This window comes from Lethenteron reissneri, chromosome 33, assembly GCF_015708825.2.
Source record: "Lethenteron reissneri isolate LAM-NWPU_2019-01 chromosome 33, ASM1570882v1, whole genome shotgun sequence".
Taxonomy (NCBI): Eukaryota; Metazoa; Chordata; class Hyperoartia; order Petromyzontiformes; family Petromyzontidae; genus Lethenteron; species Lethenteron reissneri.
The window spans coordinates 9,107,454-9,346,734 of NC_083811.1; the positions used below are offsets into that span (position 1 = coordinate 9,107,454).

The following is a 239,281-nucleotide window of genomic DNA, read 5'->3' on the forward strand; positions in this document are numbered from 1 at the left end:
TTATTTCCCTTCTACGTGACTTTACCGAAATAACCAAGAAGATGAATCCCTGCAGTCACGAAAGCTTTAAATCGAACCCTACGTGTTCAATTAAACATTCCCGACTCTGACGTTTACCCCTTGTCATCGCCGACGTTCATTTATTCAAGTTCATTTATTCAAGTGCATTGATTAGGTGTAGCCCTGTGAGCCATTCGGCTCTTGAATCGGGTGCAACCGCAACAAACAAAAAACATGAACAAAAAACATCTTAAAGTGAATATGTGACTAAGTGCAAACAGAAAATCCAAGAAAAGACAGCAAAATATTGCAACAAAAAAAAACACCGCACACCAACGCTGTGTGCAAAAATCCCAGTGGGATGCAAGTCAAACAACAACAACAACAACCATAAGACAACTTAGATTAAGGCCATCAGTCTAACTCTGTACTACAACAAAAAACATGGCTAAACCAATACACTTTTCGAAATCACCAAAAAAGCAATCATAGGAACGTGGGCGACGTCTGACTCCGCGGCGGTGCAGGCGGAGTGCTGCGGGGAGGTGCTCCTCTCGCTCAGCTACCTGCCCACGGCGGAGCGTCTCACGGTGGTCGTGGTCAAGGCGAAGGGCCTCGAGTGGCCCCAAGGCCGAGAGAGTGGCGGTGAGGCGTCGCGCTCTCCTACGTTCGCGATGCGTGCATCTCAACACGGGCGTGTGCGATGTCTTTTGATTGCAATGTGTAACAATAAAATACTTTTTTTGATTCCTGGGTAGTATTATTTTCTAATTGTTTATGCCTCAAAAGTACAGAAAATTTATATTATTCCCCCACAAACTTTTCTTTTGTGACCAGGACACAAAAGCAAAGTTAATAATCCACTCCATTAATAACGCTGTGTAACACATTTATTAATGTTTTGTTCCTGGGTAGTAAGTGTTATTTTCTAATTGCCTATGCCTCGAAAGTACAGAAAATGGCTATTATTCTCCCACAAACTTTGCTTTTGTGACCAGGACAGTGATTTTTTGAAATATACCTATTTTCAATGAGAAAACGTGGTGTGCATTCCTTCTCATAAAGTCCCGGTCACAAAAGAAAAGTTTGTGGGGAATAATCGCCATTTTCCATACTTTTGAGGTATAAGCAATTAGAAAATAACATTTGCTACCGAGGAACAAAAATCGTGTGACATAGTGTGTTATTATACGCTGATGGCGGGCGGCGGAGAGTGGTGCACGGCGCTTCTCTGCTCTCCTGCCTTCACGAACTCGCGCTGACCAGCGTGGCGCATGTACATTATGGGAAGGTGATGAGTGATCATGTTGTGCTGTTGGTAACCCCATCCATTCATTCACACGAACCCGTGTGCGTGTGTGCGTGCACGTGTGTGTGTCGGCCACCTGGGAAGCTGTAGTGTGGTGGTTAACGCGCTGCGCTTACTGCCAACACCAGTGACGATGATCTAAACCGGTCCTGGGCCTCCCCTAGGTCGAGTCAGCCTCAAAATGAGTACCTGGCGCTGTGTGTACTGGGGAGACAAAGGGGGTCGGGCGTGGTGCTGGCCACCCACCCCCTCGTCTGCCGTTCCGGCCTTCTTAGGTGCTCACTAACAGCGCTTGCCCCAAAAGTATGTCAAGGCTGTATGGGAGATCTTTTTAAATCCTTTATATTAAGTTCACTTGCTTGCTTGCTTGCGCGCTTACGACCGTGCAAATCTTTCGGTCGTTTTTTAACCCACTTCCCGTGATCCAATCGAGCTGACATTTTGCCCACAGACTCGTTGTGCGTGACGATTTATTTTCGTGAAAAAAAAATTCCAAAATTTTCCACTTTTTAGGAAAAAAAAATTTCATATTTAATTTAAAATACCAATATTATAAAAATGAAACTCTTACTCAAGAAAAACAGAAATGAATAATAAATTAAAACCGATGCCACGCATATAAAGGATTCATAGTGAAAAACCTTGTTTTTACGGGTTAATGTTTTTGTCTTGCGTCTGCCATCTGCCCGGCTGCACGCAGCCCCCTTCGTGAAGGTGTACCTGCTGCAGGGCGGCCGCAAGGTGAGCAAGAAGAAGACGGTGACCAAGAGAGACGAGAGGAATCCCGTCTACAACGATGCCATCATCTTCTCCGTGCCCGCCAGCACACTGCAGGCGAGCGAGCACTCTTCTGACGCTGACGGACGCGCATGCCCCGTCCTGCTTGACAGACTATTGCGTCGAGTGGTGTTTGCGAGCACCTGTAAGGGCCAACGCAGCACACAAAGGGAAGGCACCACACGTTTGGGTATGGCCCTGGAAGACGATACCACATGGCGATTTCTGGATTCACTTCTGCATTAGACCGGTCACTCAAAGCTATAAACTGCTCATTCAAGCAAATCTAATATCTTTTCACATTGTTTTGAACCAGTCCATAGCGCTCTCTCCCTCTCTTATGTACGGCTGTATGTGAACTTCTTTCGCACCGTACGTAGCCAACCGTGCGAATAGGAGGTGCGGTTGAATGAATAGCAACTGAAAGTCTGTGTCTGGATTAGTTAGCAGCCAGGAAACGACTTGGGTCGATGGCTGCAGGTGATGTGTGGTAGAGTGCTCCGTTTACTCTCGATGCTTCCACAGTGGTTCACTGCGTGGTCGATGGTCTGGTCAGTGTGAACGCAATCACACGCAGGGCTATCTTTTGTCGAGCAATGGGTGTGCAAATTGGACAGCAGCATCAATGGTGGTGCTCTACGTAAGTAAACCAAACCAAGGCGTAGGGCCCAATAAGCTCAGGGTTGAGGGTCGGAGCTGGGTTTAATGACAAAAATAATGGTGTATCAAATATCAGCTCCATTACATATCGTGATAAACATATCAAGCGAATGCATCTTCTCTCATTCGCTACAGCTCTTTTTACATTTATCTCACTGCATCTCTATCGCTTGTCGATATCTCTTCTTTTGATTTAAAGCTTTCGTGACTGCAGGGATTCGTAGTATTGGTTATTTTGGTAAAGTCACGTAGAAGGGAAACAATAAAATAATAAAAATATAAAACAATAAAATTATCCTTTCTGTCATCTCACTAGGATTTTCATTTCGTAGCATGAAGGTCATCGTCACGGCTTTTCGAACATTTTACCAACGTTGTTTTTTCCCCTCCATGCAGGACATCTCCCTGCGGGTGACGGTGGCTGACCACAGTGAAGGCACGAGAGCCGAGAACATCGGCCACGCGGTCATCGGCCCGCAGAGCTCAGGGGTGGCACTCGCGCATTGGCAGCAGATGCTGGCCACGCTGCGCAGACCCGTGTCCATGTGGCACCCGTTGCGTAAATCCCACGCATGAGCCACAGCGCTCAGCCAGGGGACAGGGCGGCTCCAGCCACCACACAACCACCCAACCACTCAGCGCCGACCGTCGTTCATTCGCACGTCGGGAAGACGCGCTCGCCAAGGGGAGATACCGCCTGCAGCCAGAACGCTGAAACGACAGCATCTCAGCATCCCCCGAGAGACTCGCTGATGATTCGGGCGGTGTGGGTCAGGATGGATTTGGACTGCACGCCATCGGGCGCGAAGAGACGAGCGCATCGCAAGTAAATCGTTGCGGTCCCCTGCCCAACACCCGCGCGTTGCTCGGTGGGCTTTGCTCACGCCCGAGTGCAACGAAGCAGAGACTCACGAAACTCGCCATCAGCACTTTGTCCCTGGTAATAACTTAAGTCCAATGTGTTATTGCAAGGGTGTCTAGCCAGGAGTGAGCAATGATATTAGTTCGAACTTTCACGTTCTCGCTAATACGAGAAAATGACATAAAATACGACGGAATCTCAGCGGTAACTTTTCAACCTTTGTTTTTAAATTAAATTTTACTCCGAGATTACTTTTTTTATTGATTTTAAATGCCGTCTCATCTCAGCTGATGTCTCAGTGATGTTATTCTACAAAGCCCATTGAAGATTTCAAGAATGTATTGTACCACAGACTTGGTTAAGTGTGACTGGAGATAAAGTGTTCTGTAACAACACTACCTATGAATATGTCCACTTTAAATGCGAGTTTAGGATTTATTCGTTAATTTGGTCACTACTCTATGGTTGATAATAGATGGCCCAGTTCGAATCCTAAATAATTCATATTTGCTCATTTCCCCAGTTACCGTTCGTGCATATTTCACTTTCTTCCATCAGTTACCCTGTGTGCATTACAATTTACCCCATTACAAATCGTCCATTTACATTGCAGTGTACGTTTTAATCAGTCAACTTTGCTCACACTTCTATCAGAGAAGGAACAACAAGATACATTTTGTCTTCTCATACACACGGAGCATTCAAGAACGACAACTCTCACCGCTACACCAAGGGGTTGTCCGGAGTCCACAAGGCAGAGGGCCTCACAGTTTGACGCCGCATACGAGCCACGTGAAATAAAGAAATGTCCACTCATTAGCAAGCAAGAGGGCAAAAAGCAAGGCAATTATTTTACAGTTGCAACGAAGGGAATGATAACCTGAATTCCACGTATTCCCCAGGTGCTGTGATAAGCACGGGCGTGTGCTGCTCCACAACTCCTTTGGTGACATTCAATTACAGCAGTCCTAGTTTTTTTTATCACTTGTATGCATTAATCACAAACAAAGGGACAAAAAATAGTACAGTGGTTGGGCAGTGTGCACTCAGCGCATCGGGCACAACACGATTGGAAAGAAAACAATTCAAGTGGCAATACCCAAAGCCAAATGAAGTGCACGAGTGATAATTTAATCAAACAACATTTCATTAATTCTCTAATTGCCAAACACAAGCCATAATAGCAATGTGCAGGGTCTGCCTGCATTAGAGTATGCATGAGAACGTCCTCATTGTGTGTGTGAATAAAGCCATTATTTTAAAGAGGGGGCCTTTGCTCAGTACCATGGTCACATCATTGTTTTGGTTTCCAGTGGTTAAGATACATTTATCATTCGCCTGCTAAACAGGGATTTTAAGCAGGGGCTGCAATGTGACACTGCTACACCTCTTGCACTGGCACATCTGAGCCCCAACGGCGTGGGGCTCTCGTTGTACGTATGTATATTGAACTTCTTTCGCACCGTGCATAGCAATTCATGCTAATCGGAGCTGTGCGGGGAAGGACAACAAACGAGACATGAAAAGCAGTTCTAAAGAAAGGGTGGTTTTCCACTGGCCAATAAACTCTGGCCTCACAGGACATCTGAATTAATCATTATGATCCAGACTCGCGACTCATTCATTGATGACTTGGATCCTGCAGTGGGAAAAAAAACAACCTATAGCGCCTCCTGTAGATGCGATGGACAAGCTCGGCATGGCCCCAGCGTGGCTTGAATGTGGGAAAAAGAGGTGTATACCTTTGTTTTTGTAAGCAGGCAGTCCTTGCAACAATGCACTATTGCGGTTAAACACAAGCTTTCAAATGGAATTTCTAATATGGACACAATTTTACTCTAACAGAACCCACATATGCTGAAACTGGTGTTTATGTCAAACTGTAAATGGTAAAATGTTGTGCTGTTTTAAAAAAAACAATACTGGTGCTTAATATGGTAGTTCCCTAATCGGTATTGTATTCAATACTAGACACTCAAAATATTCCAATGGAATACTACAGACAGTGATACGGTGCAGTCTATAACACCTGTTATGCATGGTGGTATCCCATCTTATCACGGTCCAGGTTCAACCCTGATTAGGTTCCAAGACTGGATGAAACCGGGCACATCCTATGTGGTTTGGTCAAGGTATAAAATTTAACCAAAATAACTTTTCTACAAATGATCAAACGAGCTTTGTGCAATGCTCACAGTTAATTCAGAGCTAGTGATGGAAATTAGACTTTCCTATGGTACTGCCAATTCCGATATCCGCTGGTGGAGTTTGTTTTACTGACCCTGGCGGAATCATGGGCTGGATTGGACCTGGCAAAGTTGGAAATAACTACAGTTTTTTTATGAATGACAGAAATTTCGCAGGCTCTAGTTACAACAGTAGTCGCGTTACATGTCAGCTCCCCAATTATCAAATCCATACGTGAATTTTAAGAGGCAGAAAATATCAGCTAGTTAAACAAACTATTATGAGATAATATCCAGTTTTGAACAATTCTGGGGAATAAAATCTGCACTACAAGGTTTTGAGTTTTGTAATGTAGATAACGCATTGAAAGTTGATACAGTAGTTATTTTGCTGTTATAGACACCTTTTACCTACTGAATGTCTTGTAATAATGTATGGTATAATGTTGTATGGTAGATTATATAACATTTCCCTGATTTTACTTTGGAGAAATATATTTAACGATCCATATTTTATAAATAATGTACATTTAAATATTGTGTACGTAAAAGCTGCTTTGGAAATATACCATATACACGATGCAGAGGTTTACAATGTTTTCATTTGTATGAATATATTCAACATCATTGATATCTACAACGCTCTCACAGTACTATAATTTACAGGTATCCTGCAAATTTGTTCTGCATGAATGTCTGATGGTGTAAGCGCTTAAAGGTCATCAGCAGTGGGATGGTGGCTTCTGTCACGAGCTTATCACACAGTGCAGTTCGCGAGCAAATGTTTAGTTTAGTCTGCATCAATTTTGTTCTAAAATTATATACATCTGCCACCTCAAGACAGCAGCTTGCGTTGAGACTGAAAATAATCCATTAGTCCTTGGGCCAGACCAGATATGGGCACCACCCAAGGTGTCAAAACTTCAATGATGCCATTTTATTTGTTACACCAACAGAAGTAAAATAGTACATGATAATCTTTCCAAATGAGAAGCTGTTTAATTTCTCTCGCAGGAAAACCTGTTTTTGCACCTCTCGCAATCACGCCGATTTGCCCGGACGTTACAAATAAAACATTCCAACACCTCTGCTTTTAATTAAGACAATAAATAATTTACAAAATGGATGTTTGTCCCCAAGGCATGTATTTCATACATATTCTTGCATTTATTCACGCTTGTTCTTCAATTTTAGTGACTTAGTTAAGTCTGGAATAGATTGGCGCTATCTGTTTTCATTCTGTTTCTAGCAGCTTGTTTGCTCATGATCATTTACTGGTAGGTGAGGCAAGTACTGGTGGTTCTGTATTATTTCTGTTCAGTAAAGATATCTAAAGTGCTAACTTTACCCGCACTGTATTGTTATTGTACCTGTTAAGATTATTAATTAAGGCCAGGGACTTAACTCATAATCTTAACAGGTGGCTCGCTATTGGAAAGGTCCGGCATGTTGCGAGTTCATATCCTGTTTGGGGGTTGACTCAGCCCATCATCTCTATGGGATAAATAAAATGAGTACCACTTTGTGGGGAAGTCAACAATGATTTTGTCCTTTGAATAGACTCGCCCCCCCCCCACATCCCGCCATAGGAATGTGGAATTTACATCGCTGGCTCAGGGCTGTAAACGGGGGATGAGCACCGCCTCAATTCTCAGCTGAGCAGGACATCGCTTTGATAATCGTTCAAACGTGGCGATGTATACATCTAGCAGTATCACCACATCTATGGCTTGTCGAATTCAATAGAAGTTAGACCAGGTCAGTGCCCATCAGCTGGCCTTCAGGATGCTGTTTGTTCCTCCACGGTATCGTTGCATGCAATGCGGAGCACACGCAGTGCCAGCCGCTGATCTCGGCCCCCGACAGCGGGACACAGAGGCACGTGCATGCCAGACCTGTAGGGTTGCCACCTCTGAGGTCCGTAGAAATAAATCTGAGACGTAAGCACCACGGGCAGAGGAATACCTCGCAATCCCCAGAGGAGGGGAGAGCCACACGTAAAGGCGCCGTTTTGACTGTGGCAATGTTACACAACTGGCAAAAAAAACTGGGACTTTTAGCGTCCCATGACGACTTAAACAGATTTCCCTGGGCAGCGGTTAGCCTGAACAAAATAATGTTCCTGGGAAAACCAGGGCAGGTGGTAACCCTTGGTGACCGTATAGACTCCTTGACTTCACTCTCAAAAAACGTCTGGGACCCCCGTCAGAAAGGGCTCCTCTCGTCCAAGGAGGCGGCAAGTGACCGTGAGTGATAAAAACAATACACCCATCAATTCAAAACCCGGCGTGGATCTGCTTGGGCTGTCCCGTGAATTTCCGGTCGGTGGAAGTCTGTTGGAGCCCAGGGCCACGTGGCCCCGGTGGTGGCCTGGAGACGGCGTGAATCCTCGATAGGTCCATGCAGAGCTTGGGGAAGACGGTGATGACAATGGTGGGGGAGCAGCGGGGGGGGGGGGGTGCGACCACTTCCCTCCCAGGCAAGAAACAAGCATATCCCGGGCGCTAGCCAGCTCCGTTTTGTTTCGAACAAAAAAATATCCAAGCTACGTGGAAACAATTGCACTCTCATAGGTGGGGATTTCGTTGATCGAGTCTTGCCTGAAGTTTCGTCGCCGCAGCACCGACAGTTGGGTTTACGACTAAAGTCGTGCACGCTATTTTGTTTTCTCGGCTGTACACCAAAGAGGAGGTTTCCAAAGAAGAGGTTGCCAGCAATGAAGATACTGATGCTGCAGCCCAGTACGAAGCTGCTGTGAATCAGTCATACAATCAGCTGATCCTCTTCATCAGGATGGAGCTTTTTGGCAATCCTCAAGTGATGACAATGACTGATCTCACTTCTAGACTGGTTGGTTCAATGAACTCCCTAGGCATTGTCCAAGTCAAGGAATCAACAAAGAAGCACATAAGGCGAAAGCTGCAGAGTGCATTTGCTGGAGCCTTGCGCATCTTCCCTGATGGGAAAGGAAAACTCCTCCTCTATCCAGATAACCTGTCCATGAGGGAACTTGCCAAAGAAAATCAGTCTTTCAAAAGGGAGCCGCGGACCCTGAAAAGTGTCGGTGCTCAGGATGTTATAGCCAAAGCAGCCATCAAATTGAGAGAGGACAGGCAGATAGAAACCTGTTCAGCCACATGATCCTGGTGGCTGATAGCAGGAAGGTGAATATGAAGGATGTCCTTGCCCATGGGCACTGGCAAATGCTGATGGGTCCCTACGGAAAACAAACAAGGCTGCACTTGCCAGAGAGCTTGAAAAGAATGTGTCTCCTGCAAAAGACATCCCAACCCCATCTACTTCCATCATTGATGGGATTAGCCTGGTCCAAAAAATGAATGGCAACAACAAAACCTTTGCACAGGTGGCAGTCAGCCTTGACTCAGGTCCTCCTCGAGGGGGCACAGTGAGAGGATTGATGTTGTTTTTGATGTCTACCGACAGACTTCTATCAAAGATGCTGAACGACTGAACCGGGGTGCAGACACAACTCTCCAGGACAAGAACCTTGCAGGGAGACACCACGTCCAGCAGTGGAGGAAATTCCTGCGCAGTCCCTCCAACAAGACCAGTCTCATCATGTTTCTGGTGGAAGAGTGGAAACTCCCACGATACAGAGAGATGCTGCATGGCAAGATGTTGTACATGACCTGTGAGGAAACCTGCTACAAGTTGACAGAAGATGAGTGTGAGGAAGTAGCAGAGCTGCATTCCGCGCATGAAGAAGCTGACACCCGTCTGCTCCAGCATGCATTGCATGCAGCAAATGTGAGCTCGTTATCATCACAAATGAGGACACCGTTGTCATGGTGCTTTGTCTTGGCTTCCCATCTACCAGAAGTGTGGGACACAGAACCGCACACGGTTTGTCGATATCAGCAAACTGGCAAGGTCACTTTGGGTCAGCATCTGTGACAGCCTGATTGGCTTACACGCATTCACAGGCTGCAACACTGTCGGTGCATTCGCCGGTCGAGGGGAGCTGAATGCCCTGAAGATGATGAGAATGGACACTTCCTGCCAAGAGACTTTTAGTCGACTGGGGCAGTCATGGAGTGTGAGTGATGAGTTGTTCCAGAAAATTGAGCAGCTCACCTGTCGCATGTATGTTGCTAACAGCAGCACTGGTGAGGTGAACGAACTGCGCTACCAGCTCTCCTGTACCAAATGGGTCGAGTCCGGCCAGCTGCCACCATGTAGAGACTGTCTCTTCACGCATGTTCAACGAGCCATCAGGCAGCAATCTGGAAGTGCTGTCTGCAGGCTAACCCTGTGGTGCCAAGCCCTACTGAGTATGGATGGACAGACGATGATGGAAAGCTGGCCATTTACCGGATGCGCTCCGCACCCGCACCAGATGTGGTCTTGGAACTGCTAGCAAGCAAGTGTGTGCGTTCATGCAAAATGCCAAGCTGTACGTGTCTGGCAAATGGACTGACATGCACAGACATGTACAGGTTAAAGACCTGCAGTATCTAAAAATTGCAGAATGATCCAAAACCTGACTTTGAACTCGGGGAGTCAGATGACGAGATAGACGAGCAGTTTGATGCGTGACACAGGGTGGTGATTCTGATGGTATTACTGTGGTAGTAGTAGTATACATTGATGCACAGTGTGGTGATTCTGGACTTGGTTACCCTTCTTAACACCATCTAAATACACACAGAGCTTGATAACAATAATGTAACCTTCTTCACATATACCCATCACTAACGATATGTATGGGATTACATGTATCATTGACTAAGTATATGCGGATGTCAATGTTGATCATATTCAAGTAGTTCCTTACCTCACTATGGTATTCCTTATTATCCTGTGTTTTCATTGTGTATTTAAACCAATAAAAACCAGTTGGTGACCTAACTGGCTTTGGTCTAGGTAGTTTTTCAGTAACAATGCCCATTTCTTCGTTCCAGACGCCTGTCACAGGGTATGGGTATAAAAGTCATGGTGACTACAACTAAGCTGCCACTCCGCAAAGGTTATCATGTCAGAGTGTCCCACACACGTGGAGGATTACAAAAATCATGACTAGACTTTGCCACCTCAGGTGGTACCAATAAGTGATTTTTTTTTGGTCTCACGGATTACATCGTGGCACGCATCCTGCAAACCAAACAGGAAATGTTTACTTAAAATGTGCCCCGCATCACATCAATGTGACACAACGCATTTGCAGTCTCTCGTCTCATCGTGCTCACCAAAGCCGACGATTCATCCGATGCCAGCAGCACGCATGTATGTCCTTGCGCGATGCAATGTTTTCTCTGCAGATCATTCCAAGGCAAAGAGAGGATTTTTTTTCCCCCTTAAACCAGTCAATATGTTTTTTTTTGTGCGAGAATGTGTCTTTGGTTTCCAAAATCACATTTAGAATTCTGGAGACGTCACCAACCCTGGGCTTGTGTAATCATTGTTAATGTATTAAAAACAGTGTCTGTGCATACCGATGTGGAGGTAATCTGCCCCAACCGATTTGCGTAGCAGGGAATTATGTTTGCAATATGTTAAATTATTCGTTGTAGTTGATTATGTTTTTGCTTCTGCCATTTTTGTGAACCAGGCCACTCTTGCAAACGAGACTATCCCTGTTTCTTGAGTTATCACCTGGTTAGACAGTGAACTGAACCTATTATATATATATCACGACAATGAGCCAGAATCCTGGTGTTTGCATACCTTGAATATGCTCTCTCTTAACAGCAATACCTAATAATAACACAACCCTATTTCAATTTAAAGCTTTCGTGACTGCAGGGATTCATCTTCTTGATTCTTTCGGTAAAGTCACGTAGAAGGGAAATGATAAAATAATAAAAAATAAAACATAATAAAATACAATTCTCAAGAACAGGTTCTTCACCTGAGGACGGCTGCTTGCGTTGTGGCCGAAACGTCGTGAAAATTGTATTTTATTATGTTTTATTTTTATTATTTTATTATTTCCCTTCTACGTGACTTTACCGAAAGAACCAAGAAGAACAACCCTATTTCTTTTCCATCAACTCATTAAACACAGAGAAGCGCTCGCCCACGTAAATACTCTATCCACTCTCACGTCTCATGTCTTGTCACTCCACGAGGCTGTGTTAATTCACTCGAGTGCGTATGGGGATTTCAACTGTTCCCTGCACCTACTCAACATGATGAACCTTGATTGATACGACATCGACGCTGGTGGTGAATTCTCTGTGCGAGTGTGCACGCACCCTTGTCGGAATCTTTGTTTTTTTATGGAGCTTATTTCAGAAAGACCCAAAAAGCTAATCAATCTTATACTCTTATATAAGCGCACAACTTTATCTATCTGTGATGAACACTGCACTTTTCGTCGTTTTCATGCAGGGGGCGCTGCAAACCTACGCGCCCCCTGCATGAACGACGGAGGAGCAGGTACAGACGTTCGATTACGTTGGAATCGATCTGCAGACGGCGGTCTTCTCGCACGGCCAGCAGCTCCGTGTCGCCTTATCTCGATCCCGCAATCTCAAACAGGCGAAAGTCCACATCGAACCGAACCCCCAGCAAGGCCATCTACTTAACGACGAGAGAAAATTCACACGAAATTTCGTTTTCAATTAAGTCCTCCAGATGTAAAATGAGATAAGCTTTTAATGAAGAAATACAATTATCTAATTCAAAACATAATACAATTAAAAAATGTTTCATTTTAAACTTCAAAACGGAGCATCGGGTGCTTGCGTGAATGCGTCGTTCGTGTGAATTTTTTTTGTGACATTCCTGGCCAAAGGCAGTAAATGGTTGTGAGGGGCGCCACAGGCGCCCGTAAACAACCCCTAGTTTTATAGATATTGACCAAAGCGATGTGTCCTGGGTTGTTCAAGGTAAGCATGACACTTGGTTAACAATGAGGGGCGAAAATCACTTAAAGTTATCGGTGAACAAGATGCCAAAGCATTGTGGATAATCACTAAACATCCACACCCAATTGTTTTGTCAATCCACTGCTGGATGAGGGCCTTTAACATTCCATGGGAGCCGTGGGAGGCTACTTGGCAATACTTCTCCACGCTGGCGAGTGCAGGATGGTCGTGAATGGACGATGGTGCATGGCAGTACACTACAATTTTGCTGCGCTACCCTCTGTTGTCCAGAAAGTAGCCCGAATTATTAATGATGCTGAGCACGTAAAGTACAAGAGTGACGCTACAGTGACATGACTCGGTTGGTCGTGACTGTGACTTTAAATATTTAATCTCATCCACAAACGTTCCTACTCCTGGCGACCAACCCAGAAGACGGAGTCTGGATGCTAATCTACAATTTTAGAGTTAGTTTGTATTCTCCTTTGTGCTTTTCTGCAATATTGAACAATCTGGTCACCTTAAGAGCTGGGTGAATAAAACAAACCTCCGAGACAAAACGGTGAGAGTGGGGTCATTGTAACAGCGTGTGCCACAGGGTTAATCTGTACGCTCCTGTTGCACAAAGACAAATCGGTGAATTCGCCAGTGGATGTAAACCATCTCCCAGAACAAATGGTACTGAAAGGGAATCATTGTGCCTCGACTTAGAACTTTGCTTTGCAGTTCAGGGCGACTTGATGGTGTGCGGCATGATTATTATTTTGGACCAAGCTGAACTACTGGACTTGATTTACAGTTTTCAGGTCACCGATTCCTGAAAGCCCGCAAGCAGCCACATCCGTAGATACAGGCTACAAATAGCATCCACATGTCACTGGGTATTTGAGTCAAAGACTGGACTTTAAATAGTTCTGCTGCAAGTTTGAAGGAGATGCCTGGTACTGTACAGTAAACAGAAAGCCAAATGGAGGACATGGCACAGAATCCATTGGCCAGAGTAAAGACTGATGATTCCAGCTAAGGGGACAATACTTAACTTGTACTGAATGTTTTGATTTAAAGCTTTCGTGACCGCAGCGATTCATATTCTTGGTTCTTTCGGTAAAGTCACGTAGAAGGGAAACAATAAAATCATACAAATATAAAACAATAAAATTCTCACGTTGCGACTGCAACATTTGTATTATTTTATTGTTTCCTTTCTACGTGACTTTACCGAAAGAACCACGAATATTGTACTGAATGCTTTACATGCAAGGTGGTTCGGGGATGGCAGGACAGCAACAGATTATCAGGTTTGTGCAGAGATTTGAGTGCTATCCTATCAGATCTGTAGGTGTCCTCCAGGTACTCGTCGAGTTTCCTCCCACACATCAGAGGCATCAATAAAACCGGCCAAATCTACTCATGCAGGACCCTCCTGGAAAAGAGTCACGGTCAAAAATGTGTTAAGAAGACAGTGACTTACGGGATAACCCACTCATTCCTAAAATTCACCTATATCTGTCGCATAAAGATCATTAACCATTCAACTTTTAGCCTCCTCGGGTGGTAGAAAGGGAGATAACGGGGTCTGTGCCCATTGTGTACGGTGCTTTTTTCTGGAAGACTTTGCAGTTTTTCCCTGGATTTTTCTGTTTGCGCATAGTCACTTTAAGATGTTTTCTTGTTCATGTTTTTGTTTTTCGTTTGTTGCGGTTGCACCCGATTCAAGAGCCGAATGGCTCACAGGGCTATACCAAATAAATGAAACTGAAAACTGGAACAGCACAGAAACATTCACCAACCGACACAAGGCAACGTTTTTTGTCTCTGATGAATACATAAGAGACAAAACTGCACCACCATGACCCGTTCCATCTCTGGTGGGTGGATGTGACGTGAGCAGCGGTGGTTAGCATGTTTTGCATTGGGAGATTAAATAACCTCAGTTATATGTTGAATTGCCATCTAAATACTCAGCGTGTTCCTGTCAGTGGGAGTGCGGTGGTTACGGTTACTGTTCCGAGCTGAAATGTACAAAGTGAAGTCTATTTAACAATTAAAGACCATCATCCAATGCCACGGACTGCAATAAGATTTTTTTCGTTATGTGTTTTTGTGTATTTTCATGAAAGTGTAATGAGCGACTTCCACGACACGTCGTATAGAGCGGACTTCTGTATTACTCACACTGGGACAACACAGGCCAACACGTGTTCTTCCTCACACTTGAGTATAACTCGAGGTAACGAGCCTTTTGCCCGTCCAAGGACGGCTGTATTGCAGTAAATCTGAAACTTGCAAGCGAAAAGCAGACCGCGACGTGATGTATTCATTGCATCCATTCGTGTGCAATTTGTAAGGGTGCGGTGACACAGACTTATTTCATGTAAAGGTTATAATCCCTTGTTCATCATGACGTCCTTTTTACTTTGATGTCTCAACAGCGTGACGGAGATCACGTGATGACGTGAGGGTTCTGCCTTTGAGGGTTGTAAGTTGACGCCGAGGAGGGGAGAGGAGGTGCCCCCCCCCCCATGTGGAGTGACGTCACCTGCTCATGAATATTAATTAGGGGGTTGTGATATGTGGAGTGACATCACCTTCTCCTGATTATTGAGGGGTGGGCCCATGATTATTAATGAGGGGGGTTGGTCGACGTGGACTGACGTCATGCACGTTCCACACTGACATTCTTGGGTAAATATAGTACTGTCGCATGCAAACATCTGTCAAAACTTGACCCCCCCCCCACCTGCGCACGTATGCTTGACGCACCCCCTCCCCCCCAATCCTATAGAACAGCCGATATTGAATCCACGCAGAAACGATCACAAATTTATATTAACTTGTTTAAGCAAACAGATAGTCCACCGCCGAACTCATTTGAAGGCCAATGTAGACGAATTATTATCGAGGCTTCACCACCCCCCCCCCCCGTTTCCTATGCGTACATTGTCAGCAGACCCCCCCCCCCATACGCAAGCGTTAAATGGATGGTCCCTAAATAATAATGGGGGGGGGGGGGGTGTCCATTTGGAGGACGTCACCTGCTCATGATTATTAATGAGGGGGGCTGGTCGATGTGGAGTGACGTCGCGAGCGTTAAGGGCATTCGATGGGTAACTATAGTAGGTATAACACCTCCACTGGCTACACGCACAGCCGATCACGTGGTCCCCTTGCCCTCGGCCACGCCGCTGGCTGGCGGCGTGACGATGACGGCGATGGAAACCACGCAGATCTTCCACGTGGCCGGACGACGGAGAGAGATGTTTGCGAACAGCGACGCAGCCAGCACCCAGGACCCCACTCACGAGCCCCGAGTTCTGCTCCCCCTTATATCCCCCCAGGCGTGGCTAGGCCCCGCCTCCGGCCACGCCCTCTCGTGGAACCTTCGAGCAGGTTCCCGGAGTATCTCGGCTAACCCCACCCTGTTACCTTTGCCCCAGATACACCTCCTTCCCTGATTAGTTGTTACTTCTGTGCCCGTAACCGTGAATCCCTTCCCAAGCCAGCAGGTGTCACCCTGTCATTACACAAGCACTTTCTAAAACTCTTTTTTAAAAGTACTTAAAATGGATCTGATGGGCCTGGAGGTAACCAGGAGTTGGTAGTACAGTAAATGGCTTCTTAAATCCTTCTGTGTGGAACTTGGGAGTCTTATCTCCCCATCTCATATTAATGGGTTTTCTCCAGATTTTCTGGCTACATTCCAAAATGGAATTTGCCAAACAACTCAATGCAGCACAACCCTCCTCTAAAAGAGTCTCGAGACTCAGTGAGGCTTTCCTAGAAAGGGGACATTATTTTTACAAAACAAAAACATTACATATATAAGCTCCTAGCTTGGCATTGTCTCATTCTTCACCTGAGGACGGCTGCTTGCGTTGTGGCCGAAACGTCGTGAGGATTGTTTTATTATGTTTTATTTTTATTATTTTATTACTTCCCTTCTACGTGACTTTACCGAAAGAACCAAGAAGAAAAAACATTACAGATGTAGGGGTGTCAGGGGAAGGATTCCCACCAATAGATGGGTTAGTGGGAGGGGTGATCGAGGAGATATAAGGAGAGAACGGGCGGGAAGAAGGGGCCTTTGGCGGGAACGATATTGGGACGGCTGGGGGACAGGTGTGGATGGAAGCAAAGGAATAAAGGACGAGACCCCTGCAATCTGGTGTCGGCTCCTACTTTACATCTGGTGGCAGTGGTGGGATCTCATGGCTACAAAGAAAAATCCCCGCGGGAAAGAGCCAAGGGAAGAGGAAGCAGGGGCCGGGGATCCTTCCCATCCCGGGCAACAAAGGGGCCTGCTATCAGAAGCAGCAGCAGGGGGCCCAGATCGCCTGGAGGACCCCATGGAGGACCGCATGGCCCGCATGGAGAGGGCACTCCAGGAGCTCCTACAGAGGCTCCCTATGGGGGGCCCGCCAGCACCGGGACCCCCACCCCCACGCGTACTACGGGAGGAGAGGCCACGGGACCCGGAGGCCGACCAGCCGGCCGGGCAAGAGCCGCAACCAACCTCGTCACGCCAGCCGCCGCCGGTCCCGCCAAAACCCCCAGGGCTAAACACCCAACACGGAGAGCAGATGGCCGGACGGCCGCGTCGGCTGGGGCCCGTCGACAAGTTCGTGGCTGAGGAAGAAGACTGGGAGGAGTTTGTCCGCCGATTCGAGGCTGCCTTCCACGCTCTCGAGTGGACAGACGAAGAGGCACTACGAGCGCTGCCATCCGTTCTGGGCAAGGAAGCACTCTCCTCTTACACCTCCCTTCCCTCGCACAGCAAGACCACGCTACAGGCGGCCTACGAGGCTTTGGGGGAGATCTATTGCCCAGCGGAAGGAGCCTTTAAACGGTTCCAGGATCGCCAGCGAGGGGCTAAAGAATCCCCTTTATCCTACAGGGGTGCACTGCTCGTGTTGGCGAGGAGAGCTTTCCCTCGCCTGGCTGAAGAAGCGCTCGAGGATCTCGTGGTCGAGCACCTCATCGCATACGCTTGCCGCGCCGGCGTTGTAATGCCCGTGGTGACGCCGGGGGAACGCACCTCGCTGTGGGCTGCCCGGACCATCCAAGCCCACGAGCAGGTCATGGGCCGGGCGCCACCCGTGGGCCCGGTGGCTGGCGCGGCGGGGGGGAACAGCCGAGCCGTTGCCGCGGCGCTACTGGGTCCAGCGACACCAACCGCCGAACCTGCACCGTCGCCACAGGCTGCCTGTGGGGCAGCTGGGGACGGACCCCCGACGTCTGAGACGGAGCCATCGCTGCGGGAGGTGTACGCGGCGATCCGGGGACTGGCGGAGCAGAGGGACCATGGGCGCGACCAGCCGCCGCGTCGCTGGCAGCCGCCTCTACAACATCGCGCCGAGCCCCCCCGACGGAACGCCCCGTGGGTCTGCCACCGTTGTGGTCGAGAGGGGCATGGGGCGAGGGGGTGCCGCACGGAGCCGGAGGCCGCCAACGTCACCTGGAACCCGCCGGGGCCGAACGCCGACAGGATCCAGGCGAGTGACGCCGTCCCGCCCGGCCTCTCGGTCAGGCCGAGCAATTACAATTCCGACGCCGCGAACTTACCGGGAGTCTCCTCGGGGTGGGCGCCGTCGGTGTCGTTCCCCGGTCCCCATTGTCCGGGTCGGGGGAAGGGGATCGCGCCGGGGATAGCGCCGGGGCCTGTGACTGCGTCGCGACCAGAAGTGGCGTCGCGACCCGGAGTGGCGTCGCGAACGGACGTGACGTTGCATCCGGAAGTGACGTCGCGGCCAAAAGTGGTGTCGCGGATCGCGCCGGGAATTGCGCCGGGGCCGTGGACCGCGTCGGGGATCGCGCCGAGGCTGTGGACCGCGTCGGGAGTCGCGCCGGGGCCGGAGACCGCGTCGGGAGTCGCGCCGAGGCCGGGAGGGACGTCGCGGGCGGACGTGACGTCGCGGGCGGAGGTGACGTCGCGGGCGGACGTGACGTTGCGGGCGGAGGTGACGTCGCGGGCGGACGTGACGTCGTGGGCGGAGGTGACGTCGCGGGCGGAGGTGACGTCGCGGGCGGGCGTGGTTTCGCGGGCGGGCGTGCGCGGGCGGGCGTGACGTCGCCGGCGGGCGTGACGTCACCAGTTTCCTGCGACGCCGGCGAGTTGCCAGGGGCAACGGCCCGGGGGCGGAGGCAGCCCACAAGATTGACATTGCGCCCTGGAGCAGTTCCACGGCCCGCCTCGCCACCGCTTTGCGGCAGAGCGAGACGGAACCAGGGGGACCACGCCCCCGTGACAAAGGGAAGGGAGGGGAGAAGGGAGGGGCTCACGGGAAGGCCCACCCCCCAGTCCCCACTGCCCCCTACAATGGGGGGGGCCCCCCACACCACAAGGGGGGCCCACCCTACATCACCAAGGGGGGGCAAATTGCACCACATAGAGAGCCCAGCCCTCAACCCAGGGGTAAGCCCACACTATGTAACAAGGGCGCGCTCACCCTGCTGCGACGCACTCCAAAGGGAGGAACCCCATCTTCAGTCCATTCACATCCATCCCCCATCATTTCACCATGCACCACAGGATAACGAGACGCCGCCTGGTCAGTGGCCGGACTCAGCCATACAATGGAGGAAGCTGGCAAGGCGGGTGGTAGCGGCCACGTCGGGAACCTCGGTCCTGGTCGGTGAAATCGCGGGAGTGTTGGCACGTATCTTGGTGGATACGGGGGCATCAGCCACGATCATCTCGAGCACCATGCACGAGATGCTGCCGGATAAAATCCGACCTTTAGTCCCTGTCAAGACAACGTTCATTGCAGCAAATGGAGGCAGCATGGGCTTCCTGGGCCAGGTTGAAGCCCCGATACAGATTGGGCAGCTCTCGGTAGCAGGACCCATCCTTGTCTCCGCAACGTTGCCCGTACCCTGCCTGTTGGGGACGGACTTTCTGAGGCGGATGCCAATGAAAATCGATCTGGCCAATGGGCGGGTGGAAGTCCAGGGAACGCATCTCCATTTCCTAAAGGCGGAGGGGGCCAGCCGGGGTGTACCCTACGTGCACGCTCTGGTCAGTAAGTCTGTCTCCATTCCCCCGGCAGCCCAGATGCTGATTCTGCTGCAATATCGGTCTCCCCTCGTGACAGCCCGACCAGACTCACCCATCCTGGTGTCTCCGGCGTCAGCTGCCATGGATCGCCATGCGCTGGTGGGAGCCGAAACTATTGTACAGAGGAACCAGCATCTGTTCATTCAGGTGCTGAACACCTCCGATAGAACAGCGACGGTGCAGGAGGGAACAGTTCTGGCCCACGTTAGTCCCTTGTCACTAGGAGCCCCAGGGACAAAGCCCGAGCTTGTAGGCAGCATCAACCAGTCCGAGGACAGAGGGGCCGAATCGTGGATGGACCAGCTGGCGGGGCCTGAGCCGGGATTGCCGCCCGACCAGAAACAGCAGCTGCACTCGTTATTGCATGAGTTCTCGGACGTGTTCAGCCGGGGACCGTTCGACCTAGGGCGCACAAATCTGTCGCAGCACCACATTAACACGGGAGATGCCGCACCCCTGCGCCAAAACACATATAGAATGAGCCCAATGGAAAAAGGGCACATTCAACAAGCGGTGCAGGAGATGCTGCGGGCCGACATAATTTCTCCATCCTCGAGTCCCTGGGGGGCACCGGTGGTCCTAGTCAAGAAGTCAGACGGGTCACTGAGATTCTGTGTGGACTTCCGACGCCTCAATGCCGTCACGCTGGCCGACGCATATCCCCTACCACGTATTGACGACTCATTGGATGCACTGGCGGGAGCAAAATTTTTCAGTACGCTGGATTTATTGTCCGGGTTCTGGCAGGTCCCACTAGACGCGGACTCCCGGCCTAAAACAGCGTTCCGGACACCACAGGGCCTGTTCGAGTTCAACTGCCTGCCTATGGGCCTCCAGACTGCGCCGGCGACGTTCCAACGCATAATGGAGTTGGCCTTAGCAGGCCTCCAATGGGAAACGTGCCTCATCTACCTGGATGACGTCATTGTCTTCAGCCGATCATTCGAGGAACACATTGACCGATTACGTCAGGTATTCCTGCGGTTCCGGAACGCGAACTTGAAGCTCAAGCCGTCGAAGTGCCACCTTATGCAGTCGTCGGTACGCTACTTGGGCCACGTCGTCAGTGAGTCTGGAGTGGCTACAGACCCGGAAAAGACGGCCTGCGTGAGGGCCTGGGCTGTTCCCACAACGGTTCCAGAGGTACGCCGGTTTGTGGGTTTCGTTTCTTATTACCGCCGGTTCGTACCCAACTTCGCAACCATTGCCAAGCCCTTGCACGTGTTGACGGCGAAGAACCAGAGGTTTTATTGGGGCCCTCTGGAGGAAGAGGCATTCCAGCAGCTGCGCTCACATCTGACAGATGCACCACCATTGGCCTTTCCGGATTTTGGCCTCCCCTTTATCCTGGACACGGACGCCAGCGATGTGGGCATCGGCAGTGTTTTGTCGCAAGTCCAGCAGGGTCGCGAGGTGGTTATCGCCTATGGTAGTCGCGTGCTTTCATCAGCGGAGCAGCGCTACTGCGTCACACGTAGGGAACTCCTGGCAGTCGTTCACTTCGTGCAGCAATTTCGACCCTACCTGTATGGTCGCAAATTTACGGTCCGCACTGACCACGCGGCCTTGCAGTATTCGCTCCGCATCGACCAGCCTTCGGGCCAGCTGGCCAGATGGATAGAGCGCCTGCAGGAGTACAGGTACCAAGTAGTGCATCGCAAAGGGACCAGACATGCCAACGCAGACGCATTGTCCCGACTGGCGCCCCAGGGCCCTTGTGCATACACCACAGGCGGGGCACGCTGCAAGGAGGCGAGGCCGGAGGGGACAGTCATCGCTCCCGTACGCACGGCGGAGGACGCACAGGGTGAGGTCCAGCTGACCGACCATGACCTGGGGCTGACCTTGGACGATTGGCGACGGCTACAGCTGGAGGAAGCCCCACTGCGAACGCTACGCGCCTCAGCAGAGGCAGGGGGGGAGGAGTACATCGTATGGGAGGACCTCCTCATGCGATGGGACCCGACAGGGCGCCGACGATGCCTGGTAGTTCCGGAGTCGCTGCGTCAACAATTGGTTATGGACGTACACGGCTGCCAGCTGCTGCACCTGGCGGGGCGGAAGACACTGTACACATTACAGAGTCGGTACTTTTGGCCAGGTATGACCGCTGACGTGCATCGATGGGTCGCTACCTGCGTCGAATGTGCGCGGCGAAAGCCGCCACCCCGGGTAAGCCGGGCGCCCCTACAGCCCATCACGGTGACCAGGGTCAACGAATTGGTTGCGTTGGACATCCTGGGACCACTGCCGGTCACGCCACGGGGAAATAAATACCTGTTGGTCGGAGTCGAGTACTGCACGAGGTGGCCGATGGCGTGGGCCCTCCCGGACCAAACGGCACAGACCATCGCCGATGCCTTCGTGGGAGGCTATGTCCTTGATAAGGGGGCACCGGAGCGGTTGCTCACGGATCAGGGCAGGAATTTCTCCTCACAGCTATTGAAGGACGTCTGCTCTATCCTGGGCACTAAAAAGGTCCGAACATCTCCGTATCATCCCCAGACCGATGGGATGGTAGAGCGGCTTAACCGCACCATAGCGGCCATGCTGTCCCAAGTGGTGGACGAAAACCATTCCGACTGGGACCTCCACATTCCATCTGTCTTAGCGGCGTACAGGGTGGCCCCACACGCGGCGACGGGGTTCTCGCCGTTTTTCCTGATGTACGGACGGGATCCCGTTCCGCCTTTTGAGGTGCAGCTGACGGACATTCCCGCAAGAGCCGACGCATGGCCGAAGGCACTAAAGACCTCCCTCATTTATTTGAGAGAGGCCCGCCAAGCAGCCGAGGCCGCATCGGCCACGAGCCAAGAGAGTAATGTACGGATACGGGAGAGGACAGTGACAGCCAAGCCCTTCAAAGTCGGGGACCAGGCATGGCTACACTGTCCTCAGGTGCCGGTTGGCCTCTCACCAAAGCTGCACCGACCCTGGAAAGGGCCGGTCGAGGTCATTAAAGCACTCCGACCGCAGTGCGTCCAGGTCCAACTGGGTAAGCGACGATGGTTTGTACACCCCACCCGCCTTAAGCCATACATCTCTCCACCGTCATCTTCACCAACATCACCACCAACATCACTGCCAACATCATCATCATCCCTACCCAGGCCAAGGTCGCCGACCACCACGCGCCGACCGGCAGGGGGTTCGGTGCCCTGTGTTCCCTTGTCACCTACAGCACCCCATGTGAGGCCTGACGGAGCGGCGGCACGAGCGGGGGCCGGAGAGACAGCGGCGCCAGGCAAGGCGACACCGGCACCACCGAACCAGGGACCGCGACGAGAGGGCCTTCGAAGGAGGGGGCCGCCACGGTCATCTGCTGCCTGTGGATGTCCGGGCTGTTACGGGATGCTGGCTGGAGACCTGGGCAGGCCGCGCAATTGATTTCGTTGTGTTATGTTGCATTGTATGGTTGTGGGGGGGGTAAGGGCTGTCGTCACTGTCAGTGGGGGGAGGCATGGGGAGATATAAATGGTCCATGGGGGAGGCAGAACCGAGGACGGTTATTTTTTCTCCGGGGGGGGGGGGGTGATGTAGGGGTGTCAGGGGAAGGATTCCCACCAATAGATGGGTTAGTGGGAGGGGTGATCGAAGAGATATAAGGAGAGAACGGGCGGGAAGGAGGGGCCTTTGGCGGGAACGAGATTGGGACGGCTGGGGACAGGTGTGGATGGAAGGAAAGGAATAAAGGACGAGACCCCTGCAATCTGGTGTCGGCTCCTACTTTACACAGACACCTTTCAAAAACACAATTCTCCTTTTAAAATCAAGCAGCAAATTCTACTCATATTCTACTCATATAACGCACAAATAATGTTAATCTGCATATAACTTTATTATACCGTGTACATAAATTATACATTCGGCTGGCAATTGTAATTGTTTATGAAAAAAAATTGCGAGTGAACATCTCAATGTGCATTGAAAGTGACACAGGTAAACAAGATCCGATTGCCGTTCCACGTCACGGTGGTCACCATCTAAAATGTCGATCTTACCTGCTCTCGATTTTCTTTGATAGGTTTCAGCTGCTCAATCTCAGCTCAGCGGAAAATTAACAGAGTGGGAATAAATGTACAGGTACTCGTGCAGCCCTCTTTGTCAATCCACTCGGGAACATAACCATGGAAGCATTTCGATATTTTGCTAGGTCATTTAATTTAATGTCTCTCTCCCGTTCTCCTAATTTTCAAGCTTGCGTACTTCACGACCCGTCGTCCTACCCATTGACATGCTATTTTTTTCTCTAACCCCTCCCTCTCTCTGCCCCCGCCCCCTCTCTCTATTTAAGGCCTCGTCACAGAGACGTTCTCTCTCTGTGTGCCTATGTGTTGCTCTCTCTCTATGTATCTTGGTGATATCTGTCTGCTTATATGTCTGTCTATAGTTTTCTGGTTAGATTTTTGTTGCTATTTCATTTATATCTGATGATTGCTTGTGTTGCAATCGAAACGTCGAATGCTATTATTAAATTTTTTATTTTATCTTTATACGTGACTTTACCGAAAGAACCAAAGAGTAATTCCTGCAGTCACGAAAGCTCCAAATTAAGATTTAACATGGAAGCATAGTACAGTACAATGGATTTTTCTGTACTGCCCTCTGCTGCCCACAATGTAGCCAAACTGTAGTTTATAACACCTGTTTTATGCACAGTAGTTGCTCATGCAAGCACTAACCAGGCTCTTTTCCTGCTTAATTTCCAAGAACTGATGAGATCGAGTATATTTCAGATGATTTAGCGAGAGGCATATATGGATTAAATATGCGGTTGTAATTCAAGCCAAACATCAACCAAGAAGCAGACACTGAGCTGTGAAGTGGAATGAGTTAAACTTTGCGACAATTGGCTGAGAAAAGAAACTCAATGCAGAGCTATATTTAGGAAGAGCCTGGGGTGATGCTGTCGTTAGATATACTGTGTGGCCCTGTGCGCATTTCATTAAACTACTGGGAGTGTTTCCTTGTCCGTCTTCATGACATCCATCCTTGCTGAGTTATGATCCTATTATGTAATGCCTTTAAAAACCCCAATTTTAAGAAGGCAGCATTTTCTATTGCAAATAAAAATTCACTTAATCAGATTTGAAGGCCTCCAAAGAGAAAATACAAACGGTACCATGCATTTCAAATGTACAATTTCTTCAACAAAGTGCAAACCGTCTTAAATTCCTTTTTTTTATCTAAAGCCTATTTTCAAACAACTGCTGGATGAAGGCCTACCCATGCTGTGTTTGTCATGGGGGTTACTCTGACCATACTTCACCATGATATAAAGCTAGTTTAACATCGTGGTGAGGGTAGTGCCCTCTAGCGGCTGTAGAGGACAATGTAAACCCATCCCAACATAAACTAAAATAATGTCGACGGTTTTATCACTCCGGGATGAAGGCCTCTCCATGCCACGCCAGTCATGACGGTTGTTCAACCATAATTCCCCACAATGCAGTGCAGGTTGGAAAAGAGATGGGGAGGGCCCAGGAGCAGCTCATTTGTCACTCTCCACCGATGTCAGGTCGTCGGGTTCAAAACGAAGCGTGCAAACCACTGCGCCTCTGCTCCCCACCCCTTAAATGAGTAACATTTAGCAGATTATACCTTCGCTGCTGTTCAAGAGCGGTGCGCCTCTGACTGATGCATCTTAAAAACAACAGAAACCAAATAACAAAAATTGAAAATCAAGAGACCTGCGCGGAAGCTGCCTAAGTGGGCACGAACTACGGAGTGCACTGCCGCTATTTGTCCTTGTCCTTTTGCTTGGGCTTGCGCTGGCTCGCCATCTCGTTCATCTTCTTCTCGAAGCGGCGTTGCAGCTGCTGGCGACGCGCCGGGTCGGAGGCGCGCTCCCGGGGACCGCTGCCGGGGTAGAGAACGCCATCGCGCAGCACCGCACGACGCGCATGCACCCGGGCCTGCTCGCCACAGCCGTGCACCTGTGCGTACGAGTCCCGCGGGGACACGCGGGCAAGCGCACGAGTCACTGGCTTGTCACGCTGGCGAGATGTTAACTACATCGCCTGGTATACAGGAGGCCGTGGGTTCGATCCTGACCCTGACGCCCGCTTGTCTACTCTTCCCGTGGTCGCGGGGATTTTTCTCTGGGTCCTCCGGTTTTTCCCTCCACATTTAGAAACATGTGTTTGGAGTATTTGGCTGCTATAAATTTCCACATCTTAAGCCACTACGTTGAGCTATCATTTGTGGCCCAGGTCGCTTCTGAAAAATAAATATGTAGCTCAGTGGGTCTGATCTGATAAAATAAAAAATTGTTTAGTTTCAGTAAAAAGGTGAAAGTGCAGCCATGCAATATCGAGCTCACGTCAAAGCCCTCCCTGCCACCCTCCTCCCCATGTGTGACCTTAATAGATGCTCGCTAACAGCACATGCCCCAGCAGTCTGTATGTCCATACAGGATCTTTGTCTATGCATGTCCTTCTGTGGAATTCATTTAAGCCGATAATTACCAACACAGTAGCATTATCAGCTGATATTACCATGACAATTGGACTGTGGTTGCAATTTATTGTGACAATTGCAATTGCAACGGACCCCAGATCTAGCAAACTGCACTACAAACATGTCGGGGAATGGTTTGAGAGCATGTCTTGGGCCTGCCCTCGGTTGGCTCATCCTTAAAAGAGTACCTACTGTCATGCGTACACATCAGCACTAGGGAGACAAAGGTGGCAGGGTGTGGTGCTGGCTACATCAACCTCTTATATGCTGTGCCAGCTTTAATAGGTGCTCACAAAAAGCACTTGTCTCAAAAGTATGCAATGTCCACATGGATATCTTTGTTTTTATAGTCTCAGTGTTCTTGTTCAGGACTCCCCAAAACCCAACGCCTTATGGACCCCACTGAGATTTTCAGATTATTCACGATTAACAACTAATTCATATGCATTGCACACACGAGATAACTGGTAAAAATGGAAAGTATGAAGTGTGATGGGTCATGAGGACTGCAGTTTGGAAAGTCCTGCTACGTGAGCATGCAATAAGTCATTATTACTGCTCGAGTGTTCAGCACCCTGGAGCAGCTTTACATGAAACGAGCTCTAGATGTAATACTGCATGTGCATGTTGTTTTCTGGAGGTGGAGGAGAGTTTTTATTTAAATGAACACCTCAACGCAAGGCAAAGGTCAGGAGAGGAAATCCTGCCATATGTTGTTTACATCGGCCAGATGCCAAGGTGCAAACTGTGCTCTCTGAATACATTATCACAAAAATGTGCCCTTTAGTTGTTACTTTATTCCCGTGAATTGCATCTAAAATAAAAAAGGCCAATAGTTAGTAGCAATATGATATCAAATTACAATAGAAGGCCACGCTTCGTTCATAATGAGGCACAAATATTGCAACATCGTTGCTTAGTTCCATAGAAATCTCAAAATGTTTCTGTTTCACAGATACAGGCACAGCCATGCACATGTATTACGAACCACAATTTGGAATTCATTTTTGTGAAATGATTAATGTAAATCGCATTTACAAGCACAAACGAATAAGCTACCAAAGCACAGGTAATTTCTTTCATAATCTCTGTAGCTGCTAATTTGGTTATAATCCACGAACCTGCAATCAGAAAGTGCTTTTCAAATCCTGCAAATAAGTCCATGCTACCCCTGGGGATAAGATCAAATGAGTAACGTGTTACGGCAAATTACCATTGAGTATCTTATAAAATTATTTATTCCTGTCATAGGAATGTAGAACTTCATTCATGGCCCAAGGTTTCAGACAGGAGATGAGCAATTCCCCATGCTTGTTTTAGTGTTTTTAACTTTGAAAGTCAAACACGAGTGAGATGGCTGGGTGACTCAGAGCACCGCGCCAGCACCATTAGCAACCTGGATTCAAATCTGGATACTAGCCACTGTTTACGAAATTAGCTTCTCATGTGTTGCCAGTTAATGGTCTCAGCTGGTCACTGGCCTGATGATTAAAAAAAATACATGACTACATTTTATTTGTAACTAAATGCACCTTAAATTTAGATTTAAAGCTTTCGTGACTGCAGGGATTCATATTCTTGGTTCTTTCGGTAAAGTCATGTAAAAGGGAAATAATAATATAATAAAAATATAAAATAATAACAATTCTCACGAAGTTTCGACTGCAACACAGGCAATCATCATCAGGTGTGAAATCCACAGCAAGAATTTTTTTTAAATCCACAGCAAGAAAATGTTCTTGCTGTGGTTTTCACACCTGATGATGATTGCTTGTGTTGCAGTAGAAACGTCGTGAGAATTGTTATTTTTTCTATTTTTATATATTATGATTTCCCTTCTACGTGACTTTACCGAAAGAACCAAGAATATAAATGCACCTTATTCCAGCTCAGAGAATTAGAAATGTTGGTTTAATCGACTTGCAATGCACCCTCTTGGCACGGTGCACAACGTTGTACCCCCTTGTGCAGATAAATAGGTGACTCCAAAACATACTACTCCAAACCTTTTCTCCGACACAAGTGGAGCACTGCTCGCTGTATGAGTTACAGATGTACATTTCTTCGTCTCATACCACGACTTCAAAAGAACAATTTTAATGTAATTGAGAGGGAAAAAATGTAAGGAACTCGGGTGCATTCACAAAAAAATGTCACCTGAACTTGAACTACTTTCGCCCCGTACGTAGCCAACCATGCTAATCGGAGGTGCTGGATGTCGACGCGTGAAATTACCTCCGGAATGTGGTGGCTCAGGCAGTAGAGGCTCTTGCAGAACTGACAGTGCTGGCCGAGGGTCTGCACCGACGTCTTGCACTTGGCAAACGCGCACCTGCTGTTCGCCTTCATCATGGCGGCAAACATGGCGTCAAAATCCTCTTCCGCCTTCTCGCCCGCAATGCCCGTCTTGCCGCTTTTGCCTCCCACTTCTCCTGGGTGGGGATGCAACACGTACAAAAGCAACGTGGTCAGCGTGTAAGTCCACACTACGAATATTAGGAGTAGACTGATGTGTGGAACTTTTCTTACATGCCGATACATATTGAGTGTGCCGAGCAACCCGAGTTTGGTCCTTGGCCATGACAAAAGTGAGTAGCGGGTGACACCTGAACCGGTAAAAGGTCCTTTCCCACATTAACCACCCTGCACTGACCAGAGTGGTGAAGTATATTTAAACAGCCCCCATGAGCGTCATGACATCTACAGGCCTTTGTCAATCTACTGCTGGATGGAGAGGCTGTGTATCATGTAATTTGCATCACCTAAAAGCTGTTTGCTGTGTGGAACTGTGAAGGGGACTATATAAATGAATGAAAAAACTATTTACCTCTGTGCAAAAGAAATTACACCTTGAGCTGTTTTTACTTTTTTGCTGGTCAAAGCCATTTTTGCAAATATAAAAAAAAATGCTGACCCAGAATTTAAAGTGGTAATGTAAACCACAAACACTGCAATACAATAACTTTCAATTGGGCACGTAAAAAAATGTTATGGCCAATTTCACTATATCAAACTGCAATGAATCAAAGACTTCCACTTACATTGGATAATATATTAAGAGAATGCATGGTGCACATAAAAAAAAAAGATAAAGCTCACCATGCTAATTATAAACTACCTTGTCTATGCAACAACCGTCTCTATCTCAATTAAAAACTGTTCATATCAACGCCTCCTTCAAAGTGTTGATGGCACACATCGATGTCACAACTAGCAATCCCCACTCGAGAAGAAGGAAACGAGGAGATAACGAACGAGACGGATTCATTAAATATATAATGACATTAAACAAACGGGTGCAAGAAAGACTGGAGCAACAAAGCTGGCAAAGGGTAAAGAGGATGTAGTTATTTGACCCCATCGCCACCGCTCTTGATCTGACGGGAGGGAAAGGAAGACAGAATAGAGAACTGCAAAGTCCCATCCCTTCATACAAGCCGGACAATCTTTGTCCTACTTCTACTCTCTCTACTCTGTTCATAATGGGCCATTTGAAGTAGAACGTATATAAAAATTATCCCCTATTACAGCAAAGTGTGTGTGTACGTGTTTGTGTGCGACCACCACCTTTGGTGTGAGCTGGCCGGGTCTTCCCATTCTTGCCAGGGTCCTCATTCTGCTGCTTCTGCTGCCGGAGCTTCTCCTCCTGCCTGGCATGCTCCCGCTCCACGCGCTCCAAATGCAATGATTTCAGGTCGACGCCGCCCGACGCGGCGGTCTGCTGCCGACTGCTTGCGGGGGAAGCTGGTTTGATGTTCGTGGAGGCATGCAGGGGCTTTTGTTCCAAAGGCCCCCCCACCAATGCATTATTTTGCGAAGGCTCTTTCTCCGAGATATCCCTGCGCAAGGACTTCTCTTTCTGCAAGCCCCCCGCGCGTAGGGACTCGCTCTCCAAGCATTGCCTCTCTGCGCTCTTTTTCTGAGATGCTTTTTTCTTTGGCTCCTTCCGCGAGGACTCCTCATCTAATTGTCCGGCCTCCGAGCGGCCCCCGCGTGTCTCACCGTTGGCGACACTGGGCTTCGCGACGGCGGGCGCCCCCTCGCCCTGTTTCCACGCGGCGACGTGCCGCTGGTTCCCCAGGCCAGTGCTCGCGTGGCCCAGCCCCAGCTCCTCCGCCAGCTGATGAACCAGCATTCGCTCGTGGGAGTTCAGCGTAGCTGGGAAGTCAAGTCGATTTCTCGCCGGGTCGGCGACAAACCCCTCGACACGCTTGCGCAGCTCTTCTAGGGTGCTGCTGGAGCTCACGGACGGCGCTATTTGCGTCGCAGTTTCTGCGCTTCCTCTCGGCATCTTATGCGTTGAGGCGTCCACTCGTTTGTCCCGAGTTGCGGACACAGCCGCCTGTACTTTGGAGTTTGGCACGCGCCCCCCGCTGGTCTTGTCACGGATTTGCTGAGGCTTTAACCTCGCACCGCCGCCGCCCTCTTTGTCGCCTTCGGTGCGAGGCTCGTCTGCGGACTTGACGTGACTGAAGTTTTCTGGAACGATGTCCTGCCCGCACAGACCCCCCCCACCCACCAAAAAAATACACCAGACAACGTTAACACCAGCAGCGCCGGAAACCTCACTGCAACGCGGGAAAAACAAGAGAGAGCCGAGACGTTGTACCCGGAGTGCCAGGCACTCGGGACAAACCTGCAGATACTCGTAGGCAGTTCTCGTCTCGCCGCGCCGCGCCATGTGGTCGAGCAGCGTGCCCAGAAAGCCGTGCCTCCGCACAGTGCAAGAGTCGCACACCACGGCGAGGTGCCTCCGCGCGCGAGTCACCGCCACGTTGATGCGCCGATCTTCCGCCAGGAAGCCCACCTCGCCTGCACGGCACGCACGGGTGGCACTATTCACTTCCTGCATGTGCCAGCAATCGCAGCAATGCACACCACTGGGTGCAAATGCATTGCCCTGAATGAGCACAACCGTTGGATTGGCTTCATGAGTTGGTGAACGTTTCTTAGAGTAAGATAAACACCTCTGATTAGCACAGTTGGCTACGTACAGTGCGAAAGAAGTTCAACATGCATACACCTCATAATTCAACCATTTGAAAATCAGCCACTCCTTAACCATGTGCAGGGTTCCAAGAAATATTTCATTTTAATGTATATTTTTTAAACGAAACCTCAAACTTAAAACCACAACTGGCTCTTCCTTCAGCAGCTGCGCCAATGGCGGATAACTCGGTTTATGAGCGAAAGTTAAACCTGTGCAAAACCTTTAAGAAAACATTGACAAAACAGGTTGCAAACCCTGAGATCATTTTGACTTTCACTTCCATCGTGCTGGAACAAAACCCCGGCCTCCAGATCAGCGGCATCAGCGGTACCTTTGCGATTCGAGCGGACGAGAGATAGGATGACCGCCTCCTTCTCCCGGCCCTGGAAGCCGTCTACCGAGCGAATCTCCAGCTCCGGGTGGCGATCGGACAGCTTCTGTCTCAGCATGTCCACCTGCATGCACACAGGACACAGGGCGCTCATTCATCATCAGGCAGTGTTATGGGGTCACGCACGTTCCCTCCACCTCGTCCAATTGCAATTCTGTTGCACGAGGTGCTGTTGTTTTTATTGTAGACATGCCGTGTGCCAAGTCTCTGTCTGCCATGTCTTCCCATCTGCTCCAAGTCCTTCCTCACTGTCTCCCGTATGTCGGTTGCTGTTGCATCAGTTTCCGTGGCAACCTCATTGCGGTACTTGTAGATCTCTGCGCCATTGTAATTTCGTCTTTTTGATAATCAGAGTGACTGCCTCCTGTCTTGTCCGCTTACTGACTTGTTCATTGCCTACTTTTGTTTGTCAGTTGACTCCTAGAAATGCATGCATGGAACTTCTTTGTTTACTGAAGCTTTTGTTAAGCATGACAAACAAATATCGACGTATACATATTAAAATATACATGAATGACAATGACATGCTGGCAGTACTGGAAATATACAGTAAAGAGATGGAAATTCATGAGAAAATCAGACAGTGTTCGAGTTACATTTTAATTTGAAAAATCCTAAATGACTCCAAATACCGGCAGTGCCAGGTGAGGCTGCTTGTGAGCGGTACAGCTGGCTGCTAACCTCAATGGTCATATGTTCCGGACAAGACGGATGAGGTGGCAGATCATAACGATGATTATGAAGCAGGAGTTCTGAACCACTGACGAACCTGAAGGTTGTAGGGGGCGATCACTGCAATGTCTTCCGCCTTCACTCCCGCATCAATCAGAGCTTGCACATGAGCCGAGACAATGTCAACTTCCCCTGCAAACGAGTCGCCAATTTACACGGTTTTTTTCTGTTATTTTCTACACAAATTATTTCCATTATCAATAACATCATCATTCACAATCATTAACGAGTGCACATGAATTACATTCAATCTGTATGCAAATAAACTACATTCTGTTGAATGAAACTTTTTCGTATTATGTATGTATCTATGTTGAACTTCTTTCACACCATACGTAGCCAACCATGCTAATCGAAGGTGTTACATATTCAGGTGAAACTTAAGCCTAAGCTGTATGGCATCATGGGTAATAGCCACGAGCCACAGCATATTTATGCCCAGCAGCTAAGGGCAGGACAGGGCCGCTTCCTCACCGGCATTGCCCTTTGACTGCTCGCCCGCCAGCTCCGTCTCGAGGAGGCCACACCCGGCAGTGTCCACCAGCAGCAGCGCCAGCGCCGTCTCGTCCGTCGCCTCCACGCCCGGCAAATCCCTGCCAGAGAAACACACAAGACGTTCACCGCCGTGCCCCTCCCCCTCCGTACTGCCACCTTTCCCTTCACACCGGCGCTTGGTTCTGCGACGGGTTTTGCTGGCAGTACATGCAACACAAAGACAAAGACCACCTATATAACCTAAACATAGTGTTGCGGCAAGTGCTGTTAGCGAGCGCCTATGAAGTCCAGAGCGGCACACGAGGGGGTGGGTGGCGAGCACCACTTCCGGCCGCCTGTGTCTCCCCAGCGGTAATGTTTAAACACCACACCAGGTACTAATTTGAGACCGAGTCAACCTAGGGGAGGCCCAGGGCTGGTTCAGATAATTGTCACTGGTGTTGGCCGTAGGCGGGAATCGAACTCGTCAAGTTCGGAGCGCAGAACGTGACGCACACACGGTGGGGCACTCACTTGAGCAGATGTGAGGCCACGGAGGGGTGGGCCTCCAGCTTGCCTTGGTAGACGTGCTGTGAGGCCCAGTCCATGATGGCCGCATTCATGCGGTACTGCACGGTGAGCATACGCACGGCACTTGGGCCCAGCCGCTCCACCAGACGCTCCATGAGGCTAACGGCCAGCCCGCCCTCAGCCGCCCTGCATGCACGCAAAGACAAAGATCCCCCGTATAGCATTACCGTACTGTGGGGGCAAGTGCTGTTAACGAGCACCTATGAAGGCCGGAACAGAACACGAGGGGGTGCATGGCAGCACCACGCCCGACCGCCTTTGTCTCCCTAGTAGTTTACACACCACACCAGGTACTCATTTAAGCCCGAGTCGACCTAAGGGAGGCTCAGAATCGGTTCAGATAATCATCGCTGGTGTTGGTCATGAGCAGGAATCAAACTCGGGTAGCCGGATTCATAGCGCAGCGCGCATACCGCGACACCATCACTCCACACACTTGCACACACATGCATGCAGGCACACACATGCATGCAGGCACACACACACACTGAGGTTGAAGTTTTTTTGTGAATGATAGCCAACCTAGGCTGCCAACACTTATCAACACCAAAAGTGAGGATACTTGCTATCAGCATGTGATAAAATGATACCACGAAGATTTGTATAAAAAAGTGTTTGTAGGCGCTCTGTTTTACTAATTCATCAACCTGAGTTCGATGGCTGCCTATGACCAACATAACTAGCAAATATCTGCATCCCCTAGGTTGACTCAGCCTGAGACCAGCCTTAAATGAGTACTTTAATCAGTGCTCAACACTCTGCCCCAAAAGTCTGGTAAAGGATGGTCTGTGTCTCACGCATACATCTGGGCATCTTTCAAATGTATGTTCAACCTCTTTTGCACCATACGTAGCCAAACGTTGGAGGTGCGGGGGAAGGACAACAAACTAAACACCAAAAGCAGTTCTAAAGAAATACGTTTTCAATCTAAATTTAAAAGTGCATCGATCCAGTGGCTTCCTAACATCGGAAAGAAGAGCGTTCCAGACGGCCGCCGAAGCGCATCTGAAAGCGCGCGATGCAGTGGCCGAATGAGTGTGAAAGGCGAGGGGGGGGCGAGCACCTCTGGGACACGATCGTGGGCGGGAGCTGCCGGTGGTCGCCAGCGAGCACGCAGCGTGGGGCCTGCAGCAACGGCAGCCACGACGCGGCCTCCACGGCCTGGCCGCACTCGTCCACGACCGCCACGGCAAAGTGCGCCGGGGGCAGCAGCTTCAGCGGCCCCCCAGCCCACGCGCCTGCACCGCACCGCACCCACCGTTACGACACGCGCGTACAGCCCTTTCCAACCCAGCTTATATATATGCTCCAAGCATGTGTGCTGTTTCATTCAGACGCTGTCGCCTCGACAGACCTGGTTTCACTTGAGGGGACGGCTGCTTGCGTTGTGGCCGAAACGTCGTGATAATTATTTTATTATGTTTTATTTTTATTATTTTATTACTTCCCTTCTACGTGACTTTACCGAAAGAACCAAGAAGAAGCATACAGGCCTTTTGCCCATCCTCTGCTGGGTGAGGGGCTCCCCACGCGGAGAGGGTCATGGGAGATGTTTGACTGTATATCACCAAGCAGGTCACTGCGGGTTCGTCAAGGCACAAAGCATAAACGTTGCAGTCAAACAATGGCTTTTACCGCATTGTCCTCTGCTGACAATGTACCCTGACCTCATCGCAATTATTCAAATTGTGGAATTTATTTATCCAGGAAAACTTCGCTGGCAGGAACCTAGACAAAACCAATGCAGGTGAGGGGATGTTCACGCACATTGGGATCATGAACCTTGTAGCCCAGCAGGTTTGGGAGGTTCACAAATTATGAGCCACCAAAGCACTGGATTACTTGAGTGCACCAACCCTGGCTTAACCATTGATGTCTTGACACAACATCATGTGGAGCTCTCATAAAAGAACAATGGATTTCCATCAATAAATGCCTTTAACTTCACCTGACAATCATCTATTTACACACATTATCTTTGTTCTTACAAGCAAGACCTGACAAATCATAGTAACATATTTATGTTTTAAAATGTTATCAATTTAGTTTTGTGTGGCAGGGACAATGTCTTTCATACCCTGAATTTCACGCCCTAAATTGTGCATGCAAGAAACCATTACTTAATATGATTTAGCACATTTTATACTCAGGCAAATTGAGCGAAAAAAAACTGATAAAACACGACGGAAAAATAAGAAACAATACAAATGACATTGTCAAAAATGTACAATAAAGATTTGTTTTTAATTGAATCACGATACCAATTCAATGCATCGCTGAGAGCACAGGCTGAATCATTACATACGTGCTGTATTCTTTAGAAAAAAACATGACAACTCAATAGATACTCCGGGCCTGACGCCATCACTAAAAGTCAATAAAATAAATCACCTGTCGGGCATACCAGTTTAAGCTTGTCAGTGACGACAACAGCTTACTTCACCCCGATCACCTGGTGGGCGTCCTGATTTGTGACGCCCGTGAAGTGTGAAGTTTAAATGTGACAGACGCTGATGAGGAGGAGGAGGCTGAGTCACCCGTGGTTGTAGCGAGGATGACGTCAGCACCCTGCAGGATGTTCCTCATGGCAGTGTCTTCGCGCTCCCGCAGCTCCTTGCGGAGGCTCCTCATTTCCGCCTGTAGCCGCGCGCGCTCCCCTCGCTCCGAGCCATTTCTCAACTTGGCCTGCGTGAGCAGCAACATACGCACACGCGTACGTACACACATGCACAAAGAAAAATATATCCCCTTATATCTTAATTATGGAGCTTTCGTGACTGCAGGAATTATTCTTTGGTTCTTTCGGTTAAGTCACGTCTAAAGATAAAATAATAAATTAAAATAAAAGCATATTACGACGTTTCGATTGCAACACAAGCAATCATCATCTTCTTTTTTTGCCTGATGATGATTGCTTGTGTTGCAATCGAAACGTCGTAATATGCTTTTAATTTAATTTATTATTTTATCTTTAGACGTGACTTAACCGAAAGAACCAAAGAATATATCCCCTTATATCTTGAATATACTTTCGGGACAAGTGCTTTTGGCGAGCACCTCTGAAGGCCGGCATGTTACACGAGGGGGTGGGTGGCCAGCACCACGCCCAACTGCTCCCCAATGGTGATGTTTACACGCTGAACCAGGTACTCATTTGGAGGCCCAGGATCGGTTCAGATAGTCGTCACTGATGGTGGCCGTGAGTGGGAATCGAACATGGGACACCGGGTTCGTAGCACAGCCCGCTAACCGCTACACTACCCACAAACATCACACATGCATACACACACATACGCATGAAGATCCCTCGTAAAGCCATATATACTTTTACATAGTAACACAAACCTGGATTTAACGTAGACAAACACGATTATCATTCGAACTAATCACACATTGGCAGAGGGCGATGTAAGCCTCATGTAGGGTTCCAGCTCATGGGAGAATGCGGACAAAGCTTCCCGCCACGCTTAACTGGCCACAAACCAACGGGTGAACCGCACCGCCGTATCCACGTGCACTTGGCGTGGTGAGGATTCGTGCCCTCGCATAGAAGTGATGGTGCCCAGCAGGAGGGCGCGGCGTGGCTCCTCACGTGAACCTTGTCCATGTCGCTGCGCACGTCGCGCACGATGCCCGCGTCGTCCCCGCGGGCAAGCATGGCGTCCAGGCAGCGGCTGCGCACCGAGTCGAGCAGGCGGGCCGGGTGGCCGAGCCGCAGCACTCGCACGCCCGCGCACGCCAAGCGCTCCACCAGGTTATCCACGGCGACGTTAGACGGCGCGCACGCAAGCACCTGCGGGCGCAACGGTGACGTGAACGCACGTCCGACACGGGTGTGGTGGTGCGAGCTGAACAGGTGCAGCTTGCACGGTGAGCATTGTGTCTTGGTATGAGCATGGAGAAGTCACCAACAAAGGATTGAAAATTGTTATTATTTAATCATTCCAGCACATACGCTACCCCAGAGGCTGCTGGCTACATGAAACAACACAATGTAACTCTGGAATACCTTCTCTCCACGCCGCACTGTCTGCTGGATGATTTCCACCACAGTGGTCGTTTTGCCCGTGCCCGGCGGCCCGTGGATGATAGCCACTTCCCGCTGGGCCAGGGCGAAGATCACGGCCTCGCGCTGAGAGTGGTCGAGAGCCGTGTTTAGAAACTCCACCTGTCCTGCATGATGCACAACAATCAAGCAAGGAAGTCAGAGATTGCTTAGATAATGTATGATACCATGTCTCTTAACACAAAGGGGTGTAAACCATGATTATTATTGTTAATATTTAAGTTACTCCATCCAAATAAAATTAGTAAAATGATATAATTAGCAAATTGTTAATAAAATAAGGAAATTTGTATAGAAAGGAAGTTAAGTTATAAAGCACAATGGATGGATCTTGAATCTTTCTAAGTTACAATGGATTAAATTTCAACATGAATTTAATCCAATAATTAAAGACATGACCTGATCAAATTAGTCTCATACTGGTATCCAACCGGTTACAATTGTTGGCCATGTGAATTTTGATCTTGACCTGGGCCTCCACTAACATTGGCACCTGCACTGAGAACACAACGGTGACCTCATACGGTGCTACATCCAGTAGCATAGAGTAGTTTTCATGGGCCTTGGAGCAGGAATTAAGTTAGGCCCTGTGTAAAATACATCCCTTTCTTCGTATTCCGCTGACTGGATCCCTCCTAAGCGCTGTAAGCCCTGGTGCAGTACGGAGCCTGCATATTCGATAGCTACACCGCTGTGGTGATGCTGATGTTCAGAAACAGCATGTTGTCTGCAACGTGTGAACGCCGCAGGACACCTTTTGTCCCTGTACCTGTGTGTGCCAGAGGAGCACTGGGCTCGGAGGTCCCAAACAATACGGAAATCATCTGTCCTGATGGTCCCCCATGGTGATTATTGAGGGCTGCGAGGGCACTGCAACACAAACAAGGAGGCACAATTTACGTTTCATTGTCACAAACACAAAGCAAGGAGCAACCAACAAAAGCTGATATTGCTCATCTCGCAAGATACGGATGTACCGACGCTGTGTCCCAGGCTGCCAGAAACAAGTTTTGAACGTTATAATTGACAAAGCTGCAGACACGTCATAACCCCCATAGTGCACAGCTAAGCTACATATCTACAGGATAGTTTTTTTTTATATTTGTTGCAATTGACTTATAGATCCGACGTTTTTTTCTAAAGAATACATTCTCAAGATAAAACAAAAAATGTATCAGAAAAAAACTGATGAAACTTATTACATACAAAGTACTTTTCATAATTAATCTACAATTTATGTTTAATTCCAAAGAATAATGTGAAATTATCGGATTATATAAAGTTAATCTGACATGAACGTGTCAAAGTTGCAATTAAAGATTCTCCATGAAATTCATGGCCATTAGGATTTTATTCAACCCACTTGAATTTGTTTAAGCATTTAACCCTCAGTAAAAGAAAGGTTATTTCAGTAACCACATAGTACTACAAGACATTGGCAAAGACACCTACATTTAATTATCGAATATCATGAGAATATCATTATGATGAGATTTATTTACGTCCACTAAAATATACTTATGTAAACAAATGCATTCACTCATGTTTCCACAGCATGCTATAAGGGCGCTAAGGATTGAATCCAATCTCTTAACCCATAATGACAGCAACAACAATAACGTTAAATTTCGATTTAAAGCTTTCGTGACTGCAGGGATTCATCTTCTTGGTTCTTTCGGTAAAGTCACATAGAAGGGAAGTAATAAAATAATAAAAATAAAACATAATTAAATAATTCTCACGACGTTTCAGCCACAACGCAAGCAGCCATCCTCAGGTGAAGAAACAAGTCTGTCGGGAAGACAAACTCTGTCGGGAAGACAGACTCTGTTTTTTCACCTGAGGACGGCTGCTTGTGTTGTGGCCGAAACGTCGTGAGAATTATTTTATTATGTTTTATTTTTATTATTTTATTACTTCCTTCTACGTGACTTTACCGAAAGAACCAAGAAGAAGAACAATAACGTTATTGATCAAATCACCCGGAGTGGGCACAACGTGTGTGTGTGTGATGCCCGTGCGAGCTGCAGGCGCGCACGTTTTGAGGCGCTTGTAGGTGACGTCGTTGGCCAGCTTGAGTAGGCTGTAGGGCCCGTCGTGCTTCAGGTCGAGAGCGTCGTGCGTCTCGTCAAACGCCACCGTGACGGCCGACGCCGAGACACGCGTGACCACGCCGGACGCCAGCTGCTCCTCCACCGCGTCGCACGCGCCCTCGTACAGGCCCACGATGTCGCCTGCAAACGGCGCCAGCGCCAGCACGAACAGCGTACAACAAGTGATTTGACACGTTGGCTTTCGCGACCAATATCATGATTCTTGGGTCAGATCACGTGGGGGGTAAATGGCCAATGTGTCGTACACATCCTCCTCTACCCGACACAGACAAATTCATAATTTCTTCAGCAAAACCAGTATGTTAGAGAACAATCCACAATATTTAACACAACAACATACCACCACTATATCCCCTTACCACATGCATGAATACCATGAGCAACACCGCGAGCCCCTTACCACCACCAGCACAACCACCGCTATAAACACAACAGCTGCCACGCAGCAGTATTGTACCCTACCTGGTCCGAAGTCATTGCTGGGGAGCTTGGAATCAGGCGCACCGCCCCGCGCACCGAATTTCAGCAGCTGGCGGCCGTAGAGGCCGGTCCGCCTGTTGCAGAGGTGTAAGCGCAGAAGGCAGATGCCACGGCGCTGCAGCTCCTTGAGAGGCACTCCCTGCTGCCATGACCTGAGAAAAGCAGTCAACATGAATGAGTTGTACAGCATTTTGTCTCAATAATGTCAGCGTATATAACGTATTGCACATACAGCCGTGCTTTTTTGAGGATAACTCAACTATTTTTTTGAAGAAAAACGATTGAAAGCAGCACTCCCAAAGATCAAAAACTGAGTCGTGTAGTGTGCAAAGCAAAGCTGACACGTTGTAAGCTGTCTCCACACTCTGCAGAAGTGGCACATGCCATATAGTCCTAGTTTATTATGACACAGTGACTTCGAATTTTAGCAATTGATAGTGCATTCCAAAAATCGTTATCTTCAGTGTAATGTTTATATTTTTTATATTGGTAAAAAATCATATAGATTTGGTTTTCATGGAAATAACACTCCACCTTTAAATTATCCCTGTATTTCCAGTGTAACTAAAGCATCATTTTATCTTATCATTGGAATTAATTTAACCCAGGACCCCATTGCCAATAAGACATTGTTTCACTCTGTCTTCACGGTTGTTTTTCATCTGCTGCAATACGAATCCAGACTTAACACCACACAAACACGTTCAATGCATGCACAAATAAAACTATCAGCCACATCCAGACCACCAGCTCAAGACAATTGAACGCGTGGCCTTGTGGTGTTTTCAAAGTTTTGACCACCAACTCAAAGAGTGGCCCACTGTGAACCCGCTACAAAGGTGAGATTCTCGGCCACGGATTTAATCAGTGGCGACTTGTATCTGAAACAATCCTGCCTCCACCCCCCCCATTCACTAACATTGACCATAGTGGTGAAGTATGGTCAAACAACCCCCACGGCTGAAACGACGTGAGGAAGAAAGCATCCAGCAGTGGATGGACAAAAGTGATCCCAAGTTATTGGGAACTCATCATGAAATGTGTACAATGGCAACATGAGATGATTAATATTGTATATTATAATTACATCATTGTGTGTGATTACATTGTACAGCCTTATTGTGTATAATGATGCATATTAACGCAAACATGTTGAGTTAAATTTTGATTTAAAGCTTTCGTGACTGCAGGGATTCATATTCTTGGTTCTTTCGGTAAAGTCACGTAGAAGGGAAATACTATCGTTTTATATTTTTATTATTTTATTATTTCCCTTCTACGTGACTTTACCGAAAGAACCAAGAATATGTTGAGTTAATCCATGAGATTATGGTAGTTGTTATGGTAAATTGACAGTCCACGAGTTTACAACTATTGTACGCAATGTAATGTGATTTGTAAGAAGTGTATACTATTATAAGTGTTGCTACATTATCGTGGCATTGCACATTATACTTAAACATATCACAACAATAGAATGAATGACTGCACAAGCAATTAAAGAGTAAATAGAAGGGCCTTACTTGGCTTGTTCTATCTCAGCTTCTCTCTCCTCCTTCAACAGCTCCTGCCACTTCAGAATGAAGCTCTCCATGGACACCATCGTTGATAATGTTATAACAGTTGTTGTATGTTTGTTACACGATATAAGAGATCAAGTTAAACGAGTTAAAAGGTTTGCCCTCCTGTCTACATCGTACAGTACACGCGCATCAGGGCACTCGCGATGTTTTAACACTCAAAACGAAACTTCAACTAAAAACGCGAACAATGTTATTATTATTATTAACAAAAAAAGATTAACTGTGGTTATAATTAACTGAAGTTTTTGTTCAATAACTTAAAGATGTTAAACCCGGTTAAAGACTTTCAAAGATATCGGCCAACAGCTGACCCGGAACCTTAACACCGGTGTCTGTAAAACAGCGCAGTGCAGCACACAAATACAAATAAATCGTTTACATTTACCGATTTAACTCTGATAAATATACATGTTACAGATACCCATTGCAGGTGCAAATTTACACCGTTACGATAATAACCAGAGTAATTTATTTAACGCTTTAAATAAATGAACGTGCATTCATAACCCTTTATAAACAGAGCACTGGGGGTCGAATGACCTTGCCAACGGAAACTGTTTCCGCCGGACAGTGCGAGGTGGTCATCCGCCATCTTTGTAAGGGAAGACGATCCCCCACCCGCTAGCGCGTGCTGAGGGGGATGGAAATGGGGGAGAGGGGGGGGCAGAGGGGGGGGGGCAGAGGGGGAGGGCAGAGGGGGGGGGGCAGAGGCGGGGGCAGAGAACGGGGAGAGGGGGTGGGGAGCAGAGGGGGAGGGGCAGAGGGGGGGTCAGAGGGGGTGTTTAGGAGGAGAGGTGGAGGGGGTGGGAGGATAGGGGCACGGGGGTTGATAGGAGAGTACTCTTAGGTTTTTTCGGTAAAGTCACGTAGGTAAAAATAAATAAGTTAAAAAATCACAAAAAATAACAATAGAAATGAATTAAATAAATACATTTCCTACGTGACTTTACCAAAAAAACCCGAAGAGTATGAATCATTGCAGTCACGAAAGCTTCAAATCTAGAATTGGTAGGAGAGGTGGCGCGCGACACTTCCGGTGACGTCACCCCCCTTCGTCTCCCTGAGTAAGATGGCGACGGCGCGCGTCTCCCCGTGGTGCCCGTGACACGTGCGGCCACTGTCACTATCGCCGCTGCTGCCGCTGCCGCTGCTGTCACCGCGGAGCTCTCACGCCCGGAGGAGATGTCTACGCCGGGCGTGAGGCTCGTGTCGTCGGTGCTGAGGCCGCTCTGCTCCCGGGGCCGTCAGCTTCTCGCTCCACTGCAGGCGCCTCAGCAGCAGCGAGGTGAGGCGGGGGGGGCGACGCAGACCTCAACCCGCCTGACCTCAACGCCGCTGACCTCAACCCGCCTGACCTCAACCCGCCTGACCTCAACCCGCCTGACCTCAACCCGCCTGACCTGGCCCCAAGGGCTTGAAGCTTAACCCAAGGTCTTCAGTCGTAGCCGAACACCATCACCCCATGACTTAACCCCGACCCATAAGCCCCCCCCAAGCCTTCGTGTTAAGCCCTAACTCTGAACCATTTTCCATAGCCCGAAGCCTTAAACCCAAACATCGGATTCTCAGCTTTAACCTTAAACCCCCACACCCGAAGAGTTAACCTCAATCCTAAACTCTAAATCATAACTCGTAGCCCTTAAACATGACTTTAGCCCCAAACCTTGACTTTAAACCATAACGCTGAACGCTGACCCATAGCCCGAAGCGTAAACGTATTCAATCTGTCACTAATTGCCATCAGCCCTGGCTCCTACTTCATAGCTCCATCCCCTAAGCCCCAAACGATGACCTTAAACCATAGATCTGAACCCTAACGCAGAATCACAGCTTCAGGGATAACTCGTAGCCCCAAGTAATCCTTAACCAGAGACCTGACGACCCATACGTGAATAGCAGTGGATTGACAAACTTCCTGTACATTGTTTTATTGCATTACCATTATTGTACATCTGAAGAGACTGATCCCCGTCATGATAATGTGGAATTCCCACTACTAGCCAAGGGCCAGCTACCCTTTGCCGGAATGAGAATGGAGAATTTTACCTATTGATCCACGTCAATTGCTGATATACGAATATAAGATAAGATTGCAAGACTATTGAGTGAATTCGACAGGTTTGAGGAGGCCTGCATCTAGCAGTGGATCGATCACGGCTGATGATGAAGCTTACAGTGGTTGTAGGTCCACAAATGCCATTGACCGGTGTGACTTGTTAATGTGTCGGTCGTGTTGAGCCGCGTGTGTGTCCTTGTCCTCCGCAGTGATTGCCAACGTGTCGGTGAGCAGGCATCAGTGCTCCAAGAGCTCACAGAAAACCATCACACTACCCATGTGAGATCATCCCCTTCCTACACCTATTGTAATTGTTTAAGGCGATCCGACAGAATGGAGTTGAGATTAATTTTGTCATTGTTGTTATTAAAATACTGGATAATTATTTTATACAAAAGTGCCATTTTTTTATATTGTCATTAAAAAAAAGATTTCGGTTTGGTCAATGTTGCTAATGTGCAAATCCGTTAAGTAGGCTCATAATGATTATTTTATTGGAATTGATGGATATGCTCACAATGCGTGGGAATAATTGTCCTTGTAACACTCGCTAATTAAAAATAATACAAACCACACGGATATCGGTTGAAATTATATGCTAATGTCACACGCTCAAGGAGAGAAGACAACTGTGCGATTAATACAAAAACCAGAGTAATCAGAGGACACAAAGAATCAATTCTTATATCAAATTACGACCCCCAAATAAAGAAAATTAATTAATTGACTCTGACCGCTAAGGTTTTCGCGTTTGTGCTGTATTTATCTTTGCGATGTCGTTCTCCGGTTGTACCGCGTGTCGTTCGACACGATGAGTGATCAACACGATGTCTGATCAACCCCGGTGTAACAGGCTAAAATAACCACCTGCCCCGATTAAAGCCGGGTATAGTTTGGCCCAGGCCAGAGTATACCCGGGGGGATAAAGTGTCCTCGGCTAAACTATACCCCCTGGGAGTTTAAACTAGACTGGGCCAGACCATACCCCTCCAGGCCAGAAGATGCCCCATGTGAAAGTTCAAAGGCAATTGTCCACACAGAGAACAGCCGACAACGAACTTCAAGAATCTCAATTTGATCAATTGAAGCATTTTTAGGGTTAGGGTTATTATTAAAGTTTTTTCGGGTTGAAGCAATCAATGTCTGTGTTTATAGTTTTAAATAAAATGTTGGAAAAAATTTGTAATTAATGTGTATATCGCTCAACACTTACTATCATGGGGGTGTGATTTGGCCTAGAGGGGTATAATTTGGCCTAGGCCATAATATACCCGGGTAAAATCTAGCCTTAGACCGTTTTAACCCCGGGTAGCCAACGGCCTGGGGGTATACTACGGCCTGTCACACCGGATTACGACCTAAAAAGATATCGTAGAGATAATCATCGGCTCGTTTGTGGGGTTGAGTCGTTTTTTTGGAGCATACACGTGTAGGAACGTGACGATAAATGGTGGTGTGCTTTGTACAGAAAAGAGGCTGTGACATCCCTCTCCAAACCTCCGTGGAAAAAGGTGACTTTACCAGACCCAGAGGAAGAGAAGAAATACCACCAAGGTAATGACTGTGCCTTCCTATTGCATACAACGACAAAATATTAAAACATACATTTCACTTGTCGAGTAAGGGAACAGTGGTAATAAACTAAACTATTTCAGTTAGCACGTACAGCCCACAGAGCTATTATTAGCTTTTTTTCAGAGGCAATCTGGCCACATGGGTTCAACTCATCAAAGTGACTTTATTATCATATGTTGGAATTTATTGTAGCAGCCAAATAATCTAAACGCATATATTTTTTTAATGTGGAGGGAAAAAACCAGAGGACCTGGATAAAATTCCATGCAATCAAATATACAGGCAGCAGGGTCGGGATCGAACCCACAACCTCCTGCGTACCAGGAGAGAGAGATAACATCTTGCCACCACGTGTTATGAATACATTAATCCGAGTTCGATTCCTGGCCAAAACAGATGGTCAAACAACCCCATGACTTACGCGGTGTGGGAAAGCCTTCGTCTAGAATTGGGTTTAAATAAGTAATATTTAAAAATCTTTTTTTCAAAACACGCTTTAATGAAATGTACCGTACGAGTAATGGCAGAACTTCACGACTCCAGGAAGTGGCCCCGAGGCTTGCCATAAGTAAGGGACTGTGGTGATTTACAGCCAACGTGAGTTGAGCGTGGACAATTTGACCCAAGCCGAAACATAACATATAAAAATAAATGTTTAAAAATACTTTTTTTTTATAGAATATAGTATTGTCATCAGTATGACTTAAGTACTCCAGGTTTGCAGTCGATACCACATTGGCAGGTGGGTTAAAATTGAGTTACAAGATTTGAGGATACGACAACAACAGACAGAGTGAGTTAATAGAAAGCGTGTAAAAAGATTGTTTAAAATATATGTATATATTTTTTTAATGATAGAATATAGTATTGTCATCAGTAAGTCATAAGTTTACCAAGTTTGCAGTCAATACCACATTGGGAAGTGGGTTAAAATTTAGTTACAAGATTTGAGGATACGACAACAACGACAAAAACAACAGAGAGAGAGTGAGTTAAATAAAAGCGTGTAAAAAATCTGTAATTATTCTTGTCTTAATAAAGTTCACATTTCCCAACATCTGTCTCAGTTATGCAACACTTCTTACAATGCTTTTGGGTACTCCATTACATCACAGCGATGAACACCAGTGTTTCTTTTCTTGCATACAAATAAAAATATACAACCGTTTGGTTCTGAAGAAAAATGGTTTATGGAGGAACATGTACTTAAAATATTTACAGTACAGTACAAGGCAGTTTTAACCTCTAATATCGAGGCTCAAAAGTGTGCCAATTATCGATGGTCGCGTAGGCAATGGAGGTCGTTACCGTGCCAACACACTAAACCGGTATTGCTGGTAGAGTGGGTTTGAATCTGGATAAACGCTCGCCATGAACAAGGATTTTTAGGTGTAGTTGTTAATGGATTACATTGTTGTATAGCGCTTTCGGCAATCCACTGCTGGATGAGTACCTCCCCACGCCGTGTGTTCCATCGCCGTCGAGGGAGTTAGTTGACCACACTTCACCACTCTGGTCATGACGACGCCGCGATGTTTGTGTCGCGCTGCCGTGCGGTTGCCCAGTGGTGGTCCAGACGGTGAACGACCAGATCGCGGGGGGCGATTACGGCCGCCTCTTTGCTGTGGTGCACTTCTCGGGGAAGCAGTTCAAGGTGACGGCGGAGGACCTCATTTTGATCGAGCACGAGTTTCAGGCCGAGTGCGGAGACCGCATCCGAATGGAGAAGGTGAGGGATCCCGGTTGGCGGTATTTGGTTAAATTTGAAATGCCCCTTGCAAGAAACACGTTCATTAAAGTTGAACGATGAGAACTTAAATATGAATTAAATATTAATTGGGAACGTATTGATTTATTCAGAAACAATGGGAACGTAATTATGAAAAGGGTGCAATGCGTTTAGGGGAACATGTGAATATGATGATTAAATGTGAGCATAATGATTCTTTAGAGCAATGGGAACATAATGATTCCCTGGGAACATTGTAAGCCATCATTTCAACTACATTGAAGTCATACCTGATCACATTAACAGGAAACAAGAAACAGCATATGCTGGAAAGGACAAACACTGAACATTTTAAAATCTGAAACTGTGAAAAATTTACATTTGACAGATAGCCTTGTTATTAATTTTGATTTTTTACCTACGTGACTTTACCGAAAAAACCTAAGAATATGAATACTTGCAGTCACGAAAGCTTCAAATCTAGAATAGATAGCCTTGGTACAAGCAGATGATGCATGAGTAACCCTTGAAATATATAATTGACATGAACAGCCCTTTTGTCAATGCATAGCTGAATAAGGGCCTCCGCATGCCAGGAGGATCATGGGGGTTATTTGACTGCACTTTACCGTGCTGATGAGCCTGGGTTTGTAGATCTGGGAGGATAGATAGTACAGTGCAAGTGTGTTTCACCACACTATGAAGCCTTACAATCTGCTGTGCATAGTGGTCATCCTTCTAACCAGTCCAAGCTCAAGCGTGCTTAGCTTCTGAAATCTTAACGAGCTTTGTCGCATTTTGGGTGATTTAGTCATAGGCTTGATGTCATTCACATTTACGACATCAATGGTCTGTGACGCATTGGAGGGTAAAATACAGGAACATGTGCACATTGTTATGGTTTATACAATAAAAGGATATTTTTTTATGAAGGGATCTCAGAGGTAGCTCTGTGATATCTGCTTCCCGGGGTCATTCTCTAACATGAATTATTGCACTTCTCTCTGTGAGAGATCGCAATGGATACTTTGTCCCATGACATGCTGTGGAAAACTGTATATTTGTGTTATTTACTGTCATGCTAGAACATCATTTTGTGAAATGATCATCGCGTGAAAACGGTGTCTTTTATTATCACATATAAAGCTTGACTGATTTTGTTATGTGTTGGTCTTGTCTTCTTTTGACATGAATGCACAGGTCATGCTTGTGGGAGCTGAGAACTTCACACTGCTGGGCCGACCGCTGCTCGAGTACGTGACTAGGCTACTGACTTGACCGATTAAATATTAAACAACGAAAACGTAACACATTCCTGCGGAGGGAGCTGGTAGGAACGTTGGGTTGCTCGGTCAATGGCCAGGGTCAACGGCGGTGTGGTGTATTCCGCAAATATGCCCGACTGTGAGGGCGGGCACAAGCTGGCGTGAATAGGTTAAACGTTGAGTTTTATAAGGGCACCACGGGGTGACCAGCCCCTCCCCACCCAGCCCCACCCCCCAGCCAGCCCCACCCCACCCAGCCCCACCCCACCAAGCCTCTCCCCACCCAGCCCCACCCTCCCCACCCAGCCCCACCCTCCCCTCCCTCCCCACCCAGCCCCTCCCTGCACGATAGACGGACGGACACAATAATCCCCTGTGGGCTGGTGTAACCAGGAGGTTCCTACCAGTATAATTGCTAAGTTTACACACTAAGAAAAGCTCGCCCAAGACTCAAATTTCACTTAATAAGTTTGCGATATACATCGATTATAAGTTGGTGGTGTGGATTGTCACATTTTTTTTTCCTGGAAAGGAAAAGTTGCAATGGTTAAGAACTATTTTACAAATTGATTTAAAGGCGACTTTATGTGCTTTATAATCATTGCTTCTGCCATGCAAATGGATAATGTTGCTTAATATTTTCTTTAATCAGTACTTTTTTTAATGCCATCATAATCATCATGACCATTTAAGGGCCCAGCTCGTGTATAGTAGCTGGATGCATTATTGCGTCGCGGGACCTGAACAGAAGCCGATGGCGATGGCTTGGGGAGGCCTTCATCCAGCAGTGGATTGGCCCTGGCCGAGGATGGTGATGTAAAGTCCACTGAGAGTTGGGTTTAACCAAAACAGTTCTGGGTGCAACCGTTTCCAATGTGCAGAGCATAAATAGGCTTTCAGATTGTGGCTGCACTGGCTTAACCCGAGCCTCGAAGAAGCATCTGTAACACGGACAGCTCTTAACACTGCGCCACGCAAACACAAACACGCGCAGCCGAGTGCGACGAGCCGTCAACGGCAAATCACGCACGTGCCTGCAGTCCTGCCGCTTTCCAGGATGCCCGGGGCAGTGAAAGATTTATCATTGTGCCTGCTGGGCTCGTGAGAATTGAGCTAGCAGTTGCCCCCGGTACCGCAGAGGCCAAAGACAAATAAGCTCGGCAGATACAGCTTCTTAAAGCTGCAGCCGTGCGCTCGCTTCCCACTGTACGTTGGGTCACGGACCTTTTTGGTTGTTTCTGAATGGACGCCAAGGCCGCGAGGTTTTCCCATGCCGTTTATAGAGAAACCATTTATAACGAGGCTCCCCGGTGTACAGCACACCAGGCAGTTGGCATTGGCCAACTCCTCGCAGGATAATTGTTTTTGTTTGTTACGTTTTTTTTGTTGTCAATGTGGGAATGGCTACAGATATGCTTTTGGGTGTGGTGATGTGGGCATGAGCAAGGAGGTGTAATTTACGGTTGCTAAATATTGTGCCCCTGCATTATGAATTGGCAGATAAACGACGGTTCGTTCAATACTGTGCTCATAACCATTGTCCGTTGCGTATTTATGTTAATTGATGGGCCCTTTTCTCGTACAGTACTGAATAACCAATTTAAACGACTATTTTCAAATAAAAACCTGGCAGAAAAGTCGGTGGATATGGGCCGGCAAAAACAGAATTAGTTCTGAAGTTTTAGATCCATTCCCTGACCTTCAAAGGAAGATACGTACCACTGCCTCGGTATGTGTTTTGTTGATATTTACCTTGCCAGTGCAACCAAGGCTGCTCAGAACAGATTATGTAACTTACAACCTTTGTCAATCCACTGCTGGATGAAGGGCCTCCCCACTCAGTCTCAGTCATGGAAGATGTTTGACCATACTTCACGTGAGTGTTGGTTGGTGAAGGTTGGTAGTATACACAAAGTAGAGTATAAAAATGGGTGTCACTGTACTGCCCTCTGCAGTACACCACGGAGCCCCGCAGTAGCCCCGCAACAACTGGACACGTTGGTAACCCATCCGATCACTGTCCAGACTGAACCCAGCTGAGCTTATGAGATGGGGCGCATTCCCGGTGATTTAGTCAAAAGCCGTTCGGGGGGTGCACATTTACCTCCTGTGTATTAATAAAGAATTCTTCACCAGTACTCTTAGGTTTTTTCGGTAAAGCCACGTAGGTAAAAAATAAAATTAATTTTAATTTAACTTTATTTTTTACCTACGTGACTTTACCGAAAAAACCTAAATTAAAATTAATTTTATTTTATACCTATGTGACTTTACCGAAAAAACCTAACAGTATGAATCCTTGCAGTCACGAAAGCTTCAAATCTAGAATTAATTCTTCACCAGCTTGACGCCACTGATGGCAAATGTCGCGTGTTACGTGTGCTGTGCTGTGCGGTCCGAGTAGTAGGGACCTGGTGCGCGTGGAGGCCACTGTGATCGAGAAGACGCACTCGGTAGAGAAAATCCGCATGTTCTTCCGCCGGAGGAAGCGATGGCAGCGCAAGTACGGTGAGTGCCGCGCACTGCAGGCCGCGGCGAGCAGTGCCGTACGCTGACAGTGCCCGACGACACGCTGCCGAATTACCGAGAGAGTTCCTGTAAAGATACCTATTTACTATTTTGCCAGGTAAGGCCTACTGAGCAATATAACGCTTTTGCAGAACGGATCTGGTCCCACATATGATAGCTCAACGAAGTGGCTTACCATGTGGAAATTTATAGCAGCCAAGTACTCGGTGCATGTTTCTAAATGTGGAGGGAAAATTCCATATGACAATGGGGAGAACATGGAAACTCCAAATATACAGGTGTCAGGGTCGGAATTGAACCCGTGATTTGTATACCAGGCGAGGTAGTTAACGTCTTGCGACCGTGTGGCACCTAAATTGGAGAACTCATTCAGAGTTCATCTCTTGTGTTGTTATGGAAGGGGGGGAAATACTTAACTTGTATGATTAACTCTACCTTAAAACAGAAAAAAAGCCTGATAATGTATTGGGCACTGGCCAAAACAGTGGGTAACAGTTGCATTAAGTAGGAAAACACCTGTGTATCAACACGAGTGCTGTATCCACTTCTAGCATTTTAAACACATTTGCCCGACTGTACAAGATTCCAGCAGTGGTGCTGGACCGCTGCTTTCACTGCGAATGTGGCTCTGTTTTGTCTCGGTGACAGTGAGGACCACGCCGCAGACCGTGCTACGGATTAACTCCATCGACATCACTCCCACACTCGCTTGAACCTCCAGCAGCACATGCATCGTGACAAAGCCTGGCTCGCTCTCTCTGTTCGTCCCCCGCTGCAACTGACCAACAGGGACCTCCCACGCACGCACGCACGCGCTGGCACGCCCGGCAGTTTCCATTCTCCACATCGCGTTCGCTAGGACATTTGTATCTTGAAGGTGCCTCATAAAGAGACTTGTGTGTTCTCTGTGTCAGTGGCAACATAGGACTGACTGTCTCATTACGGCCAGGCCACTTTGTGGCCATTGACATTATGGTAACTGTATCGTATAATGTTGTCTCGTAACTCCCGCTGTTTAATAAAAGATGATTTTCAATGCTTCGCCTGTTGAGGTATGTTCGGTGAATGCCGCCCATGACCATGTTACGTAATGCGACTAAAGTTTGCCGTGTGGTGGTGGCACACAGCTTTAGTTTTTGGATTGTGAGAGATGGTGGAGGATTGGGGAGGTCTTAATCCGGGCGTGCATTCACCATGGCTAATGGTGAAATTGCACCGAGATCGTGTGCACAACACCTGCAGATGCTCGTATGTTTGATGTGAGATGCTCGTATGTTTGTTTTTCTCCAGGAATTGCAGTTTTCTCCCACACATGTAGCCAATAAGGAATTGGCACAAAATCATCTCAAGCAGGACCTAAAATGGTTTTGGGATTCACTGAAGCTGTTCTGGATCAATAGAGTTAGCTTGTTTCAGCCAACATTGTAATAATGACAGAGGCAACCTCCGGTGTGAGTGGACTAGTGGCCATGGGAGGTAATGACAGGGGAGTCAGCCTGCAGTGTGAATGGACTAGTGGCCACGGGAGGTAATGACAGGGGAGTCAGCCTGCAGTGCGAATGGACTAGTGGCCACGGGAGGTAATGACAGGGGAGTCAGCCTGCAGTGCGAATGGACTAGTGGCCACGGGAGGTAATGACAGGGGAGTCAGCCTGCAGTACGAATGGACTGGTGGCTACGGGAATGAGAATAGCGTAGGCAGGTGACGGAAGAGGACAGTCGAGTCTGCTGCTAGAGCGAGTGGTCGAGAACCAGCGAGAAGGTTCGGGAATGGGGGCGTGGCCTCGGACCGTATATAAAGGAGATGCGTCGTAGACTCGGGGCTGTTGTAGTGGGGGTCTCCGCCTGTTCCAAGTGTGATCACGTGACTTCTTAAATACAGAAACCATCTCAAGACAAGTGTGTCGAAGTCGTCTTTACACAATCATTACTCCAAAATGCTGCTTCAGTGATTTCAAATCATATTTGCCCTCGTTAACATTAGTTCTCCCAAGCCACACACAATGCATCCATTCCAGTCTAACGGGCTCACATTTACCTAGTACAGTATTGTATTATGACTTAACATTGTGGATCAGTGGCACCGATAAGCGCACTGTGCTATGAATTTGGTGGTCTGAGTTTCATTCCGAGCCATGGCGAACAGTTGAGAGTGATAGCTGAATAGTTCCTGCTCCCCCTCCCCCCCTGTTTACCATCCCGCATTAACCTGCGTGGTGAAGTATGGTCAAACAACACCCACGATTAACGTACTGGGAGGCTTTCATCCACCAGTGCGTTGATAAAGGACTAAATTCCAATGTATATGCAGTGTCGTCGCCCCCCCCCCCACCCCCGAGGCAAATCAGTCCGATAAGAATTTGGCAACTTAAGCGAAGAGTGCAGCTGGGTTTTTTTTTTACTGAGATTGCTTTTTTTCCCCCAGCCAATATGGATTCAAGTCAGCCCGAAAGGACGTTAGTGTGTGTGTGTATACGAGCGAGTTTGTGCATATTTGGACTGCGTGATTACATTATCAAGTATAGGCATGCGGTCTCGCTGCCTTTTATCATCAATTGTGCATATTGGTTTGCGCATGTGGAATCCCACCAGTGATAAACATACTGTGCCGTGTTAGTACCCTGTTTTGAACATGCCTTGCACACAAATTGCAACATTCAAGGTGCGGTGAAAATGGCACGGCTCGAAGAGTATAATGAGCCATCGCAATTACACAAATCCCCGCGAATGCAATGCAGCAGTGGTTTAAGTTGAAAGCCAGAGTGGAGATTGATTATAGAGCTGGGCTGGTTATTTGAGTAATCAATGACAAGCGTTTATCAGTTTGATTACTCGACGAATCAGATAACATTAATTAGTTGGAAAAAAATAGTCTCACCGCGTTAAGTTTTTTTTGTCAGTACTTGTTGGAAGTGAAAGATTAAAGCTGATATTTTTCGTGTCCATCATCATACCAACGTTTTAAAGCCGAGCGAAATTGGGCAAAGCCAGCTGGCGGTTACGAGTATAACTTGCAAATATAATAAAATAAGTATGCGCGATTCAATGCATGTATTTCAGGCTCAATAACTGATATTGATGGACAAATCGGTGCATTTTTCAACCGCAGCTAAGTAGCTGTTAACATCTCCAACAGCAGAATTGATCTAACAGTGCTAATAAACTATGACATAAAGCCCATCGAATTTTTTTTTATTAAAACACAAGCCTGCATAAAAAAAATTCCACAGGCAAGACCGCAGACAAATAACATTGCATGCCAAGCTTTAGAAATAAATGTGAGCTTGCTGGCCAGCAATGAATAAAATTAGATTGATAATTATCAGTTGCTGAGCAGCATCAATTTAAAATAACCTGCTATTTGCTGTGAAATGAGTGGGGCGTTTATCGTCAATTTGCCGACAAATGTGGCACGGTCATTATTACTGAATAAGTGCACTCTGTCTCCAAAGTGCGTCGCTGTAAATGGTCCCCATGGCATTAATGAAAAGAGTAAAAGCCATTGTGTGCTGGTGTCCTGAGCAGATCTCGAGAATTGCCTGCAATTTGAACGCTGTAAATTGCTATAATGTTGCACACATCGTACACCAGCTGCTGTTTGTAAATCAGTTTACACAAGAAGCAAAACTAGCAACCCATGTCTACTGTTTCGGAAAACATTTCCAGTAGCAATTAGACACATTCTCTGAATGCAACCCCAAGACAATGTCAGACGCCAGAATATGATCGACATGGCACTTGCCAAGCAATGTGCTGGAACACAACATAGAATGTACAATAATCATGAATCTGATAGGGAGCCTCACCAGCAGAATTTTGTTTGACCTTGTTCAATGGATACACAACACATTTAATCGAAGGATTGTTTTGTGGAGGTTGACACTTTGTAATTCAGAAAAGAGGGAAAATTCAAGGAACTTTCAATCACGGTTCTTATAATAACGCTGTGACATCGTGGTGCTTATGTAAAGCGTTCGAGAGGACATCCAAGTCGAGAGGAGATGAAGCGATGAAATTGGTTCGTGTGCTGGTGCTACGTGGACTGTTACATTGCAGGGTCGTGAGGGATGGGGACAGTAGGGGTAGGCCTTCATCCAGCAGTGGATTGATCAGGGATGACGATGGTGATGATAGGAGCGCTGACGGAAATGACCCCATCAGTGCGGCCAAGTGCAGTGCAGATCTCCACCAGACAGCGTCACGCATCGCCTGTGAAGAATTCACTGCCACTGACCCAGCCAAGTGGGCGGACGGCGCAGCGTCACATTGTGGGTCCGTCACGTAATGTTCAGTCCTAAATCGAAAAAAAAGAGAAGACGCTGCAAAACGACGAGGACCAGGGGTTGTCGAACTGCAGCCCCAGAGTCGCGTGCGGCTCGTTCAGGACTGCTTCGTGATGTTTTTGTGAAGGACCACCACCGTCTCGTATTCAGCGCAGTGCATCGCGCCTCTTGAAATATTGAGAGGGGTTTTTTGTGTTTACCGAATTCGTAAAAAAAGTGAGGACAGTACAGCTTGGCCCAGATGTCTTGTGACCAACCCCCCCCCCCCCCCCCCAAATTAATTAAACCCTAACATTGTTTCCCCTTTGCATATTCATTTATATTATAAATAAACACTACTTGAAAATATAAAAAAAAAAAGTTTAAAAGAATTAAATGGTGGTCACAAGACATCTGGACTACCCTGGACAGTGAAATTGAGAAAGATGAAGATTGGACAGGATGGAGGCAGTTTGAGCCAAAGATTTGCCGTTTCGCCTTGGGGCTATTGGCCCAATATGATTATTGGTATCACCCAGGATACCAAATGCTCGCATCATTTTTTTTACGGCAAGTTATCTCGATATAACGTATATTTATGATAGCAAGGCACACCGAGGTAGTTTTTTATGACAAAATGTCATTGAATGGTAACCGTAGAATAATTGACAATACCTTTTCAGCAATTAAGGAACGTGATATGAAACATCTGCGGAATATGAAAATACGTGCGTCTCTCTCTCTCTGCAAACGTTGTACCCACCAATCCTGTCGGCCGGGACTAATTGGGCAGAGGACGAGAGCTGACGGCATATTTTTTTTAAAATCTTCCGTGGCCCTAAAAAGGCGACCAGCTGCCACCAGAGGGCTCTGTCACTTGGTGCCTTCTCGCCCGTGTCGGCAGAGAGTCCAGAGGTGGCGGTGGTGCCTCCCCATCCCCCCCCCCCCACCTTGGCTTCTCGCCCTCCCAGGCGCTCTCCGCTTCCCGTCAGCACACACACACAGACAGACCACACACACAAACCCACACTCCTCCGCCGTGCTCCCATTCACCCGATTCCAGCGGGATTTTAAGTGGCGCAGCTCGTCCTCGGCTGTCCCGCAGAGAGAAGAGCAACTCCTCGTCACCGTGACCTGCACCGAGGCCCCCCCTCCCCCTCCCTCACCCCCCGGGAAAACAACGAGTCCTTTTTCACCTCTGAACCTCCCCGTTCAACAGGTGTGGCATTGGATCCTCGCCTTTGTAGAATGGGGGTGGGGGGTGGAGTGCCTCGGGTTTTCATGCGAATCTCTCTCTCTCTCAGGGAGGCTCTCCCGTCAAACGAGGATGACTCTTGAGCAGAGCGGGTACATCGTCTTCGTCGCTGCTGCGACGGCCACAAATGTTCTGAGCCGAGCTGGCGAAGTCGGCATGCGACTACGGATCTTCGACTTCTCTGCACCTGTGGTATCATCATCATCATAACAACAACAACAACAACAACAGAGTAGCAGTCGGAACGTTGCAGAAGAAACCGGCTCCACTACCACGGGACGTTCCTTTGGACACCCTCTGCAGGTGTCAAAGCAGAATAGACAGAAGATCGTGAATTCGTTTCGCTCCTTCTCCGAGTGCCGTTTTTTCATTCACGATTCACTGCTCAGCCATAAAACCACCAACCTCCCACTCACTCGGAGGAGTGAAGTCTCCGCGCCTACTGGGTGGACTTTACACACCGGGGTGCTGGTGGTGGTGCTGGAGAAGAGAAAATAAACCCCGGCAGGAGAAGCAGCAGCAGCAATCTCAGCTCGCAAACACAACCTCGGGGGAAAGGCAGCACCGGCACCATGAACTCTCCATTCCCGCTGCCCAAGCCGCTCAAGCGAGGCTCTGGGGGGGCAGCTGGGAGGGCAGCTCGTCTCGTGGTGCTGGGGCAGAGCGGAGTGGGCAAGACAGGTGGGTGAAGGTCGTTCGTGGTGCCACGTGCTCCAGCGCTCGACATCTGCACGCCCGTCAGTCTTGCTTGCTTTTAGAGCTGTTACGCCTCTCCATCCGTTTGTATGAGAATGTGTACATGTAGATCTATCTGTCTGTCCATCTGTGTCTCAAGCTGTTATATCTGTCCGTCTGTCTCGTCTTAAAACTGGTATATCCGTCTTTCCAACAATTATTTTGTCTTGAAACTTCAACTGCTATATGCTTTCGTCCGTGAGACTTAAAACTATACTCTTAGGTTTTTTCGGTAAAGTATGAATCCTTGCAGTCATGAAAGCTTAAAATCTAGACTTAAAACTGTTCAAATCGGTGTATATATCTCCCTGTCTGTCTATCTTGGGACGAGCATGTATGTCCATACACCCATGAGTTTGTCTAAAACACTGCGATGTGTGTCCATCCTTTTGTCAGTCTGTCTTTCTCTACCTTCACACCGGTACAGCTTCTAGCCATCGTCTTTCTGTCTGTATTACAATTGTCTCACACCTGCCCATTCACGCGTCTGTCCCTGCAGCTGTTCATCTGCCTGCCTTCCTGTCTGTCTGACATGTGGTATATGTTCATTCACGGTGGAGTCGAAGATGTGTCAACCAACAATACAACATTTATGTCTTTTGTATTTCAACTACATCCTATTAAGAGCGTACCTCTACATGAGCAATATCCGTGCCTGTTTATGGCAGCAAAGACGTTTGGAAAACACAACAAATGTGTTGTGGTAAAGAAACGCCTGTTTGGTACACACATAGAATCATTATCTTTGACAAAGGCAATTGTGTTAACATTTTTTCTTAAATTAAATTTTGTTTAATAATCAGCGCACAGTTGCATACGATACCTTATGTTGAAATGCTCCGTTTGCAGCACTCATGTCGCAGACGTGATCGGGATGTGCATGTATACGGCACAAATTCCACTGCATCTCGAAACGAGCCATGTCTCAACGTAAAAACGATACACAGACTTCACTGGGGGGACATGCAAAGGGAAAAAAATTAACCCATATAAATCCTTTATATGCGTGGCGGCTAGAGTCCTCTCGTCCTCTGGCTTGGGATGGCTGCCACCTATGGGTCAGATGATTGCCTGGCAGGATTAAGCAATTGGTAATTAAATATAAAAAAAAAATCCTAAAAAGTGTAAAATTTTGCACAATTTTTTTCACGAAAATTAATTGTCACGCACAACGAGTCTGTGTGGAAAATGTCAGCTCGATTGGATCACGGGAAGTGGGTTAAAAAACGACCGAAAGATTTGCACGGTCGTATGCGCGCAAGCAAGCAAACGAACTTAATATAAAGGATTTAATAATGTTGCATTATGCCTCCAGCCTACTGGAATGTCACTCACATGTCGCTGTACGCACGGGTTTTCTCCCGGTGCGACGTTTGTATTACAGCAATTAAACTCGATCCTGAGTTTAAGTAAACAACAGCACAGGTGCAGTATACTTGAATGGTTCTGAATAAGTGGATAACCGTCGTCTGCAATGCTGGTGTTATCTAATTTGACTCGAGACCTTCAGACCGTGCTACACAGTTCATATCGACGAGTGATAAAATCAATCTCTGTGGGTTTGTGTCAAGATAAAATAACACATATTGCCCGATCGCAGTCGCGTGTAGACATATGGCTCCGTGCAGAGGTGTGCGAATTAATGTTTCATGCACATACACAAAATCTCATTGTGGCTTTTACTTTGAAACACAAATGGCGTCGTAACAATGTCACGGTTTTTTTGTTCCTATTACAAAATTTTGTTACCAACCCAGGTCATAAAATGTGGTAATTGAGTGCCAAACGGTGCCATAAAATGCAGGCCATTAATACAGGACTTTGGACTTTTGTCACTAACACTCATTCCGCATGCTATGCTCGCCATAAATGAACCACAATACTTTGCTGATCTCGCCAAGGAGCATAAACCATCACACAAACTCCGGTCATCCTCGCAGCGGATGTTGGCTGAGCCATCGGACAAAGACGGTCACCGCATCGCGCGCTTTCAGATGCGCTTCTGCGGCCGTCTGGAACGCTCTTCCTTCTGATAATAGGAAGCCGACTGGAGCTTAGCACTTTTAAATAATCCACATTGAAAACTAATTTCTTTATAACTGACTTGTGTGTTCAGTTTTTTGTCCTCCTCCCACACCTCGGATGATCATGGGTGGCTACGTACGGTGCAAAAGAAGTTCAACATACATAACATAGAAAGAGACTCGCCACATTCATCACTACCACTGATTTAAGACAGTCAGTAGCAAGCTGACATTGCAGGCAACGGCGCTGTCTTCAGAACAGAGATTGACTGGATTCATAATTCGTGATGACAATTAAGAGTTTCGATTTAAAGCTTTCGTGACTGCAGGGATTAATCTTCTTGGTTTTTTCGGTAAAGTCACGTAGAAGGGAAAAAATAAAATATAATAAAATAATTCTCACGACGTCTCGGCCACAACGCAAGCAGCCGTCCTCAGGTGAAGACCAGGTCTGTCGGGGAGACAGCATCTGAATGAAGACGTCTGAATGAAGACGCTGTCTCCCCGACAGACCTAGTCTTCACCTGAGGACGGCTGCTTGCGTTGTGGCCGAAACGTCGTGAGAATTATTTTATTGTTTTATTTTTATTATTTTATTATTTCCCTTCAACGTGACTTTACCGAAAGAACCAAGAAGACAATTAAGAGATTGGACATCGCACTTCCCGCTACGCTTCAAGTCGCGTGTTCGATACTTATTGTCTACGAATAGAAAACTGTTCACACGTCAATGCAAAAAAAGCCGTTTAAGTTGTCAACTCTGTTAATATTTCTCCACTTGTCAGAACCCCCCAGCGCTGGTGTTCGATCTCCGGCTAGAAAGTCAATCTCCCGCTGAGGCAGTGGCAATGGCTGTAACACAAATAGCCGACTGCATGTTGTTCTGTTATGAATCAGCGATGAATGATGATGCCTTGAATAAAGGTGTCAGTTTTGTACCAGTTAAAAGGGTAAAAACCTACTATTATATTTTGCCACTGGTAAAAGAGATCTCATAGTGTAAATGCTTACCCCGAGCTCTCAATACTCTGATGTTGCACTGTGTTTGAGTTGTACGCCTTCTGGTGTCATCTGGCCCTACACCAATGGGGACTAGGCTCTAAAGAAAGCCGTCTCGGGTGTGGGCCAATCAACTTCAAGGACAGTGCATATTATCATCCTTATCAGAGTTGCTTCTTTTTGTTTGCTTTTTTGACTACTTGTGTTGTGGTCATTGCAAACATGATGCCTTGAATAAAGGTGTCAGTTTTGTACCAGTTAAAAGGGTAAAAACCTACTATTATATTTTGCCACTGGTAAAAGAGATCTCATAGTGAATGACAGATGTGTGGAGTTGTTGTTCCGTGTGACAAAACAACAACAACAATACACATGCATCCCTGGTCGAAGTTTGGGCCACATGTCTCTTCTGCATATCTCTCTGCGATGAAGATGGGTCCTTTCCCGAAACGTCGCCACCCACGTCTCTTCTTCCGTGTGGCGCAGTGCTATTGAAGAATGCGTTGTTGTTGTTTTAGTTGATTGTGCTCGTGTGCGCCATCGCTAAAAACAAGTTGACAAGAAGAACAAAAAATGTGTTGATGCAAAGAACTGCCGATGTAGCCGCGTGTGTTATTTATCAGACAGTGGCAACGTGTGTTGACACCGCACAATCATTGTAAAGCAGGCACAGCCGTTGTCGTTACTTTATATCATTATCGTCTTTGAAAATAACAAGTGTTATTCATCACATGTATTTGCGTAATATAAAATTTGGAAATGTCGAACTTCATCAAAAGAGCAAAAAAACAATCTCATCATGGGACCTCCTTTGCCAGCACCAAAATCTGAGAATACAGTTTCCCCTTTTTGGCGTCGTCTGGTCTAACACCGTTTTGAGACGAGGCTCAAAAGAAAGCTGTCTCTGGTGTGGACCAATCAGTTTCAAAGACAATGGCAATGTATTAGAGTATGTTTTTTTGTTTGCATTCTGACCACAAGTATTGTGGTTAATGCAGACATGATTCCTTGTAAAAGGTTTCAGTTTGGTGTTTTAACATCTCAACACCTGTTTTGTTGCCAGAAAAAAGGGGAAAACCTATTCTCACAATCTGTCTCGGCAAAACCAAAAAAATGTGTACGTTTTTAATAATGTATTGTATTTCATATAACACATTGAGTGATCGTGAGTGATTGTAGTGCTAGGATATGTTTACCAGGAATGAGAGTGGGTTTTTGAATCTGTCTGTGCCGAGCTTTGTATTTTACCCCCTCGTGTGCGTGGGTTGTCCTCACACACGAGCCAAACACTCGTAAATAAACACACCAATGCAGGGCCATAATAAAAAGAAGTGTCTTGAGCCACAGTGTGGCTTTTCTAGCTAAATAAAGGCCATAATTACGTCTGTGTTTGCAGTCAGCTATACATACACAAGGCGATCCTTTTATAGATACCTCACTTATATAACGGAGAAAAAGAATTCAATTACAGATTGTGATCGACGAATCTTAAGCGCGACATCCGGTACCCGCAACGTTCTCAGATCTTGCAGTTGTTGCTCTGTTTAACATTTCTACGAAAGCTGCGTCACAGAATTTGCGATACAATTAGTAAATAATCTTACTTGCGGTGGGGCCCATATAGGTCCTGGAACAGACATTGTGTGTGTGTGTGATGCCACAGATCTGTGAATCTCCATCCATGCTGCAATCCTCTCTCTGTGCCTCTGTAAGACGTGGAACCACCGCTTTCAGAATATCCCGTCGTCCGTTGAGAAGTGGGTTATTATAATTTCGTCGGGTATTTATAAATGGATCACCCTGTGTATGCGAATGGCTTTTGAACTGTCTCGCTGGTAATTGTGTCTTGCAGCGATGACGGTCCGCTTCATAACCAGGCGCTTTATCGGGGAATATGACCCAACGCTAGGTAAGCACGGTGCTGCAAACGTGGCCGTCAAAACGGATCGCCGACTTCGGCGCAACGCACGTGCCATTTAGTCGCATGTATCAAGCGCCTACTCAGATTACAAATGTACGTTTAAAAAAAAAAGTTATCAAGGCCGACATTCGATTATTTCCTTTGGCTGCCACCCCATAATTTTTTTTTTACCACACATAACAAAATATGCTGTACAAAAGCCCAATGATTAGCAGATCTGTTAAGGATAAACTGTGTGGGGTGCTTGAGATGTAGGGTTACTCACCCTTACTTAATTGCAGGTTGCATTCACAGCGCAACACATCTGACCACGAGTTATCGATTCTATGTCAACTGGAGTAATCAAACCATGGCTGCAGTCAGCAATCTCAAACCACTGCCATCTTAAATCGTTCGCTGACAGAATCTCAGATATTTACCAGGCTACACATGAACTTTAGTGATCAACACCCCGCCATACGAAAGAAAAATAATCTTTGCCATCATCCAAAGTGCTGGCGTTGCTCTGAGTGGCAAAACCAAAGCCACCTCGTCTAGATTTTAAAAAATATGTACATTAAAATATATATATCATACCGTACTCAAAATCATTCTGCAATAATACCCACAGCACCAGTATAGAAAGTCACGGTTATTAGTTAGTGATCATCATGGTATTTATCTAACCATCTCCAACGTTTCAAATAATTGCCAATCATTATGATGAAGATTTTCTTTTAATGTCTTTAACTATGAAGGAATCCGTAGCGATAAAACTACAACAACACATTAAGAGACTGGCTTGCCAGTTGTGCACAGGCACATTCAATAAACATCACAACACAGTCACCATTACCACGCGCTGCAACAGATGTTCTGGGCTCATAGTCCTTCTTATCAGAAGTGAGAGAGAAACAGAGGGATGAGCTCATTCACCTTACCCCTGTTGAGACCCTGTAAACACAACATTTTGCATCGAGGTATAAACGGTTTATCATTTAAAACTATAAATTATAAAACGAAGCTAAACTAAAACTATTTATATTTTACCAGGTAAGGCCGACTGAGCTTTACAGCTCTTTTTCAGAAGCGACCTAGCCACAAATGGTACATCAACAAAGTGGCTTATCATGTGTAAATGTATAGCAGTCAAATACTCTAGACGCAAGTTGATTCTAAATGTGGATGGAAAAACCGGAGGACCCGGAGAAAAATCCACGCAACTTCAAATATACAGGCAGCGTCAGAGTCGGGATCGAACGCATGACCTCATGTATACCAGGCGAGGTAGTTAACATCTCGCCACACACAGACTTGGGGGCAATCCCTTAAAAAGTAAAACTAAATGTACGCATAAACTGGTTTGAATTAAAATTCTCAACCGGCGACGTCCAGTATCTGTTTGAGTCGCATCATCGTGACTCGCCGCGTGTTTCCGCATGTACTACAGAAACCATTTACCGCCACTCGACGGGCATAGATGGAGAGATGGTGCAGTTTGAGATCCTGGATACAGCGGGACAGGCAAGTGATGGTCACGGCACCAGCTCACGCCACTTTTCTCGCACGGTGCCATGTGTTACTGCTTGCAAACGGCCGGCTTGCATGACATTTGATGGACAAACACACACGATTACAGTACTGCAAACGTTTCGTTAAGCGTGGCATCTTAAAACGGTCAATGCAATGAGGGTACTCTTTCAGGTTGCATGCATCATATGAATACTGCATTCAGCACAGACATGCAGACAGACACAGACACCTGTAGGCAAAAAAGCAGGCCAACACAGCCAGCTGTCTGTATCTATAAAGACAAAGATCCCCCGTATAATCTTTAACAGACTGTCAGGGCAAGTGCTGTTAGCGAGTACCTATGAAGGCACGAACGGTACACGAGGGGCTCAGGGGACAGCACCACGCCCGGCCACCTTTGTCTCCCAAGTGGCGATATTTACACACTGCACCAGCTACTCATGTGAGGCTTAAACGACCGAGATAAGGCCCAGAACTGAGACTTTTATATTTGAATTGACAAAGGTGTATGTTAAAGATCCATACAATGTTGTAAAAACAACAATGCCCTTGGAGTACCGAGCAAGGCCTTATTGTGTCGAAATACTTTTTTTTTGTTATCAGGGTCCCACATTGGAATGTTTGGCCAATTTCATTCATAAGTGTTTCGCTTCTGGAAGGAAACCAGAGAATCCAGACAAAACGCATGCATGCGTTGTCCTTCGTTCGCACCTCCGATTAGCACGGTTGAAAGAAGTTCACCATACATACATACATGTGAGGGCATCCGTCTGCGGACCGAACCCATACACGGCTGTACTACCATCTCCTAGCCACCTCGCCGAATCCCTGCACGCTGGGCTCGTGTGTTACTATTTTTTAATTACTATTTTTATTTTACCAGGCAAGGCCCACTGAGCTATATGGCTTTTTGAGAAGCGACCTGGCCACAAATGATAGCTCAACGAAGTGCCTCATCATATGGACATTTAAAGCAGCAAAATACTCTAAACGAGTGGTTCTTAACCTGAGATGCACTCACCTCCTGAGGGTGCGAGATGCCCTTTCTGGGGGTGCAAGACATGGCCATATATTTTTATAAGGTAAATCATCAAAACAAATTAAGCACGGGCACATAAATACAACTACTTTGTTTAATTAAACCTACATAGCTATTAACATTATACATGTTGTAACGCTTCAGAACCAAAGGGGTGCAAGGCTGTAGTTAATGTTAAAAACCACTTCTCTAAACGCAAGGGGAAAGAGAGAGACACGCAAACTCCAAATATACAACGGGGATCAGGGTCGGGATCGAACCAACGAGCTCCCTGCATGCCAAGCGAGGTGGTTAACGTCTCGCATCTGACCCCAGGAGGAGGACAACATGCTGCTGGAGGAGAAGATCAAGTGGGGCGAGGGCTTCCTCATCGCCTACTCGGTGACCGACCGCTGCAGCTTCGACGAGGTCATGCGCCTCCGCTTCCTCGTCAACCACGCGCACGCGTGCGCCCGCCGGGGCCCCTCCGCGGCGGACCCGCCGCCCGCCCTCGTCGTAGCCAACAAGCGGGACCTGCAGTTCGACCGCATGGTCTCCGTGGCCGAGGGGGAGGCCCTCGCCGCCGCCCTGCGCTGCCCGTTCGCCGAGGTGTCTGCGCGGGACTCGTACGAGGAGGTGCTGGCCGCGTTCGAGGCGCTGCACCGCGAGATGCTGCGGCAGAACGGCGGATCGCCCGGCGCCCACAAGCGGAAGATGTCCTCCAAGATCATGGACCGCATGCCCCGCTTCCCGGCGTCGCCGTCCGTCAACGGCACCGGACGGACGTTCACGTTCAGCTCCAACTGAGCCCGAGGAGCAGTCGGAGGGGGGGCAGCAGCGGAAGAGATGGAGGGGGTGGTGGGGGCGGCGCGTACGTGCAGCCGCGTGGCTGTGATAACCACAGCTGCGGCAGCATCAGTGGCACACAGGGGATTATGATGCTGGATAAATGTGGCTTTGATGGAACACGTCCTTTGCATGCGTGCACTTATTGCAGCGATGGGAGAAGTGAATGACATTACAATGCAATGCGATTGCGTCTGTGGTCTATGTACGCACAACTGCGTAGACAATGCTTGCAGGTGGCAGGCTGTGTTTATTGCACTGGCCCAGGTCATTGGTACTGTCCTGTATATGTTAAGTACAAACTGATTGTATATACTGTAGTTGTCACATCACAGCCAAATGCCAGGGCTTCCCAAACACCATCCAGCACGTTTCACCTTCATTGGATCAGCAGAGGCGTTCACTGTGTAACAGAACTCTGCATTTGAATGTCGATTCGTGAAAATGGGTAAAAAAAAAATCAGTAACCCAAGTTATATTAGCAGGAGCACCCTAAATCTCTTGAGGGTTACGTGGTGCGAGCTGGGGGCATGCAAATAAATAACGAATGTTCAGTGTCTTGTGTGCCCGGCATGGGACGGAGTTCATGTGTTAGGGAGTAGGAGTTCATTTTGGGGAAACCGCTCTTTGATTTAGTGGAGGAAACAGGGTTGTTAAACACGTGAGGGCGAGCCAAAAGCAATAAGCACATATTAAAGCAAACTAAAAAGGCTATTCATCTAACTTAAGTGAAGCACCAAATTTAAGTATTGGAAGTTGTTTTGGGAAGTGCTCCTTTTGTGACTGGGCTGGAACCACAGTCCCACTAAATTTGGGAACCCGGTTTGATCGGAGGCCGCTGCCCAGATTCGAACTCCGCATCTTGACAGCAGTGCCCAGCTAAGCACTCTGACCTCTGAACCACCCGGTCATCTCTGCCATTCACTCGAGGTGCCACCCCCCCAAGCTTAGCTTTCCTGAGCCCCGAGCAGGCGTTCAACAAAAGATGCCTTGTTTAAGTTATTGTATTTTCAAATTTGGCAAATAGAGAGTCATGACACTGAAAAACAGTGGAACACTTTTGCCAATGATGTTATTAACAGCATCAAGCCAATTTCATCTGCTGAAAGGAAAAAAAACGGGGAACCTTAAAAACTGCAAAAATCTTCTTGGTTCTTTCGGTAAAGTCACGTAGAAGGGAAGTAATAAAATAATAAAAATAAAATATAATATTACTTCCCTTCTACGTGACTTTACCGAAAGAACCAAGAAGATGAATCCCTGCAGTCACGAAAGCTTTAAATCTAAATTTAACTGCAAAAATAATTCCCATCTCTATCTGTGACCTGATGTTATCATGCAACATTATCAACATTAAGTTTCATCCACTTACCCAAGAATGTACAGTATGCATGCTAATCTACATATGATAAAGCTTTCTATGATAAATTAACACCCGAACGTATTCTATTTTTGTGAGAGACGGGAATAGATATGCTAGGTAAATTTGCTAAAATGCTGATAATGTTGAACAATCCCAAACAGATTTTTAATCAGTTCCTCGGCAACTCAATTGCGTTCCACCTCTCACGCATTACAATGAATTCAGTGGAGGTCGTTGGATTAAAATATCCAGGCACAGCTGCTACGTGAACACCATGTTCTCCTGGAAAGCTGCTTTGCACGAGTAGTTTTTGTTTCTCGGGAGCTAAAATATACCTTGAGAACTCTTTCATTTTTGCCTTTTATTGTAATAAAGGGATTGGAAGAATGTGTTTTTTTCTCTTTCCAAAAATCCTGTTCGTTACTGCCCTGCAGACTGTCCACTGAGCTCAGTTAGGGCACCAAACACCTTGAATGTTTGCGATGCGAGACAGGGAGTGTGTAGCCCAGTCATAAGCGATACCATTGAGCCATGATGAGGGTGGGAAACCAATGGGTTTGGATTGGTCTCAAGTCGACACAGCAGTTCACTTTACTGATGATTCATCATCCATTTGACACTTTGTTGAGAGGCTTGCAGAGTTTACCTTACAAAAGCCCTGAGGAAATTCTGTTGGTCAGACTGATACTCACTTTCAGCATTAACCTACTGAAGTTTTAAAAGATGTTTTTTTTTTACTCAAGTCATAAAGAGTTCAAAGACGACCGCATTTATGAGACAAATGGGCGTCTGCCCTAAAATTATTGAAATGTTCAACCTGTCAATCAATGATGTTATACAATCTACAATGCATCTTCACCCCAAAATTAAGCTGGTCACTGGATATGAGGATTTACTTAAATACAGCTGTGTAAACGGGCAGCCACTTCATTTCTTACTTTGATGTGAGTTTTGTGTAAAAGATGACTTGAATATTTTAAAGTGGTGTAAATAATAAAAAGACAATCCAGTCCATCTCCGACAGTTTTATAGATTTCGCTAAGGTACATCAAAAAAAACCCGTCCGTTCGCAATCCGACGCAAGCCGTTGACGCAGAGTGGGCGAGAGCCCGTCAAAGAGTTTTCCGAGACCTGTGCGCGAGGTGACCGCATCCTCGCTTTTACGAAGAGAAAAAAAAAAACATAAGACGTGCGAGCCACTGGCCGAATTACAGACATGTTCCGAGGGCAAGAGGCAAGGTAATTGTGGGCTTCATCACGGCAGCACTTGAGACTTCTTGATCCAAAAGTTAAATCCAATGGGGCGGATTTAAGAAAAAATAACGACGCAAAAAAAGCAAGAGCTAACGCAAACCAGTTTCCCATAATTTAAATTGAATCACATTTTGTTTCCGTGTCTATGGTAATGTGTGCATACTATGTACACCACTCCAGTACTAAACGTACTAATCTTGCCAGGATTCTATACAAAGACCTTCGCTTGAGATTCTGAATTGATGATACACAGTACGTCTCACTCAATTTTTCATTCAAAGCCTGCCTTGATTTCGTCTTCTAATTCTTAAGGAAACCCGAATGACGATCAATACCGTCGTGACCACAGCACAGCAATCGTAAACGCCGCTTCGTGCTAAAAGACACAAAAAATTATAACTAACGCTGTCGAAGAACGTGAACGGGGAAAAAAAATAAACATTTGACAGTCTCAAAAAAAAGAATTAAGGAAGCTCAACGTTTCGCAAATCTGCGCGCGCACCGCTTCTCTTCATTTTCCACCTGCCGTCAAAAAAAACTCCCCACCGGCCGATTCAAGCAACAGGGGGGTTTACAACAGAGCGAAGGTGCTCACTTTCCCAACATTCCAGTTTAATGTACAAAATATTACTTTTGCACTTTCACATCTTGGAAAAATAACTTAAATGCCACACGCTTTTAAAGTTAGGACTGACACGAGCAAAGTTATGGGCAGCCACTGGACCAGTGCCAATGTTGCCCATGAAACTGTGCTCTCGAATGATATGCGAAACAATGTCAATCATTCTAATCCTGTAAACGGCTATCTCTCTTTTTCTGGCTTTGCATTTAAACGAAAAAAATAATTTCTGCAGAAATGTTTCAATTGCTTGTTCCTATATTTTGCACAACTCCTAGCTTAATTTTAACATGATTAATCAGCTTCATTTTATGTTTTAAATCCTAATTAAATAAAGATTCAAAATACTTCCAAATAAAGGGGTCCTCTTCAAAAATACACTTACAACCCAAAAAATATATATATATCTTTCAAATCTAAAAAAAAACACTGTTTAATGTTGGAATTCTGGTTTGGTTTTGCCCAGCTGCGCAAGGGACATCAAGCACGCGCTGTGGGCTAGGAGCTGGCAAACAATTTCCCGAGTCACGCTCAACGCTACTAATTTATGGCACTGCAAGGTTGGAGGTGTTAACGTACACACGCGTGCGCGCGCCGCCTATGCATTCTTTGTTCTAAAACGCTCCTCTAAAACGTATAAAACTGCTCTCCCCGCTCATCGCTCGTTCGTACGCGCGCGTTGCCCGAATCGCCGCCGTGTCCGTCACCGCTGTGTGACCCGTTCGCGTGCGCGTGGCGACGGCGTCGTCTCTCTCTCTCCCTGTGGTGCGCTCTCGTCCGGAATGCACGCGGCAAAGGCAATGGGGGGGAGGCGATAGCGGCGTTGCCTCGCCGTGGCAGTCAGAGCAGCAAGCGGTTATGGGAAATGCTGACAAACCGACGCGAACAATCGCCCCGCGTGCGCTGCTCGTCGGGCGGCAACAGCGCGTACTTTAAGACCATAAAAGCAAGGTGTGTTGTGTCTTCAGCTCGCTTTCAATCAGGCCCACTTCGCTCCCCAGTGTGCTCCTCCTCACTGCTTCCTACCACAATATTCACCCTCCCCCCTTTCTCTCCCCATTTCCAGCCTCCACCAGCACCTGCAATAACTGCCCTCTTGTATTGCTGCCCCGCCCTCCAAGCCGACGAGTTTTTCACGTGCATTCTATTTACACCCAATGTCCGTGTCGTAAAGGAAAAGGCTCATCCTAGATTGAGATGCGTTCAAGGTGGTCTAACAAACTGTCCAGCGGCGCGAATTGTCGTCTCGGTGAGGAGTCAAAATCCCTCGCCACACTTCATTGTGGCACCAAGCAAGGCTCGTTGCAGGGTCAGAGGCTGCGGAGAAGCAGCTCGAGGCCACCACCTGCCACGGCAAACCCTGCGCCAAACGAGAAGAGGGCGCCGTCAGCGAGGCGATTGCACGCGCAGCAAGAACGCCACCAAGAATGTACACACGGCATCAATCGTCATTCTTTACACAATGCCTACGTTGCTACGTCGGACGTATTCGGCACAAAACAGCAGTCGGTAGCACAGAATGTATGCAAAATTACAAACAAAAACACTACAGTACATGTGAAATCATTAAAAAAAACAATTAATTGGATTAGAAAAACACATTGCAAGAAGGCAGTGAGTCATTGTTATTAGACGTAACTTTCTGATGGTTAAAACCTCAAAAATTTGGACATGTAATGGTTATTTATTAAATAAGTGACTTGCCCTAGGGTTTTAGCAGAAGATTGAGCCACACACGCACACACAGGCAGATCATATCAGTTTCATATTAGTTTATCTTCCCTTGAGCCAAAGAAGGGGGCGGGGGGGGGAGTGGATGATACACGTTCAACACCAGGATGTACTCATCAAAAGGCAGGCACGTCCAATCATGACCAAACCGACACTCCCTTTTAATTAAACCAGTCACGCCTAGCCAGGGGGCATGACAGAGAACACACGGGGGAAACTCTCCGCTGCTCTCGCAGGTCTGCCCAAGCCCGCATGTTTCAGCCAAGTATCGTGCAGCCCTATGACCCCATCTAACGCTGGTGAGCAATCCCAGCCCGCTCGTTCATTTTGATCAAATGAATAACTTGTCACAGTTACGCTGGCAACTAATCCTCAAGGGCCTTTGTAGTCTGAAGGGGATGAAACAGTGGTGGTTGGAGTCACGCCAGGCAGGACGCTTGAATGTGGCCGACGCTCAAACCAGGAGCAGCAGCCGGCGCACGCATGGAGCACAAAGCAACCCGAGGGTCAGGCGTTAAAAATGGCAACAGGCTCGACTAATAATGATCATAAAAACTAGTCCAGATAATGTCAAAATGTCCGCGGTAATTGCACGACATCCTGCTACGGAAAACATATTTTGGTGTTTAAAACATCTGCTTGCCATTACAATCATCACCGGCTGGGGCGGGATGTTTATGCCACACGTCCAACCCCCTGCTGCGGCAAAGTAAGCAGTCACAGCGAATTGTCGGACCGTTCATAAAGACAAGTCCTAAAAAGATCACGCAATGCAGGGGAGACGGCAGGTGTGCTTGGGGAGGCACTCGGATTAAGAGGCCAAACCAGGTGCGCTGTTCTAGACAGGAGCGGAGCCGAAAATCTGTCGCCGACACGCAACCCTTTGTGTGAAACGCCACACATTCCTCTCCCTTAAGCTACAGATTACGGAACCTCTGGCAGGATTGGTCAATGTTGAGTTCATTCTATCATCAACACCAGGTACAGTTTTTATGCAAAAAAACATACAATACTTTGGCCTAGCGAAGAATATTTCTGAGTGAACGATTACCGTGCACATTCTATATGATTAACCCAAGGTCATGGGGGTATAAGTGCAATCAATAAGACTGTGTAATTATGCAGCAATACCACCCAAGGTTTGATATCTGTTACCTAACAATGCATACCAGTCGAGGTTAGAAATTAAACAACACCTCAATGCATAACATAAATAGCAACGTGCGAATGGGCTGGAAAGGGTTTTCAATAAAATCCACAACGTAAATTCATAATTACTGGAACCTGATTTTTTTTATAGTAGACATAAGACGAATGTTCATTAGATTAATAAATCAGCTACACCTCAGATTTAATTCCAACAACTTATTTCTAAACCAGATCATCTTTAAAGAATTATAAACATTCAACATTACATTCTTCCCAAACAAATGGTTAGGCAGTATTAAATAGAAACTTATAATGAAAAAGTAGTTGGCTTAGATTTCACCAGTGCCTAATTAATACCCCAATTTATTTTTGTTTCATAAATTAAGCTTTGAAGCCAAAACCTATTCACAAAAAAATAAAAGCTCGTACCTCCAGACATTCAAACAGCCCTGAAAGATCTGAAGCAATATTAAGGCTGAGCCCAACATCAAGGATGCCATTTACAACAAAAATAGTGGCACCAGACTGAAAAATGCAACGTGGAACATAGTTTCGTCTGGCAGAAAATAAATTCAGGGGATCTTGAATCATTTGAAAATGTCACTGCATGCTATCATGCAAGAATCTTCAGCAATTATTTTAGTCTGTACTTCTGAGCTTTTTCCAAGTCAAGCTCATCAAGGAACAATTATGGATGTGAATTAAACTTGCCTGCTGAAATCCTACAGCCAATGCTTTTCGACAAATTTAAAATGGCCCTTACATTTCAAACCAATTACTAAACGCAGACAATAAAACGAGAGGAGCAATGCACCATGACAACAAAATATCGTTGCACTGCTTAACTTTTGAAGAAAAAATGAACACGACAAATTTAATTGAATTGAAAACATCTACAACGGTAATGTTGTGTATTCCACCATTAACTCAATTTCAGGCAGCATGCACTGTGTGGTCAAATTAGTCCGAGGTAAAATAAACCAACATGAAAATAAACATTAAAAACTGGCTCAAACGTGGTAGGAATACGTTTTTCACTGTGCTATGTAAATAGGTGTGGTTAACGCACAAATAAGCCGAGTTTATTTACACTCTAGCCCGTGCAATGAAACTCCACCACATGGATATGAAAGCAACGTTCAGAGTGAGAATGCACGTTGCTCAGGCCAAGCCTGGCAATTTAATGCACAAACGTGCGTGCGAACACAGCGTCATGCACTTGCGCGTGCGTTCCCGTGCAGATGTATGTATATATTACTTCTTTCACACCGAACATAGCCAACTGTGCTCATTGGAGGTGCGGGGAAGGACAAACTAAACACAAAAAGCAAGTTCTAAAGAAATTAGTTTTAAATCTAGATTTAAAAGTGCATTGCTCCAGTGACTTCCAAATATCGGAAGAGCGCTCCAGACGGCTGGAGAAACCACGTGATGCAGTGAGTATCTTTGTTCGATGGCCAGCCTAAAGTATCTCCACGCTCAAATGTACATGGAGGATTCCTCATCTTGGGCGGGGGCCATGAGGAAGTGGTGGAAATTCCACATTCCGATGTAAGAGGCCCAGTCTATCCATAGAGCCACCACCATAGAGTTCCCTCTCACTCAGCGGTAATTTATTGCACGGCTCCAGTGGCTTCCCATAAATCTATACAACCAAACGTGCTAGGGGAGATGATGACAAGAGCCCCATCTGGAGACTGTGCGGAGGGGACAACCGACCCGTCTGGCTGTTGCAAGACAAGCAGTTTAAGTCGACTGGTCTCTCCGGGGGAGCAGCGAGTTTTCTCGTTTACCCCAGCACGAGCAGCACCACTCGCTCCGTTCCGAGCCACTCGCCTGCAGCGCTCCACGCGAGCTGCTGCTGCTGCTGCTTAAGACTTTGCGAGTGCCGCTCACAGGGGGGGCCCCATTCCTGTTGTGGCACATTCTTGCCTGCCCTGCGTGCTCGTATACCCGGTGGGCCCATTCCTTAAGCGCCAAGCAGGGGCCCAATAAGTTGATGTTCTTCAGATGAACTTTTCGTAAAGGTCAGTGTGTTTTTGAAAGCAAGCGTAGCAGATAATCAGCAAGAGCCTAATTGAATTGAATCTATAGCGAAATTGCATGGCCTGACAACTGGTTGTTACCTTAATCTACCCGACTACCACATCACAGGCAGTGATGCATTGCTTAATTCACGTTTCCAGAAGTATGGGTCAGGTAGCCATCATTAATCTGTGGATCGATGGTACTCAGCTGCAGGTTTAAAAAGGTAAAGACCAGCCCGGCCAATGAACAAGAAATGCATGTTGTAATAACCGGTGACTAACAATCGCATACAAAGAGGAATATGCAGGCACACATGAATATTTAGCATTCCTCAAATGTCGTTTTTCGGTTTTATCGACAGCCAACTAAGCTAATCTGCCCAAAAATCCCTGGCAACTCGGAAGAAATTATAACAAATTATAAACATTGAAAGTCAGACAATACATTTTATTTTTACCACGACTAGAATGCAAATCTCGTACAAAATAGTTCAAATGGTAAAATAAAATCACAATAAAAAAATAACTGTTTGCAATCAGATGCACATCTGTTAGCATGCCACGAACCCCAGGGGTTACAGTACAGTAAATAAACACAAAAGAAAAATGCAGCATTCGCTAAATCCCAGTTTACAAAGTTAATGCATATTTAATGAACAGAGTTAATTCAGGCATTAGGCACTTGGCAGGAAGATTGAGGACTCATTCAGAAAGGTGCTCCTGTATCTTGGCCTCCCAACCATAACGGCTCGCAATTTGTTATCCGTCGGACGACCCTGAATGCACGTGAAAGGGGCTTTTGAGTCAAACAAGCGGATACCAGTGGCAAGCCAAAGTGAGGCTAAATACAAGAAAGCACACGCGTGCTTTCTTGTACTGTAGCCACAAAGGGCGTGCAATCTAAGAAAATATTTTGTTTTGTTTATTCCAGACCTGCAATGTCATGTGGTATAAATTTTAGCTGCCCTATATTGTTGCCTGTGTTGTTTCCATCTGTACTGACTATTTTCTGGATGTTCAGTGCCGTAAAACTGTAATTTAAACAAATATCATGGAATATTTAGAAATTTAGGCAAATTTGTTTAATGGAGGAATTTAAATAAAGTTGTTTTATCTTCATATAGCTCGAAATTGTCTGCTTCAAATTTATTCTTTTTTTGTATGCTGCAAAAGCCCATTTCCAAGATGCAAATCAAGACTCAGTTTTAACAAGAGCCTTTGCAAGAATTTCTTGAGCATCTGCCGCTAGCTGAAGCAGAAAACTTGGCCAGGAAAAACAAGTATTTACTACAAAGCTCTGATAACGATCATCTGTAAAGCGTTATTCCACCCTTTTCAACGTGGACAATCAGCGTTAACATAAAACATGTACATTCAAGAAAAGGGCATATTTTTTGGAGAGTTAAAGATTGCGCTTGGCCCAGTTTGTGAATGTCGTTTTAGGCTACTGTTGGAAAGAAGTCAATAAATCATACAATGATTCAGTGACAATGGCCAACACAGCAGCAAGACAGTACTGGGAAATGAAACAGATGGAGAGAAGAGTAGAAAATAAAAGGAAATGTAATCGTTTCGTGCACATGCGTCATCTGCTCAAGCTACACCACAAAGTCATCAAACATCTGCATGGTTTTGCTTCCAATCGGGCAAATTCAAAAACCACAAGACAAGTAGGAAAAAGCAGAAAAAATCTACAGCATCTGTGTGAAATAATCACCAAGACAAATCACCGGTAAAAATGTGCGTAAACAGTCAGCGGCTGTAGCTATTAAAACACTACTTACATTAGGTAAAGTTGCGTAGGTAGAAAATAATAGATCACGACGTTTCGATCGCAACACAAGCAACCGCCGTCATCAGGTGAGATGTGTTGATCTCAACCAAAGAGGATGGATTCCTGCAGTCACGAAAGCTTCAAATCCAGACTACTTACATTGCATGGTCTGCACAAATTCAACAAAGTTGAACAAATATCTGCAGCTTGTACAGAAGCTGAATGCTGAACCAACCAGAAACTTATTCTAAGAAAAAATGGGTGCAGCTTACAGCGAACAAAAACTTATTACAATAGCTGTGCAGTGCATTACAATGTATTTAATTTCAAATGACTCCATGTAAACAGTCAGCTAGAATTCCTCATGTTATGACCAAGAACATAATGGTACACGTTTATTTTAAATTAACAAGAATGTGTGACATTTACAGAAATACAAAGATCCCCCATGTAGCCTTCATAGGCTTTCAGCCAAGTGTTAATAGAAATCGGCTGTGAAAGCTGCTGCTAACGTTTCTCACCCCAGTGCTCATTTTTACACACTGTACCATGTACTCGTTTAAGGCCAAGTTGACCCAGAGGAGGTCCAGGAGTGGTTTATATTCACCAATGATGTTTGCTGTAGTTGGGAATTGTATGCAGGTTGCTGCGCTCGTAGCGAATTGTCCTTACCCTACCAATATATGTGTACACACACAAAGATAAAGATCCTCCAAATAGCCTTTAAGCAGACTGTTGGGGAAAGTGCTGTTCATAAACACCTATGATGTCCAGTACAACAGATGAGGGAGTGGTATGGCCAGCACCACATCCAACCACCTTTGTTGTCTTGCCAAAGCTGATATTTACACACTGCACTAGGTACCGCATTCATTTAAGCCCGAGTCAATAAATGGAAGGCCCAAGACCGGTTCAAATATTCATCACCCATATTGGTCGCGAGCAGGCATCTAACTCGAGTGACCAGGTTCGTAGCGCAGCGCGCCAACTGCTACACTACCGCTCCCCACACAAACACATATCATGACAGTTTGAAAACTCAACGTAATGTGACAAGATGCCTCATTGGGCACCCATTACAGGTTCAGGCACGAAGTGGCTTCAGGGCGGGGAGGCAGAAAAAACAATGAGCTCAACAACGGCGCCTGTAACTTGGGGCACTCACCCATCAGTACGTCCACTGTGTGGCTATCTGTACAGCTTGGTGAACTCTCGCAGAGCCCAGGTCACTGTGTTACAATCCTCTGCACTGCAGGCCACACATGCACACACACACACACACAGGCATCATTATGAGCACACCGTTCTTCAGCTGCATTCGCTAACCACTCCGATGAGGAGTGCGGCAAAAAATAGTAACCAGTAATCGGACTTCAGTATGTTCCATTGAAAGGCCCAGCACACGAGGAAGCATTCACACGATAACGATTATGAACAGAAAGCACCTGGGTTTTCACAAATACACCCATTGAAAAAAGACAAGACTATATTATAGTGTCTTATTGGCTTTATCATATTTGGTCAGATACCCTCTGTGACGAGAATACCTTTGCCTAATTTAGTGGACAGTTGCAGACCACAATGACTAACGCCAGTAAAAAGTTGAACAGTTTCGAACCCATATAACATAGCAACACCATACACAAAAGGCTGGAGAGAAAAAGAGAATGGTAATAGGACAGAGCAATTGTTTTGGTTACACTCAGGGGTCATCCCAAAACTCACCTACCAAAAGCACTTTGTTTCCACTGAGCAAACCTCATTTTTCCAAGTGTGGTCTGGGTGTGTGAGAAAGGGTCTGGCCATCATCTCAGAGACAGCATGTTTAAATTACACCAGGTCCAAATGAATTAGCTATCTAACAGCCATTTACACAGCACAAAAATGATTTGCTGCATATAATACCATCAGCGAGCTCTGCGGTGCAGGTTACAACTCTTTACGTGTGTCCAGGGACATCCCGTCTCCGCTTGCGTGACACTGTAATAACCCCGAGCCTTTGACGCATAGATCATTAAGTAAAGGGAGATGCAGACGGTAGCTATGTAGAGCTCGACTCTGACACAGAGACCCAAGGTATAAAGGGCACTCACATCGGGGCCCAACCTCACGCTCTGGGCCAAAAGATCCAGAGGCACAATTTTCATTTTGCCTAGACCAGGGGTCGGCAACCTACGGCTCCGGAGCCGCATGCGGCTCTTTACGGGCTGCTTCTTGACGATGAGTACAGTATGTACTCAGATGCATTGCGGCTCTTGAAATACTGAATTTTGTACCGAATTGGAAAGAAATGGCTCTTCTTGTTATTTTGGTTGCCGACCCCTGGCCTAGACCATGCAGCTATTCACAAAAACACTGAAATCATATACAAGTCAAAAGTTGTCTCCATTATCCCTGGATTCAGCGCTGAATGCAACATAAAACGCACGCAGAAGTCTGCGCCGAGTACTGTACAATGGTTGGCAGCAGCACCTGCAATGGAATGCTTGCATAATTCTGGAATGTTTATTTCTAATGCAAACCGTGTATTAAACGAATTATCGTTCCAAAGAATATTTTGATAAGCCGTTATGTTTTAATCCTGCAATAAAAAAAAATCAACAGATTAAATCGGCCTAAGAGTGACAAATTACTACAGATTATATATTGTGGTATTAACGTGGGAAGAATTACAGTATTGCGTGCACGTGAGCAGTGCGCAAAGACTCCACCAATTGCAGGCATGTGGGCCATCCAATTTGTGGTCAAGTGTTAAACACCATAAGAACCAAAAACACACAAGCACACACAAACACACGCAGTCTACAGACAAGGCAGGCGAGCCATCACTCACGTTTGAGTGAGAGCTAAATGAGGCGCTAAATGAACAATCAGGCAGGATCAAAAAGACATGGAGCTAAGGTCGGCTCACCTTGTGACCTGTTTGTGGAAGTCTGTCAGCTGTTTGTGGGTGGCAGTGACGGCTCCTCCCGTCGACTCCTTGGGAAGACCCTTGAGGGAATGCTCCAGCCACCGGCAGAAGGTCTGGTCAACAACATTCCAAAGTGGCTTTGGTGATTGCTGTGTTGCAGAGACAGCGACAGTTTTTTTTTGTTGTCATCCCTCGTGTTCCTGCACTAGGTACGCCAGCAGTGTGTTGCCTGCCAACCGTGAGTGCGAGTGTTAACGCGCCTTGAGGAACATTTGGTGAAAGAACTGAATATCCACACAGTGGCTTCAAGTACAGAAAGTGAAAAACACACTGCCCCACTCTACCTGTTGTGACAACGGAGCATCGCTGATAATTCGCTACCATCACATTAGACGGTTTTAGGCCGAACTCATTTGTATGGAGGTCACCATTCGTTCTCATACAAAAAAAGACGAAAGCATCTATAGCCGAATTATCTTCGAGCAGTTAAGCGCAGAAGGTGACACCTTGGAGAAGAATGACAAATAAACACCTGCACATTAACAGGTGCTGTGTCCGGTGTACGGCGCTAAAAAAACACATGGCACATTCGACTCGCCAGGTACTGACTTATAGGCGAATATGTGAAAACATCAGATTAGTTAACATCCGTAGAAAATAACAGTTTGAGAGTTGTTGTATATGTGACGTTCTGTACACAATTTTTCAGCATCTACACGACAATGGCATAAAGCCATGCAGTCCACTTTCATCTATAAATACTTGGGAGCAACTATGTGCTAAACAAAGCTGGGGAAGACGCGCTTGACGTAAATCGTATGTTTATACAGTGACCCATTGGTTAATGTAGAGCACATCATGCAAAATAAGGGATTTATTTGGGAAATTCATAAATACTGAGATAAAAATGACGATTACAATTAACTTAAATGAAACAATGAAAATGTGTTATTCTATGCAGCCTCATGCATGTTCTTATGAGATGCAACAACATTCTTTAAAGCAATGTTTATGCCAACTGTTGTTATTGCCCATCACTTCTAATTTCCACAAACATGACATTCAGTTGTGTAACCAGACTTAACTACCGTAAATGCAACAGAGCAGAGGCAGACAGACTTAGAAGCAATGATGAATATATTTCGATTTAAAGCTTTCGTGACTGCAGGGATTCATCTTCTTGCTTCTTTCGGTAAAGTCACGTAGAAGGGAAGTAATAAAATAATAAATAAATATTTTTATTATTTTCGGTAAAGTCACGTAGAAGGGAAGTAATAAAATAATAAATACATATTTTTATTATTTTATTACTTCCCTTCTACGTGACTTTACCGAAAGAACCAAGAAGAAAAAAGCTGAATATATTATCGGAGCATTCAAGCTCAACAGCGTGGGCCCTTAAATTTGTGGCATTGTGCCAATGAAGCTCTTCTAAAGGCTCTTGTGGTAAAGAGCGGGTGGGTGGAAATGCAATTGTTGTGTATAGGCTAATAAATCAAACGTTTATTGTACAAACCAAAAAAATACATTCCTATATCGAATCGTGACAATCAATTGATTGAAGCACTGTGGGGAGCTGCATCGTTGAATGAATACTGCGCAGTTTCCGAGACAGGGGCATATAGGGCACAATCAGAATGACTCTAATAGACCAAAACGTGGAGCAGGCTCAGCATGGCTCAGCAGAGGTGCATATTGGTAAAGGCGATAAGCCAGGATAGGGTTCGTCAAAGCAAGGCAAAGAAAGGGATGACAGACCAGTGTTAATTCTGTGAACTTAAATTCGGAAATGCATATTTTTGTCAACAATGCATTTCTTTATTTTAAACAATGAATGGACAAAAACCTCATGTGACAATTCCTACGTCTATCCACCAAAGTCCGCAGCACGAGTGACTACGGAGAGACAAAATTAATTAGACTCAAAGAAGCCTCAAACCAAGATCATATTTTTGACCGCAGTTGTCTACGGAAGACCGAACATAGTAATTGACGATATATTTCTATAAAAATAATGACAAAGTTCACTGATTGACTCATAGCAATATTTATAAATGAAGAGTGGGCAACGTTCGACTGCTTTAGTAAATTACACTAAGAAAGTGACTACATGAAATTCACAATTTAAGATATGACTAAATTTCCACAGGCTTCCGTCGACTATACTAACACCGACGATAATAAAACTACGATGACTGTATCGTGACGGCAACGGACTAAGCCAGGGCAGGGTGCCACACTTACGTACCGCTCGGTCGAAGAGCTCCAGCTCCCAGAGCACCTCAGAGAGGTCGGATAGTGTGGACGGGGGCAGGTAGAAACAGGCGGCCTGCAGCAGGCGATCCACCAGCACCTGTCCATGCTGCTGCAGAATTCCGTGCACCAGCTCGCGGCGCGCCTCGAAGTCCTCCTTGTGCTGCACGCAACAACACGGCGGCCACGGCGCACCGATAAGTAAAACCCGCGCGATGGACGGGCCGCGGCCGCGCGCTGCTCGGCTATGCCGAACCGATTCTTCAAGGTGTCGCGTAACGAGGCGGAACGCAAAGCAACGGCGTTGTGCTCGCTTGGCCCGAGTGAGCACTGCGTGTCTTTCCAGTGGCGCGTATATTCACGCGCACGCCGTGCGATGTGCTCGAAAGGTAGGGTCCCACACACAAACACGAAGGCCACAGATGCGAGCAAACATGTATGTGGTCAACTATCGATGATCTGAAAGGGCAAGTGTTACGAGTGAGGTGAGTTTGTGGTTAGCACCATGCCCACCACCCACCATTGTCTCCCCTGTGCTGATGTTTACAGTGCACCAGGTTCTCATTTAAAGGCCGAGTTGATATAAGGTACAGCCAAGAAATCCACCACTAATGTTAATCGTTATAAGTGCAACACTTCTAATGACGAACAAACAATGCATTATATAAGGATTCACACACAAACACATAACAACAATGTCCATGCAATGAAAAACACTATTTTGGTCCTCGCACACACCCTGTACAATGACATTATCTGTGAGAATGCCTAGAAAAACGGCACCAGGATGGCTAAATATAATTTAGTCATTCCAACACAATGTGCACATATACAGTACCATTGCTGTGCACACTGAAAGCACATCAAAGATGTCTGTAACTTTCGATTTAAAGCTTTCGTGACTGCAGGGTTTCATCTTCTTGGTTATTTCGGTAAAGTCACGTAGAATGGAAACAATAAAAATAATAAAATAAAACATAATAAAATAATTATCACGACGTTTCGGCCACAACGCAAGCAGCCGTCATCAGGCGAAGACCAGGTCTGTCGGGGAGACAGCGTCGTGAGAATTATTTTATTTTATTATTTTTTATTGTTTCCATTCTACTTGACTTTACCGAAAGAACCAAGAAGATGTCTGTAACTTTGATAAGGAATGTTGTATATTAGTGTTGACCTAATAGTGGACTTGCCTGCCTGTGTTTTTCTGGTTGGCAGAAACAAGCCTCTGCCTATCTGGTCACTTCAGACATCCCATGTCAATGTCACAACAGAAGGTCACAGTGTACTGTAATGCGCACAACATCTGCAGAAAAGCTGACTTGCTGCTAATAATTCTCAGAATGTTCTTTCATCATGAATTATATTGGCCTTTTGTGGAGCTAGGATTTCCCAGTCAAAACAATAGGGAGATGATAGTGAACATCATGACCATTTCTGCCAGAATTGTTCACATCGTCAAAATAAACCAATTTACACAACGCACTGGTGCAAATGAGATTAATTTGTAGTGGCAATGGTATTATAAACAGATGCAGATGCCCGTTCACTTTATAGCCGACACACTGGCCCTCGCATGTAATCCAGTACTTTGGAGGCAAGGGTTGGTTGATGATATTAATGAATAAAACAAGTCTCAAGGCAAAAACACCCTTTCAGATGGAACTAGACCCTATTAACGAGTCTTGACAGTGAGGCTTTCTTAGATTAATAAAATACATTACTACATGAAGCATAAATAAATCACATCCTAAAATCATTGACTTATAATTATTTAATGAAGACAGAATGCCAGATAAGTTCATTATTCGGGTGGTGTAACCTTTTTAGACTACCCATTTCATTCGTAAAAAAAAACTTGCACTAAAACCCAAGCCACGTTTCAAGCAAAGCAATATCTGCACTTTCTAGCTGTAGTTAAAATTTAGCATGCGTGGCCTTCAAATGTGTTATCTCTAAGCTGCCTCCAGCCCCTTCTTCGCTGGGTGTGAATAAACACAAATTTGGCCACGTGTGCGTACATCAACACCTAAAAATACACCGGGTGCCAGCGACTGCGAAAGGGTATGGAGCCACTCCACGCTGAGCCACCTCCAGTCCCAATCTCACGTCGGGACCTTCATACATTATTAAGAGGATAGACGCAATCACACGCTTGGGCAAAAGAGGGCGAGGGAAAGGATAAGAAGTGGGTTTTTGCTGCTTACGGTGCTTCAGGTTACTGCCGTGTTCCACAAGCCGAGCATGCGCCAGGTGACAAGCAAGACAGTGGCCTAAGCCTTCTCTGCTCGCGATTAGCACGGTTGGCTGCGTACGGCGCAAAAGAAGTTCAACATACATTCGTGGCCAGACAGCAAAAGGGGGGGGGGGGGGAGGTGTCCATCAAACCATGTAATTACACTCTGAAAGGGGAGTTCCATAATTCACGTTCACCTCAAGGAAGGGTTGTAATTTAAAAAAAACACAACGAGACGACCGTTTGGCCGACCTGGCCTAGATCAGAAGGCACGGGGCCCAACACACTTGTTAATCTTGTCAATTACAGCGGCTGGGAGTTTCATTTTTCAGAGTTCTTTTGTCGTGATGTAACAAAAGGATGTATTGTTCATATCATTACATTTAATCAAAAATGACAAGGCTTGAACTTCAGTTTTTTTGAGGGTGTAAGGGCAAAGGTGGAAAGATCTTGTAAACCGTCTGATGATTCATTTCTTCCAAAAGCTATTCATTATGGCCAAGGGTCTGGACTTGGTAATAACTAGTAGTTAATGTCTATTAATTAATTTGTTTTCAAACGCTCTCACTTTCAGGTTATTTCCTACTCCGTCATTAAACACTGAGAAACACTGATTAAAATTCTGATGCACTGCTCTCCTGATTTAAATATCTTATTGATCCGTGTTAAAGTGGCCTATTGCCATACACGTATCAAACGGCACTTCTTGAATTCGTTAATAAACACAACAGAGGCGTGCATGATTGTTGCCATCGTGGTTCGACGTGTGTGGCGTGTATCACACTCATCTGCCCCCACATGCCATCTGCTGTCAAATGGAAACAATGTCACGTTTTTATATTCTCAGCTTGCAGGCGGTAATGATCAAAACCAGAGCAACTGGGCCTTCAGACTATTTCGACAACAACAATGTTCATGTGCCATTTTATTGGGGGACTGTGTAAAATTTTGGTGCGGTCTGGGACTGTTCAGTTCTTGTGTTGCCCATGCGTTTTAATTCGGGTTTTTATAACTTTTTAGTTACTTCCTCACCTTTGTATCTATTTTGCACTCCTATCGGTATTTTGTATTGTTTGGTGTTGGTGACTTGCTGACCCGCCCATACCTGACATCGGTGAAAAAAAGCTCTATAGCTCATTGGATTCCTCCTCTTGCAGTCTAAATAAAGGTTCTGATAAAGATTCTCAAGCCTGTCAAGCCACTGTTGGCTGGAGAAGAGGACACTCCGAGGGCACGCCTGCTCACTTTCAAGGCAACACAACTCAGAATAACAAAGTGATTGTTCTAACCAGATGACGCGTTAACTCCTGCCCTCTCCTCTGGGATATGGGAACTGCTAACAAAGGGGCTACACAAGCGGGTACAATTACGCTGCGATGTTGCAAATTGCTATCGCGATGGCAGGCGGGTGGCGGCAGCGGTGGCCAGATAAAACAAGCTTTGGGTCAAATTGGCGCGCAATGACAGTAATTCTGCCCTGCAACTGAAATCACTTTAACACAGACTGGGCAAGGAGCTGTAGACACACAGAAATTTCAAATAAAAGACATTTATCTAGCTGCACTAAATTGCATTTTACATCAGAATTAAGGGTTTGTGCAGTGATAAATGCGTGAACAGCAATGACACCATAACTACCCATGTAACAATATTTTCTATTTTTGTTTTTAATACATGATTACAAACACTTTTGCGAGAAGCATGCTTCCATTCTATCACCAGATGCACAATTTACCTAAATTTCTGATTGCTATACCGTGATGAATAAAAGTTTTATATATGTATATTTATAAAAAATACAAATTCAATAATGTGCACAGCAAAAATTAATGCACACTACAAGTGAGAGAGATGCAAGCTTTAATGAACATAATTATTGGCAGTGGTAGAACAGGGAATTTTTATTTAACCTCGCTGCCAACCGCTGTGGCATTCAATAGAAAAGCACATTCAATGCATTTTATGAATAACTAGCTTTACTACCCGGCTTCGCCCGGGACTTGGATTTACCACGCCCGGCTGCCTTTGTCCCCCCCAGTGGCGATGTTCACACACCACACGAGTTACTCGTTTGAGGCTGAGTCGACCTAGGGGAGGCCCAGGACCGGTTCAAATAATCGTCACCGGTGGTGGCCGTGAGCAGGAATCGAACTCGGGTCGCCGGGTTCGTAGCGCAGCGCGCTAACCACTACACTTCCACCCCCCCCCCCCACACACACGCGCGCGTCCATAGGTACACATACAAACGCTTGCAGCAGACACACACAACTTTCAGGGTGCGTACGGCAGTAAACGACTGAAATAATAAAGCAACGCTGCGCGAAGAACGCCTTAGACCTGCAAAACATTTGTATTTCACTTTACCCGCGATCAGCAGGCACACTCCGTTACGCTTCCGCACACGGGTCACATGACAGATGTGACGCCACAGCTCACTTGCCGTGCAAAATCTATGTATTATGTATTATAAAAAATACAAAAGTCTATTTTTATAATTTTTGCATGGTGTACACAGTCTGGAAAGTACCCACATGGCAAATTTCAAGTTTGTTGCATGTCGGGAAGTACGCTAAGCATTTTGAACAGACACACATTCACAAATTTCCCTTTTATATATGTAGATAAATAATCATATTAATGATACTGTAAGATGTGCCAGTACTGGGGAGCTTATCATTGCAGAGCATACCACCCATTAGTGCAAAATGTATCACTTCCAAGCAGAGTTCACAAAAAAACTATTTAGCATCTGAATACCAAGGAAGGAAAAAAAGTGTTGCAGTCAAAGTATTATTTTTTTGCGTCGCCAAAGTGTCAAAGGTGTGTTAACAGCATGGGTGTACAGATGCATCAATTGTTTAATATTGATTCTCATACAAATTTATGGTTTTATATTTGTAAACCCTGGATGTAGATAAGTTCACGTCACCCCCATCTAGCCACAAGAGACCATTAAAAGGTATAAAAAAAATCGAATCACAACAATTCAGTGAAAGGCAAGGGAGTGACTCAAAACACCACGAGCCAAGAGCACACATTTTTATTAGAAAGGCTATTTACAAGTACTCCTCTGAATTTTAATGATCCCTTAACTCTGCTCTGAACAGGTGACTGAACACTGAGAAAATTATGGCTCCATATATCATAAGCGTATAATGAGGTTGGTGGGAGATTTGTAGAGGCCTTGCAATAAAAAAACGTCTCTATTTTCTCCCTAATATTTTAGTGGGGTACAGTTAATAGTGCAAGTTTACTTTATTTTATTATATATGCGTTTTTCTGCTTCCCCCAATAAACTGCATGATTATTATTCTGGTGCATATTTATATGCAGTCTTCATATCATTCATAGAAATGTCTCTCCATACATATGTAATAAAGGACTCGACCACGAAGTCTGGCTTGGTGTCCTTTATTCGGTTCTTCCTCGTAACCCACACGGCTGTCCTTCTATAAGACTTCTATACCGACACTGATACTGCTGTTAACCCCGTCACGCCAACAGTTCCTCTGTTGGTCTCCTGTTGCTCTCGTAGCCTTGCTGGCTGTTACCCTCACGCAGCCCCCACTGGCTGCTCTCCTGCAGTTTCTCCTCTCGTCGTTCTCTCAGCCTCTCTCTCCTCTCGTCGCTCTCGTAGCCTCTCCCTCACACACAGCCTCGCCGGCTGTGTTCACCGCAGCTCCTCGTCCGCCTTCTCTCCAGCAGCCCCACCGCTGTCTTCTCTCGCAGCTCCGCTGGCTGCTCCCCTAGCTGGCCACCGCTGGCCGAACCTGCCACCCCTTCTGGCTTTGCCCACGTGGCCTTACTCTGGTCCAGTCCCACTCGTTCTCCCTTCCTCTTCCGGTCTCCTCCCTTAAGAACCTTAACCTTGCTCCCACGTCACCTAACTCCACCTCTCCGTGACGTCACATCCGGGAGGTCGCCCGCGCCCGCATTACACATAGAAGGATTCCCACCATTCTTACATGCAGGGAATTTACAATTCTTTTTCGAGCTCTGAGAAGTATTTCACGTGAGCACTCAAACACACAACACCTAAACAACCCGAGAAGATTCGTATCCCACAATTCCGAGCTGAGGAGTTCAACTTTCACCCGGCACTAATGCAGTTACAGCAATAACCCAGTCGAGGTCTGCGTATATGAACGAACCACAAAGCACCACAATGCGCTCAAGCAAAGTGCCATTTCAACGCGACCTGGGGGCAAGCCAAGCTGCGAAAAACCAAACATACTTATTTTCAGAAAAGCACATGGGGCTGCCCAATTAACAGGAAATCGAACGCATCGGGAATTTTTCCCCGGGTGACCAGACAAACTCCGATCGCTGGGTTTGTGCCCTCGTACTCCGGTGGGTGCGAAGTATCGGCGAGTGAGTGAAACGATAGTGCTCAACACAGACCGTTCTGTGGCAGCGGCAAGCAGCATGGCTTCATCTTGCCTATCCCCAATCTCGCTCCGTGTGAATAGCAATTGTTTAATGGGACAGTAAATACCGCTTCCCTTATCTGCGCTGATGCACTGTAATCAGGACGGGCTGCCTACAGCGTGTCTTTTGAATATTTTCCATGAGGTCTAATCTTAGTCTGTATTATCTTTACTCCCTGCAGCTGGCTGAAGGTGAATTATCAAAGACGTTTAATGGTGACCAACGGGGAGATTGTTTTTATCAATACTCTCATGTTGTGTTTCGCTACCCCCACTTGATAGAATACAGACGTGAGAACCAAAATAAATGAAAGCCCCGTGCATATAAGACAACACAGATTTGATGTTACAAACAAACATAGCACCGACAACTGTGGTCCTTTAGTCCCAGCCTTAAACGCTCCAATGGGTTTGAAAAGCCTTGTTCACACCAACTTATTCTGACGTGATGGTATTGCTGCCAGTGACCTGCAATGCCCTTTCTGTGTATTTAACAGGTTGGTTGCCATGTGGCATGCTGTATTGCGTATTATGAAGCAATTGCAGTGCATACACATTACACAGTTTAACTCATTACCTCATATTACACGAGCATGACCAGACTATAAATGAGAATGTGCTTCCTTACTTTATACTGTATATTTATTTTAAAAAAGGGGGGCTGAATTTATAGTGTATATGCAACCCGAAGCAAGCACATGTGCAAATACCGTCACACAAACTAGGCTACAGTAATATACATACTGATGCTCAGACCATCTTGGCAGAGACTACTAAAATGCCTAAGAGATTTTACAAAAGGGAAAAACATATTTACACAAATCTGACACTTTGCCTATTGTAGAGGCTCATCTATGTGCAAATCATAAGAGAATGTGTGAAGAATATAGTGATTTTGCTGAAAATGAGGACAATTTGTACTGTAAAGCCAATGTTTTGTCGGAGCAATCTTTTTAAAAAATAAATTGTAGAAAAACGTTCACATGGGCACAGGATAATAAACAAAAAAATCTTAATCAAACAATGATACAAGGCAACAAATAAAACTACACACACAGCAGCACTGATTACACCCAAACATTTATCAAAGTTACAGCACGAATGGCAACGGGAGGATGCATCCAGGATGCAGTTTCTTTGTTGTTCTGCAAAGAAACTGCATCCACATTTTCAGCTATTTCAGGATATGAGCAGAAGACCATAACTTTGACATGCAAGCAAGCTGGATATTCCTGTTGTGAACTTCCTGTCAAGAACACATTTACATATATTATTATAAAGGCTTTTTTTACTATACTTCACAACGTTGGTCAATGTGGGTTGGGCAATGGGGAGAAGCCAGGGATCATATCAGATATCTCTTGCCATTGATGTCAGCTGTTGTCAGGAATTGAACTCCAGGTTTATAGGGCAGCACATTAAATAATGCACGAATGCTTAAACACCCATGATTAACCTGGCAAGGGGAAGCCCGAAACAAGCAGTGAATTGACAAGGAGCTTCAACAAAAATTATTAAGGAAGATTTCATTCCTAATCAGACACAAGACTCGTTTGCTTCGGGAGAAAAAAACGACATGGGAAATAGCCGCCATGCAATCGACGCCTTCTTCCGTGGATGAGGTTTGCTCAAGGATGACGGCTACAGGACAACGTAGAAAATGGTTCTAGATTTGAAGCTTTCGTGACTGCAAGGATACATACTCTTAGTTCTTTCGGTAAAGTCACGTAGGAAAAAATGAAATTAAAATTAATAAAAAAAAAACGTCGTGATTTTATCGTTTTATTTTTATTCATTTTAATTTCATTTTTTACCTACGTGACTTTATCGAAAGAACTAAGAGCAGAAAACGGTGTGGTGGTGGTGGTGGTGGTCGCGACACTCACGTCATTGACGATGCCGGTGTGCACCATGTCGCGCACGAACTTCATCACGCTGCAGTTGGCGTCACGGTGGTCCAGGGTTGCGGCCACGAGAGCGCACTGCAAGATGGCCGGCATGGCGGCGCTCTGCAGAAGCGTCACGGGGCTCCGCTGGATGAACCTGCGCATGACACGGCAGGAGGAGACGGCCATCGTTGAAATCACTGCTGGTCGCTCCGTAGTGGGGTGGGGGGTTGGCCCTAACTGTGTGAGAGTGGAAGGCTCTCAAATAAGAAGTCGTGTGTTTGTGCAACATTGGGGATAAGTTCACCAAATACTCCTTCTGGGGGGGGTGCGGGATCTGTAAATATGCACCATCTGAATTGTAACTCAGTATTTGTTGAATGGCAAGTAAAACAGTGGTCCATCTTCCATAAGACTGTGGATTGTCAACTATTATATCAGAGCCAGCTAGATACAAGCTACACCAAACTTTAATCAAATCATGAGCAAAGATTTTTTATTATTAGGTGAAACATTTACAGTGAAGGGTGGAGTACAGGTGCGGTGGGTCTTAAACTATGCTGCGAATCTGGTGACATGAATTGGAATCCCAGCCACAGTTAACATCAGTGGCGAGTGGTATATGAACCGTCTCCTACCTGCCTTGACCAATCTGCACAAACCAGCATGGCAACGTATGGAAAATTACACACATGACTGATGGTGTAGAGAGGCCTTCATCCAGCAGAGGATCGATAAAGGGTTGGAAATTATTAATTAATTACGTTCAAACCTCAATCTACCATTCCTCAAGACGGTGAGAAAAAAATCTCGTTGGATCCAGGAAAATATTAAATCAGAGAATGCTACCTCCTATCATAAAAAGCATATATTAATTTCTGTATGCTTCTTCAATTCTGCTATTATTTCTCCCTCAATGCCTCTCTGATCTGTGCTACAAAAGCTTGTCACTACATGTCTATTAAACTGTCTGCTTCTCTCTCTGCTTCTCTCAATACATATATCTCTGCGTCATGTGTCTCTTGGCGTCGTAGATCATAATGGAGTCGCACTCCATTGTGATCTGCTCGTCTCTGCTTCTCTCACTTTATGCATTTCCCGTAACATGGTCAGACATACGCTAATGATGCATCATAGGGGCCCCTTATCATCAGCCGCATCATTGAGCACCAGGCTGCGTGGAAAGAGGTGGAGATAGACGAATCATAGGGATGTTTGAAGCGAGAGAGTGAGACAAAGCATGGGGAGACGGAGTATTGGAGCGAGAGAAGAAAGGACACGGCACAGATGCATGGAGCAGTGCGTCGCTATGCATCGCTATGACACATATACCTGACACGGGGTGCATGCCGTCGCGTCAGATTGTGCATGTTTTGAAAAACAGGTAGGAACAGATTTTTTTCCGGGATATATTAACCAAAATATTACAGAGATGCTTGTAGCAGAAACATATAATAGTGTATCCATGGGGATTGATTGGGATCTACAAGATGAGACCACATGGGAAAAGACAAGAAATGGGAATTAAATACAGAGGTCTCATTGCATCATTAAAACATGTGCAGGTTTTATCAGCACTGTTTTATAAATAACTCAACTCTTTAGCAAAGCCATGATGGGAGTATAACAAAACTTTCATTAAATAATGTCTTCGTATAAAATTTTAACAAAGAAGAATACAGCTAAACTGCTCTGGACAAGACCAGTACTTCCAACTATCTCGAAGAAGCAGTGAGGCATGCATTGTAGATTAGAGGGTCTGAAATGAGCAAGCAAGGGGGATCCGATGTCGGGAAGCAACGCCCCAGGTGTTCCTGCTAGAGCCCTACAATCCCAAGATAAATGTCAGTGCCGGGTGCAGCGGTGCGTGTCGTGAGCCTGCTCAGACATCCACGCCGCCGCTTCTGTTCAATCGTGGTGGGGGGGGGCAGGGCCCGAGGCAGCTTCACGTGCACCAACATGCCAACATCTCAGTCACTGGGAATAAGGTGGCATAACTCTGTGAAATTAACAGTTGTGAAACAAGCACTAATGGCAGACAAACGTCATGCCCGCATACACGAATAATGCAACTCTGATCAATGACTCACTCATGAAAAGCTAACAAAATGACTGAAAATCAGTGTTTGATGGAGCTTGTTTGTATTCTGAGCTACTGCCAGTTTTTTTAAGTCAAAGAGGATAGAAAAGTGAACTTGAATGTTTCTTTAAGATTAATTTTTTTTTACATTTACAGAAATGTGATGCTTGGCTTATTTTATAGCCTGATCTGAGTGCTAATCACATTACACAAAATTCTGTTGAAAAGCTAAGAAAAGCATAGAAAGTATGAACAGTTTAGAGGTCAGTTTGTGCTTCCTAAGTTAGCTCTGCAGACAAATTGTGAAAGATTAAGAGTCCTTTACGTTGTGTCACTAACACAGGCACCTTCTTCTTGGTTCTTTCGGTAAAGTCACGTAGAAGGGAAGTAATAAAATAATACAAATAAAACATAATAAAATAAAATAATTCTCACGACGTTTCGGCTACAACGCAAGCAGCCGTCTTCCGGTGAAGAATGAGACACTACCAAGCTAGGAGCTTAGGAGCTTAAATCGAAATTTAACACAGGCACTTCAAGTGTCCCTTACGTTTTGTGACCGAGACATCCGATCCTTTTGACAGGTCATGACCACAAGCAGGTGCCTATTACTGCCACAGCCGCTACTTTGCATGGCACGTCAAGGATTTAACCGTCTCTAGGATTAAGAGTGCACGTATATACGTACGTCAACATATGGCATGTGGCATAGGAAAGCTATAACTAAGGCAGAAAAGACGATGGGAAAGTTGCCTTATTGGGTGTGTATGTTGCAGTGATATGAAAGAGGCTCATCCTATTTCCTTTCAATCTGCCATTGAATAAAAAAAATCCGATGACAAAACATTGCTTTGATGATCCTTGTGATAGCTCTGGTTGCTGCGCTTATAAAAGCTGGGGGTATAGGGGAAGCCGCTCTACCACAGCGGGCCACACACATGTGCGCCGAGGCAAGTTAAATCTTATTTCAAGTACATTCGCTTATTTTTTTTATCAACAGCAAATAGCGTTTGCAAGATCGTAGATTAACACCATTCTGGATATTCAAACACCGCGGCCAAAATGTACAAAAAACAAAACGGATGCAAAAAGAAATGAAAAACAAATATACCGCCAATGAAACTGCACACTATGATTGCACAGTAAGTTTTGGAAACGTTATATTACTGTTTTAAGAGAGCGAGCATATTTCACTGGGAAAATTTAACTAATATTTTTTTATTGGCACTTTTAATAATAGCAAATCCTGTTTCACTGAATGTTTGTGAAATGCCACCAAGAGAGAAAGAAAAAACCAGTCCACGCATTCATGGTGACACTGGGAAGTACAAACTGTATTCATGACACCAGACACGTGAGTGGCGGGCAGTCAACACATCTTCAAGGTGTCATGTCCTCACCTTGTGGCCAGCCGGAAGAGATCATCCACCGTGTCCGGGTGATTGCGCAGTCCACTTGGCTGCTCCAAAAGCAGGAATGTGGGGCCACAGAAGGCCTAGGGGATCCCATGCGCGCAGACAATGTACGTACATTTCACTACCAATACACTGCCGTTTGGTGAACAAAGACCGACCACAGTAATTCATCGGAAACAATTTAAGACGCCGTCTTTAGTTGCATTTCAATTATTGCATGATGATCTCCGTTCCTGCTCTCAAGTGAAAATAGAAAAAAGTTTGTGCTTGGCTCCAGACTTGTAACTAAACATGTAACAGGCTCCTCTGTGTATGCCTCCTCTATGTATGAACATTTATATATATATATATATATCTGCACCTCCGATTTGCACGGCTGGCTATAGTACGGTGCGAAAGAATTTCAACATAAATACATGTAACATGACACTGTTTAAGCCACTTTTTTGCTGTAGGCATGTTTGGAGAAACACAATAGGCTTGATTCACATCCTGAGAAAAACAGCTAAAATACACAGCCCCGGTGATTTGCTCTGTTGTGGGTAACGGAGACATGAGGACGTTTTTGCCAAAGACGAGATGAAAATAAACAATGGCTGACACATGAATTTGACCCAACGTCTGGCATTACACCTAACATCAGGCCACACCTCAAGGAATAATGAATTAAAACTTCTATGGGAAGGGCCCTTGAGGTGTGGCCTTATGTTAGGTGTAATGCCAGACGTTAAGGACAAAAGGTGCAACCACAGAAAAGTCGAAGTCTGAGGCTCCCACATTCACCCATTGAAAACCACCCAACTATGTGATTTCAAGTCTTCCAATGTTCTTCTGTGCGTCCATGATTAACGAAATATATTTCATGCTCCACCAAGGGTAGGGTGCACAAGATCTGAGAACATTCTGATAATTGGGCTTAGGCAACAATGGAACTGCATGCATTTTTGCAGTGTACCATTTCTCCCATTAGAGATTACTTTGGCACTAATCGCCAAGAGCTTCTATTTCGGTAAACTTAATCCGAACAATAAACTGCATGAATGAGTGTGCTGTTTTACAAGGATTTTTTTTAAACTTCTAGATCATGACAGAGTTGCCGAGCGGTACTTCCAAACTGAATGCGTGAATCCCCTTTGATGTACAAGGCACAAGCCTCTTTCGTTCAGTCTTTTGTGAATACACTGTTGGTTATGGCCAGAAAGACCACTGCATTTCACACTGTTTACTGTTTTGACCTTCAGCAAGAGCCAAATGAAACACTGGGAGGAAAAGGAGAAGACACCACATGCTGCTCTCAGGCAATTGACTGCAGCTGGGAAAGGCATCCAACATTAAAATCTGCATCAAAATAAAATAGCGTACTACTCTGCAACAGCCCACACTGGTATGCTTAACATTTTTCTACATGGTGTGTGTCAGCTATGGGTTGCGGTCAGTTCTGTTTTGTGTTACAATTCTTTTTTTTAAAACGTCTTAACTTTCTATGGGCTGAAGTGTAAACTCCGCAAGTTTTGCTCTCCGATGTGTTTTGGGGTTGTACCACGGGTTGTTCGGCAGGACAGGCAGCGTTTTGCTCCTTGTCCTGGGAGCTTCTTCACGAGGAGCAAAACCGTAGGAGATGGTGTCGAGCGGCATGCAGTGCAACCAGAAAATGCATCACAGCGCTCTACAGCACCACCACGAAGACCTACGTAGCATGATCTCTGCAAGTGCTGTTTGGCTTGCAGATGAAGACAATGAGTTTAGTTTCAATCCAGGTGGGTTTAATTTAGGCAAGGTTGTTCGTGTTTTGTTTAACATTTTATATCGTCCATAATTAGGCCGCCACATATTAAAGTAACCAAACGGAGTTTGGGCCTCAACAGTTTTGTACACAACTTGCTCGCAGAAAGCTGACAACGCTGACTGAACGGATCATTAACTTATTCCAACACTCACGTTTTTGCGAGGAAATGTTTTCGCAGAAATCCATTTGGAAGAAATTAATGATGTGTGCCAAAATATGAAAATATTTGTAACCAAAACAAATGTTTCTGGGAAGCTACATTGATGACAAATGACCCATTTGCTTTGATAAAAGTAACACATGTAGAACACCGAGCCTAGGACTTTTACACATTTGTGTTTTTAGATTGTCCCAAGTTGACAAGACAACATTTTTTCCACCCTCCCGAGACAATGTGGTGCAGCAGCGAACACCCTACAGGAATCGTCAGCCACCTGTTCTCACCAGACGCAGGAGTGATGGAATTTTAATGAAATTAACGCAACTGGAAAGGAACACGGTTCCAGGGAGCAGCATAGAAGACGAAGAAAAAGCCATTATAAATTAAGTGGAGAAACAGCAACATTGCAGACGAGGTAGGATATCCATATGCAGTGAGAAAACGACTTGACGCAGGTTATTCAACACCACCACCATCATCATCAGCCGTGGTCATCCACTGATGGATGAAGACATCTCCAAGCTGCCACCATTTCCTTTAATCAATCATTTACAATGCAGACCGAAAAAAACCACCATTACATTCGTATTAGCACTTGAGAAAACATATATTAAAAGAGCCGACATTTCAAGCAGTGGCCCTCCTTCGAGGGCTAAGAGCAGAGATGTTGATTGAGTTTTACTTGGGAGAATGCACTTCACAACGTGGGGCTCTGAGAAAAATTGGGCAATTTCATAAAGTTCAAGAAGGTTTCCACAACGCGCAAAGTGCAATCTCCACATAAAAATCAATGTTCCCTCCCTCTTTAACTGCTCTGAAAGGCCACTGCCTCAAATGTCAGCCTCAAATACATTTCTTCTGTTGTAGGCAGTGCTATTCACACAAATGTGATGAATTTTTTTGGTTGATGCTTTTTAAACAACCGCCAACAAAAGTCGCTCATTTACAGTACCGGATAATGTAACGAGGATGGGCAATCATCTTCTTGTTTCTTTCGGTAAAGTCATGTAGAAGGGAAGTAATAAAATAATAAAAATAAAACATAATAAAATAATTCTCACGACGTTTTGGCCACAACGCAAGCAGACGTCCTCAGGTCACCTTATTATGTTTTATTTTTATTATATTATTACTTCCCTTCTACGTGACTTTACCGAAAGAACCAAGAAGATGAATCCCTGCAGTCACGAAAGCTTTAAATCGAGGATGGGCAAGTTTATGAAAGACGGATCTACGACTCATTACTGGTCACCAAACACTTATCCAAGTCCTTTTCGACTGGCACATCTGAGCCGAGTCAGAACGGGGCCCCCAATGCTACGGATGGCATTCCACTGGCTACTTGCGGTGCTGAGCAGGACCCAAACTGTGACATATGCTGGCCTCACAAGACACGTCACATCTGGCACAGGGTCAAGCAGGGCCACTGGTGGGGGCTAATGCCCATGCTCGCTGCATGTGAAGCCATTCAGTACCCTTGTGAGGACACGGCGTCATCGCGTCATCGACATGCACACCTCGACCCATTCATTGCGTGCGACGTCAGCGGCACAGCTCGGCTTGTGTCGTGGAAAAACAACCCGCACCAGGCTGGCTAAGCACTGCCCAGTTGTACAGTGGAACAAAGGTAAAAACTGCAACCAGAACCAGGTCAGCTGTGAAACAACAAGGGTGCAGCAGGCCGTTGTGCACACCTGCAGCATGTCGTGAAGACCCTGCCGGCAGCCCTCTTCCATGCCGTACTCATCCACCAGGATGGAGCCCAGGTAGAGGAAGCAGGAGTGCGGATGCACCTGGTACACGCTCACCATCTGGTTGCAGAGAAAATAACGTGTCAGCGTCAGGGGAGCCCCACCCCGCTGGCCTCGCTGTAAAGCCAAGTCACGGAGACTGTAATGGGTTAGGGACACGGGCCTCTATGCTTGCCAGGCGTGGCAGAAAGCGCATGGAGGACGGGATATTAGACCGAATGCTATGAAGATGAAACACTTTGGAGGCGGGTGGAGACGGCAAAGGAAGTCGTTGGATTAGTTTGTGGTTCCGAGTGACTGGGGCACAGCACAATTAATGGCCTCAGCAGAATACAGTAAAACCTTGGATTGCGAGTAACTTGGTCTGCGAGTGTTTTGCAAGAAGAGCAAATTTTTAAAGTAAATATTAATTTGATAAACGAGCGAGGTCTTGCAATACGAGTAGTACGTGTATACGCTTTGTCTGCCGAGCATCACGTGATCACAACTGATAAACGAGTGCTTTGATATACGAGTGCTTTGGATTACAAACACGTTTCCGGAACGAATTATGCTCGCAATCCAAGGTTTTACTGTACACATAAGGATGCGGCATTAAAGTGAGAGGCGTGCACGCGCACGTGTTCGTACCTGTGTCACGAGAGGGTGCAGCAGGCTCGCCGAGCCCTTGCCCACACAGCGGATGGCGAAGCGGAGGCAGCGGCAGCAACGCTCCACAATGCGGTTGTCGGCCTGGTTCTTGTTGAGCGTGTCTGAGAGCACGGGCCAGATCTGTACACACACACACACAGATACGACGTGCCCAGACGATCAATGCGAGGGTGCACCCGCCCAACGGAGCAACATGCAGCCATTGCGAATCAATGACCCTGATATTGATACCTACTGCCCTTTGTCAATCCACTGCTGGATGGAGGGCCTTCCAACGCCGTGTTGCTCATAGGGGTTGTTTGACCATACATCACCACGCTGGTCAGTGTGGGTTGGTGAGGTGGGGAACCCTGAAATCGGTTCATATATTCACGTTATTTTGTTTATTGCAGGTCAGAACTAAACAGACCATGCAAGAGTGACCTGGGGAATTGGTACGCCAGTAGAGGTGATGATTGCTTTATTTATCATGATTCATTAACATAACTCGTATCACTGATGTTAGATGTGGCTGGATATAAAACGCAGGTTGGCAGGTGCAGTGAAGTGAAAGCAATACCACTATGCCACAGCTCAACTCACTGTTCTAAACATTGCAAATGAAAATAATTGGGGCTTGGAAAAGGGAATAATAAACACAGGCACTAAAATTGTAGATAAATAGGCAATGGCTGTGGACCTTGCTATATTCAACATGTTTTAAATGTTTGCATCATATAATTTCCCAAACCAGTGGAATCGCGACTTAGTTACCAAACCAGAAATGAGACCACCCTTTTAGGGGAGGTTCAACAGAAACAGATGCTTGTCAGCTAGTGGGGTATGAAACTAAATCTCTGCAAGAAAACTGGTAAGCTAACTTTAAATGAGTTTTTAACTCTTAAAAGAGCCTGTACATAAACCACTAATGATTGAAGTACTGCACAAGTCTCCCTTGCAAGAGGCTTCTGGTGGTCTCTAGAGCCTCTAATGGGTTTATAACCAATTAAATTAACGACTATTACTGGCTACCAACAGTAACAATTTGTGGCTGATAGTCGGCAGGCTACATTTTAAGCAACAATAGTGGCATGTAGCCACGGTACAGCGCCAAGTGGCTCCCAGAGTTTTGAAATGCCTGTGTGTTTGTAATTATTTTATCCATGGAGAATTGGGTCTTGGTATTTTATGGGTCAAACACAGAGAGCATTCACAGAAAACAGTTTAACAGAGATGAGCAGGAAAATGCTGCCTTATGCTTTGACGTGTAAACCATCATCTACTGTAGTTGCTTGAGCCGATGAAATTCACAACAAATATTCCGATTCTGTTCGTAGTTACATATGGAAGGAAGAAAATACATTTACAATTATATACTGATCAAAATTTGAGGCAATTTAAAAGAGAAAAATTAGAAATCCATGTGTTGATACAAATCAGATTTTAATTCATCGTTATTTGACGTATGTGTTTTTTATTCTGCGGGTTGTACACATCACAGTTTAATCCCGCGCTTGCCCATTCCTAATTGTCCTTGGAAGTTGTTGTTTGTCCAATACAACCTGACCGTGAATTGTAAGCGTGGTAATAATTTATATTTGGCTAAAGTGGTAGCACAGTCGTTAGCTCACTGCCACAGGAACGCAGCCAATTTGATTAATCTTCATGGCTAACATCAGTAGCAAGTAATATCGGAGCCAGTCCTGAGACCCCTTCGCCAACCTGCGTGGTGAAATACATTAACGCAACCACTTTGACCAGCATGCTATGTGGAGGCCTTTATCCCCAGCTGTGAGAGAGAAAGGCCTGTATGCAATTTTATTACTAATTGATAAGCTACAGAGCTCAAGCATAGACACACAACAGCTGAGATTTTCTTATAAAATGCAGGTGTATGTAAAAAAGAAAACTCCTCCAGATGCATCTGATAAAACACCACAGGCTGTACCTAAAACACTGTATTCCAGACATCACTGTAATAGAAAATTGTAGTTGCCAACAGTGCCATATTTGGTCATGTTGGACATGAGAAAATCTTTTTTTCATCTGCCAGTTTTTAAAACATTGAAAGATGATGGAGCAACACACAGATCACTCAACATTCCCAATGAACAATAATGATGTATTTATCCTGCTGGAATCCAATGAGCTAGAAAGCTATTTTTCACAAGTGTACTGCCAGCAAAGCCAGCAATGTGGACTGCGGCAAGAACAGAATATTTGAGCAAATGTTTGGAATTCTCCAGCCAACAACACAATGCAGTAGCACTATTTCAGCTCAAGTCAAAGACTACAATTCTTTCCTCTCTTTTGACAGCCAATGTGTACATAGAATCCAAATACTGTCGAGTCAGCCATCCATCACCATTCAACTGTACACAATGACTGAGAAGTAACAATGTTTATTATGCTCAGTTTAGTTATCTCTGCTTTCTAATCAGAGATCATGGTGTTTTGTTTTGTTGAGCATTTCATTTAATGCTACAATTTTCTCCAGAAAGGTAACTTAAGCCATACCGGCCTCTGCTAAGCGAGAACATGCATCCAGGTGTTGGAGACAGCTTGTACAAACAATCCCACTTCCTGCTATTTGCTTGTCAAATATGTGAAACTAAACATGGCAGTCTCCTGATGGAAGGCTAAAAAAGACTGAGCTTGCATGAAAACAAGAAAAGAGGAATTTGGGGCTGCAGTGATAGATTTAATTCCCCATGAGTGACACCCAAAATCCACGGCTCTATTGAGACGGATATATTCCTTACACCACAGCTTCTTAGCAGAATACACCTCCACTGATGGATGCCAGGCACCTGCGAGGAGCAAGACCCTTGCCTCGAGCAACAGCGTAGGGCCAAGGAATCGGAAATACATTTTTTTTTTATAACGCTAATATGTACCATAAGCCAACTTCAAAGTCATGCATCTACATGTATTACATAACACATTTCAACACACGTTTGTCTTCGGAAGCATTTAATGAGTGTAAAAAAACGAGAAGTGTCATGCCGCACAATGAGCTGATGCTGCACCAAATGACTTCATGGTGTTGGCAGGCAAAGCTACTCCGCTCTTAGAGCTGCTTTTGCCATGTTTTGTTCAAACCATTTACCACTAATAGCAAAAAGGTATAATAAAACTTCATCAACGTTGCATCATCTTCATGAGTTATCATGACCTCCTATTAACAGATGGCCAGATGCAAAGAGCCAATGCATCAAGAGTTTTAACCTTCGGTTGTAAAGCGCTCAAAAATGAGAACGAAAATCAATTGACACTGTGCCCAGCTGTTTAAGTTTTTAGGGGGAAAAATACGTTTTTAACAATATGCAACAGAGATGATTTGAAAAAAATCTGACAAGAAAAATTTTAATCCTTAAAAGCTGTGGTTGAACATGCCTACAGATAGTTGTGTTCAACATGAAATTAAGCTAAGTGCACCAATTTAGGAATTAGGCCCCGGGCTCACTCTCATGCCGCCACTTCTCCAACACGAGCCACGTGTTATTTGTTACCAACAGACAAGTGATAATCCTCAGCATTCGGACGTGACAATCACCAAATGCAATAGCAACATAACTCGACTGCAGATTGCTGCAGGAGCTCCACTTACCTCCTGGATGACTGCTTGGCACGGGTGGAGCTGACCATTCTCAACGATGGGATTCGTATGCCTGCACACAGTCGAGCCCAGCGATTACTATTTTTTCGTCAACACAGCTAGACAAAGCTCAGCTGTAGCTTTAAGGTGATCCCTTTGAAGGTTTGTCCCAGCTGGGCAGCGTGAGTGTATGACATTTTGCACCCGAGTTTAAAATACACAAAGTGCTTTCCCAGCAGATTTATCTATTTGTTTGGTTAATCGCACACATTTTGGTTAATACCAGACAAAAAAAATCTCTCCGTTCAAATGTATTTGTTACACATGCCTGATGACCGGTACACATTCGATGTAATGTCATGAATCCTGATTCAAATTGATATGGAGTTCTTGTATCAACTAATCACCAGATGCATGCAGCAGGTCAGCAATTCATTTATATTTTCACGAATAAGAGTGTTGAACATGGAAAAGGCCGACCCGCGGTGGGTCACAAGGATTAGACTTTGGCAAATCCTATACTAACCACCGGACAAGTTGCTTCCACCACCATTTTCCTATCTCTAACCGGTGGAATAATTTGTCAACTGAAAGAAGCACAGCGGTCAAACACATTTAGTGATGCAACTGGCTGGTGTGGATGAGTGGACTATAATAAACGTGCTTAGAGAGAGGATCTGCATGGGGTGTTTGGCATCATGTGCAGGGAATTCCTCCCCCATATTTTAATTTTTAATTTATCAATGGCTTAGAATACTTGAGTAATGTGATGGATGCCAAGAAAATCGGCCAAAATGTTACATGATAGTCAGAAGGGACAAGGCGGCCATTGGCACGAATGTTGCAACTAAACAAACATGAAAGTTTTCCAGAGCAATAAACTCTGAGCTGCATCAGACTCAACTTAAACATGTCTAATGTACAGCGCAGTGCTTAAATCAGAGATGCATCAGGGATTCATCATGCTCGACAAGTTATTTTGGAATGTAAGCAGCTGTTGAGCTAATGATGAGTAAAGTACAAATTTCCTGTGAAATATTGATGGACCTTCCAAATATGGATAACAAAATTTTACACAGATGGCATTATCTACTAAAATCCAATATCCAAGATAATGTAGGGTGAGATGAGATTGATAATTTGGCACAATTGAAAATTCTTTCTTTGTTAACACAATGCATGCATTGTTGCAAGTCTAATCTGTGGTCTAGCAGTGACGTCACTGATAGCATTGTCAGATACAAGTCAGACATTTCACATTGTCAGATTGTGTACTTAAAAAACACTTGCCAACGGTTCACATTCAAGTGAGGCACGCGAGCATGCGCGATGGTGTTAGCGATTGGTTGAGGAGTGAGACATACATTGCTAAACTTCTTAAAATCATTGTGTAAAAAAACAGAAACCCAACTAAACCACACGCAAATGTAAACCAAGCAGTAGCTACACAGAGCTCACACTGATATGAAAAAAACCACCAGCGCTTCTTCTTTCAAAAACAAGCCTGTCAAGCCTTGCTCTGCTTCTGTGATAAAAACTAAAGAAAAGTGATCGTGTGTATCACTCGTAATTTGACCCTCGTGGCTAAACACGGAGTCTATCGTGCACCCGTGCGCCATGGTCATTTTTTATTTTCAGCTATTATGGCAGATCTGTTTAATATTCTTTGTGTTCGATAGCCAACTTTTATGAGAACAAGTTTACGAATCAAACTTTTTCCCAGAATGCTTAATAGCACTTTGGAAGTGGATATTGCCACTTTTTAAATCCTTTATATTAAGTTTGCTTGCTTGCTTAGGACCGTGCAAATCTTTCGGTCGTTTTTTAACCCACTTCCCGTGATCCAATCGAGCTGACATTTTGCACACAGACTCGTTGTGCGTGACAATGCATTTTCGTGAAAAAAAAATGTCCAAAATTTTACACTGTTTAGGGGAAAATAAATAAATATTTATTTACCACTTGTTTAATGCTGCCAGACAATCATCTGACCCATAGGTGGCAGCCATCTCAAGCCAGAGGACGAGAGGACTCTAGCCGCCCCGATGCCACGCATATAAAGGATTTATAGTGAAAAACTTTGTTTTTACGGGTTTACTTGTTAAGACCCTCTGCTCCAATTAGTAAGGAGGCAGCCACTGTGTCGATTGCTGTAAAAAACGTCGTGACCGCCGAGATCAATGAAGCTTTAGAGATTCGTAGTTGAAGGGAGGTTGCTGAGCTGCCTCCATCAATCCACTGTTAAGCAGACAGGCCGTTTAAGCTAATTGTGCTGTACATTAAACACTCAATAAAAAATATCTATAAATCAGTCGCACGGCTTCATTAGACATGCACTTCGTAAGAAGCCTATTTCATTGCCTTTGTGTGAATGCAACTGGCAAGTGGTGGACACCCCGACTAGCCCTGCATTTGGGGAGAGTGCCACAGTTCTTTTATTGAACACGGCAGGATAAAGCACACCAAGCAGCATAGCCTCGTGTCTAGGAAGGTAGCAAGCTCCGAGACAGGCTTGGAGTGTGGCTCCAGTGCTGCTCCTTACAGAGCCACATGTGGCTCCGGAACCACGTGCGGCTCTTTAAGGACCGAATCATGATGTTATTTATTATGGGCCATCGTCTCATATTCGCATGCATTGCGGCTCTTGAAGTAGTTTTTTCACCGACCTCTGGCCATCCCCATTCAAAATGTCAGCCTGAAGCATACAGCTGCTGCACAAATAAATATATCTTATACAAAAAGATGGTTAGAATGCAAGTAAAATGTGCATTTTAGGAGAATAACTTGATGATATTAAATTAATATTTTTTAACAATTTCGTTTTACTGTAAAGCAGTGCCCCAATTTCAATAATTGCTGCCAGTTTAGTTGACATGCTTAAAAAAAAAATCCATTTTGGAAAGGACTAGAACACGTAATCATTTGCGAGGTCATTATATTGCCCAGTACCAATCGTTCAGTAAAGTATATTAAAATGTTCAAATATATGAAGCGATAGCCGACCGCTTTACATACTTTTCTCTATCTCCATATCAACAAAATAAACCGTAGTCATATAATGCGGGTCCTCCTGGTACGATAAAGCACCACTGCAAGCACGATATAGAGATCACATCTGAATACCTGCATCCATTGACATGCCACCAAGACAAATCGATAACAGTGGCTCACGTTTCCTAGCGATTGGGAACATCAGAAGCACCCATGGCACAGGAGCAACCGACACGCAAATCCACTCACTCACCTGAAGATTGCTGCCAGACGATCCAGCCAAATTGTCGGATCAGTAGAGACACCGTTGCTTGCTTCCAGTGTTAACAGCTACGTGGAATCACGCGAGTTCCAAACATTAGTTAATGAGCAAATAAATTCGCCCATGCTTTTACTAGCGATTGCCACAACGTTCAATACGTACATTGGGTTTTGTCATTTGGGTATTTGGCTAAAAGGTGAAAATATGCAGCATATAATTGTGAAATAGAGACCATCACTAGATGAGTCACCTACTTTGTGTCACTTATAATTTAATATTTTGTCCAAACCAGCACACCTACGGAATTCTAAGTTCATGAGTGCTTAAAACCGTTTTACACAATCATACTAACGTTATTCTAAAGATCGTAAGTGCTTAAAACAATATTTCACGGCATTTTTTTAATAAGTCTTTAAAAAAAGAGGCACCGACATCCTACCGCAGTTTAATTACGCAGTTGCTGGAGAGAAATTAAGATTAATTTACAACAATTCAACTCTTACATAATTCAAGGCCAGACACAGACCAAACCGTGGATAAAATTGGCTTGCAGACAAGAGGCGGCCGCAGGAGTTTGAAAACAAGACAATACGTTTATCTAGGTCACCCAAACAATATGCAGCAGTATTACCAACGTATACTTTGTAAGAATCGGAGTCATGTCATGTGTTATAAACTGGGTTGGGGCAACTTTCATGAACTACTATCCACAACTGTTGTCGGCACTTCAAACAAAAGGTGTTCATGACCCCCAGTGACTCTGTGGATGTATAAATGGATGAAACTGCAGGTGATGTACTCGGGTACATGGTAACTCCTTGCTAGAAGAGCTGAACACTATCAGGTACATTGTTTAGGTCTGAGCTCACCTTTTTTAGTGCGTTCACTTGAACGGCGCAGAGATCTTTTAAACTCTCCGAGATCTTGTCCAGAGGCAACCTTGCCAGAACGAGCGCGGTGCCTGCAATAATATAGAATGTCCAAGGCAGGCCAAACACTTCCCAAAACACACATCCACATCTACAATGTTAAATCGACCGCAAAGTCATTTATTGCTATCTTAGCAGCTTAAGACATCGCGTAGCATAACATAGTGGTACCTTGAGTTAATAAATATACTCGCAGCAAATGTAGGGGCTTTTTTGTTTAAACAAAACCACTTGCACACACAGTCCAGACCGACATTTCCTTCAACACATGTTTTGTTGCATGGAAAGTTAATGTAAATTGAGATGGCTCCTGCAGACACGTCAAAAGCTGTTTATAGGCAAGATTAGTGTATCATTTGAAAGTGCTAAGAGAACAGAATCAAATCTCAGGATCATTTATTTTAGGATAGAATCAGCTGCTGTTTCCCAAATGAAAAATAATATTATCTGAAAACTTTTGCCATCTTCTCATTAACAGTGTAAAATATTGGCGGGTTACGTGTATTTTCATAACTTTCCCCCAATTTTATCCCGACTGTGCCATTGGCATCATTTCATGAGACCAAGAAACCATTCAGATCTCCACCAGTGCAGTGCAGCTTCATGCTATAGAATGGCCCACAGGAGCAGACACCCAACAGAGCTACCTCTGAGATCCTTCCGTGAACTCTGCTCCACATAGCAGAGCCACGTTCATCGCATGATAGCCAAAAACCGATATAAAAATTTTCAGTGCTGGAATTTAGCGAGAAAGAGTGAAGTGCCATAATTTGATGCAATGCAGTCATTGGTGATGGCAAGCGAAACTTTTTTTTGGGAGAAGGCAGGGGCAGGCAATATTGCGTCAAGTGCACGTACCCTTGAGCAGGCCGATGGCAGACTCGTGCGACAGGCCCAGGGTGTCGATGGAGCGCGCGATCTGCAGGAGCCCCTCAAAGTGCACGGCCATGTGGTCGCGGCACGCCGAGCAAATGCTCTGCACGGCCGACGCAGCCGCGGACGCCAGCTCCTTCTGCCGTAGACCCTTGGTCAAGAAGTTCAGCACCGGCTCTGCATGCACGCACAGTGTGCGGGTTATGCAAGCTGTTGAATGGCAAATAACTCCAACAACAAATAAAGAATCTTTCCAAACATTAAAAAAAAATCTACTGCAGCCTTGTCCATTATCTTTAACCCTATGAAGCAGCCATTAAATACTCAACACTGTTCCATTGGTTGGGTCTAATGCCCATACAAACAATAATGCTAATTTGCTCACAAAAGATGATGTATTGATCCTCTGGTGTTAAATGTTTTGTATAAGGTCATGCTTTCCGACTTCATTAAATGGGAAAGAAGATTATTGAGTGTACGGTCAGGCACAGCCACCACAGCAGTCAATGCATTGACGTATTACAACACACAGGAGTGACATTGCAATGACGTTACCAGTGCCATTAAGTGCTCTCATGAACTATGCAACAAATTCATGCCAGACAGCCCAGAACACACAGCCTGGGTATGTACAAGACCGATTATTCATTTCATATTGCATCTCTGTTCAATAGTGCGCCAGCAATAAAAAAAAAATCCTCCTGGTGGTCCGTGTCCCCATCGGCCATTGCAATCAATGCTCGGCAATCTGTTTAGGCACACTGACAGTAGCCGACTGCTCCGTGTGTGTCTCGCGCTGAGTAACTGGTTCCTGCTGTCACGAGGCCGTACATAACCACCTACTACAACCTCAAAGCAGAAGGCAGCTCACAATGGGGAAAAAAGTACATATTTGCCAAAGCATTTAAGCTTCTTTTAAAAAAAAATTACATCTCATTTCAGTTTAATGTCACGCGTATTTAGTGACAGCTTCCGTATTAATTGCAATTATTGTGCCCTTCATTGCATTTTCATATCGTTAACGTAATTTGTGGTAAGGACATTTAACCGCATCCGGTGATTGTGTCGCCTAAAACACTGTAGAATAAGGCAAGTGAGCATCGCCTCAACGCTCCTTCCCAAGTTACAATTCGAGAACCCAAGCGCTGAGTGCAGTGTTGCAAGGTTAAGAAGGTGCAGCAGGATCAGACAGAATGAAAGAAGCTTGGAGCCATGGACCCGTCATTGGGACAGAGAACCCGAGAGAACATCAAACCACGCGCAACCTCCTCTTGATACCAAGATCCAGGATGGTCACGTCTATGCGCCGCTTCTCGGTAGCAGCCCCAACAGTCTGGAACGCTATCCCTCTGCACATTCGCAGCATCACCTCAATCACCTCCTTCAAGAGAGACTTAAAAACTCACCTCTATAACCACGCTTTCGAGCAACTCTGAGCTTGGCTCCGCGCCTCTGAGTTGCGGCCGTAACATCCGCAAATTTGCGCGCGTTATAGATTGCATTATTATTATTAACCCCCAGTCTCATCGCTCATCTTACCCAGGAAGTGCGGATTGCGGTCAATAAAGTCTCCCAGCTCGCCGACCAGCTGTATGCTCGTGTACTGCACGGCGAGGTGTGCATCATCCGGCAGCGTCACCACGGCCTGCATCACCTCTGCCAGAGTCTGCGCGTTATCTCTGCACACGCAGTCACAAAACAACCGTTACACCCACGGACAGTCAGTCGCAATCCCACTGAAACCTCATGTAGGTCAAGGTCATTTATTTTCTATCCCTCAACAATCAACACAACGATCAACAACGATGGGAGTCTGTGCGAGGAGGAACCTACCACGCTGACACCAGGTGGCACCGATAATTGAAATAAAAACATTTTAAGAGGACACACCAATTCCACTGGATGTCCATTGTAAATTAGTATTTGTTGTGCTTCATATGCCAGGTGTCCCTTGTTAAAATTGACACGTAATCCTGATGGGTACTCTCATCATTCTAAACAAAGGCACTGATTGTACAGACGATGTGATTGCCATTAATGAAAACACAAGGGAATTATAGGGTCTGCCAAAAAGAAAGAGCACCTCGGGCACATTTTTGGCTAAAAGGCTTTCATCAGCATTGTCTGGGAGATTAAAGAGGCTGATGTTTAATTCTCATCTGGTGCTGTATTATTTCAAGTACAGAATATCACATGCTGCGACTTAGCATGTAGACTTAGCAATCCTGCTTTTTGCTTTAATGACTGATAAAAAAGCATCAGTGACCTAGACCACATTTGTCCGCTGGCATGTCACACTAAACAAAGAGTGACGTCAAAAGGAAAATAGGTCCCTTGTGGGTCACGAACAAGCTTTCTTGTACAATCAGAAAAGTCTTAAACACACAAGTGCACGCCCGCTAAAATGTTGTTTTTGACAGAACTTGAGAATTCCTATATATCTTCATTTGAGGCTTTCGTGACTGCAGGAATTCATACTCTTTGGTTCTTTCGGGAAAGTCACGTAGATAGAAAATAATACAAAATATTTTCCTATATATCTTAAGACAGCCACAGCACCCTCTTACTGAAACATTTAGAGGTTGAATCATTGACACCAGTTGAAAATAATGTTGTTGCTGTTTTTTAAGAGGAAAGTCAGGCATGTGCTAAAAATGGCTTATGGCTCTGAAAAATATAAGAGTCAAGACGGTTAAGGTCAGTTTTGATCAACGACAATGTGAAAAACACACTGCTTTACTTGGATGCCGTTACAATTTACCCAAACAATCGTGTGCCCGCAGTAAAAAAGCTTTGGCTTACTCTCGTTTACTACGCAGCATATGTATACACCAATGTTGCATTGTCGATGTTAAGCTCTCAGCTAAATACAATTTTATGGATAAGACTCCAAAAGGGAGACAAGGGTAATGAAATAACAAAAAAAACTCCATATGGGGGCTCACGACGTTATGGTAGCAGTGGCAGCCCTCCGAGCAGGATGTACACTGCGATAAATATTTAAACATTTGTTCGATTACATTTGACAGCGTGGTTTGTCTTGGGCGCAGAATCTAGGGCCGGGGTTTAGAGAAGCCGTGTGGAGGGCTCGAGAGCATTCCAATAGTCGTAGACGTGAGTCACGCGAGGCCAATGCACTGTCAAATGTAAATCTGCTCAGAAGATGAGATAAGGAAATCAATCAGTTGTTGACGAAAACTACAGATTCAAGTGGACTGACAGAGCCACTGAGACAGGCTGCCTGGGACCACACAGGCAAGATGGGCCTTTCCAAGGCACTTAATGGCATCTGCCTGTTTAAAACAGCGATATCTGCACAGTGCAAAATAAAATAAAAAATGGTGCCATTTCCGTATTTACACCACAAACGCTATGACAATAAAACGTATACATATTTTAAGCTTATGTGCAAGTAACTTGTAAAATATTTGCTCTTGGTGATGCTGGAACATAATAGTTCAATATGAGTTCAGTGTACTGGCTGAAGTGTAATTAAATTTACATGGTTGCTATTTTTTCCCCTCCAGTTGGACCTTTGGACACTATATGATATGCAAGCTTTTGCAACTAATTTTTTTATTGTTTTTTGACATTTTTGGGCACCAATGGTGCAGTGGCAGCATTTGAGAATCAGCGTTTTAGATGTATAATTATCATTATTAAATAATGCCACGGTTATTGAAAAAATGCAATATATTCAGTCTAAGATTCTAAATTCACACCAGTAAGTACATGTCCTTCGGCCGATATGATAGGTCTCTGTGGATGGAAATAAAAAAGAAAATTACTTTCAAATTTTGTATCTATTAACTTTTGGATAGAGAGCTACTGAAGTTTGTGTAAAATGCCAACAGCAGAATAAATGACACCAGTAAAAAAAGACCTGGACTCACAAGTCTCCACACTCATGTCTTTCGTTTCATAACTAAGAATGCTTCCACTAGACCACCCAGGCAGGAGGGGCGCCTGCTTGACCCAGCACGCATAACACAGAGGCTCGGGCGTTTGGAGAGAGGGCAGGACAGGACGGATCACTTACGAGTCAATGCTTTTTCCGATGGCAGACATGATGAAGAGCACGGCCTCCGTGACTTCCCAAGGAGGGTTTGAGTCCTTCAGGGTGGCAAAGAGCTGAACCGGATCAAGAAATCACAAGTATGCACGTTAATAAGTTCGATGTAAACACACACACACACTGCATTCAATGTACAATATAATTGTATAAACTACGGTTGAAACAAATTATCCGAGCGTGTGTTATCGTACAATTTTAGTTTAAAAAAACTGGCTTTGGCCAAGCATATAATTTGTGAAGGCATGACAATTTCAAGGCATTTAAGGAATGTTAAAAATTAATTTAAACACTACCCATACAAACAATACCCATGATTAAGTCACAACTTTACAGAATAATTTAATGGAGTTATTTTCAAAATATATATAATTGATGCAGTGTTGTGATCATGGTTGGCTGCAGCGGTCAAGTAAACGAATTAAATACAATATATATTAATCGAAGAAAAATATAATGTATTTATGGCAGGCTGACCAATCAATAGTTATGGATGGATAAATCAGTGCACGCATCTTTACAACTTAAATTTTCTGGATAAATTAAAGCACACTTAAGAAATTAATATACAGTACTGTATTTCCACATTTTCTGTGTTTCTTGCCCTATAATACATGTGGGGAAAATAAGATATTGCAGGCTAAAGGGTACTCATTGAACTTTAATGTTCTACTTGTATAAGAATGGCAGTTATAATCGCCAATTAAGTGATTTACGTGGAAGTACCAATTGTGTATGCATTCACTTTTGAGAGATCTATATGTAAAAGCTGGTCATTTAATGCATTCTCTGTGGGCTCAGTTCAAGTGTAGAACCTTCATGAAGAGACCATATTTAAATGAACTCTTTAAGTTATTTGAGTAACATCACTGCCCACAGAGTGAAGTGCAATCCTACAAATCACACAGCATCACATGCATAAAACACTCAGCTGGTAAAGGCATGAACTCAATATTTACCACGATTACATGCAATAATGTCCTGTTCCTGTGACTGCATCATTTCAAGGAAGCAATTGAATACATTTGAGCTTTCCAACACCACAACGTGCTTCTGCCTGTAAAACTGTCACCGTACATCATGTTTATGGTTCCAGCTTGCGCATAAATATTTCCAAACCATAAAAAAGCCATAACCGTATACACGCGCAACAAACCTGAGCGAAACACTCAGCCGGGCCAACTAAGAAGATGACATCCTTTACGAGGTCCGACACACGCAGGCGAAACTCCCAAAAGTCATCCGCTTCATCCGGAACCCCTTCCTGTTTGAAGATATCGTGCACCACCACCATCGCTCAAGATAAAAAGGTCAGCATGCTTAAAACCAATGTCATCACCCCACATCCCACCAAAGTTTTCTATCTTCTGCCAGATCCTGCAGCTGCTGCACAGTAGGAACACGACCTCTAAAGATCTAACCCAACAGTACCCTACCGTCTGGTCTGAGGTTTTCCCTTTGGTCGCAGGTACTCATGGAGACCATTCTAATGCCCATCTCGGTAATCAGCTATCCTGCTTCCTGGACACTTCATACACAGAAATCCCTTTTTAGCTTAATCATTTCTGCAACACTCGTTTCTCACACTCGAACTATTTGTGCTGCGGATAAATGCTGAGCTCAGCACCGTTCCAGCAATTACAACTTAAATTTATAAAGCATTTTATTTGACCACGTCTCAAAACAATATGCAAATAGGAGGTAGACGAGCTCAAGGCAAACAGGCAGCACAATTAACGTAGTTGGCTATATAAAGTGCAAAATAAGTTCAACATACATACATGGTAAGTTGCAGCTTCAACAGTTCAACATACATACATGGTAAGTTGCAGCTCAAGGCCACTCAGGTGAAGACCACTCCAAGTCAAATTGGTGTTCATGTGTCTAAAAATATTCGTCATCTAGAACCAGGTAACCATCTTGACAAATTTATCCAATTAAATCTGTTTTGCCATATTGGTATGTTTTCGCGAAAAAGTCGAATGAAAATTCACTTTTGTCATGGCGAAAATGTAGTCCCTACAGTTTGCCATTTTCAATTAACTATTAAATGACTCAGAGTACTGCCAATTGACATTCATTATTTTGCTAGTAAGGAAGATTCTGACAACTATAATTACATAATACTAATTTCAACTTGTAATGTGCACAGCATTCGGTCATTACTGAAGATAAAGAACATCTCAGGCATGAGTAACTACACTAAAGCAGGAAAGGCAGCTGGGCAGTGAGCTATTGCAATCCTCTATATATTAATGTATTATAGGCCATTTAATGAGTTTTCACATGGAGGAGGAAACTGGAGAGTAAAACATTTTCTGCAGTCATCCAAGTCATAATATCGTTGACCTTTTCATATTTTGATTTCCTAATTTCTTTCACATGGTCTGATGGGCATTATATCAAAACATGAAGTGTCCATTCAGATATCTCAGAGCACTGCACCCTGTGTTAAAGAATGGCCTGTGGAAGGTGATCCAACAGACCTACTTCTGATAGGCTTTAAAATGCACTCTAATTTCCAAAACACATGGACAATGAATGCAAAATATCTTTTTTATTGTAAGATCTGAAATTTTTGACAGACTACACGAAAAACATGTTTGTGCAAGCATTAATTAGTGGTCGAAGTCTACCCATTGCAAAAAAAGTCGAATTATTTATTGCTTGGATGATTGTTCTAAAAAAATCTAATAAGCAAATAAAACAACTCTAACCTTGTAAATTATTGTACAACAATGAGCAATAATCACATAGATCTATGATCTCGTATATTGTTGTACAACAGTTGTTGATGAGCACGTGGGTCTACGAAATAACTGACAAGTTCAGCCTGGTTCAGTTCAGGGTAAAAGCGCGAGGGCCAGAGAAGCGGGAGAGGTAGCGGTCGTGGCGGCGGCGGTGCCACTTACGTGGTCAGGGTCCATCTGGCAATGCCGGCAGAGCGCGTGTATCAGGCGCTGTGCGTATGGCCGGAACACAGCGTTCAGGTCGTTATCCTTGAGCTGGAAGAGCTGCTCGCAGAGCCGGTACCACAGGTTAAAAGTGATCTCCGCCACCTGGAACACATCCGCATGTCCAACCACATTTACACACAAACAAGGCCAAAGGAATGGACAAACACGGTCATATGCGCACAAACACATGCAAACAAGCATACAAGTCGATGACTTGCAATCTGCTGGTTAAATATTTGAATAAAATAACAACACATACAATAATGTACAACTTTGTGGAACAATAACAAATTCGCAATGTTGTATCAACTGATGTGCAATTACTTTTTTACATGGACAATTATTATTACTCTGATAATGTGAAATAATCACCACATTCACCAAAAACAGAAGGTAAATGCATATATAAAATAGGGTCACGTTTCCAAACTGGCGAGGTTTCATTATGTGCTCGTGCACCACTGCAAACTTAGCCCAAAATACATTCTTTTTTTTCTTATCTTTTCTTTTTTAACAATCTTTACACCCACACAATGATACGATGGCTTGATCTTGTGAACGGGTTGAACAGTACAATTAATGACATTGTAACATCAAGTTGGAGTGAGAAAAAAATATCCATAATTGGCAATCCTATTGTTAAATCACCATTGAAATCAAACGAAAGCCCATTGGTTAAGACCTGAGTCACAAAGCAATGCATTACAGATTTAATTCAACTGTTAATTTAGTCTAGTGGAGGAATCCGATGAGCTATGAAGCTTAACCTATAAAATTAATGTTTCGCCTCTTAAACTTAGTTGTAATTCCTTGATGTACACAGGGGTAAGCAAGCAAGCATGTGTTTGCATTTCGTTGGTAACAATAAAAGTCAAGAATGTGGAACCAGCCCATGGCTGGAGCTGTGGCCTCAAAATAAAGGTTATTTCAGGCGTGTGCATTTCTCAGCATCTGCATTTTTCAGACCTCGTATTGGCAGTGCCCAGCGCAGGTCAGCAGCATGTCTAGGGTCCACAGGTTGCCCAGGCCGTGCCCCGGTGAGAGCACGATCATCTCCAGGAATGTCTCCGCCAGCTCCGTGAACACCCGGCAGTAGTTTAAGGCCCTGCGCAAGACATGTCATGCGTCAGATGATGCAGAAAAGGTGTCCGTTTTTGTCTGCGGTAATGTTTACCACCAAATAGTGTAGCGGTTAGCGCACTGCACTACGAACCCGGCGACCCGAGTACGAATCCCGCTCACGGCCAACACCAGTAACGAATATCTGAACTAGTCCTTGGCCTCCCCTAGGTCTATTCGGCCTCAAATGACTACTCTGTGTGGAGTGTAAACATCGCCACTGTGGAGACAAAGGCGGTCAGGGAGTGATGCTGACCACTTACCTCTTCATGTACAGTGCCAGCCTTCATAGGTGCTCGCTAACAGCACTTGCCCCAACAGTCCATCCAGGCTATACAGGGGATTATTGTATTCGTTTTTGTTTACCAAATGCCCATCATTATTAATGCTCATTGCCGAATTCTTGTGCTGTACAATGTGCATTTGTGCATGCAAATCCAGTTTGTAAATCCACTGCTGTATGAGGGTCTCCCCATGTTGCGTGGGTCGTGGGGGTTCTTTAATCTGAATTTACAATGCTGATCAGCGCAAGTTGATAAAAGCATGGAGCACACATGGGAGCATAGAAGTGCAGTACACAACAGAGCCCACAGCAGCCTCTAACATCTGGTAATTAATTCAGGTTGTCCTTCCAAGCACTATGCAGGCTCAATACTGCTTAGATGGAAAGATCTGATGGGATTTGATTAATTCTGGCTGATTTGGCCAGAGGCAATTACCAACAGTGTTCATTATTATTCTGTATCATATTAGAAAAATGTTTTGCTGGCTGGCTGGCACACGGGTAAATGTGCATGTGCGGTGGCGATGTCACCGCGCACATCAGCGTGGTGACGTCACCCGCATCCCCAAGGCGTTGAGCCGGGCTTGTGCATTGCGCGGACATCTTCACGCCTCCTCCCCACCCACCCTCCGCCCCATACGTGTATTCCGTGCAAATGCGATAGAGGAGAGAAATGGAGGGGGATGAGGGAGGAAGATGGAGACAGAGAGGCACGGAGAGGTGAGGGGGCAGGGGGTGAGTGAAAGTGCGTGAAACGGAGAGGAAAGAGTAGAATGGAAAGAGAGCAAGGGAAAGCGATGAGTAGTGGGAAGATAATGGAAAGGCAAGAGAGACTGAGATGGGGAAAGTGGAAATAAGGAGAGTGAGGCTGAGATGTGAGAAAGATTAAAAAACAGTTCGAAATGTGGGGAGGGAAGTGGGTGACATATGGTGGAGAGGAATATAGAGGGACGAAGAGGTAGAAATGACAGAGGGATTGAGCAACGGGTGGAAACAGAGACAACGCAGGAACTCGAGATAACATTCGGATATATAGCACAGGGAAAACAAGAGGAAGGTGGAGAGGCAGAGGGCTCTATGAGACAAAAGTTTGACTGGCTGGGAGGAATGGATAGTCACACCCCAAGGACGTTTGGGTTGCTAGTTTTTAATAAAAAATAACTTTGGAAAGAATGCTCACTGTCACGTAGGAACTTGGGCCACGGTTATAGATAAGGACTAGCCATACTCTTAGGTTTTTTCGGTAAAGTCACGTAGGTTAATTCCAAAGAACACAGGATGAGATGTTACTATCCTTTGTGCAAGCACTTCCAAGAGTTCATGAACAGTGAGCCTGGTGAAATTTGGGGAGCGCATCGTCAGTAGTGACCCTTTGGTTCCTAGGGTGTTTCGGCCTTTCATACTATACACCCTCCCCAAAGGCGGCCAGCGACAGGGTGATCAATCCTACGCTTGCGTCCCATTCCCAATTAGTCATAGGAGTTGCCTTGTTGTTGATAGCCAACATCCCATGGGACTATGCATGGCAGGGGCGTCCTCCTCCCTGAGTCAAGCATTGTTGACTGCATACCTCCTGGCCCTCTCACTTTGGGGCCCAGCTGGGGTCTTTCCTCTTCATCCAGAGCCACTGACTGCTGCCTTCTGCCGCCTCCGATACAGCTCTGATTGCCGAACGCTGGCTCTGGCCCTTAATTCCCAGGTCTCTAAGCAGTCTGGTTGTAGATGTTGCCACAAAACCTCTGCAGCCCACCTCCACTTGATACTTACAGGCTTTTTTTACTTGATACTTACATGATACAGCAATCGTGCTGTGACGGTTCCACCTGAAGACGGAAGCTTGTGTTGCCTCCGAAACGTCGCGATTTATTATTTTATTTCTATTATTTTTTCTATATTTATTGTTCTTTATTTTTATTTTTTATTTTTTACCTACGTGACTTTACCGAAAAAACCTAAGAGTATGAATTGTTGCAGTCACGAAATCTTCAAATCTAGAAGGACTAGCCATTACTAGAATTAGGTAAATTGCTCGTGTCATACCACAACAGAGTATTTATCTATAGAAACTGATTACATCTGGACCATCCATTTGTACTCCAAGGGAATGCTACATTCCCATCTCAGTCATAGATCATAACCAGTTAACATCTCACCATTAGACCAATTAATCATAACCTAGAACCTGCATTCCTTTTAAGTGCATACAAGCACATCAAGCCTTAATTTTCAACGGACACTTATATTTCGGCAGAGCAAGAGATTACTCGGGAACACGCGTTTGATGAGAGCCAGGCATCGCGACCCAAACGGACGTTCGTCTACGGCGTTGTGTGTGTTTAAGTTTCGCCAAGTAGGCGCCCGTCTCCGCATCTCACTTGTCGAGGTCCTCACGCGCCACCGCCATGTGGTAGCCATTCTGCAGAGTCATGACCCCCTCGAAGAGCTGCGTGGCGAGCGGCAGCTCTGTGTGCACGTTCTCCAGTCCGTAGAGGGCTGAGCACAGGCAGTCGCAAGCCGCCTCGTGCAGCGCGCTTGGGGCCTGGTCGTGTTGCTGCAGCACACATTTAAGCGAACGTGTGTATTTAACAACAAAAAACACCACTTGCCGTCTAAGCGACAGTGATTTCCCCATGGCGCTTGTACCAGGCTCAATATATTGAGGGCATATGAAATTCTGAAGGCGCACTGGCAGGTCATTGTACAGACCCAGGTATTATTGGTTACATTTACTTAAGATGACTCCCATTGTGCCATCTTGCTGTATCATTGTTGAGCGTCACTCCAACACCCTTAATAATTGCTGGAGGGCGGCAGCTCCAATTGCTCAGTTGCATATTGTATTCGCCTACTTCTCTACAGGAGGCAGATCTTGATACTAATTATACCAGCTCTCAAAAAGTCTACTAATCTCCCCATCTTCCTTCCTGCACCATATCAGCCCATATGCTCTCTGGCCCATGCCATGCCTATTTAGACTGCTCTACCTGGCCAATTTGCTTGGGAATGCAGTTGCTGGGCATGCACACACATGCACACAAAGCTCTTCCATAAAGTAACACAGGCTGCTGGGACAAATGCTTTCAAGCAAGTACTTGAGCAAGCACACGAGGGGATGGTTTAACTAGCAACAAGCTCAACTGCCTTTGTATTCCCAGTGCTCATGTTTACACAGTGCAACAGATACGAATATAAGGCTGAGGTGACTGAAGGGGGTGCTAGTCCTAAGTTCGGATAACACTTGTAAGCCCATGTTACCTGTGGCCATAAGCCAAAAGCGGTTGCAATTAGTCAGAAATACGTGTAAATTGTGGCCTCTCAATGAAAATTTATTCTGGGTTGCTTCACAAGGAGAATCTGCCAGCCTCAATACTTTCTCTATAGAGGAGCAATTTCAGTCCCCTGACATTGCAGCCTCATTTACCCATTCATCGTGCCCCATCACGCCAACCAAGTCATATAAAGTATAACACCCAACGTATATGCAACATGTATCATAAATACATATGCTTCACTCCATTTTTAACATTTGAAATATATACACAAACACACAAAGAGTAAATGTAGTTATTCTGCCTTGGCACGCCTAAGTGACAAATTCCATGCTCCTTTTAATATAAATAAACACACACACTGATGCATGTGTGTAGGCACCAATATCCAACATTTTACCGAGCGAGTTCTAGAAATAGTATCTAATAAACGGGCACCAATAGGACGCATTCATTCAACCAATATAGCTCATAATGAAATAAAATGTAACCTCATTTTAATTCACTTATATGGCACATTCTAAGTTACATTCGATTCAACTGCAGTTCTCATGCAATGCTGAACGGTGGCCTGTGTCCTTGCAGTCGGGAGTCAACCAAGGCGCTGCCAGTGACTCTTAAGCAAGGCGACAACTGCCATTCACCTACGCGCTGTGCCTCAGGTGGATATGGGACAGGTCCCTTTGTTGTTTACCGCTGGGGAATTCAATTGAACCCTCGCGGGCATGAACCTGGCCTGTCACACGTGTCATACGGTGAACATACTTGCATGTGTGCCCTTTGCTCTACAAGAGATTAACTGCCCATGCAAAGACAATCCCACATCTGGGATAAACCAGGCTGCCACCTACTTTTTGTTTTGGTTGGTTTCTCCATATATATGTTTTATTATTCCACTTAAATATGAGCATCATTATTAGGGGTATTGTATTGCATTTGATTAAGGTCTGTGAACCCTCCCACGAAAGTCACTCCACCTGCTTTGTGCCCTAAACTGAACCGAGCAGCACAGCTACCTGATAATGATGCTCACATTTAAGTGATTGATCGGCCAAGCGGAACACAATGTTCTCACCGTGTCAATCAATCCAGAGGACACGAAATCAAACGCGTCAAACATTTCGTACCTTCTCACCCCAATGTGAGACTTTTTTAGTGATGTGGAAGGTGTTTTTCTATAGTTGTAGCATCACAGTTTTAGATAACACATGTATTTAGTTATATGAATATTGTTTATTTGCATCATGATCGTTTCAACTACCATTATTATTTTAATCTCTCATGAGAGATGGTAGCAGATAGGGAACATCTCATCCAGCAGCAGACTGATCACGACTGATGATGGTGAGATGATTATTATTACAATCCTGGATCCTGGGCTGCACAATGCCGTGCTGATTGCCCTCCGATCGGTCGGCTAATTGTTCATTTTAAAAGAATAATTTAACCATTTTGCTTTGAAAAAATTTGAAAATACTTTTATTTTTACATTTAGCTTTATGTTCATGCGCCTCCAAAATTATGTATTAACTACGAATTGAAAAATCGCATCCACGCGATGTTACGTGGTACTTTTCGATTGACTAAAGATTTCTATAACACTGCAGTGAGCGTAGTGAATGGTAGCTGTGGGGTCACGTGAACTCAACAAACCTACATTACAAAAAACATGCTTTTCTTACACCCACAATTTGATGTTTGTGTCGTGAAGCTTAGAAATAAATAGAATTCGATGAATGACTGCACAGATCCACCCCGATGAAGACTATATAATTCTGACCGGCACTGAATTGAACGGCCAGGCATGGGAAGAATACCAGCACTTGGAAGAGGATGAGCAGCAGTTTGTTGTTGGCCATGAAGTGACAGTCAAGCACGGCCAAGTTAAACCAGCTGGCCAGGCAGCGAAACACCTTCACGAGCGTCTTCTCGTCCGAGCCACAGTTTTCGGCACACGCCGCCTGTACACGCAGGGGGACACGGCGAGACAAGGGAGGGACGGAGGATGGTTGAGTGGGAAGGTGGATACGTAAGTAAGAATGTAGATGGGTATTCAGATGAAGTGAAAGGTAGGTAGATAGGTACAAGAGGATGAGTGCCAAGTGATATAGAGGTAGGTACGTAAGAAGATATATAGGTAGGTAGATAAAGTGGAAGGTAGGTAAATAGATAGATACATGGTTAGGTAGAAGGATGGGGAGGGGCATAAGATAGGTAAAATTGAGTTTGGTAGATGGATAGAACTTTAGCAGGAAGAGGACGAGGGAAGGAGGGAGTGTCATGTCCACACAGTCAAAACCCGCAGGACGCACGTGCGCCAGCTGAGGTTCCATTCACCGAGCCACGCTGATTTAGGACGGGTGACGCAAACATTACACAAAGCTGTTGAATTATGCAGCCAGAAAAAAAACACATTTGTATGAATAAACGAAGGTTTAGACACTAAACACCCACAAATTGCAGGTAATGATGGACAAGGCTAAAATACCTCCTGGAATGGTCGCTTTGTAGTTGGCCTAAAGTAAACCACTGGCACAATATTGCCCATTCTATCCCAAGCAGTGCATCTGGGTTGACCATGGATAACCTGGCATTTTGAATTGTTACACGTTTCCTTCAGTATTGAAGAGCAACGGGCTCTCAAATATTTTTTAACAGAATCTTCTTAATAAAAAAAACAGCTGTTATCCCTTTGGCTCATGGTTAAATCCATAGCAATGTTCTCATGAGAAAATCAAGCATTTGAACCTAATACATGGGACACCTGCCAGGGATGGAAGCCACAGTGCTAAAATTAGATGTCCTACTCTGCCTTTGCTGCGACTTGGATGTTAAGTGCCTTTGAAAGGGGCAGTCAATCTGCAACCCAACAAGCACTTTGCTACCCAAATGGACCCTTCTCCACCCGTGACTTGTCTTAATAAAAACAAAAACAACTCCGGCCCACATCTATGTAACATCGACATCATGTAACCAATACCCTGGCATGACTAGACAGTGGACATTATAGAGTCAGGTCACATGATGCAGGAAAAGTTTAACAAATGGGAACAAGATGAAGTACGATGCTGTTTTTGAAATGTTTGCTTGCATAGGTTAAGGAATAGTTTATGGCATGCACCAAATCTGAAGAAGGGGATATTTAAGGCAAATTTCGGGAAATTATCAAAGTTATTTAAATCTTTGTACGCTGGTATTTGGAAGAGTAAAGGTGACACTTCAACATATTGCACGTGATAAGTGATTTTCTAAGCTCCAGTTTGTTCCTGCAAGAATTAAATTAGGCAATTAGCCATCAACATGTGCAGGGCCCATGCTGCACTCGCAAGGTGTAGGGCTTGAGTATGGCTTCCAACTGTTCGGCGTCAAAGGATCAGACCGATGGGGCCAGGGAGGACAGAGCATGGGTCACGTTCGTAATGGGAATGAGAAACAGAACTCTTCGCTTCCCTGTTGTTCTCACCACCACCACCTCTCACCAACGTACTTCAAGTGAAATAATGAAGCATTACAATGCTGGGTGAAGAGGGGTGAAGAGGAGTTTGTGTGATAATTACCCTGCACTCTGAACCCAGTGATGAGTGATATCTGAACTGGTCCTTCACCGACCTACCAAAAAGTGTTGGAAGACCTACTAGAAGTGGATTGAGAAAAATCTGTAATTCATTATTATCAATTACGTAAATGCTCGACCTCAAAGACACTCATCAGAAACTGTGAAATTAGATAATCAACAAATACTGTAATGTTGTAATTTAACTTTAAATCAATATACACAAAACTCAATAATTATATTTCTTAAAAGGAAAAAAATATATATAATAGGTGACATTGCAGGCAATGTCCCATCTCCATATTGCATCAAAGTGTTATTGGTGAATGTGTTGGCTTTTTCATTTGTGCTTGTACACCACTGCCAACGCAGAAACACAAAAAAAAGTGTAAATAAATATGCACTATCTAATAATTATTTTAATTTTTCTAATTAAACACAGCATACTTTATTACTTCACAATAATCATTCCAAGGGTGCTTAATTAAATTTACTGGTGGCTTCCAAAGCTCATATGTAACGTCATTCTGATTACCAAGCCAATCAAAACAGCTTTCGCCATTCCCCTGGAACGAGCTTTTTTTGACAACTGAAGAATGAACGACTGATCAATGCTCTCCGATGCAACTTTTACGAAATGCACCAGCCAAAACTCACTGGCAAACTGGAAAGACCACGCACTGTTCATGTGAAGAAAAACCAACAGTGTTGAATTAGGTCTGTGCTTATCCAGCTCATATATACGCACACACACACCAATGCTTTTATGCTTTCAGCACAAACACCACATCTGTCCTCACTGCCCAAGTGATTTTAAGTTTCTAATGGAAACTTTCCTCCACTGCCCAAGCTTTTCCTTTACAAAATCTCACCTGTGCCATTATTCAATACAAAAATGAATTCTTAAAAGCATCCCATACACCATACACGTAAAATTCATGCTCACTGTTCATACAATATATTTTGAACAGAACAACGTCAATAACGTTTTGTAATCATTAAAGTGCATATGGCTACGATTTGTTTTCCAGCGCTAAATCAGGGGCATATAATTCCAACAATCACAGAGTGTACCACTACAGCATAAACTGTAATTACAAAGTCATTCGTTTCCAAGCTTAAATATGTTGTATATAATAATTTACTATAAATATTTAAGGTTCACCTTAGTATGAAATGTATGGCTTTTAATCAGCTCCTCCAAATGGCAATCCAAACAGAATACATCATGCAACTGATAAATTATTCAACCGGTCACATTCCTCTGGCTCTTACATGATGAGTCATGAGAACAGCGCACACCGGATTGAGAACACAACTTTACCACACGACACTACTGGCTTAAGACCACGGGGCCATGCCCACACGCGATTATGTAACCTGCTCTTCTTCAATTCAGTCCCACCCTATGAAGTGTGAACACGCAACATTCGTCCAATTCACGGAAAAAATAGGTGGCTCACTCAAGTGGAAACATTTAATTAAGAGGCGACTCAATACCCATTGATTTTCACGCGGTAACAATAACCACAAAATGTAACAAACCCCAATAATTACAATTTGGATAAGGTGCTCGGCACCCACACAATATAATTAAAAAAATCACTTACAACCACAGAACCAACACAATATAATTATTTACTTTTCAATCCACTGCTGGATGAAATACTTTCCACACCTCAAGGGGATTTAGAGGGACTCAGCACCAGTTCAGACATCATTCACCACTCATGTTAGCCATATCCCTGAATTAAACACAGATCATCAGGTTCACAACCACTGCTCCCAGGATATGTAAACAACGTGGACTACATTTACACGCCATTCAAAGTTATATAGGCTTTAGTATCACACTCCACATAATCCAGTCTCAAATTTGCTGTGGATTTCAGTCTGGAAGCAGTGTTCAATGTTTTGCTGGGTGCTTAAGGTCTTCCTCAGAGCCAACTCTCGTGTAACTAACATTTTCAGTCATTTAAAACAAAGCTCATCGCGTACTGGAGACATGCGTATGCTTTAGCCTGCAGAACATTGGCTTGTAGTACTGCATGCCCTGCTGAAAAATTGCACTGATCTGGCTTCTCATCCGTGGTTAAATATCACTACGTTTATAGTGTCTTAAAAATCAATGACATTGGAAAGGGCCAAAGTGCAGGTCAAAATGTTTAACAAAATGCTGATTATGACATTAGGTTGCTGGAAGCTGGATGACCTTGCCATGTTGCACAAAAAATAATCATTACAGCTTGCCTGGTCATGCCACCACCGATTATCCTTTGACCTTGAGGCCAAAGGCTAAGGTCACAATATAAAGAAAAACATTTTCTTTAACATTTGCCAAGCAGTTTGAGGAACCATGCAAAATGTCGCAGAGACTTGCCGTCTTGTGTTATTACCTGCAGTTTAATTATTCTAAAGTAAAACGTTGCGTAAACACAAACAATGCAGGCATATTGCACATTTATTTGCTTTCAAAAACGTGGCTGAATATGCTTTCCGTCAATCCCTGTTGCGCTTTAATGCCAGCCAGTATGTGTTCATTAATTCAACAAAAATTACAATTTCTCAATCAGATCAGCGAAAGAAAATTGCTTTTCTTCTAAATTTTTCTTATCCTCTGTATCATCACGAGCAAAACCCCAATGTAGCAATATAATACACGCGCTATATTTAGGTAAACTTCCAAAAAAGGCCTCTCGAGAAAACGCTCGAAAACTGCCCTTCTTCACTTATCGAGCACTCATGCAGGGCCTCCTCAATAAACACAAGCCCGCCACACGCACGTAAGCCGAAACACTGACGCACATGCATACGACAGCACCGACGCCCAGCTGCTGACATGCACTCAGTAAGTCGCAGTTGTTTCCACTGGGCCTGTCTGCAATATCATTTTTCACGAAACGATATCAAATTTCACAATATGATGGTTATCACAAAATCGGTTTTCCATAACTTCGTAACTGCATCTTACAATTTTATTGCACTGTGGTTGTGCTTTGCTGCATTTCCAATACAAAAGGTGGCTTGAAAATTATTCATCTGCAGTTCACTCAATGTAAGCCTGCCATAAGTAGCCCAATTACTTACAACCTTACGATCTAACACGCTTATAACCAAACATTTTGTTATTACGTCACAATCGCCATGCCATTAATTTCACAAGAAAACAGTCTACAATTTAATTACAGACTTAATTATGGAGTTAGTATTTTCCTAAAGATTTCGTCAGAAAATAATGTTTAAGAAATGTTTTATGAGCAATGTAAGCACAACGACGATATTTTGGAAAATGGATTTCGCGATCATTGTGTATCGTCCATCATACGAAATAGCAATATGGCCATATCATGGTAACCTGAGTTTCTATGCTACGGACAACGTTCACGTGCCCAGGTGGTCAAGAAGAGGTACTGGCCAGCCAGAGGCAGCTCCACATGCCAGCGCAGTTCACCGCAGTTCAAACCTCTGGAAGCCCGTCAAAACACTCAACCGGCTTACTGCGAAAGCCCGTCTGATGACAGCTTTGGCGTAGTCAGAATATCTCTCAGAGCCACTCTTTGAATGGGACCCTGTGTCAGAAGCAGAATTTTTTGTTCACGCTAGCATTCGTGGCATGGCGGGAAATACTTGTGCCCGGTGAATGCGCTCGACAGAAGGCGCCAAGCCGGCCTGATGCCCTGTGTCAACGCAGACGTGCGAAATATTCGGGACCGTAGCAGGTATCACAACGTTGGTTCCCATCCTGACCAACTACATTTAGAAAGGCACGAAATGAAAACAAGCTTAGGGGGAGATAAAGTGCATGTGTCTGCACGGCGAGGGCTACCGATAAAAATCGGGCGCATCAGTGTTGATCCAGGTTTCTTTCCCTCGACCCATTCTAAGCATGCAATCCTGACACAAAGACCTAAAGTCCGAGTTAATTCAGCTGTTTCATTGGGGATATATGAAAGCCCCACTGGGAGTGCCTCTACAAATGCTATGGCGGGTTTTTTTTCAGTCCTGGACATTACTTTGTAGATTCTCTCTTAACTACAGCTTGGTAACAGGAGAACAAGAGCAGTACACAGTACCTTTGGATCTAGCTGAGCGTGATACTGAAAAGCAACATAGCAATGCGTCTGAAGAAAAGCATTTTCACTCGGTTCATTTGCCAGCAAAGACATACGGATCAGAAACATGGACAAAAAAGAAAAGTAAGCAAAAAGCCGAAGAGTGCACAAAGAAGCTTACACAGGTGCACAGTTGGAATTACAGAGCTAGAAAGATTAACACACTGCTCAGGGAACAAACTAAATTCAGAGACGTAATAAATAACAATTAGCTGATTACTAATCTATTATATAATTACAATACCCCCCCCTCTCCACCTCTGATTTGGTTAAATGATGACGTCACCCTGCTGCTCTATTTAAGATCGGGAGCAGGTGGAGGGCTTCACTATTCTGGCAAATTGCCCGATGATGCTGGATGTAATTACCAGCGAAACGTCATACTCAAAAATTGTAAATGTTGTGGATTCACTCTTCAACACACCCGTCGGCTAAAGTAGTGAACTATTCGTCGTTTATCAACGTGACACTTTTTTACTGATTGGCCGTGTCGGGTGGTGGAGGGTTGCGACACATTTATAAATAACGCGATCCGACCCAAAAACCTTTATTATGAATAATATTGGTCGCGAAAGCCTACGTGTTAAACTGATCATAATGACAACTAAATAAATTGGCTCGAGCAGGACACAATGCTCGATGGGATGATGGCCGATGGACAAGACTGGTGATGGAACGGCAGCCTAAGGAGAGAACGCGCCGAAGAGGACAGCCATCGGCGAGATAGAGCAATGAGATCGGTTAAGGCACAGGAGTCAGATAAAAGGTGGCAGCATGGGCCGTAAGGATGGTGACATCTAGCAATGGATAGCCAACGATTGATTATGTGAAATATGGGCTCCTTGCAAAAGGCTTATGGTGTACTTTAGATTTCATGTAAAGATATTTAAGAAGAATAAAAAGTCACAAAACATTGGCCCAAAGTACCATAGTGCTTCAAGGGAGCAGCCCAACAAACAACTATTTTCAAGGGATTATTTCCACAAATCTGTGATGTTTTTGACAAAGCAGCCAATACTATGTTTTAAACAATGGATAAATCAAATCACCGAGGAAGACAACATCCCAAGCGGTCAGGGCAGTGACGTCCACAGCTTTAGCCATGAGCAAAATGTTCACTGCCAAGGCTCTGGGATAATTCCTACACCATCCTTCTGCTAATGCCGAGCGAACACGAGTGTGACAAAAACACACAGCACTCATCAAGTGCCGTGCGTTTAATTGGCAACAATTGGGGCAAGAACTGTTTATGTAATTATTTTGTTCATGTTCTCCCCCTTGGCAGAGGTCATCCACCAATGTCGCATGCCACTGCATACGCAACAATGTACTTTCCACTCCCCCCCTTCCTAAAAACCGGTGTGGCTGCTACAACATACATTATGAGTACTCTGACCAATGCCAAAAAGCCTGAAATCTACTTGACACAATGATTGAAAAATAACATTCCCTTCCACGACTAGATAGCCAAATAATAAAACATTGACATTTGTTTACACACACAGGAAAAAGCACCCTTAACAATAGGTGTTTGCTGTCAGTTTGTTTTCTTCCTGGATATGTCAACGTGTCCTTTGAAAGTACGAGCAGGGTTGGCAATGAAAGGGTAGACAGGGCAGGCTTTGCTGAACACCTTTAAAAGGTTGTGATGTTCCTGACTCCGGCAAAAATCTCAGCCCTGGTCCTTTCAGACGCACAGCATCGCAAATGGCACCTGCCCTTTATGCGTGACGAGTCTGGTGTCCCATTAGCCTTCAAACTGTTGTGCTCCCAAAGGACCTTTCTGTAGCAGTGTGGACCTCTTTATATTGCCAGGGCCATGACCCAATTAACCAGCACCCTTTGTCTGAACATTGGTATGGCTTGTAGATGAGCTGAACGCAGTGCAATGGAAATGTTACTCCTATCCCCCGCAGGGAATACACACGTAGCACACTTCCTTTTTTGTCAATGGGGTTGCTATAGGTTTCCACCGAAATAATTAGCAAACAAGGCTACAGAAAGCGATCTGGAAACCTTAATCAACTTAAACATGCTGGGGACAATTCAGCAGCACACTTGATACTATCAACAGCCACTGCTGGTATGAAACCATAAATAGACGACACGAGAGGCTGCCCAACTTAGCCCTACATAAGGTTAAATCCCATTGAGTTTTGAACAGACGGGAAGGTAACGAATAGAAGCATTTGTCGGCGCCTGCCACCGCACACAAGCGCAGCAGCACTATTCCTCCACGATCTCTCCATGTAAACGATGCATAAACGCTTCACGCTGCATGAGCCACTGCGCCCTACTCGCATTTCACGCCACGCTGCTCACTGTTTCAGATCGCACAGCTCCCACTGGTGGCCATGCTGAGAGCGCAGAAAGAACATTTCGTTCGAATGCCCGAATCCAATCCACACACACTTTTGTGGCCTCTGTGTCGTGTGTTCAAGCCTCTCTGTAGTGTCAGCATTGAAGCCATGCAACTGAATTGTTCATTAAGCCTCTTTCCCCTTTGCAATCAGAATTCTCACATTATGCTTTTTTCTAACAATCTCGCACCTTAAGTGGGAACATTTATTTTGTGAATTTCCCAGATAAATTAAGTGCTTTCATTTGCCAGCAGTGTTGGTTCATGCCAACTGCCACACTTGACGGGAATTCTATTTTGAAAATGTGACATGAAAGAGCAATTCTGAGCTATCCTGCTTCTAAGAAAAAAAACACCGAGGCATATTAACATCTGGAAGAAAGAGAGGACTTTAGTTTATGCTCTTCTTCAATAGCATAGCAATCTTCAGTGCCATACAGGATTGCCAACTTTGGCATGCTGCACAGTCATCATTCAGCAAGTTTTTTTTTTATAATATAATTCATATTCTTGGTTCTTTCAGTAAAGTCACGTAGAAGGGACAGACCTGGTCTTCACCTGAGGACGGCTGCTTGCGTTGTGGCCGAAACTTCGTGAGAATTATTTTATTATGTTTTATTTTTATTATTTTATTATTTCCCTTCTACGTGACTTACCCGGAAAACCAAGAAGATGAACCCCTGCAGTCACGAAAGATTTAAATCGAAATATATTTCATATTTCCCAACATAACTCTCAAACTTTGCCCTCACAAGAACATTATCAACAAACCAAAAACTACTTGTCTTAATGAAAAATAGACAAACCTTCCTGTATAATGGGAGAGTCAGGTCACTAGGTGGATGAACGCAATAAAGATAGCCGTAGTAAACGCCCAGGGTTAACGTACACAAGAGAGGTGGCAATGGGGCTAAAAGGTCAGAATGCCGAGCTGGCACCGCTAAAACTACTGGGTACGAACCTATACAGCCGCTTGTTATGACCCCGAGTTCTCAAGTATAGTAAATGTATGATTTCAACCTTGTTAGCAATGACTGCATACGTAAAAAAATATAAAATTTGGTTATGCACTTAATATTGCTTTAAGAATTACAAAAAATATTGGTTTGTTGTGCGATGAACATTGCTATCGGAGGCAATGCAGGTAGGAAAGTGCTGCCATCTACTGGACCAGACATCACTTGAAGGGATCTCAAGAGGTAGTTGTGTTATATCGACTTCCGTGAGCTGTTCTCTAACATGAAGGGCAGTATAATACTCTGCGAGAGATCCGAATTGAATCTTCGTCGTATAACATAAATCCAATAGCACAATCAGAACAAAATTGGGGAAAAGTTTAAAGGTCCAGCTCTGTTTTGCTCACACCACGACTGATGGAAGGGCCTCCCACTAGATAAATTTCAGAGTCATTCTGGAGAGTAATTGGCCAACTCTTCACACTAGTTAGTCAACCTGCCAATCAAACAACCGTGACGTCCCTATTTATACTGCTTGGTGGACAGAGTTGGGGCGATTTATTTTAACTGCCATGCCAGAATAACTTAGCCAGCTATCTCTAGATTGCAAGTCCAGTGTGGTAACCATTACGCCCTTTATAAATACATTAACAAGTATAACCCGTAAAAACAAAGTTTTTCACTATAAATCCTTTATATGCGTGGCGGCTAGAGTCCTCTCGTCCTCTGGCTTGAGATGGCTACCACCTATGGGTCAGATGATTGCATTGCACCATTAAGTAATTGGTAATTAAATATATTTTTGTCCTAAAAAGTGTAAAATTTTGGGGAAAAAAATTCACGAACATTAATTGTCACGCACAACGAGTCTGTGTGGAAAATGTCAGCTCGATTGGATCACGGGAAGTGGGTTAAAAAACGACCGAAAGATTTGCACCGTCGTAAGCAAGCAAGCAAGCGAACTTAATATAAAGGATTTAAAAATGAAGTAGGAGGGTCCCTCACCAGCAAGGTGACCACCACAGCCGAATGGTAGGCCAGCTCCTCGATGATCTCCGTGCGGCGATTGGCACCGATGCGCAGTGAACGGCTGTGCACCTCCTCGGGCAGCACCGTCAGGATCTCCAGCAGGAAGGGCAGCGACGACACATCGTTGCCATACCTGGCTCAGCCATAAACACAAGTGGGTGACAGCAACTACATGAGCTGCGCACACACACACACACGAACGGCCTTTGCGTCGATTCACCGCTGGATGAGGGTCTCTCCAAGCCGTGGTTGTCTTTGGTGTTGTCTGGTCATTCTTCACAACGCTGGTAAGTGTGGGGTGGTGAAGTTAGGCAGTGTTGTGCAATAGGTTTTGCTGCACTGCCCTCTACTGACAACATAGGGGACAAACAAACCTAATGTCCCTTTTTAGTTTTGGAGATTGTAAAGGCAATGCTGTTAACAAGGAAGGACCTACAAAAAACAACAAGGCATGTGACTAGATGGCAAGGCTAACACCATTCAGAGCCAATTTTGGCTCCCCCATGCTGATGTTAACACACTGACTAGAAACTATATTAAGGATCAGCCTATCTCGGTGAATCTCAGGATAGGTTGGAACACCATATGATACTGATGTATCAGTAGAGAACTGAATCAAGCCAGGCGAGATCGTCGCCAAGTGCACAACCTCTGCACCAATGCTTGCCAAACACCCACATGCCATAGACTGGTGTTTAATGTAGTGAAGACCAACGTCATAAAATGTACATGCTGAGAAAGTATCTTAATTACATTATAAAATTTCAATTAATATACGAGTGTTAAGAATCAGCATGATTTGATGACTTGAGCATGGGATTGCTGTATAAGCAATGTCTGGGTTAAATCACCACTATTTCACAATCATTATATTTTTACTTATGTAACTTCCCATGCTTTTGCATTTCGCAAAGCACACTTGTGTCATCTTGGCTCCAAACTTACTTTTCTATAAGGGTCTGCACGCAGCCCTTCCAAGTTGCCATCTGCAGGGCCAGGTCCGCTATCGCCAGTGCCAGCTGGGGATTAAAACAAACAAATGTTCCATGAGGACAACCACACAAAACATTACAACACAATCCGCAGACTCTGGCAAAAAGCATGCGTTACACTGGAACACAATCGTGGAAGTCCACGGAATTCTGAAATCATGTTCAAGGATTAGAGTAATTTTTGATGTTTTTGTTACGCCTCGTGTATTGAAGTTAAGCAGGTACTTCAAGCAGTAAAAAAATGCCCTCTTTTGGAATAAGTTCTGTGAATAGACAAACACAACTGGCACAATATGATGGGCAATGTAACTGGAAACAAAACGTTAAAAACTGAGGTTATGACATATTACTTAATGAATAATGAAAAATGTTGCTGACCTTTGGTTCACCGATGTTCATAACATAAAACTCTTTTCATCATGCAACCGTTAACAAAAATACACACTATGTCATCATGAACAGTACCCATGCAAAATGATATTTAGACTTCTTAAGCTAAATGCTGTTCCACATTTAAAACAGCAAAACTTTTTACAGGCAAACATGTAACCCATACCAGTTTAATAGCCGTAATCATTGAAATTCACAAACATTTTCATGGGCATTAATGCAATCCATAATTTATGCTGTTAAGTAAGGCCATTCTCTCCCCATTTCACTGTCTGCTGTAAGGAAGAGATTGTGCATTGAGTTTGAAATGACTCTTGATTTTTTCTTCAAATAACAATGCAAACCTCACCAACGATAAACATTACAAGATTTAAAAAACAGTCCATGATATTATCTTTTAAGTGCTGTGTTCTCAGGTTGTCTTGATGAAGGGAGCTATGTATATTCTAACACTACGGACATATTTAAGTGACAGCTGATGCCATTAGTTTTCATGCAAAAAAACTTTCATCATAATTACTGTATGCGTTACATGTGATTAACACAATCATCGGTTTACATTTTCTTTTTAAGCTACACTTTTTCCAGTACTTTGTCTGCTATGGCGTTTCTCTTTAAAAGGAAATGCAATGTTTAGAGCCCCTTCAGCTGGGTAACACTAAAACCTACCATTAATTTTCTGCACAGATTAAACATTAAATTCCGCTGAACAAAATTACGTAAAGAGCTCAATATGCACAAACTTAACGTTTAAGAGAATACATCATGTATATAGATTGTTTAGAATTAAGCCTTAATAACCTAAGACTTCTGTTAATCCGCTGCTCGATAAACATAACCTCTCCCAGTGTCAGTCATGGGAGTCGTTTTAGAATACTTCACCACGCTGGTCAACGAAGCATCAATAGTGCAGCCTAGGATGTTAGTCAAATCCAAGAATCAAACTAAGGTCGCATGAATCATGTTGCAGTGCGCCAACCACTGCACCACCACTCCCCCAAGCCCAAGTATAATAAGAGATATATGCAGAAGCTGGGTGATGGAATGTTTTTCCACATAGCTGTGGCAGTGGAAAGGATTACTAAAGTAAGCAGTGGAAGATTGAGGATGCAATGTTTGCTGAAGCAGAAACAGCAGGAAGAAAATCCAGCAAAATTAGCTCAGAACTCTTAATTGCAAGAAAATGAAGAATCTTTAAGATTATTAAAAAAATATTATAAGCAGTTATATCCCACGCGATGTTCATTTGATCATCTAACTAGCTAACGTCCAGGACCACTGTGGTATCATCTTCATAACACATCAAATTGCATGATCCGATATTAGGAAGCCACTGGAGCTATGCACTTTTAAATTTAGACTGAAATCTCCTTTCTTGAGTACTGCTTCTTGTGTTAAGTTTGTTGTCCTTCCCCCACACCTCCGATTAACACGGTTGGCTAAGTATGGTGCAAAAGACGTTCAATATACATACATAAGCCATATTTGCGGGGCAGTGATGGCAAGTGAGGGTGAATGGATCACATGTCACAAGACTGACTTCCCATGGGCATCAAGGTTGCCATTGCCTGGCTCGTGAGGAAATGACAGGGCAGAAAATGTGGACTAATCTCCATTTGTTCCATCTGTATGGGATAGCGTGTTGCCACTACATATGAACTTTATCTGGGTGCTCCGTTTGCTCCCACACCTAAACAATCATTAAATGGCTGATACAACCTCATCATACAGGAGATCAGAGTGGTATTTGGCACCGACAATCCCTGGCTGCCTTTCCCGCTAGTCTGTCATTCTCTCTCCAACAGCGAGCGAATGCTCTGCAGCACACGTTGCAAATTGAAATTATTAATTGCGACATCAGTTTTCCACAACTTTGTATTTTTTAAATGTTTATTTAAACGTCTTGTGGCTTTGCTGTACTTCTTGTATGAATAAAAAATATAACTTAAAAGTTCAAGTGTAGTTAACTCTGAGACTAGAATGTCTTTATAATGCTTACATTATATCGTGTTAATAATGCACATGATGCATTTTGAATGATAGTAGAATATAATTGTCAGTGACAATTATTCTGAAAAAATTTTGCTTTGCACTAATTTAATGTATAATATTCATAATCAACGTTTTTGGGTTTATAATAGCTATTATTTACAACTTTATTTCTAGAGCATTTTATTTCATGAATATCTTGCAAGTTTCCAAAAAATAAAATGAATAATTATCACTATATTTTGAAAAACGGACAATGGAAATACTGTGGAAATTATTTTATATATTAGTTTGACCATATTGCTGCAACCTTATTAATGAGAGATATATTCAGAAGCACGGGTGATGGGAAATTGTTTCACATAGTTGGGGCAGGAGTATGGAAAATCAAAAGTAAGCAACTGAAGATTGAAGTGGTAGTTTTCGTTGAAGATCAGGAAAAAAAAACAGAAGGTATTTAACCCAGAATATCTAATAGCAAGGCAATTTATAGAATAAATGGTAACACCACGCATGACGTGCATTAGACCCTCTAATTGGCTAGTGATTGGCTAGTGACCGAAGCCACAAACACAACTGCCCTCGGTAGGAAACTAAACTTCTACAGCAAACTGTGGTCTGGACAAGGCAACTGGGGCCACCTGGGTGACGATGACGGGTGACACGTCCTTGAGCGTCTCGATGTGCGTCAGAAGGGAGTCGCGCAGGGAGGCATGCGTGTCAGCTGGCAGCTCAAAGAAGGCAAACTGAATCTTCATCTTCATGGTCTGCGCCGCAAAGTAGCAAGACTCCACGTCCCGGCGCATCTGCAGCAGCTGATCCGAGATCTCCCACGCGAACATCTGCACGTGTGTGGCAAAGAGAGGGGGGGAGCGATAGAGGCATGATAAAACCACTGCTGGATAAAGGACTCACCCACACCATTGCTCTCACCATACTGCAATGTGATCATCACGATCAGAGTACACTCCTGAACACGAGACTCAACCATGCCGTGTTGGTATTATTAGCCCATATTACACAAATATGTTCAGTGCAGATTGCTGAAGACGGGGAATGTAATTGTGGTAGAGCAGAAGTCCAATGCAGGTGGCATAAATATGGAGCCATAGCACAATACAATGAAATGCGTATGTACTGCTCTCTGCTGCCCACACTGATGACCAAGGGGGCCTATAACAGTTTACCCATGCGGTCACCTATCCAATCACGATCCAGGCAAATCCTGCTTGGCTTCTCAATATCAAATGAGGTTAGGCACATTCCAGGTGATTTGGTACTAGGCACGGCCAGCTCCAACCATATGTGCAAGCACTTTTCCGGCTGAAAAATCTATTTTCACGTTGGGTTATTGTGCTCACATTACCGATATTTAGCTATATTATTAATAAACAAGCACTGCAAAACTTAGTGAACCTGGCCAAAACAAGAGATTATATTTTATGTGCCTTAAGTTCTCGTCTTATGCACCCAGTTTCTTGCTTGAAGTGTGGCTTGATCAGACGGATTTGAACAAGGAACGGATCCAAATATTAATTTACTTCGGAACTTTTGTCGTGGAGCAGTTTTTTTTATTTTAAAAAGTGGCCTAAGACAAATGCAGGGTATGATGAAACCCAGCAGCTGCTTATGAACCCACTAATTTACACAAAATACCTGATACCAATGACAACTCCTAGCGATTCGTGATAACATATGTTAAGCTTACGCATATATGATATGCCAGCCCACTCATCTGGGTCAAACCACGCTTGACGCAAACAAAAATCTGCCAAAAATATTCCTGCATCACCGAGTCACATATCTGACCAGAAAATGAACCACTTCTCTAGACGGAATCGATCGCATAAGGCACAAATATACAACAGTACTTGTAGACTTCATACAATCTGCATTACAATGGCGCACACAGCAAATTTTCAAAGTTCAGCCATCAGACACATGGGAATTCTATTGGAAAATGGACAGCCTACAAAACACTACCTTGCACTTCTTGCCAATGGGTATACTGGTGTAAGCGTAAAATCCATAAATAATGGTCAACACCACAGCAAGTACATTTAACACACACTGCAGTGAATGTTAAAAATGGCAGTCAACAAGGGCTACTGCGCATTATTTAGCATCATCCCATAATCATAATCGCACATTGGCAATGCATGGCCATCTGTTCACACTGTCAAAGGCCACATTTGGACAATGAACATTCACAACTCCACCTCATAATTACAGTCCTCTATCAATCCACTGCTGGATGAAGGCCTTCCCATGCCGGGTCAGTCATGGGAGTTGTTTGACAATAGTTCAATTAGCTGGTCGATGTGGATTGGTGTAGAGGAAATCATATCAGTGATGTTACATTTTAATTAAGATTAATAAAAAAAAGGCATATTAACCAGCATCTGGCAAATACTCAGCGAACATGGAAATATTAGTGCATTTTCCATCAGCGAAGAGAAAACTCCATACAAATACTATATATCGGTTAAAGTTAATGGCGAAAGTTAGGGTTTCTGTTTGAGGATAAATTTAGGGCTGAACTAGATTTAAGGCTTGGATTGGGGCAATGTTCATGTCAATGATACAATCAGGAGCCACCAATTGGGTAAAGCTATAGTATTGCCCAGGCATTGTGGGAAATTAATGTAATCCATTGCTTTGGAGGAAAGGTTTAGCGAATCACACAGATTTGTAAAATTCCCAAACCCATAGGGCTGCGAGGTGGCCTGAATATGGCATAGAAACTCATAAGGTCTGTCAACCCATCTCCGCAAATATTTGAGTATCATCACCTCTGGGTACTCTTGGTTTCCTCCCTGCATGCAAAATGGACCTTAAACACCTCAAGTGGCCTTCCCTGCTTTAATAGTTTAAAATGCAAGGGATGTTCTACAGCAGTAAAGGGATTCAACAGCCCAATCGGAGATGCACTTATTTGGACTACGGTAGATTTCACCAGAGCAAAATTATCTAAACAACTCTCATGAGATATGCTCAAATAGACTGTTGGAGACAAACTGATTTCATTGCTCCATTTGTTAGTCTTGACCATTGGCCATCATCCTTTCTGGTGACCTGTCCTGCGCCCAAGCCCAATTACATTTCTTAACAGTCGATATGAATTTTACATGTGTTCTAAAATCCATGTCCCTCTTTTGTCTCTCAATGCGATTCCAAGCAACCACCTATCCATACCTCTTTACAGACTATTGAGCGTTTATTCAACTCCCGTAGTCAATGTCCATGTTTATAATACATAGGGTATTGCAGGTGCGAAATGCAATTATGAGAAACGTTATTCTTGAGGTACAATGATAAGTTTCATGAAATTCAGATTTCCAATAGCACCTTAACCTGCTCTTGTCCACCTCTATTTCATTATTTATACTAGTTCACCTTCATGAACTGCTATAGTTAAACACACTCCGTTGTCTGGTTTGTCGATGCATTTTAGTTTGGTTGTTTTCAGATCTGTCAGATGGGCACAACTGAAAAATGTAACATTGACAGTCAACGACACTACGGTTCCCAACATTTAGGAAGATAGAATCCAATCTTGACTTGAAGCTTTCGTGACTGCAGGAGTTATGAAGATAGCACCATTTAGTAATGTGTAACAATTAAATGGTTTGAAAAGTAGGTATATGTGGCTGGATGTTTATCATTGGGTTTGCAGTTAACTACTTTGCAGGACAAAAAAGCACATTTACTTCCTTTAAATACTCCACTCAAGCATTATTTTGCAAATACAGGTACCTATTTTTTTCATAATATAGGTTTTTGGGTCAGGTCACTTCTGAATTATTCACTTCTGAATTATTTTGTCCTTTGAAAAACTTGACACATTTTTTTCTGTTTGGCCGTGTCGGGTGGTGGAGGGTTACGACACATTTATAAATAACGCTATCTGTCCCAAAAACCTATATTATGAATAATATTGATCGCAAAAACCTACGTGTTAAACTTATTTTTAAAATATAAAATGCACTATAGGAATATTTATGGCATTTGTTTTATATTATCATAATAATCGACATCATTAGTCATGGACTATCCACTAGTGAATGAAAAAATGCTGTTGCGATCCTTCATGGCCCGAAGAAGCCACAATCCCTCTCTCTTCTACTCTGTGTCCAGTGGTCAAGCTCTCAGGTACATTCCTGAGTTTGGCTGACATTCCATCACCAGTCTTGCCCATCGGCTATCATTTGTTGCAGGCAGTATCCTGCCCAAGCACAAGTTAATAGGATTATGATTTTACTGCCTGAACCATACGCTCCTCTTCCTCTGTTTAAATTCCTGAAATGCATATCGAGTCTACATGCTTCTTTTCATATCACTGCAGAAATTTCTCCAACACTCCCTTTCATTAGAAACCCAGTGTATAATGTGTAGTATGTACGACAGCTATGGGCACAAGTTAATAAAATAAATTTGAACGCATGAGTCTGACATCGAAAAGGCACATAATGTGGAGCAAAGGAGTGAAATAGTCTCAGCCAGCCCTTATTTTACAAATGTACCAAGACGGTGGTCTGAGACTTTTCTTCACGAGTTTGGTGCTGCCCAAATAAGAAAACGTTAAAGTGACTTTCAGGAACACCAATGTAGCTATATACCCTAGTAGCATCACTGCAATGGTGTGCACTGAAGAGTATGGTAGAGATGTATAGAGGTTTGTTTCTTGGGTTGTTTTCCACTGGTGTGAATGCATCATGGATATTAATTATGCGTTCAAGCAAGCGCATGCGAATGCGTGTCAATGTACAGAGGATATTAATATACGTGAAACCGACTGTAAATCAGAAGTGCTCGCTTACGGCACTTGCCCCAACAGTCTGTTAATGGATATACGGGGGACCTTTGTCTTTGTAAATCAATGTATTTACGTGAAAGCAAGTTAATGTTATTTATGTCTTTGAATGCACAGCCTATGAAAGCCTGTACATGGAAACGTATCAATGTACTGTATATACAAGTATATTCATGTATAGTATCAACATCACCAGTCATTCTCTACCCCCACTGGTGGATAACCGCGTCCCCGTGCCAACCATCTATGACGATCCTGCGATGCAACAATTAATCTCGCATCAGCACACGAGCCAATTCCATCACTCCATCTCTGAGACACGTTCCTCCTTTGGCTGTCAGTCCACTGTTAGTCTCGACCACAGGCGATGATCCCTTCTAGCGATGTGTCCTGCTCATGCCCAATAATTGATCTTTATAAAGTCTATGTTCTCTGATCCATGTATTCCATTTGCTGTACTTAAACGTAATTCCAAGCATGTGCACTTTTCATCATTTGTTCGATTTACTTCAATGTCCACGTTTCTGATGAGTCACAACAGGCAACATACACAGATTTGTTTTACTTCTTTACACATGTTCGTACTTTATTGTCTCTAAGTTTAGTTTTGCTAAAAGTTACTCCAGCCTGCACTGCCTCATCAGACTCTTCAATCATATTTACCCTCGTCCACCTTCAAGAACAATCCCAGCGGTTTCCATTTGTATCCCTCCAACAAATATCTTCATCTGGTGGAATTACAGGTGACCTTTGTTTTGCTCATATCCGTCACTTTGCTATCGTTTTCATTAAGTACCTATAAAATTCCCTGTGCTTTCTTTGCACTGGTTTCATGGCCATGTCGTCGGCAAACACAAGATGTTATAACGCATTTGATGCTGACCCGCCCTTTGACATCTGTGAAGAGCTTCATAGCCCAGCAGTGCTCCAGTCTATAAATTCTGAACATGACTGATGTACAATAGACTAAAGTATATTCTGTTGTACGACAGGATATCAATGTACTCTCTATAAAAGCATAATTTATGTATCGTGCTTACTGTAAATACATATGAATATATCAGTGTACTTGTGATTGTAAAGAAAAACATTATTTCCATACATAAATGTATGAATATAATGAACATAACGTGATATTAATAGTATATACATATCTTAAGTACAGAAAAGTATCGATACAAATGTACACTTTGCGACACGTTTAACTTACGCGATATAACCGACAAAAACGTTTTCAAATATGTACTGTATACATTAAGTTAACATCATATGCTAGACATCAGAGTATTTATGTACACGGACGACGGACTGCCTTTCAATGAATGATTCTCAATTGAAACATTTAAACATTAAAACAAACCACAGGCCTTGTAATTCCGCTTGTGAGAGTTAAGGCCCTACCCACGCAGCGTCTCGCATGGAGGTTTGTTTGACCATACTTCACCACGCTGGTCAATGCGAGTTCAAGGGTGTGGACACCCAGAACCAGTTCAGACATCACTCATTACTGATATTAGCGATGGTTTAGAATCTAAATCAGTTCACCGGGTAAATAGCGCAGTGCGCTAACCACGTCGCTACCGCTCTACCGAAACGCACGCAAACCGCGTATACATCACAAACAAACGCACGCTTAAGACAAGACGCCACGTAAAACAAGCACATCATCATACACCGCACGACACAAACCACACCAATGAAGAAAACAACGCGCGGACCAAGGGAATAAGGAGGAGGAGCACGCGGCCGCGGTAGGCCAAAGCCTGCGCCCTCTCCTGGACGCGCCGCGGGCCGAGAGAGAGGGGGGGGAGGGGGAGGGGAGGGGACACACGCACCGATCGCTGAAACTCTCCGAGCCAAACGGAGGCGCGTTCCTTGCCCGCGGGCTCGGGGTCGTGGTACAGCGCCTGTATGGCCTGGTACACCACGTCTAGAGACGGCTTCCCGCCTCCCGCCGCTCCTACTGTGGCGGCAGCAGCGGCGGCGGCGGCAGCGGCGGCGGCGTCCATTGTGACTGTACGGGGTGCGAGTTAACTCGGTGGCGTGGTGGAAGGGAGGGGGGTGTGGACGGATGGAGACGGAGCGCGGCCCGGGCGCGGTGGTGCGGAGGGGGTCGGACCGTGGCGGAGGAGGGAGAAGAAGCCGCCAATGCCGGTGACCAACCCCCCTCCACTCTGCGCGCCCTCCAAACTGGGCTCGTTGAAGCCGATTCAGGCGGCCATCTTACGTGGGGACGCCCGCCCGAGTTGCATTGAATTAGCGTGTCACGTGCGCGGTGAGGGAGGGAGGGGGAGGGGTGGTTGCCGTTGGTTGGCCGCACGCGGTTCGAGTTCATTCCTTTACCAAGATGGCTGTCCGTTACGTGACGGGTCTGAGTGACGTCGCTGCAACGGCTCACACACCGGCGGCCATATTTAGAAAGGTGTCAATAACTCTCCTCCCCCCTCCCCAACGGCTCCCTCACTGTGGGAGCCATCTTGGAGCGGGGTAAGGGCGGCTGGGAGAGAAACTCCCCCCCCCCTTCCAAGATGGTCGCCGGCGCGTGAGCCGTTGGAGTGACGTCACAAAGGCGGAGTTAGATTTCTATATTTCAACCACCCATGATTAAACTGGCTTCTGAAATGCAGCGTTGTTGGTCGTGAACTGCACAGAAAACAAGTATAACCCGTAAAAACAAAGTCCTCTCGTCCTCTGGCTTGAGATGGCTACCACCTATGGGTCAGATGATTGCATGGCAGCATTAAGCAATTGGTAATTAAATATAATTTTTTGTCCTAAAAAGTGTAACATTTTGTAAAAAAAAATTCACAAACATTAATTGTCACGCACAACGAGTCTGTGTGGAAAATGTCAGCTCGATTGGATCACGGGAAGTGGGTTAAAAAACGACCGAAAGATTTGCACGGTCCTAAGCAAGCAAGCAAGTTAACTTAATATAAAGGATTTAATTTAAAAAAATGTATATTGACCAGCTCTGATAATGAAGGTTATACTCTTTGGTTCTTTTGGTAAAGTCACGTATAAAGAGAAAATAATAAATTAAATACTAGCATGCGACGTTTCGATTGCAACACAAGCAATCATCATCAGGTATAAATGAAATAGAAACACAAATCTAGTATACTTAGAAATGTTATGTAATACAACATAGTCGGAAAACATAATAGTCAACACCCTACCTGGTTGATTACGTTCTTCCTGAGAATGCTTCATTTGAGAGAGAGATAAAACACAGAACCAGAGACATATAGACAGACATACAAGTAGAGACAGATATCACAGAGATACATAGAGAGAGAGAGAGACGTACATAGGTACACAGAGAAACCACGTCTGTGTCGAGGTCTTAAATAGAGAGAGGGAGGGGTTAGACAAATTAGCATGTCAATGAGTGGCACGCTGCAGAAGCTTGGAAAAATGAGACACTGAATTAAATAACCTAGCAAAATTTTCGAAACGTAATGTAATGCAACACAGAGAGTCGGTCAACACACAATTAACGCATAGACTGGTTGATTACGTTTTTTCAAAGATTGCCAAGTTAGAAGTTAAGTGTGAAATTTTAAAGAGAGACAAGACGCAAACACGAAGAACACACAAAAGCACAGAGGGACAAGAGCCGAGACACACTATTTCTGCAGCGTGCCACTCATTGACATGCTAATTTCTCTAACCCCTCCCTCTCTCTCCGCCCCCTCTCTCTATTTAAGGCCTCGACACAGAGGCGTGGTTTCTCTGTGTGTCTATGTATCTGTGATATCTGTCTCTACTTATATGTCTGTCTATGTTTCTGGTTCTGTGTTTTATCTCTCTCTCAAATTTAGCATTCTCAGGAAGAACGTAATCAACCAGGTAGGGTGTTGACTGTTATGTTATCCGACTGTCAGTTGTATAACATTACATTTCTAAGTATACTAGATTTGTGTTTCTATTTCATTTATACCTGATGATGATTGCTTGTGTTGCAATCGAAACGTCGTATGCTAGTATTTAATTTATTATTTTCTCTTTATACGTGACTTTACCGAAAGAACCAAAGAGTATAACCTTCATTATCAGAGCTGGTGAATATATACATTTTTGTTCTGTGCAGTTAACGACCAACAACGCTGGATTTCAGAAGCCAGTTTAATCATGGGTGGTTGAAATATGGAAAACTAACTCCGCCTTTGTGACGTCACTCCAACGGCTCACCGCGCCGGCGACCATCTTGGAAGGGGGGGGTGTTCCTCTCCCAGCCGCCCTCTTACCCCGCTCCAAGATGGCTCCCACAGTGAGAGCCGTGGGGGGGGGGGGGGATATTTTCACTATAAATCCTTTATATGCGTGGCATCGGTTTTATTTTATTATTCATTTCTGTTTTTCTTGAGTAAGAGTTTCATTTTTATCACATTGGTATTTTAAATTAAATAACATTTTTTTTTCCTAAAAAGTGGAAAATTTAGGAATTTTTTTTTTCACGAAAATAAATTGTCACGCACAACGAGTCGGTGTGCAAAATGTCAGCTCGATTGGATCACGGGAAGTGGATTAAAAAACGACCGAAAGATTTGCACGGTCGTAAGCGCGCAAGCAAGTGAACTTAATATAAAGGATTTAAAAACAGCTACCCTAAAAATTGTGTTCTCATTAAAGTTAATCTTAAATGAAGAAAACAAGCACAACTTTCGTGATCACAAACACCATAAGTTTATTCCCAACATTGCTAAATAATGCCACAGTTCACAATTGCATGGATCAGACAGTTAAACAACACAAAACACCCCATGTGATGATCTCAGTAGCTTCAAGGAAGTAACCTATAACTTGAGGGCAAGAAAGCACACAAGCCAAATATGATGTTCTATTATCATGTTTCTTTTATCAACAGCGTCAGGTATGGTCAAACATCCCTCACAGCCAGAAAGTTGTAGGGGTGGCTCATGTAGCAGTGGGATGCTGATAAAATGGGCAGTGCACGATCTATTACCTGCATCACAAAGCTTCAGCAGGAGGTATCAACTTTGAATTATCACTGCACAGGTAGTTGTGGTCCTGGCCCTAGGTTACAGTGCATGGTAAAGCATTGAATGGAAACACCAAAAGCACCAAACACCATTCTATTCCTCCACCTTAAAATTCACAAACATAGCATGAGTAGCATGAGTGGACTTAAAACGGGGCAACGCAGAAAGTGTGCAAAAAAAGAGTAATGTTGCTTTAATATTACAACTATATTGTGTTAAACACTAGAAAACTACTTTCAGTCGATGCGTTAACATTTCCGATGTTGAACCTTTTCTTAAGCAAGCACAATTCAATCTGATGTAATTTTGCTTAGAAATGGGATTTTAACTATGGGTGTCAACACAACAGTAAATAGTATTACAGGAATTAACCATTTACACATTTTACATTTACGCGGTATATTAACGTGTTCATGTCCATCTCAGTGAATATGCGAGTCATGTTCAAGGAGACACACTGCTGTTAATTTTATCATCTATTACACCCTTAAGATTGGAATGAGGTGGCAGCTTGGTATTTTGCTGTCAAGACAACATTTGAAAAATACCATAGAAATTGTGATAAAATTCCATGTAAATGTAGCATGGGAACCCAAATAAAATAAATCTATTGTACAAGCGCAAATATAAATCAAGCCATGGTCAAATCAGTCCGTATCTTCACTTGCATTGTTTTCTGATGTGCACATCTAACATTGTTCAAGATTACAGGATCTTCGAATCATGCAAGCCACGGGAATAACTCAACTTTGCACACACTGCACGACTTTGTTCTAAGACAAATCACCCATCAGAAATCCAAATATTTGCATTGTTCTTGCATCACAATAACACACATTTATATAACATCTAGGAATGGACACTACTCGTCGCTTGCATTGAACGGCTTTTCTTTTGTGTCGCCGATGCGAATAGCTTCAGCAAGGCATGTGTTAGTGAAGTTTTGTCTTATAACTTACCAACATTCCACTTCAGGTGTAGCTAATTTAGTCCGTGCGATCATTCAGTCACTTCAAATAGCTTTAAGAGTAGCATGAAAGGTAGTAAAGACAGACAGTACTCCCTCCTATATGGCTTCTAACTAAATGCAATCGAATGACTACATCTCAATGTGGCTCTTGGCGAAGTGTATATTTTCTTCATTGAAACTCTGCTTGCACTCTGGGAGAGCTGTTTTGCCAAGTCAGCCAAACGATGACAGTTAAAGCATAGCAATACAATTTAAGATTTAATGCCGAGTATGTGTTTCATAAAAATGCAATTCTTTAGCGAGGAAAATGCATATAGGGTTAGCATTGTTTAGATCGAGTAAAATATTTAGTTCTTAAAACGTGGAAGTTTTTTGTACTTAGATTTACTTTAGCTTCTCATCCAAATGTTACAATATGGTAACAGTGGAAGACCACAAAATTCAAACACCACACTTCTTCGAAAATATTCCCTTTTAATTAGGTTTGTTGTTTTAAAACAGGACCACTGGGGAGTTCCTGGAAGTCTGATCACATTAGTTAGAAACTCGCATCGTGTCTAAAATATAAGAGTGTTTCTCCAAATGTAAATCTTCAGGGCAATCATCGAAGTTTAAAAAGGGAACTATAATAAGTACAAAACGATAAATGTACAAACATTAAATCTATTAGAGTCCGGAAGAGTTCGTTATAATAATCACGGTATAACCCCAAGTTGAGTGACATTATTTTGATGTTTAACGCATTTTTATAGACACCCATACAGTGTATATGTATATATACACTTGAAATGAAAGTATTACAAAAGTAAAAAAATTCCTGCTAAAATGTTAATGTTGCATTCACCAACAGGATGCTGGTATTATTACATTACCTGTATACAAAGTATTGAAGCAACAGGAATACTTACAATCATTAACGTCAACATTAAATTTGTTAAACATTCATTTAAAAAAAATTAGGATTTACATAACAAGTTACCATTGCATACGACTGGATTTTCTTCCAATGAATGTTTCAGCAAAACTTGCACACGGATGATTTTGCATGACTATTTCTACTGGTGCTAAACAAAAGATGCTACGTCATTATTAATGTGTTCCTATCGTATGTATATAGAACTTAATTCGCACCATACTTAGCCAAATGTGTGGAGCATAAGCGTCTGCTGAAATTACTGCAACCCTCGCCTATCCACCCTGGAAAGGCAGCATTCAACCATATTCAGTCACAAGCTCCAGGAGCCCACAAGGAGAGGCTAGGAGTTGCCGACAGATGGCATTGTAATACAAAAGGGGCCAATACTGCGATAAAAACTGAAAGCCATCAGTGCTGGCAAAAAACATTTTCAAATTGAGGCATTGACAGCAGAAACATTTGGGATAAGAATGCAAGTAGGATTATACTACAGAAATGGCAAGTGCATAGTAATTAGGTGGTGGTGTAATTTTGTTTTGCACTAAAGTGCCACAACGACCATTACAAGTTGTGCTCTGTAACAACACTCTTGCAACATTTATAAACCCAGTTTCACAAAAGTACCAACTATCGAGCAGCTACACAATCACAGGACTATTGGGTGCATCCCGGGATGTGTATGCTACAGACTGCATGCCGTTGGTGTTGATGATATGAAAAAAAGTCCTGAGTGTTTATTTGGAGAAACCTCACTACAATATGAAAATTTAATTTTTAGAGAGCCATTGCATTTCCACCACGCAGACCAACACAACCGGGCCAGAACCAGTGCCCGTATCGCTGAATATGTTCACGAGGGATGCGTGGACGCTAGAAGGCAATCATGATGTGCAAGGATTTACCAAGTGCTGTTAGTTGCGCGCTAACAGCACTTGCCCCAACAGCTTGTTAACAGTCTATCCGGGGGATCATTGTATTTGTAGCACAAACCTGTCGCCATCTCAATCGTCGCACCCTGTAGCCATGGTTGTGTATTTTGGCTCAATTTTTTACAAAAAAACTAACTTGGTTCCATATGAAAAAAATCTATTTTGTAAACTTTTATTTTGCATTCTTGGCTTTCAAGATACAGTATAACCAAAACCCTATGGCACAATGCGTTTTAATCAATGCATTGAACAAGCAGTGAATTTATAAAAAAAGATAAAAGATTCTAACATGAATAATGCCCACTTCCCCCAACCGAGGCAAGAGAGAAAAACTATATACACTGTTAGTAAAGTGAGTGTTGTATTATATGCTGATGTGGATAAATAAATGTACGTGTACATTTGTGTCATCACTGCTTAGATGTCCACCTGCTTAGATGGAGCTTCACCGAAAACACATATATCGTTATTCTGTACAGGCAATTCTTCTTCAATGCCATATTAATGCCCAATTAATGTAACACTCCTCATCTCACCAGTAACCAGTCATGCCCAGCTACACTAAAGTTTTGACATTCATTTTGTATTTGAGATATATTTAAGTTAAAATAAAACAACAAAGTGGCCCTTCACTGCAAGCTCTGGGGATCTGAATGCAAACACGGGGTGCATTGTGGGTATGCAGCAGACAGGCTGCTCACACCCTACTACTTGGACTTCATCTCGGATTCGATCATGTCCTTCAATTCCTGGAGCACCTTCCGGATGTTCCGTCCGAACCGGCTTGAATCCTGTAACAAAAAACACACAAACTCTGTTCCACAAATGCTCTCACAGTCCCTCATTCTCACAAATAATAACTATGTTAAGTGCCTGCACAAAGGTCAAGATCACCCTTATCGTCATACAAACTGCGAGGGCACCTTCTCTTTAGTGAGAACCTACTAAGGCTGATATGGCACAGAATGAGGTTGGGGTGTGGACAGCACCACACCCAGCAGACTTGGTCTCCCCAGAGATAATATGTACACTGTGCACGAGAGACTCATTGAAGGCTGAATGTTGACCTCAAGGGAGGTCAAAAATATGTTCAGACATCACTTGCACCACCCACTCTTACCCTATTCTAATTCTAGGTCAAGTGCTCATCAATTATCTATTTATTTAATTGGGCTTTTCCATTATTAAATTAAGGGTGTACGATGTCATTAATGAAATTACATTAGCAGGAATATTAATTCAGGAAAATTTATAAACAGGCTCGAGAGCTCGAGAATATTTAAACCAGTCTTGTAAAAAATATATACAGTATATATACACACACCAACTTCCTCCCCCCCCCCCCCCCACCGACGATGCGCATCCCCGCTATTTTGTATCTAATTTTCAGATACGGTCTCATTTACGTGTTTTAAATACAAAGTGGCGTTTAAATAGCATCAGTCAACATGACATCCACAAGCAGCACATGGGCATGTAAGCCAAATCAATGCCATTTACATTCCTGCAGCTACTCACAGTGTCCGGGCAGGAGTTCTTGCTGGAGATGTGAAAGTTGATCATGTTTTCTCCAATGATGATGTAGGAGACACCATACCCATCATCAGCAACCTACACAACATTAAATAACGTAACTAAATCCATTACGACTGCATGCTGCTTTTTACAATGCCAGATCTCACCATACATGAAAGCATAACTGCTTCGAAATAATCGGTGAAAACACGGGGGAAACCAAACATTAACTGAAAAAAAAATCACCACCACTTTGGCCAACAGCTTTTTAAAAAACACTTTTATCACGAGCATTTTACCATTACCCAAATGACATTTAACAATAATTTGAAACTTGAAAGAGCCAGGACATCCGAGGACACAGCTTGAAAAATAAATGTTAACCATCTCTATTAATCTACTCGCAAATTTATAAAGTGAAGACAACTTTTGAGTATAAACAGGATCATATCTGGTAAGCAACAAAAATTCAAGGATGCCTCTTACCACCACCATCCGCTACAGAACCAGTCCCTTCCCTCAAATTTTCCCCACCAATCGTCGCTCTTTTCCCAAGTTCTTATCCCCCCTGCTCAATTCAAGAAACATTAACTATTATCGATTACACCTTAAACAGTGCCAATTATTTCGTTCCGCTGAGCGTTTTGGGAACGCGCTCTGCAACCGTGATTTAAAAACATAAAACTTACAGGGCCAAACCCTCCACCGCAGCTGACGTAATCCGGCTTCTGGCTGAGGTCAACCAACTTGGTTTGATGCAGTGGGGTTTGGCTTGTGGACAGCCGCCAAGGCTCAGACAGGACCTGCAGCACATGTACACGCACCATTACGAACGTGGTTTGTTTTCTACGTCATCGTATTTCATTTAACTAATTCACACTCGCACAAAATTAAATTTTCTCAAGACACCACCAACTTACATTTTATTTTGAAACTGCCACTTTAACAATGCCGCCATGTCAGACACTGCGTGAACAAACTTTTAATGATCAAATAAATGGTGTCATCAAGTATGTGCAACCTTATAAACTGAGCGATAAAAACAAGGCAAAAAGAGTTGCTGGAAACAGTTCGTTCAACGTCCACAGGCATCGCACCTCCTTGAGGAAGGGCGACTCGAGGCCGAGGTAGCGCGACACGACGTAGAGGCAGAAGAGATGGCGGTCGATGCCTGAACCTGTCATGGCCAGCAGGTACATGCTCTGGTGCTTATCCATGGCGGTGCGGAACAGGGCCACCCGCTCCACTGCCTGCACAACCACAGTCCACCGGAACACCATCACCAGCGTTGACATTCTAACTTTTCTCACAGAACGATCTCTCGTTGGTTCTTTCGGTAGTCACGTATAAAGATAAAATAATAAATTAAATAATAGCATACTACGACGTTTTGATTGCAACACAAGCAATCATCAGGTATAAAATAAATAGCAACAAAAATCTAACCAGAAAACTATAGACAGACCTATAAGCAGGCAGATATCACAAAGATACATAGAGAGAGAACACACATCGGCACACAGAGAGAACGTCTCTGTGACGAGGCCTTAAATAGAGAGAGGGGGCGGGGGCGGAGAGAGGAAGGGGTTAGAGAAAAATTAGCATGTCAATGAGTAGGAAGACACGTGGTAAGGTACGCAAGCTTGAAAATTAGGAGAACGGGAGAGAGACACACTAAATTAAATAACCTAGCAAAATATCGAAATGTAATGTAATGCAACACAGAGAGTCGGTCAACACACAATTAACGCATAGCCTGGTTGATTACGTATTTCAAAGATTGCTAAGTTAGAATTTAAGTGTGAACATTTGATTTAGTGTATTTTTTCTGTCTCCACTCGTTTTTTGTCGTTCTTATGTTCTGCTCTGTCTGTGTGTCTCCGTTCCTCGTGTTTGTGTTTTGCCTCTCTTTGGAATTTTCACACATAAATTCTAACTTAGCAATCATTGAAATACATAATCAACCAGGCTATGCGTTAATTGTGTGTTGACCGACTCTCTGTGTTGCATTACATTACATTTCAATATTTTGCTAGGTTATTTAATTTAGTATGTCTCTCTCCCGTTCTCCTAATTTTCAAGCTTGCGTACCTTACCACGCATCTTCCTACTCATTGACATGCTAATTTTTCTCTAACCCCTCCCTCTCTCCGCCCCCGCCCCCTCTCTCTATTTAAGGCCTCGTCACAGAGACGTTCTCTCTCTGTGTGCCGATGTGTGTTCTCTCTCTATGTATCTTTGTGATATCTGCCTGCTTATATGTCTGTCTATAGTTTTCTGGTTAGATTTTTGTTGCTATTTCTTTTATACCTGATGATGATTGCTTGTGTTGCAATCGAAACGTCATAGTATGCTATTATTTAATTTATTATTTTATCTTTATACGTGACTTTACCGAAAGAACCAAAGAGTAATTCCTGCAGTCACGAAAGCTCCAAATTAAGATAGAACGATCTCTGTTGTGCTCTCAGGTTACGCGGTGTGCGGTAAAAAGCAGGGGCCTTGTCAAGTTGCACGGTTAGCTACGTACGGTGCAAAAAAGTTCGGAGAAACAACAAGCCCCATTTGCCATTAAGTGGCAGTGACATCACCACGGCGCTTGTGCCAGGCTGTGTGTACTTTAAAGCCATGTGAAGTGTTGAACCTTCACTAGCAGGTCACAGGACACTCAGGTGCCATGGGTTGACTGAACGAGATGACAACATACATATGTAATGCGAGCAAGGATTGAGGGGGGGCGGAGTCTGGGTCACGTGAGGAGAGGGAGGAGTTAGAGTCACGTGGGGGAGAGGATTTAGGGAGAGAACCAGAAGGGGATCGGGGAGTTGAGACGGAGTGAAACAGGAGGAGGCCACGCTGGGCAGTACGGGGAGAGTGGCGTGATTGCCACGCGGTGGGAGACGTCGACACCGTCAGCCATCGGTGTCAGACGGAGAGAGCTGGCGGGCTGTGGGAGGCCAGCTGTATACGGGGCAGCAGTGAAGCTGGAGAGAGCGGAGCAGCGGTGTGGCTACAAGGCGGGGCAGCAGGGAGACTGCATATCGGAGCAGCAGAGTGGCTGTGGAGAGGCGTCGGGAGAGATGCGGAGCTGAGCGAGGACGCCGTGGTAACGAGATTCTACGAACCCAATAAAGGACAACGGAGATCATCATATGAGAAAGAGTCCTTTATTACATTGGTGTCAGAAGTGAAACGGCATGTCAAAACAGCTCAGAAAGAAGAACGTCCCCGCACCATCTTCTGCAGCATCTTCTGACGACAACCTCCCTCCAGCGGTGGCGCTACCGACGATGGAGGGGGAAAGCGACGCTGGGACGAGCGGCGATCCGGGCGTGCAGGACGTGGCCGCTTCGGTAGGCCCATCGGCGCGAGTGGACGCTGATGAAGGATGGCGACAGGTGGCGGCCCAACTGGAGGCACTGAAGACGGTGTTGGCGCAGTTGTGCAACCTTGTGACGCCGGCGATGACTTCGGGGAGGCCCGGCGGGGAACAGCGGGCCAGGGCCTTGCCGTCGCCATCAGCCCTCTCGACCACGCGGCACGAAGACGCCATCTTGGGCGTGGCCGACGAGGAACGGCAGGAAGCCGCCATCTTGCACACGTTGCAGAGTGACGCCATCTTGTCACTGCCGCGTGAGTCACCATCGGCGGAGGACGGCGGAGCAAGGACCCGCAGCCGTCATTTAACAACGGTCAAAGAGTTCTCCATCGGCGGCGATTGGAGCGCATTCGCCTGCCGTTTTCAAGCGGCTGTACGATCCGCCAAATGGACGGACGCGGAGGCCCTGGAAGTCCTACCAACACTTCTCGACGACGAGTCCGTCAGGTTCTTCCGCTCCATCAAGGCCGACAAGAAGAGGACGCTGCAAGGTGTCTTCGAGGAAATGGCGGATGCGTACGAGCCTCCGGACGATGCCCATCGTAGAGTTGTACAGCGGCAACGGGCGCCCGACAAATCGCCGGTGGCTTTCAGAGGCGCCGTTCTGGAACTGGCGAATGCAGCATACCCCGAGACGGAGCCGGATTTGTTGGAACCCCTTGTGTTGGGCAAGATGCTGGAATTATCTAGAGACTTGGGATCCCCATGCCGGTGTGCAGCCATGATAAATTAACGTCCCGTGCTGCGGCTAAGTGTTTGGATGCGCATGTTAACCTGCGACGCTGGAAATAGATGTCAGCTTGGACGAGGGGCCCCAGCGTCGAAGGCGGTGCTACTGGGTGGGATCCCAAGAAGGCGGTCTATGTTCCTGACAACAAGGGGCCGCGGGAGTTGACGGCCGCCTCTGCCCAGTGGCCTGCTCGGGGGGGAGCGGGGCCGAGGTCCGGCCCGCCGACGCGGGAGCGTCGGGACAGAGGAGGTGCCGCGCGCCGAAACGACGTGGAGTGTTTCCGCTGCGGTCGAAAGGGCCACTTCGCCAGGGATTGTTGGGCTCGCGTTCCGGGGCCACCCCAGCAGGAGGCCTCGACCACGGACGTCACGCCAAAAGACCAGCCAGGACAGGCAAGTCGGTGCGCATTAGACACCCGGCAAGGCCTGTCACCCCATGCATCACCATCGCCGCGCGGTCCGGGTGTCGTTAACAACGAGGTGCCGCCGATTGACCCGTGTCGCTCGCTGACGCAATGGCGGCGATTGGCACGGAGGGTAATTGCGGCCGCTACTGGGTCGTCCACTGTACCGGGTTCTATTCAGGGGGTCGAGGTGCGTATTTTGGTGGACTCCGGTGCGTCCGCGACCATTATTTCGGATGTAATTTTCCATCTTTTGGGCATTCCGCCAGGGAGAGTGCGACCGGTTAATGATTCGTGCATAGCGGCGAACGGGGGAAGTATGGGCATTGTGGGCCAGGTGGACGCCAACATATCGATTGGGGGGGTGTCGGCTTCAGGGACCGTTTTGATCTCTAGGTCCCTCGCGGTACCGTTTGTTGGGGCCGGTTTTCTTGGCAAAGATGTCCATTCAAATAAGGGTTGATCAAAATTGCATAGAATTACCGGGGGGGCGGAAAATTTCATTCTTACCGTCGCCATGGGGCCGGTCTGCCCCTGTTTGCCAGGTACAGGCGCTGTCCGAGGTATCTGTTGACATTCCACCTGGTTCGCAGATGCTTATCCCGTTGAGATATCGGAAGCCAGTACCTGGCGTTGAGGGAGCGGCGGGGGTTTTGTTATCGCCGTCCACGGCTATAACGGGCGGCTCGGCGCTGGTTGGGGCACAAACGATTGTCCGGCCGGGCCAGCCCTCGTTCTTACAGGTGCTGAATCGGAGTGAGGAGAATGTTAGTGTCCCGGCCGGAACGGTTTTGGCTCACGCCACGACCACGTTCACAGCCCATGACAACCGGGGCCGCCGGGACATGGTAGGGGGGGTTTCGGGGCCTACGGGGCAGGATGATCGTTGGGTTGCCGAGTTGTGCAGGGAGAATTCATCCCTGACAAAAGAACAACGGTCCGCGCTTCGCGCGCTGTTGTTAAGTTATTCCGACGTGTTCAGCTCGAATGATTTTGACTTGGGACGCACCTCCTTGCTTTCCCACCACATTGATACGGGGGATGCCGCTCCGATTCGGTTGAACTCGCATCAGTTGAGCTTGATGGAGCGGGATCAGGTTCGCGGTGCAGTGGAGGACATGCTGGCCGCTGACATGATATCCCCGTCTAACAGTCCATGGGGCGCGCCGGTAGTCCTTGTGAAGAAGATGGATGGGAAAATGCGATTTTGCGTCGATTTTCGAAAATTAAACAAGGTGTCCATCGCAGACGCGTACCCCCTGCCGCGTATGGATGATTCCCTCGATGCCTTGTCCGGGGCGAAGTTTTTTTCAACACTGGATCTCTCCTCGGGATTCTGGCAGCTTCCCCTCGATGAGTCCTCGAGGGAAAAGACGGCTTTCCGTACGCCGCAGGGATTGTTTCAGTTTAATTGCCTTCCGATGGGCTTGAATGCGGCCCCCACCACTTTTCAGCGCTTGATGGAGCTGGTGTTAACGGGTCTGCAGTGGGAGACATGTCTGATTTATTTAGACGATGTCATCATCTTTAGCCGCACATTTGACGAACATTTACAGAGATTGGAGACGGTTTTCGCTAGGATGCGCTCCGCAAATCTGAAATTCAAACTAAAAAAGTGTCACCTACTGCAACGATCCGTGCGTTATTTGGGACACATAGTCAGTGCGGACGAGGTGGCCACGGACCCAGAGAAGACGGTGTGCGTCCGAAACTGGCCAACCCCGGCCTCAGTTGGGGACGTACGTTGCTTCCTTGGGTTCGCCTCATATTATCGCAGGTTCGTTCCGAACTTTGCTATGATCGCTAGGCCCTTGCACCTCCTTACGGGTAAGGGTCGGAGGTTCAGTTGGGGACCGCTGGAGGAAGCGGCGTTTGAGGGCCTACGCGATCGGTTGGCGACGGCGCCGACATTGGACTATCCCGATTTTGATCAGCCTTTTATTCTGGACACGGACGCTAGTGACACCGGAATCGGGGCCGTTCTGTCACAGTCCAAGGGCGGCGTGGAACGCGTGGTAGCCTACGGTAGTCGTGTGTTGTCCCCGGCAGAAACCCGCTACTGCGTTACTTGCCGCGAACTATTGGCTATTGTCTATTTTCTCCGCCAATATCGGCCATATCTATACGGCCGTTCGTTTATTGTGCGCACGGACCATGCGGCTCTGCAATATGCCCTGAGAGTTGACCAACCATCTGGCCAACTTGCAAGATGGTTGGAGACCCTGCAGGAATTTTCCTTCGACATTCAATATCGGAAGGAGAGCGGAGCAGCGGTGTGGCTGCAAGGCGGGGCAGCAGGGAGACTGCATATCGGAGCAGCAGAGTGGCTGTGGAAAGGCGTCGGGAGAGATGCGGAGCTGAGCGAGGACGCCGTGGTAACGAGATTCTACGAACCCAATAAAGGACAACGGAGATCATCATATGAGAAAGAGTCCTTTATTACACATATATGCCACTGTCACCGCTGCAATTAATTATGAATGTGGCACAACCATACAATGATAATTTTCAAAATATCTCCCCTAAGGAGAGACTTCTGGTATCATTGGGCTATTACCTAGTCATAAGCAAAAAGCATTTAGACAGATTTAAAAGAAGACATGCTTGGATAACACACTACAGCACCACTGACTCCAAGTAGGATAAATAAACGTTTGCTGATATACTGACCACTACGTAAATATCAGTCCCATTGCCATACTAATGGTTTCATCATAGCACTAAACCTATATGTGGGTTTTGGTTTTAAAAAAATGGTTGTCAAAATCAAATATAGCACTTGTTTTTCTGCCTTATTTTGTACAATAAATTTTAATGATCAGTGCTTATTTTAAATCCAAATCAGATCAATTAGACAGCAATTAGTATAGAAAACAAAGATGACAATAATGTGGATAACAAAGGCCTCACCATTACTAAAGAATGAAGACAGGATTTCATCATAATAGCATATAGTGCTGACATGCAAGCACACACAAGCTTTATTAAGTCCAAGACAAATTCTGAGTGCTTTGGGGAATTGGTCATGATATACCACCAAGCTACTAAAATAAAATAAAAACACTAACTTCATTACTGCCCATGCCAAACTAGAAAGATGAGATCAGGCAGACACTTGGTTCGTCACACGACACTTTGGATGCTGTCTTGGTGGCGTTGAATGAATTTGCTTGCAGGTGCGACTGCAATCACCAATCTCGAACCATGGATGACATTGCACACCACTGGCCACTTTGATAATTCACTGGCAGCATTTCAGATATTTACCAGGTTACTCCTGAAGTCATCCTATTTCTTTACCAATCTCATCACGAACATAAACATTGCCAAACATTGCCAATCAATTCCCCCACCTTAAGAAAAAAGACGAAGACATGCAGCTGCTGTTGGAAAAACATTTTGTGGGCCATGGATGTCTTTGTTGTGGCATTGTGTGTGAACCTGCTGCAGCATGTGGGGAAAAAAAACAACTCACAGTGATGTTGGGGTCCTGCATGGAGTGAACAAATGCGGAGGCCTCGCTCGTGCAGGATCTGACGGTCTCCGTGCGGCCCTCCCTGAACAGCCGCGTCATAGACGCCTCGTACGTCAGGCAGAACTTTCCCATGTCCTGCGAGCAAACACGTGGGTTTTATCCAAAGCGACAATGTGTTGCGATTGGCGGTCACTTGAAATGGTATCGTTCGAGTCAAAGGGATTCCCCTGCTCAAACGAGCGTTACGGGGATGCCCCATCTCCTGTTTATAGCCCTCAGCCAGTGGTAAACATTTTATATTCCTATGGTGGGCAGCGAGTCTATCCAAGGTATAGCCACTCTTGACATCATCAAAGTGGTTACTCACTTTATTGACCCCAAAGGGATGATGGGCCGAGTTAACCACCAACTAGGATTTGTACTCGCAGCCTTAAAATGTATTGCAAGCCACTGAGACACCCTCCTGGCTTGGTCTAATAATGACATAATCTGATACGCTGTACTCGGCGCGCTTTGACACCATAACTTTATATCACTTACACTGCAGCCACCACAGTAGGTACCTAGCGGACACATACAGCACTGTAAGTTAATAATTATATGGTTCACTATCCCAAGCAAGCAAACAGGCATCAGCATCCAATGGGAGCTGCCGAATGTGTAATTATGGTCTCCGCTTATGTGGACGGTTTAGGTGTGGGCTCCATACATGTACCATGTGGTGAGATGTTAACTATCTCTCCCGGTATACAGGAGTTTGTGGGTTCGATCTCGCCCCGATGCCTGTACATTTGGGGTTTGCATGTTCTCCCCGTGGTCGTGTGGATTTTTCTCCAGGTCCTCCTGTTTTTCCCTCCACATTTAGAAACGTGCGTTTAAAGAGTTTTTGGCTGCTATACATTTCCACGTAATAATACTCCACATTGTTGAGCTGTGACTTGTGGCCAGGTCTCTTCTGAAGAAGAGCTATATAGCTCAGTGGGCATTAACTGGTAAAATAAATTGTCTATAATTTTGTATGTTTAGACGTGTGCGAGGGCATACCCTGAAGTGTGCCAGCTGCAACACGACTTGCACGAAGGCGTCTGGGCTCGTGCGGCACTTCTTGATGAAGCCCTTGCCAAAGTCGGTGAATGCAAAGGTGCAGTAGTCGACGTCATCGGCAAGCGCCTGGGCCACGCGCATCGAGTCCTCTACCACCTCCTGGCACTGTGAGCCGGAGCATACGTACATCCACCCCCCACCCCGATCACAATACGAGCGTACAACGCGTGTGCACGCGCGCAACAGGCAGAGCATCAGGCAGATAAACACGATATACAACGAGCTGGCACAATGTACATTGCAGGTAGTGAAGCGCATATGCCAATCAGCAAAGTTTTTCAACCCATAATACCCGTGTCAACGCCAGGACTTGTTATTAGCCATATTTATCTCTAAATACGATTTTAATGTGTAACCTGGCCTTACAAGAGGCTATGGCAAATAACAGGGGCTGTTCTTGATGCACAAATGCACAACAGGCAAAACAATATGGAAATATTCTTTGGTTCTTTCGGTAAAGTCACGTAGAAAGAAAATAAATTAAATAATAGCATACGACGTTTCGATTGCAACACAAGCAATCATCATCAGGTACAAATGAAAGAGAAAATAAACCTAGTAAACTTAGAAATATAATGCAATACAACACACAGAGTCGGCTAACATATCAGTCAACACCCTACCTGGTTGATTACGGTCTTCCAAAGATTTGGGTAGAAGGGGGCCATTGCTTGTGTTGCAATCGAAATGTCGTGTGGTATTATTTAATTAATTTTCTTTCTACACGACTTTACCAAAAGAACCAAAGAGTAATTTCTGCAGTCACGAAAGCTCCAAATCAAGTTTTAAGATGGAAATATACATTTTGGGTCCATTAATTTTGCTCGTTAATCAGCTAAACTACTACTTTATATAAACAAACAATGAAAAAAAATGGTGCCCGTAAAAATCGATGTTATAAGCCACAATCGGCATACAGATTATATAAGTTGGTAAAGGTCAAGTCCTGCAAGAATTTTGCTCACTACTTCTGGAAAAAGGGCCTCCACAAGAGAAAATTCTAAAAGCCCTTCGAGATAATATTTGGCCTAATCTTCAATTTTCAGACATCCTGGTATATATAATATACAATATATATATTGCACACTTACTCACTTCCATCATTGACAAGAACATCAAAATGAGCCCAAAACATAACGCAACTAGGCGAATATTACAAACGCAACACCAGAGTAAGGTTTCATATTTCTGTGGTTAAATGCAGTCATTCACATGAGAAGCGGTTACCTAACGGGGGAAAAAACTCTCCAGTGTGTGGTTATCCAGAACAGAGCGTTTAACATAACGACAAAATGCCCGATCCACGAATACAAAGGAGACATTACAGCAATAAACTCTGCTGCGAAAAGCATTATTTTCGATGATTGGCTTCATACATTTGTGGTGGGTAATCTTCAGGCGTAATACGCCGCCACCACTACTGGACAATATGTAGCTCCAGTCAGGGCCCAACAGGGGGCAATTGCGGGTCCGGCCTGTACCAAGTAGGACTCGTGGGTCAGGCAATCTGGAGGGCGGTTAGGAACCGGAGGTGGACACCCCAGGCCCCCAGTGGGGGCTGGGGGATTGCGCAACAACCTAGGTCCCTCCAGAAGGTTCCAGAGAGTGGGCGTGGCCAGGGGCGGAGTGACCCTGGGAGCCCCATAAAAGCCGGACCCCAGAGAGGCTCCAGCAGTCAGCGTCAAGCCGAAGATCGAAAAGCTCGCCTGAAGACTAGGACCCTGAAGATCCCGTCCTTCTCAGGGCCGGGTCTGAGTGGGCCAGTGGTCGGGACCGGAGGACCTTGGCTGGGTCGGGTCAGCCTCCCCTAGGCCCCGTTAACCGGAGGGCTAAGATTAGGAGGTCCAGGTGACTAGGGCACGTTAGCCCGGAGGCTATACCTCCTCAGGTTGTCGGGTAGAAGGGGCCATTATCCCTTCGTGTTAGGGAGGAGTTGTACACCCCTAGCTGCCAGTGCTATTCAGTGGCCTAAAATAAAATGTTTCGCTCCGGATGATCGCTACAAAGTATGACCTGTGTTTTGATTTAGTGTGCTGATCTTAAAGGTGCATTGAAAAATGATAATACTCCGATTGATGCTTCTGCTGTTGTGGAGTGACTCATGCAGCCAGCTATGGCTGCAGGGTTTTGGTAGTACATGTTGTTTATGCCATTTATTGTGAAAATTCCGTCACAGTTCCTATGATCACTGTTTCATTGCTTTCATGGCTTTATTTTAGTGATTTCGAAAAGTGTATTGGTTTAGCCATGTTGTTTTGTTGTAGTACAGAGTTAGACTGATGGCCTTAATCTAAGTTGTCTTGTGGTTGTTGTTGGTTGTTTGACTTGCATCCCAATGGGATTTTTGCACACAGCGTTGGTGTACGGTGTTTTTTATGCAATATTTTGCCGTCTTTTCTTGGATTTTCTGTTTGCACTCAGTCACATTCACTTTAAGATGTTTTTTGTTCATGTTTTTGTTTTTTTGTTTGTTGCGGTTGCACCCGATTCAAGAGCCGAATGGCTCACAGGGCTATACCTAATAAATAAACTTTAACTTGACCCCGTGTGTTATTGTTAAATAAATACGTGTTGCCTCCTAAGAAGACTCCGTCTCCATACAACCTACTACACATTTACATGGGATAAACCACTTCATTGAGTGATCATTTGTGGCCAGGTTGCTTCTGAATAAGTAATATATAAAAAAACTTTTTTTAAAAACACGCTTTAGTTAAATGTACCGTACGAGTAATGGAAGAACTCCACGACTCCAGGAAGTGGAGCTTGCCATAACGTAAGGGACTGTGGTGATTTACAGGCAACGTCAGTTGAGCGTGGACAATTAGACCCAAGCCGAAACATAAGATATAAAAAATAATGTTAAAAAATATATTTTTTATTTTAATGATAGAATATAGTATTGTCATCAGTATGACATAAGTATACCAAGTTTGCAGTCGATACCACATTGAGAAGTGGGTAAAAATTGAGTTACAAGATTTGAGGATACAACAACAGACAGAGTGAGTTAATAAAAAGCGTGTAAAAAAAGATCTCAGTGAGCCTTACCTGGTAAATAAAATAGTTTTTGTTTTCATGGTCCTGATGCAGTTATTTGGCTTGACCACCTGAATGTGAAATTGTAATTGTTGCTATGCATATACATCAGCCATACAAAAGGAGAAGATTAACATCCCTACAAATGAACTGCAGGCAAAGTATCTGCCACTTGCCTCTTCTGGGATGTCCCACTGGAGGCGGCGTGGGGGCGGCAGGCCCATCTCTGTCTCTCCGTGGCAGTTCCCCTCCGCCGTGTAGCCCATGATGAGCGCATCAGTCACCATCACGTACTGTACGGTGCCAACACGACCCATCGAGAGACGTTAAAGCAACCACTTTTTAGGGATCGGCAAACATGCACAAGACCTCTTCGTTCAATCCTAAGGACTGTGACGTGGCGCTCGGATAAATCAATGTCATTGCAATAGAGCACAGATTCACACACGAGTCAATCGCAGCAATGTACGAGCAGAAGCATGCGATTCCATTCTAGAAAGAAAAAAAATCCATTCCTTGTTTTATTAACTGCTCATGCCAAATCTGATTGCCTTCATGTTAAAGATAAAAGTTCTTGTAAAGGTATTGTTACCTCGACTTACAACATATGTGGCATGAGTAAACACATGAAGTGGATGTCCCATACTTAACCTAAATTGTGCTATTAATGTCATTCACATTGCTCACCAAGGTTTAAATAAACACTAAACCTGTCAACATGATAGAGAGCTACATAGAAATTTGCAATACATCACTCAAAACTGGGCCATATTTTTGTACAGGTAAACGATATCTTCTGGGCGGCTTGGTTTGGGTCTTTCAGCCTAAGGCGTTTCGTATCTGGAACCTACGAATCCACCTGACGCACGAGTGGCACAGTGGTAGCTGCTTTGCCACGGGGTGGCGCTATAATATGCACTTTAAATGGGTGACATGGCCTGAAGAAGTTTAAAAATAACCAGCACTTTGTTAATCTTTGTAGCCCCACATTAGTCCCCATCATATGTTGCACTGCCAACACGACCCCCGTCAATACATGTTGAGGGAATCACATTGTGGTGTTCAGAAAACAAGCTTAATACCTCTTAATTCAAACCAAAAAACTGGGTTACTGTGACCCAGTCATTCATGTCAGCAGAATATGAAGGGATTAATGTCAAAGAGTGAAAATGCAGTGTTAATGAGGCCAAAAAAGATTCCCATTGACAAAAAGTTTTTTTTTGTAAGTAAAGTCAGAACAAGACACTTCCCAAAATACAAAAGAATGCACCGTTCAGGAGCAGCAAATGGAAGTGTCTGGGACTTCACTTCGGGGAAACTTTGTATTCTTTGTGTTGGTGAATCACCCATGCCAGGTCTATCCAATTGGTTTCACGTGAAAGCAGAAGTTAACGGCGTACGAGCATTGGTGACTTAAACTTTCATTACACGAATTGTGACATAACACACTCAGCGGATGACAGCGTTTTTGGAAACCTAACTCTAGCTGTGCTATTATAATGCCTTTCATGTTGCTTGTAAGAATGTTTTACAAATGTGAGCTAAACCTGTTGAACATGACATTACGAGACCCATGCAACCTTGCAAATCTATCACTCTACACTGGGACACTTTTTTAAATCCTTTATATTAAGTTCACTTGCTTGCTTGCGTGCTTGCGTGCTTGCTTGCTTACGACCGTGCAAATCTTCCGGTCGTTTTTTAACCCACTTCCCGTGATCCAATCGAGCTGACATTTTCCACACAGACTCGTTGTGCGTGACAATTAATGTTCGTGAAAATTTTTTCCCAAAATTTTACACTTTTTAGGACAAAAATATTATATTTAATTACCAATTGCTTAATGGTGGCAGACAATCATCTGACCCATAGGTGGCAGCCATCTCAAGCCAGAGGACGAGAGGACTCTAGCCGCCACGCATATAAAGGATTTATAGTGAAAAACTTTATTTTACGGGTTATACTTGTTGAATGTGTAAACAAATCGTTTTTGCATGCCTTGGCTCTTTTAGCCGTAGGTGTTTATCTGGAACCTATCCACCCCACACGTACTCAGGCATGTAACATTGGTTGGTGTTTTGCCACCAGGTGGTGGCAAAACACCAACCGCTAAAGTCATGTAGATAGAAAAAATATAATAACAATAAACTAATGAAAATAGAGTGAATAAAACAATCACAACGTTTCGAATGCAACACAAGCGGTCGTCATCAGGAACAGGGAGGTTGGCCTCTGAGGGCAAGCTGTTTATAAATGTTTAGAGATGGGCGGGGCAGCTAATGTTAATGTAGGAGAGGGCTCCGACACCGGCAGTAGGTCTACACCAATCAAAGCATTGCACCTCGCTCCACACACCCACACTGCTGACGGTGGAGGTTGACAAGAAAACACAAATCAAGTCATGACCCAAAGTAGTTGATGACATCTTTCCAATGATTGTTGAGTTTAAAACCGTCGTCTCGGTTGAAATTGTGTCGGTGTCTGTATATCTGGATGGCTTCGTGAATTAATCTTTGTTGATAGCCAGTCGCCTTGCAAAGTACCACCGTCATGTGAGCCAGTCGCATTAAAGTAAAGATCAGCCACGGCAGAAGTATTGGTCCTGCTGTGTTTCAAATCTGCCTTAAGTTCACGAACACGGTCCGAGACATGTCGTTTGGCCAATGTAACTGCTGCCGCAGATACAGCTTAGTTTGTAGACGCCGGGATATTGCATGTCAGGAATCTTGTCCTTCACAGATGGGATGAGGTCACGAATTTTATGCACTGTGTTAAATCGGACCTGGATCTTGTGTTTGTTCAAGATTTTGGAAATCTTTTTGGTTATCCCTGCTATGTAAGGTAAGGTGATGGTTTTGATTGGGTCTTCAGATGACTCCTCAAAGTTGGGGTGATGGCTTTGCGGATTGTGTAGTCAGAATATCCATTCGCCTTGAGAGCCAGGGTGACATCGGGTGATGCTACTCTGGTTGACCTGTGGCCACGTGACGGGTTGTTACCGGAGGGGGGCCACAGGTGGAGGGGGCCAAAGGGTGGTCACATGGTCTGGGAAGAGCTTTCGAGAGCCTTCGGGTAAGGGCGAGAAAGATCGAGAAGGTTGGCGGGGCGAGAGGCGGAGCTAGCCCCAGCCCCGACGAATATAAGGGGGTCCCCCTGAGAGGGGCCCGGGGTTCTTCGTGTTGGAGAGGCAAGGAGGTCCACATCAAGCTGAAGAAGCCTCCAACCACGCGGTCCGGGACCCAGCTTGTGGTCTGGACCGGGATCGCGTAACAGAGTGTGTTAATGCCGTAGCGTGGTTAGTCGGGTGGTCACCACCCTAGGTGTACGTTGTGTTAATCTAACCTATATAATTCATTTTTTGTCTGTCTGTCTGTCTGTTTGTCCGTCTGCGTACGCTCCCTTACGGGGGATTTAGCTCTCGGACCGTGGGGTTCGCCGAGATTAAATTTTGCAGGTGGGCACGTCCCCGGCCCGCGGTAAACTTAGGCATTTCCGATTTTTCGTCTCTAAACTTTAAATCGGACCGATTATCGATTTAGTGCGATTGCTCTTTATATAGTTATATATTTATTTATTTAATATTGCCGGCCGGCGCGGACCACGGCGGTTGCCCCTGGCAACGGATAGCAACAACTTCGCTGCGGGGTGGACGCCATTTTTAATTCCCGTTACAAATATGCGCACGCATTAACACACGACTCTGAGGTAAATTCATCAAAGTTTAATGTCCTCTTCACTCCCCTTCCACCCCAATGTGTGCAATTACTATTATAGGGTCGGTAGATAATAAAATTATAGCGATTAGACAGTATTATTGTAGCGCGGGGGGGGGGGGGGGGCGTAACGGCCCCAGTACCCACCCTCAGCCGGGTGGGCAATCTAGGCGAGGCCGGAGGCTCTGCACGGTACTAGGCCTCGACACGCAAGTCTGTCAGGCGTCGACTTTGTGGTATAAACTCGATATACCCAGCGTTGCCCGGGGGAAAAATACATTTAAAATCTTCTGAAAACTTTAAAACATAACATCCCAATGAAAATACAACTGTGTAATTACTTTAAAACTCTAAACCCGACCGCGCCAAGAATCGATTCTCTGAATCGCGAAAAGGAATCGAAGGTTGTAGATTCATTTAGAATCGCCTTATTTCCGTTTAATATTAGTTGGTTATAGAGTTGATATAAACTGCTACGAATGGGAAATATCCGGCGTTGACCGGGGCTAAAATATAATTAAATACTCCTGAAAACTTTAAAACATAACATAACAATTAAAATAAAACTCTGTAATTAAAAATGGAAACCTCCTATGCGCCAGGAATCGATTCTTTGAATCGCGCAAAGGAATCATCGAAGGTTGTAGATTCCTTTAGGATCGCCCTTAACATGTGGTGAGGGAGAGAGTGGTGAGGGAGAGAGTGGTGAGGGGGAGAGTGGTGAGGGGGAGAGTGGTGAGGGGGAGAGTGGTGAGGGGGAGAGTGGTGAGGGGGAGAGTGGTGAGGGGGAGAGTGGTGAGGGGGAGAGTGGTGAGGGGGAGAGTGGTGAGGGAGAGAGTGGTGAGGGGGAGAGTGGTGAGGGGGAGAGTGGTGAGGGAGAGAGTGGTGAGGGGGAGAGTGGTGAGGGGGAGAGTGGTGAGGGGGAGAGTGGTGAGGGAGAGAGTGGTGAGGGAGCAAGTGGTGAGGGGGAGAGTGGTGAGGGGGAGAGTGGTGAGGGAGAGAGTGGTGAGGGGGAGAGTGGTGAGGGGGAGAGTGGTGAGGGGGAGAGTGGTGAGGGAGAGAGTGGTGAGGGGGAGAGTGGTGAGGGAGAGAGTGGTGAGGGGGAGAGTGGTGAGAGTGGTGAGGGGGAGAGTGGTGAGGGGGAGAGTGGTGAGGGGGAGAGTAATGAGGGGGAGAGTAATGAGGGGGAGAGTGGTGAGGGGGAGAGTGGTGAGGGGGAGAGTGGTGAGGGGGAGAGTGGTGAGGGGGAGAGTGGTGAGGGGGAGAGTGGTGAGGGGGAGAGTGGTGAGGGGGAGAGTGGTGAGGGGGAGAGTGGTGAGGGGGAGAGTGGTGGTGGTGTGGGTGAGTGGTGAGGGTGAGGTTGAGTGGTGAGGGTGAGTGGTGATTGGTGAGGGTGAGGGTGAGTGGGGAGGGTTAGTGGCGGTTGTTAGTGGTGATTAGTGAGGGGTGAGTGGTGAGGGTTAGTGGTGAGCATGAGTGGTGAGGGTGAGTGTTGAGCGTGAGTGGTGAGGGTGAGTGGTGATTGTTGAGGGTGTGAATTGGTGAGGATGAGTGGTGAGTAGTGAGGGTGAGTGGTGAGGGTGAGTGGTGAGTGGTGAGGGTGAGTGGCGGTTGTGAGTGGTGATTAGTGAGGGGTGAGTGGTGAGGGTGAGCGTGAGTGGTTAGGGTGAGTGGTGAGGGTGAGCAGTGAGGGTGAGCAGTGAGGGTGAGTGGTGATTGGTGAGGGTGTGATTGGTGAGGATGAGTGGTGAGTGGTCAGGGTGAGTGGTGAGGGTGAGTGGTGAGCGGTGAGGGTGAGTGTTGAGGGTGAGTGGTTAGGGTGAGTAGTGAGGGTGAGTGGTGAGCGTGAGTGGTGAGTGGTGAGGGAGAGTGGTGAGGGAGAGTGGTGAGGGAGAGTGGTGAGGGAGAGTGGTGAGGGAGAGTGGTGAGTGGTGAGGGGTGATTGGTGAGGGTGAGTGGTGAGGGTGAGTGGGGAGGGTGAGTGGCGGTTGTTAGTGGTGATTAGTGAGGGATGAATGGTGAGGGTGAGCGTGAGTGGTGAGGTTGAGTGGTGAGCAGTGAGGGTGAGTGGTGATTGGTGAGGGTGTGATTGGTGAGGATGAGTGTTGAGGGTGAGTAGTGAGGGTGAGTGGTTGTTGTGAGTGTGAGTGGTTGTTGTGAGGGTGCGTGGTGAGGGTGAGTGGTAAGAGTGAGTGGTGAGGGTGAGTGACGGTTGTGAGAGGTGATTAGTGAGTGGTGAGGGTGAGTGGTGAGGGTTAGTGGTGAGGGTGAGTGACGGTTGTGAGTGGTGATTAGTGAGGGGTGAGTGGTGAGGGTGAGCGTGAGTGGTGAGGGTGAGTGGTGAGGGTGAGCGGTGAGGGTGAGCAGTGAGGGTGAGTGGTGATTGGTGAGGATGTGATTGGTGAGGATGAGTGGTGAGTGGTCAGGGTGAGTGGTGATTGGTGAGGGTGAGTGCTGAGCGGTGAGGGTGAGTGGTTGTTGTGAGGGGTGAGGGGTGAGTGGTGAGAGTGAGTGGTGAGGGTGAGGTGTGAGGGTGAGTGGTGATTGTTGAGGGTGTGATTGGTGAGGATGAGTGGTGAGTAGTGAGGGTGAGTGGTGACGGTGAGTGGTGAGGGTGAGTGTTGAGGGTGAGTGGTGAGTGGTGAGGGTGAGTGGCGGTTATGAGTGGTGATTAGTGAGGGGTGAGTGGTGAGGGTGAGCGTGAGTGGTGAGGGTGAGCAGTGCGGGTGAGTGGTGATTGGTGAGGGTGTGATTGGTGAGGATGAGTGGTCAGGGTGAGTGGTGAGGGTGAGTGGTTGTTGTGAGGGTGAGTGGTGAGGATGAGTGGTGAGGGTGAGTGGCGGTTGTGAGTGGTGATGGGTGAGTGGTGAGCGGTGAGGGGTGAGTGGTGAGGGTGAGTGGTGAGGGTGAGGGTGAGTGCTGAGTGGTGAGGGTGAGTGGTGAGAGAGTGGTTAGTTTTGAGGGTGAGTGGTGAGGTTGAGTGGTGAGGGTTAGTGGAGAGTGGTGAGTGGTGATTGGTCAGTGGTGATTGTTGAGGATGAATGGTGAGTAGTGAGGGTGAAGTTGAGTGGTGAGGGTGAGTGGTGGTTTCGACGGTGAGTGGTGAGGGTGAGTGGTGAGGGTGAGTGGTGAGGCTGAATGGTGAGGGTGAATGGTGAGAGTGAGTGGTGAGTGGTGAGGGAGAGTGGTGAGTGAGAGTGGTGAGGGTTAGTGGTGAGGGTTAGTGGTGAGAGTGAGTGGTGAGGGTGAGTGGTGATTGGTGAGGGTGAGTGGTGAGGTTGAGTGGTGAGGGTGAGTGGTGAGGGAGATTGGTGAGGGAGGTTGGTGAGTGGTGAGTTGTGAGGGTGAATGGTGAATAGTGAGTGGGAGTGGTGAGTGGTGAGGATGAGTGGTAAGGGTGAGTTGTGAGTGGTGAATGGTGAGGGTGAATGATGAGTACAGTCAATATGCACTGCTGTTATCATACCAGGTACCACCACCACAATATGTACTCCTCTCATCATAGCAGATACCACCACAGCAGTATGCACTGCTGTAATCATAGCAGGTTCCACCACAATATGCACTGCTGTCATCATAACAGGTACCAACACAGCAGTATGCACTGCTGTAGTGATAGCAGGTACGACCTCAGTCGGTATACACTGCTGTAGCGATAGTAGATACTGCTATCGAGTTGGTAGATACCGCTATAGTAAATACTAAAACAGTCAGTATATACCACTACAGTCAGTCAATACTGCTACAGTCAGTATATACTACTATACAGTCAGTACATATTGCTACGGTGAGTAGCTACTAGAGTCAGTAGATACTATTATAGAGTGAGTAGATACTGCTATAGATTTTGTAGTTACTACTATAGTCAGTGGATACAACTATAGAGTCAGCAGATACTATACAGTTAGTCGTTACGAGTATATAGTCGGTAGATACTACTGTAGGCCCAGTAAATACTACTATGGTCAGTAGTTATTACAGTCACTAAATAGTACACAGTCAGTAGCTACACATGGCTCAGTAGATACTACGGTACAGTCAGTAGATACTACTACAGAGTCAATAGATACCACTTCCTCTGTTGTATGTAAGGTGTTGTTAGTATATATACCTACGAGGGGTAAAGATATTTTTTGAGGGGGGGGGGGGGGAGACCGCAATTTTCGGAAACATTTTGACATCAACTATTTACCCCACACTTTCTACAACTTTTTGGACTTGTGAAAGCCTCTTATATATTTGTTGGTGGAGAAATGTACAAACAGCCCACCGGGCTTTGACAATACCTTAGTATCTGTGTATATATATGTAAGGTTTTTAAGAAAGATATGTTTCACCCGGGCAAAGCCAGGTACTTCCGCTAGTAGTAAATAAATGTGTTGCTCCTAAAGACAACGTCTGCGACTCAGTTGGACTCACAACACTTATACAAAAGCTGATTGATATAGTTGGGTTTCAGGCACTGTATCGATGCAAATGACATTTGAACAACAAATGTCTCCAGATAGTGAGGGAAAAAAGTATTTGATCCCCTGCTGATTTTGTACGTTTGCCCACTGACAAAGAAATGATCAGTCTATAATTTTAATGGTAGGTTTATTTGAACAGTGAGAGACAGAATAACAACAACAAAATCCAGAAAAACGTATGTCAAAAATGTTATAAATTGATTTGCATTTTAATGAGGGAAATAAGTATTTGACCCCTCTGCAAAACATGACTTAGTACTTGGTGGCAAAACCCTTGTTGGCAATCACAGAGGTCAAACGTTTCTTGTAGTTGGCCACCAGGTTTGCACACATCTCAGGAGGGATTTTGTCCCACTCCTCTTTGCAAATCTTCTCCAAGTCATTAAGGTTTCGAGGCTGACGGTTGGCAACTCGAACCTTCAGCTCCCTCCACAGATTTTCTATGGGATTAAGGTCTGGAGACTGGCTAGGCCACTCCAGGACCTTAATGTGCTTCTTCTTGAGCCACTCCTTTGTTGCCTTGGCCGTGTGTTTTGGGTCATTGTCATGCTGGAATACCCATCCACGGACCCATTTTCAATGCCCTGGCTGAGGGAAGGAGGTTCTCACCCAAGATTTGTCGGAACATGGCCCCGTCCATCGTCCCTTTGATGCGGTGAAGTTGTCCTGTCCCCTTAGCAGAAAAACACCCCCAAAGCATAATGTTTCCACCTCCATGTTTGACGGTGGGGATGGTGTTCTTGCGGTCATAGGCAGCATTCCTCCTCCTCCAAACACGACGAGTTGAGTTGATGCCAAAGAGCTCCATTTTGATCTCATCTGACCACAACACTTTCACCCAGTTGTCCTCTGAATCATTCAGATGTTCATTGGCAAACTTCAGATGGGCATGTATATGTGCTTTCTTGAGCAGGGGGACCTTGCGGGCGCTGCAGGATTTCAGTCCTTCACGGCGTAGTGTGTTACCAACTGTTTTCTTGGTGACTATGGTCCCAGCTGCCTTGAGATCATTGACAAGATCCTCCCGTGTAGTTCTGGGCTGATTCCTCACCGTTCTCATGATCATTGCAACTCCACGAGGTGAGATCTTGCATGGAGCCCCAGGCCGAGGGATATTGACAGTTCTTTTGTGTTTCTTCCATTTGCGAATAATCGCACCAACTGTTGTCACCTTCTCACCAAGCTGCTTGGCGATGGTCTTGTAGCCCATTCCAGCCTTGTGTAGGTCTACAATCTTGTCCCTGATACCCTTGGAGAGCTCTTTGGTCTTGGCCATGGTGGAGAGTTTGGAATCTGATTGATTGATTGCTTCTGCGAACAGGTGTCTTTATACAGGTAACAAGCTAAGATTAGGAGCACTCCCTTTAAGAGTGTGCTCCTAATCTCAGCTCGTTACCTGTATAAAATACACCTGGGAGCCACAAATTTTTTCTGATTGAGAGGGGGTCAAATACTTATTTCCCTCATTAAAATGCAAATCAATTTATATCATTTTTGACATGCGTTTTTCTGGATTTTGTTGTTGTTATTCTGTCTCTTACCGTTCAAATAATCCTACCATTAAAATTATAGACTGATCATTTCTTTGTCAGTGGGCAAACGTACAAAATCAGCAGGGGATCAAATACTTTTTTCCCTCACTGTACATTGCTGCCACCATTGTTTCGTCAACAAGCTATAGTATACATAACTGCAGGTTATTGTAATTTGAGCAAAAGTAAATAATTGAGCATGGGGCTTGGTAGAATTGGCGACGTGTCACTGACCTATGAGATGCTATAAAACATCACCATAACAGGGTATTTGATGCCTCACTCCACACTACTCCAGCAGTATAGACATCACTTGAATACCTAATTCAAGTGATGTATAATTGCTTTTATACTCTAAAAGGATGCATATTACAAGCAAAAATATTTCCTCAGCCACCATAGAAACCTTCCAAATTTAATCCCTGCTTTTAGTCCTCTCTTAACATCCGCAAACCCTAAAACAGTTGCCGAATATTTACCGAGGGCTTTACGAGTGGCAATGACGTCACTTCAAGGAAAGTTTAAATCATTTGGAATAGTTGTCTCCCTTGTAGGATGGACTCTTACGTCCGTGGCGGTGGTGGTTTATTGCAGACCAAGCAAGCGACCCTGCTCAATACAATGGCTGCATGCCCAGACACGGGGGGCCTGAACCTCCACAGCAGCCAAGTGGGTCTATTCAGTCCAGTAACGATGCCATGGTAATAATGGTCACCGTGCTTGTGTTGTAGTGGTCAGCGCACTGCACAACAAACCCGGTGACCTGGGTTTGACTGTCGGCCATGGCTAAAATAAATAGCAAGTCATATCTGAGCCAGCTATGGGCCATCCAGCTATTGTAGGTCGACCGAGCCTTATACTAGTACCTGATTCAGGGTGTAAACATCAGGACTGGAGACAAATATGATTGGGTGTGGTTCTGGCCACACTCTCCCCCTTTTGTGCCATGCTGACGTGAACAGGTGCTTGTTAACAGCACTTGCTTGCGTCTGTTACAAGTCTTGATGAAATTACCTTCTCTTGTACGGGACCAATAAGTGTGGTGGTGGTTAGCTGTGTGCTTTCTATACCACCGATACAAAATAAGTACAGTAACAAGTAAACCCGTAAAAACAACGTTTTTCACTCTAAATCCTTTATATGCGTGGCAGCTAGAGTTCTCTCGTCCTCTGGCTTGAGATGGCTGCAATCTATGGGTCAGATGATTGTCTGCCAGTATTAAGCAATTGGTAATTAAATATTTAATTTGTTTTCCCTAAACAGTGTAAAATTTTGGAAAAAAAATTTCACGAAAATTTATTGTCACACACAACGAGTCTGTGTGGAAAATGTCAGCTCGATTGGATCACGGGAAGTGGGTTAAAAAACGAGCGAAAGATTTGCACGGTCCTAAGCAAGCAAGCGAACTTAATATAAAGGATTTAAAAATATATTCGCCTGTGGAGGACGCGGGGATCGATCCCGCGACCTTTGGCATGGGAAGCGAGGGCGCTACCAACTGCGCTACTCCACCACGGCCTGTGGAGGGGTTACGCTCTGGGCTCTTACACTCTGACGTTCAGCCAAAGCCATGAATGCGTTCTATTTGAATATATGTAAAATAATTTTTTTTTGCCTAAAAAGTGTAAAATTTTGGGAATTTTTTTTCACGAACAATAATTGTCTGGCACAACGAGTCTGTGTGGAAAATGTCAGCTCGATTGGATCACGGGAAGTGGGTTAAAAAACGACCGAAAGATTTGCACGGTCCTAAGCAAGCAAGCAAGCACGCAAGCACGTGAACTTAATATAAAGGATTTAAAAATAAGTACAGTATGTGTGGGAGGTGCGTTGACTCAGGTGCTAAGGAAACAAAGGCAAATAGCTGGGTGTGGTTTTGCGTGCTGTAGCAGCCAAGGGAGTGAGTGCCAGCAGTCACACATCATCTCGGGTAAAATTAGGACCTTTTAACACGCTTTTATTTAACTCACTTCGTCTGTTGTATCCTCAAAAAAGAAATCTTGTAACTCAATTTTTACACACTTCCCAATGTGCTATCGACTGCAAACTTCGTATAGGTATGTCATACTGATGACAATACTATATTCTATCATTGAAAATTAAAAATAAATATTTTTAAACAATATTTTTTACGGCTTTAATTGTCGACACTCAACTCACGTTGGCTGTAAATCACCACGTGGTCCCTTACGTCTCGGGGAGCCACGCCGAGGGGTCGGGGATGTGGAAGGAGGGGAGGGGCGATGGGGGAAGGGGGCAGGGGCAGCTCGGACAGTACATTTCATTAAAGCGTGTTTTAAAAAAAAGTAGTTTTAAATATTTTACTTATTTAATAATGTAGTTGTGATGCTTGCTCACACACATGAACACGTACCTCAAACATGTGTGCCATAATCGGGGCGTCTGCCCAAGAATGTTCGGCGTTAATACCCATCTTGCCATTTTTGAAAATCACCAGGGTGAAAGATTTATCAAACCACCTGCAACACAGCACCCAACAAACATGCGTGCAAAGTGAACTACATCTTACCAAGCGTTTACAAAACAGGCTTAACCACTTTTTACTATGCTGCCTCACACAAAAAGCATCTAATTAAATAATTAATACAGCTGTAGTGAGTCCAACCGAGTCGCAGACGTTGTCTTTAGGAGCAACACATTTACCGTATATATATACCGCAGACGCATATACCCCGCAAAAATAGCGTTTTGTGTAAAACAAATTTCAGGTAGCCAGCACCTCCATATACCCCGCATGCATTCATATCTTTAACGTCGTTACCGCAGTTTAATTCCATCATATTAATACAAAGTTTACATTTGTAATACATTCCACTATCAATTGTTAACATAAAAATCATAACGTGAACAAAGAAAACAAACTAACCGGAAACGAGTGAACTTAAAACAGTCAATAAGTAACAAAAGTAAATATCCAATAAATAAGTAACACATAACTGGTAGATAAGTAAGCGTACTGTTAGGCTTACCAGCATTCGACCTCATCATATTACAGCTACTGGACCGGTAGTTACCCCTGTATAGTTTAAGCATTGGTAGATTGCGCACTGCGCAGACAATAGTGGCACTACGGTAACGCCATTGCCTCCTGGCAACAAAGCCATTGGAAGTTTGAAACAAAGCTCATGGTCGCGACTGTATAGTGCTCAGCCAATAGCAGCGGCCTAAGGGACTCGGCAATTATGATTCCGCGGCTGGTAGATGCTTGTTGAGGCCCTTTCCATTGTGCAATCCATAGCCTCAGCTGAAACTTTCGCACCCCCCTACAGCCACTGAAAGTATTACGGTAAACAAAGTGCGCCCACTTCAAACATTGTCGTTTCATTGTACAAACAATTTGAATCATTTAAAACGTGATAACATGTGCAATTTTAGTGTGAGTGGTTTATTCAGCAGTGCTTTAGTCAAAGGTAAGTGTTGCATAGTGGATAGTCCTACCATGAAAATTTTTTACGAGTTATGACATGTCACATGTGTAAAATATTTTTGGGATAGCCCGCACCCCGCAGGATCTTGTTTTGTTTGTAAAAAGTGGTATACCCCGCGGGTTATATGCGGGAAAATACGGTATTTACTATTAACACTGCATACACCTAGGGTGGTGACCACCCGACTAACCACGCTATGGTGTTAACACACTCTGTTACGTGATCCAGGTTCAGTCCACAAGCTGGGTCCTGGACCGCGTGGCTGGAGGCTACTTCAGCTTGACGTGGAACTCCTTGCCTCTCCAACACGAAGAACCCCGGGCCCCTCTCAGGGACCCCCCTATATTTGTCTGGGCTGGGGCCAGCTCCGCCTCTCGCCCCACCCACCTTCTCGATCTTTCTCGCCCTTACCCGAAGGCTCTCGAAAGCTCTTCCCAGACCATGCGACCACCCTTTGGCCCCTCCACCTGTGGCCCCCCTCAGGTAACGACCCCGTCACGTGGCCACAGGTCAACCAGAGTAGCATCAACCAATGTTACCCTGACTGAGCTGACGCTCTCTCGCTCCCTCCAGTAGGAGCCCACACTGCGCCCAGCGCGTGGTGCCCTCGCACTAACAAGCGCTCTCCAAAATCCCCCCTAGGGTTGGTACTGCACCCCGTGTCCGGGGTGTACGCGATGATGGTGCATCTTCCGCTGTGGCCTCGCAGGCCCGGCACCACACAGTGACCTTCCCGGTCAGTACACAGCTAATGCAAATTTTCCTAAAGTTGCACGAAATAAGCCAGCTTTAAAGCAAACAATTTGTACATTTTCTTTCTCAGTTGAATGGAAATGAAATACAAAATTTAGTACAGTTGTAAAAAAAACACAACAGACATCTGCTAATGTGGAGCAGGGTGATCTGCATGCGGATGGCTTCAGGTTACCATTATGACATTTGTAAGGGAAACTGCAGGTGATTTGTGCCACTCAACCATCAGCTTATGCAACATCAGTGCCGACTTCTGGAGACGATGGTCGACATGTGCAAAAATAATCAATTACCTCTAATGGACAGAGGAAATGTAAGGAATGAGCAACCCAAAACCGAACAGCTGTTATCCTGTAGATACACTTTGGCTGTGCATCCCAGGATGTCTGGCAAGAGTTAAGCTTCATTAGTGAGTGAAAAATATTACTTACGGGTCGACTCAGAAGCGTTTTAGTGACATCACTCCCAGACTTTTTAATACAAAATAAGTATAACCCGTAAAAACAAAGTTTTTCACTATAAATCCTTTATATGCGTGGCGGCTAGAGTCCTCTCGTCCTCTGGCTTGAGATGGCTGCCACCTATGGGTCAGATGATTGTCTGCCAGTATTAAGCAATTGGTAATTAAATATTTAATTTGTTTTCCCTAAACAGTGTAAAATTTTGGAAAAAAAATTTCACGAACATTAATTGTCTCGCACAACGAGTCTGTGTGCAAAATGTCAGCTCGATTGGATCACGGGAAGTGGGTTAAAAAACGACCGAAAGATTTGCACGGTCGTAAGCAAGCAAGCAAGCACGCAAGCACGCAAGCAAGCAAGCAAGCAAACTTAATATAAAGGATTTAAAAACTAGTGACTTCACTAGCACATTCCATTAATGGTCTTGAAAGCCTATGTCCCATCTCTGTCCCCCTACTTAGAAATATTCTCACCTCCGCTGGCCAACCCAAAACACAGCCAAGGTACGTACTTACAAGATGAGACCTGTGCATTTGTTGGGTTGCATCTTCCTTTTTAAGTCAAGCGAAAGTAAATACAGCAGCCTCATCGTTAGCTGGTCACAACAGGAATTGTATAGCAGATATCGTCTACAGATGTGGGTGTTGTAATATTATAAGCAATGTAGTGTTTGCGTACGGATTCACAATCTATTTTCCAGTACAATAAACACTATTTTCTGGCACAAACACTGTTTGACTTGTTTGTTTTGGATACATGCATTTTATTTACATTTTATTTTAAGAAGCAAAATGACACGCTTTGAATGCCAATTTTGGCTCAGTAGCTATATTCTGAAACACAAACATAAAAGGTCCAAACTATAAATTCTTGCAATGATAGAACTACATTACACACCCCACACATTTTAATAATAAAGCACTCAAACAAAATGAATTCAGTCTAGAGGTGCACATTTGCTCAACGAGGATATTGATTAAAATTAAAATAAATTGTAAACTGTTGTTTGCATTTAAGGATGCTTTTGTTTGCAAAGCAGCATAATAACAAGACATTTAAATCGGCATTGTATAGCCTCGATGTCCTTGGCCCCTTTCCGGTCACTCCTAGGGGTAATAAATATATTATGTTTGGAGTGGAATATTTTTCTCGATGGCCGATAGCTTGGCCGCTGCCGGACCAGTCGGCGGCCTCCATTGCCGACGCATTTCAGAACGGTTATGTTATGGATATATGTGCTCCTGAACAGCTGCTTACGGACCAGGGTCGGAACTGTTCTTCTAAGTTGTTGCGCGAGGTCTGCGACGCATTGGGTACCAAGAAAATCAAAACGTCGCCGTACCACCCTCAGACAGACGGGATGGTCAAACGTCTGAAAAAGACTTTGTCCACTATGCTCTGTCAGATGGTGGATGCCAAACAAGCTGATTGGGATTGCATGTGCCGAGCGTGCTCGCTGCGTACAAGATGGCCCCACACGCTTCCACGGGATTTTTGCCATTTTTCCTTTGTGTATGGGAGGAAAAATGTGCCCCCTATGGATACCCAATTGGGAGCGCCGATTGGTGACGCAAAATCTAAACTGCCAGAACATGTCCGCGATTCTGTGCGGCGTATTTCTGAGGCCCGGGAAGCGGCTAGAGTCAACACCGCCAAGACACAGGCGCGCAATGAACGTTATGCACGCAGGTCTGACCGTGACATGCCATGGTCCGTTGGCGACAGGGCTTGGCTACATTGCCCTCAGGTGTCCGTTGGCACCTCTCCTAAATTACATAAGCCCTGGCACGGACCTGTGGAAGTGGTCAAAATCAAACGTCCGCAGTGTGTGCGTATCCGGGCGGGCTGTCGTCGTTGGTTCGTCCACCCCTCTCGATTGAAATCGTTTATTCCCCCACTTGTTGCTTCATCTCCAAAAATTGGACTGCAGGGGTCTGACATGTCCGACGGACCGGGGGCAGTGCGGTTACAGGGTGATCCCCCGAAAGAATCTGTTTTGCCGCCCACAGCATGCGAGCCCCTGACTGCCGATGCGGACTCTGACCTCGCCCGGACCAGCCCTACCGCGGTGGAGCCTTCCGCTCCCCCGTCGCCTGTACTGTCACCCCGACCGGGGAGGAGCGGGATGCAGCTCGGTTTCGTTAAAATCGCCCATGTGTTGTTTTTCTCTCCTTGCGTTACTGGATTCGTCCCTTAATCTTTTATTCCCTTTTTATGGATTCTTGTTATTATTGGGTTCTCGTCCTACTTGGGTGTAACCCCTACGAATGCTCGTGTTCGCGTCTCTTCATTACTTATATTGGTTTTATCTCTAGCCGTGACAGCTAGTCTTTTTATTACCGGGGGGGGGGGTAATGTAATGAGAGCGCGCCATCTAGTGGGTGCCAGTGGGTAACTGTATGGGCACTATTGGGTAATCGGCATCCAATCCTAAGCGGGGATAATATCTGGGCCAAAGGTGACGGGCGGAGTCTGAGAAGATGTTCGGGAATCTTTTACAAGGAATCATGTCTGGTGTTTTAACATCTTAACACCTGTTTTGTTTCCAGAAAAAAGGGGAAAAACCAATTATCATATTTTGGTACTGGCAACAGAGGTCCCATGATGTAGATACTCACGCCGAGCTCTCATTACTCTGATAGTGCATTGTCTTTGTGCTGTACGCCTTTTGGGGTCCTCTGGTCTAACACATTCTGACCACAAGCATTGTGGTTAATACAGACATAATTCCTTGTAAAAGGTTACAGTTTGGTGTTTTAACATCTTAACACCTAAATTTTGATTTAAAGCTTTCGTGACCGAAAGAACCAAGAATATATCTTAACACCTGTTTTGTTGCCAGAGAAAAAGATAAAAAACCTATTATGAAACTGGTAAAGTTTACATTATCATTAACATCGAGCAATACAATTATCGGGTCTCACAAGTCCTTTCTTTACAAGCACAAAGGCATGATTTCAATTATAATCAAGGCATATTCAATCATCTGTCTTGCAATGCTCTCTCTCTTTGCTAGTGGTGACGCTGGCAAGGCACCTTAATTTAACGCCGTTTTTGATCGTGATTCCCTTGGGTTAAATGCAAATTCTGGACTGTGGTCATGTTACATGCTCCTGAAAGCTGCCCCACCTCAGTATTCCCACCCACACCTTCATCCACAGCACACTCCTATCTCACCATCCCTCCCATAATGTGTTGCAACACCACCAAAGGCTAGGCTGTCATGTTTTATACAATCTGTTTTTGGGTTGTATTGCATGTTGTTTGGCATGACGTCTTGACGTTTCACTCCACGTTCTGGGAAGTTTCTTCAGGACGTGCACCTAGCACGTGGAGCGAAATGTAGGACATCATGCCGAATAACACGTGCTAAACCCCAAAAGCAGAAGAGCTATATACAGTATAACTGCAAAAACCTACGGAGTCATTTTGTTTATTTTCTTATTATTGCAGAGTCTTCACACCAACTCAGGCACATGGTGTGATATCCGGTCCACAAAGCTTCTAAACCTGAGGATAAGTGTGGGCTTGGAAACCAAAATGAATTTGCTTTACACAGCACTGATTCTTCTTAAGCTGGAGTCCTTTCACTCTGAAACCAGGCTGATTTAAAGCAGACACTAAGCTATGCAAGTAACACAAAAAATGGGCTATGCACTTCATATATTTGAACTTGCTTCACAAGAACTCAAGATTCGCGCAATGCCAGACTCTGTGAAAGAGGCTGACCAATGCTGACTCCACCGATTTTTGGGTAACTGACAATATCCTTAATAGATTAAGTTTCAAGGTGTGCAAATTCCAGCTATAGCTTACACTGCCCTCCAGAAGAACCCATGGGCTTCTCCTCTTAAGTTGGCCTCTTCTTCATATACCATCAATTGTTATCCATAGTCTGTCCATCCACTGCTCAGAGTGAGACCCCTTACACAGAAATTGCCACTCCCATCATTCTGTTGATCAGGGTTGGCTGACCCAACCTTGACTCCATCTCTAGCAATGCACACTGGACCACAACCCATGGGCCTTATCCAGTCTTTATCACCACCCAACACTGTTGCAATGGGCTATCGTATTAGCAATATAATTCAAGGGCAATGGTTTTGCTTTACAACAGTACACCTCTACCTGACCCTAACACAAGTCTCCCAGCTGCTTCACCCAGATAAGCACTCGCAATGATCTCAGTGGACGCCACCTGGATTTCTATTCTTCCCACTGCAGCCATGGTTTGCCATTAAACATCAAACAACTTCATAATATAGGTTTTTGGGTCAGAATGCGTTATTTATAAATGTGTCATAACCCTCCACCACCCGACACGGCCAAACAGTAAAAAATGGTCACGTTTTCAAAGGACAAATTAATTGACTTCTTTAGCCCACCGGTGTGCTGAAGAGAGAATCAACAGCATTTTAAATTTGAGTAGTACGACGTTTCGCTGATAATTACAATCGGCTTCATCGGGCAAGAATGGTGAAGCTCTCCTGTTGCTTCCGGTCTTAAATAGAGCAGCATCAGGGTGACGTCATCATTTAATTCAATTCAATCTGGTGCAGTGATTAGAGGCAAGGAGGGGGAGGGTATTGTAATTATATAGATTGGTAATCATTCAATTGTTATTCATTGGTATGTTTCCCTTATAAGGAATTGTAATTGTATTTATTTGATAATACGCTCCCAGGCCGTACTAAGCCTATAGCTGTCAGAGCGATTGAAATTATTTCTGTTTCTCTCAATGTAAATGGATTCTCTAATTAGTCTTGGCCAGTAATAATTAGTTTTACACAACACTTCAACGTTATCAAAATCAATTGAGTGTCCTTGTTGACAAGCATGCTCTGCCACTGCCGACAGTTGTGTTTGAGATAATTTAATGTTTCTTTGGTGTTCTTTAAGTCTTACACTGATGTTGCGCCCCGTCTGTCCAATATAGAATCTGCCACAAACAATTAATCCGATATACACCTTCTGTTGATAATTTAGGCAATTCGTCTTTAGTGCCAGATACCAGTTTTTGAATTTTGTGCACTGTACCAAATCTTACTTTAATGTTTTGCTTTTGCAATACCCGGGCTAATTTGTCAGTTACTCCTGAGATGTATGGAATTTTGATTGAATGAACAATCTTATCGCTTTCAGCAGTGTTGCTTTGCGTTCGTGATTTGGCCTTCAGTGCTCTGTTAATTTGAGCATTATCGTAGCCATTCTGTCTTAGTGCTACTTTAACATGTTTCATCTCTCTCACTAGACTCTCACCATCTGACACTGTTTTTGCCCGATGTATCAGTGTTTTGATAAGAGACGATTTCTGAGCTGGGTGATGATGTGAATCTGCATTCAGATAGGCATCAGTGTGCGTTTGCTTTCGGTAAACGCTGTGTGTTATTTTGCCATTAAGACCATGTCCCAGCAAAATATCTAGAAACGGGAGTCTGTTATTTACCTCCATTTCCATGGTGAACTGGATAGCCGGGTTTTGTGCATTGAGATGATTTAGGAAATCATTAAGTGCATCTTTACCATGTGGCCATACAACCAAAGTGTCATCAACACATCTAAACCAAAAGAATGGTTTTAATGTACTCGAGGCAAGTGATCTTGTTTCAAAATTCTCCATGTACAGATTGGCTATAACAGGAGATAAAGGAGAGCCCATTGCGGCTCCTTCCCTTTGTTTAAAGAAATCGCCTCTCCATAAGAAGTAAGTGTTATTTAAACAATGATCAGCTAGTTTAGGAATATCTTTTGTAAACCTGTATTCTTTACCAGTGTATCAAGTAATTTAAGCAACGTGTTCACTGGAACCTTTGTGAATAGAGAAATCACATCAAAACTCACCAGAATATCATTAGGGTTAAGTTTGATATCTTTAATCACATTCACAAGATGTTCTGAATTTTTTATGAATGAAGATGTCCTACCGATGTAGGGCTGTATTTGTTTAGTTATATATTTTGCTAATTTATGTGGCAGAGCCAATTGTACTGACTATGGGTCGTAATGGGATGCCGATTTTATGAACCTTTGGTAGCCCATACAAAACATTAAAGTAAGATTTGGTACAGTGCACAAAATTAAAAAACTGGTATCTGGCACTAAAGACGAATTGCCTAAATTATCAACAGAAGGTGTATATCGGATTAATTGTTTATGTGGCAGATGCTATATTGGACAGACGGGACGCAACATCAGTGTAAGACTAAAAGAACACCAAAAAAACATTAAATGATCTCAAACACAACTGTCGGCAGTGGCAGAGCATGCTTGTCAACAAGGACACTCAATTGATTTTGATAACGTTAATGTGTTGTGTAAAACGAATTATTACTGGCCAAGACTAATTAGAGAATCCATTGAAATTGAGAGAAACAGAAATAATCTCAATCGCTCTGACAGCTACAGGCTTAGTGCGGCCTGGAAGCGTATTATCAAATAAATACAATTACAATTCCTTATAAGGGAAACATACCAATGAATAACAATTGAATGATTACCAATCTATATAATTACAATACCCTCCCCCTCCTTGCCTCTAATCACTGCACCAGATTGAATTGAATTAAATGATGACGTCACCCTGATGCTGCTCTATTTAAGACCGGAAGCAACAGGAGAGCTTCACCATTCTTGCCCGATGAAGCTGATTGTAATGATCAGCGAAACGTCGTACTACTCAAATTTAAAATGCTGTTGATTCTCTCTTCAGCACACCGGTGGGCTAAATAAGTCAATTAATTTGTCCTTTGAAAACGTGACACATTTTTTACTGTTTGGCCGTGTCGGGTGGTGGAGGGTTACGACACATTTATAAATAACGCGATCTGACCCAAAAACCTATATTATGAATAATATTGGTCGCGAAAGCCTATGTGTTAAATCAAACAACTTGAAGGACAGCCCCTCTAATTAGGACTTTCTTCCTTGTGTCATTCCCAATTCTTCTAATGCAAGAATACCTACAATCGCTGTTATGGCCTTCGTTCCTTTGGGCACCCAAAAGGAGTGTTAGCGTGAGCTCTCCATGGGGGAGAAGATGGCTTTGATGGCTCGTCATGCCATGTCCCTGGGCGTTCCACGATTTTTCAAGGACCCCAGGAATATCTTGGGGTCCGATGTCTCCACACCAGCCAGTGATTTCTGTCTTCTCTTCCTTGATGATAGAGGTCGTGGTGTTATTTTTTTATTCCGCGAGTGTGACCATTATGTGAACTAGTATCAGTACATGTGTCTTCATGCTTTCTGGGTAGTCCAATACAATCTGTCAGTATGTACTTCTCTCTTTCCCACACTGCACTTCCATTAAATTTGCACCCTGTTGCAGTAAATTTTGGTCGTTTTAACTCTACTGCTCTCTCATGTGGTTTCATCATTTCAAAATGATCCGTCCCTTACGATACGTTATTTTAATCTACTGCATGCATGTGGCACTCCCTTAAATCCAATCTTTAGTCCACGAAGATTCATGATGTCCCTTTGGTTTTTCTCTCATTGCCACCTAATCAGATCACTTTACTTTCTTCATCTTGTACTATGCTTCAAAGCCTTCAATAAAATGTGTACATTTTATGCCACTTCTCCATGCAACTTATTTCAGTGACACAATACGCAATGAATGGTTTCATGTAGCTACAAGTGAGGTCACCTATGGGTAAACCGAAATTAACAGCTCACCACACCCCTCTCTAGACATACACACATGGCACCTTATCTTCCTGCGTCGTTTCCTCTGATAATGCACCAGCCTACCTCTTGTGCAACAGGTTGAAAAGTTGAGCAGATTACACAACCGTTTGCAAACACCATAAAGGCGGTGGTAAATATCACTGGCAAACGAAAAACCTGGCGTCGGTGTGTATAAAGTGCCAATGGTATAAAGTGCCAATGGAAGCAGAAGTAGCCCGTGGAAAAACAAATTTAAACAAATGGTTATTGTTAAAAGAGCCAAAGCTTTCTGTTTGGGCGAGTCTGTGTTAGAAAATAGAGAAACAATTTGCCAATGACAAACACACAACAGCTTGTGCCCCAAAACAAACAAAAAAAGAGGCATCCCTTTAACCTGAATGCTCAACCACATTTTGTTTTGCTAGCTTGGCTCCTGGCATCATGAAAGGTAAGGGTCTATACTTATTACCCAAAACCCTTAACCATAGGACGGCAATACATCCGATTTATGAACAACCCTTGGAGCTGAGGCAACACAGGACTTCTCGTCATCTGCCTCAATACATTTTATACAATCTGTTTTTGGGTTGTCTTGTAAAACACCATTTCCATTCCACTTATTTTTACACCATCACAAGTGACTACAAATAAAACAAATGCATGCGTCACTGAGTGCTATGATTGCACAATCTTAGCTCAATGGTCTCGGACAACCAGACTCTTTTTTGGAGCCCAAGATGAATGAGTGTTTGCGAAGGAAAAGAAACGGAGGTAAAGTCGAGGTGTGAGGAGGGGTGGTTTCGACGGCCGTCACCAGTGGCAGATTTCATCACTGAAATTAGCGTCAAACATTTTCATCGCCAACAACTACAACTACCCACCAAAGCGTGACTAAGACGAGATAAAAATTAACGAGTCTGAACGAAGACGCAATCTACGACAATTGTTACAGTATTAGAATGCACCAAGGTAAGAGCTATATAGTAATTGGCTATAAAATTAAAATTACTGATTGGCTAACGTGACAATCGAGGGCAGGGGATGGAATTGCAGATCTCCTCCACCAACAATATTAACAACCCAAGAGTGGCACCCACCTGTCATAGCACTTGCCATGCAGCAGCGACTTGGAGTAGTCATTAAGCGAGCGCTCGGGGTCGTCGGGCCGGTAGCCTTGCTCTTCGTCAGAGAGCGTCAGAAAGAAGGCAGCCTGCTCCACCGCATCCAGCGATGCGCGGTTCACGCCGCTGCGGAAGAAGGCATGTCGAGCCTTCGCCCAGGGAACCCTGCGAACAAAATGACACGAAAAAAAATATGCGCACTCGAGACGCGATTGATGTTCGATCGTATCGTGAGGTCTTGGAAGGTGAGCAAATGCGTGGTTGTATTGGTGACCATCAAGCACAACACAGGCTGCCAGGGCTGCAGCGCTACATCAAGGGAAGTGCAGCTAAATGTAATTGTTGTACTGTTTTTACAATCTCCCACATCTATGCTCCCTGCCTTCACCAATACAAACCAGAAAGCAGCAGCCAAGTAAAAAAAAACCTGCAGGGGCATAAGGTAGCCCTCATCCACCAGTGGATTAACAAAACAACTGTATATATACACACATAATTTTCTGTGTCTTCATCAATCGAATGCACGATCAATTAAAGGTGCTTGATAAATGTATTTAAAAATGTTTTACTTAACTTTGTGAACCATACTTATGCTAATATGTACCATCCCCACATTCTTACGAAGCAGTTGATGCATATCTAACCACGTCCTTTCCCATAATTGCAACGTATAGAATATTCTCGAAATTCGTATTTTAAAATGGAGTTAATTGCATTACCTCCTATATTTTATCCATGTAAAATTAAAACGAGAATGTGTGTTTTCCTATAATATTTTCTTGAAATGTTCTGTAAATATTAACATTAATAAACAGCATATAAAGCAATGGGGCATGGATTACACAAATATGTTAGCTTTGCCTTTTAGCTATAAACTGCTGTGCATTGCATGTTAATTACATTGCATGATGCTTAAAACCTTTGCTAAACAGCCCCCTACAGATTTCCAAAACCTAGATCCCGTAAGCTACGTAAAAACCACAGTGGGATTACACTGGATTTAAGCAATTAAAGTATAGTTAACAACTTCACTTGTACGTCTACATTTATCTACTGCTACCGCTTAAGAGTAATTTGCTAAAGTAAACCTCAATCACACGGTTAGATGTAATGACCGACATTATGCTCAACCTCAAATCCGAGGCAAATGGGACAAATCAACTTGTGCCAAGAGAGCAGCATGGGGAAATTATTGATGCAATGCGACATGCAGAGCCCAGCCAATATAAGGATGCTAACATGCGCGGTCATGTTAACATCGCAGAGTATTCCAAAAACTGACCAACGCTATTTTAAACTAAAATATTTTTTTTATTTTACCAGGTAAAGGCCCACAGTAGGTACAAACGTCAGTCATACTATATTTGCAATATGATCCTATACTATAGTAAACACATCTTGTGATTCTGCGATAGCAGTTGTGGTGCACAAGCATAAACAACACAACCCTTTAATTCGCCTTAAAGTGAAAAGTTTAAGACTGCACTTTCAACACATTCATCACTAACACACCAGCGTTTGTTATTATTTGTTCCTGTATGTTGTAGAATCTGACTGGGAATTGAAATCAGGTCAATGGGTTCATAGCAAGTGCACTAATCACAGCTCTCCATAAGGACCTCAGTTTGATGATAATAACAACTCTGAGGTCATGACTAACAGTGTGTTCAAGTTATATTCTGAGGATGCAGCACACGAAAAGCAAAGACAAAAATCCCACATATAGCCTGAACAGATTGTTGGGGCAAGCGCTGTTAGCGAGCACCTACGAAGGTCGGCAGGGCACGAGGGGTTTGGGTGGTCAGCACCACGCCCTGCCACCTTTGTCTCTCTAGTGGTGATGTTTACACAACACACCAGGTACTCATTTCAGGCGAGTCGACCTAGAAGAAGCCCAGGACCAGTTCAAATAATCGTCACTGGTGTTGGCCATGAGCGGAAATCGAATTCGGGTTCGTAGCACAGCGCGTGAACCACTGCGCCACCGAAGCACACACACACACACGCTCGCACCATCACGACAAGCGTAGCAAACGACGCGTGGCACGCACCGATCCCCAGCCGTGAGCGCCGCCAGCTTCTCCTCGCCGGTCTGTGGGGAGGAGGGGTCGTCCAGAATGCGCTGAATCTGTTTCTGGAGCTCGCGGGGACCCAGCAAGCGCTCGCCGTGGTACAGCCAGAGGCGGAAGAAGCGCCCGCGATGGTACACCACCAAGTGCTTGCTGTCATTCAGGTGCTGCAACGTGTCTGCACACCACGGACGAAAATAACCAGGTTAATTTGGATTAAAATGTGTTTTTTTTAAGTAGAGCAACTTATCATTTTTCAAAAGTGAATTGTTTATTTTAAATAGCCAAATAACATCTGTGCTGACACAGGTATATAGTACTTTTTCAAATTTTCTTGCTGTGGTTTTCACACCTGATGATGATTGCTTGTGTTGCAATAGAAACGTCGTGAGAATTGTATTGTTTTATATTTTTATTATTTTATTGTTTCCCTTCTACGTTACTTTACTGAAAGAACCAAGAATATGAATCCCTCCCTGCAGTCACGAAAGCTTTAAATCAAAAGGTATACAGTAGCTTCCACAGCAAGATCCTGATTAGAGCCATCTGGATGGAATTTGCCACATGTAGCTTGCTTTTTTTCCCTCATTCACTGCATCTTAAAGACACGAATGAAAACATATTCAGAATGTGTCTATTGTATTTTTATATCCTGGTTGTGAGAACACAATTTTTTAAGAATATAAATAAATTTACATCAGGGCTATGTAATGGCTTTGACAACTTTGTATCAAATAAATGGCTATCGAATACGTAAAAGTCTTAAACACTTTATCGTAACTTCTAAACAACCGCCACCACCATGCAGTGCCAATATACTGCCGGAGTTATGAAGGCCACTCACAGCAAGATAAAAAAAAATGTTGTATTTATACCGTTGATAACTGGGGCACAGAGGCACACTTATGGAACTAAACCATACTAACATATACACTCATGCACAAAACCTAATTTCAGCTTCAGGCAAATTCGAAAAGCAAAAATCGAATAAACATGATGCAGTGATTACTTCTTTAAAAACATTCTAAGGCTGAATACAATGCGCGAGTACACACATGAACATGCATGCAAACACTCAATTCAGTATAGCTTAAATGTAATGCCGCCACCACCTCTTGAATACGGTGTAGGATAGGCATGTGTGCGTTGAAACACACTGCATACCCGTCTCTATGCCTGGGATTCGTGTAGTGTTGAACATCCTTTCCCACTGGGCCGAGCACAGAGGGATACAACTGTTTGGCAATGTAAGCTGCAAACAACACACAGAAAAAGAATACAACAATAAATTAATGAACCAATGGTAAACTAAAATCACATTCCACTAACCCATAACCAACTAAGTAATAGTAATTCGGCATGGCAGTTTGCTCCAAACCAACGAGCAGTATCGACTGAGGAAATGCTTTATATTTCTAGATTTGAAGCTTTCGTGACTGCAAGGATTCATACTCTTAGGTTGTTTTCGGTAAAGTCACGTAGGTAAAAAATAAATAATAAATTTTTATAATAAAAATAATAGAAGAAATAATAGAAATAAAATAAATATTATTTTAGAAATAAAATAATTATTTTATTTCTATAATTTCTTTATAAATAAAATAATTATTTTATTTCTATTATTTCTTCTATTATGTTTATTATTTATTATTATTATTCCTACATGACTTTACCGAAAAAACCTAAGAGTAAGAGTAGAAATGCTCTATAGCTGAACAATTCCCCTGCTTCGTCAACTTTTTTTAACACCACCAACCCTTTACGCACAGCTCTTATATATATATATTTTTACAACTGCTTTCCAAGAATAGTTCTAACATATTATGGCTGCCAAGCAAGAGGAGGTAAAATTAACTCTCACCCGTCGCTGTATATGAACAAACCGAGCGCGTGCCGATATTGCACACTCTCCACTTTGGACTCCTTTCAGTACGAAACATGCCCCGTAAACAACCGATAGTTCAAATATACGTGATAAAACAGGCTGCCATGCTCAATACTTTGTACTTGAATTAGTTACCGATGCAGAATGTTGTGACCGAAGTTCTTGAAATGGACAGCAGTTACTATGGTTTGACAAATATTTGTGCTTATTGCGTACGTTGAAAACAGATGTTCTCCAATTTTAACGCATTGCTTGTTAAGAACAGCTGTGGATCAATGAACAGTTATGGGCCACACCTGAAGCACTGTATGTACTTGGCATAGCAAAAAGCAATGTTTTCTTTCAATGAATCACTAAAAGGAATTAATAGCTTTGCTCGCCATGCCACGATATGTACTCCATGACTGAGCTCACTAAAGCCCTGTGAAGATAGATTGATTACGTTCCATCTGATTAGTCACAAATATGCAGCGTGGATAAGCAAATGTGGCACAAGAGCACCCTAGCAACCCCAATCCCTTTGCCTCGTGTTGAATGAAACCCTTGTAGGGTGGGAAGTGGATGGCATTGTGGGCCACAGCGGAGGACAGGCAGTCCTGTGCAACCACCACAAGCATTACGCAAATGGCTTTCAAACGCCCCCCTCCCATTCCACACTTAGTGAGGAAAGCGTGACATCAGCAGCTATTTCAACATCACCTCATTCACGTTGGTTTTGCGCTGCTTGGAAAGTCACATGCTGCTAAGTTACAGTCTTAAGTACTTTTGAGAATTAAAACGTTGTGCTTATTTTTCTGATCATTTCCAGCCAATTGTCAATTGACTGCTGGATGAAAGGCCTCCCCCCCATGCCTTCCCCATCCCTTATTGTCTCATGATGCAACAATCCATCCAGATTCTGCACGTGAGATTGTCTCTCAAATGCAATGGATATCCTCCCGCACTTGTTTCCCATTTGGCTGCCACTCTTGCTTGTCGTAACAGTCAATATAGTGTCTCTCACTTGCATGTGCTTAAAGCAAGCAAAATAATTAATCAGCAGAGGTTTAACAAACACCTCCCTTTAATCACCCCAGTGCCTAGCGATGGAAATGAATTGTAGCTATTCAGTCACAATTAAATAATACGTTATATTTTTAACAGTTGTGAAAATAGGGGCCCACAGGTGGCTGTTTCTATTCTATTCTTGCTTAGGAGCCAAGTGCCAATGTCGAGGTATGCTAGTCGCGAGAGGGCTTCAGGAGAAGAGTAGGTGTAGCTTTTTTATTCCTCAATTCAAGGAGCGCAGACTACAGTTGTTTCCTATACGGTCGATACAATATGGGTGGAAGACGTGAGCCTTCTTGCAGCCCACCTGTTACATGTGTCTGGGTTACTACCTTAACACAACTAATGCTCCTTCCTGGTTCTTTCGGTAAAGTCACGTAGAAGGGAAGTAATAAAATAATAAAAATAAAACATAATAAAATAATTCTCACGACGTTTCGGCCACAACGCAAGCAGCCGTCTTCAGGTGAAAACCAGGTCTGTCGGGAAGACAGCGTCTGAATTCAGACGCTGTCTCCCCGACAAACCTGGTCTTCACCTTATTTTATTATGTTTTATTTTTATTATTTTATTACTTCCCTTCTACGTGACTTTACCGAAAGAACCAAGAAAATGAATCCCTGCAGTCACGAAAGCTTTAAATCGAAAAATACAACTAATGCTGTCACCTCAGCATAATGGACTTATTCAAATCCAGATATGATCAGTCAGTTGAGGTCATGAGAAGCAGTTACATACAACATAATACGAATATAATATACATCAATTCTTACGTGCAATTAAATGCATGTATATAGTAACTCAATCATCCATATTATATTGACCAATTGATCCATCTTTCTACCTCTAATAAGAAGCAAGTTACCGCAACAATTTAATTCTGCATGGACACACTGCCCATCAGATCTAATTAGAAGAAAAATGTCAGGACATGTTATTTTTTTAAATAGGGCCTTGCAAAGTGGTCCCAACTGTGCTGGCCTGGCCAAAAATCTCAGATCTCCACACCATTTGTTTTTTCATCATGTTTTAGTTTAGAAACGTACAGGAGTGCAGTGGCTGTAGGCAATAGGTTATAAGTGAAGATGTGTTAAATTAGAAGAATGGGAAATGCATTGCCGATCCTATCCACAATCTCCTTAGGTCACCTTGCACGTTTTAAAGCTTTCGTGACTGCAGGGATTCATCTTCTTGGTTCTTTCGGTAAAGTCACGTAGAAGGGAAATAATAAAATAATAAAAATAAAACATTATAAAATAATTCTCACGACGTTTCGGCCACAACGCAAGCAGCCGTCCTCAGGTGAAGAACAGGGCTGTCGGAAAGACAGCGTCTGAATGGCCATTTTTATTATTCTATTATTTCCCTTCTACGTGACTTTACCGAAATAAATTTCGATTTAAAGCTTTCGTGACTGCAGGGATTCATCTTCTTGGTTCTTTGTATTTTATTATGTTATCATTTCCCTTCTACGTGACTTTACCGAAAGAACCAAGAAGACACCTTGCACGTCTTCACCTATAACATGCCTTCAGCCACTGTTCAAACAGACAATAAGTCACACCCAGAATGATTGTACACCTAAAACTCGCACTCAGCAACTTGCTCCCTTCAAATAGTCACACGCTCGCAACAAAATAAAAACGTGCAAAAATCCACTTGAGCTACACCGAGATTGCAGGAAGAACGTGAACAAAATACACATTGGAGAAGCAAAATCTGGCAATGAGATATTTTTCCTTAACGTTACATTCAAAAACAATATCACAAACAAAAACAAGTGTCAATCTTGATTTGAAGCTTTCGTGACTGCAGGAATCCATACTCTTTGGTTCTTTCGGTAAAGTCACGTAGACAGAAAATTAATAGTTCACGACGTTTCGATCGCAACACAAACAACCGTCATCAGGTGAGACAAACACAGCAGGATAACTGCTGACGCACTATTATTATCTATCTATTAATTTTCTATCTACGCGACTTTACCGAAAGAACCAAAGAGTATAAAAGCAAGTGTGTTGCTTTTTTCATGTAATGTGTGAAATGCTTCCAAGGGCGCCATGGGGTGGGTTCACAAGAGAGAAAGGACACTTCTTTATGTACAAAAATATTTTGGCCTAGAAAAGCACACAATGAACTGGAACAAAATGTTTTCAACGAGGACATAATATATATTACAAAAAAAGCTTTAGCTACACTGCTTCTCGCCGGGTGCAAAAAAGAAGAAAAGATTTAGACAAACATGCCCTGCCAGCGCAGTGAAAACATTGCTCTCAAGTGCACAGGCGTTGTCGCCCATTTACACTTTCCAAATACATCCAAAGGCCAATCCACATTCACCCACATTATTCTGTGCTGCAATGTCAGCTGTACTGGCATACCACAATGATATTGAGGGTTGAGTCACCTAATTCGCAACCAAAAGAAACGTCACAATAAACCCGAGTTTCCACCTACCGATTATATAGTTATGAACAGCAGTAATGAGATTCCAAGTCATTTGCGAAATGTTGAGTCAACATTGACAAACATTACAACACTAATTTCCCCTTCATTTATTGGAAATGGGTGTTATTTCACAAGTGTGTAACAGATATTTTTAATTACACGAGTAATGTAATAAAAACGGAGTTGTACACTACATGAGTGTAGCACATTACATTTGCTAATGAAGTCAAATATAGGTGACAAACATGAGTGGCCTGTGTTTATGAATAGACAAAAGGACAATAAATAAATATGGGTGGCAATGAAGAATAGAAGAAAATGCTTCATCATTTTCCAGAGGGTCATCGAGTCCATTTGGTTTCTCTTATGTATCTGGCCGTTCTGTTCATCGCATAAACTAACTCAGCCAATCCCACACAATGCCTATTGCCAACAACTTATTCAGCTGCTTCAGCTCATGATATTTATAAGTAAATTACTTCCAAGCAATCTTCGACGATCTTACAATTGTCCAATATGTTTTCGGGTTGTGCCACGTGTTGTTTGCTATGATGTTCAACGTTTGGTCCCACGTGATGGGAACGTTTAAAATACAAGCTGCCAGCATATGGAGCGAAATGTCGGATATCATGTCAAATACCACATGTCACAACCCGAAAACACATCCGACAGCTACACAACCTACGCAGCAATATCAAATTCTCCATAAACAAAAGAATGGTCAGAGAAAACAAAGTAAGCGGTAAACGAAAGGGGAAATGATAGAGGGGACAAGAAATAAGCAGCTATGAAAACAATAGAGGGGACAACAAGAGGAAAAAAAAGAGATGATTAGAGGCTGGCAGAGAAGAGGGCACCAGCAGAAAAGTGAATGAATAATGTAGAACACAAGGAGCAAGAGAAGGAGAGTATGTATGAGCCACAAACCGGTTGGAGTTCCTCCAGTTCCAGCTTTTTGCGGTACATGAGAATGCCATGCACCACATTTCCAGCACGTGCAGCCTGGATGCTCGTTGGTGTCACATACAGGAAGTCCTGTGGCAGTAAAGGGGAAGAGGGATGCGTGTCAAATACGCTGCCTCCTGAATGGACAACTACATTTCAGACGCAATGCTGCAATTCCTTCATTCGATATCACCAGTGCTGTTACCATATTATAAAATGTAATACTACGAACTTTCAAAATTCAGGCTCGATGCGTTATTATTTCTCATTGTTTTTGATACAATTATGTTCATTTAATGCTATGATAATAGCGCATAACTTATTAAAGATAATCATTAACATTATATTACAGTGCATGTTCACTTTCATGTAATTACCATGATTGATTTGCTGATGAGCATTGACGTAGTCAAATGCCACACAAGTGTATATCATTTGAATGTTATCTCTCCCATGTGAATTCTGATGAGACTCAGTGCTCAACTATTATTATTTCCAAGCAAGCCCATTTATTGCTTAATTTTACTTTGGTAGTCACATAGATTTGGTCACAGCACTTGTATACATCTGCCCGACCGTGCCACCAGGTGCACTAAAAGGTCAGCGAGTGTGCAGTCACCATGCCATAGTAGTTGCTGTTGACCATGATGGGTCCACGGCCACGGAGGTAGATGTACTCCTCCCACCAGTCACTCACCTAGATGAAACATCATGTACAAAAACAGCCCATTCCACTCTATGACAATAAACCACTGTTAGCCAAAGTACACTTTTTTTTATACAAGAAAAACACTGCCACTGTCTTTTGCCGGTATATAAATAAAAACGTTTATTTTATTTTTACTTTTTTTTTAAACACGCTTTTATGAAATGTACGAGTAATGGCAGAACTCCACGACTCCAGGAAGTGGCCCCGAGGCTTGCCATAACGTAAGGGACCGTGGTGATTTACAGCCAACGTCAGTTGAGCGTGGACAATTCGACCCAAGCCGAAACATCTATATATATAAAATCGCGAATCTGTCTGTCTGTCTGTGTGTGTGTGTGTCTGTGTGTCGCCGGACCATACGCAGTTTCATTGGACGGCGGTTGCCCCTGGCAACGGGTAGCGACGCCTTCGCCGCGGGGTGGACGCCATTTTTAATTCCCGTTAAAAATAGGCGCACGCATTAACACGCGACTCTGAGGTAAATTCATCAAAGTTTCACGTCCTCTTCACTCCCCCCCCACCACAATGTGTGCAATTACTATTATAGGGTCGGTAGATTATAAAATTATAGCCATTAGACAGTATTATTGTAGCGCGGGGGGGGGGGGGGGAACGGCACCCGTACCCAGCGTCAGCCGGGTGGGAAAATCAGGCGAGGCCGGAGGCCCACCACGCGACTCTGAGGTAAATTCATCAAAGTTTCACGTCCTCTAGAGAGTGGTGAGGGAGGGAGAGTGGTGAGGGAGGGAGAGTGGTGAGGGAGGGAGAGTGGTGAGGGAGGGAGAGTGGTGAGGGAGGGAGAGTGGTGAGGGAGGGAGAGTGGTGAGGGAGGGAGAGTGGTGAGGGAGGGAGAGTGGTGAGGGAGGGAGAGTGGTGAGGGAGGGAGAGTGGTGAGGGAGGGAGAGTGGTGAGGGAGGGAGAGTGGTGAGGGAGGGAGAGTGGTGAGGGAGGGAGAGTGGTGAGGGAGGGAGAGTGGTGAGGGAGGGAGAGTGGTGAGGGAGGGAGAGTGGTGAGGGAGGGAGAGTGGTGAGGGAGGGAGAGTGGTGAGGGAGGGAGAGTGGTGAGGGAGGGAGAGTGGTGAGGGAGGGAGAGTGGTGAGGGAGGGAGAGTGGTGAGGGAGGGAGAGTGGTGAGGGAGGGAGAGTGGTGAGGGAGGGAGAGTGGTGAGGGAGGGACTCAGCCTCAAAACGAGTAACTGGTGTGGCGTATTAACATCGCCACTGGGGAGACAAAGGCGGCCGGGCGTGGTGGGATCCAAGTCCCGGGCGAAGCCGGGTAGTACAGCTAGTAACATATAAAAAAGAATGTTTAAAAACAAATATTTTTTTATGATAGAATATAGTATTGTCATCAGTATGACATAAGTATACCAAGTTTGCAGTCGATACCACATTGGGAAGTGGGATAAAATTGAGTTACAAGATTTGAGGATACGACAACGACAACAGACAGAGTGAGTTAAAAGAAAGCGTGTAACAAAACCGCAATGATTCCGAGACTCACGTAGTTGGACGCCCACCAGGACTTCAGCTTGAGGTACCACTGCAGTTTGGGCGCCAGGGTGTTCTGAAAATCTGTCGCCAGTGCCTGCGTTCGCTCAAACTTCTCATCGTCCATCAGCGGACGCACAGACTCGAGGTACTGCAGGAGACCAGCAAGACACAGCACACAGAACACTTGTGTCACCTGATGTTAACAAGGAAACTCCATGCTTGCAAAACCAAACCTTTGCCTCGTCTACTACCATTTTCAGTTTAACTGTTGAAGCCAAAACAAGCAAATAATATTACAGTACATAAATAAATGGGCTTTGTATAACAAAGCATTAATTCCTACAACCATAATTATGCATGTAACTAAACAGCATAAAGACAGTGGATGAAGATGGTTAAAAACTGCAGTTTGATTAAAAATGTTAAGTTGATAATGAACTACGTTTTCTATTGGCAAAAGCATTGTTACCACAACCCTAAGCAACAGTTGAAAAGAAGCCTTGCATTTCCACGGCTTCGTTTATCATGAATATAGGTTAGCACATTTCACAACAGGTTACAAAATATTTTACTCTGCCGCTAGCTGCTAATGAAGTGATCAAATAGATTGACTTGCCTAAAAAAAGATCAGGGATACTGGTTGAATAACCAGCACATATCCATGTAGAAGCAGTCATGCCTGTGCGTATGTAGCAAATGCAGCTATCTAAAATAGAGTAGCTCATCCCACAGACGTTGGATTTAAGGCGAGTGTTCTTACACGGCGCATGGTGTCAGGGATGGTGGGAACGAAGAGCCGTGGGAGTGATGCCTGGTGGCTGTACAGCATGGCCTTTCGGGAGCAGAACAGTTGAACCAATCCCTGCAAGAAAACGCAGTTAGCATCAGCCCCATCAACTATCCCCCCCCCCCCCCCCCCCCCCGTGTAGCCTTTAACCCAATAGCAATGTTTTCACACGTGGAATATGTCTAGACAAGGTGATATGTCGGTCACGTTTTTGGCCTACAATAAAATGTTTGCACCTGGTGAATAGCTGGCAAACCTTTCTCTGATTGCACACGTTTTTAATGATAAATGATGCACTCAAACTCGTACATACATGTACAAGCCGTTTATCCATATGTAATGACAGGGTCCCACCTGTCGGCCTGAAGGAGTAATCGCGGTTATGGGTACATTACATAATGCCTAATTATGACGAGGGCATATCTGGGGTAAAGGTGAAAGGCGGAGTCAGTCGAGAAGCTCCGGGAACCTGCTCGACGGTTCTAGAAGGGGGCATGGCCGGAGACGGGGCTTGGCCGCGCTGGAGCGTATACAAGGGGGACCGATCCAAAGGTTCGGTGCCGTTGCGGGTCCTGGCTGTGTCGCTGCTCGCCGTCAACTCTCTACGTCGTCCGACCACGTGGCCGGTCTCCTGCAAGGCTCTCACCATCGCAGTCTCTGCGCTAGTCGGGCAGCTGCGTAGTCATGCTCCTTTGATGCAAAGTTCTGTTCTATTCAATACTAAATTCAGCAGTACGTTCATAAGTAAAGCACTGCACTCTACAGTAAGAGGGAGTTGTCAAGGTAAGGTCAAGGCTGATTAAATCCTTTACCAATGTAATAGAACTTGGATAGCAAAGAAAACTGATGGCGCAACAAGTGGATTCATTATTTCATATGCACAGCCAGTGTATTCTTACCAAATGCTAAAATAACACTGCTTCTTCATAACAAAGCAATAACATTAAACTCAAATGCATGCAAGCAGTTATTATATTGCCCATATGCAGTTGAGATGTATTTAATTGAAGCAAGTGTCAAAGATGAACTACCCACCATCCAGATTTTAGTGAAAAGAGAAATTTTTTTGTGTCTCTGCAGCATCCAGCTGTGGTAGGAGAGCAGCAGCTTGAGGAACTGTCTGAGAGCTAGAATAAGCCCCATCCACAGCCCAGTAGCCAGCAGCAGCCCACTGAGCACATCCTTGCTGTCCCGAGACAGATATTCGCTGCTCACAAAACAGCAAAAAATGACAGCATCAAAATATACTTGAGATTACAAAAATAAGATTGGCTTATTTTCAATAGCATTAACACATCAGTGGAACATTTGCAAACTACAATATCTTACGATGATCAATGTATCCACAAACATCAAGGACACTGCAATGTTTTTTTATTGTAACCCCGAAAATGCCAGTTCACCTTTGGAACATCAGTTGGGTTTGAACAATGCCATATATTTAGTATCAAGTAAAAAGCCCATATAGTACCGTAGTGTTTTCACAACCAGTTATGGACAGCAGACTTGTGTAGTTTGTAACATGATTCGTGTGGTGCATGATGTCACTGACGTGGTGGGAAGGCTCTGCTGGATGGTGTCAATCATGCCCAGGGAAGGCTCCATCCGTGCGTACTTGGTGGCCATGATTGCCACCACCACGAACAGCCAGCTGGATGGGGTTGCTGGATACATTCCTGACACAATGTTGTTCTGTTGTGGAAAGTGATAAATCAAGACAGAAACGTGGACTCAGTCGCAGTGTCCTATTATTAAAGAATTATGTCGTCAAAGGGTATTTAACCTCTGCTTTATAGCAGACAGCTTACTTTCATTGACAGTCAACACCATGCTCACTCAATGGATGACACAAAACCCAGTACTGTATATAGAGATGGTCCTCTGTTTATATAACAAAGCTAAGAGCCGATTTAAAGAAACCTGCATTTATTTCCAGCATTCTCTCCTATTTATCTTATCACAGGCTATCGATAATGCTAATTCACATTTAATGCTTTCAGGCAGAAGTTACACCAAGCCTCGTCTGAATGCCCTCATTTGAATAACAATGACTGTTAAATAGCCATCTGCACTTTTTAAATTTAAGCTTGCGTTACTAAAGACATTGAGCTGTAATTGTGAACTTACAGGCAGTACACTATATAATCCATTACAAAACTATTTTATTGAACATACACCTGAACTTAATGCTTTAAAGATTTCAACCTTATCCTCATTGTCAATTTCCGATATATATTTTTTTCACTTTGGGAACCTTATCTTCAATGGCTCACCTTGAGGCGAAGAGCACGTTTTTTCCAGGAGCGCATGCCAGACTTGAAGACCTGATTGAGAGCCTCATGGCTCAGACGTAGGTCGATACCCTCAGGGGTCACCGTAAACTGGAACGCCACAGCCTGATGGGCCTCCGCCATTGTGACAAAGCACGCTGGCCCTGCATGGCAATGGGGACGACAATGAACACCAACTCTCTCACTCACAAAAACCCGGGCAACGTCTACTGTTAAGAATAGTTCTGGAAGTTCCCAGAACTACAACCAACACATTATTCTGAGCTATAATTATCCGACCAACTTTTAATCGTTATCTGACCAAAGTTCAAGTGGAAAATACCACAAGAATAAAGTTACACTTAAAACTTAAATGTTGGTGAAAACTACAGTACAAAAGAATATATCTCATGAATGTTGACTGGTTGGGAAATACACAACTGTTTTTTCGAACCAGTTCAGGTATGGTACTTAACTAATTCAATATGGCTGTGCCAACTGTATCGACTTTCCCTTCCCCCCAACCTCACCCCTTGTCACCTGCTCACCCTTACCACGACTGCTTTAAAGTTAACAGTTAAATGCACCTCCAACGTGTAATTCTGTAAAGTCTGAGTCATATGTCAAAAGAACCCAAGGTTTGCATGAGAATGCAGCTGATGTGAAAGATAGTTTATTCAATGAAACACAAACAGAAAACTGATCTTTATCCCTCTTTAGATTGAAAACTCATTTCTTTCGAACTGCTTTGTGTTGTTTGTTGTCATTCCCCCGCACCTCCGATTAGCATGGTTTGTTAGCATGGTTTGCTACGTACGGCGCAAAAGAAGTTCAAAGATATTACAGTACATCATGATTTTTCACTTTGAAAATCAATGCATCTACACTCATGGTTGGCTATGTCTTACTTCACAATTGTTGCTACGGTTCAAATAATAGTGCGGAGCAACAGCACTACAATTGAATGTCACAGTGGGTCTAATTGGGTGTTCCTGAAGCCACCTTATATAAGATATCAATTCTCCAAACACGAAACATAATACCGTACAGTAAGTTAAACAGATTTTTTTGAGCGTCTATGAACGTCACAAATGAAACTAAGGCTGAATTTAAATATGCAAGGCTGCGGTTTATACCAAAATGTTTGGCAGTTTTGCTGGGAAACATGGATTAAAATTAACCGTTGGAGCATTTTGCTTGTTAAAATATTAAAGTAGAAAAACATGCTAAATAAAATTCACACAGGACATTAGCTCTCTTGATATCTAAATATCAGTCACTTACCCTACAATTAATTAACTCACAATCTCCATCAAACTAATATACTGTACAGACCACACATTTTCAGCACTTAAATGAAAAAGTAATACACTAAACTGTTTATTTTACCAGGTAAGGCCCACTGAGCTATATAGCTTTTTTTCAGCAGCGACCTGGCCACAAATGATAGCGCAACAAAGTGGATTATGAAGTGGAAATCTACAGCAGCCAAATACTATAAAACACATGTTGCTTAATGCGGAGGAAAAAACCGGAGGACCTGGAGTAAAATCCACGTGACCATGGGGAGAACACGCAAACTCCAAATATACAGGCGTCAGGGTTCGGATCGAACCCATGACCTCCTGTATACCAGGCGAGGCAGTTAACATCTCGCACCGTGGCACCTTAAAGTGTCAACCCACTGGTGGCACACCATGCCGTTTCAAATGTTTCAACAATACCATGAAACAGTGGAAATGGCAACATTCCAAAACAAAGAAAATCTACATATGAGCTCCGTAACGCTTTCCAACATGCGTTTGTCCTTAATGGTATATTTTTGTTAATATAGCCCTGTCGTTTGGACATCATATTTGACTGTTAAGACGCGTTACTCTTGATTGTCCGCCATAAATCTTTCTTGAGAAGGAACTACGAAGGAGTGGTGGCCAAGGAAATGGAACGCATCGACAGTACGTCAACGAGGTGTTGGTCTTAAGATATCACTCAAGCATAACAGCTACAACATACAGCCCAGGCAAGTACAGGGTGATCCAGATGTCGTGTGACCCCCCATTTAATTCTCCAAAACGTAATATTTGTTTGGTATACCAATGGGTATGAAAACAGAAATGAATACGCAAAGGAAAAAAAATTCGGGGTCAATTAATTGTGGGGGTTAGAAGACATCTGGAGTACCCTGTGCTGTAAATGCCCGAATCTTGGGAGGGTATATGGGGGAGGGAATGGTTACATTGCCTAAATAACCAAAATTGGCACTAACTAGGCCATTTTCGTCCACAATGTTTAAAGAACACGTCAGCATGAAGAGCATGGTTATGGCGAGCAAAGTAGCAGCACACCATTCAAGCTGTTTGTGCAGATACATTTAGCAGTAAGGTATGGGGAGAATGTGGAAAGGCTGGCTGAGCCAGCCGGGGCCAATGATCATACCCAGGTGGGCAGGGCACCGAGTTTGGAATGTACACATTGTTTTTAAACTGAAGTTTCCTTTCTTATTAGCATTAAAGCATTCTCTTTAGATGCTACAGCAGTCGGCCAATACATTACAACATCTCAGAATGCATTTACAATATCTGAGAATGCATTTCAAGTGTTAAATGTCCTGAAATGCTGAGTGACACCGCAGGAGATATTATATTAGGGTTCTATGGTGCTGTACAGGGGACACATCCCCTTCTCACATCCCCTGCTGATGACGAGGGTGGCCTTCTCGGCGGATCGCATCATTCGGAGAAAAACATTAGTCGCAAAGTTACCTGCGGATGAACACGAATGAGGAGGGATTTTGCTGCCACTTTGAGGTCTCAGAAAGAGGAGTGTTACTTAAAACTTCCATTTTGTCTGGTGGGGTTTCGTTATGAACGCTTTAACGATTCAGTGCCTGTGGCTGTTACACTCAAGAACAACTCCATTGCATAACTCCCTTGTTGTATTTGTATGTTGGGCTCGCTTATAGCTGTTGCATTGTTAATTTCATTGTCGACACAGGGGAATCGAGGTTCCGGTGCCTTGCAGAGAACTGCACGCTTGTAATAATGCCATATGAATGTTAAAGTTCGATTTAAAGCTTTCGTGACTGCAGGGATTCATCTTCTTGTTTCTTTCGGTAAAGTCACGTAGAAGGGAAGTAATAAAATAATAAAAATAAAACATAATAAAACAATTCTCACGACGTTTCGGCTACAACGCAAGCAGCCGTCGTGAGAATTGTTTTATTATGTTTTATTTTTATTATTTTATTACTTCCCTTCTACGTGACTTTACCGAAAGAAACAAGAAAATGTTAAAGTTAAATACGAGCAAAAACGCAACGACCCACCAGGAACGGTTCATTTTCTTTACACAATCACCAATGTACCAGTCATTGCAAAAAACACATCAATGACTGCATAAGCACGGTGTGCTGTATTACCAGAGCAGATGTTCGCTACTAAACTTTATTCTTCATATTCACTGTCCGTATTTGGATCATAAACGGGTCCCGGTATTTGGATTATAAACAGTAATAATGCCACACCTGGGGGGGGAAGTGAACGTTTAAGATTGAAAAAGCACGTGTCACTTTTACATACCCTAATTCTTTAAACCACGACACAGCGAAATATTCACTGGGAGACGATAACCCGTCAAACCCGTTTAAAAAATAAAGAAATGATGGTTATCTTGACATTGCAAACAAGTTACGTAATTGGATTCATTTTTTGGGCCCAACAAGCATCGTCTTTAAATCATGTCAATGGATTTCAAAGATGCGGCTTGAAAACAATGGGACTTTAATCACTGTACAGTGTTAATCTATATTCGATAAGACAGCCGAGCAGCTTAGCACCGGCATATACTGTCACCTTGCCAGATTCACAGCACTTCGAATTTAATATAAATGCCCTTTTTAAAAGCCACCCCTTACAACGTTCGCCAAAACCACGGCGAACCTTGACCTGTGTTTTTGGACCACGTTTCATTCCGGACATCCGAATACGCCATGCATAGTTTAGTTCGTAACGTGGTTTCGCACCAAAAAAACCTTCTTGCCCCCCTTTGCGAGATGTATCGTGAAAACCAAAATACACAACACAATGCCACATGGCACGTCGCGTATGTGTGTGCCTGCTACAGGATGTGGAACGGTGGCGGAGTGGTTAGCGCGTTGAACTACGAACCCGGCCACCCGAGGTTGATTCTCGCTCACGGCCACCAACACCACCGGTCCTGGGCCTCCTCCCCTAGGTCGACTCGGCCTAAAATGAGTGTCTGGTGCGGTGCGTAAAAAAACCATCGACACTGTGGTGCTGGCCACCCACCCCCCTCGTGTGCCACAGTGCCGGCCTTCATAGGTGCTCGCTAACAGCACTTGCCCCTACAGTCTGTTAAGGCTACAGGGGGGTGGATTTTTCTCTTTACAAAATGTCTTTGGGCACGCAGGGGACAATGTGGTTTCTTCATTTCTCCAATTCAACAAAAGCCAATTTCAACCATACGGTTATGTTTTATTTTTAAAATCCACATTCAAATCCTGGAATCCACCAACACCCTGGTTGGTGTGGTGTTTATTGGGGTTCAAATCGGAGCCTTGCCCAAGTCCCTTTAGGCTCAACATGGGACCTTTTTGACAGTATCAATGTATAAAAAATGTTAATAGGTTTTAACCCTCTCTGGCAATAAAGCACGTGTTAAGACGTTCAAACACCAAATAGAAAACCTTTAGCAAGGATACATGTCTGCATTAACCACACACGCTTCTTGTGATGAACATGCCAATAAAAACATGCTCTGAAAATGATAAATGCAAAGTCTTGCAAACAGATTGGCCTGCAGGTCAGAGGACAGCCTTCTTTAGGGCCCAGGTCTCACCAGTGCCAGACCAGACAATGGCAAAAGGCGAACAGTAGAAACACAACACGGGATCTTTCTTGCCAATTCTCTGGTCTAACACTGGTAGTGAGACTAGACCCTGAAGAAGAATAAGGCCGTCTCCTGTGATGACCAATCATTTTCAAAGACAATGCCATACACATTGCCAGAGCATGTTTTTTTTGTTGCATGTTCATCACAAGAAGCGTGTGTGGTTAATGCAGACGTGATTACTCGCCAAAATGTTTCTATTTGGTGCTTGAACATCTTAACACCTACTGTTTTATTGTCAAAAACGGTCAAACCTATTCTTATAGTACCAAAAGACAATGCACTAACAGAGCATTTACAGCTCTGGGCGTGAGCAGCTCCATCATGGGATCTTTGGCTCGTCCAAGAGGATAAATGACAGTAAACGTTCTGTGCTGCGTATGCCAAGCACTAAGTGTACTGCGATAAAACACTGTATGCACATGCCATTATAGAACTGTGGTGTTGATACAATATTGTATCAATGTGAATTATATAAACCTAAGAAACGGATTATCGCAGCACTTAAATACTGTAGCACTGTACAGGATCGGTCCACATGTCTTGTGACCCCCCCCTCCCATGAATTGACCCTAACATTTTGATTTAAAGCTTTCGTGACTACAGGGATTCATATTCTTGGTTCTTTCGGTAAAGTCACGCAGAAGCGAAACAATAAAATAAGAAAAAAAATAGTTTTATAAAAAAAATATATTCTTTACATTTTTATTATTTTATTGTTTCCCTTCTACGTGACTTTACCGAAAGAACCAAGAATATAACCCTAACATGTTTTCCCTTTTAATTATTCATTTGTTTTAAATAAACCTTACTTAAAAATATATATTAAGTTTTAGATAATTAAATGGGGGAAGTCACAAGACATCTGGAGCACCCTGTACATACACACACAAGATTGTTCTAGAATATAGACCGTGTTAATAACACACATGCAATGTGTACACTCTATGCAAGCCTCCCCGCCACCCTTGTTCCATCCAATGCTGGATGAAGGGCTCCTTCCCAAGGTCAGTGGTGGGGGGGGGGGGGTTCTGTGACCATACTTCACCACGCTGGTCAGTGCGGATTGGGAGACCCAGAGCCGTTTCAGATGTATTCGCCACCGATAATTGCCGTGACAGGCAATCGAACTTGGGTCGCTTGGTTCAAAGCAGCATCCTTCACCCATCAATATCCTTCACCCACCAATATGCTGATACCACCAATATGCTTCACCCATCAATATCCTTCACCCATCAATATCCTTCACCCACCAATATGCTTCACCCACCAATATGCTTCACCCACCAATATCCTTCACCCACCAATATGCTTCACCCATCAATATCCTTCACCCATCAATATCCTTCACCCACCAATATGCTTCACCCACCAATATGCTTCACCCACCAATATCCTTCACCCACCAATATGCTTCACCCATCAATATCCTTCACCCACCAATATGCTTCACCCATCAATATCCTTCACCCATCAATATCCTTCACCCATCAATATCCTTCACCCACCAATATGCTTCACCCACCAATATCCTTCACCCATCAATATCCTTCACCCACCAATATGCTTCACCCACCAATATCCTTCACCCATCAATATCCTTCACCCATCAATATCCTTCACCCATCAATATCCTTCACCCATCAATATCCTTCACCCACCAATATGCTTCACCCATCAATATCCTTCACCCACCAATATGCTTCACCCACCAATATCCTTCACCCATCAATATCCTTCACCCACCAATATCCTTCACCCATCAATATCCTTCACCCATCAATATTCTTCACCCACCAATATGCTTCACCCATCAATATGCTTCACCCATCAATATCCTTCACCCATCAATATGCTTCACCCATCAATATGCTTCACCCATCAATATCCTTCACCCATCAATATCCTTCACCCACCAATATCCTTCACCCATCAATATGCTTCACCCACCAATATGCCTTCACCCATCAATATCCTTCACCCACCAATATGCTTCACCCATCAATATGCTTCACCCATCAATATCCTTCACCCACCAATATGCTTCACCCATCAATATCCTTCACCCACCAATATGCTTCACCCATCAATATGCTTCACCCATCAATATGCTTCACCCATCAATATCCTTCACCCATCAATATCCTTCACCCATCAATATCCTTCACCCATCAATATGCTTCACCCACCAATATGCTTCACCCATCAATATGCTTTACCCACCAATATGCTTCACCCATCAATATCATTCACCCATCAATATGCTTCACCCACCAATATGCTTCACCCATCAAATATGCTTCACCCATCAATATCCTTCACCCATCAATATCCTTCACCCACCAATATGCTTCACCCATCAATATCCTTCACCCACCAATATGCTTCACCCATCAATATCCTTCACCCACCAATATGCTTCACCCATCAATATCCTTAACCCACCAATATGCTTCACCCATCAATATCCTTCACCCATCAATATGCTTCACCCATCAATATCCTTCACCCACCAATATGCTTCACCCATCAATATCCTTCACCCACCAATATGCTTCACCCATCAATATCCTTCACCCATCAATATCCTTCACCCACCAATATGCTTCACCCATCAATATCCTTCACCCATCAATATCCTTCACCCACCAATATGCTTCACCCATCAATATCCTTCACCCATCAATTTGCTTCACCCATCAATATTCTGATACCATCAATTTGCTTCACCCATCAATATTCTGTGATACCATCCATACGCACAGTACTGTGGTGACACAACCGGGCTTTCGTTAGCACGCAGCTTGCACTTTTTGTTGAAAGAATCACGACTCAATTTCGTTACACAGTCGTACACATCACCGCAGCAAGCTGCCATGCCATTGTTTTCTAAATTAAATATATTGCACGACCTATTTTTCTTCACCAGGAACATGAAATATACATTCTCCAATGCACCTTTTGCTATGGAAAGACAACCACCACGTGGGTGTGTGGACCTACACAATCGATTCACAGGACAACACAAACGTGCTACTACCATTATCCTTACACACAAACACACACACACATCTCTAGAGTTCCACACGCTTAATGAATGAAACCCACCTAGAGACCTCGCCAGAATGTGGAATTATCTACAATTGTGGCGAGGTTCTCGTGTGGCTTGGGGAAGGGAGGAGGGAGGAGAGGGCTTCTCTTGGCTACTTTGGTGAACAATGGGAATGGCTGTGATGTTTTAGCCGAACAAAACTGGGTTGCCTTTGCGGGCACAAAGACAAAGATCCTCCTCCGTGTAGCCTTGACAGACTGTAGGGGCAAGTGCTGTTAGCTAGCAGCACCCATGAAGACCGGCACCACGCCCGGTCGCCTTTGTCTCCCCCAGTGGCGATGTTTACACATCGCACCGGGTACTCATTTGAGGCTGAGTCGACCTAGGGGAGGCCCGGGACCGGTTCTGATAATCGTCACTGTGGTGTTGGTCGTGAGCGAGAATCGAACCTGGGTGGCCGGGTTCGTAGCGCGCTAACCGCTGCACCACCGCTCCCCACTACACACACGAACATAGCGCAAACGTCGTGTTTGTTGTCGCGTTAAGCTCTTGTAATGAAATAGGTGGTTATTAAACAACACACACACATTGTGTCTACACTGTATGAACGGCTTCCAACCATGGGGGCCTTCCATGCACAAGGAGATGCACCCCCCCCCCCATCATCATGTGTAAGGAATTAGTGTCCAGCTGTGCATCGCTTGGAACAGCTGCTAAGGGTTGATTCTTCTCTTCTCTCTCTCTCAGCGTCCACGTGTCCTCCTCTTACTGTCATTTGGAGACATTTACCAACGCGCATGTCTCGTGTTGATGTCAATAATTCAGCAGCTGTATGCGTTAATGACTAAACGTACTCTGGATGATTTCGGTAAAGTCACGGAGATAGAAAATATTTTTACAATTTTACTTTTTATTTTATTTTCTAGTCTACGTGACTTTACGGAAAGAACCAGAAAATATGAATTCCTGCGGTTACGAAAGTTAAAAGTCAAAATTTAATGACTAAATATGGCAACAACCCGCCGGTTTGAACCGGCGCTGCTAATTATCGATAGGCTTTGAAAGACCAACAAAGTAGTCCACTCACATCTGTTGAGACACGCAGTTATGTAACCAACGCAAAGTACATCATTAACCCATTGTCTATATTCTCAATTACAGTGATGTTGACATCACTCATTAACAGTACCGTTCCAACCCAATTCGTCCAAAAACGTGTTGAAAATCTTATTCTTGCCAGTTACAGTATCAACTTTACAGCACGTATAACCCAAGTAAATATTGTAAAAACATTAAAACACTTACCAGCACTCTACACACGATGTAGTTGGATACGATTCAGAGAAGAAGCCCCCCCACAAACACAAATGTCACTCAAAAAAAGCCTTAAACTAGAGCTTCACTGGCACTTGAGTTGTAGCACAACAACGTAGACAACTTCGTCTCTTGCATGTGCACAGCTCAATAACAAGAGAGCAGCAGCGAGCCGGGCAATATCACCTGCCCAACAAAGCCCAGGGAGGTCCTCCCTCTGACTCCTGCTCAATGCCTGCCGGCTGCTGGGACCATGTGCGGTATGAGCCACGCCCCCAAGTAGCTGGAGCCACGCCCCTTGTCTGTGTGTCATCATCATAGTGGTGGTGGGGCTGGGACTCTTCGGGAAGGAGGGGGGTGGGGGAGCTCCACTCCCTGCTTGTGTGGTGGTGGTGATGGTGGTGGTGGGGTTGTGGTTATTGGGGGAGGAGGGGGGTGGGGGAGCTCCACTCCCTGCTTGTGTGGTGGTGGTGATGGTGGTGATGTGGTTGTGGTTATTGGGGGAGGAGGGGGGTGGGGGAGCTCCACTCCCTGCTTGTGTGGTGGTGGTGATGGTGGTGGTGGGGTTGTGGTTATTGGGGGAGGAGGGGGGGGGGAGCTCCACTCCCTGCTTGTGTGGTGGTGGTGATGGTGGTGATGTGGTTGTGGTTATTGGGGGAGGAGGGGGGTGGGGGAGCTCCACTCCCTGCTTGTGTGGTGGTGGTGATGGTGGTGGTGGGGTTGTGGTTATTGGGGGAGGAGGGGGGTGGGGGAGCTCCACTCCCTGCTTGTGTGGTGGTGGTGGTGATGGTGGTGATGTGGTTGTGGTTATTGGGGGAGGAGGGGGGTGGGGGAGCTCCACTCCCTGCTTGTGTGGTGGTGGTGATGGTGGGGGTGGGGTTGTGGTTATTGGGGGAGGAGGGGGGTGGGGGAGCTCCACTCCCCTGCTTGTGGTGGTGGTGTTGCCGTAGTGGTGGTGGTGTTGCCGTGGTGGTGGTGGTGGTGTTGCCGTGGTGGTGGTGGTGGTGGTGTTGCCGTGGTGGTGGTGGGACTCTTCGGCTAGGAGGGGGGAGGATGAGCTCCCCTCCCCTGCTTGTGTGATGGTGGTGGTGATGGTGGTGGTGGCTATTGGGGAAGGAGTGGCAGCTCCACTCCCTTGCTTGTGTGGTGGTGGTGGTGGTGATGGTGGTGGTGGCTATTGGGGAAGGAGTGGCAGCTCCACTTCCCTGCTTGTGTGGTGGTGGTGATGGTGGTTGCTATTGGGGAAGGAGTGGCAGCTCCACTCCCTTGCTTGTGTGGTGGTGGTGGTGATGGTGGTGGTGGCTATTGGGGAAGGAGTGGCAGCTCCACTCCCTTGCTTGTGTGGTGGTGGTGGTGATGGTGGTGGTGGCTATTGGGGAAGGAGTGGCAGCTCCACTCCCCTGCTTGTGTGGTGGTGGTGGTGATGGTGGTGGTGGCTATTGGGGAAGGAGTGGCAGCTCCACTCCCTTGCTTGTGTGGTGGTGGTGGTGATGGTGGTGGTGGCTATTGGGGAAGGAGTGGCAGCTCCACTCCCCTGCTTGTGTGGTGGTGGTGGTGATGGTGGTGGTGGCTATTGGGGAAGAAGTGGCAGCTCCACTCCCCTGCTTGTGTGATGGTGGTGATGGTGGTGGTGGCTATTGGGGAAGGAGTGGCAGCTCCACTCCCCTGCTTGTGTGGTGGTGGTGGTGATGGTGGTGGTGGCTATTGGGGAAGGAGTGGCAGCTCCACTCCCCTGCTTGTGTGGTGGTGGTGGTGATGGTGGTGGTGGCTATTGGGGAAGGAGTGGCAGCTCCACTCCCCTGCGTGTGTGATGGTGGTGATGATGGTGGTGGCTATTGGGGAAGGAGTGGCAGCTCCACTCCCTTGCTTGTGTGGTGGTGGTGGAGCTGTAGCTATTGGGGAAGAAGGGGGTGGGGGAACGCCACTCCCATTCTTGTGTGGTGGAGATGATGGTGGTGGGGTTGTGGCTCTCAGGGAAGAAGAGAATAGGAGGTCAATGGCTGCTCGCCGTCGGCAATGGGGGTGGGGTTGATGGTCGTCTCACATGGGTGCGCAAGAATGCGGGGCCTGTGTGCTTGCTGCTGCTGCTTCTAGAAGCAGGGGGAAATGTGATTGATGATGCATTTATTACTTAGGTACGTACGTACCGTATATGTTTTGGGAGACATAAATGCATGTTTGGTTAAACCCACGACACAATTCTTAACATCTAATCCCCATTGTATAAATGTTTGGGGATTTAGCATCATATGTATGCGGAATCTAGCTTAAGCATCATATGCATTAGTACTTACTCTACATGTAAGATGATATGTTGCAGAGGATATTTAAGATGCATTATGAGTCGTTATTGTCTATACAGTGCACTGTCCGTAGACATGTAGATGTATTTTTGTAGGCAGAAAGCAGTACAGACAAATCCCATGTTGTACTGTAGTGTATATGCTCCCATGTCTCTACTACACGCCTTCACTATGTTGGTATTCAGCATGGTGAAGTCATTGTCATCAGGCGTTGCCTATCCACTGCTGAATTGCAAGTGCTGCCTACGCTGTTTATCCCTCATAATCCAGTGCTGTTACCATCCATCTCACTGCACATTAACTGCTCTCTCATGGCTCTACATGTCCGCTCATAGAATGTCGTCCTGGTTGCGTTTTCTTTGGTTGAAAGTCCATGCAGTGTTGGTCGTTTAATCCCCCACAACCCACGTGGCGTGAGGAGGCCCTCATTCACAGCAGTTGATTGAGAAAAAAGAAAGATGTACAACAATTCAATGTGCTACAATTCGCAAATATAAATAGAAAAAATCATGAGCAGGAATACCAAAAAATACAAATAAAGTTATATGTAATAATATACGTGCAGTACTTTCCAGCATTACATAGTTAAGTGTGGAGTCTGTATGGAAATCCAAAGATAGGGTAAGGCATGTGTACATACCTTTAATCTTTAACCCACATACACATAGGAATGTGGGTTAGAGGTCAAAAGCAGGGACTGCCATAATTATGTAACCGTCCCAACATTGCTATGTTTACACATGATGTCCACCAATTTTCAATGGAAATTGTGCATTTTGGAAAACATTCCAGCTAAATTGTCTTGTTAAAAGCAATACTGTTTTCATGGCACACCGAGTATGTACTCGTATGGACTTATACATACGGCATTGAAAAGGAAGTTAATTATGGCACATTCTATAATGTCCTGTGATTTGAAATCAAAAGTTTCCCTGTCACATCAATAGACACCCCCAATTTTGTGTTAATTTTGTTGGAATGAGTGATTGACATGTCCTTTTTCTTCACGGCATAGATACACTATTGTGTACATTTCGTATTTCATAAGTATAGTAAAATACCGTAACTTAAAACCTCTCATAAATCGTGACTCTTATATTCTGTTGTCCTATTCTTATTTGCGATTATCCTGTTTTTCCCCATTCTAAATGGCTTCCGATTACAAAATCTGCAGAACGGCCTCCTATTCACAAAAACGAGGAGTTGCACGGTTAATTCATCCATTTTTCAGAGCGGTGCCAATTCAGTATATTGACCTTTGAACCACCCTCAACTTATATTACCGTATTCTTTGGTTATTTCGGTAAATTCATAGATAGAAAATATGAATTCCTGCAGTCACGAAAGTTTTAGGTCAAAATTTAAATTACCGTATCTAATACAATGTATTGTAAGCTAAAATAGCATAATTTATGCGACAACATTACGATCTGAGTATTCCTTCCTGCTTTTATGGGCACACATTGATGGCATCGCAATATCTAATTGAGGCCCAAGATTGCAGTACATTAAAACAATTCTGGATTCTGCCTGATGATGCTGGTTGTAACTATTGCTCTCCAACGTATGAATGTTGAACTGCTTTGGAACCGTACGTAGCCAACCTTGCTAATCGGAGGTGCGGGGGGCAAGGACAACAAGCTAAACACAAAAAAGCAGTTCTAAAGACATGATCCTCAACACGACGCAGCCTGACCACGGAAAGCGTTCTACAGACCACGAGATACATGTACATACCGTACCCGGTCGCGTTTACATACTCGCTCGTCAGCATCGACGCACGACTCGAGACAGCCTGGCGTGCTGGCACACGTGCATGAATAAAATTGTCAGGTTTGTTCAAGTGACAATTTTATTAAATGGCTGTGTCGGGTGGAGGAGGTTTAACGACACACATTTTACACAATCTGACATCACGATGTATTATTATTCAAGCTAAGCATGCCCTAAAACTGTTGGGATGGTACTCAGGTTTATTTTCACATGCCAAGGACTCAAATGGAACTGACCAAACATCCTAATCCAGGACTCTACCTTGGAGAATCAAGGCAAACATGATAGTACAGTACAGTAATATTGTTACCACAGTATCATGGTAATTATTTCCTGGGCAACAAGGTGGTTGACTTAATGGAGAAGACCAAAAAGGTTATGTGTGAAAAAAAGGTAATATGTTGATGAATCCGTACATTCAGAAACACTATCACAACTCTAAGGACTTTCAAGTACATTACTGCACCACATCGCAACCGACAAATATGCAGTAATCCTGCACGCTCTGTTATCGCCAAATATTTTAAGGCCCCTTGTATCCAATTTCATAAAGTGTAAAAAGAAACGTATGCAATACAGTACTCCAGCATAATGCAAAAATGATAGACTCTGCAGTTTACATTGTTTAGCACTTAGACATGCTTTCTCAACCACTCTTTACTTAATAAAGATACATGTATACGAGTTTACTATATTGGTGTGTGGTCTTTGTTGAAAATGGGTAATGTTGATGCGGTATACTGTATACACTGAATAGTCATAGGAATACTGTTTTAAAATGATCAATCACTGTGTTTTTGAGGGCGGGAGAGGTATTTTGGAAAGACAAAATAAGTACCATACCTCTAAACTCAACACTGGCACCTACAGCTTAAACCAAAATCTAATCCATGCAGGGATTGTTGTTGAACTGATTTTAAACACTGTAGAAAAACGAAAGGACACTGCATCTTTGTACTTCAGCAAATCCCCATAGCAATGTAAGTCAACCCACTATAAAGGGTCAACTCAACATGTATGACCTGTATGAGTCTTTTTAACAAGCCTTTTTTTTTTTATCAACATAGCCAATAAAGTCACACTTTCATAACATGTACGCACATGTCCAAGGTGCAATCACCGATATGGCTCTTATCCATACCTAAACATGTTGTGGGAGCCTGGACACCCACGACACCAGCAGTGACTGCAATGCCCTTGGTGCCGGGTACAGAGCAAACACGTGTCCCACCCAACACATAGTTAAACACTGGAGTATGGGGCTTAGTGAGCACAATAATTAACACGAAAGGTTATATATACATCCAGAGAGGCCGGATTTATCTCTGACCCTGAGCTACCAAATCAGAGGAGACACCCCCCCCCGTCCCCGTACATAATTTAACAAGGGGGTTAAAAAGCATAATCTAAGTGTACGTACTACAATACAGTAAATTATTCCATGAATAAACAGTCCTGATAACATTCTTAAACATTTTCTTTACATGCAGTCAAATTACCGAGGCCGCTTTGATGTCCCGTGTTGAGAGTGCCAGATCAGTTTTATTTTGAGAAGTACAGCATCGTCGTGAAATCATATCACTCAAACACCTTTCAATATCATTGTTGTTGCAATACATGGCCTATCTAAATGATACATGTGAACGGTAACAATTATTACAATTGACTCCGGAAATCCTATTGTTATCCAAACCTCTTTTGGTGAGGATACTGCCTGAGATATTCGGCCACTTGACGAGAAAGATGCAGTATTGGCATGTGTAAAAAGGAAGTAGAAACAACAGTGTCATGAGAAAACGTATTCATAATAACAAAGATGATACTGCAAGTCCTGTACTGGGATAAGGTCATACTTTTGCTGATTTGGATGCCACAAAAAAGGTAACAACCAAGTCCAGTACCGTGTTTATTTTTTTTGTTCCAAGTGACAGCCTGCCCTGGAGTATCAACACTTCTCTTAAAACCAGGTCACGTTGCATAAGCTCCTTGGAAAATGTGTATCCATTCCACTTGCGTGTGCTTAATATCAGGAGCATTAATTAACGCGTGGAATTTGCAAGCCAAATAGCACTGTATGAAGTTTGCAAAACTTCCTTGAGTATACGCTGTTTGTTTCGAATGCAAAAATGCATGTGCTATTTATTTTTGCCTTGCCAATGTCTTTTATTGTGTTATAATGTTTGTGTGGTATATAGTATCGAACATAATATTGAACTCAAACCTTCCTACCAATGTTATGCCATAAGTTTACCCATTTTTTTTGCACGAGTCCATGAAGTGGTTCTCAACAGTGGGATTGCAAAAGCCATTGCAGGGCAGGGCCAAAAATGTCGAACGTCAGCGCCACGTTGGGACGACAACACATTCCTGCTGAGGGAGCTGGTAGGAACGTTGGGTTGCTCGGTCAATGGCCAGGGTCAACGGCGGCGTGGTGTATTCCGCAAATATGCCCGACTGTGAGGGCGGGCAGCACAAGCCGTCGTGAGTAGGTTGAACGTTGAGTTTTATAAGGGCACAACGGGGTGACCAGCCCCACCCCACCCAGCCCCACCCCTCCCTCCCCCCACCCAGCCCCTCCCTCCCCACCCAGCCCCAACCCTACCCATCCCCACCCCTCCCACCCCCACCCAGCCCCTCCTCTCCCCACCCAGCCCCACCAACCCCTCCCCACCCAGCCCCTCCCACCCCCACCCAGCTCCTCCCCACCCAGCCCACCCCCCACCCAGCCCCACCCAGCCCCTCCCCACTCAGCCCCACCCACCCCACCCAGCCCCTCCCACCCAGCCCCTCCCCACCCCACCCTCCCCACCCTCCCCACTCAGCCCCTCCCTCCCCAGCCAGCCCGTCCCTGCACAACGGACACAATAATCCCCTGTGGGCTGGTGTAAGCAGGAGGTTCCTACCAGTAAAACACACTTATTCACAACGCCAGTGGCGTGGAAAATATGATATCTCGCTCTGCTATAGTGCCATAGTTGTATTGATCAGGGTGGGTGGGGGACGCAGTGGTTCTAAAACGAAAGGATTTGACATTCAACTGCGCTCGATCACGAACCAAGGCAAGAATGGCAGGCATGGATGTATGTACGTAGTCAGCGGTCCATAAAGCTGAAGCTTGGGTTTCAAACGCTTGCAGCCACGTGTTGGCTGTTGTGTAAGGTCTGAAATGCTCAACCCAACCAGGATAGTGCGTGTGACACACGAATTGATGTGTTCTCTCGGTGACATGGTGCCCCCTGGTGTTGCACACATGGTGTAGGGCATTTAGAGTCAGTGGGGAGCGTTCGTACCAACGTTTAGCACGCTGCACTACGAACCAAACAACCCGAGTTCGATTCCCACTCACGACCAACACCGGTGACAATTATTTATCTGAACCGGTCTTGGGCCTCCCCTAGGTCTACTCAGCCTCAAATGAGTACTTGGTGCGATCTGTGAACATCGCCACTGGGGAGACAAAGGCGGGCTCGGGTGTGGTGCTGGCCACCCACCACCACCATCCCATAGATGTTCGCTAACAGCACATGCCCCAACAATCCGTCAAGGCTGTGATCTTTGTCTCTGAGTCAGTGACAACTACAGTGCAGGTAGTAATTCCACTCTCCGTGCCTCTCGACAATCCACATGAATATTTTAACAACCAACAGATGCACACAATGTATAAAGTATTGTAACAGGCTTGCTTCAATAATAAGAGGACCTTGGGTAAGAAGACCTTGAATTCACATCACGAGTTCTCCCCTATTCAACGCTAATTATAATGCAATAAATATGCTCTTAGGTTTTTTTCGGTAAAGTCACGTAGGTAAAAATAAATAATACAAGTAAAAATAATAGAAATAATAATAGAAGTACAATTATTTCTATGATTTTTACTTTTATTATTTATTTTTACCTACGTGACTTTACCGAAAAAAACCTAAGAGTATGAATCCTTGCAGTCACGAAAGCTTCAAATCTAGAATGCAATACATATGCCACGTACATGTGCCCCGTGTACCACCACTGCCACAGTTGGAACTTCAACAAACAATTATTTGCGCACCTGCCAGAGGCTTACATACAACCGGCTTGGACGTACAAGGTCCAAGCCGGTAGTAAGCCAGCCAGCTGGCTTACTATTGTGGCTGCAGCGATGGATAATGACTCTACACACACAAACCCTTCCCCTTCCCACTCAACATCCACCCACTTGAGCTTGGGTTTCACGCAACGTATCGCACCCTGTTTTTTTCACTGCAAGCCTTTGCACGCACGAGTGATGGGAGCGTGTCATTTGGACGGAGGGAATTTGTTGTGATAAGCGTTACTGGGTTGATAAGCGAGCTTTTCCTTTGGGTTTGTTAGCTGTGTTGTTGATTTTGAGCCAGGTTTCTCTGTGTCTCCTCCCCACCAACCCATCTCTCTTTTTCTTTTGGGTAGGTGGAGAGTTTGTTCATGCGCGTGTGTGTATATTGCTCCTTGACATCTGGAAGGAATTATTTTGGGTTCTTCGTACAGTCGACAACAGAAGTACGGAGAGAGAGAGATCAGCTTGAATAAGCAGAGGTAAGCAGTCTGCATTTAATACACTCTACTACTACTGTATGCGTGCTGTTTAGTGTACGTTTATATTGTTTGTGTTCATGAATTCTACACTTTGGAAATGTATGTTTTGGAGGCAAAGTGGCAAAACCTACAGAATTGTCTTTTGTTGAATTACTGTATACCAAATTCAAGTTACGCTTTATGCCATGCCAGATACAAACGTAAAAGTACACGATGATGATTATAATCTACAATTACAGCGGTTTTATTCAATTTCCTTATTATAACTGGTGGATGCAACGCCTTGAACATGCCAGACGAGTGCCATTAAAAGTGGCTTCAATAGAACGCAACACGAATTGTTCACAATGACACTCTTGATTAATCTTCGTTACCCACAGCTGAACGCAATGTTTGCTGCGTAGTGGGACGCGACAACCACGTTGTGTGTCTGTGCTCAGCGGCGTGTTTCCTGTGAGAGCAATGATGCCCGTTGTACTGCGAGCAAAGCTATTTTTGTGGCAGTAATGAGTAATCATGTCATGTGACAGCTCGTACGTGTGGGTATCCCGTGTCCCCAATGGAGCCATGACCTGACACGGTGGCCAACCCTATACCCTGTGCCACTCATCAAAGACACTTAATTACTGTACACGTGCGTGTGCGATCTCTTGTGTTTCGTTGAAAATAAACAACTGAATTAATGTACCGTGCAGTGTTCTACAACCATTCTGTCTGCGGTCATTCTGGCATTGTAAACTAATCTCACGCGAGATATATTTAGTTGCAGTGGGGGCTCACAGAGATGTCCATTAGCACTGACCCAGAGGTTCATCATGCCCAGTATGATTTTCAACAAGGTAGATGATGCAATACACATTATAGTGCTGTACAGGTATCAAAGCTTTATCGCAATCATTTGTCAACTCTTTTTTGGCCTGGGACAGTTAGCCAAATACAACGTGGATTTTTCAGTGTCATTATTATGGACCGTTTTACCCACAATTAAACTGTAATTTCTAGAAGTGTTTGTTTTAGAACTTACGTTGTCTAATACATTATACAATATTTGTTTTTTGACAGAATATATATCATGAGTCACGAGGGAGTGTCAGCTTCTGTAAGCACGATCAACACATCAGATAATAATATAAAGGTAAGAAAGCCTCACCATGCGAAATAATTAATACTGTAATCCATTACAGCATTCCAAAGTGATGTTTACAATAATAACACACTGTTATTGGCAATGCATTATATTTTACATTCAGGAATACAGTTTTACAATACTGTTATCTTATTCATGCTCTTGTGTTTATATTCAGACGGATGAAATGTTTGACAAAAGCCAAGATAATTTGTGTAAAGTAAAACTTTACCAGTTTTCATTGACAAGTGAGGAGGTAAGAACGTGCATCATATTTTCAACTCGCCTTCTAAATACTTTACGGTGTTTTGAGAGCGTTGGAAAGAATATTGTTGTACGGTAATGTGTTTTTACGAAGTCCACCAAATTATGTAAGAAAATACTAAACGCTTTTTTTGCATACTTCTACATATTTTTAAACCATAATTCTCACGCGAGGTGCGGTTGTCAGAGGTATGAGGGGTGTTTGGAATGTTGCCAATGTGTTGACATGATAGAATACAATGTTTACAATGCTAAGAGCTTCATATAGTTTTATGAGAATAAGTTTTCCCCTTTTTTCTGGCAACAAAACAGGTGACAATATGTTAAAACACCAAACTGAAACCTTTTACAAGGAATCATGTCTGCATTAACCACAATACTTGTGGTCAGAATGCAAACAAAAAACATACTCCAGAGTCAGCTTTCTTTCGAGCCTAGTCTCAAATGGTGTTAGACCAGAGGACACCAAAAGGCGTACAGCACAAAGACATCTTAACACCTGTTTTGTTGCCAGAAAAAATGGGAAAACCTATTCTCATATTTTGGTACTGGCAAAGGAGGTCCCATGATGTAGCTGCTCACCCCGAGCTCTCATTACTCTGATAGTGCATTGTATTTGTGCTGTATGCCTTTTGGCGTCCTCTGGTCTAACACCGTTTGAGACTAGGCTGAAAAGAAAGCTGCCTCTGGTGTGAACCAATCAGTTTCAAAGAAAATGCATATATTATAAGTGGTTTTTTTTTGCATTCTGACAAGTATTGTGGTTAATGCAGACATGATTCCTTGTAAAAGGTTTCAGTTTGGTGTTTTAACATCTTAACACCTGTTTTGTTGCCAGAAAAAAACGGGAAACCCTATTCTCATTTTCACATCGTTTTCTTTAAAAAAAATTGTATTCGGTCTTCGCAACTTTGATAGTCTATTTCGGTTTGCACCGCAATAAACTTTTTCTTGCAATTAAGTAGCTGCAATGTTTAACTTATGAGGGACAAACTAGGAAAGGTGCTCTTTTTTACCCGAATGCCTCTTCAAGGGAAAATATTTCACCACGTGGAAAAATGCGTCGTGAAACTTGGTGAGGCTAATTCAAAAGCTAACATGAGCCTCTTTCGAAAGTTCCAAGGGTAGTAACGGTGAAGTGTCAGCTGCCGTGATGTTCTTTTCAATGACACTCCGCTCTCACTTTGTCACTTTGCCCCTACCTGCACACAGCCCTGTCGGTTCCTGTGCGAGTGCACATTCACAAGTGGGAGCACGGTGCAGATGTGCAAGCAGAAACTCTTGCCAGGCCTCAGGCAAAGTCTCGATCCACAGCTCACCACAGACAGGTTGGCAACATACCTCCAATTTTACGTGCCACCAGTAAATCACATTTCAACCGTACCCCTGGCCCTGGGGTGTGCCTAACAGCTGCCATTCGCGTGTTTTAATGGGAAGATGCCTTCTGAGCTCACTTAACTTTGGCACATAAATTCCAATGTGAGCTGAAGTAGTTTTAAAAAAACGTGTTCTTCATTCCTTCTGGTATAGCCTGTAATCACATACATACTGCTGTGTGTTTATTTCTTAAATTGTCTGGCTGTATATTGTTAGAAAATACACATTTATGACTGGTAATTGTATAGATATGGACTAGGGATACCTTATTGAAATATTTTAAGAGGTAAACATATTTTTGTAGAAAGTTAAGCCTCCTGTAAAACGTTGCTTACAGCAAGGAAACATCTCTAACTGTACAGTATTTTATGAACAAAAATTATATTGTACAACTTTTTGATTTTATAAAACTCCCATCAAGGCCACAGCTGCATTCCAACACACCGCTCTCACATAAGTTTCTCACATTGCTTGTAATGTGGTGGCCCCTAATCTCTGGAATAACTGAGTGAAATGTTTGGTATAAAAACATTCTAGATTTGAAGTTTTCGTGACTGCAAGGGTCCATACTCTTTGGTTTTCTCGGTAAAGTCACGTAGGTAAAAAAAGGAAAATAAATGAAATCACGACGTTTCGGAGGCAACACAAGCTTCCGTCTTCAGCTGTGTCAGTAATTTTTCTGTGACGTTTCCACCTGAAGACGGAAGCTTGTGTTGCCTCCGAAACGTCGTGATTAAATTAATTTTCCTTTTTTTACCTACGTAACTTTACCGAAAAAAAACAAACAGTATAAACACATTACCGTCCTCATCCTACTTTGAATCACTCTAGGATCTCAGACTTTCTTTCAAGTGCACGTGCAATTGATTGCTCTGCTTTACAAACTTCACTTTATGAATATTATTGTTTCTGTACGGAATATGTTCTATTCGGCTTGTATTTTTTGTGCTTGTTGTACCATGTTGATGCACGACTTTGCTATTTGCAACTTGATCATGTACAATTGTTTTTGGATAGTTTTGTTAGTTGATTTTTCTTTGCTGTAACCAGGTTTCTGTAAGCAGGTCCCCATAGAAATTTAGCATGTGTTGTCTAATGAGTTTTACCTGTGCCAAGAGGCTTTCAGACCTCTGAGATTGCCCTCCAGCACTGAAACGTATCCATTGTATGCAAAAAATCCACATTCACCTTTCTAAATTAATAATGCCTGATTTAGAAACCTATCAGACGTTTAACCCTCTATGTAGTATCTAGTGTACATTAGTCGTAAACTTTTATTTCATCAGGAGATGGAAAATAACCAATGAAGACAACATGATACACGTTCTTACAGTCAGGGTGTTCTGGGTTTAATTATACGTTTGTTTTCAAAATCATGCAGGTGAAAGAAAACATCAATAAGACAAATATGAACAACAAAAAAACCCTATAAACAAATGTTGAATCGCAAATTAAATTCGGAATACATGATAATTATAATCCACTATTACATCACATTTAATTCGTAAAAATTCTCAAAGTTCAGTATACAATATGTAGAAAATGTATAAGCAGTTGCATTTAAAATCCATAATGATTTAGAATCAAGATAATCTTTTGAGGGAATAATTTAACGGTGTTATTTGGATGCAAAGCTAGATATTGCAAAAGAGTGGCTGATATATGAGAAGGATTTGATTTGAAGCTTTCGTGACTGCAGGAATTACTCTTTGGTTAAACTTTGGTTCTTTCGGTAAAGTCACGTAGGTAGAAAATAATACAATAAAACAAAACTTAATTTTTCACGACGTTTCGATTGCAACACAAGCGGTCGTCCTCAGGCGGAAAAAATAATCCAGCAGTGGAACTGCTGAACCAACGAGAGATCTGTTACAACACAGAGAGAGAGAGACACAGGTTTCTGTAAGCAGGTCCCCATAGAAAATTATGTAGTATCTAGTGTACATTAGTCGTAAACGTAGACACACTGTGTGTCTATGTTGTGTGTCTCTCTCTGTGTGTCTGTGTGTTGTCTCTCTCTCTGCTTGTGTGTCTGTCTGTGTGTCTGTCTGTGTGTCTATGTTGTGTGTCTGTCTGTGTGTCTCTGTGTGTCTATGTTGTGTGTCTCTCTCTGTGTGTCTCTGTGTTGTTTATCTCTCTGCTTGTGTGTCTGTCTGTGTGTCTGTCTGTGTGTCTATGTTGTGTGTCTGTCTGTGTGTCTCTGTGTGTCTATGTTGTGTGTCTCTCTCTGTGTGTCTCTGTGTTGTTTATCTCTGCTTGTGTGTCTGTCTGTGTCTGTGTTGTCTCTCTCTGCTTGCGTGTCTGTCTGTGTGTTTCTGTGTATTTATGTTGTGTGTCTCTGTCTCTGTGTGTCTGTGTTGTCTCTCTCTGCTTGTGTATCTGTCTGTGTGTCTCTGTGTGTCTATGTTGTGTGTCTCTCTCTGTGTGTCTGTGTGTTGTCTCTGTGTGTCTATGTTGTGTGTCTCTCTCTCTGTGTGTCTGTGTGTTGTCTCTTTCTCTGCTTGTCTGTCTCTGTGTGTCTCTGTGTTGTCTCTCTATGCCTGTGTGTCTGTCTGTGTGTCTATGTTGTGTGTCTCTCTCTGTGTGTCTCTGTGTTGTCTCTCTATCTGCTTGTGTGTCTCCGTGGATGTGTTTTGTCTCTCTCTCAAATTTAGTTCTACCTGATGACGATTGCTTGTGTTGCAATCGAAACGTCGTCTTCTATTATTTAATTGATTTTCTTTCTACGTGACTTTACCGAAAGAACCAAAGAGTATGAGAAGGATGTTTAACCAAAATGGTTCATGCCCTTTGGAATTGGACATTTAAATGGAGTATTTTCTCCTTGCTGGTTCTTCCTGTTTACCAGACTGCTCAGACATCCATTAACCAGCCCTTGATGCCACCAAGATGTTATCTTGAGTTACAGCAGTGTTGTTCGGAGTGTCTGGAGCTTATTCACAGACTGTCTGCTATTTTAATTGACCGACTTTGTATCTCTCTACGTGTGTTTTCAAATAATGTTTGTATTTATGTGTGAGCATCAATGAATGGATTATGGACCGTTTTCAGTACGCCCCAATATATACTCATAACCTATGCATCTACAGTATGGTACTAAATTAATGCTTGGATAATGCTCGAACTGTTATTGATGATCAAAATAAATGCAAAGAGGAGGGTAAAGCGCAGGTGAATGTATTTGATGCTGAACTCAAATGTTTTGGACTCCAATATTATTGTCTTGTGTGTTGTTTTATGTCCATGACAAACTCAGGTTTTGGCTGAGGAGCAAAATGGGACTGAAGCCGGGAACCATATTCCTGGAAAGTGACGTCTTTGGGAAAAATATAATTTTGATGGAAGACCGTGAGTTCTTCCTGGAGCTTTGGACCGGTAAAATGCTTGACGAACAAACAGAGCATTTAGATTGTGCACTCGTAAATGCCTCAGGTTCACACCAATACAAGGCTACGTTCTCTTGGCAAAAATAAAAGAACTCTTGTAAAAACAAAGACTTGCATGTGGTGTAGAAATAGGACGTAACGTATCCCACAATACACTTTTCAAATGCGTGTGTTGGCATGTTTGCTGATCGGCATAGAGTATATGTTTACATGCTTGAATGTATTTCAGTCTCAATATGTAATGTTATATAAGTCGTATATTATTAAAATTAATTGTATGTTTTGCCAATGGTTAACTGTTACATATGAGCTGACGAGCATCCATTCATATATTACACAATTTGCTTAACATCAATTACAAATCTATTAATGATGTAAAAAATAACATAGAATATAATATTCAACACAAGATATTACTTCAGTATATTGAGAACTGGCACAGTAACTGTACAGTATTTCCTGTGGAAACTGGCTAATTTCCTGAATCACACTTTCGAACGCACGCGCTGTGGCCGTTCAAAATGTGTTCCAGATGGATTTGGACGAAACCAACTTGAACGTATACCGATGGAGAGATTGGTTTAGTTCTCCCATTAATGAGCACTTCGTTTTGAATTCTTCTATAGTGTTACATCTTACATCCCTGTCATTACAGGTCACTTTTGTCCATGAGACTATTCTCGTAATTTCAGTTGTCACCCGGTTTAACAAAATAAACCATGAAACTTGAACTGTCATAAGACTGGGATTAGCTGATTGTGTGATCTGGCACAGGGCTTATTGATTTCCCACAATATTTGTGGCAAACAGTATTGACAAAAAAACTGGACAGTTAATTCACGAAATTCACGTGGATAGAGTGCTCTTTACTATGATAAATAACAAAGCATTGTGGAAAATAAAATAAAAACCTTCCCATAGTTACCTATCCGTATAAAAAAACGAAAGTCTTTTCCTACACAATTCATCAGTTGGAGTGCATCTTATCAGCAGCATTGGTTCAATAACAAGCAACCTCTGGACTGTTTTTTTCATTTAGTGCCTCATAAGGAGAGTATATCTTGCTTGAGCCAATCCTGGGGAATGAGGACTATATGGTACGATCCAAATTCAGAAATGTACCTTACCACTTAAACCACGACCGAGAGGACCGCATACAGTCTGTATGCATGTTTAACTTCTTTCTTACCGTACGTAGCCAACGGTGATATTTTGAGGTGAGGACAGACCACACTTGACGTCTTTCAGGAAAGAACAGCACCTCCGAGAATGTGCACACCCAAGGCCAGACAATGTTCATCTTCTTGGTTCTTTCGGTAAAGTCACGTATAAGGGAAATAATAAAATAATAAAAATAAAACATAATAAAATAATTATCACGACGTTTCGGCCACAACGCGAGCAGCCGTTTCTGGTGAAGAACAGGTCTGTCGGAAAGATGCTGTCTTACCGACAGACCTGTTCTTCACCTGAAACGTCATGAGAATTATTTTATTATGTTTTATTTTTTATTATTTTACTATTTCCCTTCTACGTGACTTTACCGAAAGAACCAAGAAGATCAATCCCTGCAGTCACGAAAGCTTTAAATCGAAAATTAAACCAGACAATGTTGTTTGTCTCTGGTCTCCAGCACTGAGTGTTAGTTATATCGTATTTACACTTTCCATTGAACTCTGCTCTGCCTGGTGTGCAGGGCCTGCCAAACGGAAGGATAGCGTTCTCAACCTCATGCTGCTGGTAAGGAGGTGGAGACCCTCCACCCTCCAGCTTGAGCCGATCCAAGAGGCACTCGCTGTTCAAGTGGGAGATGTGGAAGCACTCAAGAAACAGGTTTTTTAGTTTTGTTAGCATTTCAAACACTGCTTATAGATGATGATGATGATTATAAGAGGTTTGGCTGCCTCGAGGACTGATCCTTGTGGCGGCTTCTTTGAGGCCTTGCATTGATGTCCCAGGTGGCCACGAGGTGGGGGTAAAATGTCTCAAGGTACATCGACTTTAATGGTCTTAGACCAGTCAACAATGAATTCTAAAAGCCATCAATCATTGATTTGTGGCGTTGAGGTGCCAATGATTACAAACTCTAGGTGGGACTGTTGTATTCCAGGCCAACTCCTCGTAATGCTGTGGTTATGGAAAGTGTACAAAGTTACATCGTGTCAGTAGAGATGGGTGCGTAACTTCGGATTGGGCATTTACAAATCGTTGCTGGTAAAATGGGATGTGTTTCAGTCGTGAGATGACAGATACAATTGAAAAACCGCGAAGAACTCTGTGAAATCACAGTGCAAATACAATGATGCAAACATTTGGTGTATTCTGATCGAAAATTATCAAAGTACTGGGAAAAATGGCTGGGTGCAGTGGAGGGGTGAATGGAATGGGTACAGCAAAGGAGAAGGACAAGGAAGATGCAGGCTAATGCTACAGGGATTCCTGCAATTGCAGTCGAGGTTTGTAAGCTTGTGTGTATTATACGTGCATCTGTTTGTGTGTTGTATAGTATTTGGTGTGCTGTAAAAAAAACTATCAGCCCTGGGGAGACAAAGGCGGTTAGATGTGGGGCTAGCCACATCCACCCCCTTGTGTGCTGTTCCAGTTTAATATATTGTAATTAAAACCACTTTCCCCAGCAGCTTGTGTAGGCTATAGGGTGGATCTTTGTCTTGTGTATTTATACACACCTAAGATTCTCACTTTGAAAATGTCCTCTTTTAATTAATGATGCAGCATATCTTGTACAACTGATGATTGTTCTGCTTTTACTCAGATCAGTAACCTCAGTGAAATACAGCACGAAGATATACAGCTGGTCATGCTGAAGGTATTTGTGGTTATTCAATTTCACAATCAATTGTTACAATTTAGAATCTTTACAATGTAAACATTCTTAACAATCTCAAAATGCTGTACAAGGACGGGGTACATATGAGTTGCAAAAAAGGGTGTACTCAAGCATTCATGAAAACTTGAATTGCTATCAGGCACTTCAGTAAGTTATCCTGTGCATAAAAACTAATGGGTCTACACCAGCGGTCGGGAACCTATGGCTCGCGAGCCATATATGGCTCTTCCGGTGACGGCATATGGCTCCCAGACAATTTTGAGTTGAAAAAAATAATAAAAATAATAAAATCAGTTTGGAACTGATTTTAAAATACTTGTGATATTGCTTAATAATACTGTGTCATTTTAAAGTAAACAGAAATTAGTTTTGAAGATAAAATTTCTCGGGTCACGGGTTCCGTGACCAGAAGTCGCATTAAAAGTAAGACATATTTAATTTATTATACGTTAAAAATACTATATGGCTGTCAATGAAATATATTTAGAAATATTTGGCTTTTATGGCTCTCCCAGTCAAAAAGGTTCCCGACCCCTGGTCTACACAAATGTACACGTGTATTTTCACGAAGCCTTAAAATATATTTGTTTAGCTTGGAATAAGTTTGCGTGAACTAACATATCTTACAATAACAAGCAGCAGGGTACATGGCCAGGCGTCATCACTATGCCATTTAAATGTGTGAATAACCCTGTAAAGTATGTCAAAAAAAGAACCACGCCAACCGTGAAGAGAAGAAGAAGAATACATGTGACATTTCCCCAATAACTGGCTCATTGTGCCGTGCGTGTGTGTGTGCGAATTGCGCCCTCTGCTGCTGAGAGGATGTGGCGAGCTCCCTGGACGGACAAGGAGCTGCCGCCCTTCAGCAGCTCGGCTGGGCTGGCGACCTGCACAATCTGAGTGACTGGGATGATGGAGATCTCGTTCTGTACAGGTCCGACATTTAGCCAGGCACGTGCCAAAGTTGCGGTCACAGCGTTGCAAAGCCGGTTTCGATTCGTTTCTTTTTGTCGTTCACCTTTGTCAGGGACAAGACGGAGCACCTTCCCAGCCGGATTGACAAACACGCGGATGAACTGTTACTCAAGGAGATGCGTTACACAAAGCAGATATTCCTTCCAGAAAACAACCAGGTAGAAAATAAGGCCAAAAAAACTAACTTTGTTTTACGATTACAATTTTTATTTTTTTATGACCTTGTGAGATTGGTTTGGGGACCTGGTACAAGGCATACAATGGTGACATCTGATTCATTTCCCCCTCTTCTAAGCCCAGCACATTAAATCCCTCCAGTGCAGTTGCATCACCACGGTGCAGTTGCACCGCCTACACACTCGATAGCTATGCCACCAAATTCAATATTGCATTGTTATAAACAAGTGTGTTAATGGTTTGGGCATGTTAATAGTTAATGTCGCGTGGTAATTTGAGAGCAGTGGGTTTTAAGCATCCAGAGCTGGTGGTCTGTACGTTATAGGTATCCAAGCAACACTGATGAGCAGATGTACAGTACACAATGCGGGATATTCCCAGTATTTCACATATACACTTTATTGAGAACTGCCTTACATCAAAATTAAGTTGAAGACATTCATATACGTCATACATAACCAGGTACGGACCCATTGAGACTATTCCTGTAATTTTCATGGAAAGCATTGGTCGACCAAAGCTATACAGAAAACATTCAAAAAGGTGAATGACATGAGTACATGTAGAGCCCAAAGGTAAATCCATGACTGGATGAGGGCCTCCGCATGCCATGCCAATCGCGAGAGTATATTGACCAGACTTCATCACGCTGGGCAGCGCGGGTTAACGGTAGTTTATAGAACCTTAAAATAATTATTTTCCACATTAAACAATAACAATGAAGCCTAAGATGATAATAAAGCTTAATATTTAAGAAAATATGTTTTAACATTTAAATGATTTGTGGACTTGGGAGCTCTGCAAGTGTACTCTTGTGGAACGCGTGGGTTTTCGCAGCCATTCGTGATCGTCAGGAATCAACTAACTATTGATTGTGCGTGTAGCCGTGCATAGCGAAAGCTTGAAAGAAGAAATGCTCAATACGGGCTCGAACACAGGAGACCACAATTGTATAGAGGGTGATCATCACACCCACGTGTTGTGGTGTTTGTCTTCCTCGTTGTGGCCAGAATGAGCAGAGAGTGCACGAGTCCACCGTGAACTTCCACCTCCTAGAGGGTGACCATCTGCAGGTGAGCTATTGGGAAGCCATTGGAGCTGTGCACTTTTCAATCTAGATTTAAAACACAATTCTCTAAAAGTGCTTTTTGCCTTTACTTTGTTATCCTTCTGATTAGCACGGTTGGCTACGTACGATGCAAAATAAGTTCTACATACAGCAGCATGCGACGTCAGATCGTCCTCCTGCCACTGGACCGATTACATTTCCCTGTAATTCTTACCATTGCACACAACACAACGTGCGTATGTTAATCATTTTAATAATACTGATTATACCAATAGTACGTGCATTTACATCGCGCTGATAATGTAACAAAACGTTTCAGAAGGCAGTGTTTAGCCTCCGCCCACAATGCAAGCAATCTCTCTGTGCGGCACAAGGTGAACACAGCAGTCGCTTGCAAGGCATTATTTGGCCAGTAGGGGGGGTGGTGGCGATGGTTGCTCTACGTGATCCCAATTGAGTAATTGGGCCAGATTGCTATGTGTAGGGCATCTATTGGTCTCTTCAGGCAACGTCAGCCCCGTAGCATCATGAGGACTTGGAGGGGACTGGGTTTGCAGCAGAGGGGCTCAGCCCCACCAGCTAAATTCTTAAATTCAAGTAAAAAATTGTTGCTGCACTTGATAATATATCATATTCTTACTCAGTCCGTTTATCAATTGTTTAAATATTGTTTAACATAGATTTTGTTGTGTGCGTGTCCCACCTGAGTTTTTGTACGGCCCACCTTTAAACAAGTGAATTGCTATACGGGTGGGCTACATCCTTGTGAGGTCCCTTCCTGTTTAATTGATCTCATGTCCTATTGGCATGCATATATTTAACAGATGCAGCTGGGCAGACTGATGCACAGCGGCCTGCTGAGTGAAGGAACCACAGTGGCGCAGGTCAAAGAGCAGCTGCTGCCCTTCCTGCGAGTTCAGGGCTTCCCCCACCTCACAGGCGACAGGTCAGCACAAGGCTCTGCCTGTTCATTCACAGCTCGCAATTGAAGGCGTGGTTGTTCTTTACTGAATGGTGCAGGTGTGAGTGTTTCTTACTGTACGGTGAGCCTAATATTCATAAATTAATATATTGACCGGTTTAGACTGATTCCCCAGCTTGTCAAGTATTTATTTTATTTTTCCATCACCAGGTGTTGTCAATAAAGAGAAGATTATTTTAAACATGATTTCATAATCATAATTTATTGTGTAAAATGTTTAATCTCTAAAGTTAACTAACCCAACCACAAATATATAATGAGTATATAGATCACTTTCTGTTTACTTCCAGGAATGAGATTATCACTACATTTTTTGTATGTATTTTTTTCAATTCCTAAGTTCAATAACCACATTCACCTGAGGAATGAACAACATATTGTGGACTTCTCTGCCCCCTGAATTGTTACTTCCCCCAATGCTCCTATCGCTATATCAGCACATTTCCTCCATATCTTGTGCAGTTTGTGTCTCTCAAGTCCTATGTGTTATTGATGCATCATCCTTCAGCATTCCTGAAAATGTAATGAGGAATGTTCTGTCCTGCTTTGCAGCTTCTGTCTGTGCAAGAAGAATGGGGAGATCCTTGTCGATTACGAGGTGTTTGGCCGTTCCGTGTGCCTCTGGAATGACCGGGATTTCTATATCGAGATTGTCTCTGGTAAATGCATTATATATATTTTAACTATAAGTACAAGGGAATTCTTGTATAATGATGTAATTAGTAATTTTATAAGGGCCTTACTCTTCATTGAACAAATACATGGGGTGATCAGGCTTTTGCCAGTGCAACTCCCAGACTATGGAAAGTTTTGCCTTTGGTAATAATACAGAGTCGTTAAATCTATGTATATATGTCTTAAAAACTCACCGCTTTAAACTGGCATTTAGCTCATAGTTCTGGCCATTAACCCAGGTTCTATTTATTTCCTGCTTTCCATACATGATGCAATTGGGATATATGGATGGAATGACCTTTACAATTGGAAATAATTATTAATTACTTTCATAGATATTGATGTACACATGTCTACTAAAGCTGTGGCTTAAGTGGAAGCAGGCTTATTTGAAGGGCCATCTGGAAATATTTAGTGGCTAATTTCTTCAAGCCTAGACGACAGCCATTCGTTTCATGCAACTGTTCTAAGCTGAAGTCCTTATATGGTTCTATTTTGATTTAGAAATGTTTCATATAAAATCACTAAAATTGTGAAGGTGGCTCTCACCTCCAATTTCTGAATTTCTGTATGTTGAATTTCTTCCGGTTGCGGAAGAAATTCAACATACTTACAGGGGTCAGGGTGCTGTAATCAGGCACCACTATACTTTAGGCTCTGGGATTGAATCCGGGCAGGTGCTTGTAATTGACATAAGGCTCTCCAGTGTAGTGAGTTAATGGTCGTTGTTCAGTGACCAATAATACAAACAAAAACTCTATCACATTGGGTTTCCTACGTGATTTGGCTAAATAACAGCTCAGAAAAAAATTTCAGTTTCAATTTCAATTTCAATTTGATGTGACAAATAGGACAAAAAGGCCACTTGAACATTTTTTCAGAGGTTCCTGTGAAAAAAAATATTCCACGGGTTGTTCTCTGATACATGGGGCACACTGTTCTGAGGTTTCCAAACAGATTCCTCTCGTGACATGACATCCAAATAGGAATTGAAAAAAAATAAAAAAAAATACCCAATAATCTTTTAAGCGTAAAAAGTTGGACCATAATTCAAGAGACACAAACGTTTTGAAACCACTGCCTTGAGTGTTTGTTATCACTGTTCGCACGTTATTAGCATTATAACTATTTTAATAGTGGGTTCCTCAGTGGCATAAGTATCTGTTCGAATATCTTAAAATAAAAGCTTTCGCGAGAGAGTGTCAGTTTTAACATGGAATAAACCTGGTGTATATGGCCTAGTGTATATACTGCTGTTCTCATTTTCTGACCAGCTTTGTTTCCAAGCCCTGAGGGCTGGATGCAGTCCACCTTTTCACGTCCAGCAGTGTAAACACGCGATATTTTATGAGCATTACATGAATGTAAGTGAAACAACGAAGAGTCTGATGATTGATTGAACCCTGAAAGGTGACTTGTGCGACGCTCACGGCACTTGTTATGTAGGAGGGTGATGACGCCTTCCCAATGATCGTTTTAATTCTGAGTCGCTGTGTTGTGGTCCCGGCAGACCCTTCCAAGTTGAAGCGCAGTGTGCTGCAGGTGCGTCTGCACTTGGGCTCGGTGCAGCCAGCAGATCGGGTGCCAGGTCCCTTCCAGGACCTCCTGTGGGATATCCATGGCATGCACAAGCTACCTGGCAAGGTGCAGTCAAACAACCACTGCTACTTCTAGATTTGAAGCTTTCGTGACTGCAAGGATTCATACTCTTAGTTCTTTCGATAAAGTCACGTAGGTAAAAAATGAAATAAAAATTAATAAAAATAAAACATTAAAATCACGACGTTTCGTAGGCAACACAAGTCTGCAGCAAATCTGGCTGTGATGGTCCCACCTGATGACGGAGACTTGTGTTGCCTCCGAAACGTCGTGATTTTATTGTTTTATTTTTATTAATTTTAATTTCATTTTTTACCTACGTGATTTTACCGAAAGAACTAAGAGTATGAACCACTGCTACACCAACACTTTTACACTGCACGATGTTCTAAACCATTGTCACCAGTGACTCTAAATTTTGATATCCTGGTTTAATTTCATGTTTATATAATTGCGAATAATTAACTGTCTCAAATGAATAAAAACATGAACGCATCTGCAGATGTAATGTGACACTGTGAAATATGAAACGTGTTTTGGATTTTAAGCATCTCAAACAAATGTTTTCTCTTCTTTTTAGATCAGTGACTTGAGCGGAATTCCTAAGGAGAACCTAATATTTTCGTACTTGAAGGTATTTTTTTTACATGCTTTTCCTACCTTATTAATATTTTCAACTTGTAATGTGCACGGTATTCGCTCACTCTCAGAGAGAGAGAACGACTCAGAGGCGACCGAGGTGGAACCACTGACAAGCAGGAAGGCAGCCATGTATTGAGCTGGCGCCGACAATTACCCAAGCTTTGCGGTCCTCTATATGTGAAGGTAGTTTCGGCCAATTAATGGGCGCTTAAATGTGAGAAGAATCCAGAGCACCCAGAAAAGTTCAAGTTCATTTATTAGGTATAGCCCTGTGAGTCATTCGGCTCTTGAATCGGGTGCAACCGCAACAAACAAAAACATGAACAAAAAACATCTTAAAGTGAATATGTGACTAAGTGCAAACAGAAAATCCAAGAAAAGACAGCTAAATATTGCAGAAAAAAAACCATACACCAACGCTGTGTGCAAAAATCCCAGTGGGATGCAAGTCAAACAACAACAACAACAACCACAAGACAACTTAGATTAAGGCCATCAGTCTAACTCTTTACTACAACAAACAAACATGGCTAAACCAATACATTTTTCGAAATCACCAAAATAAAGCTATGAAAAAGCAATCATAGGAACTGTGACGGAATTTTCACAAAACCCACGCGTGTGAGAGTAGAACACAGACGACATAGGTGGAGTCCACATTTTGACTGCACTGCGTTTCCCTGGCAACCCAGGGCACGGCACCTCCTCGAAGCCCACGGGAAAGGAGTTTCTCAAATTTTGTGCGATCCACAAACCCTCGCTTCTACAGTGCTGCATTAGAGGCGTGCGTCACCACCACCTGGCTAAACTAACATTTAATATTAAAAGGCAAATGCAATTGACAGATAGTCATATGTCTCATGTTTGTGAAAGTTGCATTGTGGTTTTTATCAGTGTTACGGTTGTATGCATGTGCACATAGTTCTATGTCATATATTAAGTTATGCCCTACAGTGTGCAATGTATGATTATTGTTTTGTTTTCATTACCCAAATCCGGCTCTCACCTGTTTTTTTATGGTCTTTATCCCATTCGTTAAAAATGTAATATTAGCATATGAGACAATATGGAACATATCACTGTGGAGAGGAATGTTTAGTTTGCTGAATGTATGTGCATGGAGGGCAGAGGGGTGCGCAAGGATGGCACCTTGCCCCGGTCGCCAATAGTTCTAAATGCGGCTCTGATAGTTCACATTACATGTTTCGGATGATGCTGTGGCGGAATGGGTTGCAAACTGGACGTACAATCGAGAGGTCGCCAGTGCGACCTTCTGGCACGGGAGTTGAAACGATAGGCAAGCCACATCTGGCCAGGAGGGAAGAGCAGGCCCAATTCCCTCTGGAGGAAGCTCTCTACATCTCCGTCCAGTGGAGGCGATTCTGCCAACGTTGGCATGAGCAATAAATTGCAGGGCTGCAACTTTCCTCTTCTTTCTTTTATAATATACATATTTGTCTGCATTCTGGATACAGGGGTTGCATCCTTTTGAAAGCCTCAGCCAAGAGGTGGTGGCAAGGCTCAGCTGGATTCAGGGGTTTGAGGACTTGGCTACACACATGGATGATGGTGACATCATTTTATACAAGTGAGCACAAATACCAACAAAAGCTGCCTGGTTATCAGGACCGTATTATGTCCACGTTAAGGTGACATGTTGCATTACGTGATGGTGGTATTATTACTCTCTGGTTCTTTCGGTAAAGTCACGTAGATAGAAAAAATAATAAAAGACCACGACGTTTCGGTCAATATCCCTGGTCTATTAAAAATAAAAACAATCCCATTATTTGTGCATTTGGCTGTAATGCAGGATTAGTCTTTATGCTGTAGTTTGAAACGTACAGTATTACATTCCAATAATTCATATTTTGCTCCAATTAAGAAAAAATAAGGCCAATGTGCCAGCACATTTTCATTAAAACATTATCGATGCTTCCATTTTTATGCCCACACTGAGAGTCACTGTTTGGCTAACATGAAACAGGACTGAAGGCTAAAAGCCACATATTAACATAAATGCATTTACGCAACTGTATTATACAGTACTTGTAGTCTTTTTAAATATCAAACAGCACACCTTATTACTCAGCTAGATTAAAATGTAACAAGGATTTTTTTCACTTTAAAAAAGGCAGGAAAAGTTTTTGCAGATTTTTTAGGACTGTGATAATTGGAGTATATTAGTAACACACACAGTCCTTGTAATAAAAATACAATGGGTGTCTGTTATGTGGCTGAAACAGCAGTCTTGTCTTTTGTGCACCATGATAAAATCTAAATTCAACGTCTTCACAGCAATGAGGTTTTCTGAGAAACCTAAGCAAACACATAATAAAGAAGGTTACATAGTGCATATGATTTGTACTTTGTAGCATAGGTTATGGTTTTGGATGATATCATTATGGTTCTAGGGGGCATAAGCCCTAAATTTGCTTCGTGAGGCAACACAAAGCCACTTTGTAAAAAAAAAATGTTTTTATAAGTTTAAGATTTAGTCCAGTATGTGAACTTTGATGGACTTCTTGGACTTTTAAAAGTAATTTAAAGGGCATCGATGTTGGGTAATTGTGGGCAATTATTTAATAATAATTTTTCTATTTATTTTTATTTTATTTTAATAAATTTTAATTTCATTTTTTACCTACGTGACTTTACCGAAAGAACTAAGAATATGAATCCTTGCAGTCACGAAAGCTTCAAATCAAGAATTTTCTATTTTAGTGTTTGATAAAGTGCATGATAATTGTCATATTGGTATTGGGTCATAAGGTGAATAAAGTGAAATTCGAATCACTTGCAGATAGCATTAAATTAGACAATGTTACAGACAGCCTCTTGAAGATGATACCATAGAACCACATGTGAGGTCTCTAGTTGGTTATTATCGACACTATGGATGTATCTTCTGACATGTCCTACTATAAATAAATGTGTTTCATGGCAATAATATTGAACATTCTCAAACGCTAGAATAAGCCAAATTCAGGAAAGATCATATTTAATGATTTTTGTGTGCAGTCATTGCTGGCCAAGCTGAGGTTATCAATTTGCTCAGTTTAAAACAAAGGACTTAAGTGGTGCTGGTTCAGTAAGAGCCACCCATCAATCTCCAGATGCCTGTTGTTAACCATCTTGGCAAGATAGGTAATTGAGTAAATCCTGACACATTTTTGTCTTAATAAAAAATATATGCAGATTATTTCACTATAAATAACATGTTTTTGATAAGCATTGTGACCCAACACTTTGTCTTCTTGAAATGTTGTTGCCTAACTTTAAAACCTGTGTTTTTATTTCCAGCCATTGCTATAACATTTGGTAAGTTGTATAGTTTATATTTCTCTCGTTTATCTGGGGTACGTGACAACAGATAAACCTAGATAATTGGAAGTATTTGCCGAATAACTCCATTCAACCGTGGTCTCGACCCTGGATATTTGGATGGCTACGCCCCCTGGATAATTGGTAGAGAGAACCGGGTTTTGCTGAGCGAGCGACCTTGGGGCATACCATGATATGGTTGATATATGTGTAAGGTTAGTTTTTAATTCTGAATTAATATATATTTGATGTATTATTCGTGTCGCTTGCAGAGATAAACAGAGATGCTGAATGGATGATGTGACATGGAAGATACCAAGCTGGAGCTCAAGGAACTTCATATTCAAATGTTACATGTTGTTAAGACTAATACAGGTACTATGCCGTTAAGGCCAGTAGAACGTTAACTTTAGCAAAAAATATATTTGAGCAAAGTATTACTGAAGGGCATTTAAGCATATAAAAATGAAATAAAATGTTTATTTTTGGATACTTTAAGTTTTGGATATTGTAGTGACTTTACAATGTAGTTTAACTAAAAATAGAGCATGTAAAACTGCTACATATACAAAAATATGAATAACTTAAACAAAATGTACTGTGTGTTTTATGAACGACTCTCTGACTGCTCTGAGACAGGATAGCATTTGTCCCCATGCATCATCTGCCTGTTTTCCGGCCTTACAATGCTGCACTGACATTTGCGATATAGTAATTACAATCCAAACACTTATATTCAAAAAACCTCTTATGAACTAATATTCCCAACAAATGCTTCCAAATCCTTGACTGGAAGCCGTATAGCTGGAATTATATTACATTTTTATTCGATGTGTGTTTGGGAAGAAAAGAATTGTAAGGCTTTAATGCCAAGGTAGAAAATGTGGCAGGCATTTGATATTACTGGTGGATCCGTTTTCAGTGGACATCATTGACCAAATACACCTGTTTGCAGGTGTAGTTAATAGGTATGTAACAACGCAAGGTTATGTTTAAACCAATTCTTACGCTCGTGATTAATGAATTATGTGAGGAAGCATTGATTACATATTATATACAATGAATGCAAATTGTATGCTGATTTTACATTTCGACTAATAGAGCAAACAAATTGCACAAACATGAGAACACACAAATATGGTTAAAGTACATTTTATAATTGTACCCTCATTTGGTGACACTTGTGCAAATCACTCGGGGGGGGGGGGGGGGTACATTGTTACGTGCCTAATAATTACCAAGTGATGTTATGGACTGCGAGACATCAATTTGTGATATTCTATACCTTGAAGTATAATGGGGTGCCCCGGTGGGGAGATGTTAACTGCCTCGCCTGGTATACAGGAGCTTGTGGGTTCGATCCCCACCCTGACGCCTGCTGCTGTATATTTGGAGTTTGCGTGTTCTCCCCGTGGTCACGTGATTTTACTCCTGGTTCTCTGGTTTTTCCCTGCACATTTAGAAACATGCATTTCGAGTAATTTGGTGCTATAAATGTCCACACGATAAGCCGCTTCGTTGAGCTGGCATGTGTAGCCAGGTCGCTCCTGAAAAAGAGCTGGATAGCTCAGTTACAATAATAATCCCTGCACTCTTGCATGCAGACAAAGTGGCACCTGGGTTCAGCCTGGTTGGTGTCCTACCCTCTCCCACTGTTAAAAGCTTTGGCTGCCCTATGTGGCCCCCAACCCCCACCCCTTCTCATAATCTCTGCCTAAGCTGACTGTAACAGATTACGCTGCATAAATACACTTCCAGACTTAATAAATGATTGTATCCATGTACAGGTTGCCGTATGCAGGACCAAAATGTGCATTTACATTAAATGGTGGCGTTGCTGAACGTGTGTGTAGTGTAAATCATTATTTTGCGTAAGGTGTTCATTAACCACGTTTAGTCTCAAGTCTAAATTAAACAACAGGTGGCAACATCAATGCAAATGGGAACCAAGATATACCACGGGACTTCTGCAAAGGTAATTCGTTGGGATTTCTTTTCTCAGCCAAAACCAATACATTGTTTAGGCTAAACAGATGCATATCACGGGACTAAAGTAAAATTAAGATGTTCATGAAATTGCTGAATTTTGTGTCACTAGATAATATACAAGTGGAGATTGGGGAATTATTGTTACGGGGTAAATATGGAAGGCATTCCACTCTGCTCTGTTTTGACAAATCCATTCTACTGTACTTATTTTCCTAAAAGAATGGGATTGCTCGACAGGGATTTTAAAAGTTATAACGGTGAGGTTTAAAGATCCGGCCATACAATCTAATGGTTTAGAATGCACTCCAGATTCTCCATTAATTTAACATTAAAGCCAATTATCTTAATATGTGGTGCCATGGTATTGCCAGGTAATCGCAAATACCTGAGGCTATTAGCAAATGCCTTTATAGACTAGATGTAGACATGCCTTTATGTATAATTAATGTACCCGCATTAGATGAGTTTGTAAAATGTGTTACGATTTTTTTTTTATATCTGAAAACTGTCGGCTAGCCATTATATCATGAGGAAGGATGATGAGTCGTAAGGACTCAATAGAGGTTGGACGCGATTAAAACGTGTTCATTTCTCTTCTTGGTTCTTTCGGTAAAGTCACGTAGAAGGGAAGTAATAAAATAATAAAAACATAATAAAATAATTCTCACGACGCTTCGGCCACAACACCTGAAGACGGCTACTTGCGTTGTGGCCGAAACGTCGTGAGAATTATTTTATTATGTTTTTATTATTTTATTACTTTCCTTCTACGTGACTTTACCGAAAGAACCAAGAAGATGAATCCCTGCAGTCACGAAAGCTTTAAATCGACGTGTTCATTTGTGATACAGGGATCATCGGTGATGTATGGGATCTGGTTCCCCTTTGTAGATTTACAACAGACTTATTTGATTTTTCCCTGTCACTATGTATTCCTTTGCTTTCAGTTCAACTCTGTCTTAGCCTCCTCGCCTTTCTCAGTTTCCCTGCACTCACAAAAGGGTAACGCCGACTTCATACATCTATGTTGGCCGTAAATAATCAAGAAAAACAACGGAGTGGCAGCTAAGGAATGGAATGCATCCGAGAGGATGTCCATCTCGTCGATGGAGGGATGAATCAGTTCATGTGCTGGATGGGGGAGACCATGCAGCAGTGGCATGATGGTTGATGACGCAGGTGGCTCTGGCTTTGCCGGCTTCTGTTGTGAAAAAAAATTATGAAATATATATTTCTAAAAACATTAACTTGAAATGAAAACTAAGATAAAAATGGGGGAAATACTGTACAATACAATATAATAAGTATTGGTCTGGTTGGTTAACATATCAAGGTATAGTCAAACATTATTTTGGGAAATTAAACGGCAAGGAATGTGAATAAACCACTTTAGGTGGATCAATGTTGAGCTGGAAACAGTCCCGCAATTACAATTATTTGCTGATAGTCCGTTGGCAGTGCGGCACAATCACAAAAACAACACATTTGTCAATAACACTTACTTAAAAATGTAAACTGTTAATCCTAAAATGTGGCTACTGTTATGCCAGATGGCTGCTTGAAACGACACACTCTATTTAAATCTATCTCACAAACATTGCACACTTACCATATAATACATTCTCTTTGGAAACATGACACTTTTTAAGTTTTGAAACAAACACAAAAACAGATAAAAGGCACCCAGCCTTTGCACATTATGCAAAAATAAAAACCATCAGCAGTACTTGAGTGTGTGTGTCCTTTCTCGTCATTTAAATATTTTGACAAAACCTTTAACCAAACAACTATCAGACTCGGCAAGCTTGTTCACAGTGATGTGCCCACATAGTTCCGAGAACACTCTCAGAGACACTTCAGTGCTCTCTGTAAAGCCACTCTCTTCTCAGGATGTCGCTACTCATGTTGCTGATGCTGCTTACATGTGCGCACCATTTGAATGAAAAAGGGGCCAACGGGCATCTTCTGTTTGAAATCCCCGCCCAATGCTCACTGGGTCCATATCAGGGCAGGGCTTAGTGACGGCTACTGCCATTGGAAGTTCCCAAATAAATGTGCAAGCTGTGTCAATAGAAGCACTCACTCAACACAAGCCAGCAATGTGTGGTCCGTGGCTTGGGCGAGTCTCAGGGTCAACAGCAGCCTCCATGGTAAGAAAGCATTGACTGTTAGCTGGTCTAGAAGGCGTGCACCTTCTTGCTTGTGTGTGTTATTCGTTTGTACATGGGCTGTGTTTAGAGGCACGGCCCACTTTGTTACTCTTGTACTTAAGGTGTTTGTTTACTCGGGGAAGATTTTCATCAGCCCCATAACTCGAAGCTTGCGAGGCCGGTAAGTGAATGAATACTGCAATGTGTACCTTTCTAAAATCGTTTGTAGATAAATAAAATACGGAATATTCCCCACCCAGTACTACTGCGAACGTCCGCCTCGCGAAATCAATTGGCAGTTCCAGCCATCACATTCGGGGTGAGTTAATTAAATGTTTGACCAAATATCACAGGTTAATCTTTAAGTTGATACTTTTGTATGGCCCGCGAATGGTGGTATAAATGTCCAAGTGGCCCTTGGCAGAAAAAAGGTTCCCCACCCCTGTTTTACAGGATTGCAACTTAAAAGCGAATTGGGTAGGGGTTTCAAGTGACGAGTTTTAAAACCCCACAAACTTTAAAACCGGGGAACAAATTGATACAAATAATAAGAATAGATGTTACCCTTTCCGGCAATAATTACAGACGTTAATATATTCAAACACCAAATAGACAAACCTATCGCGAGGTATCGAGTCTGTTTGAACAACTTAACGTCTGTATAATTACCAGCAAAGGTAAAGCCTCTTCCCTTTTTTCGTCATCTTGATAAAAAACGGGCCCCATAGATAACAGAATAAATTATTCGTTTATGATGCTGCTGCGTTGGCAGTGTGGCTGTATGGAAGAATGCTGAAAATCCCATGGACAGCCAAAACCACCAATACACAAGTTCTGCAAGATATGGGCACTGACAGGCAACTGCTGAAGACCATCATTAGCAGGAAGTGTTACTACCTAGGCCACATTGCCCGAAACGACCACAAATACCAGCTATTAAAGCAAATCCTGGAAGGAAAAATCGAAGGGAAAAAACGACCAGGACGGCCAAAAACGACATGGCTCAGTAACATCAAAACATGGCTACAATTAACAACAGCACAAACTCTACACGCCGTGCTAGACCGGGACCAATATCATCGTGAAGTCGCACACGCCGTTAGGCAGCACTCAAGAAGAAGAAGAAGCGTTGGCAGTGGTGTACAAGCATTAAGTAAAATGGACATTCGTCAATACCACTGTGTATGGCCTTAACATAAACATTTTAAAAGGGGACGTTTAGAGCAATTAAACCTCTTCATAGCACGTTAATTACAAATTAGTTAACAGTATTTTGGGAAGGGAACTACTGTAGTTCTAGAAGGATCCGCATTTTTTTTTTACAAACCACAGCCACTCGACTGTGCCCGGCTCCTGGTAGAGAGGGTCGTCATGTTGTGCCACTGAATGTGTTGGGCCCTCTTCATGTGCTGAACCCTCTTCATGTGCATGGCAGAATTCTTTGTTTTTTGTAAAAGTTCTGTTTAATGTGGACGGTGCCCCATTTGGATTATTGTGTGCATTTGTTTCTGGACTCGTTGAGGCTGCTCAACGAGTGTATCCATTGGACAATCCCTGTTGACTTTTCCGCGAAGTAGTACTGGTTTTTATCGACCTCGGATGATGATTGGCCGAGTCATTCCCCAAACAAGATTTGAACTCGCGACCTTCTGATTTAGAGGCATGCTATCTGGAGGCTATATAATGATTTTTTGTTGTATTGGCAGTCCCATGACCAGATCTGAAAGCTCTAACTAAGCAGGTTTGAGCCTGGGGTTGGGTGACCTGTGACCACTATGCTTCCCACCTGTAGCCCTCTGTGACCAGCGTGCAGTATGGTCAGATAATCCTCATCACTCACACGGTGACAGGATGCGCTCATCCAGCAGTGGACACTCAAGTTCGTGGTGTGAAGATGACGTCATGGAGTGATATTACTGGTTTAGAAATGTGAAACTTTAGAATTAGTTGGTGAAATATGGAGGGATATACAGTCATGATAATATAAAGTAGGTGTGATGCCCAAATTAAGTTACTTTTGCTGTGTGATTGCCCATATATGGAGTAATAGAACAAGAAATGATAGAAATAATAGCGATTTTGATTCTATGTTCAACCCCTTTCTTTGTCCCATGATCTAGCTCATAACAGCTCGATCCAAAGTTCGACCCCATGCTAGATCCATCATCCTTCCATATTTCACGGGCTCATTCTGGTGTGCCACAGTGCCAACCTAGTAAACGTACCAACATTGGCATGCGGTTGGAGCCGTTGGCCCGACGTTTCACATTTACCGCGTACAGAGAAAACAGTTCAAGAGTGGAACACCAATAGGACGTTTCTGCAATGCAATTTTCTTTCTACTGCTGTCTCCTGTCTCCGTGTTTGTAGAGTACTGAACTGGTGTCCACGTGTGACACAGCAGTTGTTATGACCCTATTCATTATTCTGGGCACAATTGTTTTGCATTCGCGTGCAGGACTTAATCTTGCTACTGTGGTTCCGAGTGTCACGTTTTTCACATAACATCCACCTGCAAAGCAGTTTAAGCTCCACAGCTGGAGACCGAGAACGCCATGTCTTGTTGCAATCTAGCAATTGGGCGGTTTATAATTCTGGTTCAAGTTAATAAGCTACAGTAGTTTAGTTAATTTAATAACGTGGAAAGTGGTATTTAAGGAATTGTCTGAAAGACATTACGTCTCGTTTTTATTTGACTAATTTTCGTTGAATGTGCCACCTTTATAATATTGAACATTTTAATTCTATATGGATTTAAAAATAACAGAATTGTGTCCTATAACTGATTGACTTGGGTTTATAATTTTGCAATCCTGTTTTTTTCTCATGATTAAAGTGCATGGATACTACTGTACTACGAGGAATGCAGCTTCATCATTCGGTTATTGATGTTTGAAAGATACTTGTCAAATGTAGTCTCAAGATGATCAATTCGCCAAAAATCTGAAGAAAATATTCTTTCCATAGGTGCAAGTCTATTTTTTGAGGGCATGAGCTGATCCATTTTGGTTTAATGGACCAAACGGTTGGCCACAGTTCATCGCTAGAGGCACATATTTATGGATGGCTGAATTACAATTAAAAAAATATATCATAGTACTATATTACAATATCGATGTGTTGAAAACTGGTTGTCATTCCGCTTTTAACACAAACCAAAATTAGTACCAGCATGGGCCCCCATGTACACCGCAGACTTCCTGTGTGCACGGCTATAATGGGCACCATCGAAGC

General features: G+C 44.2%; 6 protein-coding genes across 8 annotated transcripts; 3 read left to right on the plus strand and 3 right to left on the minus strand.

Moving 5' to 3' along the window:
- Positions 1–23,506: 23,506 nt before the first annotated feature.
- IGHMBP2 (immunoglobulin mu DNA binding protein 2) lies at positions 23,507–42,092 on the minus strand. 2 transcript variants are annotated; one of them, XM_061564531.1, is made up of 16 exons: positions 41,499–42,092; positions 39,958–40,127; positions 39,420–39,615; positions 38,151–38,251; positions 37,325–37,488; positions 36,908–37,108; positions 35,853–36,000; positions 34,379–34,553; positions 33,259–33,441; positions 32,725–32,843; positions 32,288–32,382; positions 31,459–31,582; positions 30,774–30,949; positions 29,705–30,629; positions 28,373–28,566; positions 23,507–25,614 (listed from the first exon to the last, which is right to left on the minus strand). In XM_061564531.1, the coding sequence occupies exons 1-16, from the start codon at positions 41,576–41,578 to the stop codon at positions 25,417–25,419; spliced, it is 3,249 nt and encodes a 1,082-aa protein (XP_061420515.1). In that variant the 5' UTR covers positions 41,579–42,092; the 3' UTR covers positions 23,507–25,416. The 2 variants fall into 2 exon arrangements, with proteins under 2 accessions (XP_061420515.1, XP_061420514.1); XM_061564530.1 differs by having other exon boundaries at positions 28,373–28,569.
- Positions 42,093–42,602: 510 nt separating this feature from the next.
- On the plus strand, positions 42,603–51,750 carry MRPL21 (mitochondrial ribosomal protein L21). Its single transcript, XM_061564532.1, has 7 exons — positions 42,603–42,843; positions 43,824–43,893; positions 45,083–45,168; positions 46,755–46,918; positions 48,119–48,171; positions 50,588–50,691; positions 51,361–51,750. Exons 1-7 carry the CDS (start codon positions 42,741–42,743, stop codon positions 51,423–51,425), a joined length of 645 nt encoding a protein of 214 aa, XP_061420516.1. The 5' UTR covers positions 42,603–42,740; the 3' UTR covers positions 51,426–51,750.
- A 4,220-nt stretch (positions 51,751–55,970) lies between these two features.
- LOC133350321 (ras-related and estrogen-regulated growth inhibitor-like) lies at positions 55,971–66,410 on the plus strand. The gene is made up of 4 exons (XM_061564534.1): positions 55,971–56,910; positions 61,840–61,896; positions 63,338–63,411; positions 64,775–66,410. The coding sequence occupies exons 1-4, from the start codon at positions 56,802–56,804 to the stop codon at positions 65,243–65,245; spliced, it is 711 nt and encodes a 236-aa protein (XP_061420518.1). The 5' UTR covers positions 55,971–56,801; the 3' UTR covers positions 65,246–66,410.
- Positions 66,411–67,657: 1,247 nt separating this feature from the next.
- Positions 67,658–139,469, minus strand: TNPO3 (transportin 3). Its single transcript, XM_061564533.1, has 23 exons — positions 139,118–139,469; positions 133,111–133,311; positions 130,044–130,117; positions 129,075–129,231; positions 118,907–119,050; positions 116,196–116,371; positions 113,385–113,523; positions 112,374–112,520; positions 110,618–110,725; positions 109,429–109,520; positions 106,929–107,068; positions 105,375–105,566; positions 104,457–104,548; positions 103,579–103,655; positions 100,347–100,407; positions 96,737–96,877; positions 96,050–96,166; positions 92,395–92,489; positions 88,915–89,071; positions 80,361–80,528; positions 78,113–78,225; positions 76,367–76,450; positions 67,658–69,880 (listed from the first exon to the last, which is right to left on the minus strand). The coding sequence occupies exons 1-22, from the start codon at positions 139,289–139,291 to the stop codon at positions 76,390–76,392; spliced, it is 2,826 nt and encodes a 941-aa protein (XP_061420517.1). The 5' UTR covers positions 139,292–139,469; the 3' UTR covers positions 67,658–69,880; positions 76,367–76,389.
- Positions 139,470–141,947: 2,478 nt separating this feature from the next.
- On the minus strand, positions 141,948–205,078 carry CPT1A (carnitine palmitoyltransferase 1A). Its single transcript, XM_061564536.1, has 19 exons — positions 204,829–205,078; positions 195,567–195,727; positions 194,846–194,985; positions 194,329–194,500; positions 193,267–193,368; positions 192,517–192,654; positions 190,925–191,002; positions 190,288–190,395; positions 185,145–185,232; positions 183,963–184,158; positions 181,888–182,076; positions 170,837–170,942; positions 158,925–159,041; positions 155,650–155,814; positions 154,606–154,740; positions 147,716–147,868; positions 147,308–147,421; positions 146,622–146,714; positions 141,948–145,894 (listed from the first exon to the last, which is right to left on the minus strand). The coding sequence occupies exons 2-19, from the start codon at positions 195,705–195,707 to the stop codon at positions 145,811–145,813; spliced, it is 2,319 nt and encodes a 772-aa protein (XP_061420520.1). The 5' UTR covers positions 195,708–195,727; positions 204,829–205,078; the 3' UTR covers positions 141,948–145,810.
- An 8,061-nt stretch (positions 205,079–213,139) lies between these two features.
- On the plus strand, positions 213,140–233,750 carry LOC133350323 (ubiquitin carboxyl-terminal hydrolase 47-like). Of its 2 annotated transcripts, none has more exons than XM_061564537.1 (16): positions 213,140–213,461; positions 214,524–214,596; positions 214,766–214,843; positions 216,064–216,179; positions 219,485–219,603; positions 221,311–221,447; positions 222,388–222,441; positions 223,287–223,399; positions 223,493–223,598; positions 224,628–224,690; positions 225,511–225,632; positions 226,221–226,327; positions 227,854–227,987; positions 228,523–228,576; positions 230,060–230,172; positions 232,181–233,750. In XM_061564537.1, exons 2-16 carry the CDS (start codon positions 214,534–214,536, stop codon positions 232,197–232,199), a joined length of 1,398 nt encoding a protein of 465 aa, XP_061420521.1. In that variant the 5' UTR covers positions 213,140–213,461; positions 214,524–214,533; the 3' UTR covers positions 232,200–233,750. The 2 variants fall into 2 exon arrangements, with proteins under 2 accessions (XP_061420521.1, XP_061420522.1); XM_061564538.1 differs by having other exon boundaries at positions 219,485–219,576.
- The last annotated feature ends 5,531 nt before the right edge of the window (positions 233,751–239,281 follow it).

Excerpts from the sequence above, each read along its gene's own strand:
- TNPO3 (XM_061564533.1), bottom strand. The coding sequence starts at position 139,291 with ATGGACGCCGCCGCCGCTGCCGCCGCCGCCGCTGCTGCCGCCACAGTA. Across the intron at positions 109,521-110,617 it reads CGGCTGAGTGTTTCGCTCAG|CTCTTTGCCACCCTGAAGGA; the intron begins GTTTGTTGCGCG and ends GATCCGGTTCAG. Across the intron at positions 107,069-109,428 it reads ATCGGAAAAAGCATTGACTC|AGATAACGCGCAGACTCTGG; the intron begins GTAAGTGATCCG and ends CTGCGTGTGCAG.
- LOC133350323 (XM_061564537.1), top strand. The coding sequence starts at position 214,534 with ATGAGTCACGAGGGAGTGTCAGCTTCTGTAAGCACGATCAACACATCA. Across the intron at positions 216,180-219,484 it reads CCACAGCTCACCACAGACAG|GTTTTGGCTGAGGAGCAAAA; the intron begins GTTGGCAACATA and ends TGACAAACTCAG. Across the intron at positions 219,604-221,310 it reads CTTCCTGGAGCTTTGGACCG|GGCCTGCCAAACGGAAGGAT; the intron begins GTAAAATGCTTG and ends CCTGGTGTGCAG.
- MRPL21 (XM_061564532.1), top strand. The coding sequence starts at position 42,741 with ATGTCTACGCCGGGCGTGAGGCTCGTGTCGTCGGTGCTGAGGCCGCTC. Across the intron at positions 42,844-43,823 it reads GGCGCCTCAGCAGCAGCGAG|TGATTGCCAACGTGTCGGTG; the intron begins GTGAGGCGGGGG and ends TGTCCTCCGCAG. Across the intron at positions 50,692-51,360 it reads GCGATGGCAGCGCAAGTACG|TGAGGACCACGCCGCAGACC; the intron begins GTGAGTGCCGCG and ends TCTCGGTGACAG.
- IGHMBP2 (XM_061564530.1), bottom strand. The coding sequence starts at position 41,578 with ATGGTGTCCATGGAGAGCTTCATTCTGAAGTGGCAGGAGCTGTTGAAG. Across the intron at positions 33,442-34,378 it reads CCCACGATCGTGTCCCAGAG|GGCGGCTGAGGGCGGGCTGG; the intron begins GTGCTCGCCCCC and ends GCGTGCATGCAG. Across the intron at positions 32,383-32,724 it reads GCAGTCAAAGGGCAATGCCG|GGGAAGTTGACATTGTCTCG; the intron begins GTGAGGAAGCGG and ends ACTCGTTTGCAG.
- CPT1A (XM_061564536.1), bottom strand. The coding sequence starts at position 195,707 with ATGGCGGAGGCCCATCAGGCTGTGGCGTTCCAGTTTACGGTGACCCCT. Across the intron at positions 193,369-194,328 it reads TTTTCACTAAAATCTGGATG|GGATTGGTTCAACTGTTCTG; the intron begins GTGGGTAGTTCA and ends GTTTTCTTGCAG. Across the intron at positions 147,869-154,605 it reads TGCAGGACCCCAACATCACT|GCAGTGGAGCGGGTGGCCCT; the intron begins GTGAGTTGTTTT and ends GTGGTTGTGCAG.
- LOC133350321 (XM_061564534.1), top strand. The coding sequence starts at position 56,802 with ATGAACTCTCCATTCCCGCTGCCCAAGCCGCTCAAGCGAGGCTCTGGG. Across the intron at positions 56,911-61,839 it reads GAGCGGAGTGGGCAAGACAG|CGATGACGGTCCGCTTCATA; the intron begins GTGGGTGAAGGT and ends TGTGTCTTGCAG. Across the intron at positions 63,412-64,774 it reads TCCTGGATACAGCGGGACAG|GAGGAGGACAACATGCTGCT; the intron begins GCAAGTGATGGT and ends ATCTGACCCCAG.